At 42.1% G+C, this 277,340-nt stretch overlaps 1 protein-coding gene and 1 long non-coding RNA gene across 2 annotated transcripts; both read left to right on the top strand.

Moving 5' to 3' along the window:
• The first annotated feature begins 18,365 nt into the window (after positions 1 to 18,365).
• LOC119565692 lies at positions 18,366 to 71,018 on the top strand. Its single transcript, XR_005224502.2, has 6 exons — positions 18,366 to 18,475; positions 31,053 to 31,164; positions 53,955 to 54,049; positions 62,586 to 62,658; positions 65,553 to 65,599; positions 70,333 to 71,018. It is a non-coding gene; the product is annotated as an uncharacterized LOC119565692 (long non-coding RNA).
• Positions 71,019 to 109,270: 38,252 nt separating this feature from the next.
• On the top strand, positions 109,271 to 277,119 carry FAM184A (family with sequence similarity 184 member A). Its single transcript, XM_037894706.2, is given in 19 exon segments — positions 109,271 to 109,922; positions 166,129 to 166,983; positions 178,674 to 178,808; positions 187,404 to 187,409; positions 187,412 to 187,585; positions 188,633 to 188,830; positions 195,751 to 195,873; positions 207,610 to 207,771; positions 209,958 to 210,079; positions 210,275 to 210,425; positions 241,300 to 241,512; positions 243,814 to 243,967; positions 251,092 to 251,219; positions 252,531 to 252,715; positions 253,185 to 253,331; positions 262,255 to 262,372; positions 266,628 to 266,732; positions 273,285 to 273,484; positions 275,214 to 277,119. Coding segments are annotated over 19 exon segments (3,411 nt in total). The 5' UTR covers positions 109,271 to 109,757; the 3' UTR covers positions 275,284 to 277,119.
• The last annotated feature ends 221 nt before the right edge of the window (positions 277,120 to 277,340 follow it).

The raw sequence follows: 277,340 nt of genomic DNA, 5'->3' as shown, positions 1-277,340 counted from the left end.
GTATCTCATGACAAGATGGGTGGCCTTTAAAGCGATCAGAATCCAACTCATTTAATGGTTTAAGAACAACACCTTAAATTGTACGCAGAAATTACCTGGGAGCCATTGAAGCATACAGAGCACAACTGTCATATCTTTTTAATAATGTAATATAATACCTAACTCTTATTTCGCACCTTTTTCACCAGTAGATCTCAAAGCACATCAGTGTTTAATATATTTATCCTCATAACACCACTTTGAATACGGGAAGTATTGTTATCCCCATTTTTACAGATGGAGAACTGAGACTGAGAGAGGCTAAGTGACTTGCCCCAGATCACACAGGAAGTCTGTGGCAATGTAGGGCTGCTGCAATTTGAATAACTGGTAACACCTCAAGATGGTAAACCACATCTAGGACTTCCTCTGTGGACCGCAACAGCCCTCTGGAATAAGTGCCTTTCCATTTCATAGAATTTGGCACATTTTGGGGTGAGTTGGACCTATTCTTATCATGGCTGATGAGTGATTTCTGGGACCATCTAGAGAGTTCACCCATGCCACATTTGAAAAGGAAACCTACCATCCACCATAAAGTATGCCATGGTCCTGCCATTTCTCAAGAAACCATTTCAGAACCCAAGAGACCTTGCCTATTACTGCCTCATGTCAAACCTCCCATTTTTGAGCAAAATAAAATAGCAAAGAAACACCTCCAAACATGCTTGGCCCTTGTCAGTATCCCGCCATTAGGAGTCATACAATCTTATTGAATGGAAACATCATTGGTAGCACTTACAAATGACCTCTAGTCTGTACATGAGGCAAAATGACCATACTCGTTCTTCTGGATCTCTCTATGCCATTTTGTACGGTAAGCCATGGCATGCTATCATCCTACATCAGGGATCAGCAACCTTTGGCACACGGCCCATCAGGGAAATCCGCTGATGGGCGGGAATGGTTTGTTTATCTGCAGGTTCGGCCAATTTCAGCTCCCATTGGCCATGGTTCGCTGTTCCAGGCCAAAGGGGGCTGCAGGAAGCAGCAGCCAGCACATCCCTCAGCCCACGCCACTTCCCGCAACCCCCTATTGTCCTGAAACAGTGAACTGCAGCCAGTGGGAGCTGCGATCGGCCAAACCTGCAGATGCTGCAGGTAAACAAACTGTCCTGGCCCACCAGCGGAGTTCCCTGATGGGCCACGTGCCAAAGGTTGCTGATCCCTGTCCTACATTGACAGTGTAGCAGACTGTTGGCATGAAGGCTCTGAAATGGCTCCAGTTCAGGTGTTCACAGATAGTGGTTATGGGCAACTGTTCTTTTATCTCTAGAGCAATATCCTGAGGAATACCAAAAGGCTCAGTATTCTCCCCTCTATCCTTTTTAACATTTACATCAAATAGAAATGGGACTCCATTTACTCCAAACTGGGAGCTGGCACAGTTTAAAATGCCTGCAGTATGGAGAAAATACTCAACTGTATGGTTCTTTGTTTTTTGTTTTGTTTTTAACTTCTGATGCAAAAATAGCACCACCCCTGACTATTCTGCCTGACAAAGATCAAACGCAGCTGAGGATGCGGTTGGATGAAAAGCAGCTGAGGCTGAAAAGTTAGGAGGTGATAGTGGTGGAAAGGAAATCTCACTGTGGGCTTAGCCACCACAGCAACCACCTTGCTGTCCATCAAAGGAGTCTGGTCCCAGATTGTTAAATCAGCCTGCAACTATGGAGTCCTCCTAATCTCATTGTTGCTGTTGAACGGATGAAAACAACAACTACAAAAAATGGATTATTCCATGTAAGGTTAGATGGAAGACTGCAAACAATCTTATCGTAGGTGTAGTCTCAGTGATCCATGACTTTGTGACCACGAGTACAAACAATTACAACCCCTTGCACCTACGTATGAGTGCAGCAATATTAAAAAGGTTCACTTAGTCCGGAATGCATTAGTTCTCTTCCTCAGGAACATCAATCACTTGGAGCTCATCACACTTACTACGCTGGCTCTCCAGAGAATATGGGGTGATATTCAGTGTTAAACATCATGGCTCTCCGTCAAGCTGGCCTCAGAGTACTCCCCTCTCTGCAGTAGTAATCTCCATTGAGAGCTCCATTTCTCATGGGTGAAACTCATGAAATCAGGGAACCAGGCTCTTGGCAACAGGACTGAGGTTTGGGAACTCATGAGCTGAGAAGATCAAAATAGGCATGTTGGAGGGTGGCTGGCCCTCGGAAGGGGTCAAGGATCCTCAGCCAACCTCTGACAGGCTCCACAAGGGAGAATGAGGCAATTCAGGGTCATCTGGGAGTTATTTAATTAGGCAGAGAAGTACCTGAGTGTGGAAAAAGGCTAAGGACCTCAGTTTGGCAAGGACTCCTGAAGAGAAAGGAGGCTCCAGGGGAGGAGAGCTGAACTAGGTAAAAACTACCCAGGCAGGGAGACCTGGTAGAGTAAATGGGGGAGAGACTTCAGAACTCTCCAGGCAGTGGAAAAACTTGAGGCTTTACAGGAGAAAGAATTGCTGCTGGAACCTAGAGACTTGTTTGGGGACTTCTGAGTTTTATCAGGGTTCTGAGGTAAGAGCCTTTAAACCATTGTACAAGTGCTCCTTTCAGAAGGCTTTATTGAAGGGAGATATACTACTGTAAAGTAGTGTGTTTTGGTTTCTCCTTGACCAGGCTGTTTACCTCATCGAGGGAGGAACCTGAGGCATGCCACAGCAGAGCCATACTAAGCTGTAAGAGGACTCTCAGGAGGCAATGGTGCCCGTGCTAAAAGCCACAAATCCCACTGTCTTGAGTATAAAGTGTAAAACTCCTTTTGGTGACTTAGCATTCCTGTGCAAGTAACTACAGTTAAACAGAAGCAAAGAGAGAGAGAAGAGCAAGCAAAAGGAGGTGTTAAGGAAGGACAGATGGAGAATGATTAGTAGGTGAGGACAGTAGAAGATTTAAAAGGAAAAAGCAGTAACTGAGTGCCATGAGGGAAGTAGAAAGGAAACTTGTATTTTTCTCTCTCCCTTGGGAAGCAAACTGACATTATGGTGACAAGTGTCATTAATCAGCCTTCTGTCAATTTGTGGTGTTATAAACACACCATCTAGGTCCAACAAGATATTATACAGACGTACAGAGATAGTTTCATCCTGACGCTGAAGATACTTCAGCTGAAATTGCCTCTATATTTCCTAACAGTCTCATATACACAAACATTAGGTGGGGGGAGGGGGAAGGCAGAGAGAGAGGGGATGATGAGCTAGGACCCTACTGTACTAGAAAGAAGCGGATCGGCAGAGCCCCCCTCCAACCAAGACACCACCAGCTTCCTGAGCAGTTCCCTGGATGGCGAATTCGGACGGGACGGGCGCGACATCGCTTCACTGTGGTCCCGCACTTGCAATGCCATGCTTCACCTGGGGAAGCGCACCGGCTGCCGCTGGGAGTGGTGCGAGGAGCGCCAGGAGCTGAGAGTCCTGGTGCCACAGATCAGGTCTGAAGACAACACCATCGTCACCCCGACCCCCAGGGGCATGCTGGAGAGGACCCTGAAGGCAGCCATCCACTCACTGTACATGGAAGCCCTGAAGCGTAAACTGGACCAGGGTAAAGCCTTCGAACTGACCAGCAAGTGGGATGCCAGCAACCACTTCCTCGCCGGGGGCGGCTTCACCCATTTTGCCGACTGGCGGTTCATCCACCATGCCCAGCTCAACTACGTCCCGCTCAACAGAGCCGTCCGCCACGGGAACCGAGACAAGCGTTGCAGGAAGTGCGGCTACTCCAACGAGACCCTGCCCCATGTCCTGTGCAGCTGCAAGCCCCACTCCAGAGCCTGGCAGCTGCGCCACAACGCCATCCAGAACCGCCTGGTGAAAGCCATCGCACCGCACCTGGAGGAGGTCACCGTGAACTGCGTAATCCCCGGTACTGAGAGCCAGTTGCGACCTAACGTGGTAGTCACCGACGAGGCCCAGAAAAAGATCATCCTCGTCGACGTCACGGTCTCCTTTGAGAACAGGACCCCGGCCTTCCACGAAGCCCGAGCTCGTAAGCTGGAAAAATACGCTCCCCTGGCAGACACCCTGAGAGCAAAGGGCTACGAGATGCAGGTGGATGCCCTGATCGTCGGAGCCGTGGGTGCTTGGGACCCCTGCAATGAGCGTGTGCTGCGGACCTGTGGGATCGGTCGACGCTACTCATGGCTCATGCGGTGCCTCATGGTCTCGGACACCATCCGATGGTCCAGGGACATCTACATTGAACACATCACCGCCCACCGACAGTACCAGGAGGTGTGAGCTGGTACGACATCGTGCATCAACTGTGGGAAAGGGACTGAGAGACTTTTTCCATTGGACCAAATGAACTGGAACCATAAACTCGCTCAACAATAAATCCCACCAAATGAGGGTAGATCCATCCTCATCATCGTACCCACTCATTATACTCCACACCTGAACATAGCTATTATATGGACAACATACCCCCATAGCTCAATGTCTGTACCTTGACCGGTTAAATTTTTTACCCCCAATCGGGGAGATTGCAGATTATGTATTCTTTACACCACCCGTTCCTAAACTGAATTTTGCACCCCTTGATAATCTGTACCTTATTCCCTGATAACCAGAAACTTCTATGCTTAAACTCTGTACTGTTTTCTTTTTACTTCAACGTTATCTTAATAAAACTATTCATCATGAACGGTTATCTACCACTCCCCTCCAAGTCCTCTCAGGAAGAAAGGAATGGAGAGTCACAAAAGTGCCTGTGTCCATTGCCACCAGGACACTACACTCCATCAGCGTAACACCTTTGCAGTCACTACTGACAGAAACTAATCAACCATTAAAACCAGTGCCATTTCTATTCCATATGCAGGCCTAAAACCACAGTGACCACAGTCCAAGAAATCCTAGGTATTTCATTGTCAGAGTTGCTTTACCACCTTCTCTGTGTCTCTGAAATTAGCCCAGAGCATGTATACAAGTGTCTGTCTCACATAGACTAAGGAAAGGGCCTGGCACAAAAATCTCCCTTTAAAATAGAGAAGTGAACTGGGATGTGTTTTATTCTCTTTACAATCTTACAGCCGCATAAAAACTAAGCCCACTATTAAAACATGAAGCCTGAGTAACTGGTTTCTACTTCAGTGCACCCATATTCCTCCTGCAATAGAGCAATTCTATTGTCTGCATCTTTCTGTTGCTGCCTTGAAAATCTCACAAACAGAGGACTGAGCAAAGTATTACTACTTAGCAAGAGCCTTTTGGTTCCTTAATTAGCTAGTCATGTTTTTTCATCTCATAAATTGTTCTTCAATAGTATGCAAACCTAATTTCAACAGAAATGAGCTCATCATAATGCTGTCTGCTAATACCTAATGTTAACTTATGTCTGGCAAGTGGGATTGTCGAGAAAATCCGTTTTTTAAAAGTTGATATTCTTTCCCTTTTGCTTACTTGGAATAAACTCGGTAGCTGGATAAACAACTGAATATGCTTTTTTGTTTGTTTTCGATAGTCCCGAAATGAGTATATTTGTACACTAATGTGTGTGTTTGTGCTTTTTGGAATGTCAGGGTAGTTTCCTTTAAAAAAAAAAAAAAAAAAAAAGTCTATTGTCCATATGCAACAACTTTTCTCCATAAACTAGAAAAGTTGAAATTAATGTGCATGCAAGACAGTATCCATTAATAAATCTAAGACATTTCTAAATCAAAGTGGTACACCTCTACCCCGATATAATGCTGTCCTCGGGAGCCAAAAAATCTTACCGCGTTATAGGTGAAACCGCGTTATATCCAAATTGCTTTGATCCACCGGAGCGTGCAGCCCCACGCCCGCGGAGCGCTGCTTTACCGCGTTCTAGCCGAATTCATGTGATATCGGGTCGCGTTATATTGGGGTAGAGGTGTCTCAGGACTAGCCAAGAACCCACTGTGAGGTGAAATTTGATATATAGTACCACAGATCGCCGCATATAATTCTTCTTTTCCAGTCTAAAAGATGAGAAAGAGAAGACATGGTATATTCTAAGGCTGTGATCTGTGTAACATTTTTTGGCAGACTGTTGAGACTTGGCTGATCACATGAAGCTTATTGTTGCAATTCTTTTGATACTTTTTGATGGACTGACTCTTCTAACATCACATAAGTGATGTTTCTCGGTGCAGTTCAGAAGCTTGCCTTTTTCACCAACAGATGTTAGCCCGAAGACACATTTTCCTGTCTGAACTAAAATATGCAAAGTGAAATCCTGGCCCCATTGAAGTCAATGGCAAAACTTCCATTGATTTCAATAGGGCCAGGATTTCAGCTTCAATCAAAGAACAATTTCATGAAATTTTACAGGCGTATTCATCTTGCTCTGTCTTAAGGAACACTTTATGTAAGCAAAAACTAGCCCTTCTCTATCCTTTTCATAACCAATATAAAGTGGCTGATTTATGTTTTAAAAGGTTGTGATTTTTAAATCCAGTTACAGTGGTTATTAAATATCTTCTATTTTATCTCAGTAATATATGGCTAATTAAATTATCAGCTTTCTTATCATCCAGAACTACACTATGTCTAGCTAACACAAATCCGTGACTTCAGATTTAATTTGTTTTGCTTCTTCTGTGAAGTTTTGTGTGTATTAGAATTTTTAACTTGTAGAACTTAGAATCAGAAAACAAAATTTCCCTTCTACCGATGTCAGAATATTTCCATTTAACTTTTGAGACTTTGCTCTCTCTCCATGAGCATGCTTAATGTGTTTTTTAAAGAGAGAGAGAGAGAGCGCGCCACGGTATCATACAGCAGAACCATGTTCATATCCACCTCTTACAATTTGCATAAAAAACTTTTTTCAACTTCTCACCACAGATTCAATAGTCACGAGCTGTAGTGAGGTTCTTCATTAGTGGGACTTCATTACTTTTATTAAATATATTACAGAACATTTACTAGCAATGGTATGAAAGATTATAAATTAAAATAACTACATTTTGTCAAATAAGTGGACAAAGATCATTGTGATGCATTATTAATAACAATCATTTATGCTGTATAACCATCAATTTAGATAATTCTACAGACAAGTTCACTCCCATGATTTGATTTTACATTTGTAGACAGATCAGACAAACGGAGGTGAGTCACTGGACAATTTCCAAACAAGGGGAGAGCATAGGCAGATTATTGGTGAGAAGAACAAAGTAGGGAGTGTTCATGGAAGACATGGGTTTTAAAGGGGAATGGGAAGAAGAGAGAGGACAATTTGTGGAAAGACTTTTCCAAGCTTCAGAGGCACCATGAATGAAATCAGGAAGCCATGAATGGGGTAAAGAGAGGGCATAAAGACAACCAGTAAAAAAGAAAATTAGGAGCAGCAGGGAAACAGAGAGGAGGAATAGTTTCGAGGGGACAAGTGTGGCTGTCCCAAAAGTGGTACACTTGCAAGAAGTCTTGAGAAGAGGCCAGGCATTGAATTGGTATAGAAACTGAGCTACCCTCTCAGAGATGGTTCCTCTAGTCCAGGGTTAAAGCTTGCTGTCAGATGGAGAAACTTACTCTGCTGCTGTCTTAAACAACGTTGTTAATCGGACACCGTTCAGAAGCACTAACTTTTAAAAAAAAAATGTCAATAATAACTTAAGAGACAGTAGAAAATGTTTAGGTTTTGCTGCTTTCTTTGCTGCAAGGGACTATGTAGGAGTAACATTTTCTTTTTGTACCTTTTGGAAGATGAGATCAGATCCTGACTGGCTTCTGGGAGGCAGAGAAGATGTGCAACAGTTGGGAAGAGGGCACAAGTAGTTTCACACCCTGCACCATGCCTAACCAGACTCCACGGGGAAGTATCATGTCTGCTATTGGCTGGCATATGTGTGCTCTCTCTGAAAGGATTGGGTTGAGGGTGGAGCCATTACAAGCCAGATGCAGAGTCAGGATCATGCTTTATCCTCTGCACTGTTAGCAGAGCTGCTGCTCCAGCACCAGAAGTGCCCAGGAGGAGTTGCAAAATCATTCTTACACAACTCTCCTTCCCTGACTCATTATATCATGTTGTATTTTACATGCACATTTATCTTAGTGTTTTAAACAAAAAAAACAGTGCATTGATAGGATTGCTTTCCCCACCTTGGGATGCCTGTCAAGGGGCTAATTAGCTGCAAAGATACCATTTGTCAGCATCCCCAGGCACTTACAGAGCTGCCTCTGGGACTTGTGCTTAGATACAGCTTGGCCTCCTGCACTTCAGAGCCTGCTTAAACCCTGTTCCCCTTTTATTTGCAGTTTGATGGTTAGAAATTTACATACTTTCTTCAAGCAAATCCCTAAGAGCTGGGCACACAGACCTTTAAAAGGTTATGATAGAAAAGATTTCTCATAAGTCCATATGGATGTTTTCTAGGTATTCAGACTAGCTGCAGAGATGCTCACAAGCTGCGTAGGGTGCATCTACACTAGCAACAATACATGTGTCTATGTGTGTGATTGTGCCATAACCCCCCTGTTGTGCACCCTAAGCCACCAGAAGCACATGTCTGAAGGTGAGTAGAGGCCAAGTAAGCTAGCATGCCTGAAGAGTCAAGGTAAGAACACACCTCATGTGTGGCACTACGCCAGACCCATGCCAGTTTGCAGCATGGACAGGGGTGAGGGGCATATACCAGGTCTCAAGTTTCAATAGTCCTCTGCCCCATTCCTACAATGCACTCAAACGTTTTCTTCCTGACCCTTAATAGATAAGGGTCTCTGTTCCCCCATTTTCACTGGTAGTTGCATGCAGCGCTGACCGGATCGGAATATCTTTCCGCTGCACTTTTTAGAGATCAATACAAGTGACAATGGATCTTGCTCTGAGAGCGCCACTTGGCTGATCAGCGAGCTACACAATCCTCTGACTTCTCCTGGAGTGGCAGATAGCGTGACCCAAGTACCCTTCAGTGCCAATCAGCAAAAGGTTCACTGTTGTGTAACAGCAACTCCTAACAGACCTGACAAACTCACATCACCTCGCACACCGCTTTCCTGGTATTTGTCATAAATGATGTAATGTGAAGTCCCTAACAAAAGCTTGTTATACTGAACTTCATAATCCTCAGGTTTCTTCCAGACAGAGGTAAGATATGTATCTCTGTCGAAATGTAAATTAAGCATTGTAAGCCAACACAATAGAAGCTCCATTTACATTTGAAGTCAAAAGAGGGATGGGAAGTCAATGGAGGGTGGGGGACAAGACACCAGAAAGGGAACCACGGGGGTTGCCCTGTCACTGGGGACAGATAATGAACTTTGGGAAATGTAAGGAGAAGGCAAAAAGACAGCCTGTATCCTGCATCTTAGGAGGTAAATGGATAGCATGTTTACATTCATGAAAATGGAATCCCAACCAGCCTCAGTTGGAAATGCCCAAAGGAAATTTGGGGTGAGATAAACTTCCTTAGATAGGCTAGCCTGCTCTGTTAAATTTAATCTCTAGAAAGCATGTTATGATTTGATCTGTAACCCTTCCATGTCTATTATCCTTACTCACTAGCTCTTAAAACGTCAACTTTAATAAACTTATGATTGTTTTCACTACAGCTGTAAATCAGGGATGCAGTGTTATCCAAGAAGCTGATCCTGGGTTGAATCATTCAAGCTGGTGGGTATGCTGTTCCTTCGGGGACAGCAGACCCAGTGTCACTGTGAGTGTTCAGTGGATAAGGGGCTGAACACTACCAGGGAATGCTTCAAAGAGGCTCAGGGGCTGGGTGCTCCTCTTGTTTACCTGTAAAGTAAGGGCTGGCATAGCCCAGAGGAGATTATTTGAGTGGCTAACAGAAGTCGCTCCCTCTCACTGGAGGCAGGAGGTTAGCAAGGTGACACACAGTTCTGGGCAGCCTGAGAAACATGACAAACATGCACCTGTACCAGATGGCTGGAGCAGGTGAGCATTCAGCACTCTAGCCTAGTGCCAGGAATGCATCCTAGCACCTGAGGCTCCTCTACAGGAAGGCTAAAGACTCAGTCACTTTGGGAGGGCTTGTCATGCATGCCCCTTCCACGAGGACCTTGACAGAGTGCTGTGAAGGGCTCCCAATACAGAACCTAAAGTGGCTTGTGAACCCCTCCTCAACCCCTCCAGCTTCATTGTCCAATGGGATGCTGATGAAGCCAAGGCAAGGAGGCAGCAGGGACCAAGGAGGAAGCCCAGAAAGACGCCAAGGATGAAGAGTATGTGATTCTGCACCTATGCCCAAAGAAGCAGGTTGAGGAAGCCCCCTGATGAACCTGAGGAGGACCCCAAGCCTCAGTAGGAACAAGAACCTGAGACTGGTAAGTTACAATGGTCCTCCAGCCTCTCCACCAATAACTCCTCTTGCTCTGGAGCTAAATTCCTGATTTTAAGATCCAGAGTATTTGAAGTACTCTGCACTGACTTTTCCTCCCTGGATAGATGATATGCCATGCATTGCTATGTCTGTGTGTTTGAACTACAGTGCTGAAGCCACAGCATTGTCACACCCTTTCCCCTTACCAAACTCTTCCAACTCCCCCCACCCGCACATGCAGCCTCTGCTCCCTTTCACCCCCAAAATAGTCCCTGAGCAAGACATGGTTATAAATCAATGATTTTATTGATTTCTGATTAACCGCCATTATGCATTTGGCTTCTAAAGCTATTTCTTAAAAACAGATTATAAATGAAAATCACTGTGCCCGGGGTCTGTGCATTTCTTGACTGGCAAGCAGGCAGTGAAGGTCCTGGCTGGGGATGGGACCATTGTAGAAAACTTACAGTTGGTTGTCTAAAATTAGTAACAGCTCTTCTGTCCCTTGGAAGATTACAGTCTGTGTTTCTCCCACCTTGTCAATCTTAAATCCCCTTCCAAATGGGAGCCACACGGAATGGAAGGGGAGGTAGAGGGGGTTCAGGAAGGGGAAGGAAACCAGACACAATTAAGGAACACTTTGGTTGTCTGAAGAAAAGTTACTCACAGCAGTCCTTTTTTCCTTAGAAGATAACACGATTTTTACCATTCCTGTCCCTGGTGTCTGGCCTCTATCTACACTGAGGCATATTGCACAAGATGGGGGATACAGAGGTGGGAGAAGGATCCAGACTGGCAGCTGTGCAAACAGATGATGTCCACCTGCAGTAGAGAGGCAATGGGCTTGTGGTGTGAGCTGAAACTTCAGGGAACCAAATAAAGTTGTCGTGTCTTTCTTTCCCAGTCCATTTCATCATTTGTAGGCAGGCACAGGGTTAGGATTTTCTGGTGATGCTGACCATGCGGGGTGAATGGTTCACATCTCCCTTTGCACAGAAACTCCAAATGCTAGTTGAGAATATAGTCATTTTCCAGTTGAATTGCCTCCCAGCCCTGTAAGTGTACTTGAGCAAATTTCTGGTGTAGCAGAAACTCCAGCTGAGTCTTGAAGTTCCACAGCAGTGCAAATCTCCTTGGTCCACCTTCATGGCTGATCAAGCCCCTCCATTCAGCAATATATAGAGGGTGACCATTAGCAGAAACCTTTCTCTGGCATGGATGGCCAGATGTCCTCCACAGGACTGGAAAGTCACCTCTCTCTTTCATTCTGGTACCTTGAAAACCACTAGTTCTCCAATTGTTGGTCAACCTTTAAAAAAGAAATTGCAAACTGGTAATATACCCTCTAGAAGGATAGTCTAATAGTCACTTTCCTGGGATGCTGAAAAGTATCCAAATCATGGCCTTCCACAGCAAAGTTATGTTATGTGGGGGCATGTCTCAGCTGCTTCCAAAGGAAAAATATATATAATGCTACCCTTGTCTTTGAACTGGCAGGATCTTAGCTCTTCAGAAGGAACCATTCCATAAGGAGGGCAGGAGCAGCACCTCACAGACAGCAAAGGATGCTGGTGGACCTGCTCATAGGGATAGACAGACAGAACCAGGAACAGTTTGAGTTCCTCAGGGCACAGGAGGATCAGGCACTTCAGCAGGAAGAGACATTGATGAACTGGTTCATGGAGCAGGAGGCACACCTAAGGCAATTCCCTAATGGAGAGGGTCATAGACCTGATGGCCAAACAAATTTGGGGTCCACCTGCTGCTGGAGCTGCTTCTGGAGCTACTGCACCTGTCCATGAACTGCCACCGCCACCTCGTCCTCTATCTGCTGCCCGGGCTTCTGCTGAGCCAGAGGATCCTGTTTTAAGGACCAACGCAACAGAGTGACCAGCAGGAGAACTTTGAGCCTGCAAGACTCTTCAGACCTCACCCTGTGTGACCAAGAGGGGAATGATGAGCCAGTGGGAGTTCTGGAACCCCACCTAGTGTCCACTCTCCAAACCCTTAATCCCCGGGTTTCCCCATTTTCCCCTGTTATTCCCCACTTGTCAGGAGGAGGGCAAGAAGACAGATGCAGAGACATTAACATTTGGGTCGTGTTCCCTACTGCATTCCATTTGTACAGATGTTTCTTTTTTAAAAATATTTCAGTTACATGTTCTATCTCATATGTTTAATAAACGTTATACTTTAACTTGTGGGTGGACCCTCCTTCCTAAGTATGATGAAGTGAAGATGTTTTAAGGTTCGGGATTGGGCCCCACAATTCACAGCACATGAAATCAAATGGTATATAACCCGCTAGTTCTATGATACTGCAAACACTTTTCTGTCTGTCCCCGACCTCCACTTCAGTTTCAGAAATATCCAAAGTCCCATGGCTACAAGGGAGGTCTGGGGACAGTGCAATTAGTGTTATGTGCTAACTGAAAACTACTAGTTTTCAACACCGCAGAAGTCTAAAAGGGGTAGGTGAATGTCTTTTTGGCTTAGTTCATATACAGAAAATCAAAACCCAATTATAGTAACAATACAGGCAATTACAGCATGTACGATTGCCTTATGTGTAAACAGCCCTCCCATAACCCTGACAAAAAAAACCTTAATCAGTTTCAATTATAGTAGGGATTAATACTCTATAATGGCCACTGAGTGCAGTTAGCACTGCTGACACTCAACAGTCAAAAAAAATAGACTGGTTGCAATAATTTTTTAAGAATGGCATTTGCCACATTGGCATCCAGATGGGTGGGCAGACAGCGCCAACTAGATTTCAGCCTACCAAATGCACACTCCATGCAGCTACTGAGATTGTAACTGAATGCTCTTTTTCCAGGCTCATTGATGTCAGGGTACGTTTCGTGAGCCCAGGCAGGAGCAGGTATGCAGGGGTCCCACAAAATAACAGTCAGCACAGACACATCATACAGAAAACCCTCATTTCTGGGGAATAATGTTCCTTCTTCCCCCTTCAAGTATAATCCTGATCTCCTCAGCATCCTGGTGTCATGAACCGTTCCAGTGTTTCCAATGTTTGTGTTCATGAATCTGCCTTTGTGGACCATTAAGCTTTTGAGAACAAGTGGATAGTACCCTTTTCCAGTCACGTATTCACTTGCCCCTGGTGGTGGGGAAAGTACTGGAATGAGGGTGCCATTGACAGTCCCTGCACAGTTCAAAAGCCCTGTCTTCTGAAATTGTTTCCAGTGGCAACCACCAGGGGATAGATCAGAGTGTTAATTGCCTCACCAACCTGCACAACCATGACCCCGACAGTGGACTTTCCAATCCCAGTTTGCAATTGACCTATAGCTGTTTGGTGTAGCCAGCTTCTACAAGGCAATAGCAACTCCCTTCTGGACCAGTATGGCTTACCCAGATCAAGTGTTCTGGTTCTGAAGGTTTGGTGCACGCTCCTCCCACAGCTCCATGAAGGTCTGTTTTTTCTTTTGGATGTTCTGAAGCCCTTGCTGGCCATCCCAGGTTTCCAAAATGATGTGATCCCACCCTACCATACCAGAGAATCAGCCCATTGCTCCATCTCTTCCACCCATTTGTCCAGGCATAACAGGGGAATGGTGATGTGATCACTGTAATCAGCAAATGTGTGAAGGCTGGAGACAGTACCACTGTAGTGCACACTGCAAAAGCAGTTCATAGAGTGATGCACAGAATCGTGGGTTACTGCTCTGAGAGGGTAGCATTAATGTTGTGTAACAGTGGCTGCAGTATGGATGCAGGTATGTGCATGTACCCTGTGTTATACCCATGTCCAGCACAACGCATGTGGACACTCAGCATAGGATGGGGAGCATGCATGAGCATGTTGTGACAGGTTAGATCACAAAACCCCCTTTGGGACTACCACCTAATGTGCTGGGACTACCTCTGAGCCCATTTTCCCTGCCAGCTTGGGACTTCAGTCCCCTGTCTGGTTGTGCCAGACACACTAGCCTGCTACAAACACAGACCCAGGTCTGAACCACGTCCCCCACAAGCTGCAGGCTTAACTGAAAACAGCTTAAGAAGTGTTCCTGTCTCCAACACTCAGGTACCGAGCTCCCAATGGGGTCCAAACCCCAAATAAATCCATTTTACTCTGTATAAAACATTTACAGGGTAAACTCATAAATTGTCTGCCCTCTATAGCACTGATAGAGAGAGATGCATAGCTGTTTGCCCCCCCCTCCGCCCCCCAGGTATTAATACATACTCTGGGTTAATTAATAAGTAAAAAGTTATTTTATTAAATATAAAAAGTAGGGTTTAAGTGGTTCCAAGTAATAACAGACAGAACAAAGTGAACTACCAAGCAAAATAAAATAGAACACGCAAGTCTAAGCCTACTACAGTAAGAAAACTGAATACAGATAAAATCTCAGCCTCAGAGACGTTTCAATAAGCTTCTATTACACACTGAACGTCTTCCTAGTCTGGGCACAATCCTTTCCCCTGGTACAGCCCTTGTTCCAGCTCAGGTGGTAGCTAGGGGATTTATTATGACTGCAGCCCCCTTTGTTCTGTTCCACCCCCTTATATGTCTTGCACAAGGCGGGAATCCTTTGTCCCTCTTTGGGTTTACACCCCTCCTTCTAAATGGAAAAGCACCCAGTTAAAGATGGATTCCAGTTCAGGTGACATGATCACATGTAACTGTAAGGCTCCATTACCCACTTGCCAGCACACACGTATGCAGGAAGACTTACAAGCAAACAGAGCCACCTACAGTCAATTGTCCTGGTTAATGGGAGCCATCAAAATTCTAAACCACCATTAATGGCCCACACTTTGCATAATTACAATAGGCCCTCAGAGTTATAGTTCATATTTCTAGTTTTAGATACAAGAATGATACATTCATACAAATACGATGAAGACACTCAGTAGATTATAAGCTTTGTAATGATACCTTACAGGAGACCTTTTGCATGAAGCGCATTCCAGTTACATTATATTCACACTCATTAGCATATTTTCATAAAATCATATAGAGTGCAACATCACACATGTACAATCCAGTACTTGAGTATGCAGACCAGCATAGACATAACCTAAATCTAAACATGTTTTGTAAATCGAGGCGGTATAGAACAGCCCATGATGTAAAATGCTTGATAGCTTTAGTACCCTGCCTACCGTGATCAATGTGCATTTCAGTAACTCCCATTTTCAAATGGATGTTTACAGAAACATATCAAACTGGTGTTTACAGACGTTACACACGCTCTTCCCTAAATGATGTTTGTAACATGATGAACTGATTAATAATACAAAAGCACCATGCTACATCAACCTCTTCGGAGTAATGTAGAGGGGTATTTTAAAGAGGCATGAGCATATTCTAATGCTCGCAGTTTCCAGCAGTGATCGGTAAGTAACCCATTAAGGAAAGGCAGCCTGCACAGCAACAGTACCCACAGAATCAACAATCCCACCAAAGTGAAAAGTGAAACAGAATCATCATTATACTAATTAGTAATAATAAAAAACAATTAAACTTTGCCGGTTTGATGAATGCAACAGACTTCAGCAGCACCAGTTTAGACCATAACACCCTGACAGCGCCAAGATGACTGATTGTAAAGACTTTTTATTAACTGAACTGCCAATAAGATAAATCAGTCTTGTTTCATGTCCTATTTATAAGAGCATAAAAGTGCTGGAAGCTAACTGGTTAGGCAGAAGACGGACGTTTCTGATATAAAATCCCTTCACATCATTAAATAAAAATAGTTACTGCACTATGGAAACAGGATTTTTCTGATCATCCCAAAGAATTATTATGCTGCTTCACCCACAACCTTCCGAAGTGAGGACTACCCAAGAGGTTGACTTGCTTACATATTTTCAAGGAACCCTAAGAAATCCTTGCACATTGATTATGTGATCCACTTTATCTTCGACCCTTCTCTCTCCCCCCTCTGCCCCACCTCAAGAACAAACACACACACACTTTTGAGTTCATTTCGCATCTCTCCTTCACACTGGAGAACAAACTGCTTGCAGAATAGATTTACACAAAAGCTTGTACCTGCCTTCTTACATATCCTCCCATTTCCCATACCCACCTCCAAACCTCAGGCAAGTCGCCCTAGTGACTCAGGCAGTCTCCGCTGTCGCAGAAGAGAGGGAGTTTTTGGACAGCAGCACCCGGCCATTTCAGACTGTGATTCTGAGATTTTGTTCAACTGAGACAATGGAACAGCCCTGACAGAGCCATTAGCTTAGAGCAGAGGTTCTCAAACTGTGGTCCATGAGCGCCATTCAGGTGGTCCCAGACAGCTCCTTCTAAGGTGCATGCCTAGGCAGCCGCACACGAGAGAATGAAGAGCCACCCACCTAATTAGTGGAGCCACAGAGGGGGGAGTAGGAGGTAGGTGGGAGGGGGCAGTGGGGTGAGGGGAGGGGGTAGGGGGAATTTGGGATGTGCAGGGCTGCGGCAGCCAGAGAAAGAGGAGCCTTTCCCCAGGTCCATGGCTGCAGTGGCCAGAGGGAGACCTCCCCTCCTTCCCAGCCCCAGCTTGGGCTGCCGTGGTGGGGGAGAGAGGACACATCCATCACGTTAGAAAGGTAAGACTACGGATATTAAAATATGAGTTGTGTGCTTTTATTTGTAGAACAGAAAAAAGTTAATTATTATTAAGGGTTTTTTTTATATAGTGCTTTTATCCAAAGTGCTTTACAATAGTTAGCTAACGGTACAAACGACATTTGGAAAGATCATTAAGTGGTCAACTGAGACCCTCAGCAATTTTTTAAGTGGTCTGTGGAAAAAAAAGTTTGAGACCCACTGGCCTAGAGCATTTCAAATGCTCCACTGACAATGGGGGAAAGGCTCAATTTCCTTTTGGGGTATGTCTACACGGCCTATGTGTTTTGGCGGCATGCAGCGTATATACCTGCATAGCTCCCCCAGCATGGGTATAAATAGCAGTGCAGCTGGTGAGGCACGGCTTGGTCGAGTAGTGTGGGGGGTAGCTGTCGCCTTACAGTAACACACACACACTCCTCCCTACGTATTTGGGAATGTTAAGGGAATGGAAAACAGTGGGCATTTGGGGCATATTTCATTTTGTAGCTTTGTGAATACATCAGTCCAGTTTATCATCCAAAGTATTACATTATAGCATCCCGCCAATAACATTAGTCTTGTAATGCCCCACCGTGTAGACCTTGATCTGTGTATCAGTTGTATTTTAAACCCCTGGGATGTTTTCCTGTGTTTGGGATTTGGCATTTTAATCTTTTTTTTACTCTCTGACTTGGGCAGAGTTGAAGACTGAAATGTACCCATGGAACAAACATTATGTTGGATCTGGGAGCAGAGCTAACCAGAAGATTCTGATTCAGCCATTAAAATAACACTTTATAGTCTATGGTGCTTTTCATCTAGAGATCAAAGCAATTTACAAAGGTGGCCAAGTATGAGTCCCATTTTTACAGATGAGGGACACTACAGGAGCAAGGGGAAATGATTTGCTCGAGGTCACAGAGCGAGCCCATGGCATTGTTGGCACAGAGCCCGGATCACTTGACTCCATCCTGTGCTCTAGTTACTAGACAATGTTGTTTTCTTACTGTAAAAGCTCCTACGTTTTTAAAGTTTTTTCCTAAATGACATGAGCCTAAGTGATTTCTATTGATTTCCTGTCACATTAAGTGGGAGACTAGTAGACTCACCATTCCTAAACATGTTATTAGTGTAAGGATTTGATATTTATACTTACATTTTATCTATAATGTAAAGAAATATATATTGCTTACGTCAGAGTCCAGTGATAATTTCCTTTGTATTTATGCATGTCAGCTATGAAAATACATAAAACTTGAAGCTGTGACATAAGCTCTCAAGTTCCAGGAAGTGGTGTTGAGGATGACGCTGTCATTTACCGAGATGGGGGCAAATGATGAAAATGTAGGGACTGGGGCTGATATTTCTTAAATAAGTAGAATTTGGGATATTTTCAATTGTATGGGAGCTTTTCAGGGGAATTCAGGTGTAGCGGCAGCCCTGGGTACAGGTACTTCCCCCAGCACAGTACATGCAGGACAAGAGTCACGCTCTATCTACTCTCTGTTCCCTTTCTCCTACATGCACAGCAACTTGCTAGGAGACTCAGCACGCTCCTGAGCTGCCAAAACTCACAAGGTTTTTGAGCTACACAGAGCTCTTCTTCAGGTAAGTGCTGGGATGGTTATCATAAGGGTCCTTTTGATAGTTGTTTTAGGTTTCCTGCATGACCTCTAGGTAGGGTTCCTACTTTTTTTTTCTTCCATTTTGTGGTGGCATGTGATGATTTTTCGTTTGAGATGGTACCTTCTGGAGGATGTAAGGTGCAGGGGATGGTTCTTCAGTTTTTCTGAGGTCTTTCTGCAGAGCTGTTCAGCATATTTGGAGTTGTATGTAGTGGCCAGAGGGTTATAGATAAGTCTTCTGAGGATGTTTTGTTTGTTGCATACATTCAGGAAGTAGATGTCACATTTAGTCTTGCTTCTTTCTTCAGATTGTAAAGTTTCCATTTTAAATGACAAAATTCTATATCTTCCGTCGTTGTTTGCAGTGTTGTATATTTTATTGAACCAATTTCTGTTGGTGGAAGGTACAAGCTTTTGAGCTACACAGAACTCTTCTTCAGGTCCTGAAATTGGGCCAATATAAGATATTACCTCACCTACCTTGTCTCTCTCATGTCCTGGGACCCACATGGCTATGGAAACACTGCAAACGGTGGAAGATATGGAGTCTTTTTAAATCTAGTCCAGTGCGTAAAGATGGATCAGCCAGGAGATGGGGAAGGGATGATTCAGACTGATATATTGAGGTGGTGAACTGAGTTGATAGCCCAAATATATGTTGTTTAAATCCTTTACTATGTTTGTAGAACATACATACAAATCACATAGCAGTTTGGACAGTGTCTGTCAGAGAAACTAACATCTGTTGGTTTGGACACAGCTGCTTTCTGGAGATCTGTAACTTGTGGACTCTGCTGATGCTTTCTCTGTTTGATGGTCATCCCTGACCAAAGACAAGTTGGAACTATGGCAATAATGTGACTGACTGTAAACTTGGAGGGAGTCTCTTGAATCTGTGTCCACAAAGCCTTATTAGCATTTATATTGCAGTAGTGCCCAAGATGTGCTAAGTGCATTCCAGACACAAAGGAAGACACAGGTACTGCCTTGAAGAGCTCACAGTTTAGAAAGACAACAACAACACTGGGAATTTTAAAAATAATCAAATAAAACTCTTTGATTTATGTTCAGTAGATTGTTTCCCTGGCATATGCACCCTCTCAGAGTTCAACTCTTTCCTGGCCACTCAGAAACTGACCATGTTTTCATAATAATATTATCTTGTAATAGCCCAAATCAACAAGCACTGTTTGAGGAGTGAATAAAGCAGGTGAATCAGTAATAACTACTTTGCCTGCGCTAAACAGAAACATCACAGGCTTTATTTTATTTATTCATTTACTAATGCTCAATGGACTTTGATTCTCCATGTTTATAACCTTCCGTGACCCGAAATAATGATGAAGGACATTGTCCCTTTCAGCTGCTGACTGGAAAGCCTGGGTTTAATAGAGAACCTGCCGCAGCCCAGATGCTTTTCAAAAGCATATCACTGAGAGGTCCCCCAGGGGATGAGACAAGTACTGTACAGCCCTACTCAACCAGCTGGGCCATGAAGTGGCTTTTATTTCCCTGTGTGACGGAGCAGCAAAGGCATTGGGAGGACAGATGCTGAAGGACTAGAATGGACAAAGGGGTGGAGGGAAGGGGTTTCATAAAAAATAATTGAATTACTTCTAAATTAAACAAAATAGAAGAACAGATGTGAAGGGAGTTGAAGCTCCTCCTTGGATTGTATCCCCTAAATTTTCCTGTACTCCCATTCAGTTTGAATGTCACCTTACTTATTCATATTATCAAAACCACACTAATTAAGAAACAAAATACTCCAGGCATTTTATTGCTGGCAATTATTTGCATAACGTGTGTGTTATTGGGGGGAGGGGAAAGGGGAGGAACTTGTGACTTCAATCACCAAAGAGGTGACTAAAAGCTGAGGAAACTACAGTTTGGATTTCTATAGTATCTTGAGTAACTGGTGCACTTCTATAGCACTTTCCATTGCAGGATCTCAAAGAACTGCTCCAAACACCACGAAATGGATCCATATGAGCAAACTTCAATATGAAGAGAGGTAAATGTTTTTATCCCCACCTGGCAGATAGGGAAACTGAAAAACAGAGAGAGATCAAGTGACTTGCCCGTGGTCATGCAGCAAGTGATGTCAGAGCTAGGAAGAGCACTGAGCTCTGCTAACTTCCAGTTCTGTCCTTTAACAACAAGATGATGATTGTTGCTGTGGAATATGAATGCAAGGCGGGTTGAAGCTCAAAAGGAGGTTGTCCCTGGAGAGGTTGTATAGTCAAGTGGCTCAGGCACTAGGCTGGGACTCAGGAGATCTGGGGGCAGATCCTCAGGTGGTATAAATTGTCACAATTCCATTGACTTCTATCAGCTGAGGATCTGCCTCAGGGTTTTATTCCCTGCTTTGCTACTGACAGCCTGGGCAAGTGACTCTCAGAGTCTCTGTTTGCCCATCTGTGAAATGAAGGGCAAATACTATATTTGCCTGTCTTGTCTAATTAGATTGCAAGCTTTTGGGAGCATGAACTCTCTCTGACTATGGCCTGGTTTACACTAGGAAATTAGGTCAGTATAACTATGTTGCTCAAAGGTGTGAAAAATCCACACCCCTGAGCGACGCCTAAGTCCCCCAACGTAGAAAGTGCTAGAGCCATGGGAGAATTCTCCTCTCAGCCTAGCTACCACCTCTCAGGGAGGTGGAGTACCTACACCAACAGGAGAAGCTCTCCCATCGGCTTAGGTAGTGCCTTCACTGAAGCGCTATAGCAGCACAGCTGCGTAGACAAGCCCTTGGTGTTTGTGCTGCACAGTGCCTGGTACAATGGGCCGCTAATCTTGCCTGAGACATCTAGTGTTACCATAATACCAATTTTTAAAAAGGTTCAGCATTTGGATGCTTATCTGCGTGTTTGGGCTGGACAAGTCACTCCCACCTTCCTCATACAATCCCCTTGCCTCCAGGCTCTCCTCGTACATACGTTGTCATCTAGGCTGGGGGACAATAGCCGGAAGTTCTGGCAAGGCCTGTTGTGGCCCCCGCTCTCACTTTAGAATTGACTTCAGTGTTGAGGAAGGTCACTCATCACAAGAGAAATGTTTAAAAATTGCTAAGAGGTGTGTTGGTCAGGACATCTTCATCATCCATGTGCATTTACTAATGAGACAGCTCTATTAATGTGGCAAACCTATTCCTTAACCATTTTCCTGCAAACGGGAAGACCCTTCTACCACTGGAGCTTTGCCTACACGCTGCTGTCAGCCAGACATTTCCTGTCAAGCAGAGGTGACAATGCTGGCCTAACCCCTGCCCCTACAAGAATACACACAGGAATGATGAATACTGCACAGAGAGGAAAGTTGGGCTCTTACTGTAATGCTTTTCATGAAGTGAACTCTCCACTCACTAATAAATGTTAACATGACAGGAAATCAAGATGCTCAACCTTTTCCTAAATATTATTTGCTTAACACAGATCAGCCTGCATTTTAATCAGTAGCTCCACAGACAGTGTCTGATTCTACATGTATTTTAGATGGGGTACTAAAGAGAAAAATCTGCATTTATAAACTCAGTCACACATTTTAAATACTTTGCCCCATTTGCGGTATTCATTGTTCTAATAAAACTTGCCTTTCAGTTGGGACTGGAGGTGGTGTAATATTTCTATCTCCCCTTGCCTGTCTTATCTATTTAGAGTGTAAGCTTTTTAGGTCAGGGACTAACTTTTATTGTGTGCATATAGTGTACCTAGCCCCAAACATGGCCAAGGCTTGTAAAAGCTTTTGCAACATAATTAATATAAAGAGCAATTACTGTCTCCATTTTTTCTCTTGTGGGAGAGAACTATTTTATTGGTCTGTCCCAAAGACTAATAGAACCAATAAGATTTCAGAGAGTTGCTAGGAAAAATGCTGTTCATCCAACAGACCATTACTGATGATATGGTAGGACACTGCTATTATTTTGTCTTTGATACAATGGTTCCTAAAAGCCTGCTTCCCTTGACTCATCCTCACAAGTATTCTGTTTTCCTTCCTTCTTTTTAAATCATTTTTTATTGAAACCTGATTTAAAAGCTGCACAAGTATAAACAGAATGATGCCGTACAGACAGCAGTATAATTACAGAGGAAGACTGGTCTTGTGGCTAAGGCACTGGATTGGAACACAGGAAATCTGAATGTAATTGGTTATAAAAGAGCATGATATTCCAGGGATGAAGAACCTCTGTCAAAGCAGTTTTTGCAGCAGTTGGAGGAAATATTATTCTAATTACCTGGGAGGGGTAAATCTGAAATGCTATTTTAAGTTGTGTCACTAGACACAAAAAGGAATTAGAACAATTCAGCATGTATAACCTAACCTTGTTACAGTCTTTATTAGGAAAAAATTATTTGCAGGTCTCTTCTCTACCTTTCTGAGAATCCTTATATCTGGCTGAGCAGTGTTCGGTGCAGATCCCACTTCTGCAATAGATGCTGTGTTGGCCCCTGGAACAAATTAGAGCCACCTCAGGACTGCTGTGACTTTCATGAGATGGTAATGGTCCCCAACAGGGCAGTATGCCTCCTAAGGATTGCCAGAGCACAGCACCAATCTGACCAAACCTCTGCCATTCTTCTATATCACCTAGTGATTTCCACCTGTGGAGAAATCTCAGCTTTCAAGTTAGGATAGCATTATTGCCCCTTTAAGCCACCAGGTTGGTGAAAGGGGCTGTGTCAGAAGCCCGTCTTGCCCAGTGTTCCTTCGATTCATAGGAAGTTTTTCAGAGCTTTGTATATTCTTGATATAAACCCTTTCACAGGACTTTTCACCAAAAACAGTATTTCCAATCTCCTTTGGTGACCTGCAAATTTATTCAGAGCTTGATTTATATGTGGCATAATATTCCATCTGCAGATATTGGAAAACTGGACATATTTCTCCTTGATGCATTTTTTTTTTGTGGAGCTCTGAATATGCTGTTAATAAAGAGTTGTGATAAGATAGATGGCCACTGCTATGTAAAATTCTGAAAAGGCAGTGAGCACAACTGTTTGAGTTTATAGCATTGCTGTCAGTGGGGATGCAGGCAGACTTCTCTTGTGATATTTCAGGATCTTGTCCCAAGTATAGAGTGTAACCCTCCTGAAAAAGTGTGCTGTAATTTTCATGGGTCAGGTTTTGATTTGTCCATTACATTTTTACAACTAGGAAAAGTTTAAATCCATCTGTTTAAGACTGATCCACTGCCCCTCAAAGGGCTTTTTTTACCAGTTAGACTAGGCCCAGAAAGCTGTCAAAGCTGTCAACCAAAAGTGGACAATACTAATAACACTCTTTATGGCAGAGAGAATGCAACGCCTCTCCTGTTGTTTAAAGAATTAGTATAGACCATCAGCTGCCTTTGAATCCGCTGACCACAAGGTTTTGTTGACATGCCTGAAGGTCCTAGCATAGATAGAGCTCCTTTGTCTCATAAAAGATCCAGAAGGTAGTACTGGGAGATTGCTTTTCTGCCCTTAGTGGGTTTTTCCTGCAAGGCAATACAGAGTTCTGTTTCATGATAGGTGCTGTATGTGAGTATGTCAGCGGCTATAAAAAGTGGTGTGCGCTGTGTTACCTTGCAGATAACATCCAGTTCTATGTCTCTATCTCATTGGACCTGCACATTACAAAGATTATGCCAGTTGTACAGGGAGGGAAACTGAAGGCACAGAAATTCTATTCTCTGTAGGTTCTCATTCTGTGTTTATCAACATACTATTTGAGCACCTGCCAGTACATTAAGCATCTGTTACATGTTTGTTTTCTCATCCTTTTCCCATGGGGAGAAATGCATAAGGTGGAACGTTTTATTTTGGAATTTTCTGTAAGGCACTTGGCTAAGGTCATAGAGTAAGACCTCTGCCACACTTTTTCCACACAGTGAGACCTGAAATACCAGAGATTTTTTTCCTATACTTAAAACAGGTGATAGCTTTGGTATCTCATATATCACTTATGGTAGCTACATACATGCTCATCATTATTATAAAAATATGTAATAATTACATAAGATGTAATGTATTAAAGACCCAGGACTGTCTTCTAGGATACAACATTCACCTGTGTATAAGTGGAGTACCTATGCAGCTAATTGGTTAATATGGTTTTGGTGTCACTAAATATGTCACAAAGTAAAGAGATTAAAAAGCAATTACGGGGTGGGGGAGGATCACCAAAATTATACTAGCAAAGGGTAGTTATTTTTCACCCTTTTGTGAAACAGAACCAAAAATATGTACATTTAACTAGAATCAGTTGTATGTAAAATGTACACCAACACAACGTTACTGAAGTCTGTAGTGTTTGCTAAGCTAGTGAAAAGACTAATAACTCTATACTTCCACCCTCTGGTCACTCTAAGGTCTGCAAAGCCTCAGCAATTAATATTTCTGAAGAGTGACATTTGCCTTTTCCTCGCTCTTGAATGTCTTTTAGGATTGAAATCTGTGCGATACAAACAACTAATGAGATCCATGTTTTCATACTTAATAGCAAGTGGCTTCTTCTCTTCAAGAGTTCACTCACCCTTGCTGAGTCTTCCTGTGTAGAAGTTACTTTGTTACTTTTAACATGGATATTTGGGCAGCTGTTATGTAAGAGGCAACGCTCATCCAGGGAACCATTCCCACTGAAATAAGCTTGTGTAATTCTTGGTGCATATAAAGTCCAGCAAGCTTCTGCACAAGAAAACTTCAAGCTGTCTCAACAAAAATAGCCAGATTTCAGTTTTTAAATATAACCCTTCTGTCAGGTGGAATCGGCAGCAACAAGGCCATGCTCAATATCTAGGGGTTCCTTTTAATAATACAAAACATAACCAGCTCGAGCCCTTACCCAGTAATCTAAAAAAAATTAACCACCACCCTTGGGTGCCTCTAAGAGGCAATACTTCCCCACTCTCAAGAATTGAGTCGGTATAACAAAAGAGAACTTTTATTAAAAGGGAAAAAGAACCAAGCATTAGTCTGGGAAAACACCACAACCACATTCAAAAGCTTGCCACCATAAACAAACCTGACACCACAGTGCACTGGGCAGTGTCCTTTACCTCAGTTTCCCACCTTTCAGGTAGAAAGTCCGATGAATGAATGTCCCTTTAACACATCACTCCCCTCTCCCTCCACTGCACCCCATTCACTGTTGGCTGTCCTTCATTAGCGAGGACCCAGAGTTCAGATGTCTGTTCACAGGGGTTTGCCCCCACCCCTGAAAGGGAGAGGAGGTGTCCAGCAATGTCTCTGTGGTCACTGGGCACCTCTGCAACTGGTGGGTTTGCTGCTGCCTCTGGTGCTTTTCTCTCCTGCCACTGGTCATTTGCTGTGACTGATTTTCTCTGCTGCCACTGGTCACTATGATGCCATTATTGGATGCTCACTGTCACTTCTGTAGTCCCCCGTTCTAAGGTTCCACCACTTAACGCAGGTCTTTAGTGATTTCAGATCTTAGGACTTCACCAAGTAGCAGGAAACCTCACTGCCGGTACAGTCTATGCATTGTCTTTCATTTCACTGCTGTCCCTACACCAGGTCTAATGGATAGCCTCTAGACCTGCTTAACAGCGACTGAGCTCTAGTAATCATTGAACAGAAACAATGACTCTCACTTGAGTCTAAGCAGCTCTGTCTTTAAACCCTGTAGAGGGGAAGGTTAAATGGTGTCCAGGACTCTTCAGGTGGAGTTCCAACCCCTAAGTAGGAACACCTGTCCCCACCTTCATCTCCACTGGGATTTGGCATCTCTACACCCTGCTTAGCGAGTGAGGTTAAGTTTAGGGTGACACCCTCAATTATGACAGGCTAATTACAGTTCTGCTGCCCTTTACGTATACAATAAGGATAGCATTTCATTACCCCTGTAGATTCATAGATACTAAGGTCAGAAGGGACGATTATGACCATCTAGTCCGACCTCCTGCACAATGCAGGCCACAGAATCTCACCCACCCACTCCTGCGAAAAACCTCTCACCTATGTCTGAGCTATTGAAGTCCTCAAATCATGGCTTAAAGACTTCAAGGAGCACAGAATCCTCCAGCAAGTGACCCGTGCCCCATGCTACAGAGGAAGGCGAAAAACCTCCAGGGCCTTTTCCAATTTGCCCTGGAGGAATATTCCTTCCCGACCCCAAATATGGCGATCAGCTAAACCCTGAGCATATGGGCAAGATTCACCAGCTAGATACTACAGAAAATTCTTTCCTGGGTAACTCAGATCCCATCCCATCACAGGCCATTAGGCCTATTTACTATGAATATTTAAAGATCAATTAATTACCAAAATCATGTTATCCCATCCTACCATCTCCTCCATAAACTTATCGAGTTTAATCTTAATCTTTAGGGTGACACCCTCAATCATGACAGGCTAATTACAGTTCTGCTGCCCTTTACTTATACAATAAGGATAGCATTTCATTACCCCTGTACTCAGTACTAAAGTGGTTTGTAACCCAACATCAGCCCAAAGTGATCATTTTGGCAAAGCAGCTCCATCAGGCTGTGCACCTAGGCGCTGTGGGAGTGTATCTACAAACATGGTCTGTCCTGAAGTCTTTTCCTCCAGCTCCTCACTAGATGTCAGGGGGAGAGCTCATTTAGCCCCTGTTTACATACACTAAAGAAACTTACACAGATCTGGACAATTTTAGCATTGGCCATTGCTTTGAAATCATAGGTTTTCAAAAATCCAGTGGAAAGTGTGTCTTGGGGAAAAGGCAGTTACCTGGTATCTTGAGCCCCTTCACCCATTCTGCATGTGGCTCTCATCCCTTCAGCCAAAGGCCAGGGAGTTGAACAGTCACTTTGTTCAGCATGTTCCCCTCTCAAGAAAGCAAAAGTTAGGACACAATAGGCAGCATAAATTATTACTGCTCCAAGCATGGTATCTTATATACACCCTGGTTAGGCCATAGAGTGGCAGAGATAACAGCCATGCTGCTGGTGGGATAGGGGACCTGGATGGAGCACAAACAGCCTGAGATTTGTAGGAAAATGTTCTTGGGTCTCCTAATCTCAGACCTCCACGAGAACTGCCTGCATTGGCCTTTGACTGCTTCCTCTGCTCTGGCTTTTTCTCTGGCAGGAGAGCATAAGGCAGAATGCTGAGTTGGAAATGAGAATCAATCTTTGTCAGTAACATCTTCCCTTCCATGTGATTTTCCATGGGAAAGGGATAATCTGGACTTTAATCTGCTAAAATGAGTTAGAGTCCAGAATAAGAGCTGAGTATTTCTCAAGAGATTTCCAAGCATTAAAAATATTCCTCTGTATAGCAGTGAACTTATTTTGAAAGGATTTTACACTGGGCTAGCCAATGTAACAGAGTGTCTTGTTAAACCTAGTGCTGGGAACACTGGAAATACCTAGGTCGAAATCTATAAACTACAAAGAAAAATTAAATGTTTAGGGCAAGATAATCTATTTTAAGGCATTTGGATGCTTTTGGAAGCTAGCCTTGCACCATCTGCCCCTCCCTTTGGGTGCTGCTATTTCTGTTCATTTTTAGCTTGGCTCCCACACAGCACTTATTTTGCCTTATGATGTTTGTAAGTCTTAAGTGCCCTTTTGCACTCATTAAGCTCTCAGCAGAAAATCACTGTAAGTATAAAATGAGTTAGAGTGCCAAAGGGTTTGGCAAGGAAAGAAAGTATAGTGTGAGTGCAAGGAAAACAGGAGGACACGTGTCAGCCCTTTCTTCAGAGGGCAGAGGGAGTATTAATAAATGGGCCAGGGGTCACTACACAATGCTAATGCAAAATGGCCTTGCCAACTGGTAGGCTCTTGTGGGGGGGTACGAGGGGGAGAAACACTGTTTGTGGGGGGTGAAACGCTGTTGTCTTAATTTATAAGGGTCACTTACACTGGTGCTCGTGCCTTTATTTTTCACAAGCCAGGGCCACAGTGGAGCAATGGACTGCTGCACACACATGCACAAAACAGGGAAGGGTGAAGAAGGGGAAAGGCACCACAGCTATGCAGACATTTTTGAAAGGCAGGGGAAAAACAGCACAGAATATAACAAGGAAAAGGACACCATTTGGAAAACTTGATGCTATGGCCCTCCGAGAAGCTTTGCACAGAAGACAGGCTCTGCATAAAGTTAGCATTAGCATGGACTCCTTTTGGCCTGGAGGATCTCCTGAGGATAAATATCTTCAGTTTCTCATGCCCCAAAGTCAGATTTTTTCTCTATCGGCATAACCCCCTTCTGCCCTCATGAAAGGCTGGAAATGCTGACGGATGGGCTGCACACACTGACCCTCAATTAGGAACATTAACGTTGCTTTTCTCCTGCTACTACTCACCAGCAGCTTCACAATAATTCTACACAATGCAACTGCCCCAGCAGACACATCCAAGCTCCCTTTTGGCCCTCCAAACTCTCCCCCTCCTTTGTTTTCCTCTTTACAAATGTGTTCATTTTATAAATGAAAATGGAAAATAGACCAGTAATATTGAATAGGTTAGTAACGCCTCTCCCTCTGCCTTAACCTCAGTTTCTTCCCTGGTTGCTTTCTCTTACAATACAAGCATATTCTGCTCTTCACTGTCCTCTAAAAGCTCTCCCTGTAGCCCACTAAGTCCTCCAGTACAACCTCATGTCTCTTCTGCCCTTCGCCTCTGAACTCAGTGAATGTGTTGTGTACAATCACTGCCTCAGCTTTCTCTCCAACTCAACATTCAGTCCCCTCCAGGCCAGCTTTCAGCCTCTCCACTTTACTGAAACTCCTCTTGCTAAAGTCTTGAATGGCATCTTCCTGCTTGACTCTGAGACTCTGCTCTAGCCTCATTTTCTTTTATCTTGTGCTTTAGCTTTTGACAGTTATCACATCTTTGTCCTCCAAATCCGGTCCTCCTTTGGCTTTCATGACTCCTATCCTCTTTTAGCCCTTTGACATGTCTGGTTGTTCTTTCAGTGTATCTTTCAGTGGCTTCTTTACCCCGCCCACTTTCCTTGGGGTTCCCGCAAAGCTCCATCCTTGGCCCCCTTCTTTTTTCCTCTCTCACTATACCCTTTCCTTCGGTGATCTTATCTGTTCACCAAACTCCGCTACCACCTGACTAGTAAATCTGTTTATCCATTCCTGACATGTAATCATCCATCCAGTCCTACAACTCACACTTCCTCTTGGATGTCCCACCAACAGTTTCAACTCAGCATGGATAAAACTGAGCTCCTGAATTTATCTCCGAGGCCTTGTCCACATCCTCCCTTCTATTTGGCTATTGACCCCACCACTGTTCTCCCTGACACTTAAGCCCAAATATCATCTTTGACTCCGCCCTCTCCTACAAATCTAGACTGTGTCCAAATTCAGTTGCTTCTTCCTCCATAATGCTGCTAATATCTCATCATTTTTTCTTTCCCTACTTCCATCTCTAGCCTCCAAGAGATCCACATACCATCAGCCAACCTCTTTTCAGCCATACACAATGCAGTTGTGAAGACCATTTTCCCGGCCTAAGATTGAGACCCTGTCTCACCCCTTTGAAGTTCTTCACTGGCTCCTTCTTTTCTACCACATTAAACTCAACTTCAAGACCCATCAAACTTCACCCTTCACTACTTATCTGTTCTTGTCTCTGATTGCATCATTCCCTCCTTTACTCCAGTGACAACACCCCTGAATGCCAATTTGTCCATTTCTCCTGCCAACTAATGTTGTCTAGGTTGCTGAAAGTCAGCGATAGCTGATACTCAGTTACAAATTAAAAAACCGCTCACAATTCGGTATAATCAAGTTGTACTATTTCTAATCCATTTCATTTTATTGCTGTTAGCCTTGTCCTCCTTCCCCATCTATTTCTTGTTGCAGCCACTTTCTGTGTCTTGTTGAAATTAAATTACATGCACTTCAGGGCAGGTGTAGTGTCTTTCTTTGTGTTTGTGTAGTGCCTCACATGACAGGAAAACCAAGTAAGACAGATGATCCTTCTGGGTGATTCTATACCAAGAAGAATGGAAAGAATGTTTTGCAAGGGACACGTGGACACCGGGATGGTTAAAGACTGGATACATTTCTGAAGTTGGCGGATAAGGATCCACTGGTGATGATGCATATCGGCACTAATGATACTGCATCATAAGATATCTCATAGATAAGGCCCTACTTGAATCGCTGGATGACTGTCAAATAATTGTGGCTGAGTTGCAGACAAGACATGGAAAATCATGGAAAAGTAATAATGAGCTTTTATTAATTGAGGTAATTTGGAAAAGGCAGAGAAGACCTATTTGATTAAGAAAAATTTGCTGGAACAATACAACATATGTTATGCCTGCTAACTTTTTTGATAACCAGACATTTTTTGCAACTATATTACAATCATTAATGCGTGGGGCTGACAGTGGGAGCCCCGGCCACCAGCTGCCGGGAGCTGACAGCAGGAGCCCCAGCTGACAGCTAGGGCTCCTGTTTCAACCCCAGGCAGATGGTAGCCAGGGCTCTCACTATCAGCCCTAAGTGGTTCACAAAATTGCGGTGGAAGCCTAATATTGCGAGCTCTGCAATTTCCACAATATCACAAATTAAGTAGGGCCTTACTCATAGATTATTAATTATTTCAGGGAGTTTGCAAAGGTGCAGAAGGAAAAGAATGTCTAAGTGAGCTTCTCAGAGATCTTTCCTGTCCCACAAGTGAAGGAAGATGGAAGATTCTGGAAGTGAACTGCTGGCTAGGTAAGTGATGTAAGGTAGATGGATTTTGGTTTCGTGGCACATTGCTCCACCTTCTGTGGGGAGAGGGGGCTGCATAGTTTGAATGGCTTCCACCTCAGGGGGAGGAGAACTAATCTTTTCAGGGGCAGGCAGGCTGGACTACTCATGAGGGTATTAAACAAATAACGTGAAATGTAAAAAGAGGGAACAAATGATCACTCCTTTAGCACAAAATCATGATTTTGAGAACAAAATTAATCAAGAAACTAAGAGATGGCAAGAGAAGTAATTAATTAATTGCCTATACACGAGTGTTAGGAGTCGGAGTAACAAACAAAAGGAAATTAAATTCCTCACTTATGACCATAAATTCAATCTGGTTGGTATTACTGAAACCAGGTGGCATGAATCATCTGACTTGAATGTTAAAATCAATTATTATAACTTCTTTAGGAAGGATTGAGTGGGCAAAAGGCATGGGAGAGTGGCATTTTATGTAAAAAATGACATTATCTGTTTCTGACTCACTGACAATTTGGAAGCAAATGATCTTGAATGCTCATGGATCAATGTCTTAATAGAGAAAGCACAAGATGGGATATTATTTGGTGTCTGCTGCACACCACCAAATCACATTAGGGAACAGGATGACTGGCTCCTTAAGCACCTATCTGTAATGTGTAGGGAAAAAACAGCATGATCATAGGGCACTTTAGTCTGAGTGATGTATGCTGGAGATCTCATGCTGCCAGTACTAAAACACCTTTGGAATTTCTAACCATAACAGATGAAAATTTCCTAACTCAAAAAGTGTTGCACCCAACATGAGGAAACTCTATTTAGACCACACCTTGTCAGAAAGAGAGAAATTCATTACAGAACTAAAAATAAGTGGTAGCTTAGGTACAAGTTGTGACCCAGGGTGCCTAGGGTAGCCCTCACTGGAAATGCAAAGGTCAGGGCAGGCTGCAAAAGGGAGAGCAGACACCCACCAGTCTTAGGAGTAACACTGAAGTTAAACTCCCCAACCAGTCACAAACTGTGCTTCTAATCCCTACACTGCTTATCAAGAAGCAAAAACAGAAAATCACACAGCCCCCTTATTGTATTCCAGTTCTCTGGCTCCCACTCAGCACCTAAGTCCAGTACAGAGAGAAGTTATTTTAAAACTCTGCTCACATATACAAAATGTTCTTCTGACCCCAAAAGGTCTGCCACCTTACCAGGTCAATATGAGTTTGGATCTTACGCAAAATACCAAGCTGCCAGCCAATCCTTTAGTATCTAAAACTAAAGGTTTATTATAAGGAAAAAAGAAAGAACAAGAAGAGAATTGTTAAATGGTAAAGCAGTCATATACATACAAAGACTTCGAAGTCCATATCCCAGGTTCTTAACAGTATTGGTGAGTTTGCTGGCTTGAAAGTCCCTCTGAAATACATCCACAGTTTGGATGGGTCATTCAATCCTTTGTTCAGAGCTTCAGTTTGTAGCAAAGTTCCTCCAGAGGTAAGAAGCAGGATGGAAGACAAGCTGGAGATGATGCAGCTGCCCTTTATAGCCCCTTTGCCATGTGTCTGGTACTTCCTTTGTTTTAAACATAAACTTCCCAGCACATGACACTGACAGGCCTTAGAGTTCTCTCCATAGGCATGCTGACTCAGAGTCCTTGGCTCCTTCCAATGGGTTCACTGTGCAGCTGATGTCCCTTGATGGGCCATCAAGCAGGCCTAGTGCTGATGCCATTCTCTCTGGGGGTGTCACCCAGAGACACAGCACAGGTTTGGAAATACAGATATACCCTATTATATCCATAACTCATAATACAAAGGTGATACAAACATAAAAACAAGATTATGATACTTTGCAAATCATAACATTTTCACTGACACCTTACAAGGTGCATCTGGTCAGATTCCTTGCAATTTTACAATAATGGTATCAATGATAACATAAAGTGTCCAACATATTCCAAACAGTGTCACACAAGTGATCATGTTGACTTGATCACATTTGTTATGGGCACAGAATAAAGTCCAAACCAATAGTGTATATACTTGATGTTTTAAAAGGGCCAATTTGATAAAGCTGAAAACAATTATGAGCCAAATCTGTTAAAAGAAAGCAATTAATCAGAAAAATTTAAATGATAATTGGAAATTGTTTAAGAACATCCTATTTTTGACCAAAAAGCCACAGCCTTGAGAAAGAAGATTGCATCAGCTAAAAAAACAACCTGGCTTAAAGAAGGGTAATCTAATTAATGCCAATAAACATGGGTTTATAAAACTGGATCCTGTCAAATTAAGTTGATATCTTTTTTGGATAAGTTTATAAGTTTGGTTGATAAAGCTAATAGTGTTGACTTAATATATTTGGACTTCTGTAAAATATTTGACTTGGTACTGCATGACATTTTGATTTAAAAAAAATAGAATGATACAAAACGAACTTGGCACACATTACATGGATTAAAAACCAGCTACTTGATAGGTCTCAAAATGTAATTGTAAAACCATAATTGAGCAGGTGTGTTTGTAGTGTGGTCCCTGCAGTTCTTGGTCCCACGCTATTTAACATTTTTATTAAGGACTTTGAAGAAAACATAAAATCATCATTAATAATGCTTGCAGATGACATTAAAATTGGAGGAGTGACAAATAATGAAGAGGACAAGACACTGATACAGAGCAACCTGAATTGATTGGTAAACTGAGCACAAGCAAACAGTATGTGTTTAAATACAGCCAAAGGTAAAGTGATACATCTAGGAACAAAGACTGCAGTCCACACTTATAGGATAGGGGACTACTCTGGGAAGCAGTGACACTGAAGAAGACAGAGATTATGGTGAATAATAAGCTGAATATGAGCTCTCAGTGCAAGACTGTGGCCAAAAGGGCTAATCTAAGATTTGGATGTATAAACAGGGGACTCTCCAGTATGAGTAGGGAGGTTATTTTATATCTGTATTTGGTACTGGTCCAATCATTATTGGAATCCTATTATCTACAATTCATGAAAGATGTTTGTAAATTGGAGGGGGTTCAGAGAAGAGCCACAAGGATAATAAAAGGATTAAAAAAACATGCTTTAAGATCATCTGATGAGAAAAACTAGATAAAAGCTAGGGGGTATTTGATGGGGCATCTGCCCAACAGTGGCCAATGAGGGGTTAATAGAGCCCTAGGGAGGCTGTACAGGAGGCAGCCAATTAGAGAGAGGCTGCAAGGAGCAAACAATCAGGGCTGGGCTGGCCCATATAAGAAGAGTTGCAGAGCAGCCTCTGTCACTCCCTGGAGCTCAAGGAGGGAGGAGGACTGGTTGCCTTGCAGGCTGAAGGCAGCAAGCACCCTGGCCAGAGCAGTGCTGCAGGCAGTAACCCAGGGAGCTAAAGGAAGCTCCTGGTGGGCTGTGGAGATTTGCAGGCTGAGGCAAGGTCAAAGAGGGTAGTGGGTCTGTGGGGAAGCGGCACAGGGAAATCTACTAAGGAGTTGGAGGGGGCACCGCAAGCAGCAGTCTTCTACAGGGTCCCTGGTCTGGGACCCAGAGTAGTGGGCAAGTCTGGGTTCCCTCCATCCCCACGCACCACTGAGGAAGTGGGTGGATCGAGGGACTGTAATATTGTCCCCTGAAAAGGGGGAGTACAGAATGCAGCACAGCCAGAGGGCTGTGTCTGCCGCAGTCCTTGGAGTGACATGGGTCCTAGAGCAGAAGTGACAGTGTCGAGACATCACCAGAAGTAGGTGCACTGGTGAGCAGACCTAATCCCCAGGACAGCCAGCAGGAGGTGCTGCAGTGGTGAGTCACACCCAGTCACAGGGTATTATTATTTTTGTTATTATTATAGTGTTAAAGGAGCTCAGTCTATTTAGCTTAACAAAGAAAAGGTTAAGGGGTGACTCCATCATAGCTTAAGTACGAACATGGGGATCAAATATTTGATAATGGGCTCTTCTGGCCATCAGAGAAAGGTGTAACAAGATCCAATGGCTGGAATGGCTAGACAAATTCAGACTGGAAATAATGTGCAAATTTTTAACTGTGAGGGTAATTTGAACAATTTATCAAAGGTTATGATGTATTCTCCATCACTGGCAATTTTAAAATCAAGAATGGATGTTTTTCTAAAAGATCTGCTCAGTTCAGACTGGAATTAATTCAGGTAAATCCGATGCCCAGTGTTCTACAGGAGGTCAGACTAGATGATCACAGTGGTCCCTCCTAGTACAATAATCTAGGAATCAAATCTATGAACCGAGCCTCTGATCCTGGTTGCAATCCTTTGGTGTTACTTATGAGAGGTGCGTATAAGAGAATGGGGAGACTAAGCTCCCCCAGCTCCCGCAAAAGGTCATCCAAGCAGAGGGGAAATGCTGCAGATGTAGTGTGGGTCACCCCTCCAGAAGTGTGCTGCCCTGCCACTGCTGTTGGAGTGCTGCAAAGGAAGCTCCATAGAAGTGGGGGAGGCCACCAGCACCCTGACTGTGGCCCCTTCCATGCTGTGCCATGCCCAGCCTCTGCCTCTTCCCTTTAGGCCTGGCCCTTGAGGCCTTGCCCTCACTCCCCCTCTTCCCATGAGGCCTCCCCACACCTGCCTGTGCTCCAGCCTGCCCTACTCAACCTTTTCCCCTGAGGCCCCGCCCTCATTCCGCCTCTTCCCCCCGAGACCCCACCGCTTGCCTGGGGCAGGAAAAAGCGATGAGGCCATGGCACTGTGATGGCAACCCCTGTTCCAGGAAGAGGGTGGAGAGGAGCAAGCAGCAGGCGGGGGGGCCTTCAGGGGAGGGGGTGGAGCAGAGTGAGTGGCAGGGGGTCCTCAGAAGAGGCAGAGAGGAGCATGAGGTGGGAGGGCGGGACCTCAGCAGGGGGCAGAGGGAAGTGGGTGGGAGGGCCTTCTGGGAAAGGGGCCCACGAGGGGAGTGGGCAGGAGGGGCCAGTGGCCCCCCTCCACACCCCTAGGGAGCTTCCAGCACTCGCATGTGAGCCTCATGGGCCACCTATGGCATTACTGCAATACTAATAAGAATAATAAAGAATGCCTTTCAGATTCATTGCTTATCAAGCTTATTATAGATTATCAACTTCTCATACATGATATAAATGACTTTTTGCTGTTAAGTGAATTTATTTTTCCTACTCAGGTGCATAAACTGCTCTCTCATTTCACATGCCAGTGCACAAGTAGTACTGCACTCATTATTCATGGACTCAGGCCCTAGATGCCAATTAGATTAATGTTCTCGCTACACCACAAATTTCAGTTTTGAATGACTGGAAAGGAGGAAAGTGCCTCTGATTTCCAAAAAGTTTTCTTGTAGGGGATAAGTCTTTCCTGAAGGATACAGTAATTATGAACAATTTAAATGCACGCTTGCAGCACTGTGGTAGGTAGCAGCAGCTGTCATTACCTTCTGTTCCACCACCCACAACCTTCTTTAGGCACAGACCATGAGAAGTCCTGCCTCAAGGGGTCTGATAGGCAGCAGCCTCATGGCTCCTGCTAGATTTATATAGAGTGAGGAGTCAAAGGGGCATTCCAGGAAGTGTCGAAGCAATAGTGTGGATTTCCTATAGCTGCTATGACCACTCCTGCTCTTGATTTGGATTTTGCCTCCTGATCTGGAGCCTGAAACCTGACCTGGAGTCTCACCTTTGGTGTTAACCTAGCTAGTAACCTAACTATGAGCTCCTCTACAACTCCCAGTCTCCGGTTTGACCCTGCTCTGATCCTTGGTCCTGACTGCCCTTGTTAGGATCCTGGTGTATATAAATGCAGGATTGTGGGCATTAGAGACTGAAAAGACCTCTATTGGGTTGTCTTCTCCATGCCCCTGTAACAATACAGGACTGTTCCCCAGATTCTTAAGGGCTCAGTCTAGATTATGGATCACTTTCCTCAATGTGGAAGGCAGAATTATCCATTGGATTCTCTTCTTTTCTTCACCCTCTCCGCCATGGTTAATATTACATTTAAAGTTGTATATACAACCAATGTTAGATGTACAGAGTTCAAAGAATCATAGAAGATTAGGGTTGGAAGAGACCTCAGGAAATCATCTAGTCCAACCCCCTGCTCAAAGCAGGACCAATCCCCAACCAAATCATCCCAGCCTGGGCTTTGTCAAGCCAGGCCTTAAAAACCTCTAAGGATGGCGATTCCACCACCTCCCTAGGTAACCTATTCCAGTGCTTCACCACCCTCCTAGTGAAATAGTTTTTCCTAACATCCAACCTAGACCTCCCCCGCTGCAACTTGAGACCATTTCTCCTTGTTATCTCATCTGCCACCAATGAGAACAGCCTAGCTCCATCCTTTTTGGAACCCCCCATTCAGGTAGTTGAAAGCTGCTATCAAATCCCCCCTCACTCTTCTCTTCTGCAGACTAAATAACCCCAGTTCCCTCAATAAGCATCTCCTCATAAATCATGTGCCCCAGCCCCCTAATCATTTTCATTGCCCTCTGCTGGACGCTCTCCAATTTGTTCCATCCTTTCTGTAGTGGGGGGCCCAAAACTGGACACAATACTCTAGATGTGGCCTCACCAGTGCCTAATGGAGGGGAATAATCACTTCCCTTGATCTGCTGGCAATGCTCCTACTAATGCAGCCCAATATGCCATTAGCCTTCTTGCAACAAGGGCACACTGTTGACTCATCCAGCTTCTTGTCCACCGTAATCCCCAGGTCCTTTTCTGCAGAACTGCTGATTAGCCAGTTGGTCCCCAGCCTGTAGCAGTGCATGGAATTCTTCCATCCTAAGTGCAGGACTTGTCCTTCTTGAACCTTGTCAGATTTCTTTTGGCCCAATCCTCCAATTTATCTAGGTCTCTCAGGACCCTATCCCTACCCTGCAGCGTATCTACCTCTCCTCCCAGTTTAGTGTCATCCGTGAATTTGCTGAGGGTGCAATCCATCCCATCATCCAGACCATTACTGAAGATGTTGAACAAAACCAGCCCCAGGGCCGACCCTTGGTGCACTCCGCTTGATATTGGCTGCCAATTAGACATCGATCTGTTGATCACTACCCGTTGAGCCCGACGATCTAGCCAGTGTTCTATCCACCTTTAGTCCATTCATCCAATCCAGACTGGTTTAACTTGCTGGCAAGAATACTGTGGGAGACGGTATCAAAAGCTTTGCTAAAGTCAAGATATAGCATGTCCACCACTTTCCCCATATCCACAGAGCCAGTTATCATAGAAGTTGTAAGAATGCTTGATAGAGATCTTGTAGGTGTTTGTCTCTGTCTGAGGGGTTGGAGCAAATGTGGTTGTATCGTAGAGCTTGGCTGTAGAAAATGGATCGTGTGGTGTGGTCTGGATGAAAGCTGGAGGCATGTAGGTAAGTATAGTGGTCAGTAGGTTTCCGGTATAGGGTGGTGTTTATGTGACCATCGCTTATTAGCACCGTAGTGTCCAGGAAGTGGATCTCTTGTGTGGACTGGTCCAGGCTGAGGTTGATGGTGGGATGGAAATTGTTGAAATCATGGTGGAATTCCTCAAGGGCTTCTTTTCCATGGGTCCAGATGATGATGGTGTCATCCAATGTAGCGCAAGCATTCTTACAACTACAGCACCCACCTGCTGAAGTGAAAAAACAGGTTGACAGAGCCAGAAGAGTACCCAGAAGTTACCTACTACAGGACAGGCCCAACAAAGAAAATAACAGAACGCCACTAGCCATCACCTTCAGCCCCCAACTAAAACCTCTCCAACGCATCATCAAGGATCTACAACCTATCCTGAAGGACAACCCATCACTCTCACAGATCTTGGGAGACAGGCCAATCCTTGCATACAGACAGCCCCCCAACCTGAAGCAAATACTCACCAGCAACCACACAACAAAAATACTAACCCAGGAACCTACCCTTGCAACAAAGCCCGTTGCCAACTGTGCCCACATATCTATTCGGGAGACACCATCTTAGGGCCTAATCACATCAGCCACACTATCAGAGGCTCGTTCACCTGCGTATCTACCAATGTGATATGTGCCAGCAATGCCCCTCTGCCATGTACATTGGCCAAACTGGACAGTATCTATGTAAAAGAATAAATGGACACAAATCAGATGTCAAGAATTATAACATTCAAAAACAAGTCGGAGAACACGTCAATCTCTTTGGTCACTCGATTACAGACCTAAAAGTGGCAATTCTTCAACAAAAAAACTTCAAAAACAGACTCCAATGAGAGACTGCTGAATTGGAATTAATTTGCAAACTGGATACAATTAACTTAGGCTTGAATAAAGACTGGGAGTAGATGGGTCATTACACAAAGTAAAACTATTTCGCCTTGTTTATTTTCCCTCCTACTGTCCTTGTAAACTGCTGGAAATGGCCCACTTTGATTATCACTACAAATGGTGCCCCTCTCCTCCCCCCCTGCTCTCCTGATGGTAATAGCTCACCTTTCCTGATCACTCTCCATGGTAACACCCATTGTTTCATGTTCTCTGTGTATATAAATCTCCCCACTATATTTTCCACTGTATGCATCTGTCAAGGGTCCTTCCCCACTCTGAACTCTAGGGTACAGATGTGGGCACGTGCATGAAAACCTCCTAAGCTTACTTTTACCAGCTTAGGTTAAAACTTCCCCAAGGTACAAATTATTTTACCCTTTGCCCTTGGATTTCCACTGCCACCACCAAACTTTATCTGGGTTCCTGAAAAAACAGAGTTTGGACACATCTTTCCCCCCAAAATCCTCCCAACCCTTGCACCCCACTTCCTGGGGAAGGTTTGGTAAAAATCCTCACCAATTTGCATAGGTGACCACAGACCCAAACCCTTGGATCTTAGAACAATGAAAAGGCATTCAGTTTCCTTACAAGAAGACTTTTTTAATAGAAGTAAAGGAATCATCTCTGTAAAATCAGGATGGTAGATACCTTACAGGGTAATTGGATTCAAACACAGAGAATCCCTCTAGGCAAAACCTTAAGTTACAAAAAAGACACACAGACAGGAATAGTCATTCTATTCAGCACAGCTATTTTCTCAGCCATTTAAAGAAATCGTAATCTAACACATACCTAGCTAAATTACTTACTAAGTTCTAAGACTCCATTCCTGTTCTGTCCCTGGCAAAAGCATCACACAGACAGACACAGACCCTTTGTTTTTCTCCCTCCTCCCAGCTTTTGAAAGTATCTTGTTTCCTCATTGGTCATTTTGGTCAGGTGCCAGCGAGGTTACCTTTAGCTTCTTAACCCTTTACAGGTGAGAGGATTTTTCCTCTGGCCAGGAGGGATTTTAAAGGGGTTTACCCTTCCCTTTATATTTATGAGCTGTATCTCACGAAAGCTTATGCTCTAATAAATTTGTCAGTCTAAGGTGCCACAAGTACTCCTTTTCTTTTTACATTGTTTCCAGCAATCCTATTATATAATAGAATCCCCTTAAGTACAAGCCGGCTGATTGCCATGACAAGTTTATGGACAGTAAATCCTGCAATCACTATTTAGCAATAATGCCAATTAAGCATCCAGGCTTATTTAACATGAAGTGACATTGCTGTTAGGCTAGAAATCTCCCTATGTCTCAAAGCCACTCTCATTTCTTTTGCCATTGTTTAGTGGGATCTGCTAGCACCTATAGTTATTCTAGGTACACTTTAATTTCTCCTAGCAGTCATTAGTACCTGACAGCCTGGCAAAGGAGGCAGCAGCCTGACAGCTCTCTGTCAATACTAAGCATTGCCTAATGCACCCAATATTGGAGGCAATTTTATGGAGAAGCCTGACATAATTTTCAATTTGCTGTCTACTGAATCAATTGCAACTTAGTAATCAGACAACAGCAGTAGAATGCAGTGCAGAGTGCATAAATGGGGTGGTGGTTTTGTGCTGTGAATCTGAATCCGAGAAAAGTAATAATTTTTTTTCCTTAAAGCTATGGAAACACAGAAGAGGTGGAAGCCAGTTTAAGTTTAATTTACACCCGCTGATGCTCTTGAAATGCTTAGCCTCTGATGAAACTGGCAGGGAACTAGCGTGGGGCAAGGTTGCAGGAATACTATTGTGACATTGAAAGGCATGACTGAGATTATGCACTTATATAAGCACTGAAAGTCAATATAGAACTCTGGGGTCTGTAGCTATGGAACTGAAAGGAGAAGTCGTACTGAGTTCTTGTTACTGGACTTCAGAGATGAGATAAGAGAAGCTCCGGCTACAGAGGCTGTTGAGGCAACTTCCATTTTAAGTTTGCATTCAGATGAAGAATGTTACACAACAAGTCTGCGTCCTCTTTGTAATGGAGGCTGCACGTTTGGTCTTTTTGTTTACCTTACTCTTAATTATATCCTCTAGATGGAGAAACACACATACATTTAAATGGGAAAACGTGATAGAGGCATGAAAGGGACAAACTGGGTAAGAACTGCTCTTTTGAACTTAATATTGATTACCCCATTATTCCTAAAACGTGCATTTCTCTAACGATGGTCTCCTTAGAGAGAAGAATTCAAACTCTTCCAGAGGAAGCCCAGACCTGTTAAGGAAATAGCTTTTCCTCTTTTGCTGAATCATTTTTACTCAGGACTCAACCAAACCAACTTTCCACTGAAGTGGAAATGACATAGCAAAAAATAAAATTCAAGAGGCTGTGCCTTGGCCGTATACTCCCAACAAAGTTTAATGGAGTCTCAGCTCCCTGGCAGGTTGCAAATACGCAGAAGAAAGAGAAGCAACAGTCACTGGCTGGTTCATAGTAGTGTCTCAATGCCCTGTTGTGCTTTGTATAAATATTGGAAGGGCCAGTCCCTGTCCCAAGGAATTTATAATCTAAATAATCAAGACAGACAGGAAATATTAGTAGCCTGGGAACTGAGGGATAAAGGTCCAAGTTCAGCAAGCTACACACCTTTTTAAGCACCTTGCTGAATTATGGGCTATGACCCAGATCCTCAAAGTACTTAGGTGCCTAACTTCTACTGAAATCCTTGCACTTCCTTGAAATCAACAGAAATTAGGTACCTAACCTGGTCTAAGGCAGCGGTTCTCAAACTGTGGGTCAGGGACCCCATTTAATGGGGTCACCAAGGCTGAAGCCAAAGCCCGAGGGCTTCAGCCCTGGCAGCAGGGCTCAGGTTACAGGCCCTCTACCTGGGGCTGAAGCCCTTGGGCTTTGGCTTTGGCCCCCTGTCCAGGATGTTTGGGCTCAGGCTTTGCCCCTGCCCCATCTAAGGCAGCAAGGCTCAGGCCTCGGTCCCCCCTCCTGGGGTTGTGTAATTTTGTTGTCAGTAGTGGGCTACGGTAGAATGAAGTTTGAGAACCCCTGTTCTAAGGTCACATACGAAAGCTATGGCAGAGTTTGGAACTGAACCCAAAATTCCTGAGTCCTAGGCTTGTGCCTTAACCACAAGATGATCCTTCCTTCCTCTGATCTCCTTAAGCTAGTGAAATAGCGAATGTTTCAGGAGACTAAGTGGGAAAGGGGGCAAAAAAAAATCTATATATTATTGTGTAATTTCACAATCAATGAACATCAACAGATTTGTGAAATACTGCAGCTATTCATGGCTTATGGTCCCAGTGAACATTTTGCAAAAGGAAACTAGATTTCACACACCTTTTGGACAGGTGTACCATTTTTTAGAGGCAATTCACACGTACAGGCAATTAATAAAATTGACACTGCAAGCTGTTGATGACAGCGTAGGTAATGATCTTATATGCGACAGACAACTTTCTTCCCAGGCAGATACATTACAGGTGCAAGTATGCTTATTCTGACAGGGAATTTAGATTATTGCTGCTAAAAAATGGTACACCTGTCCAAACGTATGTGAAATCTAGTTTCCTCTACACTACAGGAGAGGAAACTGTGCACTGCATTACAATGCACAGTACATGAAAAGATGACATCACCAGCAGGAAATGATTCGTGTAGAGAAATTTTATTCTGGATTTATGATGTCTAAAATGTTGCTCTACAAATTGACCATTTTGGATCCTGGCAACTGGATTAACACAGTGGATCTGAGACCACAGCCAAAGTTGGCCACCTATTGTATTTTCATTGGTCTACGAGATCTGTCTTGACAGTAGATATAAAATACTTTATTGTACCCCGATTAAAATATTTCACATTGGCAGATAGGACTAAACAATGCTTTTCAATTATCTTTTTTTCTGTTCCAACTCAAACTTATGTTAGGTTTTGTTACCTGTTTGTAAAAATACATTTTTCTCAGGCAATTTTCCTTAAGGCCTTTCAATATACATATCAATCAAAGGCAATTCCCATGGTAACAGTTCAACATTTTCAGGTAACAGTACCAGTTAACTAGATTAAGACATTGGCTGTACCAGGCAGTACCCACTGCTTCTCATTTAGGATATATCTGTCTGAACTGCAATCAGTGGGTGCGATTGCATTGTCAGTCAACATACACAAGCGAACTTTAATCTAGCTGGGGTCCCAGAGCATCATGGTCAACTCAATCTCTAGTCTAGTGTTCTCTGACTTTGGCCCCTCTTTACTTGGTTTCTTATATCTTTTCATATTATTTATTCCTTAGCTTTCCTCCAGTCAGTGCTGTTTAATACTACACATATCCAGTTATACATTTATCCAAGCTTTCATAAAGTGTTTCATTCTCCATTCTATGTTATAAATCATTAACATTACATCAACATCAAACTAACACATAACACTTATTTTTACTATCAGCAATTCTTCATCTTTGAATATCATAATTCAATACATGTGTATCATCCTAAATTACTTATTAAGATAACTTTTAATTTTGTATTTGCATAGGAAAGTTATGGGGAACAATGTGACCTTAATGTCAGCTTTTTCTCATCTCTTCCAAACACAGTTTCAGGGGACTTCTTGTTCAAAGACCATCATCGTGCTCGTATATCATTAAAATGACTTGTCAGTAATTTTGACTGTTGCATTTTGAGGTGCTTTATTCAGTTTAAGGCCTGGGTATCTTTAATTATTCCCCAACAGGGGAAGTTAAAATGTATTCATCTATACTAATAGGTCAGTATGTACACGTGTATTTTAAATAGCTCTGCAAGGTTTATTTGCACTTTAAAACAGTAATTCAGTTTGTTTACTACTTTGCTTGACCAAAATCAGAACCTCTAATGGTATACTAACGTGCACAGATACTAAAGAGACATTCACACTGCAAGTTAAGGGCCTTCATCTTGAAGTTCTATAGTCCTAGTGTCCTTGTCTGCTGAGATCTCTTTAGGGAAATAAAATAGGCTTTAAAAGTCTGTGATGCCTCATGGAAATGTCTCCACAGCAACCAACTGTGATGTCACAAAGTGATTGTCTTCACTTGAAGACAGACTTGTTCCAGCTTTTCTTACTCCATAAGCCCTCCCCCCGGCCCCCTCCTCCAATCCTGTTTTAATGCAATCCACCTCACTGATAAAAATATTTTTAAAAGATCAGGAAATATAAGAAATGTCAGCATCACCTGTCTCTGGTTTTCTGTGCTTTGCACATTTGTCACTCCTTCAAAATCCTTTGCAGTACCACTTTCTGCTCTTCAATTCCCACCTTACTGTTAAGAAGGAAAGAAAGTGAGTCCGGATCTCTTCTGCTTCCCCCTTCAGGAAATCTGTCTTTTTGTCTGTGCTGAATGGGAAATAATGAGACCCACCTGGTCTGGATGACTGGACTAAGTCAGCATAGTCACTCTCCTTCTCCACAGCTGTTGATCCTTTGTCCAGCTGAAGGAGTCGCCAACAAGAGGAAAGCATCTACAGGATTTTACTGAGGCAAAAAGTGAGGCAAAATGCTGCTTTTCATAAAACCAACTGGGATGGCAGGACAGGCTCCGAAAACTGGGATACCCACAAGTACTGAAAAATACATTCAGTGAAAGGATCAACAGAGCTTGTCAACTGCACAGACTTACTCATGAGGCAACCTCCCAATCCAGATAACCCTCATCACCTCATTTGGTTCCCTGCATCTTATTCTCCATATCTTGAGGACAGTGTTACATGTGTGGGCATGTAGAATGGATTTATTTGTGAAACATACTTTAGACTGCTATGTGGGCTGTTTCTTCCTCTGTAACTAACTTTCTCCCACTCTTTTATCTGCAGACTAGTTCCCATACAACTATGCCCCTGCCTATTTCCCCCAGATTAGAATTTAGAGCCACCCCCATTTAGTTTCCTGTATGCTGCTTCCACATCAATGCCAGGAGTTTATGAACTCTGCAGCAGTGACATGGAAAATATTTTAATAATGCAATAATTCTACCAACAGGTACTCTAAATCTAGCTAAAGGCATTAATTCTTACCAAGATTAATGGATGAGAATACATTTGGAGTTTCTAGATGATGTTGTTTAAAAGTTAATGAGCCAAAATATTTAGGCAAATATTCAAGAAATGAGCTCATCTCATTCATTTTTAATCCTCCTCTTTCCAAATACCATGCCTGATTGCCTCAACTTGCCCTCCCACCCCCTGCAAAAAAAAAAAAACTGTCATAAGATTATACCTGTGAAATTCCAGAAGGACTGGTTGAATTTTGATGAAGTTTAGGGCAGTCAAAATGAAGAGACAGGCAAAATGGCGGAAGACAAGCTTCCGCCTTAACTAATGATACATTAGTCTTGTCATAAAACAAAGATTATGAAAACATGGTCTTCTGTAGCCACTTGGTCATTCCCTCACTCTTGCAGCAGGCCCTATCTGCATAGTGTCAGCTGGTTGCAGTCACTTACCCATCAATCTGTCTGCCAGATTTCTGGAAAGGTCAAGTATGATGAGGGGTGTCTCTAGTGCTCTTTCAAAACACTGCATTCCCACACAGAAAGGGGGATAGCTCTCTCATGTGACAGACTAATTAATTCAGTCTTTTCAGCTGTGCTGAACTGTGACATTTAAAATGTATTCTGAAAAGAAAATAATAATAATTTCATCCTTTTAAACACATTACCACTTCCCCTACCAAAATCATGTATTACACTGCTCTAGTCAGATGACACTTCAAATTTCAATGTCATGTTAGCATTTGGTACATATTTGTATTCTGTGTTTGCTTTGCTGAAAGATGGTCCCAGTGCTAGTGAGAAAAGAGCCTATATACACTTTTTATTTTATTTTAAAAAGCATTACAACAATGGCCACAAACATTCCAGCAACACTATTGTAAGCTAGTATGTTTTGGACAATTACTATAGCATTTCTTGCAAGTTAGGAATTTTAAAGCTTTTTTAAGCTGGGCATGTAGCCTGCATGTCAACACTTAAAGACTGGATCCCAAGAAAGCCAGGCAGAGGGGTCCACCTGATATGAGAGATGTCTGTTGTTGGAGTCTTTCAAGGAGCAGGTAAGAGCACTGCAGCAGGAGGTGGCTTGTCACCAGGGCCAGTGCAAGGATATTTTGCGGTCTAGGTGAAACTTCCACCTTGCGCCCCCCCCCCCTTCCATCCCCCCCAACAACCTCTGAAAACTAGTAAACTTAGCATTATAAACAGCCTGTCAGAATGGGTAACTGCTGTTCTAATGTTTCTTTTTTAACTTTAAGGCGTTTCAGTTGTTTGCCATTGCCTCTGATGGTGTCCCATTCAAAGCCTTACTATTGTGCAAAGCTAAACAATTGAGCCTTGCATTGCATCACCAGCCAGGTTAGGCAGGGTGCCAAATCCCCCTTGCCCCAGAGGCCATTATCCCCTGATGACTAATTTCTACTCCAAGTCTGAAAAGCAGGTAAATACATTATTCCTTCAATATTACCCATGCACATATCCCACAAAGATTCTCACTTTTGACAAGTTACCAGCCTTGTGTAGATCCCTTCCACGTTCCTCTTTGTGAGTAAGTGCCCTGTAAGACACAGGTGGGGTGCAGTGAGTTAGTCAGGCCTGTGATGACAGCTGTTTCTGAAGATCGGAGGCCCTTTGCCAAGGGGTGCTGGTGTCACAGTGAGCTTGGGGTGGCTGACAGTATGGGGCAGGGCACTGAGGCTGGTGGGGCAGGTAACACTCACTGGGCTGGGGGGCAGGCAGTCCCAGGAAAGGCAGGAGCAGGTACCTGTCAGTCTCCAAGGCTCAGGCCGCGCCAGGACCAGCAGCCTCTTCGTCTCCCCCGCTTGTCCGGGGGCCATACCTCCTCTCAGGCTCCCCGGCCACTGCCGCCCGGGAGGACGTGGGTGGGGAGGGCCACTGCGGAGGAGATGCAAGGGGCCAGGCTCAGCTGGGGCCCCGCACCTGCCGGCCAAGAGCAGCAGGAACCAGGCGCCGCACGGGGGAGAGCCGGGTGGCACGAGCCCAGGGTGCCTACGCTCCCCATCTGCTGCTGCGGAGGATGCTGCCACCCTGGGCTCGGGCCACCCCGCTCCCCCCAGTCAGCGCCCGGTTCTCAGCTGGCAGGTGTGGGGCCCCAGCTGAGCCCAATCCCTTGCCTCTCCTCCGCAGTGGCGCCCCCCACCCATGTCCTCCCTGGTGGCCGTGGCGGCAGCGGCCGGGGAGCCTGAGAGGAGAAGGATGTTTCTACCTATGTCCGGTCTTGTGAAGTATGCCAAAGAGTGGGAAAACCCCAAGACCAGGTCAAAGCCCCTCTCCAGCCACTCCCCATCATTGAAGTTCCATTTCAGCGAGTAGCTGTGGATATTCTGGGTCCTTTTCCGAAAAAGACACCCAGAGGAAAGCAGTACATACTGGAAGCAGTGCTCTAAGCAACACGAGGGCTAAAAGTGTGTGCCAGGCACTAGCAGACATTTTTGCCAGGGTAGGTTGCCCCTCCGACATCCTCACAGATGCAGGGACTAATTTCCTGGCAGTATCTATGGAAAACCTTTGGGAAGCTCATGAGGTAAATCACTTGGTTGCCACTCCTTACCACCATCAAACAAATGGCATGGTCGAGAAGTTTAATGGAACTTTGGGGGCCATGATACATAAATTCGTAAATGAGCACTCCAATGATTGGGACCTAGTGTTGCAGCAGTTGCTCTTTGCCTACAGAGCTGTACCACATCCCAGTTTAGGGTTTTCACCATTTGAACTTGTATATGGCCGCGAGGTTAAGGGGCTGTTACAGTTGGTGAAGCAACAATGGGAGGGATTTTCACCTTCTCCAGGAACTAACATTCTGGACTTTGTAACCAACCTACAAAACACCCTCCGAACCTCTTTAGCCTTTACTAAAGAAAACCTAAAGGATGCTCAAAAAGAGCAAAAAGCCTGCTATGATAAACATGCCAGAGAGCGTTCCTTCAAAGTAGGAGACCAGGTCATGGTCTTAAAGGCACTCCAGGCCCATAAAATGGAAGCATCATGGGAAAGGCCATTCCCGGTCCAGGAGCGCCTGGAAGCTGTTAATGATCTCATAGCATTCCCCACCTCCAACCGAAAGCCTAAGGTGTACCATATTAATTCTCTAAAGCCCTTTTATTCCAGAGAATTAAAGGTTTGTCAGTTTACAGCCCAGGGAGGAGATGACGCTGAGTGGCCTGAAGGTGTCTACTACGAAGGGAAAAGTGCTGGTGGTGTGGAAGAGGTGAACCTCTCCATGACCCTTGGGCATATGCAGCGACAGCAGATCAAGGAGCTGTGCACTAGCTAAGCGCCGACGTTCTCAGCCACCCCAGGACTGACTGAACGGGCATACCACTCCATTGACACAGGTAATGCTCACCCAATTAAAGTCCAACCTTACCATGTGTCTCCTCAAGCTAAAACTGCTATAGAACGGGAGATCCAGGATATGTTACAGATGGGGGTAATCCAACCCTCTGGAAGTGCATGGGCATCCCCAGTGGTTCTAGTTCCCAAACCAGATGGGGAGATATGTTTTTGCGTGGACTACCGTAAACTAAATGCTGTAACTCGCCCAGACAACTATCCAATGCCGTGCACAGATGAACCATTAGAGAAACTGGGACGGGCCCAGTTCATCTCTACCTTGGACTTAACCAAGGGGTACTGGCAGGTACCGCTAGATGAATCCACCAAGGAAAGGTCAGCCTTCACGACACATGTTGGGCTGTATGAATTTAATGTACTCCCTTTTGGGCTGCGAAATGCACCCACCACCTTCCAAAGACTTGCAGATGGTCTCCTAGCGGGATTAGGAGAATATGCAGTCGCCTACCTTGACGATGTGGCCATATTTTCGGATTACTGGGCAGAACACCTGGAACATCTACAAAGTCTTCGAGCGCATAAGGGAGGCAGGACTAACTGTTAAGGCTAAGAAGTGTCAAATAGGCCTAAACAGAGTGACTTACCTTGGACACCAGGTGGGTCAAGGAACTATCAACCCCCTACAGGCCAAAGTGGATGCTATCCAAAAGTGGCCTGTCCCAAGGTCAAAGAAACAGCTTCAATCCTTCTTAGGCTTGGCCGGTTATTACAGGAGATTTGTACCACAATACAGCCAAATTGCTGCCCCACTGACAGACCTAACCAAAAAGAAACAGCCAAATGCCGTTCAGTGGACCGAAGAGTGTCAGAAGGCCTTTAACCAGCTTAAAGTGACACTCATGTCTGACCCTGTACTAAAGGCCTCAGACTTTGACAAACCATTCCTAGTAACCACAGATGCATCCGAGCATGGTGTGGGAGCAGTTTTAATGCAGGAAGGACCGGATCAAGAATTCCACCCTGTAGTGTTTCTCAGCAAAAAACTGTCTGAGAGGGAAAGCAACTGGTCAGTCAGTGAAAAAGAATGTTACGCCAATGTCTATGCTCTGGAAAAGGTACACCCGTATGTTTGGGGATGGCGTTTCCACCTGCAAACCGACCATGCTGCACTACAGTGGCTTCATACCGCCACGGGAAATAACAAAAAACTTATTCGGTGGAGTTTAGCTCTCCAAGATTTTGATTTCGACATCCAACACATCCCAGGAGCTTCTAACAAAGTGGCTGATGCACTCTCCCATGAAAGTTTACCAGAATAAACTGGTTAAAATTGTCCTTGAGATGTGGAAAATATTGTTAGTCTTTATGTACTTGGTAGTATATTTAGAGGTGCATGTGTCTTATTAACTCTGTTTTTCCTGGAGCTCCAGGAAGAAATCCCAGCTGAGATTTGGGGGGCGTGTCATAAATATAAAAGGAAGGGTAAACCCCTTTAAAATCCCTCCTGGCCAGAGGAAAAATCCTCTCACCTGTAAAGGGTTAAGAAGCTAGGATGACCTCGCTGGCACCTGACAAACTCAGAGAACTGGTAGGTTAGGTCCCATAAGAAGAAAATCTAAAGGAAAAAGATGTCCAGGAGAGCTGTTTCTCAAGGAAAGAACATTAAAGAAACAACTGCAAAATATCATGATGTGAAGGGACAGATGGGAGGAATAGAAAGAGGCCAATATGACTCTATCAGGAGTCCTTTAATGACCTGAAAATCAAAAAGGAATCCCACAAATAGTGGAAACCTGCGTAAATAACTAAAGATGAATAGCACAAGCATGGAGGGACAAAATCAGAAAGACTAGGGTACAAAATGAGTTAAACCTAGCCAGGGACATGAAACGCAATGTGAAGAGTTTCTTTAAATACATTAGGAGCAAGTAAAAGACAAAGGGAAGTATAGGCCCCTTGATTTGTGGGGAAGGAGATGACATCGAGCAGGCAAAGGTTTTTAATGTCTGTTTTGCTTCAGTCGTCATTAGAAAGGGTAGTTGTGACCAAGGGTGTGTCTTCTCCAGCAACGTTAAAGCGCTGTCTCAGCAGCGCCTTAACGTGGCTGTGTCGTCGTGGCACCAGCACCGGGGGAGAGCTCTCCCAGCACTGTAAAAAAACCACCCCTATGAGGGGAGTAGCTACCAGTGCTGGGTGCATTGCTACCAGAGGTGGTGCTCTGTCTACACTGCCACTTTACAGCACTGAAACTTGCAATGCTCAGGGGGGTGTTTTTTTCACACCCCTGAGTGAGAAAGTTGCAGCGCTGTAAAGTGGCAGTGTAGACCAGACAAAAGTGCTTAACACAAAATGGAAAGGACCACAAGCCATAATAGGGAAAGAACAGGTTAAAGAATATTTAGATAAGTTAGATGTATTTAAGTTAGCAGGACCTGACAAAATTAACACTAAGTTTCCTTAAGGAACTAGCTGAAAGTCTCAGAACCATTAGTAATTATCTCCAAAAACTCATGGAGGATTGGTGAGGTCCCTGAAGACTGGAGAAAGGCCAATGTACTTATCTTTAAAAAGAGGAATAAAGAAGATCTGGGGAATTATAAACCAGTCAACCTAACTTTGACACCTGGAAAGATACTGGGACAAATTATTACATTTCACTTTGTAAGCACCTAGAGGTTAATAGAGTAATAAGTAATAGACACAATGGATTTGTCAAGAACAAATCTTGTAAAACAAACCTAATTTCCTTCTCTGACAGATTTATTGGCCTAATGGATGAGGGGAACCAGTAGTCATGATACATCCAGGTGCTCTTGATTTTTTTGGACACCTTACCACATAGCATTCTCATAAGCAAACTAGGGACATGTGGTCTAGACAATATTACTAAAAGGTAAATGCATAACTTTTAGTATGTATCACTCTTTTGCTGTCAAACTGGGAGGACATATCTAGTGGGAGTTCACAGGGGTCTTTCCTGGATCGGGTACTATTTAACATTTTCATTAATGGCTTGGGTAACAGACTGGAGAGTATGCTTATAAAATCTGCAGATGACACCAAACTGGGCATGGTTGCAAACACTTTGGAGGACAGGATTCAAATTTAAAAGGACCTTGATAAAGTGGAAAATTGGTCTAAAATCAAAAAGATGAAATTCAATAATGACAAGTGCAAGGTATGACACCTAAGAAGCAAAAATCAAATGCACAAATACAAAATGGGGAATAACTGGCTGGGCAGTAGCACTGCTGGAAAGGATCTGGGGGGTTATAGTGGATCACCTATTATTTATGAATCAACAATGTGAGTGATGCCTGTATGAAAAAAGGCTAATATCATTCTGGGGTTTATTAACAGGAGTGTCATATGTAAGACATGGGAGGTAATTGTCCTGCTCTACTTTGCACTGTTGAGGCCTTAGCTGGAGTATTCGGTCCAACTTTGAGTGCCTCATCTTAAGAAAGATGTGGACAAACTGGGAACGGTCCAGAGGAGAGCAACAAAAATGATAAAAGTTTGAGAGAACCTGACCAATGAGGAAATGTTTAAAAAGGGCATGTTAAGTCTTGAGAAAAGAGTACTGGAGGAGAATCTGAGACTAGTCTACAAATATGTTGAGGGCTGTCATAAAGAGGACAATGATCAATTGTTCTCCATTTCCCCTGAAGGAAAAAGTAATTGGCTCAATCTGCCTGCAGCAAGGGACATTTAGATTAGATATTAGGAAAAACTTTCAAACTAGAAGGATAATTATGTACTGGAATATACTCCCAAGGGAAGTTATGGAGTGCCTGTCATTGGAATTTTTAAGAACAGGATGGACAAATGCATATCAAGGATGGTCTGGGTATAGTTGGTCCTAGCTCAGCGCAGGAAGTTGGACTACAGAATCTCTCGATGTCCCTTCCAGCCCTACATTTTTATGATTCTGTGACTGCAGAAGTGGAGGTCAGCTGCCTTTTCCTTTTAACCCTACTATTTATTTATTTCAGTTTCTACCAGTGTATGTTTTCAAGGCTATCTTGACAGGGGAAAAGGGCTAAAAATTGCATTTAAAAAATAAGAAAACTGAGATATTCCTTCATGGAACCTGAAAGTCATCTCGACAATCAAGTCAATGAGTGTTGTAGAGCATATTGTAGAGAAAGGTATGATCAAACATAGAGAAACTCTCAACATATAAAATACCCAGAATTAAGTGCAGATTCTTTGCTTAATGAAACCATGCTTAAACACAGACTAAATGATTGGGTGTGTTAAAGAAGGCAGCTTATCAGGATTTCAGGTTTTACAGTAACATGCTCAAAAGAGATTTGATTTTCAGCTTTGGCTGAAAGAGTGAAGGCATGTTTTGGTTTTACTTTCTCATTTAGATTCAGGAAAACACACCCCAGGCCTTAATAGCTCATTAGCAGGCTGGTACACTTATAGAGGCCTGGACTGCACAGAGAGGACTGGACTGTTAAGTGATTTTTCTACTTCAGATTCCATCTGCCCCTCAGATGAAGGGATCTCTGCAGACAGCCCTATCTGCCTCCTGACAAAAACAACAACCAGAGTAATTCTTTATCTGAAGATTAATCCAGATTAATGGCAACAGATGCCTTTCCCTGAGGCTGAATGAGGATATACCTTTCACCCATTCACTATGTGACTTCTCATGTGAGGAGGCCATGACAGCTGTAGGGGCTGTGGAAAGATCATGGCTCCAAATCGTTCTGTTGATAAAACACATTTCTTTTTTCAGTGAGTCAGAACATCAAACATCCTTGGGGGAATTCACAATCTTTAATATTAATGACCTTTCTTAATCTCCTTGGAGAGTCTGGGCACATCTGAGAATAGAGGTGATTTGCTGCAGCTTCTCAGCTAACTGCTCTGTAGTTCACAGTCCTGTTTTGAAAGATAGTAAAGTCTAATTTTCCCTTCAATATAAGGCACATTGGCCTTACCATCCAGCATGAGATTGTGCTCCAGGTCCTGGAGAGAAGTGCCACATCCATTGGGATGCCCTCTTGCAACAGCTGGTTTGTGAGGCAGCACCTCTAAGTCGTCACCCATGTAACAGGTTCTTGGGTTGGCTGCCAGGGCACAGGGCAGTTGTTGTTAGCACTCAGTACAGAAGAGGGCCCCTTCCTGATCTGCGATGTCCTCCACCTGGCTGGATGGTTATTGGTGGAATATAATAATGAATTTGCCATTTGTTTGGTTTGCAGGTTGTGTTTTGGTTTCACAGGACATTGTGGTTACAGTTGGAGACTTCCATAGGTATCCTAAGGACTATGAGAACTTTTGCAGTTTGTTGGCACAGGTAACTTAAGGACTTACATGGTCTGTTTGTATGGTACAATTTGACCAATCAGCACAGGTTTTGTTTGTTTTATTGATATATTGTTTATTTCACAAGGTCACAACTTTGGGTAGTAGATCCTGGCAGCAGAGTTTGACTTTACTCTCATCAATTTTTAGGGGTGTAGACATTGGTTTGGTGATTGGTTCTCCCAAAAACTGTAAAAGTCAGATGGTTTGGGATAGCCTTTTCCTTGTGAATTTGGCCTCAACGCACCTTTCTAGGGAGAAAGGATTGGATTTGTGGGCAAGCCTATGCTGTTCTGAGTATTGCCAAACTGAGAAGCTCAAAAATCATGAGTCAGACCCCAAAAGATGTTTTTTAAAAGATTATATTATGGTTTTGGTCTGTCTCTTGGATTTTTGAACTCCCTGGTCATCCCGTGTGTGTGTGTGTGTATGGATAACTCTCCCACATTTATTGAATAAAGTGATTTTGGCCCTCTTCCAGGGTTCTTGCTGGCTGCCTGATGGTGCAAAGCTTTAAGATTCAATCCAAACCCCAAAATTCTAATTCATAGAATATCAGGGTTGGAAGGGACCTCAGAAGGTCATCTACTCCAACCCCCTGGTCAAAGCAGGACCAATCCCCAAGTAAATCATCCCAGCCAGGGCTTTGTCAAGCTTGACCTTAAAAACTTCTAAGGAAGGAAATTCCACCACCTCCCTGGGTAACCCATTCCAGTGTTTCACCACCCTCCTAGTGAAAAAGTGATTCCTAATATCCAACCTAAACCTCCCCCTCCCCCGCAACTTGATACCATTACTCCTCGTTCTGTCATCTAGAACCACTGAGAACAGTCTAGATCCATCCATCCTCTTTGGAACCTCCTTTCAGGTAGTTGAAAGCAGCTGTCAAATCCCCCCTTCATTCTTCTCTTCCACAGACTAAATAATCCCAGTTCCCTCAGCCTCTCCTCATAAGTCATGTGTTCCAGTCCCCTAATCATTTTTGTTGCCCTCCGCTGGACTCTTTCCAATTTTTCCACATCCTTCTTGTAATGTGGGGCCCAAAACTGGACACAGTACTCCAGATGAGGCCTCACCAATGCCGAATAGAGGGGAATGATCACGTCCCTCAATCTGCTGCCAATGCTCCTACTTATACAGCCCAAAATGCCTTGAGCCTTCTTGGTAACAAGGGCACATTGTTGACTCATATCCAGCTTCTCGTCCACTGTAACCCTTAGGTCCTTTTCTGCAGAACTGCTGCTTAGCCAGTCAGTCCCCAGCCTGTAGCAGTGCATGGGATTCTTCCGTCCTAAGTGCAGGACTCTGCACTTGTCCTTGTTGAACCTCATCAGATTTCTTAGGTCCCTCTGTATCCTATCCCTACCCTCCAGCATATCTACCATTCCTCCCAGTTTAGTGTCATCTGCAAACTTGCTGAGAGTGCAATCCACGCCATCCTCCAGATCATTTAATGAAGATATTGAACAAAACCAGCCGTAGGACCGACCCTTGGGGCACTCCGCTTGATACTGGCTGCCAACTAGACATGAAGCCATTGATCACTACCCGTTGAGCCCAACGATCTAGGCAGCTTTCCATTTACCTTATATTCCACTGTGTATTTCGCCCATCCCTCATCCCAGGAATTAATTATGCACTTCCCCAGCCTCTATATCAGTTCTGCCATCCCTAAATGCCCACAATCTGCCTATCCCCACCCTCCCCACCTGATCTTTCCTTCTCCTGCTATTAACGGGTTCTTCATTCCCTATCCCAGGCTTGAGGGACTGCAACAGGGTCTCCTCTCCCCATTTCAGGCTCGGGGGCAGCTCCAGGTGTTCTTCATACCTCTCCTCCTTCCCAGTCCTGGTGTTGCAAGGATGGACAGGGAGGGAGGAGGAGCAGACAGCAGAATGACCCATTGCTCATAGGAGGGAAAGGTGGAGCCACCCTGAGCTGCTGGGGTGCTCCCTCCTTTTCCCATCATCTGCCCTTCTCTGTGAATGGTGTCAGCTGCTCTCTCTCCCAATAAAAAGTCCTTTGGGTTCTTGAGGGGAGAGAGGAGAGCTGTGCATTCTTCCTGCAGCAGCTCTTGTTATCTGCTCTTCCCCGGAAGGTGGAAGTAGGAAGGAGCAGCCAATCAGGGGGAGATTTCCCCAAGGTGGGGCTGAAATTCTCTTAACGGCTAGAGCTATTTCCATCATCGTGAGACTGGCTCCAGCCCCAGCCAAACTCCTGTGACTCACTAAGGAATTTTCAGAGTTGATACCACTGCATCCTATGAGGCCAGAGGGGTTCCCTGGAAGTAAGCTGTTCTGGGTTGCAGGCCACCATAGTCCTTAGGAGTAATGGAGGTTCAGATAGGGCCCAAGATTTGAGCAGCTGCTAAGTCCTGAGTCTGTGATGCTCAGGATTTAACTATCAAAAATGGGGAAGGCAGGTGACAGAGAGCATTGATAGCCTTCCCCTTTTCACTGTTGCCCTGAGAAGTTATCCTGTTAAGGAATTAATAAAGTTGCTGCCACTTGCCTCAAAATTCCAGATGTTAGTATCTGTTGGCCCCTGCCATTCACAGTACTCTTTGAGTGCTATAAACCCTTTGGATACACCTACACTGTAAGAAGACCCGTGGCACAGCCATGGCTGGTCCAGGTCAACTGACTCAGGCTGCAGGGCTAAAGGTTGCAGTGTAGATGTTCTGGCTCAAGCTGGATCCAGGCTTTGAGACCCAGTGAATGGGGAGGGTCTCAGAGCCCAGGCTCCAGCCCGAGCTTGAACATTTACATTGCGATTTTTAGACCCGCAGCCCAAGTCCCACAAGTCCGTGTTTATTGACCTAGGCTCTGAGACTCAGTTGTTGCAGGTTTTTTATAGTAGTGGAGACATGAGCTGTGAGACCAAAGAAGAGGCTCTCATGCTCTGTTTTCCAAACATCCCAGTTTCCCAAGCAAAGGGATGAAACATTTGCCTGTTAAATTAAAGGATTCAAAATACACTATTCACTATTTATTGAAAGAAGGATATTGGGGGAAATAGTTTGTACTGAACGTCTTGACTATTAAAAATAGTCTACTCAAATTTTACAGTAAGTTTTTCATGTAGTTTTACAGAAAGGGCTGTCTTGGTAGCAGAAATTCTTGTGTATTATTGAATGTACTTGTCATTAGTGATGGGATCACATAATAAACAATAACACTTTGCTTTTTTGCTTTTAAAGAACACTGAAGACTATTTCCCATTATGTAAACTTTTAGATTGCTGTGCTAAGCCTTCTTTGAAAAAGATGAGTTGATAAAATAAAATCACTCTTGTTTCATCTCTGCAACATCTGAATAAGTAACATTTTTCATTTGTCACAAAAAATTATGACATTGCTTTTGTAACATTGCAAAAACAAGCTAGCAATTTACATAGTGATTAAACTAAAGTAAATTGGTACACTTCATGCTGATGATTGTGATGTTGTTCTTTTATTACACTTGATACTTTAGGTACTTCTAACTGGGCAAAAGAGCATAAACAGTAATAAGAAGAAAACAAACTGTTATTGGAAGGAAAATATATGTGACTGGTATATTTCTAAATGAATGAAGTGTGTAAGAAATATATTTTTAAAAAAGGGGGCCAGGTACTCCACTTTTGTAAATCAGCTGAAGATCAGGCCCATAGTACTTTATTCATTCAGTCAAGGCTTCCAGGGAAAAAATAGGGCCACAAAAAAGCTTGTTATATTAATAAGTCTTTAAATCCACAAATTAACTTGTGAATGTGTTGTGTTAGATGAGTTGATGCTCCCAGCCAACATTGAGAAATGGGTTTTAACTCCCCTTCTAGAGTTCAAAAGGGGCATTTTAAGATTATGAAAACAGATGTTTCTTTCCCGTGCAGACTGTCTTAAAGAGCTCATTATCATGACACTGGTAGAGAAATTAACATTAATTAACAGGAACTACTTGAAAAGGTGCAACAATGTCTGGCCACTAAAAGACCTTTATACCATTGCAATTTAATTAAATGTACTCACATCCCTTATGTTCTTCTCTGTTTTATCTTTTTTTCCATGAAGGGGTTGCCTTATAGAACCTCATAACACATTAAGGTATTTGAATACAAGACTGAAGTCTACATTTACTTCCAAGATTTTTGAATTCTGTGCACTATGAAGTCTGTCCTGCTGTATTGTCCTTTGCATATAGTGATAGGTTGAAAATAATAAAAAAGGTTAAGCTGTGATTGCGGTTGATCTGGTTTGAGTGTCCTATCTACCTCTTTCTGGTACTAAAGTGCCCGGAAGTTATTCAATATTGTAGGTGTAGTCTCATTACAATTATCTATGCGAGGATGATTATTGCAAAAATCTATGTCATCCTGGCACAGACAGATATTAATGTCTCCCAGTTGTATACTAGGATGCATTCAGATTGTATACTTCACTGGGAAAACCCATGGGAGGGATCCTGAGGTGAAGAAAATGACATCACAGCCTCAGTGCCAGGAAATACTACATACGTGGCTGCCTCTGACTCCCAAACACACTCAAGATGAATAAGGTTCCACAGCGGGCTTATGAATAAATGATAATGCAGTAAAGGGCTATACTAGCTTTTAAGTGGATTCCCTGAAGAGCTTGGAGGGTGTGCCATTACATGCATTTCCCCATACAGATTCCTGTGGTCATAGGGACTGCTTTATGGATGCAGGGAGGGAGAAGGGCTATGCTGTAAGATGTCTGATTCCACTTCCATGAAGGAAGGGAAGGGCTGTAGATAGGAGGTCCCCTCTATACATGGACCCTGTTGAAATGAACCCTGCTGAGACTGCAAACAAGGGTGCCAATTGGGTGGTGGTTTTTGTTGTGTGGACACTTATCCACTAGAAACTGGACTCAAAGCGTCAGCTCATTTCATATAGATAACTGAAAAGCCATCAAATGGTGATAATTTTGGCTAATGCATATTTGGGTTAGATGTGCAGCAGTATTTTACGAATGGAAGAAATTGTCTCTTGTCATGCGACCAATTTGGCCTCCTCATTCTATTAGAATGAGAACACAATATGTGAGACATAATAAGATACCTTTGGATCAACTTGCTCAATAGCTTATTTGGAATTTGAAAGTTTCTTTCAGATACTAGGTTGTAGTATTTTAATTGGTAATGTAAACCTGGGTTAACATGAGGTTTCAACTGCAGGTGGCAGCAAACCCCTAAAGATCAATTTATATTTTGAACAAAGCAAAAGCAAGGCTAGGTTTACCATATCAAGAGTAAACAGAAATATATTAAAAAGCTATAGATCATGAGATGATTACATAGCAAATAGAAACACGTAGAACAGATTTGTTAAAAACTAAACGGACATCTCATCCCAGATGTGTGATAAGCAATGACAGCTCCCTTAGAGAGGGTGGCAATCATTTGCAGGAACAGTCTCCGGCAAAGCGACATTGAGCACTGTATGTAAATTTTTCTCCTGTCATGCCCTTTAGCTGACTACTGCACAGCTAGCAGCAAAAAGAAGTCTGGTAAAACAGGGCATTTATATGTCCTTGCCTGGTACGTTAATGCAAGAGCTGGCTGCTCCAAAACGTCAGAGCACTCTCATTTAGGACGTTATTAACACAGCTAGCAGAAATAATGAAGGCAAGCAGAATCCCAGATAAGGAAGTATACTTAACCTCTAAAAACTGTCAAAAGTAAAGGATGGTTTCATGAAAAATGATGATGTGAAGATTAAAGGCACAAAGTGTGCTATGGAAGATTATCCACATCTGTTTTAAACAGATGATGTGACAGGATGCATAAAATCCTGGGATGAATCAGGTTAAAAACCTATTCCTGAATAAGAGAGGCGCTACAAGTGGCTACGCCCATTGCCAGTATTGGCAGAAAACCTAGCCAAAAAGGCAAACAGGAATGTCTGGGACACAGCTATGGCAATTTCCTGCAATATCTTTGGGAGATCTTACTGTATTAAGGTGAGGTATCATTGTGGGCCAGGGTATGTAATTCCATGGGTAGGGGGACTACAGCTCTCCAGGAACTAAGAATAATGGAGCATGATTAGGAAAACACACTCAGGTTGTAACACCTCCAGAGAGATACCACCACTTGGAGAGGCTCATATATATTGGTTCAAACTGGACTCTCCAGAGACCAATGGACTAAGAAAGGACTTTTGGTTAAATAGCTGAATTTAAACTGAGTCAGGCTCTTCATTCTGATCCAGCAAATGGACAGGACCTTCAGTCCAAGAGGTGTTGGAAAGACTTTAGCCTACTGAGGCCTCAGAAGATTGACGGGTGAGCACTGGTAAGCTTTCCTCAGGCATATAAAAACTTGTAGTGTTTTTTCTTGTGGTAACTTATGACTGCTGGCAATTACAGCTATTCTTTGGAGAGAAAGCAAAGTTCAAACACTGGCCTATTTAGACCATCCAACTTGCTGGGGATATCACAGTGTAGAAAAGGAACTCTGCAGCCTAGAAAACCCACAGTCAGGAGGGACAGAGACAACATGCTGTGATGGCTGAGGAGCTGGGTGCCTAGAATGGGTGCTGTCAAGGTTCCTTCCCCACTCTGAACTCTAGGGTACAGATGTGGGGACCTGCATGAAAACCCCCTAAGCTTATTTTTACCAGCTTAGGTTAAAACTTCCCCAAGGTACAAACTATTTTACCTTTTGCCCTTGTACTTTATCGCTGCCACCACCAAGCATCTAACAGATACATAACCGGGAAAGAGCCCGCTTGGAAATGTCTTTTCCCCCAAAATCCTCCTCAAACCCTACACCCCCTTTCCTGGGGAAGGCTTGATAAAAATCCTCACCAATTTGCATAGGTGAACACAGACCCAAACCCTTGGATCTTAAGAACAATGAAAAAGCAATCAGGTTCTTAAAAGAAGAATTTTAATAGAAGAAAAAGTAAAAGAATCACCTCTGTAAAATCAGGATGGTAAATACCTTGCAGGGTAATCAGATTCAAAACATAGAGAATCCCTCTAGGCAAAACCTTAAGTTACAAAAAGACACAAAAACAGGAATATCCATTCAATTCAGCACAGCTTATTTTCTCAGGCATTTAAACAAACAGAATCTAACACATATCTAGCTAGATTACTTACTGAGTTCTAAGACTCCATTCCTGTCCTGTTCCCGGCAAAAGCATCACACAGACAGAGAGAGACTTTGTTTCTCCCTCCCTCCAGCTTTTGAAAGTATTTTGTCTCCTCACTGGTCATTTTGGTCAGGTGCCAGCAAGGTTATCCTAGCTTCTTAACCCTTTACAGGTCTAAGGATTTTTCCTCTGGCCAGGAGGGATTTAAAGGTGTTTACCCTTCCCTTTATATTTATGACAGGTGCCCTCAAGGGACCAGAGAGGGAGAATAAGGGTGCAGCTACCCTGCACTGTGACAGCCTGCACTCATCTGAGCACACCACCTGAGTGGGTAAAATCATGCTTAAATGTGAGCACGTAAACTGGTAGTCTAAAAAAGAAGAGGTTTTAGAAGAGGTCTCCCTGAGACAGGATGAAAAATGATGCTCTTCCAGATTGTGCCTTGATGAAACCTGATAGTATTTACTGGTGCTGGGCTTTGGAGAAAGCATGTCTCACTTGATAAATGTCCAGTTCTTTATTCCTTTAGTATTCTGGCAGTATTTCCAATGGTAAAAATGTCAACTCATAATTTATCACTGGTGCAAGAGACAGCAAGGGTGCTAGAACAATTTGTGTAGTAGGGGTGCTGAGAGCCATTGAACCACTCTGTAAACCCTGTATAGGATAGAACCCTCTTCAAGCCACGGGGTGCTGCCACACCCCAAGCAGTACTAGTTCTAGCACCTATGAGCGACAGTGAAAGATGTAGTATAGACCAAGATCAGAAAAGGTCAAGTATTTTTAACCACCTGAGAAATTAACACAGTAGAAGACAGGGCTCAAGCATTTTTATCCCATGTCACCACACTCACCACCTGTGGTAGAAAGTGTGGAAGATGTATTGCCAACTCTCACAATTTTATCATGGGTCTCACTATATTGGTGATTTTCTTAAAGCCCCAGCTGCTGGAATCAAGAGATCACATAAGAATCTCAGCTTTCTTTTTTTTTTAAAGGAAGTTTCTGGCCTTCATGGTTGCAGAGAAAAGCTTAAAAATGTGATGCATGTGGACCTGAAAAGTTCAGAAACCAGAAGGCAAATAAAAAGAACTTGTAATTATTATTTTAAAACAGTGTCATGATTTTAAGGCAGTCTCGTGAGGTTTATAGGCCTGACTCATGATTTTTGAATGCTTGAGGTTGGCAATACTGGGTGCCTGAGACATAAATAGTTGGCGGGGGTCTGAGCCAGGAGTGACAAGCCAGGCAACCGACTTTAGACCCCAGGGTAGCCTGTAAAGAGCCGGGACAGCACAATTATGTGAACTGAGCCCAGACAGGCAGTGAGGGAAGGGAGCTGGTGGCAGGTGTGCTACAGAGTAAGTCCTCCAGGATGTGTAGTGACACCATACTTCCTGTACACTCTTGATGCAGTTTTATCTTTACAGTCTGCTCATCAGTGAAATACTACATCATACCAAGAGTGGAAGACACAGGATGCTGGAAGACCCACTGAGAAAGGTAATGGTGCAATGGCTACTACAGGGCTTGTGCTACTGCACATAACTCCCCTACTAGTTATGAGAATCTGTATCATTTGGAGAATAGAAGAACCAACAGATTTCATTCACTCCTTAATAAGTGTAGAGAAAAAAGGAGGACTATGACTGTATGTGGACCCTAAGGGGCTGAACAAAAACGTAAAAAGAGAACACTTCCACCTGCCCACAAGAAGCGAACTATCTGTCTAAGAAAGCAGACACCAAATTCTTCAGCAAATTAGATGCATTGGTGGGATTTTGGCAGATCCACCTGGACACTGAAAGCTTCAAGATATGCACTTTCAACACACCATTTGGCACATACAACTTCTTAAGACTGCTTTTCAGAACACGTTCAGCTCCAGAACTATACCACCATACAGTTAGCCAGATGCTAGAGAGTCCAGCAAGTGTGAAAGCATTCCTTGATGACATGGTAATTTGGGGCAGCACTGCCATTGAACATAAGAAACTACTGAGGAGAATACTAGAAATTGCAAAAGCTAATAACCTTAAATTGAATAAGGCCAAATGTCAATTTCAAACAGAAATAATGTACTTGGGAGAGAGACTGACTTCTAAGGAAATCCTGCCTGATGAATCAAAGATCCAAGCAATACTGAATATGCAGAGACCTGAAGATAACTGGGAAATTCAAAGGCTGCGAGGCATGTAGAATTACATCCACAAATTCATACCTAATTACACAGCTCGCACAATTCACTTAAGACATCTCCTCCACAAGATCACAAAATGGGCATGGATGTCAGAGCATGAAAGAGAGCTCAATGATTTAAAGCACATTTGTCAGCTCCAGTTCAGCACATTTTTGATGCAATGAAAGACATCAAATGCTTCACAGATGCCTCATCTTTGTATCTAAAGTTATGAATATTAACTATGTTCCATTATTTCAAATGTGTTTGCTCCTGGGGTAACACCCACAAGGTAATTTACATCCAGTTTGGCCAGCACATTGTGAATGAACTATTCAAGTTGATGGCCCATTAAGGAACACAATAGGCCACAGAAGAAGTTTGTCCTCGCCCGGTGAGCCTTTCTGTGGATGCCTTAGCTAGAATTTGGGTAATGGCTACTCCTGAGTCATCAAAGCATGCAAGAGCATGTGACTGGCTCATGTGACCCTGGACTCCAACTTGTGCCTGTAATTTTCCACAAACTAAGATTGAAAGCATCCCCTCCACATGGGTGAAGATATAAAAGATCCTGGAAGCATCTCCATTTTGTCTGTCTTTCTTTCCTGCTCTGATTTCTGGACTATGGGCTTACACTCAAAGGAGCATTCTAACCAATAGACTGAGGACTTCCAATCTTTTGGAAGTTACCAGAGTCTCAACCACCTCAGTGCCCACCCCCTGAGTTCAGACCCCCCCCCACTCATTCTGCCACCATCAGCTCTGCCCCCCAGCTACGCCCCAAATCAGCTCTCCCCAAGCCTCACTTCTGCTTCTCCTGGGATTCTTCACCCCCTCTCCCAGATCCTGCAGGCTGAAGTGAGGCACTCCCTCCCCTTTTCAGGCTGTGGGGGACATCTCCAGTGGCTCCTCACCTGCTCTTCCCTTTTCCATGATGTGTGCTGCAGGGTGGGAGCAGAGTCACTGACCTGTCTTCCATTGTTCACAGGAGAGGAGGAGCAGGCAGAGCTGCCCTGAGCAGCCGGGGTCTTCAGCAACCTCCTCCCCTCACCCTTCCTGTGAGAATGGTTTTGGGTTGCGATGGAGAGTAGGAGGGGGAGAAAGCTCTGTCTGCAGCAGCGCTGATTGGTTATTCTGCCTCAGGAGGTGGGCAAGTGGAGCAGGCATCAGAACAGAGGGTTCAAATTCACTAGAGACCTGGATCTTCTTGTGTTATTGAGCAAGCCCCATTGAAATTCATGTCACTTTTGGAAAAATTACAAGAGCTGGCAACACTGTGTTCTCCTTGCCATTCCCTTTCCCCTCAAATTCTAATTTTGCTACTTACTTTTCCCTGATAAAGTGTTTGTTCCCTTTTAAACATGGTTGGTGTTTGAGCCTGTTTTATTCAAAATGAACTAGAAGTCATAGGGACTGTATATGAATTTATTCACTCAGCCACTGACTGGAGGCACCGTGCACTGAGAATCCAGTTTAGCTCCAGCAACCAGTAAGTCCTAAGAGCTGATGCGTGCCATCAGACCCAGGAGCACAAAGAATCTAGGGCCCACTGGTTCTAAAGTGGGTCCTGGAGCACCTGAGGAGGGACAAATAGGGGCTGTACCACAGCAGGGGACCAGATATATCCCTAGCCGTGGCTACAGGCCTCAGGACAGATTTTCCATTGCCTCCGTGCACCTTGTGTAGTCATTTTATGCTGGTGCAAAATATGTGCAAAGTGGAGGTAAGTTATTCTGTGATAGTTTTACATCCATTTTGTTTTCACTATATCTTGGTGTAATGACTGTATGTGGTGCAGGGCAATGAAGAATCTGGCACCTCTTCTTGTCTTTTATCGTTATCTGTGAACCAACAACTGGCCAAGATAATGACACACAATAGCTAACTCAGGGCTCAAATAAATGTACCATTAAGAGAAAAATTAGAGTGTTAAGACTGTCAAGTAGCCAGGCCTGGAAATGGAATGAGGTCATTGAATGCAAAGGTATTTATTTGCATGTTCAAGAACCTCAAATTAATTTGCAATGCATCACTTTGACATTCTGAACTTGGAAATACTTGAAATCAAGAATTCTGCCTTCAGGGTAGTTTTACAATTCCTATGAGATATTCCTCCTCCCATGGCATGAAGGAGCTAGAATTGTACATTCATTAATAATGACAATCTATTTGCAGCCTTGCAGGATCTTCTTACTTTGGCATATGTGTCTTCTTACAGAGGAAGATGGAAGGTTAAGTGCGGACGGCTTTATATTACAGTCACAGGTGAGGAACTAGAAACTGAAACATGTACATGGGATATTTAATCTATTATTCTGCCACCTATACTCACAGAAAACTCATAGTCTTTCAAGGTCGTTGTATAATACTGCAGGTACAATTAGATATAGATGTCTAGTAGTGGGTTACTGAAAAGGATGAGTGAAAAATAATGAAAATCTGCTAGTCTTCATAGGAAATGCCTCCAGGAACTTAAGAATTGTACTCTGTAGCACGTCTGCCTGCACCCATGATTGCAACAACAAAGCGAATTGTGAAAAACAACTTTTGTGTATCCCAACTGTGATCCATGTTTTTGCGTCCCATAGTTGTTTAGTAACTGTGTGGTGCTCTACTAAAAAGCCTAAATAGCTAGGGTCTGTGGATTTGTGGCTGAAATGTCCTATGACAAAATTTCAGTTGGAATAGGTGGAAGGAAGCTGCCACTGCCAGTTGTATTTCCACAAACGAATGGCACTTACAGGAACAAGAGAAGCAAGTATTTATGTGCTCCGACATTTGTGCGAATTCCAATGAAAGCAGGAAAACAAACTGTTTTCAGGTGGGCTCATTTGGTAGACTATTGACAAAGTCATGGGCTCATTTGGTAGACTATTGACAAAGTCTTGGTCATTGTGACGACTAATGACTGCCAGTGTTTCCATTACATTTACAGCATGGTGGCTGGGGAGGGGAGGTTACAGGTTAGCAAGAGTCCCAGTTTTCTGTTATCAGTGGTGTGACAAATGGGAGGGAAAGAATACATCTATTTATACACTGCAGTAGTGAGTGTGTTGTGTTATTAGGTATCAGGAAGCAGGAGGTATCAACAGAACTTGCATGCTGCTGACTTCTCCTTGGTATCTTTGTATGTAGGAGTCCAGTCTCTAGTTACCCTGACATTGTACATCCCAGAAGCAACCTGCCCTGCACCCTGAATAATGTAAAGATTAGAACGGAGTGGAAAATACTTTTCCTGTTGCATGAAAATTTCATAATACTGAAAAATTGTCCTGTCCCAAATTGAGATGAAAGTAAAAATCTCAGGAAAAAAAATAATTTCAAGTCAATTGAAACTTTTCATTTTGATTTTGACCATTTTATATTTCAAAATTTTTGGTGCAATCATTAAATGTTCAAATAAAAACCATTGTGAACAGGAAAACTAGAATTTTTTGTTTTGAAAATGTCAGTACAAAGTGTTTCAACCATTTCTAAACTTTTTTTGAATTCTTTTCAAGCCGAAAAATGTATCCAACCCTTTCCTACTAAAAGGTTTGGCTTGGACGAATTGGCATTATCTGACGAAAAAAAGATTGTATTCAAAAATTGTTGACCAGTTGCCTTAAAGATTACTTAAGGGGTGAAAGAGCTGGGACATAGCATTTGAACTGGATTGGGGAGTGATGGAGTGCTCTGTCCCCCCCACACCTAGTAGTCCTTCTCATATAACCTATACCCACTCAATTTCTGTGCTAACATTGCAGAGATTCAAAAGCTCTCTTTACCCACAAGTGGAGTAAAGACATTGTTACTCAAATATTTGTATTTAGGCTCTATTGCTGTTCATTACTTCATATTTGTTTGTTGTCCACTGTGCTTCCTTGATCAGTAAAGGGGGATTTCCTTTTTAATTTAAATTATTTGATTAAAATAATCTATTGCTGAGCATAGTATAAGTGAAGGTAACTCATAGACACACAAGTCCTAGCAGGCAGTGAAATAAATCTGTTCAAATTACTATGCATACACAATCCTCCCTGCTATCATTCAGATTTTTTTTATCTATTTGGACACCCGTGCCTAAGAGTCCTTGAAAGGAAAGGAAAGGGGTGATAGTTGCAATGCATCCCTTCCTTCGTGTGGGAGGGCTGTATATGTCTGTGGTACTTTACATACCACAAATCTCAGAACTTCAGGAATGACAATTTTATGAATGTGTGTCCATTTTAGCTGAACTGTTGAGTAAAGAGCTATGATTCTGCCACAGAGTCATGGAGGTCATGGATTCCGTGACTTTCCAGGACCTCTCTGACTTCTGGGGTAGAGCTGGAGCAGTTGTCAGCCCTGGGGCTGACAAACAACTGACCGGCGGCTAGCCCTGAAACAGCCAAACAGCTAACCAGTGGTCAACTCCGGGCAGCAGTCTGTGGCCTCTGGAGCAGGGCCTGGGGTTGGTTCAGTCCCTCTGGGGCTGGGGCAGCAGCAGTCAGCCCCTGCCATAGGAGCATTGGCGGGGCTGGAGCTGCTGCAAGCGCTGGCAGCGCTGTCTTTGTGTCCTGTCCCCACCAAGGTATTTTTAGTAAAAGTCAGTGGCAGGTCGCAGGGTTCCATGAATTTTTGTTTATTGCCCACGAACTGTCCCTTACTTTTACTAAAAATACCCGTGACAGAATCTTAACCTTAGCTATGACTAGGTTTGTTTCACTCATTGTGCAGCACAAGAAGACTGCTTTAAGACCTGTTTTTAGTCATTTAGCTTATGCTTTCATCACTGCTCTGGACTCATCTGATGTCCTATTTTACAGTTTTCAAGATGCTGCTTGTTATGGATCTCAGGTTACCTCAGGCGACTGAGTACATATTCTACTTGTCAAACCTTCATAGTGAGTGCTGATGAAAGTTCAGACGTGATTTTTTTTTTACAGCCTATCGTGGTCACAAATCTTTTGTCTTTCCTCTTCTTCCCATGTTGTGTGCTATAGCAGCAATGACCTTTTCCATGCATGTCGAAATATTGCCTTCAAAGTGCTAGGGGCCAGAGTGCAGAGCAGTGTGGCTCCTTGGATGTAATACTCCTCCAGAGGGTATTCACTGGGTTGACGTGCTTAGCATTTTTAAAAATAACTTAAGAATGTATTTGGTTTAGTAAGGCTTTCTCTAAGCCGGGTTGGACCCCAACTGCATATACAAATATTCCCAGACAAAAACTAGGTTAAAATAGAGTTAAGATTGAGAGTACATACCAGTAATTTAGGGTAAACTACATTACATGGATGTTGTTGTTATTCTAAAAGCAAGTATTAAAAACTCAGGAATTTCACACAACTTTAAATTTAAAGAAATCCAGTAAAATGTTGTATGTGGCCCAGAACCCTAAATTAATGACTGATGAGTAACATCACCCCTAGAAATGATAAAGAACTACATCTAACAGTCTGAGAAAAGCTAAAGTGTAAAAAAAAAAAAAAAAAGAGAGAGAGAGGTGTTTCAGAATATGTGCAAATAAACCTGTAAAGGAAAACTAGATGTTTCTAAATCTAAATATTAACTAAAAAGACAACAGCATCTTTTCCCCAGGCATAATAGAATAGAAAGTTGTAAAATATTTTTGTATTTATAAGATACCTTACAATAATCTGTGATATAAATTATATATTTTTATTACATGTTGTTGTCGGAGAGCAAAATATTGGGGCTTTTAATATAAAGATAAACGGATTTGTTGGTAATCTTATATAAGTATTAAAAGGGCGGGCGCAAACACAAAAGGTAAGGCAATAAAGAAGAACTGAGACATTATAGGATTTGAATCCCAGTAGGTATTCATACTGTTTTGGTAAAAGTTCTGTGCATCCCACCTGGCCCATCTTTCCTCACTTGTTAATCTAATTCAGGACATAAGTCACTCAATTCCTCTTAATTGTTTTATTTAGGTTCTGTAGAGGATGGATCTATGTTTTTAAAACCAAAGTGATGCTAAATCTAATTCTAATCACTATATGTATTTGTTAATTTAAACAAATCAGAAACCAGCAAAGCCTCCTTGTGGAGACGCAGCATATACCAGCAAAAGGAGGTGTTTTGCCAGTATAGTTAAACTGCATCCCCTAACAACATAAGCTCCACCAGCAAAAGGACTAGAGGAACGGGAAGAGGAGGTGGGAGAGGAAATGAGGGGGGATTAGGAGAGGTGGCTATCAACCTCATATTCTCTCTTTCTGTATGTATGCCAGGATCTGGGGGAACCCTTCCCCTCTGAGAGGGCTTGAGCTCCTCTCCCTCTCACCACCATATGAATCAGGAGCTGAAAGGGCCCTGTCCTTCTGGGGGAGAATGGAATCCCCCCTTTATACTGGGCTTCTGCCCCTCCCTCAGTGGCTTGCGGCAACTGGATGCTTTAGCTTGCGTATATGCATTGGCTAGATCAGCAGCTTTTTGCATAGCATCCAGGGGTTTATCTGAAATTGCTTGTCTGATTTCCTCAGAACGTGTGCTCAGGATCTGTTCCTGGGCAAAGAGATCAAACAACTGGTCAAAATTCTCTGTCCCTTGGCCCATTTTCTCATCAAATCATACAATTTATACACATATTCCATATGACTTGTCTTGTCATTCATTCTAAGAATGAATTTTATTCTATAAACTTCAGAGGTATACACAATACATTTTATTCTATACACTTCAGGGGTAATTTGAAACCTTTGTAATACAGCTCTTTTATATTAAGGATATTTTAAAGCCTCTCCAATTGGCATTTCATTAAATACATGTAAAGCTTTACCAGAGAGTTTTGCAGTCATTATGGGGACTTCCTTGTCCTCTGAAACTTCATATAGCCTTTCAAAAGTGGTAAGGTATTCAATACACTCTGCTTCTTTATATGCAGGGCACAATTTATCCCAGCTGTGGAGCGGGGCCCTTGGGTAGGATTGATTATTGCTTGGGGATTGTCCATCTGTAGTTCCCACATCTTGATTTCATATTGATGTTTCTTTTTGTTCTCTTTCCATTTTCAGGGACCATGGGGCTCAAATCCTAGTCCACAAGCTCTTAAGAGGTAGTCAGTCCCAGCCTACCACCTGCTGCTGGAATAGCTGCTGAACTCTCGCAGAGGACTCCAGTCCTGGAATCTGCTTGGTGGAACCCTGGGGGTCCTCATTGGTCCCCAGCCTCTATTTAACCCAAGCACAGGAAGAGGAAGTTGCCGATGATAATGGGATCTTCCTGCATGGCACTGCTTCCTCTATTATGCCTGCTCCTATTGACGATTTCCTGGTCGGGTTGCCAACCCTCTAGGCTTGTCCTGGAGTCTCCAGGAATAAAAGATTAATCTTTAATTAAAGAGCAGGCCATGTGATGAAGTCTCCAGGAATTTGTCCAACCAAAGCTGGCAACCATAACTCCTGGTAACCTGATCCTACTTGCCTCCTGACATCTGACTTTCAGTTTTCCCTCTGGTCTGTCTTGGAATCTGACCTTCTGGTATCAGACCTGGCCTGACTCCTGTTCTGACCATGAGGTCAGACTGCCCATATCTTATCTGTGATACCCATTCATGTTGGATTTGAAAGGTTTCCAGTTGGAGTTTCTCTCTCTAGCTACATCTATTCTGAGCCCACTTTTAAGCTAGATGATCTGTTTCCTCCTGATGCTGTAGACCAGGGATTGGCAACCTTTGGCACGTGGCCCACCAGGGAAATCCGCTGGCAAGCTGGGACAATTTGTTTACCTGCAGCATCCACAGGTTTGGCCGATCACAGCTCCCACTGGCCGCGGTTCGCCGCTCCAGGCCAGTGGGGGCTGCGGGAAGCAGTGAAGGCCGAGGGATGTGCTGGCCACCCCTTCCCACGGCCTCCATTGGCCCGGAAGGGAGAAGCGCAGCCAGTGAATGCTGCGATTGGCCGAAGCAACGGATACTGCAGGTAAACAAACCGTCCTGGACCACCAGCAGATTTCCCTGACAGGCCGTGTGCCAAAGGTTGCTGATCCCTGCTGTAGACTCTGGGACCTCAGATGGGTCCTAATACATTGCCTGCCCTCCACGTGTTTTGCCATAATCCATGAGGCAGTTTTTTTTACTCATTTGGCTTTTTGGCAGCATAAAATATGCAGCAATCTGAACACAATCTGTTTTCCAGTGCATTTGTCATATGTTTCTTTGCTTCTTTTGCCCCGGCTTCTGTCTCTCACCCTAAATAAGCAAACAGAAAACAACAAACCTTTCTTTTGACTGTTTGCAGCCTTCACGTGTAAGAATCACTTAAAACTGTTACACCAGTGCTTAAAGTATAATCTCAGATAAAATAACAAGCTTTATATAAATCCTGCTTTGACTATACCATTGTCATATTTTGAGGTGCAATTCAGACTAGTGAGGGGTTGTGTTACTGCCTGCCCCATAACCTTGGGCTCCCCACAATGCTTTGCTGATGTAGCTCCCAACCTGCGCTGCTCACAACCAGGCTACCAGTCATACCGTGAGTGTCTGTGTGCTAGATAGCCCTGGTTCAGTAGCTCTCACCTCAGCAGCCTGTCTACAGCCTCACTCTGACTTTTACCAATCTGGGTTACTATTTGTAGGGTGACCCCAACAGACCCCCAGTCTTGGATTTTCCCAAAAAACTCATGTTCTGCAATGTCCAGCCCTCTCCTGGACAGTTCAGAGATTGAGGTTCATTGCCTCTTTAAGGAGTCAATATTCAACAGTTTGTTACTTTATGTGGAGTTACCAAACAGTGCAGTTTAAACACAGCACTGGATTGATTTAGATTAAAAATAAAACAAGATTTTAAGTGAATTGAAGCATATGAGATAGGTAGAAATGGTTACCAGAAAATAAAAGTGAAAACATGCATCTAAAACTTAATCTAGCAAGTGCTGATTCAACGCTTTGTTTAAGATGGCCGTTCACACCCACAGTTTTCCAGCAGGATGGTGAGTGACCCTCTCCTCGGTCAGACTTCTCCCAGAGGCCCAAAGGTTCTGGTGCTTTTGTCTTGTTAGGTGAAAGAGAGAACTGAGGGTTTTCTGGTCCTTTCTTTTATAGTCCAGTGAACCTCTGAAGTGGATTCTTCTGAAGGTTAACCCTCAAAGTAAAGGCAGGTTTCAGAGTAAAGTTTATCCAAACAGTGAGGAAGGTGGCATGGAATCTGGGGAAGGAGGTTCCATATTCTTTCTTCTCCCTCTTGTGTTTGATAAAATGCAAATTATTCTGTTTCCTGCCATTCCTTCTCTTGCTATCTTGAGGACCCTGTTTACTACTTATATGTAAATTGATATAAACTTGTATTCCTTTGTTTACGATAGACCTGTTTAACAAGCAGGCCTGTCTGGTTACATGTTCTAATAACATCATACAGGGGAATTTGTTACTTTACATATAACATTGCTACATACATTTTACCATGATATTATTGACTAGTAAATCATTAGTTTTCAAATGATACCTCACAAGGCATATTTCATACAAAGATTATTACAATAAGATATAGGATGTGAATACAGCAGTGCTTTTGGTCCCAGTGATCTACCTCTGTCTCCTGACTCTGAGTCTAGTAAACTATCTCTCTGTGAAGTCTCTTCTATTGTACTCCAGTGTCTACTATCTTTGTTTGTTGGCTATCTTCTCTCAGCAGTGTCTCCATCCTTCTGGCTGCAACAGCTCTCCCCTCACTGGTAGCAGGGTTTTGGTCCTTTGTCCCATCAGTGCCTGTGCTAGAGTGTTTTGGCACTGCTGTGATGATCCCATGTTGCCCCATATTGCTGTGTGCCAAAAATGCTAGCAAGGGGTCTGAATGAGAAGAAACACCTTGTGTAACAGTTGCTTAGCAGTTTTCACAGCTGATTCCACTTTACCATTGCTCTCTGGGTATGCTTGGGAAGAGGGATGGTGGTCAAACTCTCATTTGCATAAACATTCCTTGAAACTTCCATTGTTATGCTGTATATGTGAAAAAAGATTGATAACCAGTGTTTGCTTGTAGTCTTGCGAATTGTTCTGATATAGAAAAACACATGAGATTGACATGTAACAAAGTACATTTTTAAAAAATGCTATAGGAATAGTTTCCATAGGAAAGAGATGGAAGCTCTATGGTTTTAATGGTTTGCAAGAAAACTGGACACAGAAATTACACAAACTGTACAGCACAATCTTCTGCATTTGCAAGGAATAATCTAGATTATATTAAAAGATCACTCAATCTCCATTTTCTATAATTTATCTAAACAAAAAGCACCCCTTTATGTCCTTGCCCTACAGAATATATCTTTAAACATATGAACACATACCATTTCACAAATAATACAACACAATTATACTTTTTTCTGTAATCTTAAATACATGTTTAGCATTTTGTATTTCATTTTTCTACACTTACACTAATTTCATTTTCTTAATGGTCCAATATATCTTAGGCTTTTTATCTAAATTCTATTGTTTCAAAGTATGTATTTAAATAAAGTTGTCAAAATCCATGTATGATAGGGTATATATCCCCCACAGCAGTGACAAAAGGATTAAAGTGGTGTAAGAGGCCAATTAACCTATCAGGCTGCATTTGAAGGGTGTTGGGCCTAACTGGAGATCAAACCCAGCTAGGGATGGGCTGGGTCTTCATAAAGGAAGGAGCAAAGGAGGTGGCCAGAGAAGAGACCTGGGTGAGAGGTAGCTTTCTCTCTGGGGCTGAGAGATGTCTGGGAGACTCACCCGTGAGCTGGAACCCTGACTGGACACGAGCTGAGCAGGGACTGCAGTTTTCCTTAGGTGCAATTCAGGGTATGAGGCAGTGAACCATGAAACTAAGTTGCATATTTGCATATCTATATTAGAGAGCAAATTTTTGCTGCTATTCTTTCTCTATCCTTCCTCTCTAATATGTTGTAAGCTTTCGATGTAAATGACTTTCCTGAATTCTGTCTTGTACAAAAAGTAGTTCATAATACTGAAAGATGTTACATGTGTGTATCTAAGGTTTTGGAAGAAGTTGTATTATTTAAATAGTATGTGAATGTGTGTCAAGGTTCCTTCCCCACTCTGAACTCTAGGGTACAAATGTGGGGACCTGCATGAAAGACCCCCTAAGCTTATTCTTACCAGCTTAAGTTAAAAACTTCCCCAAGGTACAAACTTTGCCTTGTCCTTGAACCGTATGCTGTCACCACAAAGCGTTTTAAACAAAGAACAGGGAAAGAGCCCACTTGGAAACGTCTTCCCCCAAAATATCCCCCCAAGCCCTACACCCTCTTTCCTGGGGAAGGCTTGATAAGAATCCTCACCAATTTGTACAGGTGAACACAGACCCAAACCCTTGAATCTTAAGAACAATGAAAAAGCAATCAGGTTCTTAAAAGAAGAATTTTAATTAAAGAAAAGGTAAAAGAATCACCTCTGTAAAATCAGGATGGTAAATACCTTACAGGGTAATCAGATTCAAAACATAGAGAATCCCTCTAGGCAAAACCTTAAGTTACAAAAAGACACACAAACAGGAATATCCATTCCATCCAGCACAGCTTATTTTACCAGCCATTAAACAAAAGGAAATCTAACGCATTTCTAGCTAGATTACTTACTAACTTAACAGGAGTTGTAAGGCTGCATTCCTGATCTGTTCCCAGCAAAAGCATCACACAGACAGACAAACCCTTTGTTCCTCCGCCCCCCCCCCCCCAGATTTGAAAGTATTTTGTCCCCTCATTGATCATTTTGGGTCTGGTGACAGCAAGGTTATCTTAGCTTTTTAACCTTTTACAGGTGAAAGGGTTTTGCCTCTGGCCAGGAGGGATTTTATAGCACTGTATACAGAAAGGTGGTTACCCTTCCCTTTATATTTATGACAATGTGTAATGATAATGAAGACTCTCAAAAAGGGTATGTATTTCCTGACTTCTGAGAACTTCACCATGCATCCTTAAATCTCTTAACTAAAAGGTTTTTCTTCTTAAATATCCCCCCTTTTTTTTTTAAAGAAAAAGACTCAACAGAATTATTTCACTTAGTTTTAGTCTCTAAAGAAAAAGATGTTTGGATCTAACCGCTGGTTTTGGTTTCCATTTAAAAATATTCTCCAGCCGCCACTACTTGTTAGATTTGGAAATAACCCTAAACTATTTGGCAGCACTGGAACTTTGAAGAGGAGTAATATGGAAATGGAAGAGGTTACCTAGAGAGCATTTACACCAGATTTGGCCCAAAAACAGTGCTGAGTGCTGCTTTTCACTCCTTTTCTAGGGAGGAATGAAATGTTGGCTAGCTTGTGTCCCCAGGTTTTTGGATTGTATCTGGTGAAGTTGGCTGCAGCCATGGTGCTTGCTGGGGGTGTACAAAGGACTGACGCTGCTGGTACTTAAGTGAGAAGCTTGTGTTTTTGTTCTTCTTTGAGTGATTGCACATGTGCATTCCACTCTAGGTGTGTGCACGCCCTGAGTGCAGTCACCAGAAATGTTTCCCTCAGTGGTACCCGTCGGGGTGGCTCGAGGACCCTCTGGTGCTGTGTGCTCTTAGCGCCTCAGGTAGCATCCAATGTCCAACTCGTCCCTAGGCCTTCCTCCTACAGGGGCATTTCCAGTCAATCACATCCCTGATAATTCACCTTAAATGTCATCCCATCACAACAGCCCAAAATTGCATCAGACTTTAAGGGCACATGGCCTCATGCACTTACGTGGTACAACTTGCAAAACTGCACCTCAGGCCCCTCCAGACATGGCTGGCCTCAGTGTACTCACTAAACCGCCACCATCTGGGCACTGTACTTACAGTACCTCCTCACGTCCTCATCTCCTTCAATTGGTGTTTGGATACACGCACTGTCTGTGTGGGCATTCCTTTTATACTCCCTCAACCGACAATGACCCCTAGTCTCAGATGCATCAATGGGGAGCTTACCTGGGGCCCTTCAGAACTCAAGGACTTTAGTCTCAGGCAGAACTTTCACTTCACATCAGTGTCAGGGAACTGAGAGCAGTTTGCTTGGCCCGTCAAGCCTTCTTGCCCCACATTACAGGCAAGAACTTGTTTGTTCTCACAGACCACACTGCAGCCATGTTCTATCTCAACAGGCAAGAAGGAGTTCACTCTTCCCTCCTTTGTCAAGAAGAGATGCAGCTATGGGAGTTTTGCATAGCCTACTAGATCAACTTTGAGGCCTTTTACCTCCCAGGAGCACAATACGAGCTGGCAGATCACCTCAGCAGCACAAGTGGTCCCTTCACCCAAATGTGGTGAGGGGCATTTTCCAGCAGTGAGGGACTCCCCAGATAGACCTATTTGCAATCCAGTAAAACAGAAAGTGACATCAGTTCTGCTCCCTGTGAGGCCACAGTCCAGAGTCTATCATGGATGTCTTTCTGGTACCGTGAATGGAACACCTTTACTACGCTTTCCCCCCTATTCCACTCATGCACAGAGTGCTGCTAAAGATCAAGCTGGACAGGGACCGTTTTGTTCTGATGGCCCCAACATGGCCCCATCAACACTGGTTTGCCACTCTGCTAGTAGGCCTCTCACTTGCAACTCTAATCTTGCTTCCATTCCACTTGGACCTGATCTCTCAGGACCATGGTTGGCTGTTCCACCCAGACCTGAATTGTCTTCAGCTAACAGCCTGGAAGCTCCATGGCTAAATCCCAGATAGCAGGCTTTCTCGGAGCAGGTTTGTCAGGTCCTACTAGGTAGTAGGAAGCCCTCTACCAGGGCTACTTACCTTTCAAAGTGGAAAAGGTTTTCTGTCTGGGCATCCCAACACAGGGTCTCAACCACACAGTCATCCTTACAAAAAAATCTCGACTATCTGTTACACCTGAAGCAGTAAGGCTTAGCTATCTCCTCTATCAAGGTTCACCTTCTAGCAATCTCAGACTTCCACCCCGGGTGATAACCACCCCGTGTCTTCAATGACATGTCTGTCCGATTGCTGAAGGGTCTAGAAAAAATATATCCTCAAGTAAGAGAGCCTCTTCCTCCCTAGGACCTGAACTTGGTCTTATCAAAGCTCATGGAACCTCCATTTGAACTATTGGCAACATGCTCCTTGTACCTCTCCTGGAAAGTGATTGTCTTAGTGGCCATCTCTTTGGTCAGAAGGGTCTCGGAGCTCCATGCCCTCACATCAGAGCCTACGTACACAGTCTTCCTTAAAGATAAGGTTCATTCATATCGTCACCCCAGTTTCCTCCTGACAGTGGTTTTGCAATTTCATAGCAATCAGGCAATCTTCCTTCCTGTCTTTTACCCAAAGCTGCATGAAAATAGGGAGGAACAGTGCCTTCTCTCATTGGACATTAGATGAGCCCTAGCTTTCTACATAGAAAGGACTAAATCATTCTGAAAGTCCACCCAACTGTTCATAGCGGTAGCTGACAGGATGAAGGGTCTCTCAATCTCTTCACAGACAATTTAATCCTGGATCACTTCTTGCATTTGTATGTATTACAGAGAAGCAGGTGTTCCACCTCCAGCTATCCTGACTGCTCATTCCACAAGGTGCAAGCATCCTCAGCAGTATTCCTAGTGCAGATCTCTGTTCAGAGGTGTCCTGCAGTCAGTGTGTCCACGAATTCCCATCCCTCTATCTATTCAAGTGCTTTGGAGTCACCCAGAGTGGAATGCCCATGTGCAATCAGCCAAAGAAGAAAAAATGGTTACTAGCTTCCATAACTGTTGTTCTTGAAGATGTGTTACACAGGTCATTCCATGACCCGCTCTCCTGCCCCTCAACAACAGAGGTTCCAGCAAAAGGAGCTGAGGGGATGCAGGGTTGACTGGGCACTTTATTGCAGTGCTATGAATGCACAGCACCAGAGTGCGCTCAAGTCACCCCAACTATGCTCTGGATGCGCGCACACCTAGAGTAGAATGGACATGTGCAACACATCTCGAAGAACAAGAGTTACGGAAGGTTAGTAACCATTTATTTCTAATAGCATCAAGTCCTTTTCTAACCTTCTCATATTTGGTCCTCTCCTGACTACCCCTCCCCAAACATTCAAATAAAAACTGAGACAAATAATGAAAATATTGTTTAATCAGTATTTGAATTTCCTTTTTTAATTTTTTATTTTGTTAAAATAACTTGAGAGGTGAAAACATCTTTTCAATGTCCCATTACATAAAAATATTTTTTAGATAAAACAAAGGCAAACATAAAATAACTTTATAAATGGCATTTTACAATGACTTGGTAGTTGCACATCCCTCGTGGTATTTGACATCAGAGTGGAATATTAATATTTCCTTAGTATGGACTTGTATCATATGTTGAACAGAAAAAGTAAGATCAATTTTACTTCCTAAAGTCAGATTTTTCAATCTGTGAGTCAGCATATGTCTCATAGACCTGTTACCATAAAATTGCCTGCCTGCTGATTCTCCTTCTGTTGTTGGTAGATGACAAATATATCATGTGCCTGGTGGGATGCAGGTCATAGTAATGCTAAAATAACGTGTGTGCATATACAACTAAGATGTGCATGTGTGCATACATTAAATGCTACAACAGCCAAATACTCACACATAAACCTCATTATTAAAAGAGATGTCATCTTAACACAAATCACTTTAGAACTCTCTAAGATATTGGTAGCCAAAACAGTTACTTTTGTAAATCATTTGTGTTTGACAATTACTGAACTGTGTGGCTGTTGGAGATGTACCAAAATATTTGCCATTATTGACCAATAAGAATAAAAATTACTGATTTCATTGCTTATTTGTGCAATAATTAAAGTAGTTAAATATTAGGATTGCAACTAAGGCTGTCAAGCAATTAAAAATATATATTGTGCAATTTAAAAAATTAATCGCGCGATTAATCTCACTGTTAAACCATAATAGAATACCATTTATTTAAAATATTTTGGATGTTTTCTACATTTTCAAATATATTAATTTCAATTACAACACAGAATACAAAGTGTACAATGCTCATTTTATATTTATTTTTGATTATAAGTATTTGCACTGTAAAAAACAAAAGAAATAATATTTTTCAATTCACCTAATACAAGTACTATAGTGCAATCCCTTTATCATGAAAGTTGAACTTACAAATGTAGAATTCTGTATAAAAAAACCCTGCATTCAAAAATAAAACAATGTAAAATTTTAGAGCCCGCAACTCCATTAAGTCCTACTTCTTGTTCAGCCGATCTCTCAGACAAGTTTGTTTACATTTGCAGGAGATGCTGCTGCCCACTTCTTGTTTACAATGTCATCTGAAAGTGAGAACAGGTGTTCTCATGGCACTGTTGTAATCAGCGTCCCAAGATATTTACGTGCCAGACATAGGCGCCAACTTCTCCTGGCGCCGGTGGGTGCTCGCATCCCCCCGCCCCTGGCCCTGCCTGACTCCACCCCTGCCCCACCCCCATTCCAACCCCTTCCCCAAAGTCCCCGCCCCAACTCCGCCCCCTCCCTGCCCCTATTCGACTCCTTCCCCAAATCCCCGCCCCGGCCCCGCCTCTTCCCCACCTCCTCCCCTGAGCGTACCGTATTTCCTCTCCTCCCCCCTCCCTCCCACAGCTTGTTATGCTACGAAACAGCTGTTTCGTGGCTGCAAGCACTGGGAGGAGAATCGGGGACAGCGTGCTCAGGGGAGGAGGCGGAGGTGAGCTAGGGTGGGGGGCTTGGCTGCTGGTGGGTGCAGAGCACCCACCAATTTTTTCCTATGGGTGCTCCAGCTCTGGAGCACCCACGGAGTCGGCGCCTATGGTGCCAGATGCTCTAAAGATTCATAAGACCCTTCATGCTTCAACCATCATTCCAGAGGACATGTGTCCATGCTGATGACGGGTTCTGCTCAATAACAATCCAAAGCAGTGCAGACTGATGCATGTTCATTTTCATTATCTGAGTCAGATGCCACGAGCAGAAGGTTGATTTTCTATTTTGGTGGTTTGGGTTCCGTAGTTTCCGCATTGGCATGTTGCTCTTTTAAGATTTCTGAAAGCATGCTCCATATCTCGTCCCTCTCAGATTTTGGAAACCACTTCAGATTCCTAACCCTGGGGCAAGTGCTGCAGCTATCTTTAGAAACCTCACAATGGTACCTTCTTTGCGTTTTGTGAAATCTGCAATGAAAGTGTTCTTAAAATGAACAACATGTGCTGGGTCATCATCCGACACTGCTAGAACATGAATTATATGGCAGAATGTGGGTAAAATAGAGGAGAGGACATAAAATTCTCCCCCAAGGAGTTCAGTCACAAATTTAATTAACACATTATTTTTTAACGAACATCATCACCATGGAAGCATGTCCTCTGGAATGGTGGCCGAAGCATGAAGTGGCATACGAATGTTTAGCAAATTGGCATGTAAACACCTTGCAATGCCAGCTACAAAAGAGCCACGCAAATGCCTGTTCTAACTTTCTGGTGACATAAATAAGAGGCAATAGTGAATCTCCTGTGTATCTCCTGTGAATCTAAACAAACTAGTTTGTTTTAGCAATTGGTTGAACAAGAAGTAGGACTGAGTGGACTTGTGAACTCTGAAGTTTAACATTGTTTTGTTATTGAGTGCAGTTATGTAAAAAAAATCTACATTTGTAAGTTACACTTTCACAATAAAGAGATTGCACTACAGTACTAGTCTGAGGTGAATTGAAAAAATACTATTTCTTTTGTTTATCAGTTTTACAGTGCAAATATTTGTAATCAAAAATAATATACGCTGATTTCAATTACAACAGAGAATACAATATATTTGAAAATGAAGAAAAACATCCAACATATTTAATAAATTTCAATTGGTATTCTATTGTTTAACAGTGTGATTAAAACTGCGATTAATCATGATTAATTTTTTTGTGTTAATTGCGTGAGTTAACTGCGATTAATCAACAGCCTAACTGCAACTAAGCAGTGATACAGATTTATTTTATTACTGAAGGTTGGAGTGAAAATGTACTATAATGCAGCAGTTCTCAACCGGGGGTCCACGGACCCTTGTGGGTGTGTGAGCCCTTTCAGGGGGGCTGTGGAGCTCCACCACTGAAACCCGGTGCCCCAAATCCCAGCACTCCCCAGCCCATGGCTTCCATGGGCAGAGTTGAGGGGGTACAAGGGTGTTGCCCTTCCAAACTCCCGATGAGTCGAAAGAATAGTAAATATGGCAGGCGACCAGCTTGGCTTAATGGTGAAATCCTAGCGGATCTTAAACATAAAAAAGAAGCTTACAAGAAGTGGAAGGTTGGACATATGACCAGGGAAGAGTATAAAAATATTGCTCGGGCATGTAGGAAAGATATCAGGAGGGCCAAATCGCACCTGGAGCTGCAGCTAGCAAGAGATGTCAAGAGTAACAAGAAGGGTTTCTTCAGGTATGTTGGCAACAAGAAGAAAGCCAAGGAAAGTGTGGGCCCCTTACTGAATGAGGGTGGCAACCTAGTGCCAGAGGATGTGGAAAAAGCTAATGTACTCAATGCTTTTTTTGCCTCTGTTTTCACTAACAAGGTCAGCTCCCAGACTGCTGCGCTGGGCATCACAAAATGGGGAAGAGATGGCCAGCCCTCTGTGGAGATAGAGGTGGTTAGGGACTATTTAGAAAAGCTGGACGTGCACAAGTCCATGGGGCCGGACGAGTTGCATCCGAGAGTGCTGAAGGAATTGGCGGCTGTGATTGCAGAGCCCTTGGCCATTATCTTTGAAAACTCGTGGCGAACGGGGGAAGTCCCGGATGACTGGAAAAAGGCTAATGTAGTGCCAATCTTTAAAAAAGGGAAGAAGGAGGATCCTGGGAACTACAGGCCAGTCAGCCTCACCTCAGTCCCTGGAAAAATCATGGAGCAGGTCCTCAAAGAATCAATCCTGAAGCACTTACATGAGAGGAAAGTGATCAGGAACAGTCAGCATGGATTCACCAAGGGAAGGTCATGCCTGACTAATCTAATCGCCTTTTATGATGAGATTACTGGTTCTGTGGATGAAGGGAAAGCAGTGGATGTATTGTTTCTTGACTTTAGCAAAGCTTTTGACACGGTCTCCCACAGTATTCTTGTCAGCAAGTTAAGGAAGTATGGGCTGGATGAATGCACTATAAGGTGGGTAGAAAGCTGGCTAGATTGTCGGGCTCAACGGGTAGTGATCAATGGCTCCATGTCTAGTTGGCAGCCGGTGTCAAGTGGAGTGCCCCAGGGGTCGGTCCTGGGGCCGGTTTTGTTCAATATCTTCATAAATGATCTGGAGGATGGTGTGGATTGCACCCTCAGCAAGTTTGCAGATGATACTAAACTGGGAGGAGTGGTAGATATGCTGGAGGGGAGGGATAGGATACAGAAGGACCTAGACAAATTGGAGGATTGGGCCAAAAGAAATCTGATGAGGTTCAATAAGGATAAGTGCAGGGTCCTACACTTAGGATGGAAGAATCCAATGCACCGCTACAGACTAGGGACCGAATGGCTAGGCAGCAGTTCGGCAGAAAAGGACCTAGGGGTGACAGTGGACGAGAAGCTGGATATGAGTCAGCAGTGTGCCCTTGTTGCCAAGAAGGCCAATGGCATTTTGGGATGTATAAGTAGGGGCATAGCGAGCAGATTGAGGGACGTGATCGTGCCCCTCTATTCGACACTGGTGAGGCCTCATCTGGAGTACTGTGTCCAGTTTTGGGCCCCACACTACAAGAAGGATGTGGATAAATTGGAGAGAGTCCAGCGAAGGGCAACAAAAATGATTAGGGGTCTAGAGCACATGACTTATGAGGAGAGGCTGAGGGAGCTGGGATTGTTTAGTCTGCAGAAGAGAAGAATGAGGGGGGATTTGATAGCTGCTTTCAACTACCTGAAAGGGGGTTCCAAAGAGGATGGCTCTAGACTGTTCTCAATGGTAGCAGATGACAGAACGAGGAGTAATGGTCTCAAGTTGCAATGGGGGAGGTTTAGATTGGATATTAGGAAAAACTTTTTCACTAAGAGGGTGGTGAAACACTGGAATGCGTTACCTAGGGAGGTGGTAGAATCTCCTTCCTTAGAGGTTTTTAAGGTCAGGCTTGACAAAGCCCTGGCTGGGATGATTTAACTGGGAATTGGTCCTGCTTCGAGCAGGGGGTTGGACTAGATGACCTTCTGGGGTCCCTTCCAACCCTGATATTCTATGATTCTATGATTCTATGCTTTACCCAGAGTGGGGTAGTCCTGGGGGCAGTTCTACCCCCCCACACACACACCTCCTCCTCTCCCTTAGCCCCCCTCAGACCCCACCCTCTGGCCAGATCCTAGGCAGGAAGATAGAGCCAGGCAGTGCGGTGCTGGTGGTTCCATGGAGTGGGTAGCTGTGGCATTCCCCCATCTGCGGATGGTGCCTGGGGTTGCATCTGCTTCTCAGCTCCCAGCCTCCTTTGACTGCTCACACAGCCAGCAGAGCCCTGGGGGAGTAGCTACCAGCACACAGCCCCAGACAGGTGGCTGGCCTGATGAGGTGAGTCAGGGGGTGGAGGTGGCACTCCCTCCCTGGACCCCACTGTGCAGAGCTGGCCCAAGCCCTGCTGGCCCTTGCCGACCCTCCCTCCCCCAATAGAAGTCAAACTATGTTGATGCCCAGGGTCCCACCCCTGGCCCGGAGCCCCACTCCCCTCATCCCCAGCACTGGGCCCCGGAGTTTTTCTAGTATGTTGAGGGAGGCCTCAGAAAGAAAAACGTGAGAACCCTTGTGTTAGGGGATGCTCCTACTGATTTGTGTGTGTATGTGTCTCAGCTTTGATAAATCTCCAGAATTCACACTGTATGACTGTGATATGGAGTAGGATTATTCCCTTTTTCCAGAACAGATACTCCTCTTTTCTCTCCCTCTGCACGTTTTAGGTGGACAGCAGGTTGAGAATCTTCTCCCTTTCATGAGCCACTGCTTTGTGGTGAGGCTTCTCTGGCTCATAAAGTTGCCTTCAGTATGCCCCAGATGGTATCAAATGGTTGGTGTTGTTAAGAACTCTTCCTGAGGGACAGTACAGATCCCCCTCCTTCCTGAAAATTATCAGGCTATGGATGTCAGTAGTCTGCAGTTACTCCCTCGGAGGAGAGAGAAGAGATGCAGAAGCTGTAGGAAGGCATCCAGGGAAAGAGCAACAGGGTTTGAAGGAAAGTAGGCCACAGAGGCCAGAAATAAGGTCCCTGGACTGGAACCCACAGTTGTGAGAGGGCCTGGGTTCCCTAACCAGCCGCTGGGAAGGCAGCACTGGACCTGGCCTTGGATGTGGAAGGCTGACTGGAACAGCAAGTGCGCCGCTGATCCAGTGGGATTTTAGTACCCTGGAGGGGGAAAACACACTGACCTGGATAGAGGGTCATGCCACAAAGACAGAGCACCCTGAATCACAGAGAGTGAATGGCAGGGTGCACAGTGAGCACCAGAAGGGGGTTTTGTACCTGGAAAGAGCTAATCCCCAGAGCAGCAAGAAGGAGCTGGCCAACCAGTGAGGAGACCCTGTGACATCCTGGTGGTGAGATGCTTAAGCATACTCCATGAAGATGGAATCTTCTGAGATTTTAGCTGTTAAACTCTAGTGGATGTCTTCTGAGCAGGTACAAACTGCAGGTTTTTTCGCCCAAGGTTTATAAGTTGGCCAAATTTGGAGGGATTTTCACGGTGATGGCAAATGCACGTCTGTGACGCAAAAGACACACGTGAAATTTCATGTCCCTGTTCCAAAGCCTGGAGGCACTAGATCTTTCCAAGTAAAAGGTTGCTGGAACTTTCTTAACATTAAAAACTTATTTTCCCCTAGCTTTGTTCTCAAAGAGCTGAACTGCTTAGCCTGAAATTTTCCCAAAAAATTCAGCCTGAGACAGACACGTGGCAAGGAAAATTTTTGTCCAAACAGTCTGGCAAAATTTATAAGCAAATGAAAACAGGGTCTTATAACGGGAAGCGTCAGGCAGCCTTAATAATAGGCAATGCTACCAATCCCACCTATATTATACTAGGAATTAGTATATTCTTTAGAAGCAAAGCACTAAAAATTTCAGCTAGTGTATTTAATAGAAATGTGTTGCTCTTCTTCTTTTTCTATTCTTGGGAAACAGCAAAGAGTGAAGTGAGAAGTTTGAACTGTAAACCTGTAAGTGTGTGCAGAAATACACACACATGAAAGTTTGAAATTGGCACATTAGAAATTAGAGGTTCTTAGTACTAATTAATAGACTAATCTGAATTTATTTTTAAATTCCTCATAGTGTTAACATTTAAGAGGGAGATCTTTAAAGGCACAAGTCACAGTTAGGAACGCAACTAATTTAGGTTTTTCAGTGTGAGTCGTGCACTTAACTGCCTTATGCCTTTGAAAATCTCCACTTATATTTCTTATTTGAAAACACTGAAGATGTTTAAAATTTAGTTTAGATGCACACCAAGGAAACACACACAGTAATTTGTTTAAAATTTATTCATTTTGCGGCCTCTTTCTGCACCTAAGTGGAAGTTTGTCTTTATTTTTAATTACATGGTTTTGATCAATCTTACAAATGCTCTGAAAAGACAGAAATTCTTACTACTTAGGGCACCTGCACCTTACTGCATAACGCAAGAGGCTGAGAGAAAATACTCCATTTTTTCCTTAAAGCTGAACTGTGAATTGTCATCGAATTTACCTTCCTTTAAAGGATACGTTTTGCAGCCTGAACACGTTCAGTGTCTAAGGTTTCTATAATTAATACTGAGCTACATTTTTACCAAATTGATTACAAATGGCATCAAGTAGAAGTTTTCATAATATTTTCCCACTTTTGTCTTGACTAATACAAATAAGGCAAATGAGAAGATTTGGGAGAACTGCTAAATGTTAGTATAACAATAATTAATTAATTAATTAATTATGTGTCTTGAAGCTGTACAACTACAGCCTGGTCATTTTATCTCCAAGAATGCTGTCAGGGAATAGAATGCCTATCGTAAAATCTTCGGAGCAGGCACTGTTTTCCTATATGTGTTTACCAGGACCTTTCGGAACCCTTAATTGAAGGTACAGGATTGCTGAATATTTAACTTTATATTTTATCCAATAATTTCTCAAGATGTCTGAGTTGAATATGTTTAGAGTTCTAATCTAAACTGAGTTCTAATCTATTCGCTTTCATTGTCATTCAGGTGTCATTTCTTTGGAATCTATGACGCCACAAATCTACTAGTTCTCCAGTCTTCCAGGAGAAACATGGTAGCCAGGAAGTGAGTTTCTAATGGAATATCTATCTTTACAATGCTGTGTTCATCTTTACAAAGCTATGTCCTACCCATAATACCTTAATTGTTCTTGTAAATCTCTCAATTCATGCTCCGTGAAGGTCAGACAGGTATTGAGTAACTTTAATGGTTTTTAACTACACCAAAAAAATCACCACAGAAAGGCAATACATTATTTAATTGACTACTGATTAGGCATTTTAAATGTTCCTAGCAGTGAACATTAATCATTCAATAAATTCAAATTTAAAAAGATGCTCAAATATAGTTGAAATAGGTGTTGAAATATTCTGTGTGACTCTCAATCGTGTATTCCACCATTACAAGGCTCTTAAAAATCCCTTACTATTAAGTCTACTCTAGCTTTTCTCCACACTTCATTAAATCGAATTATAATTTATTTCCCTTATTGTAATACCTTCTTAAAATACTAAAACAGCATAACTCCTAGAGAAGGTGTTACACAGAAGGCACTGTGCACAGAGTCTCTTATATGGTTGCAGTCTGTTTTCATTAACTGGAAGAAGAAAAGTGGCATAGCAATATTAAGAAAATTAGTTATAATGTTCTAATCTGGAAATCAATATGCAGCTGGGTGTGAGCACAGTTAGTAAAATTTTGAGTCTCAGCAGTCATGACAAATTATCTTCATCTGTTATAAGGTAAAGCTGTTTTTATCTTTACTCAGTTTAGTAACTGCACCAGTTTTAGGAAAGTTTTATATGTAAAAGTACTAGAGATGCCCTTTCATTCTGAAAATGTCAAATGAAGTTCAATGGTATTAATTAAATCACTCTTCTCCTTCTCTCCCCTCCCCCAGCCCAGCATCTTACTGTCATTTTAATGGATAAGATGCTACTGAGTTTTTAATATACCTTATTTAAATGGAAGCCCCTCAATCTACAGAGTTTTCAAGATAGTCACTTTCAAAACTAATCAAGTAAAAATTGTTGCGAAAGCTTATTTATTTAGATTTGAATAATAAAATACAAAGTTTTAGGTACCCTGACAACTGAAAAAAATCCCAGCAGCGTTAAATAATTTGAAAAGGAACTCTGCCAGCCTGCCACCTACAAAAAAAGCTCCTTTCCACTCTTTCATCATTCTCAGAAACACCAAAGTTGGGCTATTTCAGACCAACTTGGGAGTAAGTGAGTTCCAGAGTCCTGGTGCCTCAGAAAGAATGCCCAGCCAGCAGCTGCCTTTCTTTTATAATGTGGAAGACCCAGCGGGAACACTTCTCTGACTGCAGCTGTGGCGGTATGGCACCAGCTTCAGTCTCCAAATGGTTTTAATGTGTAGTCCTATCGAGAGCACATTGCAATTGTCTAATTACAAGGCAACAAAAGTATGGATAACAATGGCAAAGTTAATATCTGAAAGGAAAGATCTCAACCTGCTAGCCAACAACACCTTGATCTTGACCGAAACCTTACTTTGCTACCACAGAAGCAGACAGCCTGCCCCTAATCTGATCAGTCTTGTCCTCAGAATAACAAGAAATTCACCTCATCAGTGGTGGAGGAGAACAGTATTATAATGTCCTACCTGATCCTTTAGGGATTTGGTCTGTTGTGGAACAAGACTTCCCACAGAGTTCTCTGGAACCTTTCTGGTTACATTAATCTCCCAGGGCAGACCACCTAAACAGATCCCTCCACCCCAACAGCAGAGATGAGCCCCAGCCTCAAAGTGCAAAGAGGTCCATGACATAGGTTTAAGATCCAATTTCCTAACCTCCAGTCCTAATACAACAACAAGATTAAACATGTAGCCAGCTGTATGAGTTGAGCCAGTAACTGTACAGGCTAAGCCCATGATCATCAGTGGCCAGGAAATCCTGAGCCAAGTCAGAAGATGCATTATCCATATTGTTACCCAGTACATATAGGTTATATACAAACACCACCATTAACAGGAACTATGTGTATAGTATTAATATGGTATAATTGGGTATACAAACCCCACATTGGGCCTGAAGGGCTTAAAAGGCAATATTGGGCCCAGGTAGCCCCACCCCCCCGAGCTTGCTGAGCATGCTCTGACTGGAGGAGTAGATTAAAAGGAGCTCGGCAGCCCAGGTAAAGGGATGGTGGACAGGCTGCAGGAGAGAGGAGTCCTCCACCAGGAAGCCAGACAGGAGGTTGAGCCTGAGAGGGGACTACAGAGCAGGCCCACAGGTACCCAACAGCAATCACCCTCTTTGAGAACCAGCATGTCCTACAGGGCCCTGCTCCTTTTGGCTCTTCTTGTTAAGTGATTGACTGTTTGGACTATAGGAGCCACAATCAAAACTGAAGCGACATATAGGTAGGAAGTAACCCAGGGTACCAGACTTAGACTCACTGCAGGGAGGACCCTGCTGGTGTTGTTTCCCGCAAGGACCTGGTGGAGAGGGAGGCCCTCGGTCCGCCTACTATCCCCTTAAGGGCTAAAGCAATATTAGGTTGTTATTCTCTAGGCAGACAAAGAGTTCCACTTTGTGAGTACACTAAGTGCAGTTCACATCTTCAGGGGCGCATGATCCTAGAAGCAAACAGACAAACAGACTTTGCAAAAGGTTCCAAAAACCAATCACTCCTTATTTTAGCTAGCATAAGAAACACATAGATCATAGAATCATAGAATATCAGGGTTGGAAGGGACCTCAGGAGGTCATCTAGTCCAACCCCCTGCTCAAAGCAGGACCGATCCCCAATTAAATCATCCCAGCCAGGGCTTTGTCAAGCCTGACCTTAAAAACTTCTAAGGAAGGAGATTCCACCACCTCCCTAGGTAACGCATTCCAGTGTTTCACCACCCTCCTAGTGAAAAAGTTTTTCCTAATATCCAACCTAAATCTCCCCCACTGCAACTTGAGACCATCACTCCTTGTTCTGTCATCTGCTACCACTGAGAACAGTCTAGAGCAATCCTCTTTGGAACCCCCTTTCAGGTAGTTGAAAGCAGCTATCAAATCCCCCCTTATTCTTCTCTTCCGTAGACTAAACATCCCCAGTTCCCTCAGCCTCTCCTCATAAGTCATGTGTTCCAGTCCCCTAATCATTTTTGTTGCCCTCCGCTGGACTCTTTCCAATTTTTCCACATCCCTCTTGTAGTGTGGGGCCCAAAACTGGACACAGTACTCCAGATGAGGCCTCACCAGTATCGAATAGAGGGGAACGATCACGTCCCTCCATCTGCTGGCAATGCCCCTACTTATACATCCCAAAATGCCATTGGCCTTCTTGGCAACAAAGGCACACTGTTGACTCATATCCAGCTTCTCGTCCACTGTAACCCCTAGGTCCTTTTCTGCCGAACTGCTGCCGAGCCATTCGGTCCCTAGCCTGTAGCAGTGCATGGGATTCTTCCGTCCTAAGTGCAGGACTCTGCACTTGTCCTTGTTGAACCTCATCAGATTTCTTTTGGCCCAATCCTCCAATTTGTCTAGGTCCCTCTGTATCCTATCCCTACCCTCCAGCGTATCTACCTCTTCTCCCAGTTTAGTGTCATCTGCAAACTTGCTGAGGGTACAATCCACACCATCCTCCAGATCATTTATGAAGATATTGAACAAAACCAGCCCCAGGACCAACCCTTGGGGCACTCCACTTGATACCGGCTGCAAACTAGACATGGAGCCATTGATCACTACCCATTGAGCCCGACAATCTAGCCAGCTTTCTATCCACCTTATAGTCCATTCATCCAGCCCATACTTCTTTAACTTGCTGGCAAGAATACTGTGGGAGACAGTGTCAAAAGCTTTGCTAAACTCAAGGAACAACACGTCCACTGCTTTCCCTTCATCCACAGAGCCAGTTATCTCATCATAGAAGGCAATTAGATTAGTCAGGCATGACTTGCCCTTGGTGAATCCATGCTGACTGTTCCTAATCACTTTCCTCTCCTCTAAGTGCTTCAGAATTGATTCCTTGAGGACCTGCTCCTTGATTTTTCCAGGGACAGAGGTGAGGCTGACTGGCCTGTAGTTCCCAGGATCTTCCTCCTTCCCTCTTTTAAAGATGGGCACTACATTAGCCTTTTTCCAGTTATCCGGGACTTTCCTGGATCGCCATGAGTTTTCAAAGATAATGGCCAATGGCTCTGCAATCACATCCACCAACTCCTTTAGCACTCTCGGATGCAACGCATCTGGCCCCATGGACTTGTGCATGTCCAGCTTTTCTAAATAGTCCCGAACCACTTCTTTCTCCACAGAGGGCTGGTCACCTCCTCCCCATGCTGTGCTGCCCAGTGCAGTAGTCTGGGAGCTGACCTTGTTCGTGAAGACAGAGGCAAAAAAAGCATTGAGTACATTAGCTTTTTCCACATCCTCTGTCACTAGGTTGCCTCCCTCATTCAGTAAGGGGCCCACACTTTCCTTGACTTTCTTCTTGTTGCCAACATACCTGAAGAAACCCTTCTTGTTACTCTTAACATCTCTTGCTAGCTGCAACTCCAGGTGTGATTTGGCCTTCCTGATTTCACTCCTGCATGCCCGAGCAATATTTTTATATTCATCCCTGGTCATTTGTCCAATCTTCCACTTCTTGTAAGCTTCTTTTTTGTATTTAAGATCAGCAAGGATTTCACTGTTAAGCCAAGCTGGTCGCCTGCCATATTTACTATTCTTTCTACACATCGGGATGGTTTGTCCCTGTAACCTCAATAAGGATTCTTTAAAATACAGCCAGCTCTCCTGGACTCCTTTCCCCCTCATGTTATTCTCCCAGGGGATCTTGCCCATCAGTTCCCTGAGGGAGTCAAAGTCTGCTTTTCTGAAGTCCACGGTCCGTATTCTGCTGCTTTCCTTTCTTCCTTGTGTCAGGATCCTGAACTCGACCATCTCATGGTCACTGCCTCCAAGGTTCCCATCCACTTTTACTTCCCCTACTAATTCTTCCCGGTTTGTGAGCAGCAGGTCAAGAAGAGCTCTGCCCCTAGTTGGTTCCTCCAGCACTTGCACCAGGAAATTGTCCCCTACATTTTCCAAAAACTTCCTGGATTGTCTGTGCACCGCTGTATTGCTCTACCAGCAGATATCAGGGTGATTGAAGTCTCCCATGAGAACCAGGGCGTGCGATCTAGTAACTTCTGCGAGTTGCTGGAAGAAAGCCTCATCCACCTCATAGATAAGACAAAACAATAAAACACATGAAGACATTTCCCTTCCTCAGTTTCCAGCCCTCTAAGGAGTCTAGGATTCCCCTTCCTTGCACATGGTTTTTCCTCCAAAACATGGAATCTCCCTCCCCCTCTTCTGTAGACAGTTTTCTTCTTCCTTTGTGGGTACTGCAGCTAAAAAGGACTCCTTTGCCATGAGAGTATGTTCCTCTCCCCTTCCCAAGCTTCCTTTGTCTCTGTGATTCCCTCTGAGTTCTCTCAGTCTTTGTGGTTTTTAAGACTTAGGCCATGTCTACACTACACAAATAAGACAACTTAAGGAAGCTTACATCGACCTAATTGTGGAAGTGTACACACTGCAATGCTCCTCCCACCGATTTAACTCTCCACTGCTACACCGACATAATAAAACTACCTCAACGAGAGCCACAGCATTTAGGGCAAGATAGTTAGAGAGACAAAGTGTCAGTGTAGACACTGTGTCAGTGTTAACACCTGACCTCTTTGTTCCCCTCTTTGAGGATTTTCTATTCTCCGAATCCCTGCCCCCACCTCCACCCTGACAGAGAGGTTGGAAAATACTGGCTTTATCTAGGCTGCAGTTACTCCTTTGTTTGATCCAGGTAAGATCTATTCAGGTCCTAACAGTCTTTAATGATCAGCAGATTCATGGACAGACATGTCCATGCCATTCCCCTGTCTCCTTAGCACAAGGAGTATGAGGCAGTATAGAGTAAATGACAGTCATAAGACATAAGGAAACAGTTCATAAAATCAAACTGGAATTCATAAGTTGTTCATAGACAAATCATTACTTCTCTTCCTCCTTCAAAAAACAATGGAGTTGGGGTACTTCTCAAGTAGCAGAGGGGAGTTCTTACATCCCTCTCTGAGATTACTACTTACTGATTTCAAGCTTCATACATTCATTCCACAAATATTCCCAACAATAATACCAATGTAGTTACATCAAAACATTATAAGTCAGTACCCATTTACATCATATAAATCTCATTCCTCGTTATGCCACAGGAGGGGCACATGGGGCAGAGTTCATGGGGGTTCCCATTATGCTCTTGTCACTCATATCAGTGGAGATGTCCATAGTTGGTGATGTAGTGCCAACAGAGAGAGCAGAGGTATGTGGGTAGCTGTCCCACTGTGCAAACTGCCACCTTCTCCCGCTCGGAGTTCTGGGAATGGATCACAGTGCCTCATTAGGGCAGGATCTCGGCCCCAGGATGCAGTTTTCTCCATCCTGTAATTCCAAGGGCTTCCAACTACACTTCATGCCATTGTTCAACTGCCCCTGTAAACTTTGCACCTGCCATCTATGCCTGAAAGCATGGATCCTGCACTGCTCACCAGTCTTGTGATAAGTGTTATGAACACAGCGTGACTGATCCTACAGTATTTCATGAGTTGCGAATCTGAACAGGAATCCATTGTACCTGCCCTGCTGTGTGCCATGGAAAGAAACAATTCAAGATTGATGTTGGCATTCATGGAGCAGTTATACACAGTGGACCGTCACTACTGGGATTGGGAAACAAGTACTGAGTGGTGAGATCGGATTGTGAAGCAGGTATGGGATGCCAAGCAGTGGCTGAAGAACTTTCGTATGGGCAAAGCCACCTTTCTTGAACTCCATACAGAGCTCGCCCCTGCCCTGCCACACGACAACACCTGAATGAGACGTGCCCTCATGGTGGAAAAGCCTGCGGCAATCACTGTGTGGAAGCTGGCAACTCCAGGAAATAGTGGATGGCTTTGTACCAATAGAATTCCCTAACTACGGCAGGGCGATAGATGGCACCATATCCCAATTTTGGCCCCAGATCATCTTTCAATGAAGTACATCAACAGAAAGGGCTACTTCTCTATGGATTGAAGGTGCTGGTGGATCACTGGTGTCATTTCACTGACATCAGTGCGGAGTGGTCAGGGAAGGTGCATGGTGCACACATCTTCAGGAACAGTAGCCTGTATAGAAAGCTGCATGCAGGGACTTTCTTTCCAGACCAGAAGATTCCAAAAGGGCAAGTGGAAATGCCCAGAGTGATCCTGGGAGACCCAGCCTACCCTTTACTCCTGTAGCTCATGAAGCCATAAACCAGAAACCTTGACAGCAGCAAGGAGCTTTTCAACAAGAGATTCAGCAGGTGTTTGGCAGATTAAAGGGTCACCGGCACTGCCTTTTTGTCAGGTTAGATTCAATGAGGAAAATATCCCCTTGGTCATAGCAATCTGCTGTGCTCTGCATAACATTTGTGAAGCCAAGCGGGAAAAATTTCCCCAGCAATGGAGCATTGAGGTGGATCACCATTTTTTGAGCAACCAGACACCAGGGCTATTTGAGAGGCTCAACAGGGGGCATTCAAATCAGGGAGGCTTTGAAGCTGAATTTTGACAATGAGTCCCAGTAATGTGTCTTTCTGGTAATGAGCCAGGCATTGTCTACTTGCCACCTTAAATGACCCCTGTAATGATCCCTGCCTGAGCATTAACTGTAGCCTGCAAATGTGCTGACTGCCGCTGTGTATGAATTTCTGCTGTAACCATCCTGTGTAGGTCACAAATAAAGAATCACTGTTTTTGTAAGACTAAATTTGTATTAAACAGCAATACTAAATTAACGTTTCTTACAAGGGACATGACAGCGAGCAGCACTCTCTGAAGTGAAGATTTCACAATTGTGTGTAAGTCCAGCTGTTGTTATGGAAAATGTCCCTAGGGGTGGAGTGCAAGGGGTACTGCAAGGGGCCAGGAATGTGAAAGGAATGTGTGTGGGGGAGTTTAGGGAGGGCAAGGAAGGCAGTTCTGTATGGGCTGGAGGGAGAGTCGAGCATGTGTGTGTTCCGCCTGCAGCATAATCAGGGACCTGAGCATCTCTGATTGGTCCTCCATGAGCTTTCCATCCACTTCTGCCCCTGACTCCTCTCCTGGCTATCCATTTCTAGTTTTTCATTTATTGTCTCTCTCCACGCTCTATGCTCACTATTGGCCTGATCTGACAATAGCAGCACTTTGTGAAACTTGTTCTCCTTACTCGCCTCCTTATCTGACCAAAGAGCTGGCCCTCAAGGGCATATCTGCAGAAGCAAAAGAAACAACACACAGAGTCAGTATTGTGTGTGCATTCAGAGCCTTGAATCATTAAAATTACACACACCTCTTTCTCACTTTCCCTTGGCAAACACGCAGCATGGCCATAGCACTAAACATGGTGAGTTCGGCCTGGGGGTGGAGGTGGTGCAAGAGGGGACAAAGGGTCTGGGTGGTTTCAGAAGGGGATCAGTATAACCCCCCAGGGACACTATTCTGAATACTGGCACTGTTTTCCAAAGGCGGAGGTGATTGAAGTTGAAATCATACTAGTGAGGGTAACTGAAGATGCAAGCAGGACTAGCCTTAGGGGAGGTTGATCTGGGCACCTGCCCAGGGTGCGCCATGGCAAGGGGCTTGGGCTTCCTCTCACTACATGTGGGGTGCAACCCGGTGCGGCAGGAGCGTGCACCTCCCTACTCCAGAACGGAGGCCCCCTGCTCGCTGTCCCACCTGGTTTTCCAGCCCAGCTCCTAGTCCAGCCTCCGCACACTGTGAGCCGGTGGGCTCTTCTCCCCTCCACACTCCTGAGTGAATGAGGGAGCCCAACTGAGGTGGGATGAGCTGTGCTGGATTTGGCTTATAAGGGCAGGAAGCTGATAGTGGAGAGGGCTGTAGACTGCAGTTGCACCCTGGGAAATGGGAGGTTAGTTTGTGGCTATTGTGGTGTTTAGATGCTGCTTGTAATTATTAGAACTGGGAGCACTGGCTGTTGGGAGTCTGAAAGGACAGGAAACAGGAAGGGGGGGGAGAAGTTTAGGAGGCAGAGTGAGAGCTACCGAGGCTGCAGCAGCAGCTTGGTAAAGAGGTTTCCACTTTAAAAATAAAGTCCTGTTGAAGTTTGTTAGTACCTTGCCTGTTTACTACAGCCGCTATAAAGGCAAGTAGCCTACAGTTACTTCCTAGGAGGAGGGAGTTTTCAGATGGCAAACCCAGAGATCGGGGGAGAACCAGAAGGTAAGGAAAAGGCTCAGGGAAAGGCAGTCTGGTCCAGGATGGAACAGACCTTGGCTGCTGTCTAGAGGGACCCTGAGCAGGAACCCAGAATAGAGAATGGGCCCAGGTTCCCCTACCAGTCACTGGGGAAGTGGCACAGACAAGGCAGAGGAGAGAAGACTGCCTGGGACAGTCCCCCAAAAGACTTTGGTACCCTGAAAGGGGTAAATTCATATAGTGACCTGGTGGGAGGGCCAAGTTATGGTGAAAGAACAACTGGAGTCGCAGGGAGACAGAGAGAATGGCAGTAGAGAATGCAGCTAGCAGCAGAAGGGGGCCCTGGACCTGGAAGGAGCTAATCCCCAGAGTGGCCAGGAAGAGGAGTGATTGGACCCTGTGAGGGACTGTGACAGGAAAACTGTTCTCCAGGTATTTTATATATTTGATGTGAAGCAGGATGGACTTTTGTACTGAGTGAGAACATAAAGACAGAAAGAGAGGAACAATTATTCAAAACATACACAAATTTCTTCTGCTTTCCATGGTATTTTTCCTTTGCTTTTTGTGTTTTTGATATCACAGTGATGGATATGGCTTAAAAACCTGAATATAAAACATGAACTTTTATTTTGGAAAAGGCCAAATGCAATCGGTGTTTAAACTATTCTATTGAAAAATTATACGTTTTTGACAATTGTTTCCACAGATTATGCATCCAGTGAGTCAGTTTGTGTACAAACATCTGCACATCTAGCTGTAAACATACATTGCTCCTTTTTATGTCAGACCTGCAGTTCACAGAAAATGTCTATATTAACTTGTATGTTTTTGAGACCCACATAGAAATCTCGGCACCAGAGATTAAGCTCAGGATCAGCAACTGGTTCTTAACTTTAAAATAGGGCACTGTGGGTTTATTCAGTGATGATGTTCTATCAAGTTTGTTAGGATCAGGGTATTAATGTATGAAGGACAGAAATGTTTAAGCTTTATGGTTATTTTTAAAAGTTTTACAGTGTGCTTATAAATAGTGGAGTGTAATTTTATGAAAATAGTAACACTTGCATACAAAACAAACAGCCACAGCATGTTATAAAAAGCTACCGTTTAGTAAATAGAAGTGAAATAAATAGAAATTGTCTTCTCTTTAAGAGTCAACATATCTTATTGGTATTTTACAAATAAATAGTTGCTTTTATTGAAACATTTAACAAAAATAAGAATTAAGGCACCCTTCTGTGAGCATACATGCCTGCACACAAATTGAAAATACATCTTGCTCTCAAGATGGCTGCTTGCTAACAAATTAAGCAGAGCAGAGAAGACCTGCAAATAGAAGCATGTCAAATTTCTCACAAAAATTTACCTTCAGAAAAAGCTGATATCTGATATCTAATCTATATTAGATATAGATATCTGATATCTAATCAGGGTTGTCAGAAGACACAATTACAAGACTCACGTACAAGACCTTTTGCCTCCAAAAATCAGAGATTAAGCTTTAGACCTATGATCTGCAAACAAGCTATACTGTGATTGCAGACACCCTTCTCTTTATTCAAAACTATAATAAGATAAATAAGTGTCCAGCCGTATTTATGGAAGTGTTAATACAGATAAATCCAAAATGCTTCCATATCTTGCAACCCTCAACATAATGTTTCATTATTTTAAGAAACATGAACACCAATGATAGGGTACACATTTAGAAACACAAAGTTAAACATATATCCACTAGAACAATGTAACTCCGATGAATGTCCCCATCTCCTGTCATGCTGGTTTTATTTCAGAGAAAGCAAAACTAAAAATCATGATACCCTTTATACACACAGCCACACATCCATGCAAACCATATACAGAAAAACATATGTACAATACACACACACATTCAAAACACATTAATACTGGTGGTTTTCAATTACTTTATAGGAAACATCCACATGCACACAGAGCACCCTCGCACAAAATACATACACAGAAAACATACAGATGTACAGACACTGAATACATAGCTACAAAACATGTATCATGTGTTAGCATATTTACTCCACACAGGTGAACAAAGGGTTAAACGTGCATCTGAGGGTACATCTATGCTGAAGTAAAAGACCCTAGCTGTGACTGACCTGGGTCATCTAATTTGGGCTCATGGGGTTTGGGCTGCAAAGTTATAAAATTGAAGTGTTGATGTTTTGGGCTTGGGCTGGAGCCCAGACTTGAGATGGCATGAGGTTGGTGGGTCTCAAAGCCCAGGCTTCAGCCTGAGCCTGGATGTCTACACTGCTATTTTTAGCCCCGCGAATCTGAGTCAGCTGACCCAGGCTCTAAGACTCAGCGCCATGGGTTTTTTTTTGCAGTACACACATGCCCTGAGAGCTCAGTTTGCCTTACCCTGCTGCACATGGTGTGGCGGGCTTGATTTATTATTAGACCCAGCTGGGGAGGAACAGGGTCTTCATAAAAGAAGGAGGTGAAAGCTGTAGGAGACAGGCATCAAGGTCAGGGATCCAAAACAGAGAAACCTAGGAGACAAGGACTTCCCCTCTCTCTAGGACAGGGGTGGGCAAACTTTTTGGCCTGAGGGCCACATCGGGGTTCCAAAACTGTATGGAGGGCCGGGTAGGGAAGGCTGTGCCTTCCCAAACCCTAACCCTATCTGCCCTGTCCCACTTCCCGCCCCCTGACTGCCCCACTGAGAACCTCCGACCCATCCAACCCCCCCCCGCCCACTCCTTGTCCCCTGATCATCCCCTCCTGGGACCCCCTGCCCCTAACCGCCCCTCCAGGACCCCACCCCCTATCCAACCCCCCCACTCCCTTACTGCCCCGACCCCTATCCACACCCCCCACCTCCTGACAGGCCCCCCTCTAAAGCCCCTTTCAGAGTGTGGCCCTGCGAACATGGACAGAGGACTCAGGAGGAGCAATTGGTGAGCGGTTTCCCCTTCAAAGTGCTGCTTCTCTCCAGCTGGCTGTGCGGCTGCCCAGTGCTCCTCCTGAGTCCTCCGCATGTGTTCGCCGCACTCTCGCCACCCGCACGGCCCACCTCCTTCCCTGTGGCTGTAGGTGAGCCTCCCTCCCTGCTCTCCCCTGCCCCTGCAGTGCAGCCCCCTCCCGTGCTGGCGGCATGGCGAGCTGAGGCTGCGGGAGTAGGGGAGTAGGGCTGGGGGCTAGCCTCCCCCGCCGGGAGCGCAAGGGCCTGGCAGGACGCCAGATGTGGCCCGCGGGCCATAGTTTGCCCACCTCTGCTCTAGGAAGTCAGACTGAAGAATGCCACAGGTATGGAATTAATCCCTGGAAAGGGGGAAAGGCACAGAGGCAGTCCTGAGGGACTGGCATTCCAACAAGGAAAGAAGATGCCGTGTAGGCCTAAGACCTGATAAACCCCTCCGCCCCTGTCATAAATATAAAGGGAAGGGTAAACCCCTTTAAAATCCCTCCTGGCCAGAGGAAAAACTCCTCGCACCTGTAAAGGGTTAAGAAGCTAAAGGTAACCTCGCTGGCACCTGACCAAAATGACCAATGAGGAGACAAGATACTTTCAAAAGCTGGGAGGAGGGAGAGAAACAAAGGGTCTGTGTGCCTGTCTATATGCTGTTTCTGCCGGGGATAGACCAGGAATGGAGTCTTAGAACTTTTAGTAAGTAATCTAGCTAGGTACGTGTTAGATTATGATTTCTTTAAATGGCTGAGAAAAGAATTGTGCTGAATAGAATAACTTCTTTCTGTCTGTGTATCTTTTTTGTAACTTAAGGTTTTGCCTAGAGGGGTTCTCTATGTTTTGAATCTAATTACCCTGTAAGGTATCTACCATCCTGATTTTACAGAGGTGATTTCTTTACTTCTATTTACTTCTATTTCTATTAAAAGTCTTCTTGTAAGAAAACTGAATGCTTTTTCATTGTTCTCAGATCCAAGGGTTTGGGTCTGTGGTCACCTATGCAAATTGGTGAGGCTTTTTATCCAACATTTCCCAGGAAAGGTGGGGGTGCAAGTGTTGGGAGGATTGTTCATTGTTCTTAAGATCCAAGGGTCTGGGTCTGTAGTCACCTAGGCAAATTGGTGAGGCTTTTTACCAAACCTTGTCCAGGAAGTGGGGTGCAAGGTTTTGGGAAGTATTTTGGGGGGAAAGACGTTTCCAAACAGCTCTTCCCCAGTAACCAGTATTTGTTTGGTAGTGGCCAATCCAAGGACAAAGGGTGGAATATTTTGTACATTGGGGAAGTTTTGACCTAAGCTGGTAAAGATAAGCTTCGGAGGTTTTTCATGCAGGTCCCCACATCTGTACTCTAGCGTTCAGAGTGGGGAAGGAACCTTGACAGTCCCCCATATTAAACCAGCCTTGGATGAAATTTAGGGAGTTCACCACTAAAATTGGAGGGGGTGGGGAAGAATGTTCTGCTGCTGATAAAGCACCACCCCACCTCAGGAATGTTCCTAACAAGAGTTATAACCACTAAGGTTGTAAAGTAGAGACACGCAGGCACTGGGAAAATAGGGGGGATACAAAAAGAGACTTAACAAATGGTAAGATAAGCTCTGACCAGTGTTTTTTATGCTGACCATCTGCATAAACAGAGAAGGTCACAACTAAGTTACAGTTTGGGCATGAAAGATAAAATGGGATAACGTGATAGATTTAGTAAATTTGAAGGAGGTAGCTAGTTTTACCTCTATAATGTAAATTAAAAACAATGCTTTTGGGGAACCATTTCCGGACTGCAGTTCAACATCAAGCTGCTGGAACTCTTACCCCTCTGCAAGACAGTGATGTGCAGCGGAACCCCCAGATGAATGAATCCTGACTGGCCATTGGGTGAAATTTGTCTGTACGTTGGGAGTGGTGAGCATAAGAGACTTGCTTGGTATACGTATTCTGTGTATGTTGTTAATAAATAGATGTTTAGAGCACAACGGTGTAAGGCTCTTTCACTGGGAAAAGGTTCCGCGGTTCTGTAGAACCCTGAGCCCCGAGGGAAAGGGTGCGTACTTAAATTGACTAGGTTTCTTCCTGAGTACCATGGGTAAGAATAGGTGCCTTACACCCTGAGTCTGCAGAAGGGAAAGGGTGGAGATGTCTAAATTGACTGGATCAAGTCTTGAGCCCTTGGTGGGGTTTAGGCGGGGTGCCCTAAATTGACCGGTTAACAGTGGGGAGGATCTAGTGAGAAGCCAGATGCCTGGAAACCAAAGGAGAAGCTGGGTTAAGCACAGGCCATAGGGAAGCAACTCAGGTGGCTCAGAGACAGGAAGTGGCAGAGGGAAACAGCAATGCATTTGAAAAGGAGTGGACTTGGCTGCTTAATGCAAGGTCTCTGGGCTGAAACCCAGAATAAAGGGTGGGACTGAGTTCCCCTACTAGCCCCATGGAAGCAGGGACAAGCCCACCATCAGGATTATGGAGTTCAGGATGGAGCTGAAGATCAGCCTCAAGGATGGGCTGAAGAATAGGCCAAGAGGGGGCAGAAGGAGCTCTTGTTTTAGGATGATTTGAGACTTTTAGTGGTACTTTTGTTATCCCAGGAGGGGTGAACATATATCAATACCTGTCTGGTTGGCTGAGGCAGAAGAAGAGAGACCACTGAAGGCCTGGAGTGATTTGGCTGAAGGTGCTAGAGGAGAGTGAGTCTGCTATACCATACCTAGCTATGAGAATGAGCTAATTGTTACTAATATGTATGCATATTCCAGTCTATAGAGTAAACACACCCTGATATTATGTGGGTGAGGAAATAAAGTTTGAACATGGAAGGTTGGGCACAGACTCTATAACAGGGGCAAACCACCATATTTAGTGTTAGTTTTAGGTTGGTTTTTCTTAGGTCTTCCTTGGCTTCGTCTATCGCTTTCTAGCTCTCTAGTTTCTCCTAAGTTTTTCATCTTCCACTTAAGCCTTGAAGAATCTGGGCCATCAGACTCTTTTGACAAGCCAGAGGCTGGTCCTTTGTCTCTTACCACCAGGTTCTCAAGGAAGAGTCTGAGCATGTTAATCTAGGAAGTTCTTATAAAGATACTACCTGTACCTCTAGATCAGTACTATTTCCTTTTAATTCTGGGTTTGGAAATTTGATTACTTTTCCATTTATGTTAATAAAAGTCGTTAAGGCTGTATTTTATTATAGCACAAGTGTCCTTGTCATACATCCCGAGGGTCTTTGCAAGAAGACTCCGTGTAGCCTGATTCTGGGGCAAGGACACTATTATCTTCTGGTCAGATCAATTGGTGAGCCTATAACCTATATTATATAAACAATAATATTGATGCCTATTGCCTGATTTTAGGAGATTATTTGAAAACTCAATCTGTTGAATATTAGCCTGTTGAAATGTGTGTGACAACACTGCATGTAAAATTGAGATTTTGCTATATGATTGTTACTGAAATATTGTAGTTTTTGGGTAACGTCCACAAACCATTTACTCGGAGACAGAGACACACATGTCAGCAAGGTGCTAAAGGGCCATTACCTGCTTAGCTGGCCATTTACCAGCAGGGGGGAAGGTATAAATAAGAAATTTACATTTCATCCGAGAGATGGTTTGACTCTCACATACATACAGGACTGTTTCTCTACACCCCATCGTGTTTGTGTGTGCCTAAAAGAGAGGAGGAGGATATAAAAATAAGTGACTGACCTCCATGTCACCTCTTTCTTCCTCCCATCTCTCTGCCCACGGCATGAACGCATATCTGAAGAACACTGAACTGGGGAAGGGGTCCCTGGCTGAAAGAAAATCCAGCCTGTGAACTGTTACAGCTTATGGTGAGAGACATTTTGCTTTTAAGCTCATTTAGTATTAGCTTGTGGTTTTATCTTTTTTTATTTCTTCTGTAACCAATTCTGACTTGTAGCCTATAGGGCTAATTTGGTTGTTTGCCTCTATATTTTTTCTTGTGGGTTTCTTATTTTCTTATGGGTTTGATTATTTGTTTTATTATAATAGGTTTATATTAGATTAATTTTGGCTGTAACACAAGGGACCTACAGGCCACATCCTGTATGTTGAGCTAAGGCAAAGTTAGCGTGTGTGTTTAGGACATTTCACCTAGATAGGTAGTGATGAGCTAAAGCATAAGGACCATATATGGTTGCAACGTTTAACATAGATAAAGAATGTGTTGAAGCAGGGTGGTATGGGAGGCCGCCTAAATTCACACTCTCTTTAAACTCAACAGGCACACCACAACTTGGCAAGAACTCAAATAACCAGTTAGGACAGAAATTACAAATGTAAAAATAATCTGTCATTAATATGTATGTATATGTCATCCATATGTACAAACATACCGGCCTATGGAGTAAGTGTACCCCAACATTTCAGTGGGTGAGGAAACCAAGTTTGGACATAGGAGTGTTCCAGCTCTATAAGATGGGTGACTCACCATGCCAAGTCTGTTCATTTTCAATTGTATGTTTTAAGTCAGTTAGTTAAGTAAAACTCTAAGTTAGGTTTCAGAGTAGCAGCTGTGTTAGTCTGTATCCACAAAAAGAACAGGAGTACTTGTGGCACCTTGATGGCATTGTGTTCAGCATGGCTGAGATTATGGGGCAAATGATGCTGCTTTTCCACAATTTCAGCCCGTGCACGTCGACGGAAGCAATCTATGTAGAAGTCCAGTTTGTTGTTTCAACCTTCAGGAGGAGTCCACACAGAATCCTTCTTTTTGTAGTGCTGGTAGGAAGGATTCTATGGGTTAGTATGTTGTTCAGAGGTGTGTTGGAAATATTCTTTGAGTCGTAGACGTCGAAAGTAGGATTCTAGGTCATCAACAGCCTCAGGAACAACTCTGACATCATAATCAAAAAGGCTGACAAAGGAGGTGCTGTCGTCATCATGAATAAGTTGGAATATGAACAAGAGGCTGCTATGCAGCTCTCTAACCCCACATTCTACAGGCCATTATCCTCTGATCCCACTGAGGATTACCAAAAGAAACTACACTGTCTGCTCATGAAACCCCCTGAAAAAGCACAGGAACAGATCTGTACAGACACATGCCTAGAACCCTGACCAGGGGTATTCTATTTGCTACCCAAGATCCATAAACCTGGAAATCCTGGATGCCCCATCATCTCAGGCATTGGCAGCCTAACAGCAGGATTGTCTGGCTATGTGGACTCTCTCCTCAGGCCCTATGCTACCAGCACTCCCAGCTGTCTTCGAGACACCACTGACTTCCTGAGGAAACTACAATCCATCGGTGGTCTTCCAGAAAACACCATCCTGGCCACTATGGATATAGAAGCCCTCTACGCCAACATTCCACACAAAGATGGACTACAAGCTATCAGAAACAGTATCCCCGATAATGTCACAGCAAACCTGGTGGCTGAACTTTGTGACTTTGTCCTCACCCACAACTGTTTCACATTTCGGGACAATATATACCTTCAAGTCAGCGACACTGCTATGGGTACCGGCATGGCCTCACAGTATGCGAACATTTTTATGACTGACTTAGAACAACGCTTCCTCAGCTCTTGTCCCCTAATACCCCTACTCTCCTTGCGCTATACTGATGACATCTTCATCATCTTAACCCATTGAAAAGAAGCCCTTGAGGAATTTCACAATGATTTCAACAATTTCCATCCCACCATCAACCTCAGCCTGGACCAATCCACACAAGAGGTCCATTTCCTGGACACTACTGTGCTAATAAGCAATGGTCACATAAACACCACCCTATACCGGAAACCTATTGACCGCTATACTTACCTACATGCCTCCAGCTTCCATCCAGGACACACCACGCGATCCATTGTCTACAGCCAAGCTCTAAGATACAACTGCATTTGCTCCAACCCCTCAGACAGAGACAAACACCTACAAGATCTCTATCAAGCATTCTTACAACTACAATACCCACCTGCTGAAGTGAAGAAACAAATTGACAGAGCCAGAAGAGTACCCAGAAGTCACCTACTACAGGACAGGCCCAACAAAGAAAATAACAGAACGCCACTAGCCATCACCTTCAGCCCCCAACTAAAACCTCTACAGCACATCATCAAAGATCTACAACCTATCCTGAAAGACAATCCCTCACTCTCACAGATCTTGGGAGCAGACCAGTCCTCGCTTACAAACAGCCCCCCAACCTGAAGCAAATACTCACCAGCCACTACACAACAAAAACACTAACCCAGGAACCTATCCTTGCAACAAAGCCCGATGTCAACTCTGTCCACATATCTATTCAAGTGACACCATCATAGGACCTAATCACATCAGCCACGTGATCAGGGGCTTGTTCATCTGCACATCTACCAATGTGATATATGCCATCATGTGCCAGCAATGCCCCTCTACCATGTACATTGGCCAAACTGGACAGTCTCTACGCAAAAGAATAAATGGACACAAATCTGACATCAGGAATCATAACATACAAAAACCAGTAGGAGAACACTTCAACCTCTCTGGTCACTCAATAACTGACTTAAAGGTGGCAATTTTGCAACAGAAAAGCTTCAAAAACAGACCGCAATGAGAAACTACTGAACTGGAATTAATTTGCAAACTAGATACCATTAACTTGGGCTTGAACAGAGACTGGGAGTGGCTGGGTCATTACACAAATTGAATTTGTGTATTTCCCCATATTAAGTATCCTCACACCTTCTTGTCAACTGTCTGAAATGGGCCATCTTGATTATCACTATAAATGTTTTTTTCTCCTCTTCATCTTAATTAATTAGCTTCTTAGAGTTAGTATGGCAACTTCCATCTTTTCATGTTCTTTGTATGTATATATATATCTTCTTAATATACGTTCCATTCTATGCATCTGATGAAGTGGGCTGTAGCCCGTGAAAGCTGCTGCTTAAATACATTTGTTAGTCTCTAAGGTGCCACAAGTACTCTAAGTTAGCTTTTTTTTTAGTCTTCTATAGCTCTTTAGCTTCCAAGCTCTGCACCTCCTACTCAAGAATTGAGGAACCTGGACCTGAATCTCTTGGCATGCTAGAGGCAAGACTGGTCCTTTGTCTCTTACCACCAGGTTATCAAGAAAGGATGTGAGTATATTAATCAAAAGCTTTGTTGTACATAATATCATGTATCTCTAGAACAATATTATTGCCTTTGTAACTCCTGATTATTTTACCATTTGATTACTATTCCATTTATCTCAATAAAAGTCTTTAAGGCTATATTTGTCTCAGAGTGAGTGTCCTTGCCATACATCCTGAGGGTCCTTGCAAACTCTGTAGCCTGATTCTGGCACAAGAACCTTATCCTGTGATCATATTAATTGGCGAGCCTATCACCCATATCTAAAATAATATTAACCTCCTAAAATCAGGCAACAGACTTATGCCTTATCACTTGTAATTACTTAAAATCTATCTGTAGTTAATAAATTTGTTTTATCTAAAGCAGCGTGTTTAGATTCAAGTGTTTGGGAATCTATATTTGAGATGACAAGGCTGGTGCATAATCATTACCCAGCATTGGAATGACGGACTTACTATGGGCTTACACTATCCAGGAGAATATTGAGCAGTGCAAGATGCATATTTCTGGGGAAAAAAGGCTGGGCTAAGAATATGTGGGTGTCGCCCTGTATGTAATTCATGGAGGGCTGGGAGAGCATTCATGTATTCAGCTGGGAGTGAATATATGTGTTGAAGGCTCTGTGTGAACAAAACCTGGAGAGGTGGTGATTCACCAGCAAATCAGTGTAAGAGGCATCCCAGGCTCGAGAACTAAGGGGACACCATTGTTCAACAGTCCAATTTGTATCCTGGGTAACGTCACACACATAGAGACAGACACAGATATGGCTCTGCACCCTGACTGGCAAAGCACCAGTCAGCTCACGCCCAGCCCAGCAGGGGGAAGATAGAGATGGCAGGGATAACCCAGACTGAATCTGTAAGCTGGATCTCAGTACAGTTCCCTGTAATTTTACAAAAGTCAGTGAGATTGAGACTGGGGAGAGGGGGGAACACTGTAAGGGAGGAATCACAGACTGGAGGCCAAATGACTTCAGGAGGTGTACTACATCACTGAACCAGAGACACTGTGTGAGCCTAACAGTTACAGTAATTGTCAAGTTTTCTTCTTTCTCATTTGAAGTTGTGTATGTGCTCAATAGTGTGGATGCTGTAACAATTTGTGATGTAGTACAACTGTTTTATTTAATTGTCAATATAATACCCAGGGTGAGCATACTTGAAAGCTGAAGATCTCCAATTGTCAGAAATCCCAATCCCTGTATTTATTTTGTATGTAAGGTATTATATCTTTGAATTTAGGCCCTGTTATAGTCTTCATTTTAAAGGAAAATATCTCTATTTGCTGATATTAGCCTAGTTAGTGTACAGTGTAACTGCTGTGCTGTAATGATTTATCTTTGTAGTATTATTTCTAAAAAGGAATTTGAAATTAACTGTTTGTGCGTGTAACTGTCTTATGGTAAAGACTGGTACTGGATTCCTAAGAAGAGAAAGAAAGTGAATCCTATTATTTCTACTTTTAGTATTTGGAAAGATTCCTTAAAAAAAATCCAGCTTTAGTCTTTTGCAAGGATAAGAATTCATGGTCTGTGCAAATACTCAGAGTGAGGAACTGTGTAGCACAGAATTGATAAGTAAATTGATTTAGTTCACAACACTTCCCTGCTTGTACTTGACAGTCCCCTGCTTACACGTTCTTAGTGACAAGATCACACTAGAAGCTCATGTTCAGTTGGTTATTCATACCATGACCCCTAAATCCTTTTCAGAGTCACTGCTTTTCAGAATATGGTCTCCCATCTTGTAAATATGAGCTGTCTTCCTTGTTCCTAGACTTATGACCTTGCATTTGGCTCTTGCATGTAGTTCAGATGAGCTAAGTTTAGCAAGCATGTCAGACTGCTCTGTAGAACTCGACTCTCATTATTTAGTACTCCACCAATTTTTGTCATTTGTGACGTTTACCAGCAATAACACTTACTTCCAGACAACACATGGAGAATGAGGGAGAGATTTGTATTTTGTATGAATATTATATGTACCTCAGTTTACCTGCTTGACATTGAGTGCTGACATACAGAGTTAAATGGGGCTGTTAGGGAGAACAAGTAGGAAACAAAACAATGACAGAGGTAAGACACCTCCAGAGAATATCAAAGGCCCTAAAGAGAACAAGGGGGCACCATCAGTTGGGAAATGCCTACCACCTGCCTGGTTAATAAGTTTATTTTCTCAAGGCTAGTGCCAAGGATCAAAGGGATGCTAAACTGTTTTTAAAACTCTTACTTGGAGCAAAGGAGGGGTGAACAAGTAGCAACTTCTTGGTGAGGGATGTTGGGGTGCAAGTTATTGTGAGAGATAGCCTACTGCCCTCCTCCAGTTCACTCTCCTACCTCAGATATGGAGGTAGCTGGGTTAAGTTGAGCTTACCAAAACTTGCAACAAAAGGATAAAGTTTAGGTGAGACCAGATACCTACATACATTTGTCTTAACCTTTTTCTTTGTTTGCACTGTACTTTTGGATGAATAAACAATATGCTTGTTTTGATTTAAAACTGCTTTGAGTCATTTTAATCAGCTCCTAGACACAGATTCCTGAAAAGTTTTCTTGCAGGTGCCAAATACAGGTGGGCCTATATATACAGGTGGGCCTATAAACTATATATAGTTTAACCCACTCATCAAGTGCCTGAGTGGTTAAACTATGAGTTTCCACGCTTGAGAGAGGTGAAGGAAGCCAGGCATGGCACCTGAAGGGTGCATTTGAGAGAAATTGCAGTGGGTCCAAAGTGTAACTTGTCCTGTAACTATAACATTGTTAAAAGGATTGAATAGCCCTGGCCTGATAAAAGATTATTCTGGACCATCACTACTATTTAAGATTTATGGATTAGCCCGTTTAATCACTTTCACAAGTGCCACATTGATTCTGTTCAGTGCTACTATTTTAATCAGAATGTTGTGCAATACTTAGACAAATACTGTACCACAACTAGGTCTGATGGCAGCACTGTTAATTTCTATGAGCTACCCTGTTAACATTTATCAAGTAGTAAGATGTTCTCTCCTCTAGCAATCAGTCTGCAACTGTAACAGGTCCAGGGCTCTTCCACAGGGAAAAAGGGCTGGAAAGTTATTTCTAGCTGAAGGTTGAGAGCGTGGGGCCCGGTTCCTGCCTGTGTGTGGTATGGCTTTCTCTAAAGACTCACAGAGGCGGGGCTCTGAGGCCAGCAAATGCTGGGGCAGTTGCACAACTTTTGATCGAGCAGCGGCAGCACCACGCAGAACCACGTGCGACTGTGGGAGATGAAAAAGAACAAGGTGGGAATAGGAAGTGCGCCACCTGCTGCTGGAAGGGGAAGGGAGCAAGTGAGCGAAGAGGTCGAGGAAGGGGGCAGGGGGAGTGGACACGGGGCTTATGCACCTGCTGCTCGGGTACAGCGCGTAGCGCGCGCACCAGCAGCCAGGAAGACCGGGGGGGGGGGCAGTGGAACAGCGGGCGCCCGCCTGCGGCCCAGCGCATATGCACCTGCTTGGGGGGGGAGATAGGAGGGGAGAGTTTTCCAGCTGATACGCATGCGCGTGGCTCCGCTTGCTTCGCACCTGTGGAGGCTCAGACTGACAGGGCCGGGAGTGAGCAGCCGGAAGTGACGACATTGCTCAGCGTAAACAGTGCGGCCGGAGCCTGGTAACCGAGTGGCGGCCGCAGCAACAGTCGCCGGCTCCTCCGCGCGGCCGGGCGGGGCGAAGCGGCAGCTCTGCTTGGGCTGGGCGGGCAGCGGCGGCCGCCGGAGACCCCCAGCTCCCGAGGGTAGCGTTTGTCAGGGGCCCTTTCGGCCACCCCGGCACCGGGCGAGGGAAGCGGCTGCGTGCCCCGCCGCGAGCAGGAGGCGGCACCGGTCGCTGGTGCGCAGATTCTCCCCCGCCCGGGGGCCGCGTCCCCGCCGCCGCCGCCCCGCGCACCTAGCGGAGGGGGCGGATGGTGTGAGGGAGGCGGGACCGGGGCCACGGCCGCGGGGGGGGGGCTGAAGGAGCACGCTCCGCCAGTGACCCCGGCAGCGTGCGCGGTCAGCGCGCCGCGGCATCGCCCCCCTCCCGGTCGCTTTCCTGGAAAGCGGAGCGGGAGGGGTAGCGGGGTCTCGCTGTGAAGATGGCGACCCCCGGGATGAGCTGGCAGCAGCATTACTACGGCAGCGGCGGCTCCTCAGCCAGCGCTGGGAAATTCGTCGCGTCCAGTTCCCAGCCGGGGCTCAGCGTGGAGTACAGCCAGGATCTGCACCTCAAAATGAGCAAGAAAATAGCCCAGCTCACCAAGGTAAGCGTGTCCCCCCTCCCAACTCTCCAACCGTGTCGTGTCTCCTGCTGCGAGCTGCTCTCCGGGTGAAAGGAGGAGATCGCTCAGCGATCTTTCGTCTCCTTCAAGCCCCATTCTTCCGCCTGAGAGGGGCAAAACTGGCTTCAAATTCCCATTTAGATGGAGATCTTCCAGTGATTAAAACCTGGCGGATTAGTCCCTTTTAAAAGCTGCATGCGGATTGGCTGCTTATTGCAGTGTTACCTCAGTTCCCCAGGGTAGAATCCACAATGTGTTTTTCACCGAATAGATAATGGCATTTATACAGGTTTTGACGTCTGTGGAAGGTGAAATCTTAAAGCAAAAGATGACAGCCAGAGAGACAAAAATAGTTTTAGTTCCAAAACATGACATTAAAAATGCGTTTGGAAAGCTATAAAGTGAGTCCATTAAACTGTGCTTGTGTACATAGTTTTTCCTGTATAACTGTCTGGGTTTAGGGAAATTGACACTGACTGACTGGATTTTATATTGATACTCTAAAATTTACAGGGTTTAAAAAAAACCCCTTCATTTGCATAGAGGTGAACAAGCCATTCTAGGTGATTTTTTTTTTTCAAATAAACTTGGAACTAGCTTTGCTTTTTATTAAGAACTTATTTTTAATATCTGTTATTTTGAGTGTCCCTTGACAATGAATTAACTGTTTTAAGTAATGATTTTGGGGGAAGAAGGGAAAATATCAGTTCTGTCTCACTGATTTAACAGCCTTCATGACAGGATCCTAAGCCCTGTAAGAGTATACTGTAGTATGTATACATTTTGTTAAAAGCTGATATTTTAAAGGAACACTGTCAAGATTAGTAGACTGAAGGGTGACAGACTCTACTGTAGTTATGATTTGCATATTCAGAATAACTTTTTACAAATGCATGATTCAATTCTGTAATTTTCCTTGGTTTGAAAAAGAATCACAATTCATAAAACACACAGACAGCTTTGCATGAGGGAAATACACAATGTGTGTTGGAGGGAAAGTAATTGGTAATGAGCCGTTTAAAGCTTCATATAGCTTATATTTTAACAAGAAGTTGAAAAACCTGTAAGTAATAAACATATTAGTATCCTTCAAATATCTGCTAAACTGAAGGAAGAAAACGTTTCATCTCAGTTCAGCTCGTTTGCTGAACAGAAATAAAGAATTTTTTGCAGGAAGTTTATGGTAGTCATGCAGGCCATACCAAATTGTCTGTGTATATAGTTTTTGAATGAAATAAAGGCAAATGCTTACCAGAGTCAGTTAATGTAGACAGCATAGTATGCTACCTCTGTTGGAAAACAAATTATTTTGACAAGTCAGATTTTATTTCTTTTCTAGTTATTGACCTGATTCTTGCTCACATTGACCTCAGTTAGGGAAGGATCAGAGCCTTCCTTAGGAAGAAGAAAAGGAGGACTTGTGGCACCTTAGAGACTAACACATTTATTTGAGCATAAGCTTTCGTAAGCTACAGCTCACTTCATTGGATGCATTCAGCTGTAGGTCACGAAAGCTTATGCTCAAATAAATGTGTTAGTCTCTAAGGTGCCACAAGTCCTCCTTTTTTTTTTTTTTTTGCGAATACAGACTAACATGGCTGCTACTCTGAAACCTTCCTTAGGAAGTTATTTTTCACTCTGTGTGAAATACAGTTCAAACTAGTCAAATAACTGCTATAGTTAAGTTTATTTTCTACATATCTTACTTAAAACTTGAATTGTGGCTTAAAACTAAGATAATACAATAAGTAGTTTTTATCTTTGGTCACCATGTATGAAGAGTGTTCAGGTGACACTTAATTTGGCTTACAACACTTTTAGGAATTTAAGTTGTGGTAGGTATGTGAGAATATTTGTACAGACTAATTCTCATATGTGTACAATTTTAGGTTTATTTCCTTTTCTTATTTCAGTAGTTTGCATAGCGTTTAATTGTTGCCATCAGAAACATATTTCATTTCCATGTTAAAATAATGCATGGCCTTTTGAGTTCCCTGTCATTGGACATATGCTATATATTCTGAAAAAAGAAACGGCATACTTGTGGCACCTTTAGAGACTAACAAATTTATTTGAGGATACAGTTAACTTAGGCTTGAATAAAGACTGGGAGTGGATGGGTCATTACACAAAGTAAAACTATTTCCCCATGCTTATCCCCCGCCCTCCCCCCGTTCCTCAGATGTTCTTGTAAACTACTGGAAATGGCCCACACTGATCATCACTACAGAAGGTGTCGTGTCCCCCCGCCCCCCCCCTCCCCCCCCGCTTTCCTGCTGGTAATAGCTCACCTTACCTGATCACTCTCGTTACAGTGTGTATGGTAACACCCATTGTTTCATGTTCTCTGTGTATATAAATCTCCCCACTGTATTTTCCACTGAATGCATCCGATGAAGTGAGCTGTAGCTCACCAAAGCTTATGCTCAAATAAATTTGTTAGTCTCTAAGTACCCCTTTTCTTTTTGCGGATACAGACTAACACGGCTGCTACCCTGAAACCTATATATTCTGAGGTACTCAAAGCATTGAAGTAGCTCTGCATTCAGGGATTTTGTGCATGTAAATATTCAGAAATGTGGTGTATTCTAGTCTTCGCCCTAATGTCTTTCAGCACAGTAGTTTATCAAAACTAATGCTTCAGTTTATTTTAAGGTTCATCTTGCTGTAAGATGAATCCAATAATACATTACATTGGCACCTTAGAGACTAACACATTTATTTGAGCATAAGCTTTCGTGAGCTACAGCTCACTTTGTGGTAGCAGGATCCACACAGCTAGGTAGTGTGTGGCAAGCTATTGCGCTATAGGTTTACACAGCATAAACCAACTTTCCACATAATCTCTGTATAGGCAAGCGTAACAGCCCTGGTCCTGCAAAGATTTATATGTGGGAACTTTTACAGGTCAGGTGTTCATATTTGTTTGCTGGCAATACTGTGAGGTTCTACTGGCTGCTTTTTTTTTTCCTTTTCCTTTTCTTTTTTCTTTTTTTTTTTTTTTTTTTGGTAATAGAAAGACTCTTGTTCCAGAGTGGAAGTTTTGCAGGGGAGTGAGTTCTAGAGTAAAGGGGTAGCTGTGTTAGTCTGATTTATTCGGGCATAAGCTTTCGTGGGTAAATTAAAAAAAAAACAACAGTTCTTTAGATGCATGAAGTGACTAGAGTAGAGGAACTCACAGAAATTGACGTCACTAGCCCCATGTCACTGGAGTAAACCAGGAGGGCTCACTGCTGGTGTGATAATGTAACAGCTGTGATCAGTTTCTTAGGTAGCAAGGTCCCACACCTTTTAGGGCTGTAGGTCAAAAACACCTTAAACTCCATCCATAAGCTACTTGGCAACCAGTGCAAACTGTGGAACACTGATATTATTATTTTTAGTAGTATTTCAGCACTTTGGAGCTCCAGGTATTGACCAGGACCCCATTATGCTAGGTGCTGTACATCCACAGAACAGACTGTCCTTGCCCCAAAGAGCTTACAATTTAAGTAGTTTTTCCTTAAAGTGAACAGACATATTGAACTGTTGTACGGCTTGCATCTGAGAATATGCGGACATGTTTGTACGTGATTGAAGAATTAAAGAAAGGTCCAAGTGACCTTAAAATTATAAGTTCAAGACAGAGCCATAAAATCATCTTAAATTGTAATCCAGGTGTTCAGGTGCTTTTTAGGGCTAGAACTGCCATGCATACATCAGTACAGGATAACAGTAACTTGTGTTTTTTATTCAGCCTGTTCCAAGCAAACTAATACTTTCTTTTTTCTTTCTCCACAGCAAGCAGAGATTTCATGCTGCTTTGATATTAGGCATGCAGTTGGTCAGATGTACATATGCAATCACATATAATCACAGATTATTTCTTGATGGCATGCTTTAATTTTGTTGTTAGATACTATTTTATCTTCTAAACTGGTACACAGATCTTTTGAAGTGCCTAGAAATAAGGAGCTTAAGCCAAATAGGAAGGACTAAAATTGCTTCAGCCACAATTTACCATAAATCTCCTGCATGTTGTGGGGCAAGGTTTTTTTTGTTTTTAAAAAGAGTTGCATTTGTTACTACTATCTGACCTATATTTTCCCCTTATGTACTTTCAATATTAAGTATTTCAGAATTTTCAAGATATTGGTATGCTAACTTAGAGAAAGCTAACATCTTCAAAAGTGCCTAAGTATAAGATTTTTCAGGGGCAGAACTAGAACCTGGGTCTGCGGGATGACTCTCACCTCCATACTGCTGCCATGGTAGAGCCACATGCATTACCACATAGACCCTCTGGAGATGAGCATCACAGGTAGTACCACCTCAGAAGGTTGGATTGACAATTTCAGTCATGACCTTACTTAAGCTCAGGAGGATTTCAGGATATGTCAGTGCAATGAGGTAGACATCTCCCCCCAGCCAACTGTACCATCATACCTGCATCTTGGCTTACTTTTGGACTTGTGACCACAGCTCGCACCCGTGGCTTTAGTACAGACACGAGTCTGACTTGTGCTTTGCCCCATGACTTGGGTACTTGAATTCTGACTGCAGACGCTGGTTTAGCAGATTGGATCCCACCCCCCTATTATTGGTACTAGGACCCTGACTCCAGGTCCTAAACTCAGGCTATAGCTTTTGGTCTCCTGCCCCTTTTGACACCAGCCCTGATCACTAGGCATGACCACCCTAACTCTGGTCTTGACACTAAGCAGCTTAAAAAGTGCTTAAAAGTGACCTAGAACCTGAAGATGATGTTCTTAATGCAGTGTACTAGTATTTTATTCTTGTGTTTTTTTTCTTAGTCAGGATCAGGGCCCTCATAGGCCTTCTGTAGAGACATAGAAGAAAACAGTTCCTCCCTTGAGGAGCCTGCAATCTAAGAATTGAGTAGTTCTGATAAAGACTTCTGTTAGTAGATTACTGTTTCAGTTGCTTCTTCTCTTTCTCTGGATTTTTTTTACTGCATCATCAGAGTCCTTCCTTTAAATGTGTTAATACCTGAAGCAGGAATCTCAGTGATCTTTATTTTATATTTATCTTATGAATTATGTGCATACCTGTGGATAAAATACTTTAATCTTTCACTATTATGGTTGGAGCTACAAATTGCATTCGGACAAAAACAAAATCCAAATAATTAGCATTAGCTGAGTCACAGGTAGTTTAGTTGGCTGAAACAAGTCGACGAGATAATTGGACGAAAACCATCTGTTTGTACTTCCATGGGGAGAATTTAGTACCGCAGATTTCTTGAAGTGGAAAATTTACAGGTTAATGGGTACCTACCCTGAGATCTGTATTATGTAAACAGAAGTAATTAGCACTGCTTCAGACAAGCTTGTTATTCAAAAATAAACAAAAAAGCATCTGAAGGCCAACTACCAGTTAAAATGGTATGAAAGTTGGTCAACTCTCCCTAAACATTTTAAATTTTCCTATTCTAGGCTTCTTTGTGCTTGGCCCAGTGACTGACGGGAAGTTAAAATATTAGCTAGCAACCAGATCTTTTCATGGAAGAACAGTAAACTCTCTCTTTTCCTAAACAGTTAGAATTCCTTTCTGCGTTTGTCATCAAGACTAAATATTGTCAAAACCTCTTTAGTAACCTTTTTTTCCTTCACTGCCCTGTTGGTGGAAAAAGGGTTAGGATTCAAGAGCCCAAAACTTGATAGTGGCACTAAAGTAGGCTCCTGGAACTTCTTTAATATAGGAAGCATTCCTTTTGGGATTTTTTTGTTGATGGAGCAGGGTTAGTGGAGAAAATTTAGATATTGGTATCCTGATCATTCTGTCCTCAGACCAGTATTTAAATGGTTAGTTTTCTCTGACCTAATAAACTGTTAACCTCAGCACTAAAGTTGTTTTTAAGACGTGGGACGGGTTCGGTCACGGCGACCCCCTTGGGACTTTCACCTGACGTGCTGGAATTACATCTGAGCCCGTTTTCCATGCCAGCCTGGGACTCCAGAACCTTGCCTTGCTGAGCCAGACATGCTAGCCTGTTGCAACACAGACCCAGGCCTGGTCCACGCCCCCAAAGCTGCAGACTTTAACTAAAAATTGCTCAGCAGGTTACTTTCCTCCAGCACCCATTCACCCAGTGGGATCCAAACCCCAAATAAGTCAGTTTTGTTTTGTATAAAGCTTATACAGGGTAAACTCATAAATTGTCCGCCCTCTATAAGACTAATAGAGAGAGATGCACAGCTGTTTGCTCCCCCAGGTGTTAATCACTTACTCTGGGTTTATTAATAAACAAAAGTGATTTTATTAAGTCTAAAAAGTAGGATTTAAATGGTTTCAAGTAATAGACAGAAGAAAGTAAGTCACCAAACAAAATAAAGCAAAAACACGCAAATCTAAGCCTAATATATTTTAGAAACTGATTACAGGTAAAATCTCACCCTCAGAGATGTTCCAATAAGCTTCTCTCACAGACTAGACTTCTTCCTAGTCTGGGCCCATTCCTTTCCCCTGGTGAAGTCCTTGTTAGTTCCAGCAGACATCTTAGGTGGAAAGCAGGGGTGTTCTCATGACTGGCAGCCCTCTTTGTTCTCTTCCACCCCCTTTTACAGCTTTGGCACAAGGCGGGAATCTTTTGTCTCTTTGGGTCCCCACCCCTCTTTCAAAATGGAAAGGCACCAGGTTTAAGATGGATTCCAGTATCAGGTGACATGTTCACATGTCCTGTGAGACCCCAGCCTCCATTCTTCCAGGGCTGGCCTGCACAAACTCAGGAAGGTTTGCAAGTAAACAGACCATTTACAACCAGTTGCCCTAGTCAGTGGGAGCCATCAAGCTTCCGACCACTATTAATGGCCCACACTTTGCATAATTACAGTAGGACCTCAGAGTTATACTTCATATTCCTAGTTTGAGTTACAGGAATGATACATTCATACAAATAGGATGAAGACACTCAGTAGATTATAAGCTTTATAATAATACCTTACAAGAGACCTTATGCGTAACGCATATTCCAGTTACGTTATATTCAGACTCATAAGCACATTTCCATAAAACATTATGGAGTGCAACGTCACAGCATGTTAATCTTTAAGGGTGTCTGGGATAAAGCTGGATTATAAATAGACAATAAGGAAAACCTGTGGGCTCATAAAGAGGTGATCTTAATATTTGTTTCAAATTAGTCAGTTCCCGTAAAGGAACATACGGGTAGAGATTCCTGTTGGTCACCCTTTTACATGTGGAATTCCTATTGAAGTTAGTGATTCTTTGCTAAGAAAGAATGGCAGGCTTTGGTCCAAACATTTCCATAGATATGGTGATATGTTTTTGCCTTTTACCAGTGGTTCGTTCCAGATAAATTCACTGAGCACAGGACATTTGGATATAAAGCTTGACTGCCAGTGGAACCCTTGCAAATCATGAGACTTGACTCTGAGTTTCTGGTAGCTGTAACTTAAATTGTATGCTATATAAACAACGAGAGAACAGGGCTTTGCTAAAAGTGAGGTTAGTCTCTGCGGTGGCCTTTATGAAACATACATTTCATATTCTAAGATTGAAGTTAGAAACTTAAGACTCTACCCAGAAGCAATCTCTAGTTTCTATGACCTTTCCTTTTGTACCTGTCCTTCTGAAAGGTCAAAAGACTGCCTGAATGAAATAATAAATTCTGATTTCTGTCTGTGATTCCAAGTGTGTCAAATACTTCTTCCCTACCTCTCAAGTTAATGCATTAAGAATTAAATATTTAATCTTTGGGAAGGCTTTTCTCTTAGCTGTTCAACAGCCATAAGCATGAGAAAGCTGCTTCATTATTACATGTCCCATGTTAATTCTAAAAATGCTGTTCTGTGACTCTAGATTTTATTTTTTTTTTTTTTTTATAATAAAGATACTACTGGACTTCTGCATAGTATAACACTCACCTGTAAACATTTCTGGAACTGCTGTGCACACACTTGCTGTCCTGTAACTATAAATGTTCCAAAGAGATCATTAGGATGTACCCAGTTGCTGTAATATAGGGTACATACACACACAAGTGGCAGCAAGTCTCAGAGCCCTGGTCAAACTGACTCTAGCTTTCCCTGCAGGGCTAAAAAGAGATGTGTAAATGTTGGGACTTGGGCTGGAGCCCAAGCTGTGAAACTTAGCAAGGAGGGAGGGTCTCAGAGCCCAGTCGTAGTCCAAGCCTCATTGTCTACACTGCTATTTTTAGCCCCACTGTGTGAGCCTGTGTCAGTTGACCCCAGGTCTGAAATTTGCTGTCTTTTTTTGGTGTGTAGATGTACCCATAGTCTCTCTATTCCACTCCAGTGAGACTTCATATGGGTTACTGTGCCCAGGGCTGGACCTTCAGTCGTGGTTAGATATTGACAAACTGCAGGGAGCTCAAAGATACAGAAAAATGCTAAGAGCCATAGGGGTGGAGTGAGTATCATTGCCCAGTAGATAGGTCTCCTGAATCCCAGAATCCAGTTTTGATTTCTGTTCTCAATTCTGCCACTGACGTGCTTGAATTTTGGCAACTCACTTCACTTTTGTATCTTTTTTTTTTTTTTTTTTTTTTTTTCCCCTCCTCCTGCCCTTTTCCTGTCTTGTTTATTTAGATGGCAAGTTTTGGGGGCCAGGACTCACTCACCCTCTATTGTACAGTTCCTCTCTTGGGGCTCTAGGCATTAACAGTATTTGTAATCCATGTCATATCCTTCCTAATGAAACAGACAATCCACACAGAAAGCTAAAATGGGGAAGGGAATAGCTCTCCATTTACTACTACCGTACAGGATGCTTTCTTGTGAGAGTAGATGCCTCATGGTCAAAGCTACCATCTCCCACCTTGCCAGATCATACTTGAGACTTGCAAAGTAGCTTAGTTGTCTGTCAAACTATTATATATTACCAGTACTAATTCTATTCTACTTTGACTCTGTTTGCAGTAATAGCAAGTATTATTGTCTCATTCTCTTCCTTCAATCAAGGAACTAAGACCTATTAAAAGTCTGCTCATATAGGACTAAAAGAGAAACCTCTACTCCTTGGAATGGGAAACCTCCAGATTAGTGTAGTCTGTTTGAAAAATATCTTATAGAATTCTCAAATTGCTGTTTTGTTCAAATTACTATTTTTTTTGTTAATTACTATCCCACTGTAGTTTGGCTTTTGTTAATAGAGTTAACATTTTTCTAAGAGTGTTTTAATTTTTAACTTTTTAAACAAACTTATGTCTGCACCATAGTGTGCATTAAAACTAGCAGTTCAGCATTCCAATATAATCCTAGAATTGCAAGCGAGGGACAAAAATTTGGAGGGTAGGCATTCATAAGAGAACGGATTTGAACATCAATACCACATGGACAAGTCTTGAATAATAAAATGGGAGACTTTAAATGGTTTGATACTATTGCAGAAAGGGCAGTGTTAGTGTCCTTGTTTTCTTGAACACTAAATACAAAACATATTAGAGATTTCCCTGCAGTGTGTGGTGGTTTACATTTCTTTATCAGTATTTTCCAAAGCATGGGGTATGCCCTTCTGAGGGGTGTGAAGGACTAGCAAGGTGTGTCCATGCCCCACCTGCCTTCCCCTTTCACAAGTGTTCTCCAGAGTATCAGCTTTCCTTTTTTCAAGTTGATGTGTAGCTGTTATGGTTGTGAAGAAAACATTTAAAATTTGACCCTGGGTAACCAATTCACTAATGTTTAATCTGGGTTTGCAGAGAGCCTGAAATAATAATTCTGAAATGTGAACTACCCCATTCATTTCAGTGGAAGTTAACTCAGATACCAGTAATACTTTAAATGTTAGTTTAAACTGTTTCATCAAAAAACATCAGAAAGATCTTTTGAAGGTGTACACAATTCTGCACTGCATGATTACTCATTTTTGGTTCCACACTTAGGAGGAGGCAGCAGGTCCTGCCACCATCTTCTGAACACATGCAGTATTCCAGCCCAAAACTTCATAGCAGGGCCATTTAGCATGTCGATGTCTTAATATTACTTGGATGGCAATATCTATTATGATGATTTAAAAAATAATATTGCAAAGTAATGTTATGTTTCACTTTTAGATAACAACTTCTTTAAACATTTGATACCTAAAATTGAATGCCATTTCCTAAACTACAACTAAATTTCACTTTATTGAACTGTAACACACAGTGTTGAAAAAGGGCATGGTTTAATTTCTGGGGGTTCAACTTTCAAAAATTTTGGCTATTCTGCTCTATAATATATGCAATGACAATTTCATTGCAATATACTGAATAAATCATTCTATTTTCTTTCTACTGTGCATTAAAGCCTTTTTTAAAAATGAGAAATTTTGTGTTAAGAGATGTGCTTGGACTTTCTAAGGTAGGATATGCCATATCTATACCTTAGGCCTGGTCTACACAATGGGGTAAGTCCGCCTAAGTTAAGCAACTCCAGCTACATGAATAACACAGCTGGAGTCGATGTAGCTTAGGTCAACTTACTGTGGTGTCTACGCTGCACTGGGTCGACCGGAGAAATTATCCCGTCAACTTACCTTACACTTCTCGTTTCAGTGGAGTACTGGAGTTGACTTTGAGCTCTGGTGTAGACCTGACCTTAGTATCTTACCTTCTTGACAACCTTAACTATAGTTTCTCTTTATTTTAAATTTCCTTAATGATTTGGAGGGGGTCAGGGGGAGTGTGTGTGTGTGTAATGTATGTATGTGTATGTATATAAAAAGTAATGTAAGCAATGAAGACAATATATCTTACCTTGAACTTTTTTGAAGTAAGGTGTATAATGGGCTGCTTGGTTACAGCCTTAATTACAGAATTGCTGGTGAAGGTTCTAATGAAGTCCATGGTTTTGCCTCTGTCCTGCTTGAAACAAGTCATTAAAGGAGCATCAAAAAACCTACTGGATAGAAAAATTAGTGACTTGGCACTAGGTAGCTAAAACAACATGACATTTCTAATGAGAGTCAAATAACTTTTCTGTTAGTGGCTGATGATTCACTTTGGGGAGAGACCGAACAGTTGTTTAGGCTTTCTAAATGCCTTTCAGAGTAAAATACTGTCAATTCTGAAGTCATATTGGGGTAGATCCTGAGCTACTTCTCCCTGCTTGCTGGAAGGACAGCATGGAGAAACATACATTGTTGCTGTTCGTGATCTACTGTATGTGTGGGTAGAGAGAATTGCAGCCTTTGGAGCTTTCATAAGATGTGCAATCAGAAGAATGTCAAATGTAGAAATTAATTATTGAAAAATATGTTTCAGAATTATAGCCAACGTTTGATTGCACTGCTGTGCTGGTTTAATCTAACGCTAACCGATGTGGATTTGCCTCTTTTAATTAACTAGTATTCAGAGAGAGGGAACCCATGTTTTAATATGCAACTTCAGAGGAATCTGTCAGTGTAGATTTAGTATGCCTTTTTGAACTGTAGAGACTGTCTTTTATTTAGTTCATGTGGGAGAACATACAAAGCAGAGGTGATGCATAATGCAAGGTGTTCAGTTTTGTCTATCAAACTGGCTGCTTAGTTTGGCAACTTTAAAATCCCTAGAGGCTCATCAAATTAAAAAGGGATCTGTTATGACAGCTGGATGTAGTAGCCAGAAAGTGGTCATAAGTCTTGAACGTCACATTGTGGGCACAATTTCACAGTACTGATTTATAGAACAGCTTTGTTTTACTTTGTCTGCAGAAGTGGTGGTCATCTTAGTCTGGTACTCAAGTGTAGCACGATGCCACTGGACTGGCTGACAGCAGCAGGTATTTAACCAGGACCTCAGGATCTGTAAGCATTAGCTGCTTCTGCCTGAGCTAAAGAATCCATGTTCTGTAACTCAAAGGCTATAGGACAGTGTTTCCCAAAGTGTGGTATGCGAAAGGGTTTCAAGGGGTACGTGGCAAAATTTTTTATTTTACTTTATTATAGTTTTTTTTAGCAGCAGAAAACAATTCACTAAAATTTAATACATAAGAATGGTGTACACTTGTACAGTAGAAATACACACAAGTTTACATTGTAACTAATATGATAACGCATCCAGTAACATCTAATAGCACAGCAGAGCCGACGCAAACTGCACACGCGCGTTACAGTGGCTCGGGCAATATACTTGCCTTTGTGGCATGTGCAGAAGTCATACTGACGGATAAAAGTGAATAACTACTCATAGTAATCTAAAGATCGTAGCAAGTACAAACTTGGTGTATATTAATATACAGTATTTGTCTTGTTTTTGTTAAACCCATTTACAATGGATTGCTGGCTAAAAGCGGGAAGTTTGAAATGTACAAAAGAAAATTATGAAGGAAATACGAATGTTAGTGACGATTATGCTGAAAAATGAAGTGATATGGCTACATCAGACAATTGTGACAACAAAATTAGTGAACCATCTGTAAGTTTATTGAACGTATCAGCTGCAAAGAAAATGAAAAAAGCCCGCAAATATGTTGAAGAATATCTTAAACTGGGATTTTCGTGGACTGGAGATGAGGTGGAGCCTGTTCCATTATGTGTGATTTGTTACGAGACTCTCACAAATGAAAGTATGAAATCATCCAACCTAAAATGCCATTTCGATAGCAAACATAAAGAATATGAGGGAAAACCTGTAGAATTCTTCGAAAATAGGCACAAAGATCTCCAAAAGTGCCAGAAAACAATTCGTAATGTGATGGGAGGTGAAAATATGAGAGCTTTGGAAGCTTCATATAGTGTGGCGTACTTAATTGCAAAGTCCAGAGCTGCTGAAGTGATTGGCGAGACATTAGTAAAACCTGCAGCCAAAGTAACGGTGCAAGTGATGATTGGAGACAAGGCTAGCAAAGCTATAGATTGTGTCTCCCTCTCAAATAACACTGTTCATCGTAGAATCACAGATTTGGCCGAAAACGTAAAGCAGCAATTGTCAAGAGTACAAAAGAGTCGCTACTATGCACTGCAAGCGGATGAATTCACTGATGTTGTGAATTTAGCTAATCTTTTGTTGTTTGTCAGATAAGAGCTGAATAATTAAGTCCACGATGATATTTTGTTCTGCCAACCTATGCCAACGCATACAACTGGAGAAGCTATTTTTAAAGTTATTGATGACTTTATCAAAAACAATTACTTGGATTGTTGGAAGTACAATTGTGTTGGAATAAGCACAGATGGCACCCGAGCGATGATTGGTTTGAAGAAAGGAGTTGTTGCACATATTCAGGCTGTTGTGCCAGAAGCAAAATTGACTCATTGTTGCATTCACAGGGAAGCATTCTCCACCCAGAAAATGCAGGCAGATCTAAAGCAAGAACTGGATGAAGCTGTGAAAATAATCAATTTTGTGAAAGGCCGCCCTCTGAACGCCCGGCTATTTTCTCAGGTTTGTGATAAGATGGGCAGTGATTACACACAACTCCTATTTCACGCTGAAGTGTGTTGGCTTTCGTATGTAAAAGTTCTGAATTGCCTGTTTGAGCTGCGAGAAGAACTGCAAGGGTTTTTTGTTTTTGTTTTTTTTTTTAGATGAAACCTTTAACCTGCGAGACCGTATACACGACTGGAAATGGCTGTGCAAGCTAGCATATATTGCAGATATCTTTGCTCATTTAAACAACCTCAGTCTATCCTTGCAAGGGAAACTCATATTCATATTCCACGTTCAAGACAAAGTGAGCGCCATGGTTGCGAAATTGAAACTGTGGCATAAACGTCTTAGTCGTCATGACCTGGATTCCTTTCCATCTCTTCATGACTTAGTAATAAACTCGACTAATGAACTTGATAGTGATGTGTTGCAAACCATGAGGCAGCATTTGGAAAGCTTGCAGAAAGATCTTCGTAAGTATTTCCCTGAACCGGATGGCACCTTTGAATGGATAAGGAACGCTTTAATCATCAATGTTTAAACTTTGCCAAATAACTTCTCTGCTTCAGAAGAACAGCCTTGGAGCTGGATTCAAGTAGCTCCCTGAAAACAAAATTTGAGCAAAATACACTGAAGTCATTTCGGTTGGGGGTTAGCTCTGAATATCCAGCTCTATCGGACAAAGCTGTCAAGTATCTTCTGCCCTTTCCCACCTCATATTTGTGCGAGATCGGTTTATCTGCGCTGGTTGGCATCAAAACAAAAAAAGAAATGGTCTTATTGACATGGAGCCCTGTCTTTGTCTTAAGATCACAAACATCGAGCCAGATATCCCCGTGATAGTGTCTGGTCAAAAGCAATGCCATCCCTCGCACTGAATAGTTAGTACTGAAAATTTTTCAATACTGAAATAGCACTAGTTTTAATACTTTCTTCACTAACCTAACCAAACCAGCATATTTTAATTTCAGAATGATGTGAATTCATCATATATACATTGTTGATTCACTTCTATTTAAATTATTTCTAGTACTATTTCTATGTAACTATTATTTCTATTAAATTTTTTGTTTCAACTGTACGTATTGTAATTTTGTATTTATTTCTAATAAACATTTAATCCAGAATGAAACAAATTAGGAGTGTTATAAAAATGTGCCTCCCCCCGCCCGCCTCAAAAAATTATCTTCACCAGAGAAGGGGTACACCAGGAAGACAGATGTCTCAAAAGAGGTATGCAACTGTTGTAAGTTTGGGAAACACTGCTATAGAAGATTGATAAACCTCAGTGCATGGACTGCCCACAAGAGGGGGACAAGGTATTTGTGTGATTGTGGACTACATGATGTAGATCAGTGGTTCTTAAACTAGGGCCGCTGCTTGTTCAGGGAAAGCCCCGGGCAGGCTGGGCCGGTTTGTTTACCTGCCGCGTCTGCAGGTTCGGCTGATTGTGGCTCCCACTGGCTGCGGTTCACTGCTCCAGTCCAAGGGGGCTGCGGGAAGCGGCATGGGCCGAGGGATGTTCTGGCTGCCCTGGGGGAAAAAAAAGAACAAAATTCTTTTTTTCCAGGCTTGATTAAGTCTAGCTAAGTTCCCTTTCCATGACCTCTATAAAGCATGTTCTGCTAGTCCCTATTGCTGCTTTCAATACAGATACCCACTTTTATGATCTGTGTGCTATAATAACCAACAGTTCACAAGGTAAATCCAAGAAGTAGTGGAATTCTCATCTTGCTTGCCAAATTTACACTCCCACCCTGAAACCCTGCTCCTCTTTATGTAGTGTTACCATCTCTGGCCTGGTCTGCACTGCAAAGTTAGGTCAACCTAAATCAATTTGTGTTGATGTAGTTTTGCATGTGTCTGCACCTAAATTTGACTCTCAGCAATGTAAGCATCCCATTTCATTGATGCAATAACACCAACTGCCTGAATGACACAGCCGTTTTCGATTGACTTTCATTGACATAGTGTAAGTGTAGACAACCTGTGTTGACCCTAACAGTCCTCCAGCAGTTGTCCCACAATGCCCCTGTCCCCTCTACAGTAGTTCAAGTCACAGTTTTGAACTCCACTACCCAGGGATCAAACACTGGAAGCCTGCCCCCTTTAAAACCTGCAGCATGTTTTTGAAATGCTTTTTCATGATTATCCACCTTTGCAAGCATCTGACCACGCCGGTTTCTTGCACAGAGAGCTACTAGATGTGCTCCTGCCTGCAGAACGAAGGAAGTCATGGATTTCTGCTGGCTTTGGGGAGAAGAGGCTGTATAAACTCAACTAAGGAGCAGCTGATGAAATACAGATATCTATGTGCAGATTGCACAGGGGGTGATAAAACTGGGGTACAACAGGAATGATCAGCAATGCCATAAGAAAGTGAAGGAACTTCGGCAGGCATATCAGAAGGCAAGGGAGGGCAACAAAAAATCTGGGGCTGCTCCCGCAGACTTGCTGCTTCTACAACAAACTGCATGGCATAATTGGTGGGACCCCACCAGGACTCTGAGTGTGACTGTGGATACTTTTGTGAGAGCCTGGCGTAGAGTCCCATGCAGTTCACTGTTTTTGTGTTTGTGGGAGGGATTATGGGGAGCAGGAATGGGGATCGGGGGAGACTTAAACCATGTGGTGAGCCAGGAGCTATTTAAAACTTCACCAGAGTCAAGCCAGGCCTGTGAGCCAAGCGCAGATGAGCCGTCGTGACGAAGGTGAAGGGAGTTCAGGTAAGTGTATACATTATTCCTCATAAACATTTATTTTTTTGTTGCCCAAAATCTTCTCTTTTTCCTTCCCTTTCCCCCAGCTTTCTTTGCTATTTAAAAATAGCTCCCATCCCATGTGTTTAGAGAACAAAGCTATCAACTTTTGATGCCTCATTTTACAGATAAAATATTACAAAAATTAAAAAATGTTGTGACTGTAAAGTTATTGCTATATCTGTTTTAATCAATAGCCTCTGCCTTGGTGGTCTTGAGATGTGCCCCCTCCATGCTTACTGAATGTATGGCCCTGATCAGGTGAAGAAGGAAGCACACCATGGAAGATGATATGTTTGGCAATATTGTCCAGTTCTGTACAGCTGCTTCCCGTGAACATGAGGATTAGAGGGGCTGAATGTCCAAGACTAAGGTGAAAGACCAAGACCGGAGAGAGTGTTTGCTGCAGGGACAGAGACAAAGGGGCAGAGGTGCACCAAGAGAAGAGCAGAAGAGCACCAAGCCATTATGGTTTTGCTCAGGCAACACACACAGTAGCTCAGTGTTCTGCAGTGTGCCCAAAGGCCCCAGATACAACAGCTTTTCCAATCGCTTTAAAACACCATGGTCCTGCTCCATGTACCCTCCAACATAACAGGTGACAGCATAGCATGAACCTTTACCCTTACCACTCCACATTAGGGGAGAACAACGAGAACCATGACTTCTTACTCTGACATGTGATAACCACAGAATCGGCCACTAATCAGTCTTTTGTAACCTGAATGAAACATTGTAATGTTTTTAATATGTAAATGTTTTTACATGATTTTTACAGTGCTGCTCAAATCTTTTTATACATGTATTTTCACTTTAACTTTGTTCCCTCTTTGCAAGCAGGGTTTTTTTTTTTTAAACTCCAGAGTTTTAGTTTACACCAAGTATAAATGTATTGTTATAAAATTCTTAATGGGAGTCAGTCACCCACCTATATTTAAGCTCTGTGCACAAGAAGGCATGCCAATTCACAAAAGCATCATACAACACTATTATGGTTGATGGTTAAAGGTATCTTTAAGGCTTCCCTCAGCCATATAGCTTCACAGTTGGCTTTTGTAATAGCTCTTGTGTCTGGCTCTTCAAATTAAGCAGACACCCTTCCGGTAACCTTAGTGCTGTGCTCTCTGCGCTGGTTCCCTCCCCAGTATGAGAATCTAAACTTGAGGTTCAGAGTCCTCTATGAGATTGGATCAAGCTACCTGACCAGTTGTCACTTCTTCCACACCTGTTAGCTTCCATGACGTCTGCATTCTATGTGAAACTTGAAAATTCCCACTGAAGAACCTTGTGTTTAGGAGACTGGACTTTCATATCAGCTGGACCTGAACTGTAGAACTCATTTGTATAAAAGAGAACATCCACAAAACTCCCACTTTTACAACTAAATGTAAGTCATTTGGTTGACATAATTTTCTTTTGAAAAAGTCTCAAAAGACAACATGTCTGCTTATATGGACAAGCAAATTGACACTCTAAAATATCAGGTTTCAGAGTGGTAGCCGTGTTAGTCTCTAAGGTGCCACAAGGACTCTTCGTTGTTTTTGCTGATACAGACTAACAAATTTATTTGGGCATAAGCTTTCATGGGCTAGAACCCACTTCATCATCAGGTGCATGGAGTGAAAAATACAGGAGCAGGTATAAATACATGAAAAGATGTGAGTTGCATGACCAAGTGTGAGGTCAGTCTAACAAGACCATCAATTAACAGCAGGATACCAAGGGAGAAAAAGATAACTTTTGAAGTGGTAACGAGTGGCCCATTTCAGACAGTTGACAAGACAGTTTGAGTAACAGTAGGGAGAAATTACCAAGGTTTCAACAATTTCCACCCCACCATCAACCTCAGCCTGGACCAGTCCACACAAGCGGTCCACTTCCTAGACACTACAGCGCTAATAAGAGATGGTCACATAAACACCACATTATACCAGAAACCTATTGACCGCTATACTTACCTACATGCGTCCAGCTTTCATCCAGACCACATCACGCGATCCATTGTCTACAGCAAAGCTCTACAATACAACCGCATTTGCTCCGATCCCTCAGACAGAGACAAACACCTACAGGATCTCTATCAATTGTTCTTAAAACTACAATAACCACCTGGTAAGCGAAGAAACAGATTGACAGAGCCAGAAGGGTACCCAGAAGCCACCTACTACAAGAGAGGCCCAACAAAGAAAGTAACAGAACACCACGAGCCGTCACCTGCAGCCCCCAACTAAAACCTCTCCAGCTTATCATCAAGGATCACAGCCTATCCTGAAGGACGATCCCTCGCTCTCACAGACCCTGGGGAACAGGCCAGTCCTCACTTACAAACAGTCTCCCAACCTGAAGCAAATACTCACCAGCAACTACACCCCACACAAAAACACCAAGCCAGGAACCAAACCCTGCAACAAACCCCAGAGTGCTAACTCTGTCCACATATGTATTCGAGGGACACCATCATAGGACCTAACCACATCAGCCACACCATCAGAGGCTCATTCACCTGCACATCTTCCAATGTGATATGCCAGCAATGCCCCTCTGCCATGTACATTGGCCAAATCAGTCAGTCTCTATGCAAAAGAATAAATGGACATACATCTGACATCAGGAACCATAACATTCAGAAACCAGTAGAACACTTCACTCTCCTTGGTCACTCAATAATAGACTTAAAAGTGGCAATTCTTCAAAAAAAAAAAAAAAAAAAAAAACACTTCAAGAACAGTCTCCAAAGTGAAACTGCAGAACTGGAATTAATTTGCAAACTGAACACCATCAGATTAGGCCTGAATAAAGACTGGGAGTGGTTGGGTCATTACAAAACCTAAACCTAATTTCCCCAATACTAATTTTCCCCTACTGTTACTCACCATTTTGTCAACTGTCCTCCGCAGTGGTAGCAACTGGCTCAATGGCCCTTCTGGACACTGGGCCTACCACCAAACCTGTCGGTGGCTTCGGAGGCTCGAGTCCTTCCATCATTGACTCCGTCTGCAAGGGCAGGAGATGGGTATGCAGGTCGTCACTGAGACCACTGCGGGACCCAGTACAGGGGCTGGTACCAAGGTGGGTGAGGGCTCGGGAACCAGCACCACCCTGGCACCTCACAAGTCGTTTCAACGCAGGGGGATCCCTAGAAACCAGAGGGGGAGGAAGACCCGTTGCCCCCACAGGCATCATCCTCATCCTCCCTGCATTAAGTGGTGGTGGACACTTCCACCACACTGCCTGCTATGGACAGCAGAGCACACCAGGAGCTGCTCAGTAGGATGGCTCAAAACCTAAACATGCAGGCAGAGGTGGTCTCAGAGGAGACAGACCCTATAGTGGACATTCTGGTCGCTGAAGGCCCTTCAAGGGTGGTTTTGCCCCTCATTAAAACTATCCAGAACACCACTAAGGTGCTGTGCTGAACACCTGTCTCTTTTTTCCCCCCAGGGTGAAAGGAGTAGAGAGGAAATATTTTGTGCCATCCAAGACGTACGAGCATTTGTTTACCACTCTCAATCGGGTACTCTGGTGGTGAGGGTGGCCAACCAGAAAGAAAGACAGGGACAACTGGGGCTGACCCCTAAGTCCAGAGTGGTGAAGAAGCTGGATCTCTTTGGTAGGAAGGTGTATTCTACCAGGGGGCTCCAGTTTTGCATTGCCAACTAGCAGACAGTCCTTAGCTGTTTAACTTGTTTAAGTTCCAGGAACTTTTACCGGAGGATTCCCGCTCCAAATTTGTGGCTGTCCTGGAGGAGGGCAAGGTAGTTGCGAGGACCTCCTTACTGGCCTCCCTAGACTCGGCGACTTGGTCCATGGCAACTGAGATGGAGCCAGGAGACGCAGCTCATTGCTTCAAGTCTTAGGACTCCTGCACAAAGTCGAAAACACTATCCAGAACTTGCCTTTTGACTGTCCAGGACTCTTTTCAGAGCAAACACACTAGGCTCCACAGCCTGAAGGACTTACGGGCAACCCTTAAGTTCCTGAGGCTTCATACGCCAGCCTCCCAGAGAAAGCCCTTCAAGCCACAACCGACCCCTTGCTTCTATTCAATTCCTCCCAGGACTATAACAGGAAGTGGGGCAGGAGTAACAGGCGGAGGCCCCCCAGTCCTCCTCTAGTCAGGGTCGGGGTGCAGCAAAGCAGCCCTCAGCCTCTAAACCAAACTTTTGAAGGTGCGCCCGGGGCAGCGCACCAGTTCAATTCCCGGTTCCTTCCCCTCCCTTTGTGAGTCGTCTATCCCACGTCTACCATGCCTGGGCTCAAATCACCTCAGACCAGTGGGTCTTGAGCATGGTAGAATTGGGATATTCTCTCCAATTCTGTTCCCACCACCTTCCCCATCCCTCTTCAGGGACCTTTCTCACGAGCAACTTCTAGTGCAGGAGGTGCAAACGCTCCTACAACTCAGGGCGGTGGAGGAGGTCCCTCCAGAGTTATAGAGCAGTGGGTTCTAGTCCTGATATTTCCTAATCCTCAAGGCCCACAGTGGGCCCAAGCCTATTTTAGACCTGTGAAACCTAAACACATTCATGAAGTTAAAGTTCCACAAGGTCTCCCTAGCTTCCATTGTTCCCTCCCTGGATCCGGGGGACTGGTACGCTGCCCTCAACTTGAAGGACTCATACTTTCATATGTCCATAATTCCATCCCACAGATGGTTCCTCTGTTTCATGGTCAGCAACACACACTATCAGTTTACGATCCTTTTGGTGGCCCCTCGGGTGTTCACCAAGTGCATGGGGGTCATGGCAGCCTTCCTATGGAAGCAGCAAGTGCAAGTATTTCTGTTCCTAGACAACTGGCTAATCAGGGGCCGATCCTGGGCCCAAGTGGAGTACCACGTGAGCCTGGTGCAGATGATATTCCACAGGCTCAGCCTCATTCTGAACGTGGCAAAGTCAACCATAACCCCACTCAAAGGACAGAATTAATTGGAGCTCTCCTGGACTCCAGTCAGGCCAGAGCATTCCTCCCGGAATCTCGCTTCCTCGCCAGGAGCACCATCATAGAGGATCTCGGATGATTCCCCACTGCTATAGTGTGGAATTGCCTGAAACTGCTCGGGCATATGGTTGATATGTGATATAGCATGCTAGGCTGCGGCTCCAACCCCTTCAGGCTTGGCTAGCCCAAGTGTACAGGCCGAACCGAGGCCGCCTAGACAAACTGGTCACACTAGCTCCTTGAGTCCCTCCTGTGGTGGCTTCACCCGCATGCAGTATGTGCAGGAATACTCTTCTCCAGATATCCGCTTTCGCTGTCCCTAGTCACAGATGCGTCTGGTATAAGGGGCGCACCCAGGAAGGCTCAGGACTCAAGGTCTTTGGTCCCAGGCAGAACTTTCACTGCACATCAACGTCAGGGAGCTGTGTGTGATTTGCCTCACTTGCCAGACGTTTCAAACACATCTGCCCTGTAGATGGGTTTGAATCAGTATTGACCGACAATACCATAGTGATGTTCTGTATAAACAGAGTGGTGCTCGCTCTTCTCCCCTGTGTTAGGAAGCCCTCAGCCTGTGGGACCTCTACATCGCCCACTCAATACACTTGGAGGCATTGTACCTTCCGGGCTCACAGAACGAACTGGCCGATCACCTCAGCAGATTCTTTCACAGCCATGAGTGGTCTCCCCTGGATGTCACGATCAACATCTTCCAAAGGTGGACATTTCCCCAGATAGACCTGTTCGTGACAGGGCACAATGGGAAGTGTCAGCAATTCTGCTCCTTCCTGAATCACAGCCTGGGCTCACTTGGGGACGTCTTTCTCCTTCCTTGGAAGGGGCACTTGCTGTATGCATTCCCGCCTTTCCCGCCCCTCCTCAAGGTCCGAGAAGAGGAAGCACCAATAATCTTGATAGCACCAGTGTGGCCACATCAGCACTGATTCAGCACACTGCTAGACCTGTCGGTGGACACGTCTATAACTCTGCCCCTCGTCCCGGACTTGATCATGCAGGACCACAGCCACCTCCAGCATTCCAGTTTGGAGTCTCTCCACCTCACGGCATGGAAACTCCATGGCTAAACATGCTCTGTACTTTATCTTTCTTGGAAGATGGCGTTCCTAGTGGCTATAACTTCGGCCAGGAGGGTGTCTAAGCTCCCTTATACTGTCTTCAATAAAGACAAGGTGCAGTTGCAGCCAAACCTAGTTTTCCTTCTGAAGGTGGTTTTGCAGTTTCACACGAATTAGGACATTTTTCTTCCAGTGTTTTTCCCTAAGCTGCATGCCAGTAACCGAAAACGCATGCTCCATTCCCTAGATGTCAGAGGAGCGTTAGCCTTTTACATTGAGCGGAGTAAGCCATTTCGAAAATTGACACAGCTCTTTTTTGGATTTCCGAGCAAACAAAAGGGCTCGCGGTGTCGTCCCAAAGGATCTCTTCATGGATCACGGCTTGTATCAGGGCATGCTATGACCTAGCAAAGATACCGGCCCCAGCATTAACAGCACATTCCACAAGAGCACAAGCTTCATTGGCAGCGTTCCTGCCACAGGTTCCTATTCAAGACATCTGCAGGGCGGTGACATGATCGTCTAATCACACTTTTACGTCTCACTACGCCATAACACAGCATGCTAGAGATGTTGCCACGTTTTGCAGTGGTGCTACAGTCTGCGACTTGGTCTACTCCAACCCCTCCTCCTACGGATTACGTGAGAGTTACCTACTTGGAATGGACATGAGCAATCACTTGAAGAAAAACTGGTACCTACCTTTCGTAACTATTCTTCGAGATGTGTTGCTCATGTCCCTTCCAAGACCCACCCGCCTCGCCTCTGTCAGAGTATCCGGCAAGAAGGAACTGAAGAGGCAGCAGGTTGGCAGGGCCCTATATACACAGCCATGAAGGTGTGACTCCAGGGTGCTCCACAGCTGAAACGACGGGTACTGCTAAGGGGAAAAACCTTCCAGCGACTGTGCATGCGGTGCACATACACCTGCTTAGAATGGACATGAGCAACACATCTTGAAGAACAACAGTTTATGAAAGGAAGGTAACCATTTTTTTTTCTTTTTGCTGTGGAAAAAGAAACGCAAAATGATACCACATTACTTAACAGTTTTTATGAATTTTATTACCATACGGATTTAAAATGAGAGAGACTTAGTTGAAGCTGGTGAATGCCCAAACGCACCAGGAACATTTTTAAATATAGTTGTTTAAATGGACCTGTTCCATTTTTTATGTCAACAAAAGAGCTCTTCTGCAAGATCATACCTTTTTAGCTTTACAAAACTTAAAGTATACATTGGTCAGTGGCATCAGAAGAACTTCTAGCAGATTTGCCAAGTTGTAACAGCCACATTTAATGTAATGTTAACATTTCTGAGTAGTCAAACAGTTGCTGCAGCCAGTGTGTTCACTGTATTGTCATCATTCTTTGTGAAACAGTGTATTTGTTTTTTCATATCCAGTTCATAAAAACTAAGGTTAGTCATGTAGCGAGAGCTAGCTAGGATTGCGCTGTTTTTATATTTAAAACTCTTCCCTCAGATACTGAAAACTTAGGAAATAAACTATTAAGGTCAACAACCACACTTTTGTTTCTCTCCCTACACCTATTTAAAACTTACCAACTCTTATGTCTTACTATAATTCTTCCACAATAACATTTTTCATACCAAAATGAATAATTAACCATTCAGCCTTATATATTATGCATATAAGAACATGTATAGAAAAAGCTTTTCCCCCTAAGAAACCCAAAAAGATAATCACTGTAAAAGGGCATACTTTTAATGTGTTCTATGTATGTTGGATGCATCATGTATGTAACTCATTGCTCAGGGAATTCAAGCTTTTTCTGTTTTCAGGTCCTAAATAATCACCCCCCCCCCCCCCCAAAAAAAAAAATTATATAACTTGAGCATGTTCTGTAGACCATCTACTTTATCTGATATTTTTCATTGCTTTAGCCTTAATTAAAATAGCATTTTATGCATGTTCTCATTCTTTGCTCTCCCATAAGCATGAATCAGTTTGTTGCACTTATTTGCTATATACAGTTGTACAGTCCTTATAACCCTAAGTGTCACTAAAAATTTCCTAATATTTGCTGAGTTATTACTTAGAAGTTCTGACAGTTCTCTGCTACTTAATGGTGTGAAACCAAAAGCAGACCAGAATGTCTCCTGGCTAGTGCAAGCTTTGCAGTAACCTAATGAGGTTTACATGTGTCTTCCTTAAAAAAGTGGGAAAAATTAAAGCAACCTACCACTAAAAGTAGTTCACCATCATGGACTACTTACCATTACATAGTTCCCCTTTGGTCAGTCAATTTTTTTATTAAGTGGAAAGGCTAAGAAGGAGAAAATACCTTTTTTCCAGGTCAGTGTGGAGGAGGTAATATCTGTTATTGGACCAACTTCTGATTGTGAAAGAGACAAGCTTTTGAGCTACACAGTTTTTCTTCAGGACTGGGAAAGGTACTCAGATTGTCACCAGCTAAATACCAGGTGGAACAGGTTATCAGTTTGGTAGACTTATTAAAAATAGCCTTTCAAAATAGGTACTAATAAAAAGTTTATGAAGTCTGGTGTCTAGTTTGTACCAGATGCCCTTTTTAGCTAACTTTTTGTGTCTCTTACCCTTAAAACATGAATTGTCACACTAGGGCTGCATTTCTACAGCTATAAGGAAGAGCTGAGTTACTACTTTTTACCATTGCATGAAAAGAATAAAAAGGCTTAGGAAATCTAATAGAAAAATAACTCTTTCCAGCTGGCTAAACTACAACTTTTTAGAAAGTGAGCATGCTGTAATCAGAGGCATGATGTTCTCTTCATGCACTGATTTCTTGCACAATATGACTGAAAGCTAAAACTTCTAGCGAGACTATGTTTGGCTACCCAAACACCTTCCCAATTGCTGATGTATCTCCTGCAGACTCCCTAAGATCCAATTCTTATGACTCAAAGAGTCAGGGGATCAAAGGCCTCCAACAGACTCTAGGCTAAGATTTAGGCACATTTTTGTGGTATCTCCCACCTTGACCTCCAGTCCCTATGCATGCAACATGACCCCATTGGAATCCATGCGTATTTCATCATGAAGGCGAGTCCTCTCCACTTCTGTCCAGTGGTGGGACCACCTGACCTGTTCCTTCTCTGGAAGGGTTACAATTGTTTAAGTGACTACACATCAAAGTGAGTATATTGGGGAGTTATCAGACAAAGAACATCTTCCCAGGAAGGACAATACTATGCCAGCTGCCATCCTATCATAATCCCCAGCATATTAGTGGGACATCTCTGTAATCTGAGCCAGATAACTACAAGAGCCTTCAAGACTTGGGCTGCACGAAGTAGCAGAATCTCTTAAAGTACTGCTTGAGGTGTTGCAGGTAAGCGCTTGCAAGCTCTTGGATGTACACCATACATCCGTGCCTAGTCACCTAGTGCTACCTATCAATGAAGCCTTGTTAGAGTGGCTAAGGACACTGGCAAGCTCCAGTATCAGTTGCACCAACCTCTAAGAAGGCAGATAAGATGTAGCAGATACTATCGGTTGGATTTGAATACACTTATACCACCCTGAGCCAAATTCCCTTGTGGTAGTGATATCCCAGAAGCAAATAACAGCGAACAAAAATGACATTGTAGGCTAGAGAGTTGAAATGACTCTATTTTATTCAGCAGGAACGGCCAGTCCTTAACCCCATTGGAATTAAGGATTGCTAACTACCAAGCCCTGTTAACAAGAAGACTATTTAATCTGTCATAACATCTCAGATTTTGCTGACAGTCTGCCTCAAGAATCTAAGGAGGTGTTCAAGTCTCTGATTCTACTAGAGCTCAGGCAGCAACTGCAGCTTCCTTGAGGAGAATACCCATCTCAGAAACATGCAGAGCAGCAGCTTGGGGTTCAGTCTCTATTTTGACATTTTATTCTCTAGTTTAAGCATTGAAATATGATACTTCTGTTGGTAGAGCTGTACTGCAGGTTTTGTGTAGGTAGATTAGGTGGCTGCTTGTGAGTCACCAGGAGTGGTATATATGCATGGATGATCAAAGAAGAAATGGTCACTTATCTTATGGAAACTGTGGTTCTTTGAGATGTTGTCCATGACCTGCCCTCCTTCCCTGATACTATGGAGTCCTTTTAACACCTGGATTTTGTATTCATGAAGAAACTGAGGGGTAGCTTTGCCCAGTCTGTCTGTTATGTCCTTGATACAAGCACAATGATACTGAGAGGATATGCACAGCCCCAACAGACATTGCTGGCAAAAAAAAATTCTGATCTCAAGCACACCATGAGTGCCTAGTTCTTATATAGCAATTATCTTTAGATCTCAAAGGTCTTTACAAAGGAGGTAAGTATTATCCCCATTTTACAGATGGGGAAACAGACACCTGAGAGGGAAGTGACTTGTCCAAGGTTGTCCAGCAGGCCAGTGGTAGAGCTGGGAATTGACCCCAGGTCTCCTGAATCCCAGTCCAGTGCTCTGTGCAGTAGGCTATATTGCCTCAACATCGTTACTGATGATCATTGCATCAACACCATTACTTTAAGGTAAGTAACAGTTACTTCCTCTCTTCAGATCCTTAAAGCGGACTTTTTAGGTATCTTTTCTTCTGCTAATCATGTTGCTTTCCCTTTCCTAAATTATTGGCTTGTGTTTGTCTGGTCTACTCTGAATCCTGTCTACACTGTAAAAGCAATCCATTGTTGATAATTAAGTTTACAATTCTGTCGCAGAGGTCACGGATTCTGTGACTTTTCAGGACCTCTGTGACTTCTGCAGGAGCAGAGCTGGAGCAGCTGTCAGCCCCAAGGCCACTGGAACAGCAGCCCAGGCCTCAAGCTGCAGCCAGGGTTGGGTCAGCCTCCCTGGGGCTGGAGCAGCAGTGGTCAGCCCCTGCCCTAGGAGCAGCTGGCCAGCGGTCGGTCCGCTTGGCCACTGGAGCAGCTGGCCGGCAGTCGGTCCCTGGGCAGCTTTCCAATTGTTAGTCTTGACACCTCCCCCCCCCCCCGGGTATTTTTAGTAAAAGTCCAGATTTTTGTTTGTTGCCACCGACCTGCCCCTGACTTTTACTAAAAATATCTGGGACAGAATCTTAACCTTATTGATAATGGTTGTTAACAAACTGGTGCAGGTGAATATAAGTTGGCTGCAAGTGTAAACAGGGACAAACTACGTTCAGCACCGTTTCAGAAATTGCCACATGGAGTTTGACTAACTTGTATGTCCTGCATTTCTGCTAATTGAGATACTCTCTGACTTGATTTGGTATTGAACCCATGGATTAGGGAGTGATGGATCTATTCTTCCTTTAGCATGGGGACCCCAGGAATGGATCTATTTGCACTAACCTGAACAAGAAACTACAGGTCTTTTCTGCAGCAGGTCCTGACCAAGTTTGAGAGAGAGAAAGTTTTAGTGAAAGTGCTATCCCCACACTAGGTAGAAATTGCTGCCAAACTAACGTATAGAAATGTGTGTCTAACCAGACTCAGACAAGTTATGGTAATCCAGTAGTTGAGAGTCATGGGGCGCTTAAGGAATCCCTGGGGGCCTGATACTGATACTTTACTGTTTAGGTAGTAATAAGTTCTTTCGGTAGGCTGCTTCTGAGAAATCAAAAGGACTTGGGTATAGCTGTGGCTCGGAAGGCCTGCTGTTAGACGTTCATATCACATCTTGTACTGTCAGAGGTAGAACACCTTAAACTGTGAATCTCGGATATATTTCAATACAAGATATATGTAAGGCACATGCATAAAGCATTAATGCTTAATTTCCCTTTGCTACAGAGCCTGAACAGATAGCCCTAATTACAGTACCATACATGAAACTTTTATATTGACTGTGTCTTGATAGCTTCATATTTAGATAGAGCTGCTTCTTGCTAACAGGAAGAATACACTGTCTTCTTTCCTTTACCGGTTGGTCTACACTACGCAGTTAGGTCGACATAAGGCAGCTTATGTTGACATAGTTATGTCAAGTGTCTACATTACACCGTTGCTCCTGATGATGTAAGTGCCCAACTACAGCAACATAATAACTCCACCTCCACGAGAGGTGTAAGGTTTTTGTTGGTGAACTTAGGGTGGTGCAGTGTCTAGGTAGACACTGCATCCCTTACATCAGCTGTCATGTCAATTTCATGGCAGGAAATTTCAGGAGCTGTGAAATTGACAAGAAAGCCAGGCAGCTAGAGCCCAGCTGTCCCCCGGCCTCCTGGAGAGCTGGGCGGCTCCAGACCCCACTCCCCACCAGGAGCCAGGCAGCCTTGTAAATTGTGCAGCTCAGTGAGCCATGAAGTTGACAAGGCTGCCCCAGGGCATAGCTTCAGAAGGATGGGCTCAGAGGTGGGTCGTTCACATGCCCATCGCCCAAGTGTTTCCTAGGAAATCCACTTCACACGTTTTGTTCCAAAAATTGTTTGAAGTTACTAATACTTCCAAGAGATTGCATTAGTAAGGGCACGCCTTCACTGGCCACGTTAAACCCTTTAACATGGCTTGTGTAGTCGCAGCACAGCGCTGGGAGATTAAAAAAACACGTCCACAAGGGGTGTAGCTACCAGCGCTGGTGCACTGTCTATACTGGCACGTTACAGCGCTTAAACTTGCAGCGCTCAGGGGGGTGTTTTTTCAGAGATATTAAATTTAGAGGATCCCAGAGATATTAAATTTAGGGTTTTGTCTATGATTTGGTAGGAAATTGACATAATTGTTGCAGTGTTAACATAGGTGGTCCTAATTTCAAATTGAATTTTTAAAAGGTGAGTTTTTAATAATAAATCTGTTTGATTTAAATTAAATGCATCTGAATAATCAAAGATCTCTTGCTCCTCAGCAGAACTTTAAAAATTGAGGAAGGGAAACAGACTGAATAACTTGTAAATGTCTTTCTACTGATCTGTGTCCCTTCCCCCATCATATTGACTATAAAAGGTATTTCCTCTCTCCCTTCTTTTTATTATTTGCATTATTGTAGTGCCTAGGAACCTTGTCATGGACCAGGAGCTCATTGAATTAAATACTGTACAAACCCTGAACAAAAAGACAGACCTTGAAAAAGTGATATTAATAATATGTGCCAGTGTAATACTTCTAAGAGTGTTACAGATTCATATTAATATTAAGTAACAAAATTATGTTTTGATTCTTGTGGTTATTTCATTGGAGTGAAAGCAAGCCATGGTGAATGCTGTATAACTCCTGATATATGAATTTATACATAGAGCCTGCAATTTGAAATATGTGTGTTTTACTTTACATGATAGAGACCTGTAGGTTATTGGAAATTTTCCCAGTGGACCACCACGTCCTGTCCTATTTTTTTTTTGTCTACAAACGTAAAGCTCCGCCTGAGGTGAAACTCTGATTGGAGAGCAGTGTGATATGAGCAGAAGTGACTGAGCCCCCTGAAGGCCCTCTTAAAAAAATAAAAAATCTTTTGAGATTATGGGAGCAACGCCATATAAAAAAGAGCAAAAGCTTAGTGATCAGTCCTTAGTTTGTATCAAGAATGCAATTAAAGTTCAGTGTGGGTAAATCTTTATGAGAAAGAAACGATAAGGTTACTTACAGGGTAGTGTGGTGCCTCATAAAATATTTTAGCACTATTAAGAAGAGACTTATCTCTATTTAAAGGACCACAGACAGACTTATTTTTTTACTGTTTCCTTTAAGGAAGAAACATGGATATAGTAAAATTGACTTTTTTTTTCTGCTCATCATTTGGTTGCAGATCCCAAAATGGTAGTACAACAATACACCCTTAGAAATTATTAACAGTGTAATAACACTTCCACAATTTCTTTTGTTTTCAGGATTTTTCCCAAAATTGTAAGGAACGATGGGACCAAGTCAAGAAACTATCTCAATGTGTACCTCAAATATGGGAGAAGTGTGGAAAACTTTAAAAAACTGTTTATAAAGGGACACTTCTCTTGTTTGTTTTGAATGTCTCATTTTTGCAAATTCCATTTTCTGATAAATATCCTTTAAATAGTGTCCTGAATTTAAAAAAATGAAATCCTTGATTATTTTTAAGACATTATTCTCTTATAGTTATCACTCATGAGGAATGCACTGAATGCCTCCAATGAAGTGAGCTGTAGCTCACGAAAGCTTATGCTCAAATAAATTTGTTAGTCTCTAAGGTGGCACAAGTACTCCTTTTTCTTTTTACTCATGAGGAAGGGGCTCGCAAGGACTGAGGCCAATCCCTTTCATATAACCTCATATTCATAAAGGAGAAATTTGGGATCTTCTTCAAGTTTTCTCCCTATTTCCCTACAAACATAAATCTGAAAATGATACCTTTCAACCCTGGTAATTGATTGATTTATATCTGCCAATCATCTCTGCATCTGCCATTAGGTTCTAGGCGATGCTTAAGGATATCGGTTTACCAAACATTTTAGGGTACAAGACAGTTTGGAATGTAACTAAAGAATAATCTTGCTTAAATCCTTAGGCCAGCCTGTGCATAGTGATGTAATGATGGTGGATAGACTTTAGTTATGTTAGGCCTGATTAAAAAATTAAGGATGGCTGTGCTTATTTAAAATTTTCAGATCTCCCTGAGGCAGGGACTAAGCCAGCTATACTTGTTAGGCTGATCCATGAGTAGACCTGCTATTTTTGTGGTAGCTACTTCAGTGGCAACTCCTTTCTTGTATACCTTGTGAGAGCTTCCAAGAGCACAAAAGGTCCACACCTTGTAGAGCCTGCTACCCCTCCCTTCATGCCAGTGCACAAGGAGAAAAAGAGATGACAGGTTGTTGCTGCAGTGAGTGGGATTCCTGCTCCATGCCGATTTCTCCAAATAGTTCCTACCTGCTCAGCTTCATGCATGAGATTGAAAGTCAGGTACTGGGAGGGCCCATGCCATTCTCTCCACTGTCCCCCAAAACCAGTTTGGGAAGATTGTTAGAAGTTAGAAGACTTGCCAAATCATCTCAAGTATCAAAGTATCATTCTGCAATCCAGCCACCCAGCCTGTCACTAGAGAGGAACCACTCACCACCCCACAGCCATAAGCTGCAATATGCTCCCTCTTCCGCCACTGCTGCTAGTCGAGGCTGCAGGATACGTGTTTGCTGCCACTGTCACCACCGCTTCTACTATGAAGAAAAGCTGCTAAATATGTTAATGACCTAGAACTCCATGAACTTCTGGGAAAGGGGAATCATGGGAGATAAAGATGGGTAGGAGCAAAAGACTGATGCTAGTGACAATGGAAAAAATATTAAGATAGATGAATTTTGTAGGGGTAGGTTGGGGGATAGTCTATCAAGGGAATATCACCTGTATCACTGGTTATAGTGGAAATTTTTTGATGGAGTCTTGCTGAAATTTTGGTAGCATTTCATTTTTTAAGGCTCAGCAAAAGGAGAGAGATTTACATAAAGCATAACTGATTACAAGATAAACTGTACACAAATGCTGTCAAATCAACAAAATAAACTAAAAGGAGGGGGAAGGCAATTTCCCCCACTGATTTATTTTAGTTATAGTTAATCTTAGGTGTTACTTCTATGTATATATTCTGATGTATGATTTTTCAAGTTGACAGTATCACAGAAATGTTTTACTTTGATTTTACGGTAGACTAACAGGGGCAAAGATGCTGTTAGGGAATGGAATATTGAAAGGACAGAAAATTAAATAAAGTGTTTATCTTTTAGGACTTTTAGCAAAACATTAATCTCTCTTTCAATGTGTGGCAGGTTAATATTTGGTATACTAGCTTTGGTCTCTAGTATGATCTTTTCAAACAAAGTGTAATTTTTTTTCTGGAATTGACAATTTAATTTAATTTTTATAGAACATGCACTTTCCTGCACTGTCGGAGAAATTTAAAAATAGTGCTCACCCAGTACGATAAGATAACCTTTTGTTACCTGTCACTAGCTGTTTGAAATCTTTAAAAAGTTGCTGTGGAGTTAAACTTGGAGGTGGGAGTAGAAGGATAGAAGAGAAAAAATGTGACTGCAGTTTTTTCAAACTTTGAGTGGTAGGGGATATAGTGAAGTTACAAGTGGTGACCGATTAAGTATTTGAAATACTTTTGAGGGACAAATTTAAAAATGTTGAGATTTACTGCCTCAAGCAGTTTCAGTTGAGTCACTCTGATGTTGAATCAGATTTATTTTATAATCTAGTACAGATTACTACAAGAATATCACCATTAAGAAATATTTCTCTGATTCTTAAGAACAGCAGATCATTTATAGTACAGATGTGATTATGTCAGTAGTGATCTAGCTTAATAAGTAATTCCAATAGTGCTGTAAATGTCTGGCTGATTTTGTATTAAGAAAATGTAGGCAGAAAGATGAAGATTTGTTCCACTAGCAACTTTACCAAGTTAAAGGAAAATTCCACCTTAAGAATAATTAGAATTATCTTGAGTTACAGCAAACAAGTGGCTTTAAAAAACAAAACAAAAAACCTTCATATCCCCCCAACCCCCGAAAGTAGAATTTAATGCCTGGAAGTAGACATACTTGTTACATGGAGCACACTGGCCTACCTCTTTTCCCCTTCATACTTCTGGCTGTAACTTCACAAATTAAAAGAAAAGGAGTACTAGTGGCACCTTAGAGACTAAGAAATTTATTTGAGCATAAGCTTTCGTAAGCTACAGCTCACTTCATCGGAAGCATTCAGACTTACACGGCTGCTACTCTGAAACCTGTTCACAAGTTAAGAATCCACAACTCCAGCTCTCCACACAGACAGAAAATATCGTGGGAACCTATTACCTTTCTAGCAATAGAAGATCTTTTGTGAGTGTGTGTGATTACATATCTATATCTATATATGAAATAAAAATTTGCTATTTTAAACTGAGACTTGCTAGTCATGATTTTTAGCTTTGTCTGGTAGCATTTAGCAGTGTATTAAGCTGAAATGCACAAAGGCACTTTTAGGGTGCAGTGAGTGTCCACATGGGGAATTCGTGAAAAGTAGATAGTATGCCATTAATTCACACCTTAGCTTGTTGACACTAACTTCCTGAGTAGACAAGCCCTAGGAAGCAATCTGAAAAATGTGGTGACACCTCTTCTGGTCAGTATTTACTACTACTGCAGAAATTCCAGTTTAATCAACTGTGATCATTGTCTCCAATGTGTAAATATCATTCCAGATCATGTATTTAAGAAGTTGGGGGGGAGGAAAATATCATAGGCTGCAAGTACCTAAAGCAGTTCGGTATGGGATTTACCTTTATTGACTTGTTCGTAATGCTGTCTGATGATCGAGCATGATTTTTTAAAAAATCATCTATTCTATCCCCCAGTAAACAATACAGCCTGGGAAACTTTTAAGAAACATGTTTTATCAGGACAGTAATATGAATTTAGGAGAGTTGATCAATATTAAAGAATGTTTATAGTTTGACTTCTTTGCTAGAATTGTGAGTACTATGAATTACTTTAAAAAAAATTATGTTCATGCTCAGGTGGACTTTAAGAACATTTGAATATAAGTTGTATAGGTAAATATAAATTTAAATAAATTTTAAAGTTCACATCTGCAACATCCACATGGAGGAGTTACGGTGAAACAGTCTGGTGTGTGCTACAGTTCACATCCTCATAGTTCAAACTGCAAGGCAGAGTAGACACGTCCATGGTTGTGTTATAATGTGTTTAAAATATTATACATCTGTTCAGTGATCTAAAGATAATTGGTCAAATTGTCTAACTCCCTCCACCTTTTTTTTGTGCCTCAAACATATCTGTAAATGTTTGTGAGGGTTTATTGACTAAACAGCCATTTGTGTGAGCTTCATTTTTCCTTTGTCCAACATTCCCATCAGCTGTTAGTTTTTAGATTGTTGTTCCCATTTTAGAGATTTGCTGATTCAGAGGGTGATATTTTGTCAGGTGATGGTTTTCTGTTATACAGAATGGATAAAACTTGATGATAAAAAAAATCAAAACAGATTTTTAAGTTTTAAACTGGTTTTTATTTATTTTTGTTCTTAAGAATAAACCGATATAAATTTGAAATTGACAACTATATTTTAAGGCCTAAATTTCCTGTAATCTATTAAAATAAATTTAAATAAAAAAAATTAAGCAGGACATGTTTGCTGAAGTTTTAAAGAAAGTCAAACCACTGAGCTGGTGACCAAGCACCTGAAACTGGAGTTTCAGGGAGAATGTTTCTTCATTTTAGTTTATTAAGCTATTATAGTTCAGTTCAACAACTAGTTCATTCTGAGTTGAGAAACCAATTGGGAGTTGAGTTAATAAAGCAGCAAGGCTTGTTTTCCTCTTCCAATCTAAGAATTAAAAACTAGGTGTGAGAGGATGAGATCTACTTGTTATAAAATCTTGAAGGACTTGGAGACCAGAAGTGATCACTTCAATCAGTAACTACAAATAATATTTCCTTTGTTTAATAACTAAGTTAGTTTTAAATGCAAAACATGTTTTGATAAACTTTCCAGCACATTTAAGGTAGTCATCTGTAACTAATGAAAAAATAATTGCTGTTTTTGCACATTTTAAATTGAATTCCAGTTTCTATCCTGACAAATCTTGACACAAATCACCAATAAAAAATGCATCATTCACTATTTTCTAATATAAAAAGGTAAAAATTGAGAATCTGAATAAATGTATGTTATACACATTTATTTAAGCAATTATATATAATGTATCCTCCTAGTTTACAAAAAGAATTACCAAATTTTGTGTAAAAGTTATATTTATTTAAAACATGTTTATTCTCAGTGGTTACCAGTCACTAAGACTTGACTTTACTGTTTAGTTATTTTACTAAAGAACAAATTCAAAACAGAATTAAAATAGATCATTTAAATCAAGGTTTCCTGCCTGCTGATTTTAAATCATGATTAAAATTGGTGATTTAAATCACTTTGAATTTATTCTATCTATGCTGCCGTCATATGATTGTTAGATTCCATTTTTTGTCATTTGCTGTCTTGAAGTTGCAGATAAACAATTAAAAGATAAATTTTAGTTCTGGTGATCACTCCGACTTCACTTATTCAGGTTTATTATTATTTATTATTATTATTAACATCAGTAAACTTTGTACTTTTTTGTATCTAGCACTCCTCTGGGAATTATTGTATGCTCCCTTAAATTGTTTTTGCTGGCTGTATTTGGACCCAAGCAATCTACAGAACTCTGTCGAAAGTGCTATACTGTACTTCACAGTACTATATTTTTAATTACAGGGGGTAATTACAGGGGGTCGTCAGGCTTGATGTCGATCCAGGAGACGGAGGTGACAGAGAGCGAGTCGTAGACGAAGTGGTTGGCTCTGGTTCAGCTCGAGAAGTTGATTCCATAGGCTCATCTGCTGCTGGTTGTTTTTCCTTGAAAACCATGGTGATTGGCAACCATCGCTGTTGTCTCTTGAGCTGCTCAAACATTTCTTGATACAGTCTCAAATAGTCTGTAATACTACGTGTGACTTTTGAGGCTTCGTTCCATAGAGGGATCGTATTCAGAAATTAAATCATTCAAGTGTTTCGCTGCTTGGAACACTTCAGCAAATTTATGAAAATTCCAACTTGCTGGCTCTTCCTGGTCGTCGTCTTCATCTTCTGTAGATGATTTTATCAGTTCCTCTAACTCGTTAGTTAGTCAGCGTTTCTCCATGGCTCTCAATTAATTCTTCAGTTTCTTCCTCAAGGATGTCGATGAAGCCATCACCACCCACTTGCCTGGCCACCTGAACAATGCGTTTCACTTCTTTGTCAATGGTCGGGAAACCCTTAAAATCATTCACACATTCTTTCCATAGGTTTCGCCAACATGCATTGACTGTTTCAGGCTTGATTGCATCCATTGCCTGCTTAATATAAGTGATGCAATTGGCAAAGTTGAAGGACTTCCAACACTCCATCACATTAAGATTGGGATCAGCATCCATAGTGCTACGTATCCGTGAGAACATAAGCCTCGTGTACGTGGCCTTGAAACAGTGAATCATGCCTTGGTCGAGAGGTTGGAGGATGGAGGTGGTATTGGGGAGGAGAAAAATGATTTCAACGTCATTATGTGCAAACTGGAGTCCCACAGGGTGGCCAGGAGCATTGTCTATGATCAGCAATACTTTAAAGTCAAGTCCTTTCTCTTCGAGGTACCGCTTGACCTCCGGAATGAAACACTTGTGGAACCAATCCAGAAATAATGCTGCCGTCACCCAAGCCTTTTTATTTGATTGCCAGAACACAGGCAAGAGATTTTTGTTCTTGGGGCACGGGGATTTGCAGCCCTGTAGAGCAAGCTCGGCTTTATTAAATGCCCAGCTCCATTGTCCCAAAACAACACAGTCACACGGTCTTTAGCTGCTTTGAAGCCAGGGGCTTGTCTTTCTGATTTTGAAATCTAAGTGCGGTTGGACATTTTTTTCCAGAAGAGCCCAGTCTTGTCAGCATTAAAAACTTGTTCTGGAAGATAGCCCTTTTCTTTAATTTATTTTAATTTTCTATGATTTTCTTTAATTGTTTGGGGTAGGCTTTTGCTGCCTTTTCTTTGGCAGATGCAGCTTCACCAGTAGTCTGCACGTTTTTGGGGTTGAAGCTGTTCCTAAAACTGTTAAGCCAGCCTTGGCTGGCTTTGAATTCCTTCTCATCAGATGGCTGTCCCTCTTCTGCGGGAGGTTTGAACAGCGCATAGAGGCTAAGAGCCTTTTCTCTCAATGTGTTGCCATCGATAGGCCATAAGTTTAATGTCTTTTCAGTCTTCACAAAAGTCTTATCACACTCCTGGCTCATCTTATCACGCTCCTGGCTCGTCATCTTAGCAGTTATTGGAGCACTTGATGCCCCGGCTTGACGAATTTCTCTCTCTTGAATCTTGATGGCATGGATGCTAGATTCGTTGCGGCCATATTTACGCACCATGTTGGAGACCAACATACCGTCTCTCAAAGTCCAACACAGCCAGTTTTTCCTCCAGCGTTGGAACAGATCACTGTTTCTTTGGTTGAGCACCAGATGAAGTAGTTAGCTTGTGTTTAGGGGCCATGTTGTACAAAAAATACGTATTTTTAAACACTAGAATCACACTCAGCACGGCGAGATGCTCACACTATGAGAGGCATGAAGGAACTGAGAGCGACTGAGGGAACAGCAGATTCACGTCTCCCATCTCACGCTCACTCCGGGGCATATGCTCATTGAGTGGAATGGTGGGCAGAGTCGCCCGCACTATTTACAGGTATCTTGTTGTTTGTTGTTTTTTTTTTTTTGCTGAGCACGTATAATTGAATTCGAGTAAGTTAAATGCACGTATGATGCGACTCACCTGTAGCTGCAAAGGGCTGATTGGGGAGAGTAGCAGACAACAAAAACTCTGGCTTTAACATTTTTCAGAAAGTGTGTTGAACTGTAGATAGAAACAGAAGATTGATAGTGTCCCTGGCTTGAATGAATTCTAATGAATTCCTTTGATAACATTGCCTTGTAAATATTTCATGTTAAATAGAAAAAGTAAATCCATTGCTAGCAGTGTTTTTATTTTAGGTTTGTTTTTATAATGTAACCAAGAACAATAATTCAGTATCTCCTTTCTCACTGGAGCGTTAAAAAAAAAAAGGGGGGGGGCGGGAGGGGGGGAGAAGAGAGAAAGCAATCTTTTAGGCAGAGGACATAGTGTGCCGCATAAAGACCAAAATGAAGAGTATAGGAAATTCTGTAATTTTTTCAAAATGAGGTTTCAAATTAAATTTGTGTTCTCACCCTGACGACATAATGGAGACTAAAACTCTAGAGTACTGTCTTTTCATATTGCTAACAAGAGAGTTTTAAGAACATTCACAGTATAAAGGTCCAAATTTTACAGAACAGCATCTGTGTGCATACAGTGCAGCATGTAGGCAGATTCTTCTCTGCATGCGCATAATGAGTTATTTTCAGAGAACTAAGAGCATACTTAGCCAAGCTGAAAATTTCTTCAGGTAAGAATTGTGGGCATGTACAGATTTTGACTGTACACACAAACACTGATTTTTAAAGGGGGCTTTTAGATTCAGTTATACACTTTCCTCCTCCCTTTCGAAAATTCTACATGCACCTATCTGCTGGTTACAACACTGTGTGTGTGTGTGTGTGTGTCTGTGCGCGCACGCGCACAAATTTGTTTCTAAAAAGACTCTAGAAAATATTACCCAAAATGTATCATCATGTCTTGTTTAGTTTATTTTACCAATAGTGCATGAATAACAATGTAATGTTATGAAACATACTCTGTGTTACAGCATAATTGGCTCTGCACTCCAAATGCACTAAGATTGGATTTATAAGAACTAAACCAGTAATCACTGACAATTTTTCTACAAGTTTCTTATTGGCAAATAACTAGTGAAGTGTTTATTTTCCAGTACTGCTATTTTTGGGTGATCGAGGGGGGAGGAGGTGAGGGCGGCGCAGGGGAATTTTACAGATATCTATGAAACCATTTTGCATTATAGATTTAGAACTTTTTGGTTGGTATTAATAATTTATTATTTTTTTAATTTCTTCTGGCCGGTCAAGAATTAAGGTGAGTAAATACACAGTATCTGGCAGTGATTGGTCAGATAAGTGGTGTTACATTATTAGGAACTAGAACAATGCCCAGGGTAGTTTAAAAAAAAGCCCTTGACTGCAGTAGGAGATGAACTGAGTTTTTCAGTACTATGTAAAAAACGAATTCAGAGCATGTCGGTTTTACTTAGCTTGGAGACTTTTTGTTGCCACTGTCAAAATATTCTAGATTTAGTTAACTCTACCCTGAAGGCAGGTCTGGCAGTACCATCAGTTTTGCTTTGGGTTACAGAGTTGGAGGTCATAGGTTTAAGATTATATTCTTCCAACAGTACCAGAGACTGTTCCACTTTCAGGGCTTATCTGTAATAGGCACTTTTGTACCACTATAGCTATAGCCAGTGTCTTTTACACAGGTTCAACCCATCTAGACTGTGGGTTTACACCAATGTAGCTGCATTGGTGTAGCTACACAAGTGCAAAAATCCCTAATGGAGACATCTCTTTGAAGGTAAAGTGCCCGCTTTACCAAGGAAGGTATATCTTAATCTCCGGTTATAACAGTATTTCTTGATATGGAAAGCTCTGATCAGGGCTTAAATTCAGAGATTATTTCCTAGAGCCGCCCATGACTGCTCCCCAATATGCTATAAAAACTCCAGGGCCCAGTTGGGGCGGAGCCGGTTCGGGGCTCTGGGCTTCAGCCGTTGGGCTGTGAGCTGGGGTGAGCTCAGGGCTTCTGTCCTGTGGCAGGGTGGTGGGTTAGGGGCTTCTGCCCTGCGGGGCAGCAGAGCTCCAGGCTTCAGCTGCAGGGAGGGTGAATTCAGAGCTTTAGCCCCGCAGTGGGGGCACTGGGGGTTGGGGCTTTAGCCCTATGGAGGGTGGAAGCACTGAGGCTTGGGGATTTAGCCCCGTGGGTTTGAAAATATTTACCGGAGGTCTGATCCAGACAGCTCTGGCTTAATTTTGGCCCTGAGTATAATGCAAATCTACAAGTACCTTCTTAGGCACTAAGTTAACTAAAATATTATTAGGTTTCAGAGTAGCAGCCGTGTTAGTCTGTATCCGCAAAAAGAAAAGGAGTTCTTGTGGCACCTTAGAGTAACAAATTTATTTGAGCATAAGCTACAGCTCACTTCATCGGATGCATGCAGTGGAAAATGCAGTGGGGAGATTTTATAGACACAGAGAACATGAAACAATGGGTGTTACCATACACGCTGTAACGAGAGTGATCAGGTAAGGTGAGCTATTACCTGCAGGAGAGGAAAAAAAACCTTTTGTAGTGGTGATCAACATGGGCCATTTCCAGCAGTTGACAAGAACATGTGAGGAAGAGTAGGGGGGAAAAATAAACATGGGGAAATAATTTTACTTTGTGTAATGACACATCCACTCCCAGTCTTTATTCAAGCCTAATTTAATGGTGTCCAGTTTGCAAATAATATTGTGTAGAGATGTAGGGAAGGATTTTTTTAAAAAAAAGTTACTGACTTTCATTCTAACCAGAAAACTTGCTTAAAGAAGGGGTTGAGGTGTAACTTTTCATTTCAGATACAGCAGTTGGCCACAGAGTAACACTAGTTTACTCCACAACTGCTAGTTGAAGAGTACTTTCATCAGTAGATTTGCACTTAAAAATGTTAATCTTTTTAATTTATGAATTTTTTTTAAAGGAGAAAGCCTTTAGTTCAATTTGTTTTACAACTGTATGCCTGGCTTGACGTAAGTAGACATGGATGAGGCCTTATTTCTTGGGAGATGGTATTAGGGAGGTAAATGGATCAGCAGGCTGGAAACAAAATGTCAGTGCTAACTAAAATAGGTAAATGGACCAGTAAGCTAAGAGACAGAATGTCTCTACTAGCTAAATTAAGGGGGGAACACCCAGGGAATCACTTACAATGGACAAGTTAACAGTGGGCAAAACGAGACTGAAATGTAAGATGAGGTTAAGAATAAGTCATTCATGGACAGTGTGTGGACAGAGCGTGCTGTACAGGAATTGATTCCTACAAAGTAACCAAAGACAATCCCCAAACCTGTAATGCAATGTTTAGTAAATCCAGTGTAATGTGTAAATGTATTGTGACAGGGTCGGGCCAGATGGCTACAGGAGAGTGATAGAAGACAGATATATTAGCCCCAGGTTAAGTAGGTCCCTTTTCCCTGGGTAAGGTAACAGGGAAGGTTCCAGAACAATCAGGAACCTTCTGGAAACAATTAAGACAGACAGGCTGATTAGAACACCTGCAGCTAATCAAGATGCTGCTAGAATCAATTCAGGCAGGCTAATCAGGGCACCTGGGTTTAAAAAGGAGCTCACTTCAGTTTGTGGTGCACGGGTAAGGAGCTGGGAGCAAGAGGTGCTAGGAGCTGAGAGTGAGAATGCATACTGTTGAAGGACTGAGGAGTACAAGCATTATCAGACAGCAGGAGGAAGGTCCTATGGTGAGGATAAAGAAGGTGTTGGGAGGAGTCCATGGGGAAGTAGCCAAGGGAGTTGTAGCTGTCGCACAGCTGTTCCAGGAGGCACTCTAGACAGCTGCATTCCACAAGGCCCTGGGCTGGAACCCGGAGTAGAGGCGGGCCTGAGTTCCCCCCAAACCTCCCAACTCCTGGTCAGACACAGGAGTCGTCGACCTGGAATGTGGGTTCACGAAAATGGCCAAACTGAGGGCTGCTGTGACTCTCCGAGTCGAGCAAATCCGCCAATAAGCGCAAGACCCGCCAAGGTAGAGGAGGAACTTTGTCACAGTATATAAAGGAAGAAGTTTTTTATGTAACTTTGGATGTGTGGTGTGCCCTATACCCACCCCCTACATTTGAGTCTGATCAACTTAGCATAGCTTTGCTGTATGCCAAATAAAGATACTTGAGTGATGAAATCTGGAGTCAAACTAAGTTATTGAAAAAACGTGTGGAAAGACATCTGAGGGAATCTCAACAACAGCTACTAGTGAAAACATATGGGAATGGGAAAGGGTTTTCTGTATGAAGTATAACCCTTGGAGAGAAAATGTTTTTCTCTAGTATCCCCGTGCGTGCTTCACTTCAGGTCCATATTTGCCCCGCGCACCTTTCGTCAGAGACTTTCTTTAGCAATGTCTGTTCAGCCCACGTGCACTGCAAATAGTCTCGTGCCCCTCACCGAGGCTATATCAGGCTGTGTGGATGAACTGCCCTCAGGTCCTTCTCGGCCACCTCAGCCTGACACTGTGTCTGCACTGTACTGCTTGCTGAGTTCATTCTATTTAGTTTAGTTAGTAACTGGCTATTGAAAAATGTTTCATTTTCTCTGGGGAAATCCTCCCTGTGAGGAGCATACCAGGTTCATCAGGGTTTAAACGTTGCCTCATTTTTAGAGAAGCTATCCTGGTTAGTGATAGACATTCTAAGTGCATTCACTGCCCAGGAGAGTCCCATGTCCTGCAGGACATGGAACTTCTGTTTATCCCTCAAATCCAAGGCACAGAAGAACTGTGAAATCAAGCTGTGACTGTTAAGGATGGAGCACTCCCTTTGCCCTGCTTCGGAGCCAGGTCAGGAGAACTTCCCCTGTACATCCGTCCCTGGGGGTCTGTAGTGCCCTTTCACCCTCAGCACAATACTCCCCTGGAAAGGGGAAAGCCTCAGAAACCTTATCTGAAGATCCTAAAAGGAGGAGCTCTAATTTCCTTTTAAAGGCACAAATCTCAAAAAGATCTCACTTGCTGACCATGTCAACCACCTCAGAGACTTTGTTTTTGAGGCTTAGTACCATAGCAGAGAAGGGCTCCTCGGGTATCAGCAAAGCAAGAAAATAGCTCAGCTCCAAGAGCAGATATAGGACTGAGAAGGCTCTGGTATCATCTAGCAGAGATGGTCAGTGCAAACAGAATATCTGTACAGTTTGTCTTAACTCCTCTCCCATTCCCCTTATCGAGCTCTTCAGTACCATGTAAGACAGGCTCCATCTACATCAGCACTGCCTGTAAAGTGCTCAGAACCATTGGTACTGTCCTGCAGGGACAAGAATACTGGTCTGTCAGTATCACAGCCTGATTCAGTGCCACAAGTCCACTTGGTGCTACAAGACAAGGTATCCAAAGGACTCATCTGTGACTGCTGAACCAGAGTCTCCATTGCTGGTAGGTACCGAGCATCTCTTGATATTGAGAATCGCAGTCATTGGACTCTTATTCATTCCCAGTACCATCACCTCCCTTTTCAGTTGTAGCTGCCCCATTAGAGGAATAAAAGGATGATGATGATGGAGACCTTCGTTCAGTATCACTGATCCCCGTTCCAGGCTCTCCTATAAACTCATATAGAAACCCCCTTTCTTGAAGAGACTGGAAAGATGTCTAGGGACCTCATCACTTCTGGTGGGGGCAACTCTGGATGCCACCCCCTTCCCCTTATGGTCTTCAGTGGCATATTGGAATCCTATATTGCAGCTTATTGCTGGCAGTTCTCTGGGCCCCTGACCCTCTCCCATCGGGATAATAGGGAGACTCAGGCTTCTCTTCCCCAGCAACAGGAGGAAATGTTCAAGGATCAAGAGACTAGGGCAGATAAAGAAGCTACCTCTCAGACTACCAACACGTCATCTTCACCAGATGAGGCAGTAATGTCGTCTTCTCCAGCTGGGGCTGGCTGGCTGATTTTTTTTGGCAGTTTTAAGACCTCGTTAAACAGATGGCAGACTCTCTACAGATACCTCGTGAGGAGGTCAAAGAATCCCAGTACAAGCTGTTGGATATTTTTCACACTGCAACACCATCCAGAGTTTCACCTCCTATCACTGAGCCTCTGCTGGAACCTGCAAAAACTATTTGGCAAACCCCAGCTACAGTAACATCCATGTGTAAGAGAGATGATATTATGTTCTGACCAAGGACTCTGAGTTCCTATTTTCTCACTCTCCATCCTACTCTCTGATGCAGTAAACAAACAAGACAAACACTGTTATAAGTCCATCCTTATGATAGAGACCAGAAGTTCCTGGACCTTCTTGGGAGAAAATCTTACTCATCGGTAAGTCTCTACAATTCCGCATTATGAATTACCAGGCACTGATGGCCAAATACAACTTTACAAATTATGCAAAATTCAACTCCTTTATTCAACATCTTCCTCCAGACCAAAGGGAACAATTTTAGGCTACCAATGCTGAGGGGCACTTACTGGCTAGGACATTTCTTAGGAATTGGACATTGATGCTCCAGATACCACAGCCCATTCCATCTCCACAGCAGTGGCGATGAACTAGGCCCCCTGGCTACAGTTATCTGGTTTCCCGGAGAAGTTCAGAATACAGTAGAGGATCTCCTGTTTGATGAGCTGAAGTTGTTCACAGAGAATACCTATGAGGTTGTTGAATACTCTTAAGACTCCAGGGCCACATTGCATTCGTTAGGCATCTGTACTCCTGCTAACAGGAGAAAAGTCAGTAGATTGCAAATAGGCTCAAGATCCTCCCAGATGCAATTCTCTGGTTTTTCAGAGACCGATGCAACCTCCTAGAAAGAGACAGGTACCAGAGAAAAAGATCCTCTAACCCACCTGATACAAGTTTACAGCAGGCTTCATCTTTGAAGCATTAGTTTTGATGGGATGGTGGAGGATTCGGACCCTCCCCTCTCTTTATCTTGTCAGCTACAATGATTTGCCCACCTCCCCCCATTTGGGGACTGACTCTTCCATTTCCATATCTCCTCCGACAAATGGGTGCTAGAAATAATATCATTGGGCTGCCCCATCCATTCTACCTATCTCCTTCTCCTCATTCCCCTTCTCTGTCCTCTTCAGGCACCCTTCTCCTAAGTTCCTACTAAGACAGAAGATAAACCCCCTTTTTTGTTTAGGATCACTAGAGCCAGTTCCTGCTCAGCAATGAGGAAGGGCTTCTACTTGAGGCACTTCCTTGTCCCAAAGAAAAATGGAGGGTGGAGACCAAACTTAGATCCAAGACTCATAAACAAACTTATGAGATCTCCAACGTTCAGGATGGTGACTCTGGCAGCTATAATTCCTTCTATGGATTCAGGGGATTGGTTTTTGGCCCTCAACCATCAAGCTGCATGTTTCCATGTAGCAATATGCCCATCCCACAAAAGATTCCTGCATTTTCTCAAAGGCCAGGATCATTTTCAGTATCTGGTACCTCCCTTTTGGTCTCTCTTTGGCTCCAAAAGAGTTTTCAAAAGTTCTGTTGGAGCTGGTTGCCTGCCTGCATTGTCAGTTGATCATAGTATTCCTCTACCTCAACGTTTGGTTGCTCAAGGGTCAGTCGTACAAAGAAGTGTTATCTGCCACATGAAAGGTACTTTCTCTCTTCTTGGGCTTGGGTCTTCAACTGAACACTGGAAAATCCACACTAACTCCAGTTCGGAACATATAATTTATAGGGGCATCCTTGAATTCCTTGGCATCCAGAGCCTTCCTTCCCATGAACAGATTTACGACACGATCAGTTCTTCTTGGATTGCTTGCTCATGTCCATTCCAATGTAGGTATGTGTGTGCTGCATGCACCATTGCTGGAAAGTTTTTCCCTCGGTGGTATCCATCAGTTGAGCTCTGGTGCTCCCTGAAGTGGTGCGTTCATGACACAATATATAGGAACCTGCCACCCCGCCACCTTCTTGCCATCAACTCTGACAAAAGGATAGGAGGGTGGGTTCTCGAATGGACATGAAAAACACATCTTGAAGAACAAGAGTTATGGAAAGGTTTATAACAGTGTCTGAGTTTTTGGTTTTTAGTGTCCAACAGAGTTAGGAATTTAAGTTCCAAGGCTCATCTTTTGAATATGATGCTCATGTTAAAGAGGACAAGTACTGAGAGATCAGATATGGAGTGATTGCTTGTGAAATGTGTTTGTGCACAGGTGATAGGGTGTTCATGTCTTTTATCATTTTTCTGTGGGAGTTCATTCGAGTGTGTTGCTTTTGTCTGGCTTTCCTCACATGAATGTTGTTGTATTATAAAAATCAGAGATGTGTAGGACTGGAAGGGACCTCTGAAGGTCATCTAGTCCAGTCTCCTGCACTTCAAGGCAGAACTAAGTAATAACTAGACCATTCCTGACTGGTGTTTGTCTAACCTGTTCATAAAAATGTCCAGTGCCGAGCACTGTTCCCTCTAACCTGTGCGCGTGTGCGCACGCACACAGATCCTAAACCCCATGCACACAGCAAAACACCGTGAGCACAAAAATTTGCACAGAAGCACAACTTGCACAGAAGAAAATTTTGTGCACACAGCCTGTCAAAAATTAGAGGGAACATTTGTGCCGAGGATTCCACAACCTCCTTAGGCAGTTTGTTCGAGTGTTTAATTACCCTGACAGTTAAGAAATTTTTCCTAATGTCCAACCTAAGCCTCCCTTGCTGCAATTTAAGCCCATTGCTTCTTGTCTTGTCCTCAAAAGTTAAGCAGAACAATTTTTGACCCTTCTCCTTGTAACAACCTTTTATGTGCTTGAAAACTGTTGTCATGTCCTATACCCCTCTCCCCCACCAGTCTTCTCTTCTGTAGACTGAAACCTAATTTATTCAGTCTTTCCTCATGGATCATGCTTTCTAGACCTGTAAATGTTTGTATTGCTCCTCTCTGGACTATCCTGAGTTTGTCCACATCTTTCCTGAAATGTGGCACCCAGAATTGGACACAGTAGGCCTTACCAGCGGGGAGTAGAGTGGGAAAAATTATTTCTCATGTCTCATTTATAGCACACCTGCTAATATATCCCAGAATGATGATCACTTTTTTTGCAACAGTGTTATACTGTTGACTCCTATTTAGCTTGTGATCCACTATAACCCACAGATCCCTTTCCACAGTACTTCTTCCTAGGCAGTCATTTTCCATTTTGTATATGTGCAATTGATTGTTCCTGCCTAAGTGGAGTACTTTGCATTTGTCTTACCGAATTTCATCCTGTTTACTTCAGACCATTTCTCCAGTTTGTCCAGATCATTTTGAATTTTAATCCTACCCTCCAAAGCACTTGCAACCCCCCTCCCCACCAGCATGATATTGTCCACAAACTTTATAAGTGTACTCCCCATGTCATTATTTAAATAATGTATGAAGATATTGAAAGAACCGGACCCAGAACCGATTGCTGTAGGACCCCACTCAGTATGCCCTTCTAGTTTGACTGTGAACCACTGATAAGTACTCTCTGGTAACGGTTTTCCAACCATTTATGCACCATGCTTATAGTAGCTCCATCTAGGTTGTATTTTCCTAGTTTGTTTATGAGAAGTTTATGTGGGACAGTATCAAAATCCTAAGTAAAGTCAAGATATACCACATCTACCGCTCCCCCCCCCCCCCCATCTACAAGGCTTGTTACCCTGTCAAAGAGAGCTATTAGGTTGGTTTGATATTATTTGTTCATGACAAATCTATGTTGATTGATTGTTACTTGTCACCTTATCTTCTAGGTGTTTGCAAATTGATTATTTGATTATTTGTGCCATTATATTTCCAGGTGCTGAAGTTAAGGTGACTGGTCTGTAACTCCCTGGAATGTCCTTATTTCCCTTTTTATAGATTAGTACTATTTTTGCCCTCTTCCAGTCCTCTGGAATCTCTCCTGTCTTCTATGAGTTTTCAAAGATAATTGCTCAGATATCTCCTCAGTCAGCTCTTGCAAGCTGCAAATTCCTCTTACATTGTGTGCGCTGCAACTTATCAGCACATTCAATCTTCAGCAAACACAGTGCAGCAAGGTGGTAGGGGCAAGTGCCACCTCCCTCACCACATGGGCAGGAGAAGGTCATCAGAGGCAACCTGAACTTGAGAGAGTCTGGTTGTTTTCTGACCTGATCTGAATCTGACCCTTGTAATCTGGTCCTGTCAGATTACGGGGTTTTATTTAGAGGGGTAGAGAGAAGGTTGTGGTGGTGTTATTTTCAGGGGGAGGTGGGCAGGAGTTGCGACAGTTACCTTAATTTTGTATTTCCTGTTTTCAGTGGTTTAAGGTTATCCACTCTCCGCATTCTGGAAAGGCACAAGGCATCGTCCTTAACTCTGGATTAACAGTTTTTGAACAATTAATATCCACTCAGAATGCTACTACAATGATCAGTTTCCTGGCTTTTCACTTAAACCATATCACTCCCCTCTGGATTGGTCTGCTAGCTCCATATTCTTTATTGCATCAAATGCCAACTACTTTTCTTGACTTTTAAGGCCCTTCTAGGCCTATCCCCACCCTACCTATCACTTTTTAAATCATATTGAAATGTCAAGCCCTGCCTTAGTTCTGCAAGTGATGCCAGTCTCCTGACAATTTTTAAAATTTTCCAACAAGCACCTTGATGCTTTCTTCCATGCCACCTCTTATATGTGGGAAGAGATCCCTGTAAATATCTGCAAGACTTCATTCATTGTCTTCCATCAAATTCCTCTTTAAAACTCCCCTTTGGCAGGATACCTACAGAAAACTCTACAGTGATTAGGCAGCTGGTTTAATGCAATATTTAAAGTCATTGAACTGACTACTAGATGTCTAAGAATGAATGAAACTCTCTTGTAGGATTTTGAATAAATATATTCTTGCTCTGTCTCAGATCTGGTAAGGTCTGAATTTGAGTCATTCACCTGTTCCTGGGGTTCAGAAGTTTAATTTAAGTGGATACATAATTCCAAACAGTACTACAATAAGCACTAGAGAATAAAGAACAGAAAATAGTTATTAATATATAGTAGGAGAGTGTTGGAGAACGTATGTGAGCTTGCATGTTGTACAAAAAATGGTAGTTGTGAGTTGCTATCTTTAGAGTGAACATGCCTGTAGAAGTCTGATTCTGACTTAGTCACTGATCTGATCCTTTCTTTCCTGTTCCCTATTCTTTCCTCTGTCAGTTCTCCATCCTCACAGCTGGCTCAATCATCCCTGAAGGGCCAGAATTGAATTGGGAAATATGTCAGTAGAAATGGCACTGCCTGTCCTTTGGTTCACACTTGCTGGTGGTTCCAGCACTATATCCACTGTCTATACCATATATACATTTTGATTAATTTTTAAAAAAATCTTTGTGCGCACACACACAGTACTTGAAACTTATTTTTTATTATCATTCTAAAGCCCTGGTATCCAGGTTAAATATTTTAAAGGTATAGAACAGCCAATATATTAGCTCAGGGTGGGCAAACTATGGCCCACGGGCTGGATCTGGCCTGTCAGGGCTTTGGATCCTGCCCATGGGATTGCCACCCCTGTGGCACCACAGGCCCTGCGCTGCTCTCGAAAGCAGAAGGCACCATGTCCCTGCGGCCCCTGGGGGAGGGGGGACAGAGGGCTCCGTGCACTGCCCTCGCCTGTGGGTACCTCCCCCCGCAACTCCCATTGCCTGGGAATAGTCCAGGTAAGCAGTGCAGTGCTCCCTGTTCTGAGCCCCCTGCCGCACCCTACCTGTACTCCAAACCCCTGCCTCACCCCATACCCCTCCTGCACCCCAACTCCCTGCCCTGAGCCCCCCTCCCACACTTTTCCCTGCACCCCAACCCCCTTCCATGAGCCTCCTCGTACACCCTGCACCCCTCCTCTGCCCCAACCCCTTTCCCTGAGCCCCTTCCTGCACACTGCACTCCCTCCCGCACCCCTACTCCCTGCCCCAGCCCTACATTCATGGCCCTGCATGCAATTTCTCGACCCAGATGTGGCCCTTGGGCCAAAAAGTTTACCCTCCCTATATTAGCTAATATATGTGGGAAGTAGTGACTTTAAAAATAAATAATATGTCTATTCTGTTTTAAAAGAAAAAAGAACAAATCTATTAAGCATAACTAGCCTGCAACATTTAAAACAAAATTAAGTAAGATTTTTAGGTTTTTCGATTAAAAGAAAGAATACCCAAAATGTTGTTCACTCTGTGTAGTAGAAAATGGGACAGGATTTAGGAAGAAATGAATTCAAATATGGAGGTATGGATGAAGTCGAAGAGGATTTTTGAAGAAGAGAATGAAAAACTTGAACTGAATGCTTAAAAACAAATAGATATAAGACAGAGGGGAGAGATGTATTCAATAAAGCTTATGCTCAAATAAATTTTAGTCTCTAAGGTGCCACAAGTCCTCCTTTTCTATTCACAGAGTAGTGGGAGAAGAATGTTGTTCTTTCGAACAGCCTGAAGGTGGGAGTCAAAGGACAGGGAGAAGCTGATGACAATTAAGTTATAGTAGTAGAGGTGGGAAACTACAAGAAGGAATTTTAGTAGTGGTGATCGAGAGAAAACCACTAGTTTCAGAGATTCAAAAGGTGCTGGGTGGGGGGAAAGCAGGATTTAGCAAGGACTGATCTTCCCAAAGGGCGTGAAGCTACCTTTCTCAGTGCCGCCTAGAGGAACTGGGCCCATTTGCAAGGAAAGTGCATGCTACACCTTCTTCAAGGATGGCAAGGTGGCTGCATTCTGTGGATCTCTCACAGCCCACCGAAGCATTACTAACTTCAAGTATTACAGAATCATGAATCTGAATCTGAAAAAATCATGAGATTGGCTTAAAATTATGAGGTATTATATAACAATAAAGGTTGGGTTATTTGCCTTCTGGGCCTTGGCCATTTAGAATCAAATCCTGACCCTATTGAAGTCAGTGGGAGTTTTGCTACTGACTTCAGCGGGTCCAGGATTTCTCCCACATTTTCAAGCTTTTCACCACAACTATGAGAGCTAAAAGCTTGCTATTTTTCAAATGAAAGCTAAAAGTCTTGCATAATCATATGAATCCAGGAGCTGGGGCTTTAGGAAAAACACCAAATAGTTTGAGACTCCTCATAAAATGATGAGAGTTGGCAACACTGCAGCCCCTGATGGTGGGATCTATGATAATAGTACTGCCTGTGCTTTTTTCTGAATCTATTAGATTTGTAACATGTTAATGTAATATTTTTAGTTTAATATTTTGCTGTTTGTTTTAAAATACACTAAACTAAGTTAATCTCTTCTTACGAACTATAAATAGCATCATGGCTTGAAGGGTTAATATAAATAAAAATATCTGACTAATATAACAAACTGAACTCTAGTGAGAAATTTAGTAATTCAAGGGAATAACTTAAATGACCTGCTCTTCGTCAAAGCATCTTTTTAAAAAATCTTCTATAATTTTATAATATGGGAAAAACAGTGACTCACTGATGTATGTCGTACTGTGATTTACAGACAACATTTTAGAAAGTAACTGGTATCAACAATAGCTTTAAAAAAATTGTTATGAAACCATGCTAATGTTTACCTCGGGATGTTCCAAACCTCACTAGACTAATTAATACCTCATCACAACCTTCCCCAACCTACCCAACGGAAATACTGTTTTTGGTTTAGCTGAAATTTTTTTCCTATACATTTTTTAAATCTGTGTGTAAGGTTTGGATACCAGCAGAGAAATTTAGCTCTCTACTGCAGAACAGTCTTCAGACTAAAGGGAAATGATCAACAGATTCCCAAGTATATAGTGTATTAAGTAGTTACGCCTAGGGGGCATGAAAGTATGGATTATTGTTGCCAAGTCTGTATCCATCAGGGTTCATTGAAGCCTCTTGACTAGCCAGTTTTCCTGGCCAATGTGTTTCTGGAATATTCAATAACAGAAAGGTTAAATGATATAGAGCGGGGGTGGGGAGATGGGGTCTTGAAGGGCACCACAGATGAGAGCTCTGGAGTCTGAACTTTTTCTTATAGTGGGTTGAGAGAGAGAATCTGAGAGAGTTCACAATTTCCCTCCACCTGTGGCAAATCTTTAAGACATGATAACAAAACCTCATAATTAACCATGTTGAATGCAGTTGAGAGATCCAGCAATACGAATGGTGATGCCACCAGTTCTAGAACATCATCCACTAGTGCAGTGGTTCTCAATCTATTTACCATTGTGGGCCACATCCAATACTACCTGGCCCTGAGGATATCACATGGGCCGCAGCTGTGTGCTGATTGGGCCACAGGTTGAGAACCATCGTGCTAGTGTGACTAGTGTCATTTCTGTGGCACATCAATATAAAAAATCCGGGTAATGATGAGACCAGGATACTGGCAGAGGTCGGGTATAGCTGGAGGTTTTTTTCTCTAGTTTTGTAATTACCTTGCCCAAGCTGCCATTATTGAGCACTGGGAAGTAGTTAACAAAGTCAGTTGCATGAAGCAATTGAACTGGTTGGACTACAACGTGTTTTAGAGAGAATGATAAGTTGCCTTTTTCAAAGGAGTCATTGATTATGCATATTAATAGCTGGCCCAGGTGCTCATTCACAAGGCAGAAAAGGGAGGCATCAGATACGCATGCGGTGGTTTGGTCTTGCCTCAGAGACTTCCTGATGAGTCAAATGGTCAAGTTGAGAATGGTGGTGGTCTGGTGGTGGTGGTGTTAGTTGGCTCTGGTGGTTGTGCTGTACAGAAAGCATCTCTGATTCTGGGGATCTTTTCTGCAAAGTACATTGAAGTTAATTGCAGCAGGAAATACTGGAGATAAGAATGGACAGGAGGCACTCCAAGTTAAGACATTTATTATTTTAGTTGTCATCTGTGAGACTTTATATGAAGAAGTTTGTTAGAAACAAAGTAGACACAGTAATGCATAACTTAACGTCATCTCGGTTAACGTTGTTTGGTTGTTACGTCACTGATCTATTAGAGAACAAGCTCATTTAAAGTTTTGCAATATTTGCTTATAACATTGTTTTTTGGCCATGAGGGCTTCAAACTAGGGTGGGCCAGCAGCCTCCCTCTTAGCTCCCCTCCACCACCCCCAGTGCCTCCCGACTGCCAGCGGCCCCACAGATCAGCAACTCCCCCCTCCCTCCCCGTGCCTCCCACCCACAGCAATCAGCTGTTTCGCGGTGTTCAGGAGGCTGGGGGGAGGAGAAGGGGAGGGGAGTGAGGACGCGGCACACTAGAGGGGAGCAGGTGGAGCGGGGCAGGAAGAGGTGGGGTAGGGGTGGGGCCTTGGGGGAAGGAGTGGAGTGGGGGCAGGCCTGGGGCAGAGCCGGGGGTTGAGCACCGCCGGAGCACATTGGAAAGAACAGCAAGAGGAGCAGCCGGATGATCCACCGTCTTTCACCTTCTGACTCCACCACCTCAATCAAGCTTCACAATCATCATTGCTGAGTACAGTATTAAATGGTTTTGTTTAAAATTGTTTAAAACGTACACTGTATATAATATAATAAGCTCACTTTGAAAGCTTATGCTCAAATAAATGGTTAGTCTCTAAGGTGCCACAAGTACTCCTTTTCTTTTTGCAAATACAGACTAACACGGCTGTTACTCTGAAAGCTATGTATATAATGTCTTTTGTCTGGTGGAAAAAAATCCCTGGAACCTAATCCCCCCCCCATTTACATCAGTTTTTATGGGGAAATTGGATTCGCTTAACATCATTTCACTTAAAGTTGCATTTTTCAAGAACATAACTATTATGTTAAGTGAGGAGTTACTGTACATATATAGTGAGTGTGAAAAGAAGTGTCTTACTATTTTAGGCATTGTGTCTGAGTGGAGATCCAGGCAGTTATTGCTCACGATAGTGGGGAGTACTGTTCTGCAACTGAGATAGTGTTATGGTAATAAAGTGCATGTTACTGAAATATAGATATGAAATTCTCCATGAAAGGATTACGTTATTATTTATTTGCATTCCAGTAGTACCTAGAAGTACTAACCAAGACTGCAAGTCACTGACATATGCACAATAAGAGTCTCTGCTCCCAAGAACTTGCATACAATCTGAATAGACAAGACAGACATGGGGCACCAATTAAAAATAGGGAAACCAGCTTGCTGAATGTGGGGCAGGCCCTTGCGGATTAGTGATTCCTTAATAACAGCAGATACAAAAGGATTTTATTAGTATGTGTGTTTGGGGGCAGAAATTAAGATATTCGAGACAGTCAGGAAACAGCTTGTATGCTGAGAGATGGTTAGAAATAGAAGCTTTCAGCTTAAGGTGCTAAGGTTCTAAAGGTTGAATTATCTACATGTAGCTTTGCTGTCATATTTATCATTTTATTCAAGATGAACAGGACCTGTATACATATTGTATCTAAAATAGACTAGAAGGAAGTACTGTGAATCTATGTCACTAATTTCTCACCCAACACAGGAGTTACCTGCTGTAAACCCCCAAACCCTACGTACTGCTTGCACACAACAGTATTAATAGTGTAATATGAAAAAGCATATAGATCTTAAAAGTACTGTCTCTTCTTTTTAAATTCATTAATAAAGCATGTGCCCCATTCCACTTGACATTGTTTTTTCCCCCTTCTGTTTTGAATGGAACTGAAACGGACATGGATGTTTACATCTTGATAGTGAAGTGGTGCTGTCAGGGTTCCCTCCCCACTCTGAACTCTGGGGTACAGATGTGGGGACCCGCATGAAAGACCCCCTAAGCTTATATTCTACCCGCTTAGGTTAAAAACTTCCCCAAGGCACAAATTCCTTTCCTTGTCCTTGGATGGTATTGCTGCCACCACCAAGTGATTTACACACAATTTCAGGAAAGGGTCACTTGGAGTCCCTATTCCCCCAAAATATCCTCCCAAACCCTTTCAACCCCTTTCCTGGGGAAGCTTGAGAATAATATAGCAACCAATTGGTTAGCAATGTGAGCACAGACCAAACCTTTTGTTTTTTAGGACACTGAAAATCAATCAGGTTCTTAGAAGAAGAATTTTATTGATAAAGAAAAAGTAAAATAATCACACCTGCAAAATCAGGGTGGAAGGTAACTTTACAGGGTAATAAAAAGATTTAAAACACAGAGGACTGCCTCTGGACTCAGCTTCACAGTTACAAAAACTGAAATAAAACTACCTCTTAGCATAGGGAAAATTCACAAGCTAAAATAAAAGATAATCTGACGCATTTCCTTGTCTTACTTACAATTTTTGTAATCTTAGATGAATCATTTCGGGTATGTTTTCAGGAGATGTTGTCTTTGCCTGGTCTCTCTTTCCGTCTGGAAAGGGAACAAACAAAGAGAGCACAAACAAAACCTCCCTCCTCCAGATTTGAAAGTATCTTCTTTCCTTATTGGTCCTTTTGGTCAGGTGCCAACCAGGTTATTTGAGCTTCTTAACTCCTTACAGGTAAAGATTCAGTACAGCTGCCCAGGAGGGATTTTATGCTACCCATATCTGTATGTTTATGACAGGTGCATTTTTGTGTTATTTTTTAAATAAAGTAAATAAAGCCTCTAGATTTTTAGAATTCAAAGGACTTCTCCCTATATTACAGAAGTCCAAACCGTGAACCTGTATCTGCACATGTAGACCTGGCTAGAGCTTTGTGATTCGGGTGGGCTCCACAACTGCAGATGGTTGCTTCAATCCAGGGGGGAAGGCCCCCCTGTTCTTTGACTGGAACTGCTCTGAGCCCGCTTAGCCCCTCCCTAACCTAGAAGCAGAATATGGATTGTCCCTCACTATTATCTTGCAGAGTGTTACTTGGGCTGCTGTAGGTTCTTTCTGCGCCCAGGCGCGCGCGCGCGCACACACACACACAGAGAAGGACAGGCTTTATTTGCATGAGTCCCTTGCCTCTTCCTAGGCCTCTGGACTCCACTTTCACTTGGTTCATTTTTGAGGACTTCCAATATAACTCTTACTTGGAAAGAAAGAGTTTGTGTTGTGGATCTGTGTCCTTTCTTGCCTCTTCTCTTCTTGTCTCTTGACTCTTCGAACCATGCTTCTGAAATGTCCCTTACACAGCTACATTATGAGGGGTTAGGTGTAAATGCTTATTTAATATTTAATGCAGGTTGTTTCAAAACTGTGTACTTGATTTGTAACTATTAACACTATTACTAGAGCTGGTAAAAAAAAAATTCCATTAGCACTTTTCTGTCAAAATACTGATTCAACAGAATTGAAATGCTCCATAGGAATGTATCAATTCTGTCAAAACTTTTGATGGAAACTAGGAAGGCTGGCCAGCCTGGTTTTCTGTCAGCCTGCCTGTCTCCCTAGGTGGCATGCCGCCTGTCTGGTTTGCCAACTGGGCAGCCAACAAACTCTCAAACCTGTGCAGCCAAGGAGCTGGCAAGTCTGGAGAGCCCAGCAGCACACCCACCAAGCAGCTCGCCTGCCTGCCAAGCAGCAGCATTTAGTGTGTCCTAAATGAAATATTTCCGAATTTCAGTCCTGTGAAAAATTCGGATTTTTCAACTTGATAAAGAACAATTTGTTTTTCAAAATCTTGACGTTTTACAAGGGACAGAAATTCCATTTCCCAATCAGCTCTACTGTTTACATGATATATATTATTCTGTAGCAGAAAAATTCTTATCCAAATTGCAAATCTTTTATATTAATATTTGAGTGTTCTTGGGTATATCGAGTATTCCTTGTCGTCTGCAGTACTTGCATATGATAATGCCAAGTGAATATTTGCCAGCAGAATCACAGTACAAGAAGCACAGCAATGCTGTTTAGCTCAAATGTATAAAACTTCTGTAATATCTGGTACAAAAGGCCTATGAAGTCTCATTCCTAAAAATGTATGGTGCTCTATTTGTGTCATTAATATGTGTGACTATTTGTGACAGCGTGTCAAAATGCTTAGAGATTATTTTTTGATTTAACAATAAGTCTGAATATACCTTTAATAAAATTCTGTTTTAAACTTGCAGGTAATATATGCTTTAAACACTAAGAATGATGAACACGAAGCTGCTATTCAAGCCCTCAAGGATGCTCATGAAGAAGAAATCCAACAAATTCTTGCAGAAACAAGAGAGAAGCTCTTACAGTATAAGAGTAAAGTTGCTGAAGAAATGGATCTTAAGAGAAAGATCCAGGTTTTGGAAGAGTCATTGGAAGATCATAAAAAGATGAAACATCAAGCCTTGACAGAATTTGAAGCTTACAAGGACAGAGTTGAAGATATGCAGCTTTGTGCAGAAGCCCAGCATGTCCAGCGTGTAGTAACTATGTCAAGAGAAGTAGAAGAGATTAGAAAGAAGTTTGAGGAGAGGCTACGAAGCTTTGTACAATTGCAAGTACAGTTTGAGAAAGACAAACGCTCAGCTCTGGAAGACTTGAGAGCAGCACACAGATTGGAGATTCAAGAACTTCTGAAAACTCAGCAGAATCAGAATGCTACTTTAAGTAAGGGGCAAGAGAAGCTAGAGGAGTTGCACAGGTTGGAACTGGAAGATTTAAACAGCAAAGTTGAAGAGCTAAGACTGGAGAGGAAAAAACTCATTGAGGAGTATGAAGGCAAACTCAGCAAAGCTCAGTCCTTTTATGAACATGAACTTGATGCTTTGAAAAGATCTCAGCTCTTTACAGCTGAAAGCCTGCATGCCAGCAAAGAGAAAGAAGTGGAGCTAAGAAGAGAGTTTCAAAGCCAAGAAGCTGTTTTACGGAAGAACCTTGGGAAACTGAAGACTGAATTGCAGATGGTACAGGATGAAGTGGGTAGTCTGCGAGAAAAATGCCAAAAGCTTCAGGTAGCACTCAGTACAGCAGAAAACACTGTTCAGGTGAGACTGACAGCACATCATTCTTTTAAGTTCCAATGTGTTTAATAGAAATAACCTAAAATATATGCAGCAGTGGCAAATCATTAGCACATATGTAGGGCCCTACCAAATTCACGGTCCACTTTGGTCAATTTCACGATCATAGGATTTTAAAAATAATAAATTACATGATTTCAGATATTTAAATGTGAAATTTCACGGTGTTGTAATTGTTGTGGTCCTGATCCAAAAAGGAGTTGGGGAGTGGGGTGTAGCAAGGTTATTGTAGGTGGGGGTTGCCATCAGAGCTGTGTGTCCGGAGAGCGGCAGCTGTTGGCTGGACACCCAGCTCTGAAGGTATCAGCACCTTCAGCAGCAGTGCAGAAGTAAGGACAGCATGGTATGGTATTGCCACCCTAACTTCTGTGCTGCTGCCTTCAGAGCTGGACCTTGGTCAGCGCCACCACTCTCTGGCTGCCCAGCTCTGAAGGCAGCAGCGCAGAAGTAGGAGTGGCATGGTATTGCTACCCTTACTTCTCTACTGCTGGCAGGGCTCTGCCTTCAGAGCTGGGTGTCCTACCAACAGCCATTGCTCTCCAGGCGCCCAGCTGTGAAGGCAGCACAGAAGTAAGGGTGGCAATACTGCGACACCCTCCCCCCCCCAATAATCTTGCAACCCCCCCTACAACTCCCTTTTGGGTCAGGACCCCAAATTTGTGAAATGCTGGTCTCCCCCGTAAAATCTGTATAGAATAGGGTAAAAGCACACACAAGATCAGATTTCACGGTCCGTGACACGTTTTTCATGGTCGTGAATTTTAGGTCCCTACGCATATGTTAGCTTTGAAAGTTAAGCTTTTGTCACCAGTACTTGGCTGGCTGTCCACCTTTCAGCTATTTTACTGATATTCTACTCCCCGGTATTACGGTATAGGAATTGAAGTGTGGAAAGTTCCATTGCAGATTAGAGAGCACACAGTCAAATGAGCACTGAGCAGTGGCTCTCCCTCAGAGCTCACCATATTAGAACCCAACTTCACCTTTTGTTTTTAAAAGGGTGGGTGACTGGCTCCAGGGCAAGGGAGGAATGAGGTGGTCAGTAGCTGGTAAAACTGAGGTCTGATTCTGGTATACTGGTATCATTGCTAGAAAAGTTTGGGAAACACTGATTTAGAGTGTATGGTGTGTTGCAAACACTTACACATATGAGTAACCTCACACAAGTGACTAAATATTCTATATTGATGTATAGTTGGACTATGAAGAAAATACTCCCATTTTGCTACGTTATATTTGTTACTGCGGTTGTTATTTGTGCCAGCTGTTATCTAGTATTTAATTTAAAATATGTTCAACAAATACATAATTTTGTACAAAGAAAATGGGAAAGGACACTCTCTGTGGTGTGACGATGAGACCTATTAATCAACTTTTCCTATGTATACTTCTTGGACACATACAAGAGGCATTCACAAGTAATGTCTCAAATACTGTACACATTTTCAGAGTTGTCCTAATGCTGTTTTCGAAAGCTGCTCTAAAATAAGATATGAAGCCTCAGAAGCATAAAGCAGGCTTTTGGGGACCAGAGGGTTGAAAGATTTCCTTCTGTGATGGAAGGAGGCATAGAGTTTTGTAGATTGGGACTAGAAGAAATGATTCTATGGGACTCTATATGACCTTTGGTAGCTTTATTGGGGACTTCCCCCTTCAAGTGTGATAGTTTTGTAGAAGAGATCAGTCAGCTTATATTTGCATTCATCACAGCACTCAACCCCCAAAGCCAGGTGTATCCATTCTGCACTGAAGCCCACATGGAAAATATGAAGGATCTTAGGGTCAATGTGGGAACATCAAAGGTGTGAGCTAGCCTAAGTGAAATCTGAAAGGAGACCTAAACTTTTATGGTCTGGTTCAAGAGGAGGTCTCTCCAGGTCCACTTGCAGGGTGCAAGACACACAGAATGAATAGAGATTCTGGAGGCAACTGCTGTGAGCTCATAAACCTTATGAAAAGCCAGATCTGCCATTTTATCAGTGGGCTCCTAGGGGGATAAAACAGAATGGAAGAATGGCTTTTGAGATGCAGATGGTGGTGGGGAACATTTGTGTCCACTCCATGGATAGATAATATTCTGTTGGGGTAATCAAAGAGACTGGGTTCTGCTTTGCCATTGGATCTGGGTTAGTGGATCTCCTTCCAGACATGACAGCCCACTTGCTAAGCTTCTCCCATATATTACCGGTGCTGGCTCCCTAGGACTCTGCCCTACTTTTTCCCCATTGAGACCCCCTGATTTCTGCATAAGACTTGGATGCAGAGTGAAGAATTGTCTTTTAGTTTTCCTCTGCCTAGGATTCATGGCTGATACAGAGTTTGGAGTCTCAGTTTTTTCCGTCTTCTCCCTTCTCCTTTTTTTATTTAAAAGGCCTAAGAGAAAAAGAAGCACGGGGAATTAGAAGGTAGTGAAGAAGAGGCAAAGCAGAAGGACTAAGGCAAGAATTCCATGCTTTCAAGGCAAAGAAGGCAAAGGAATTAGAGAGGGGGGGTTATATTGTGATTTTTATAAAGGGCAGTTCTAACTCTGTCTTTGGCCTCATAACATAAACTCTCCCTGATTCTCCCATGCCTCCTATCCCACAAGAGGAGCAAAGGGAGCAAATGGAAATCCTATTTATTATGGATAGATCTGGCAGTACCACCTATCATTAAGGTTGCCTGATTCTTCTCATTATAACACCCTATTTTCAGTTGTTTATACCTGTGCTAAATTTCGGGCTGAAATTTTCCATGGTAGGTGTCTGCCTCAGTCTGATTCTTTTGGGGGAATTTTAGCTAAAGCCATTCAGCTGTTTCCAAAAATGAGGTTAGGTGAAAATACCTAATTTTCCATGTCATAAAATAATTCTAACAGCTATTTTGTTGAGATGGTCTAATGACTTGAAATTTGGCAGAGAGGATTCCTTTGTGTCAGGTATATGCCTTTGATCTCATATGAAAATCTGCTCAAACTTGGACAAGTTATAAGCCTTTGAAAAATCTCAGTTTGCATGTGCTAAATAGAGACTTGTTAGAACTTCACAGCTAAAATCTCTTTAGATTCTTTGTGCACTGAGCATGCTTCAGCTCCATATGATGAGGCACATGAGGAGGAGGGCCTGGGATTGGGAGTTAGGGAGTATTGACAGGAGAGATTATTGGAGGGTGGGGTTGGGAGGAAAGGGGAGAGATTGTATGGGGACCCAGGAGGGGAGTACTGGGATTGGCTGGGCAAGGAGATTGGGGACAAAGAGCTGGAAGGGGAAACTGGAGTTGGCAGGTCAAGGTGACTAGAGTGAGGTGGAAAACTAGAATTTGGACAGGAACCCCTGAGGGAGAGTCTTGGACTTGCTGGGCAAGGAGACTGCGACTGGGATGAGAAGCCTGAATGGAAACTGGGACAGGGACAGGTTCCCAGGGCAGAAGGGGTCAAATTTAGGGGAATTGGGCATAAGGATCTGTGATCATTAGCACACACTCCCCTCTAATGCCTGAAATGGAACCAAAGAATCGTGAATCTCACTAATCTTCTGATGTCAGCAAATATCTGTGAAGCCCACTGAGAAAGTGTGTGTCTCATTCCCCTCTCTGAAGTTGTCTGCTGTCCCAGAATCCACCAGTGTCTTCTGTGGTGGAATTCTTTAGGGCTCCCCTGGAACACGGAGGTGGACCTAGACCTTAAGGTGCAGGAAATGTTAACCATGCTGGGGGATGCCTCAGTGAGAAGTTAGGAGTGCGTTACCTCAGGGTTTGTGCAGGTCAACCCCTTCTACAGGGCCTTGGCATGGTAGTTTCCAAAATTGCATCATGCTGGAGCTCAGATTGGGCAGTAGGAAAGAGCAGGGCCAGATCCCCCACAGTAGAAACACAGCCTGTGGCAACGACGGTGCTCTTTTTCCTCAGGTGGACAATGTCCAGCTGGACGGGTTCAGGGTACAGGTTTTACACGGGTATTGAGGGGCGCTGGCCAGCTGGTGTTACAGACCCCTTCTTTTCCTCACGTCATTCATGCAACTTGTTGTTGTGTATGACTAGGTCAATGAAGGCATCTAGTTTGGTTGACCCATACGGGCTAGTTCATCCTTAACCTTCTTGTGTTGCCCCACCAGAACTGGTAGAGGTGGACCGCTTCATTCCATTCAGTGTTGGAGACCAGACATCAAAAGTGGGCAGCACAGGAAGAGGCCAGTCCTTGCCCCTGCTGGAGTTTGCACAGGGTCATCTCTGCCAAGTGAGCACAGTGGCGATTGTCAAATATGGCAGAGAATGCTTGGAGAAAGGCATCCCAGTTCAACAGCATTGATTTGCTCATTCAAGTAGGGGTGAGGCCCACTCCAATGCATCTCCTGTCAGGAGACTAATAATGAGTTCTACTTTTGCTTGATCAGTGGGATAGGACTGGGGGCAGAGCAGAAATAGCAGGTGGCATTGGTTAACAACCCCCCTGAATTTTTGGCTGTCCCCATTAAAACATTCTGGGAGGAGGCCTTTGGGGATTGGGTCCTGGCTGCAGCGTGTGCCCTTAGTGCAGTATTCTTTGCTGGGCCGCCAGCTCTCATAGCATCTGGTTGTGTGTGGCGTGCTATGCTAGTTGGGCCCGTAGTGCCGGGTTTTCCTTATGGAGGTGGGTGGATTGCCTTCACAGAGCTTTTTTCTCTCTTGTGAGCTGTGATAATTGGGCTCGAAGTGCAGGGAGATCCTCCTGGGAGTGGTCAGCCCATTCAGGCATCTCCAGTACTCTCTGGGACAGGCTGGACAGGGAGTGGCTCGCTGTCTCCATGTTCCCCCAAGGTAGATATTCTCCATAGGCTAGGGTGGTCCAGGAAAACTGTTAGGAGCTCAACAAGGGCACTCAGGGCCAAGGGTCAGAGCAGGTGCAAACCTGAGGCTGGGAGTAGTAGAAGAGTTCGTAGTCAGGTACAGGTCGGGGTCGATACTAAGGGTCTGAGTCCAAGTCAGGAGGCGAAGTTCAGTTAAGGTCAAGCCAGGAATTTAAGAGCAAGGAGCCGGAGTGTCATGGCAGCTACAGAAGATCCATGCTGTTGTCTGGACACTTCCTGAAATGCCCCTTGGGCTTATATAAGGCAGGGAGCCAACCAGGAGCCATGGAACCTGCTGTCTGTCAAAACCCTTGAGGTGGAACTTCCAATGGTCTGTATCCACAGCAGGTCATAGGAAGAGCTCAGATCACTGATATTGAGAAGTACTGAAAGATTCTTTCCACCAGTACTGATTCACCTCCCAGAGTCTACATACTCTCCTTTCACATTTTAGACGGTGACTTGCTGTCTGGTACTGATGCTGTCTACTCTTTGAGGTACCGAACAATGTTTTCAGCCTGTACCAATTCTCTGTTGCTGCCTCACCAGCCTCCCTTTCTAACATTAGTACCAATGCAAGTAGAGGTCTCTTGCCAGGGCCTGGTATTGACCCAACCACTGGTACCAGCACCACTTGCCCCCTCAGGGATACAAGGGATGATACCTCATCAGACTCGGCGGTGTCTCTAAAAGGTTCCTCTTCCTTCCAAGCTCCCTCTTTCAAGGCTCACACTAAAAGAGAAGCTCCTAGAAGGAAGCACACCTGGCTATCCTGGCAAGGACAGCCTTCAAGTCCTGTCCCCTTTCCCTTATGTCCCACCACGACGGGCTTATTGGAACCCATGAGCTCTATATGGTGATCTTTACAACAGGGTACCATCTCAAAAGAGGACTCGTCAGGAGCATCAGCCATACCCGCAGGCCCTGCTCCACAGGTACATCTCTCAGAGCAGAAGTCAGTAGGAAAGGAAGAAATGATGCCCTCCCACAAGACCACCTTCTCACCAGATGAGGGTGTCATGGCTTCCTCACGACCTTAACCTGATAAGCCTTTCAAGACTATATTAAAAGGTTAGAGGGCATGTTACAAATTCCATTGGAGGAGATACAGTTAGCCTAACGTTCCTTGTTGGTTATCCTTCATACACCTCCTTGGGGCATGGGTATGTTTAGTAAAAGTCATGGACAGGTCACGGGCAATAAACAAAAATTCACGGTCCCGTGACCTGTCCATAACTAAATCTTGGGGGGCTCTAGGGATGCCGATGGTGCTTGGGCAGGGCACATCAGAGCACCCACTGGTGCTGGGGGGGAGCTCCGGGGCATCCGCTGCTGCTCTGGGGCACCCGCTGGTGCTGGGCCGAGGGGGACTCCAGGGTGCCTGTTGGTACTGGGGAGGGATGGTCCAGGGTGCCTGCTGGTGCTCGTGGCGGGGACTTTGAGGGCACCCGCTGGTGCTTGTCGGTGGGCCCGGTACCGCTGCTCAGGGGGCAGCCTGGGACCGCTGTTGCTGCTCACCACAGGAGTAACAATCTATCAGTTCCAATCTTGGTTCCGATGTGTAAACCAAAAGACAGGCATTTACCATCATTACCTTCAACAATGAGATCAAACTCTGGACCCATATCCTGTAGGGATCCAACATCCACGGTGACCAAGGACATATCTGATCTGACGGCCCCAACCACCAATTCACCCCGGGGAGGTCTGAGATCTGTGTCTCCCCGGAGAAGTTTTTGCACTCCCTTATCCTCAACCTTCTCTTCTCTTGAGTTAAACCTTATTTTAAAACCTCATTATGCTGGAGGAAGATATCATCTTGAGGACATGCGGCCACTCTCCTCTTACATCCCTGAACCTGAGTACCCATCCATCGGTACCAACGGTTCCACCTGTTGATTGAAAACCAAATTTCTCATCACATGAGTTGGAGGCCCCAGATGAGCCTTTATCCCCATATAGACTTTCCAAGTGTCATTGGTTCCTAGTGCCATGGAGTCTGCCCCAACCAGTTGACACTTTGTACTGACATTTCTGGGGCCCCTGGGACCATGTATGAACCTTATCTATCCTCTCCAAGCCGACACCAAATGGCTCTATTTGAAAGTGGAGTTGTATGCAACAGTTCCAGCAGCTATTTTATTGTCTTCCCCAGATAAGGCAGTTATCCCATCTTCACCATCTCCACTGATCGTCACAGGCAAAATCAGGAGTTCTTTACAAGGAGTGGTGTCTGAGCTCCAGATCCAGCTCAAAGTGGTTCAAGATTTTCAGCAAAAACTCCTGGACTTTTGGGTCCAGTCTGGTGGCCCTCCTGGTCAATGAGGCCATGATGGGGACAGCCAAGGACTGGTGTACAGTCCTACCTCCTGTACTCCCACCCCAAAAAAGGCTGAGAAGCACTCACTATTTCGTTCCACGTAAAAGAGCGGAGTTTTTTGTTCTCTCACCCATCACCCAGCTACCTGGTTGTACAAGTAGCCGCTGAGAGATCCGGGCTGCAACACCCCAAGATCTTTGTACAAGCATGCTAAACACCTCGTCGTCCTAGGGAGGAAAGTTTTCTTCCTGACAAGCCTCATATTTATAATTGCCACCTGCCAGGCCCTGTTAGAAAAATACATTTTACTTTTCCTCAATTATGTGAAATTGTTGGACTTCAAAGATAAACTCCCTCAGGAGGATAAAGTCCAATTCTGGAACTCAGTTGATGAGGGTAAATTGGTAGCCACAACGACACTTAAAACTGCAGTAGATGCTGCTGATACTGCTTCCAGAGGGGTGGCAACTGTAGTTGTTATGAAGAGGGGATCTTTAGTTGCTGTCCTCAGGTTTCTCTAGAGAAGTCCCAAAGTACCACTGAATATTTGCCCTTTAATGCAGCTAACTTGTTTAATGAAAAGACTCTCGGGTATCTATATTCTCACCCCAAAGAGGAAGCATCACATGCAGGGGTACAGAACAAGACCAACCCCAACCCCTCAACCATTTTATCAGTGCTGTATCTCAGGAACCACAATGCCAATGATCGAGTTACATGGCTTCCTCAACATCTACTGCCTTCCCCTCCTCTCAGTCCACAGCTGAAGAGTTTCTTTTAATGGGACTTTCAATCAAATACTGATTGATTTGCCTCAGTATTCTGCCCACCCAAGTTTTTGGTGGCCACCTCACCCGCAATTAGGAGGGCAATAACAATGGACAAGTGGATGCTGGAACTTGTTCACTCCTGCTATCCACTCAAGTTTCTGTCACTTCCTACCCACACCCGCCTTCCCTGCCTCTTCTCAGGAAACAATCTCAAGAGGAAATCCTATGTCAGCAGTTGGACTCTCTTCTCCAGCAAGGAGCAATAGAACAAGTTCCATCTCAACATCAAGGGAAGGGATTTTACTTTGCATATTTCCTAGTCCCCAAAAAGAATGGAGGATGGAGACCAATTCTTGATCTATGCCAAGTAAATGTATTCATCTTAAAATTACAATTCTGCATGGTCAAATTGGCATCAGTAATTCCTTCTCTGGAAGAGGGCACATGTTTCACAGCTGTTGACATAAGACACTTACTTTCACATAGACGTTCACCTATCCCACAGAGGGATAGCCAGGGCTGCGCCATTGACTCGGGCCAATAGGCCCCGGTGCCCTCATAGCAAGGGTCACACCAGTGACTCTGGCCAATAAGTTATGCTGCCCGGATAGCAAGGGCCGTGCCCGTGACATACAGCCCCAAGACCAGAGGCAACCCTAAACTCAGCTGTGGGGCTGTAATGTGCCTCTCTCCCACCCCAAAAGGCTGAGGGGTGTACCAGCCCCACGACACTTCCACTCATCCAGTCCCAACATATCCAAGTAATGTTAGACAATATAATGTCTTCTATGTAAACAAATGAGGGGAACAAGATCCTTTCTCCTGTGTGTAGAGACAGTCAACTTCTGAAAATGGTGTAACACAAACCACATAACCCTATCAGCAGTGTACCTACTATGTGCGCAGAACTCCCTAACAGACAGAATCTGCAGACCTTTTTCCACAGACCATGAATGGGAGATTCACGATTCCATCCTGAATGAGGTCTTCACGCAGTTGGGAATGCTGTCTTGGACCCCTTTGCCTTGCAAGCAAACCCCAAACTCCCCCTCCACAGCTCCAGAGCAGCTCTAGGCCAAGGCTTGAAGAATGATGCCCTTCTACCCTGAACGGACCGTCTCAGGTATGCCTTCTTGCCCATCTCACTAAGACCACAAGTGCTGTGAAAGATTAGTCATGACAAGGTTCAAGTTATCCTCATTGCACCCAACTGTCCAAGATAGTTCTGATTCTCGGACCTCTGGAGGATTAGAACCTGTCCGACTATCAATGTCTGATCATTTCTGGATCTTCTCATGCAACACAACAATGTAACTAGGCACCCCAGTGCAGGACCTCTACAACTCAAGGCCTGATATTTGGATAGGCATTGAATGTAGAATGCTCTTGTTCACTAGTGGTCCAATCCATCCTTATTCAAAGTAGGAAGGATTCTATTAGGAGATGTTATTCGGCCAAATGGAAACATTTCTCCTCTTTGGAAATCACGTGCTATTTTGACAAAGTAGCTAGAATTCCCTGTTACTTTAGATTACCAACTCATCCTGAAGACGTTGGGCTTCTCGATAAGTTCCCTATGGATCCACCTCATGGCAATCAGCACTTTTCATCCTCCAGGGAAACTTCTAACACCACAATGGGATCTCAGTCTCATCCTCTCACTTCTCACCAGACCTCCCTTTGAAGCATTAGGCACCTGTTTTAAGTTCCCATCTCTTGATGAAGGTTGTCTTCCTAAGTTCTGTTACATCAGCCAGAAGGATGAGTGAGCTGGGAACACTCATGGCAGATCCATCATATACCATTTTTCAAAAAGAGAGACTCTTTCTTTGTATCCACCTGAAATTGATCCCTAAAGTACTTTCAGACTTTTACATAAATCAAACCATCCAGTATTTTTTTTCAAAACCTTGTGCTTCTGATAAGGAGAGAAGATTTCACTCCCTAGATGCCCAACAGGCACTGGCATTCTATCTACAGAGAACGAAAGCAATTACAAAGACACCGCGGAGGGGTTGAGAGCCCGTTCCACCAGAGCGCAAGCAGCCTCTGTGGCATCTCTGTATGATGTACTCTTAATAGATATATGTAGGGTGGCTATGTATAGTTCCATCTACACCTTTACAAAATGTTATGCCTTGGTCCATACTGACGTCCCTACACCTGTAGCTGTAAAAAAGTATTATGGACATCCATACCATCTGCATCCTTGCACCCATCTCCCGACTGACTACAGCTTATTAATTTCTCACATGTTGAATACACATAGTGACCATCACTTGAAGAAGAAATGGAGGTTACTTACCAGGAACTGGAGGTTCTTTGGGATGTGTGGTCCTTTTCTGTATTCTACCACCAGCCCTCTGTCCCCTCAACTATGGATCATGCCTGGGTTCATGGTAGAAGGAGGAACTGGAGAAACATCAGTCCATACTGCCCACTATATCCTCAGTTCAGAGCATGAGAACAACTGCAAATATGAGGACAAACAGACACTGCTTACTAAAAATCTCTAAGCTCAAGTGCATGCTGTGCATGCATACTCATGTGTGGAATACAGGTAGAGACCCCATATTCCAAAGAACTTCCAGTCACAGGTGAGTAACCTCCATTTAAGTAACTTGAGTTCTTCAAGATCTGTGTCCCTAAGGGTACTCCAATACCTTCCCTCTTTCCCTTCTGCGTTGGAGTGTTTTGCTGGACTTTCATGGTTGAGAAGGAACTGGACTGGCAGTGGGTCCGCCCCTCTCTATATACCATCGTACCACAGCACAAGAGTGTTTAGGGTGCAGGCATGGACACATGCTGACGTGGAGCACCCATAGTGGGTCACATCTTGAAGAACTCAAGTTATTGTGTAAGATAAGTAGCCTCTCCATATGGGACCATGCATTTAAAGACTGTATCATGATGCTTATGTACGAGTGGGCTGGATTAAGTTTGCACAGGCTCATGAATTCTGGCATTTCCTAACTTCTGAGTGCCTAATTTTGCGACCTTATTAATGTTCTAACAAAGGTTTTTTATATTTATTATGATTAGCGTATGAAATATTTATATATTTCCACATAGTTACCTGGTATTGGTAAAATGAATATATCTGAACAGTGTAGAGTTTCATCTTGCCTTGTGCTATATGGCTATGTAATGAAAGATCCTCTCATAATCCATATGCAGAAGGGGATAAAGTTATGGTTGTGATGGAAACCATAATTTGTTTCTGTGATTTCCAGTTTCTATTTTAAGATTACATTAACATTGATTTTTATTATTTCCACTGAAAATCTCTTTAAACAAATGTATATGTGGATTTCCTTCCCTCTCCCCCTTAATTTATTTTGGAAATCATTTTTCATGACTGTTAGCTAGTGTGGCTTCAGCCTTGAAAAGGGGAAAATATACATTTTGTATGGATAGTATGTAATGGCTGATTAAATCACACTGATCTTATCTGATTGTGGATCCAAATGTGGATTACAGAGGCAATAATAAAAAACTGTAGTCATCCTAACAATATGATTATATATAGGTTTGTTAAATTTGATACAGAGATCAAGTACACTTTATAGAAATAGCAGGCTTGCTTCATAACACTCAATGTTAATATGTGTGTCATTTTATGTATAAGATCTTGTTTTGTATATGAATAATAAGCCTTATAAGCTGAAATGTCATCTGTATTTATACTTTAAATTCGTGCTTGTTAAATTTAACAGCATTATTACGTAGTGTTAATGAATATTATGTTGTATGTTTCCTTAGGTGCTTCAAAAACAGCTAGATGATGTCAAGGAGGAGGAGATATCATTGTTAAGCAAACACAAGGAGGTGGAAAGTGAGCTAGCAGCTGCTAGGGAACACTTACAGCAGCAGGCCACAGATCTGTACTCAAAGCCAGTATGTATGTCCATAACTTTGTGTGTAAATGAGCTCAAATATTAATTCAGGATGATACTATTATTTTTTTCTATTTTTAAAATTATACAGCTCTAGAGTGTCTGTGAAGAGTTTTGCATTGTCCCTAACAAGTTCTGAAAGGCTTTTTTCTTGTTTTAAAAAAAAATTAATGTTACTTGTATTGTATTTAGATTTATATTTGCTTTACAAGCTGTCATACTATTTTTAAATGCATTTTGAAAGTAATTGACTTTTATTAAGTCGCCTAATTCTTGGTAAAGGCAGCTTTTGATTAAAATGTCAGATCATTCTAACTTTTAGGAAAGTGTATTCTGGATTTGTTTGACAATAAAGACAAAAAGTCCCAAGTAGAGGTTCTTCAAGGCTAGGTACAAGCAGGGGAGGTATGTTTATACCTGTCACAGTTTCAGGGTAACTTCACCTATTTTCCCCCCCACACACCCTCTCACCTCATGATCCACTCCAGGTGTGCCCAGTCAGGTCTCAGGTGTCCAGCCATCACTTGTCTATGGTAGGGACCACTGCCCCACTCATTTCCTCTCCAGGGGTTTTAAGGCTGCACACCACCCTGCCTTACTCTGCAATATCCCCAGCAAGCTAGTCTGCCTAACAGCTGGTGCCTGTGCCTTGCTTTCTCTGAGGTTTAAGAACAGAGTATTGCCAGCAATTACAAGTTACCACACAGCTCTTTCTAAGCAAGCTCATTTATTCTTAAGGTAAAAGCATCACAGGGAAAACATACTAAAAACATAATTTAAATACACACTAAACATATGGGGAGGCACCCACCAGTCTTATAGGGCTCTAGTAGCCCAAAGTCTTTCCAACCTTTCCACAAGGTTTGGGCCCCCCCTTGGACAGAATATCCTTACTGTTTGCTGGATTAGAAAGAAGGCCTTGAGTCAGTTTAAACCCAGTCTTTTTATGTCAAAAGCCCTTTCTGTGTCTGTTGGTCTCTGAAAAACCCAGTTTGAGTCAGTATATACATACCTCCCCTGGGGGTGGTATGTTTACAACCTAAGTGATTCACCTTACTCACCCCCTACTAGTTTTGGTTCCTGGAGGGAGCTGTGGTGACCCTTGCCCCCTGGAGTTGCATACAATTCCTGGCCCACAGTGATACATAAACATAATATGGCATGGTCCTCAAAGCTACTGCATTGGGTTGCAATATTTGTCACAATATCATTAGTGAAAACGATTGTGGAATTTTGAGAGTGGCCAGATGCAAACCCTGTTCTGCCTATAGTCATGTCTAGGTTATTTGGGCTCTCTTTTTTGATCTTGCTGAAAGCTGATTGGCGAGGAAATCTTAACTTCCAGCAGTGGTCATTGTCACCTTTGAGGACCTATATAGCAGAACTGGAAGCTGGGTATTCGACTTAAAATCTTGAGGAGAGCTGTTCCATAGGATTGTCTGGCTTTCATCTTTCTCTGTGATGCCAATACTGAGTTGGCCTCCCTCTCCTGCTATCTCCTGACCCACAATCTGAGCAGTAGATTGGCTTTGAAGCTGAGAACCAGAGTTTGAATCCAAGAAGTGTCTCATTGACACTCTCATTAAAGGAGAAGAGATTCTTTTAGGTAACACTCTTGAACAGGCACTCTAAGATCTCGAGAACTAAAATAACACTGTATCATTGTTTAGGAAGCCTAGTTCATGCTATGCTTTCTCCTACTGTCACAAAGATTACTACTCTTTCAAAGGTCCTCTTAAAAATATCTCCTTTCCTCTCTAAAATAGAGAGATATTGTGGCCATAGAGCATCCTGAAACCGGCAAAAGCTGGTATATGCTACCAAATATATCAAATAAAGCTTTTGATGCCAGATGTACGAGTACATGACAGATGTGGGCGACGACATCTGAGTGATGGGCTTCTCCATTTTTGTTACCTCTGAGGAACATCATGAATGACCAGTGGGTATTGCCTCTTATCTCTTCAGAGCAGAAGTTACTAAACACTTCCATAGCCTGAGCTGTCTTCAGGCTGTTCTAATCTGCTCCAGCTGGCAATACTTCTAGCTGAGAATAGCAGGAGCACAACATCTTGTTGCCATTCTTCTTCCCCATCTCGTCCCCAAACTCCTTGTGTCCAGGGCTGTGCTGGCTCTGTGCCCGCTGGCTTTCTCATGTGCTGGCAGAATCCTTTGCATTGCTGTACTGATGCAAAGGGACCAGAATGGGACAAATTATCTGCTTCAGAGTTCTGAGAAGGTGAAATAGTGCTGTAAACAAAGCTGGGTGCCAAAATTCTAAATTACCAAGTGATCTGAGTCAAAGGGCAATGTAGGAGCAGTCCATTAACTCCACATTCAGAAAACACTTCAAAGAACTTTAATTTTCTTTTATGAAACAAAATGTCCTTAATGAATTTTAAGGACATGTATCAGTGTTATTGCTCTGTATATTTAATATCTTCATATAGCATCTGAAGGGTTGATCATTGCTGTGGATTTAAGAACTCAGTAACATATTTAACTGTATATTTGAATACATTCAAACTCCAAAGGGTGTAGTGGGCATTCTTCTTTGAATGGCTTCTGCACATTCTTACTTATGGATGTGTCAGCAATGTAGCTCTGCCAGTGGATATTTCTCATAGCAAAGTCTGCCTGAGCGCACTCTTGCACCTCTTGCCCTTCCTCCACTGTTCCTGGACATTGAGGGTGAGGCTGTAAAAGGGGGCGTGGTGCTCCAGCCACCTCAGTTTCTTCCAACATCACTTACAGATGTACCAGGAACTTCGTCAACGACTTTTCAGTCTCAGTGCCTTAGCTAGGTCTCAGTTAGTATAAGATTTAGCTTTTAAATTTAATTTCTTTCTAGTCAGTTGTAGTGCTCCAACAGAGGTGTGCACAGCTGATGGCAGATCCAAAAGGAAAAAAGCCAGGATTTCCGAGGTGTGCCTCTGGCCCTGTTTACAGCATCAGACACTCATGTTTGGTGTCTGACTTGTTTGGGGGAAGGTCATGCTTCATCTTGCTGTGCCATTTGTACCACTTTCACCCCAAGAGCTCACAGGGAATGAAAAAAAATAGTTCCAAGTCTGTAGGATTCGTGAGTACTGATAGGCCTACTTCATCCCCAGCTCCTTTGGGGACTTAAAAGCAGCATAAGATCCTGTCCAAAGCATTCTGCTACCGGAGTCCAATCTAAAATCATGTTACCAAGGAATCCACCGTCGTCAAATTTGATGATGCTGGTGTCAGCCTCTGTTAGCAGAGCCATACCTCAGGAATGCAGTCCTTCGGATCTGTCATCTCCAGTCCCTAGCCAGGAGGTGACAGACCTTGCAGGTATCTGTCTGTCTGCTGGCAGAGTCTGTCTGCACACTGGAACCCCTTGGCTCTTATGGCCTCCGTTCCAAGACCACCTTTGGAACACAGGCCAAAACCAAAGGCTCATGGTGATTATGAATCCCAAACAAAGCATCATACCCCAATTTCATGAGCGTGGCGGTTCCAAAAAATATTACTGGAGACACCTCAGACTGCTCAGCACCATCCACTTCCACTATTACAATAGTGGTCCAAGTACATAAACCAGACCTGCAGTCAGAACCATACTCTGATCCAAAGGCCTCCCCTGGTTAGGGATCCTTCGGGGCGGGGAAAGATAAGGGAATTAAAAGAAGAATTGTAGACTCTGATACCCTTACTCCCTCGTCTTCACTCAGAAAGAAAAGAAACACCCCCTCTGTTACAGATTTCCCCTCAGATTTGGCTCCTTCCACTCTCACACACGCTCTCCAGGTTCCCCAGGGAACTGACCTTCACTATTTTCTATACTGTACTTACCAAGGCCAGTAGTGTCTCTAGTTTGAGCTACATCAGATCCACATTTGGATCCACAATCAGATAATGATTAAGGCTAAGATAGACCTGTTAATTTGCCACCTCCTCTCCTTCCTGGGAGGGTGGATCATATACACTAGAAAACATTATACTGACATCATATACAGATCATTTAGACAAAGGGAACACCTTTACACTACATGGTATTATGATAGTCTGACACTGAATACTAAAAATGTTATATACCTCCCTTGGTTAGATGACTTTACTGCTCTTCACCTTCCTTACTGGCATTTTGGATCCAACTCATCCAGCTCTGTCTACATCTCCACTTTAGAGAGACCCTTCTCCCATGTTAGCCCTGACATGTTAGAATACGAAACAGGAGGTTCCACTGAATTCCAGGATGCCAGCATGGAACCAATCTCCTGATGATAATATTTGTGTGTGTGTTGAGGTGGGGGAGGGAATCTCCTCATCTTCTTCATCAGAAGATGCTATTCATTTCCATGAAATGCTAGAAAGAATAGGTACAATACTGAAGATATAATCTTTCACAGTGGAAGAAACCTTTCATCCTGTATTCAGTACTTTGGGATCTCCTTCCAACAATAAAATCACTCTCCTATGTTGGAAGGTTTATTGCAGCTGGTCAAGAGAATATAATCACATCCTGAAATGGGTCAAGCTGTGTTTTTAAAAAGTGTTGGACAAGCGTTATCAACTATCATATGAAGGGTTTTCACTCTTCCACACACATCCAGCTCTTAATTCACTGGTTGTTGCCGTAGCTGTCCAAAGAACAAAAGGAGGATAGGTACACACAATCCTGTCAGCCAGAAAAGGGAAATAGCTTAACAACTTAGGCAGAAAGGTCTTCTCATCTGTTTCACTTGGCATTAGGTTTTCTAATTATCAAGTTAGAATGTCCATCTTCTCTCCAAGGTGGTACTTGTTCCTGGCCAATCTTGCCAGATCCCTTCCTAAAGACCAGAAGAAGCTGGCAAAAGCCATGAAAATCACTCTCCCATGTTGGAAGGTTTATTGCAGGTGTCCTCATTTGACTTCTGTGATGCAGCAGCCTGAGCAGCGGCTTCAGCAATAGCATTAAGGTGATATTCATGACTGAGATCATCTGGCCTTGCATGAGAGATGAGAACATGTGTGGAAGACCTTCCGTTGTGGGAGATGGTCTGTTTGTTCAAGAATGGACGAAATCCTAGAAAAGCTGAAACGTACTAAGTTCCACAACTAGTATAGAGGGGTCTATCAGCCATTCAGAAGAAGGTTTGATGTTCCTGCCTTTAGATATCATAAACCCAGAATATTCGTCTTCCTCATTATCCTACTTCACGCAGAGATGGCAGTACAAGCAATCATCCTCTTAGCAATGGCTACAGAGAAGGAAAATTGTTAAATTTCACACAAAGGGCAAATCAACAGTTTCCTTGTCTTCCACACTAGGGCTTAGACCTCATGTTTGCTGAGACACCCAAGAGCATCAGATCAACCTTGATCCGTCCATGTCCCTCCCCTCTATTTGGAAAAGAAGACTTTCCCCACTCCTTCAACATCGGGCATGCCTTCACAACAGACAGTTGGATCCTGAAATTATACAGAAAATTTATTCTATTCAGTTCAACACAATACATCCCCCCCCAGTCCTCTTGTCCCTTCTCTCTTCAGGGACCTTTTCATGAGAGTATGTTAGGAGCAGAAATCCAGTCTTTAATGTAAGCAAGGAGCCATGCAGAAGAATTCAAGGGAATTCCATGGAAAGAGTTTCTAGGCCAGATACTTTCCGATCCCAAAGAAAGATGGAAACCTTCTGCCTATTTTAGATCTGTGAAAATTCAATCAATTAATTAGGGAGTTCAAATTCTTTGTGTTAACCCTGGCATCAGTTATGTCCTCCTTATCCACCCAAGAATGGCTTGAATCTTTCGGTTTTTAAGAAGTGTATTTTAGAATTATCAGACCTACACATTACAAATACCTTCATTTCATCATACGAGAGGACCGCTGCCGCTACAGAATTCTCCTTTTCCCCTGCTCAGGTGCATGGGAGTAGTCACAAAGTTTCTGTCTGCAGCAGCAGCACATCTAAGGTGACAGGGTATCCACATTTATTTCTATGTAGATGATTGGTTCATCAGTGTATCCTCTCAGGGAGGACCTTTCAACAGTTACGGTACAGACATGATCCCTCTTCAAAAACTGAGGCTCAGAATAAGCTGGAAAAAATCACAACACCTGTATAGTCAATCCAGTTTATTGGGGAATTCTGGATTCTTGAACAGCCATAGTCTTCCATCCAGAAGGAAGATTTATGAAAATCTTGATGGCAACAAAGACTCCACAAGAAGCCCTGTCAGTGAAGTATCCGCCTCAAGATGAGAACTGGCTAGCAAAGAATTATCTTCCAAATTTGGACAGCATGTTCTCCAAACTGACCGTTCGGAAGGAGGTACTGTCATCCTTCAGTTGGTAAATTCAGCATCATAGTGTTTTGGAAGGAGTAACATTCAGCCCCCCAGCTTTGTTAACTATGATTGCCTCAAACGTTTCATACTTGGGATGGGGAGCTCCCTTGTACAACCTAACTGTCCATGGACATCTGAACCACTGGAAAAGGACTCTGCAAATGCTAAAATTAAGAGTATTCCATTTGGATTTCAAATCCTTTCTCCTCATCTGCAAGGCAAAGTCATCCATGTATCAATAGACACAGCAGCCGTGTTCTGTGTGAGCAAACAAGGGGCCCACTCCAGGCAACTGTGCAGAGAAACAGTGGCACTGTGCGACTGGTGCATCCAGCACCATATCTACCATATAGCCCTACATCTCATGGGCAAAGTCAACAGGCTTGCAGACCAGTTGAGCAGAGACAGAAGTGAACAGTACAAATGGTCACAAAATCTTAGTAGTAGATGAGAGATTCTTTCTTTGGAGCTATCCAGACATAGACTTATTTGCAAGCAGATGCAATTCATAATGCCCAAGGTTTTGTTCAAGAACTGGAGTAGAAATCCAATCCATATCAGATGCATTTCTGCTTGACTGGGAAATAGGTCTCCTTTATACCCTTTTCCCCATTTATTCTCTCTCAAAGAGTCATAAGAAAAATAAGACAGAAAAAGCAAGAATAACCTTGATTGCCGCAGCACAGGTGAGACAACCAACGTTTCCAGATCTTCTTCTTCTGTTCAGAGGGAACTATCGGTCTCTTCCACTAACCACAGATCTACTGACCCAGCAGAACAGATGTATTTACCAGCTGGACCCCAGTCTCTGCACTTGACAGCATGGACCATAGGATTGTGACAGACCTAGAAAAGTCCCACTCTCTTGAACTTTCTCGTGTCCTGATAAATTCCAGAAAACAGTCAACTCTCAGATGCTATGTTTTCAAATGCAAAATATTTTTAATCTGGCCCAATACTAACAACATGGATTCAGAAACATCTTCTGGGTACTGCGTACCAGAATACCTACTTCTTTTAAAGTGATTAGAACTCTTTCTATATCATTCTTGAAAGTCCACTTAGCAGCCATTTCTGCACACCATGCATTTATTGATAATAAGGCTAAATTCACACATGACAGAGTCAAGAGGTTCACGAAAGGAACAGTAAACATTTTCCTCCAGTAAAGAGCTAACTCTGACTTGGGATCTTAACCTAGTACTTATTCAGTTCATGAAACTGCCTTTGAGCCAATGGGGTCACTTAGTTCTCCTTTCAATCAAAACAGCCTTCATTACAGCAAGTGCATCTGCTAGAATTGTAAGCAAGTTACAGATCCTCATGGCTGACCCACCATTCACTGTATTTCACAGGGAAAAAGTCCTCCATCTGCATCCTAAATTCCTTCCCAAAGTTGTAACAGATTTTAACCTGACTCAGATCAATAACTTAGCAGTATTCTTTTTTAGACCTCATTCTCATTCAGATGAGGCAAAGCTTCATGCCTTAATTGCCAAGAAGTCACCAAAAGTTTTTATTTCATTTAGGGATGCTAATAATAAAGAAAACATAATTACATCTCAACATTTGTCTAAATGGATTAGGTTTTGTACAGAGGAAAGCTGTTTTGTCTAGTGGAAAGCTACAAAAAAGCTCTGCCCCTCTTCCAAGGGAAAATATGGTTTCCATGGCATGCCTCAAGCTTATCCCAATTTTAGAAACATGAAGAGCTACAACCTGGAGCTCTATTCACATTTTCACAAAGCACTACTCACTAGATCTAGCATTCTGGTCAGATGTTCAGTTTGGTAATGCAGTACTACAATCCTTATTCAGTTAGGACTGTGCATCTCAACTTACAGAGATTGTGGTACTGCTTATCTAACTATCCCATGAGTGGGAATGTGCTGAGGCGATTTGAAAAAGAAATGAAGGTTATTCACCAATCACCAGAATTATTTGAGATGGACTCGGCACATACATACTTTCCTCCTCCTCCTCCTCACTTTCTTCTTTGGAGTGCTAATTTAAACTTTTGAACCTTGAAGAGGCAGTGGAAGGAACTAAGGCGACAAGATTATCATGCCCCCTTTTTATACCCTTGCCCTCCAAACATTGACGAACAGTGAGGAAGGGAAAGGAGGTGGGATGACAGCACTCCAATGGGAACTGCTGCAAGAAGTTTCCACTGTCAGAGCTGCATCACTGGACATCACTTGGGTGGGAATGTGCAGAGTCCATTTGTAAGAATTTGGGTTACAGGTGAATAATCTTCATATCTGAGATTTTAAATGGTGGTTTTCTTTTTGTAGGTCACATAGGAATTCTTCAAGCTACACAGATGACACAGGAAGTTACAATAAGAGATTTGGAATCAGAAAAATCTAGATTAAAAGAGAAACTATCTCAGCTGGAAGAGGAAAGAAATCTATTGCAGAGCAAAACACAAAGTCTGGATGAAAGACAAAGGCAGCAGATTCTGGCACTGGAAAAGGTAAAACAACAAAACCAGTTCTTTTTATTTTAGAACAACAAAATAGAAGCCTTACAATTCTAACTGGAAATATTAATGAATTCTGAAATATCCTAACTCTTTTAAAAGACTGGAGTGACTGACTGACTGGAGCAGTGATAGCACATTACACTGCCCTGTGAGGCACATATGGTACTGCCAACTTTTAAAGTTACTAATGTAGATCATGTGCATTGCAGAGTTGAAGGTGATAGTTTCAGCTGAGATAAAGACAGAGAGGAGGCAGGTGCAATGTTATCCAAACTGATTTCTGGCATCTGTTGTGCTGCTTGATTCTTGAAGCAGATTGCCAGTAATCTTCCTATGTGTCTCATCTCCCAGAGTGCCTCCGTGAGGTGGGAATGGGGTTGAGGTCAAGGAAAAATTGAAAATCAGTAAGCCTTGAGAATGTACGTGACGGGGCAAATATAGCAAACTAAAACTTGAGCTAATGTATAATGATTCTTTAATTGTTTCTTTCTGTTCCCACCAGTTAAGATCAGGATGATGATATAGGTTACATATAAAGTAATGGAGTCGAGAAACGCGTACTGGTTTAAACTGTTATGTTGTTTGAACAACCTTCCTTATGACTTTTGTCCTGAGAGGGAATCATAATAATGAATTTCCTCCTTGCCTCACTACACACCAGCACTGGTTCAAAACTAAAATAAGAAAGAAGAAGGGCTAGTTTCCAAAACGATGTTTGTAGCTCAGAGAATAAATATTTGGAAATTGCCTGTAGATCTGAAATTTGTCTGCTGTTCCTTTACAAGATAAAATAGAGCAAAAAAAGAGACAATAGATTTTAACTTCTTATACTTAGTCTATAATTAAATACCTTTTTGAGTATAGTTTAAAGATCTGGTTTAAGGGTATTTATTCTGTGCTATATATATATGAAGTATAATTGTTTTCGAGTATTTGTGTAAAACGTCTAGTTTTTCCTTTTTTTCTTTTTCTCCTTACTGAAATAGACAAACACTTAAGAATAGGTGATTTGGAATTTTTTTTGTCTGGCTTTTACAGAAGGTAAATGAAGCAAGGGAAACGCAACGAGAGTATTATGAGAAAGAGCTGATAAAGCTGCAAACCAGATTGGAAGGGGAAGCTGCACAGTTAAATGAGGCTCATTCTAAGACCTTGGAAGAATTGGCATGGAAACATCACACTGCGATTGAGGCTGCACACAGCAATGCTACCAAGGAAAAGAAAAAGCTGCAGCTGGTAAGTTAGGAAGAAAGCAAACCAGGTTCCAAGTAAGAAAGGGTGTTTAACCAAACTATGATAAAATGGTGTATGCATATGTATAGCATGTATTAATTCCCTTATTTCATTAATTTCATTTTTAATCCCTGATTCTCCTAAGAGAGCTTGATTCTGGTACATTTGCATTTGTAAAGAATAACAAAGGGAATTATAGTGCTTTGGGGTCCTTTTATATACAACCATGCACACTGCAATTCCTAACTGAAATATGGACAAGTTGAGGGTGATATAGCATTCCTAGTTGCATTAGCTAACTTGCTTATTGATTTAAATACATGTATACAGCAAAGCCATAGTTGCACCTTTATGGTTAGGAAAAATAGTATATTAAAGATTACTCTACTCTTCAAACTTTTGTGGAAAAGTGAACGTACTTTTGACAAGATGCAGGAGCAATCTGTGTTGCCCATTGAACACACAGTTAATTTCAGGATAGCTTCCCCATGTCCTTGCACAGGTGCTTGGGGAAAGAACTATGGGCCTAATCCATAAATCAGTGAAGTCACTGAGTCTTTCCATATCCTCAGTGAGATGAGGATCTAGCTGTTTAGTAGTGGCTGCATGGCACACAGTGGAAGGAAAATGCCTTTGGTAGAGCTCCAGATCTAGAGTTGTAGGACTGGGTTGAACTTCAAGGTAAAGAGTTTTTGCTGCTGCATTATTGCTTTGTTAAAATATATTTCTTTGTTATGAACACTAACACTTAAGGAGAATAATTTCTCACTGAAACTGTTTTCCTTTTGTATTGAGTATTTCCAATATTTTTCAATGCCTACCTGTTCTGTATTGTCTATGGATTTGGCCAATTAAAATATTTGTAGGCCTTATAGGTGGATTATTATTGTAGATTTTCTCAACTGTGCTTTGCTCCCGTCTACTTTCAGTGTTGTTTTATTGTACTTGTTTTGTTTGTTTTTTGGTCTTATAAATTATTTTAGTTTTGATTTTGGAAGGTGTGCAGAATAAACGGTGGTTCTTAAAATATTTTCACCAAATCATTATATTGGCATAGAAAGGACCTTTATTTGTTAGCATGCAGTTGTTGACGAGGGAAGGTGGATTTGACTCCCTGGGAATAGAGAAATGTTAATGAGCTATGGATCCTTTAAGCTGTGGGTTGCCAGTGGGAATCCAACAAAGATAGGTTGTTGCTGAAAGTTGTAGATCTCTAATGGTTGTTTAGTGGCCTTTGTGAAATGAGAGAGACAGGGTAGCTGAGGCAATACCTTTTATTGGACCAGCTTCTGTTGGTGGAAGGTATAAGCTTTCAAGCTTCACGGAGCTCTTCTTCTGGTCTGGGGAAGGTAACCACAGTGTCTACGCAAAATGCAAGTTGGGACAGATTGTTAAGCATAAGGAGTTGACACATGCTGTAGGAGACCGTTTAAAATGAAGTGGTCAACTAGGGGTTAAAATTGTTGTAATGAGTCATAAAAATAGTCTCTCTGAGTCCATGGTTTTCAGTGTCTAGCAGAGTTATGAATTTAAGTTCCTAGGCTTGCCTTTTGAAGGTGTTGAGCAGGTTTCCTTTGAGGATGAGGAAGGAGAGGTCAGCTATGGAGTGATTGCTTTGTGAAAAGTGTACACCACGGGCAGCCTTTCAGAAGTGGTGTGCTGAATCTTCATTTATTCCCTCTAATTTAAGGTTTCGCGTGCCAGTAATACATTTTAACATTTTTTAGACGGTCTCTCTCTCTAAGTCTATATATTGTGTAACTAAACTATTGTCGTATGTAAAGTAAACAAGATTTCAAAATGTTTAAGAAGCTTCATTTAAAATTAAATTAAAATGCTGATCTTACACCACCGGCCCACTCAGCCCGCTGCCAGCCTGGGGTTCCATTCACCTCGGCTGGCAGCAGGCTGAGCGGGGTCTGCGGCCAGGACTCCAGCCGGCAAGGATCTGGCAGCCGGAACCCCAGACTGGCAGTGGGCTGAGCAGCTCAGCTCGCTGCCACTCAGCCCGGTGTCGGTCTGGGGTTCAGTCCGCCGGCTCCTGCCAGCCAGGGTCCCGGCTGCCAGCCCCTCTCAGCCCGCTGCCAGTCTGGGATCCTGGCCCTGCCCACACAGAGTGGGCACCTACCTTCTCCCTCGTTCTAGCCCATTCTCTTCCTCTCTCTCCGCACTGAGCTGAGGGTGGGAGTGCACTGAGTACAGGGCTGGGGGTGAAGGAGCAGGCTGGGGGTTAGGGTGCAGGGTCTGGCCAGGAGCTAGAATGAGGGAGGGGGGCTCAGGGTTGGGGCAGGAGGTTTGCGTGTGGAGTGCTTACCTGGGCAGCTCCCATTTGGTGCGAGGGGTGCAGGTGGGAATGTGGGGCGGGGGGTGCAAGAACTCCCGTTTGGTGCTCAGGGTGGGGGTGGGAATGTGGGGGGTGCAGGAGTCAGGGCAGGGGGCTGCGGGCGTGTGAGGGGGGTGCAGAAGTCAGGGCAGGGGGCTGGGGGCATGTGTGGGGGGTGCAGGAGTCAGGGCAGGGGGCTGGGGGTGTGGGCTGGGGTCGTGGGGGTGCTCCCAGCCCCCTGCCCAGAGCGACTCACGGCAGGGGGCTGGAGGGGATATGCCCCACTTCCACCCCCCTGTCCCCCCCCTCACTTCCACCCCCCTGTCCCCCCGTCCCCACTTCTTCTCCGCCTCCTCCCCGGAGCAGCGAGTGCGCTGCGGCTCCGCTTCTCCCCCTCCCATGCCAGGGCCATCAGCTGATTGGCGGCAGGGAGAGGAGGTGGTGCAGGAACGCAGCACGCAGGGGGAAGAGGCGGGGGAGAGGGAAGCTTGCCTGCCCTGCAGCAGTAGCCAGCAGGACCAAGCTTCTTCACCCTGCCCCCCTGGGGGGGGCAGGGGTGGAGAAGAGCAGGCCGGGGCGGGCAGGATTTTTAATGGCACGCTGCTGCCTGCTAGGGTCCCGGCCTGGGTTTGGCAGCAGGCTGAGCGGGGCCGGCGGCTGGGACCCAGCAGGCAGCAGCATGCCATTAAAAATCGGCTCGTGTGCCGTTGGTTGCCGATCCCTGGTGTACACCCATAGATGATATGGTGTTTTTGTCTTTTATTGTTTTCTGTGTGAATTCATTTGAGAGCATGATGATTGCCTGGTTTCACCCACACGGTTACTGTTGGGGCGTTGGTTCAACAGAGACACTGGTTTTATGGCTCATTACAACGATTTGTAACACCCTATTACCTGCAAACCCTTAATTGCCCACTTCATTTTAAGTGCTCTCCTATAGCATGTGTAAACTACTTATGCTTACCAGTCTGACCCAACTTTATATTTAGCTTAGACGCTCTGATTACCTTACCCAAACCTGAAGAAGAACTCTACGAAGCTCAAAAGCTTGTACTTTCCATCAACAGAAGTTTGTCCATTCCTCACTTACTTTGTCTCTCTCATATCATGAGACCAATTTGGCTACAACAATGCTACAAACAACTTTGGAATATGAGTTATTGGTCTTGTGTCCGTATCACAAATGTCCACCCTCATTGTGGGCTGACTTATTAGGGAACCTTGGCAGAGGATCGGGACTGAGTCAGCATAGAAACTGATCTACTGCCTAGTAAATACTACCTGTCTCAAGTCTGACATGAGACAGGAAGTCTTTGCTGGCAGCTTTGCAAAGATGTACTCTGCTGTGGCAAGGATAGAGGAAGGAAGACCCTGAGCATACTTCTGTGAAGAAAGTAGGAAGATAGTGAAAGGAAGTAAAAGACAAGAGGAGGAGGGAAAAGGAGTGATAGTAGGGTGAGGGGTGAAATATGTATTGAAAGGTTTATTTTTTTTATTGTAAATTGTATCTTTTAGTATGTTATAGGCAGAGCTGGTAGCACCTATATTTAATATTACTTGGCACCATTTTCAGTTGCTAATAACGTTGCCAAACTTCAGTCATTAAAGGTGAAGTTTTCCATGCTGGGTGTCTACCTCAGGCTGAATTTTATTTAATTTTTGTAAGTGTCAGCAAAAAAAAGAAACCAATTCTGAGAATCAGATTGGGAAAAATGTATTGTTGCCCATATGAAAAAAAGTTAACTGTTTTCTTGAAAAGCTCTAGCGTCTTTGTGCTTAGGAAGAAGGTCTGGAAAATTGTCAGAGATGTTGCTCTACTATCAGGGATGTGCCTTTTGTTATTCCAGTGAAAAGATGTCAAATTTAGACAAGTTATCATGTATATAAGCCTTTGAAAAATCACAATTGGCACGTGTTCAGTAGAGGCTGGCTAGGATTTTGCAGCTAAATTCTTCGGATACTGTCTGCACTGAGCATGCTCCATCTCAGGGATGCTGGACTCTCTTTGCAATGGCTGCTGCTAGCTTCTGTGACCAATGTGATGCTGGGCATCAGAACTGAGAGTGGAAAGACAGTCTCTCCGGTGCTCTCAATACCACTTCCCCTCCTCCTCCCTTCCCCCCCAGCAGTTTGGAACAGAAAAATCTGAATTAGCTGCAGAGGGGACAAGAACTGAGCTAGAATGATGGAGTAGGCTTGGGACAAGGAGCTGGGGGGGATTGGGAGATGGGGACTGAAACTAGGTGGGAAAAGAGTCTGGGAGGCGAGGAGGGGACAGGGACTGGGATTGAGAGCCCAGATGGGAGGAAAGATTGGGACTTGGAGAGGACATCTCAAATTGGGCATGCAAAATTCGTGGACACTTCTGACCTTAATGTTACTGTGTCTTAGTTCCCCATCTATAAAATGAGAATAATGTCACCCCATCGCCTCACTGGGGTGCTGTGAAAATACATAAATTAATTTTTGTGAACCTCTGAGATACTATAATGATGAGCACTATAGAAAAGACCATAAGGAAATTAATATTTCAAAACTTCAGAGCAGGGTTTGAATAGTGTGACTAAATAAAACCTGGGGCTACTCATTGAACAATAAGGATAAACAAAATATTGAATAGCTGCTTATTCAGTGTCCACCATCTATCATATGCATAAGGCCCTACCAAATTCACAGCCCATTTTGGTCAATTTCATGGTCATAGAATTTTTAAAATAGTAAATTTCATTATTTCAGATATTTAAATCTGAAATTTTACAGTAAGTGTAGATCTCCTGACCCAAAAGGAGGTTGAAGGGGGTAGGGGGTGTCACAAGGTTATTGTACGGGGGGGTGTCATGGTATTGCCACCCTTACTTCTGCACTGCTGCTGGCAGCGGCACTGCCTTCAGAGCTTGACTGGTGGAGAGCAATGGCTGCGAGCTGGGAGCTCAGCCCTGAAGACAGCGCCACTACCAGCAGCTAACACTCTCTGGCCACCCAGTGCTGAAGACACTGCAGAAGTAAGGGTGGCAATACTGTGACCCCCCGCCGACAATAACCTTCTGACCCTTCCCCCCACAACTCCCTTTTGGGTCAGCCCCCAGTTTGAGGAAACGCTGGTCTCCCCTGTGAAATCTGTATAGTGCAGGGTAAAAGTACACACACAAAAACAGATTTCACGTACGAGACCAGATTTCATGGTCCGTGATGTGTTTTTCATGGCCGCAAATTTGGTAGGGCCCTACCTATGCACTAAATGAGGCAGAGATCCTGTGGAGAAAATAGTATGTGATTATGTAATTTAAAGGTTTATAATACATATTCAAAAGGGGGCCAAATTAAGGTTGCAAGGAAACCTCAATTCTGTTATTTCTAACTTGTGAGTGACTTGACTTTGCAACTTTAATGTTATTGTAATGTAATTTTTGGACCGAGTAGATTTAAAATATGTTGCACTGAGATTTGAGCTAGGACTCTTTAATCCTTCAAAATGTTTTGGTTTTTTTGGGGGGTTTTTGTTTTTCGTTTGTTTGTTTGTTTTTTTACTTTGAAGGCTTTCAGCATGTTTGTGACTTGAAGTTTATTAAAAGCCCATTTTGCTACTGTTACATTTTTGTATGTTAAAATAATTTTGTGACATTGCATTATTATATGCTGGAATAATGTTCCATTTTGTCACATTCGTGTCCAAAATATTAATAAAACGCTAGTCTTAAAAATAACTAGTTTTTTTAAAGAGTAACGATTCTGGCACAAACATATATGGCATAGGTTTATGAAACAGTGATGTAAGTCACAGATTGACAGATGCAGAAAGGCACACATGCAATTTATTATTTATTAATATTTCATTTTCTAATATTTGTGTTGTTCAAGCTGGGGCCTCTTATTAAAATCAGGGCCTTCTTAGGCTAAGTGCTGTACAAACCTGGATATAGATGCAGTCCCTGCCCCTCAAAAATTGTAATCTAAAAATGTAAGCTAAGTATGAGGGGGAGGGGTGAAAGGTAGACCGTCAAATACATACATTTTCATTACATGAATATCATTTTAGATATGTGGGTATGTTTGCTGGGTTTTTTTAGTTTTATAATGACAAAAATTATTTACTTTCCCCAACTGCAGCTCAGCTGCCTGTCTGACCCTTCAGCATAGACTTAAAGGTTTTACTGCTTCCTCTTCTGCAATTTATATAGAAATTAAATACTATGTTATCAAATTTAAAACTCATGTTTGATGCAATTTAAGGTCCCTGAGTTGGTGGAGCCCACGTATATGGGAGACTGAGAGTCTACATTTTTGAATGCTTTGAGCTAATTTACTGCAAAGTAATGATGGTATTATAAAAGGAAGTTTTACATACTATTCTTTTTATCTTATCAACAAGGGATGTGGACTAGAAAGTACACAAAAAAGCCATGATCTCCAGAATAACAGGCAAAACTTACCCCGTTTATAATTCCTTTGAGATAAGAGAGTTCTTTCTAGGAGTTAAAAGCTGTCGTATTTCTGGAGGAAAACAAACTCTGGTTTTCTTTTTAATACGGTACACCTTTGACATGTAATGACTACTAAGAATGGATGTAATTTTTCTGTTTTGTTCTTCTGTTTTTTTAAGGAGTTGGAGCAGCAATTTGAAAAGGAGAAACTACATCTGGAAGGGGATAAGAATCAGCTTAGACAGCAGCTGGAAAATATGAGGGAAGAACTGACTACAAAGCTGACTTCAGCCAATCAGGAGGCAAGAATTTTCTTAGTCAAATTAGCTCACTGTCATATGCATTAGCCCACATTTAATCAGTAATGATAGCTTATTCAACTGATTTTGTGAATTAGATATTAGACTGAGCCCATGCTGTTGGGCCTTTTTTAGCTCATTGTCTGTTTTAACGTGAGTATTCCCAAAATATAATTCACTTGACCACTGTCAAGTATGATTTTTTTTCTTTTACAATATATTTTCCTACAAATTAGTGTAGCAAAAGGAAAGGAAACTAAGGTACAAAACGATCATGTAAACAGCTCCATTTATCTCTACTCTGCTCATGTGCAAATCAAGTACTTACTAAATTTCCATGCACAAAATACTTCAAGAGGTAATTAAAGAGAAAAGGCCAATCTTTTTGGTAACCCAATTTTTTTATAATTTGTTTGCTGTAAAGTGTGGCTAATTTCACAGCATGCAGATCCTTTTTAAAGTTTCCTGGGAAAGAAGAATTCAACTCTTATTTCCAATAATAAAATTATCTATTATGATACAATATATAGTCATGTATTCCAGACTACCTAATGATAGTTTTAGTTTGTATTTAAAATGTGACAAATTGGTGGTTTCCGTCAATTTCTTAGTGAGTAAGTGTCTGCCTTACAGTTTACATCCAACCAAGTCTTGGCAGAGAAACTCCCAGAGATGGTTCTTTCAGGTCAGACATATTACATTGTTCCATCCGTATATGGAATTTTTTGCCCTGTGTCAGCAAAATACTTAAGTACATTCTTAAGTCCCATTGACCTCACTGTTCAATGGGATTTATGTGCTTTGCTGAATAGGGATGGACTTAACGTATGTGCGCAAGGGCTTTGCTGAATTAGGAATTTGCACCATTATTTCTCATGTTGTATCGATTCTGTGGATCAGAGAAGATGCCTCTCTAATTCTAACCGTGTGCAACATCAAAAAACACTAAATTCACTGTTTGTTTTTTAAAAACAGAACTGATTACTTTTGGATGACAGTACAGGATGCAGAATTATAAATTAATATATTAAACATGTATATTTAGCTATATTTTTCTCTCTACATCTGGTACATCTTCAGCCCCTTTTGAACCTCCCATCTTCAAAGTTCATCAATGTTGCTGTTTAATCAATCATAAATGTCACTATTGAACAATGCTTGTCATTGCCGGACACTCCTCGACTCTGGCACTACTGAACAGTTATGGGAATGAGTATCTTTGCCAGTAGTTCAAGCCTTTTGAGATTGGGAATGGAAGCTCGATCTCTCTCTTGCAAGTTTGAAGGAGTACCAGAATGCCACTGACCTGGCTGCTTTAATTTTATCTCAGTATAAAAATTATTTTCAAGTTGCGAACGTGATCACTTGTGGTATTTGTTTATTTTGCCACTTCAGTAGAAAGCCGCCTTATCTCCCTTTTGTCCTCCTAGGGCAGCACTTTCATGCTATCATTCCAATTTGGTTTTCTTATTGCTGTTTTAACGATTGTCTCTCAGTAACATAAGCTAAAACCTTCTATATTAAATTTAATTCTTACATTTTTTGCTAATGTGTTCATATCCAGGTGGCAACTAAGTAGAGTGGAAAGAGCTGAAATTTTTATTTACGGAGACTTCACCTTCTTTATCCAGCTGCTACCGAACAAGGAATATAATTCACATTTCAAAACAGATTATCATTCTTTATTCAGAAAATATAAATCCAATCCACTAGAGTAGCTAGTGTACTCTATTCTAGGTTTTCCTTTTTTGTCTTGACTTAGTAAGTACAAGACACTGGTGCTCTGCTTACAACAATAATTTACTTCTAGACTTTCATAGGCAAAACTGGGAAAGGGTTTGTAAGAGGTACAATACTGCATTTATTTTCTGTAATTAGTACAACACTGAATATTCACTGATGCAGAAGAATCTTTCTTGTGAAATGCCAGTTCCGTCCTTTTATTGTGTCTCTAACATTCCTGTTCATATGTTTACATTTTTTTAAATAATATTTTGGCTCTTTACATAAAAGGAAGTATATATTTATTACCCTTTCTCTTCATAATGCCATCTGTCTGTTAGTCATGGCCAAAGATAACAACTCGCTCATGACCCTAAAATGTTCATAAAGACAGGCAATGTGGGTGAAGTAATATCTTCTTTTGGACCAATTTCTGTTGGTGAAAGAGACAAGCTTTCAAGCTTACAGAGAGATCTTCTTCAGGTCTGGGCTCTGTGCAAGAAGAGCTCTGTGTAAAATCATAAGCTTGTCTCTTTCACCAACTGAAGTTGATCCAATAAAAGATATCACCTCACCTACCTTGTCGCTCCATTGTTCTAGGACCAATATGGCTACAACAACATTGCAAACATAGAGATCACATGCAGTCCCAGGTTATTGAAGTGTTACAGTTTCATCATATATCTGTGTGCTACAGAGTGTGAAAACTTGTTGATATGTTAAAGAAGTGTTGAAATGTGAAGGTGGTAAGCAGCAACATATACATTTACAGCAGGAAGAGCCGGCCTACCAGATTATGAAATTGGTATAGAATCAAGTAATACAGTATCTTGAAAAAGCTTATTATAAGAGAGTTCCATAATTTCAAAACACCATCATTTGTAACACACAATTCATGGATAAGCAATTATCTTTTGATAGCTTTGAATAACTTAGGACCTACTGGGGGGGGAAAAAAGAGACCAACATGTGACTGCTTCTGTATTTAGTATTGTAGAGGTGCCAAATAATTAACTTTTGTGTCACCATTTCAATTATAAACAAGTATTGTCAGGGGTTTCTGAGAAAGTAGTAAAAAGTTGTTTCAAACTGAAACTTTACAAACCAGGTATGCAATATATCGGAAGCAAACGTATCATTATACTTTAAATTTTTGGTATTTAATGTTTCATGGGAAACAGTTAAGAAAACAGAGTTGGTCTTACTGTTTTTGAGCAGCCCTGCAAAATAGTAGTGTGCCATTCATCTCTCTGCAAGATATAAACAATTTATTTCCTCCATGGTAACACCATTATACCCAGGACAGAACTATGGATTTTGGGTAAGGTTATGGAATATTTCTTTGAAATACACCCTGAACTTAGCTGACTCTTTTTACTGTGTGTGTGTGTGTGTGTGTGTGTGTGTGTGTGTGTGTGTGTGTGTGTGTGTGTGTGTGTGTGTGTGTGTGTGTGTGTGTGTGTGTGTGTGTGTGTGAGAGAGAGAGAGAGATGGTGGTAGAAAGCGGGCATCGTTAAGTTCTGTCCTGTACTTTACTGTTGCAGAAGTGGAGCCCAGATGATTGTTCCTTCAGCATTAGCTATTGGCTTATTTCAGTTCATATTGGTTTAATGTTTCAAAGATATCTTTGCAATGAAAATGGAAACTTTTTTTAATTCAAGTTGAGATTCACATGTATCACCAAATCAGAGGGCCCATTGTCACAGGCTATGTGAGGCTGAAACACTAGTGCTCTACACAAAATCAGAAATATCTTGCATCTATCGATTAGATAATTTGTTAAAATAGGACGGAAATAAAAGAAGAAATATACTTGTTTTTGGAAGTTTTCAGAAATTGCTTGCTGTTTTCTAACATGATCTTTGCCATTTTTTGCTGCTAGTCACAGCTGATCCTCTTTGTATCTTTTATTTCATAATATTTATAAAGAGACCAAGTTATTGACAATTAAAAATAAGCTACTGTGTATAAAAAGTAATATATGTTAGAAAAGGAGAGAGAGAATGAGAGAAGAGAAACAGCTCTTTTGGTTCTGCCTCTTATATAATAAAGTATATTATATGTGCCATTTTTGTTTTAATATTTTATTTCTTTAGCTTGAGCTCCATCAGTATTAACTCCGGTATGAAACTGCAGAAAAACCTGAGTGTCTCTGGATTAAGTTTAGAGGCGTGAGCAACAAGGGTGATGTAGTGGTGGGAGTGTGCTATAGATCACTGGACCAGGGGGATGAGGTGGATGAGGCTTTCTTCCAGCAACTTGCAGAAGCTACTAGATCACACGCCCTGGTTCTCATGGGCAACTTTAATCTTCCTGATATCTGCTGGGAGAGCACTACAGCGGTGCATAGACAATCCAGGAAGTTTTTGGAAAATGTAGGGGACAATTTCCTGGTGCAAGTGCTAGAGGAGCCAACTGGGGGGGAGCTTTTCTTGACCTGCTGCTCACAAACCGGGAAGAATTAGTGGGGGAAGCAAAAGTGGATGGGAATCTGGGAGGCAGTGACCATGAGTTGGTTGAGTTCAGGATCCTGACACAGGGAAGAAAGGTAAGCAGCAGAATACGGACCCTGGACTTCAGGAAAGCAGACTTCGACTCCCTCAGGGAACTGATGGGTAGGATCCCCTGGGGGAATAACATGAAGGGGAAAGGAGTCCAGGAGAGCTGGCTGTATTTCAAGGAATCCCTATTGAGGTTACAGGGACAAACCATCCCGATGTGTAGAAAGAATAGTAAATATGGCAGGCGACCAGCTTGGCTTAACGGTGAAATTTTGCGGATCTTAAACATAAAAAAGAAGCTTACAAGAAGTGGAAGATTGGACAGATGACCAGGGAAGGGTATAAAAATATTGCTCGGGCATGTAGGAATGAAATCAGGAGGGCCAAATCACACGTGGAGCTGCAGCTAGCAAGAGATGTTAAGAGTAACAAGAAGGGTTTCTTCAGGTATGTTGGCAACAAGAAGAAAGCCAAGGAAAGTGTGGGCCCCTTACTGAATGAGGGAGGCAACCTAGTGACAGAGGATGTGGAAAAAGCTAATGTACTCAATGCTTTTTTTGCCTCTGTCTTCACGAACAAGGTCAGCTCCCAGACTGCTGCGCTGGGCATTACAGCATGGGGAGTAGGTGGTCAGCCTTCTGTGGAGAAAGAAGTGGTTCGGGACTATTTAGAAAAGCTGGACGTGCACAAGTCCATGGGGCCGGACGCGTTGCATCCGAGAGTGCTAAAGGAATTGGCGGCTGTGATTGCAGAGCCATTGGCCATTATCTTTGAAAACTCATGGCGAACGGGGGAAGTCCCGGATGACTGGAAAAAGGCTAATGTAGTGCCAATCTTTATAAAAGGGAAGAAGGAGGATCCTGGGAACTACAGGCCAGTCAGTCTCACCTCAGTCCCCGGAAAAATCATGGAGCAGGTCCTCAAGGAATCAATCCTGAAGCACTTACACGAGAGGAAAGTGATCAGGAACAGTCAGCATGGATTCACCAAGGGAAGGTCATGCCTGACTAATCTAATCGCCTTCTATGATGAGATTACTGGTTCTCTGGATGAAGGGAAAGCAGTGGATGTATTGTTTCTTGACTTTAGCAAAGCTTTTGACACTGTCTCCCACAGTATTCTTGTCAGCAAGTTAAAGAAGTATGGGCTGGATGAATGCACTATAAGGTGGGTAGAAAGTTGGCTAGATTGTCGGGCTCAACGGGTAGTGATCAATGGCTCCATGTCTAGTTGGCAGCCGGTATCAAGTGGAGTACCCCAGGGGTCGGTCCTGGGGCCGGTTTTGTTCAATATCTTCATAAATGATCTGGAGGATGGTGTGGATTGTACTCTCAGCAAATTTGCGTATGATACTAAACTAGGAGGAGTGGTAGATACGCTGGAGGGCAGGGATAGGATACAGAGGGACCTAAACAAATTGGAGGATTGGGCAAAAGAAATCTGATGAGGTTCAACAAGGATAAGTGCAGGGTCCTGCACTTAGGACGGAAGAACCCAATGCACCGCTACAGACTAGGGACCGAATGGCTAGGCAGCAGTTCTGCGGAAAAGGACCTAGGGGTGACAGTGGACGAGAAGCTGGATATGAGTCAACAGTGTTCCCTTGTTGCCAAGAAGGCCAATGGCATTTTGGGATGTATAAGTAGGGGCATTGCCAGCAGATCGAGGGACGTGATCGTTCCCGTCTATTCGACATTGGTGAGGCCTCATCTGGAGTACTGTGTCCAGTTTTGGGCCCCGCACTACAAGAAGGATGTGGATAAATTGGAGAGAGTCCAGCAAAGGGCAACAAAAATGATTAGGGGTCTGGAACACATGACTTATCAGGAGAGGCTGAGGGAACTGGGATTGTTTAGTCTGCAGAAGAGAAGAATGAGGGGGGATTTGATAGCTGCTTTCAGCTACCTGGGAGGTGGTTTCAAAGAGGATGGTTCTAGACTATTCTCAGTGGTAGAAGATGACAGGACAAGGAGTAATGGTCTCAAGTTGCAGTGGGGAGATTTAGGTTGGATATTAGGAAAAACTTTTTCACTAGGAGGGTGGTGAAACACTGGAATGCGTTACCTAGGGAGGTGGTAGAATCTCCTTCCTTAGAGGTTTTTAAGGTCAGGCTTGACAGAGCCCTGGCTGGGATGATTTAGTTGGGGGATTGGTCCTGCTTTGAGCAGGGGGTTGGACTAGATGACCTCCTGAGGTCCCTTCCAACCCTGATATTCTATGATTCTATGATTCTAACTGAAGACATTTCTCCATAGCTTTTGACAGACAAGTAGCTTTACCGACGAAAGTAAGGCTTTCTGGTACCTCCTGTTTCTGCTCTTTACTCATCTCAGCACTTGTCTTTCTCTTTCTGCTTTTGTTTGTCTGCCTCAAAGAGTCAGATATGTATAGAGCACTTACGTTCTTCAATTTTTTATTCATTATCCTTTTTCCTCAATTTAATTTTCTTAGCTGCATCTCTAATGACTGAAATAAAGAAGGTAATGGGAAAGAAAGCAGTTAAGCAGAAAAACCCTTGCCTTATAGTTTGAGCTTATCCTTGGCCACCTTGGAAACACTTTTTACTTCCTGCCTCAAGGCCCTGTGTAGCCCTCAAGGACCGGGCAGATAACCGACTCCTTACCCAGAATCTGAGGCAAAGTGAATATTACTACAAGGAGGTCCCAGTGGAAAAGCCTGATACATTTTTTTTTTTTAACCAGTGGTCCAGGGCAGATGAGAGACTAATGCAGTTTTCCTGTTATATTGGGCTTTTAAAAGAAGTCCCGTCCCACCAAGAGGGATAACAGTTAGTGTTCTTCAACTATAGATCTCAAAGTGTTGTACAAAGGTGGATATGTATCATTATTTCCATTTTATATTTGGAGAAACTAAGGCACAGAGAGGTGAAGTTACTTGCTGTGTGACACTGAACAAGTCAGTGCAACTTTCTGTGCCTCCGTCTCTCCATCTGTAAACTAGGGGTAATGATACATTTGTGTAATTGGTTCACCAACTTTGATAGTAGTGCTGCTATAGACTCTCTGTCTTTGCCTATCAGTACCTAGAGAGTTGATTTTAGAAGAAACCTGTGGTTGGGAACATAAGGGACAGAAAGTAGTTTCTCATCAGCGACATCCTAATCAGGGATCCCTGAATGTTTGCTTTTTTCTGAAAGGGCTAAGAGAATTTTCAAACTATAAATATTGACTGGACTCGAGCAACAGCACTAAACTTTTTCCATGGTGCTAATATAGTTCCTGAGTTTGTGCTTTGTTGATTGAATTGCAACCAGAGGACAGTGCTGAAACTACAGTAAACAAAGGTTAATTATTCAGACTGAAATTTCTCTAGGATACCAAGGTTAATGCTATGCCTCTTGCAAGGACCACGGATGTTCAGGGGTTCAGTTTTACATTTTTGACGTTGCACTCCATATGATTTTATGAAAATATGCTAATGAGTGTGAATATAATGTAACTGGAATATGCTTCATGCAAAAGGTTCTTGTAAGGTATCATTACAAAGCTTATAATCTACTGAGTGTCTTCATCCTATTTGTATGAATGTATCATTCTTGTATCTAGGAAACTAGGAATATAAAATATAACTCTGAGGTCCTATTGTAGTTATACAAAGTGTGGACCATTAGTGGTGGTTTAGAATCTTGATGGCTCCCATCAATTAGGACAATTGACTGTAGATGGCTCTGTTTACTTGCAAGCCTTCTTGTGAATTAGGCCAGGAAGAATGAAGGCTTGGGGTCTCACAGGACATGTGACCATGTCACCTGGAACTGGAATCCATCTTAAACCTGGTGTGTTTCCATTTAGAAGGAGGGGTGGGGACCCAAAGAGACAAGATTCCCACCTTGTGCCAAAGGTATATAAGGGGGTGGAACAGATCAAAGGGGATTCCAGTCATGAGAAATCCCCTTGCTACCATCTGAGCTGGAACAAGGACTGTATCGGGGGAGAAGGATTGGGCCCAGACTAGAAAGAAGTCTAGTCTGTGAAAGAAGTTTATTGGAACATCTCTGAGGGTTTCTTAATGTATTAGGCTTAGACTTGTGTGTTTTTGTTTTATTTTGCTTGGTAATTTACTTCGTTCTGTCAGTTATTACTTGGAACCACTTAAATCCTACTTTTTATATTTAATAAAATCACTTTTTACTTATTAATTAACCCAGAGCAAGTAATTAATACCTGGGGGAGCAAACAGCTGTTTGCTGTATAATCAGTGTTATAGAGGGCAAACAATTTATGAGTTTACCTGTATAAGCGTCGAGTAAAATGTATTTATTTGGGGGTTGGATCCCATTGGGAACTGGGTATCTGGGAGCTAGAGACAGGAGCACTTTCTGAGCTGTTTTCTGTTAAGTCTGCAGCTTTTGTGGGATGTGGTTCAGACCTGGGTCTGTGTTTGCAGCAGGCTAGCATGTCTGGCTCAACAAGACAGGGTACTGAAGTTCCAAGCTGCCAGGGAAAATGGGCTCAGAGGTAGTCTCCGCACATCAGGTGGCAGTCCCAAGGTGGTTTCTGTGACCCAATCTGTCACAACATTATTTTCAAAAGATGACAGGCACTTTCAGTAATATCTTTATCATCATGCTTGATCATTGGTTGGTTTTGCCTCAGAGGAAAAATTGCCTCCTAATGAATCAAAAGTACCATCTCCTGCAACATCTAGGTTTCCTTGGAGATTTCTATCCAGTTTTGAATTAGATAAAACTCTGTTTAGCTTATACATTACATATACTCATCATTCTGATTTTGATTAACACTTTTTCCAGCTAACTAATTCAGTAGTGTTTTTATTATTCCTGAGACAAGGTGGGTGAGGAAATATCTTTTACTGGACCAACTTCTGTTGGTGAGAGAGACAACCTTTTAAGCCACACAGAGCGCTTGTACAGGTATGAGAGAGAAACTCCCAGCATCACTGAAAAATGCAAGGTGGAACAGATTGTTTAGCATAAGTAGTTAGCATGTGTTGTAATCAACCATTCGAGGTAGAGTGGCCTATTAAGACTTCTGCTGTCATGGGACAAAAAGAGGGAGTTAGTTGATTATAGATTGTTGTAATAAGCCATAAATACAGTGCTTATGTTCAATCCATGATTTTTAGTGTCTGACAGAGTAATGAATATAAGCCCCCAAGCTCATCTTTTGAAAGTTTTGTGCAGGATTCCTTTGAGGATGAGGACTGATAAGTCACTTTGTGAAAAGTGTTCATTCACAGGTGAATCGGGTGTTTTTTTCTTTTTATCATTTTCCTGTGTGAGTTCATTTGAGATCATAGTGATTGACTAGTTTCTCTCACACAGTTGTTGGGGCATTTAGAGGTATACCACAGGTTGAGATAGGCATATGTAAGATCCATGGAAGGATCTTTGGGGCAGGGGATTGTTGATTGACATGGCTGCAACTACACATCATTATTCCTGGTATTCTTGGACTTGGCCTGTTTTTAGTTTTTCTTCTGTTTCAATTTTTAATTTTTTTATAAAAATAATAACTAAGGAAACCAAGAGACCAAGAAGCAAAGAAAGACCCAGAACAGGAGGAGCTGAGGTGCCTTCTTTTCATTGGTTCTGCTGCCTGTGTATCAAAATTTATGAGAAAAATCTAGTAAGGATATGGAAGTCCAGAAAACAAATTAGTAATAACTGATCTCTTCCTCCCTAATGTTGAGGAAAATATCAATAACTGTTGGTAATATTAGTATTTGTAAATAACTATAGAAACATGTTAAAAAAATCTTAATTCTCTGCCCCAAATATTGAAACCAAGTTTACTCATATTTGTAAAATAAATACTTGCGGACTACTATGTCGCATTGCTCAGGGTTAACGATTGCATACTTCGTACTGTATACTTGAAGTGGAGGAATTCTTAAGGTCACCATTAGATCCTTTTCTCTTTAATTGCTTGACTTCTAACGATTTGAAGTTTTTCAAATGAAGAATTTAATGTAACGTTCTTGTAGTGTATTAGAGGCTTTTTTGTACTAAAATGTGTCCTGATTAATGGTTAAAATAGGTCAATGAAGGGGGTGGAATTCCTGGTGCCTGTTGCTTGGTCAGGGGCTTTTCTGAACAGTTCACTTACTCTCTTCACTTTTATTCCTTTGGCTGCTCCTTTTGCTGTAGTGTAAGTTCCTCTTGGTGATTCTCCTGTTCCCCAACCTTCCACTCAGCTTCTGCTCAGACTCTGGGGCTAGAACCAAGTTTCACCCTTTCTCTCTGTCTTGCTGCTAGTCTTTTGACAGGGGATGAAAGTCCCCTTGGCATTTCACCTGTTCCCTGCTGCACCCGGTCGTGATTGTTGCTGCTTCTGCGGGGGCTCTCCTGAGTACTTCACCTGCTAATCCTTTCCCCCCACCCTCCTTGTTGCACCTACCCCTGGGGCCAACATGCCCCGTGTTGCACTCTCACTCTGCTGTCTAAAGCTGCCAGGTCCCAGGGGTCCCCTTGGTGTCATGCTTTCCATTCAGTCTTTTTTGCCTTAAATTCCTTAATACAAGAGCACTGAACTACGACACCATGCTGACAAAAAGGGAGACCAGGCTCAAGAGGAGTAGAACAGCACCTGCTATGCTTTCATAGTGAGAAGGAGGACTGGGAGTCTCGCAACAGCGAAACGCGGGAGGAGAAGGAAGGGCTGAGCTAGCACCCGAGAACAAGACCACATTTGGTCAAAATGAGAGTTGGGGACAGGCAGGACCTGATTGCAGGTGCAAAGTGGCCCAGGCAGTACCAAAGTCCAACCCATTTTTCACGTGTTCTTACCTCAATTCTTGACTACGTATCCCTAGCTCAGTCCCTAAATTCCACACCCCATTTCAGAGCACTGCTACTTCTTCTGCTCTTACTGCTTGCCTGGGTGCCACCCTGGCAGTCTGCCACCCGGGCAGTCTACCCCCCAAAACAGTCTAACACGAGCCCCTCCTATTTGTATTCTGTAAAATTTTTCACAAAATGTTTCAAAGTGCAGGTTTGGATACCTTTTCCTTTAAAGGTGTTCAGTTGTTAATCTTACAAATATTGTAAATTTAAATATATAGGAGGAATTCTGCCTGTCAGGACATGAAAATAGTCATATTAAAGAGAAAATAGGTTGCATAGACAAAAATTGATTTACAAGGAAGAGAATAGTATTCACTAAAGTAAAACTCTTTGTATACACAGGGATCGAAAACCCGTGCCTGGCCCTGGCTTGTGGGGCTCTGACTCCACGGTTAAAAATCACTGTGTAGGTGCTCAGGCCCATGCTGAAGCCCAAGCTCCGAGACCCTGCAAGGAGGAGGATCCCGGATCCTGATCTCCAGCCTGAACCCAAATGTCTGCACGGCGATTTTTTTAGCCCTGCAGCCTGAGCCCTGCCAGCCTGCGTCAGCTGACCTGGGCCAGCTTTTGCCATACGGTGGGTCTTTTATCCCTGTGTAGACGTATCCTTAGAGTGAAAGATATGAGGCTGATTTTGTTTAGTTCCCATTAGTAATGATTATGAAAATATTGTATCTCTTTATATTGTAGGTGTGTCGTCTACAAGACCAAGTAAGAAAAAGTGAACAGGGCCTTGGTGCTGCAGAAGGACACATCTCCAATCTTCAAGAAACGCAGGAAATACTCCAAAAAGAACTAGAGTTAACCAAAGCAAGGCTGAGAGAAACCACGGAATCATTGTATAATATTGAGGTAACCACATGATGGGAAAGCAAATGATTTAAAACACAATTACAGTGTTTACTGACTGTTTGTTTTTTAAACTTCAAGACCTGGTTTAATACAATGGTTCTCAAAGCCGGTCCGCCGCTTGTTCAAGGAAAGTCCCTGGCGTGCCGGACCGGTTTGTTTATCTGCCACGTCCGCAGGTTCGGCCGATCGTGGCTTCCACTGCCCGCGGTTCGCCGCTCCAGGCCAATGGACGTGCTGGCCGTCCTTCCCACAGCCCCCATTGGCCTGGAGCGGCATACCGCTGCCAGTGGGAGCTGCAATCGGCCGAACCTGCGGACACGGCAGGTAAACAAACTGGTTCGGTGTGCCTGGGGCTTTCCCTGAACAAGCGGCGGACCGGCTTTGATAACCACAGGTTTAATGGGTATATTAAACAAGTGGCTTCATATAGCCCTATTAAAAAAAATGCTGATTTCCTTTTTTTTTTTCTTTTCATTTCAAGGCTTAGAACATAAAAATTAGATATAAATATTTTAAGAGGTCATTTCTGTTATTAACTGAGTGTTGCTACAAATACATCTTTCTCTAGCTAATTGAAATTGTACTGTAAACAACTCTGAGTAGCTTTATTAGAGCTAGAATTTTGTGTTTTACTCTTGTTGGTTTTCACTTCATGTGCGCTCAAACCATGAAATAACAAACATTTAATTGACATGTCCTTTTTTAAAATTTTCTTTTTAAAAGTGGAAGATATCCCTAAAAGACTGAGTAAGAAAGCTTCAGAAAGCAAATGCACAAAGGTTCACAATTACTGTAGAGTGAAAAAAGGTGTTAAGAATATTCTTCTCTTGAAACTAAATTCAACAAAAAACAGTAGGACTGTTTGGTGAACCTCTGACTTAGTCTGCTATATAAACATATAATTTATTTTTTGTTTTGTGAACTAAATTTGCTGTAGGATTTGCATCTTAAATTATGTGTGTGCTTATGTATGTGAAAATACTCTTTGTCCCCTCAGTTAATTTCCTTTTAAAAACCTACTGAGGCCTTACAGAAATGTAGGCTATTTAGAGACCAATTTGCTTATTGTGTACTGTCATATTTTCTTTCCACTTACGGTTCTTGAAAAGGAAAACAGCATTTTCAGTATTTATTTGTTTTTGTTGTTTTTTCCCTATCTGAAATCATAATTCTCTATTTGTGATGTCATACGTGGTTGCTATGGAAAATATCCTTTACATAGTAAATCTTTTAGGTAACTGTTTAAACGTGAATAATCCCATCCCCTATTTGGAAGAATAATTGTCTTTGCCAAGGTCCAATGTAAAAGATTGCTAGTTTAGTACTAGCATCTTTTTTTGTCCCAACCTGTAACATTCAGATAACCACTGTGCATTCAGAAAGAATAAGCATCCGAAATTTAAATGTTCACATTTAAGAAATGGTTAATACTAGCAATTGTCTCAGCAAGATTTAGAATGTATTGATTAGAGCAGGGCGAATACTGCAAAAAGTGTCCCACAAATATTCATTTAAAAAAAACTCTGATACTCTCCACATGCCTCATGTGTTTGCTTTTCATAAATAAAGCAAACACTGCTGGCAGGAATGTTTATTGTAACTATGAAGTTTAAGCAAATATTACAAAATATTACAAAATGTTCAAATGAATTTTGAATTCCTGATTACAAGGGTCCACCACAAAAACCTGATTCTTATAATTATGCCTGGCCAGGCAAGGAACAGAAAAACATACCATGTGAACTTTGTATCTGATCAAAACAGCTCAAATGTTGAATTTCAAGTGCTGAATACTTCCAGCCAACCATTTGCATATGATACATACAAACAACATTACTTGCATAAATGATTTCTTGAAAAATTTCAAATAAGTAATAAATTAAAGAAAATATTTTGTCAGAAATATAATGACAGAAGTATAATTCAGGGAGCTCAAATATTTGTGGAGCTGAAAATAACAATGAAAACAGTCTTCATTAGGAGTCAGATTTTTGAATTATTTTGTTAATTATTTTATACTTTAATCATGTTATAATAAGGCACCTGTAAACAAGTGTTTAATGACCAAAAATGTCAATGCTAGTACTATACACTGGCAGGAATTTTATTTTGATTCAGAGAAAGATTTCTGTTCAAAATACTTTTTTGCAGCTGCTGAGTCTCCATTATAAAGTTTGTATTTTCAGGGGGAACTAGAACAGGAGAGGCAGCAGCATGAAGCAAAGATTTCTGCTATGAGGGAAGAGGAGAAGATGAAAGTTGACAGAATGGCTCGTGACCTAGAAATAAAATGGACAGAAAATCTTCGGCAAGTGTTTTTTCTTTGTTTTTTAAATAGGAAAGAAAAGCTGTATTGAATGAAACAAGTCATTATTAATGCAATGTACAGATACAGCAAATATTTTTGTAATTATATAAGCATTTCAAATTCACTTCTCAATAGTACTTGTTAATTTTTATGAAAGGCTAGATCATGTTTTAGTTATATTACTTTTTCTTTCAGACAGGAATGTAGTAAACTTCGTGAAGAGTTGAGGCTTCAGCATGAAGAGGATAAAAAGGCCGCCATGACTCAGCTCTTGCAACTGAAAGAACGTGAAAAAAATGCTGCCAGGGATGGCTGGCAAAAGAAGGTGGAAGATCTTTTAGACCAGGTAACTAGAACGGCTAGTTAAGTGTCAAAGGAAAGTTATAATTTGGATTTAGGCTGCTGATGGTTTATTACTGACTAATTGTATGAAAGCAGTATAAAACTTGTCTCTAGGCTTAATTTGGATGATGATAACTCATTAGAGATTACTCAGTAATAACAATACTGATTTAACGTGAAAACCTTTCTTACTCATTAAAATGATGAGAAAGAGTATACTCTTTTTCCTTGTGGTACTGAACATGAGGAAACTGTTTTCATTTCTTTGGTATTCTTATCCACGCTCTGTGGATTTATGCCTCTCTACCTATTAATGTTTCTTGTTGTAGGTATTTATGTATGTTTATATTGCTTAGATAGTTTTGTAATTATTTGGAGGTATCATACATGTTTACACTGATGGTACAGTAGAAAACATTTAAAAAGTCAAAATTTGCCAATTACCAGTATCACCACACATTTACTGCACCTATCTCCTGCCCTAAATATGGGGGAAACTATCGTAATCTCAGATACTACTGTGTGGTAATTTTTGATAAATGCTGGCTTTTTAATTGCAGCTACTGTGTGTATTCATGCTAATATTTACTATAATAAAGTGCTTTCCCCCTGTTAAATCATTCACACAAATTCTTTGTTTTATACTTTTTTGCAATGCCAGTAGTGAAGTAGCATTGATTTGATTGACTACTTGGATGAAAAAGACAGATAAGAGAAGGCCAAACATAATTTTAGTGACAGAAAGGAATAGCTTTTTGGAAATGATTTAGTAAACGCATGTTATTTTTGTGTCTGTATGGTGATTGCTTCAGCTATGGCTTCAACTTTGAGAGCTCAAAAACTTAAGTGTGCAGCTTTGTGCACACAATTAATTATGGGTGCATATGTTAGTATTTCCCCATCTAATTACCTGATTTTATACACTGTGGGAAATTTAAGTTTGTCAGTGCTATAATTTGTGCCCATAAAAGTGGAGGCTTCTGAAAATCTTGACCTAAATTATCTTTTACAGCTTGGATGTTATCAAGGACTTTTGCTTGTCTCATTTTTAAGAGTTCATTCTCATTTTGAGTGGTATTATTTTTGAAGACTCATTTACTCCCATTTTTTCAGCTTGTAAGTGGCACATTCTCAGTTACATTCCCAAAAGCAGCTCAATTTAAAAAGTGGTACATCAGCCAAAACATGCTAAACTTTGTGTGTTTTTTTAATTTGTGTTAAAAATACTTTAATTATGTTTAAGATACTTAACAAAATGTGTTGTAATTAGGGTTATCAATTAAATCGCAGTTAATTCACGCGATTAAAAATAATCGCAATTAAAAAATTAGTCATGATTAATCGCAGTTTTAAGTGCACTTTTAAACGATAGAATGCCAATTGAAATTTATTAAATGTTTCTGAATGTTTTTCTACATTTTCAAATATATTGATTTCAGTTACAACACAGAATACAAAGTGTGCAGTGCTCAATTATATTACTTTTGATTACAAATATTTGCACTGTAAAAATGACAAACCAAAGAAATAGTATTTTTCAATTCCCCTAATACAAGTACTGTTGTGCAATCTCTTTATCGTGAAAGTGCAACTTACAAATGTAGATTTTTTTGTTTGTTGCATAACTGCACTCCATAACAAAGCAATGTAAAACTTTAGCGCCTACAGTCCACTCAGTCCTACTTCTTGTTCAGCCAATCGCCAAGAGAAACAAGTTTGTTTGTATTTACAGGAGATAATGCTGCCCGCTTCTTACTTACAATGTCACCTGAAAGTGAGAACAAACGTTTGCATGGCACTTTTGTAGCCGGCATTGCAAGGTGTTTACATGCCAGATATACTAAACATTCATCTGCCTCGTCATGCTTCGACCACCATAGAATCATAGACTATTAGGGTTGGAAGAGACCTCAGGAGGTCATCTAGTCCAATCCCCAGCTCAAATCAGGACCAACACCAACTAAATCATCCCAGCCAAGGCTTTGTCAAGCCGAGCCTTAAAAACCTCTAAGGATGGAGATTCCACCACCTCCCTAGGCAACCCATTCCAATCCTTGACCACCCTCCTAGTGAAATAGTGTTTCCTAATATCCAACCTAGACTTTCCCCACTGCAACTTGGGACCATTGCTTCTTGTTCTGTCATCTACCACCACTGAGAACAGCCTAGCTCCATTCTCTTTGGAACCCCCTTTCAGGTAGTTGAAGGCTACTATCAAATCCCCCCTCACTTTTCTCTTCTGCAGACTAAATAATCCGAGTTCCCTCAGCCTCTCTTTGTAAGTCATGTGCCCCAGCCCCCTTATAATTTTTGTTGCCCTCTGCTGGACTCTCTCCAATTTGTCCACATCCCTTCTGCAGTGGGGGGACCAAAACTGGAGGCAATACTCCAGGTGTGGCCTCATCAGTGCCAAATAGAGGGGAATAATCACTTCCCTCAATCTGCTACTAATGCTCCTGCTAATACAGCCCAATATGCCGTTGGCCTTCTTGGCAACAAGGGCACACTGTTGACTCATATCCAGCTTCTCGTCCACTGTAATCCCAACGTCCTTTTCTGCAGAACTGCTGCTTAGCTAGTTGGTCCCCAGGCTGTAGCGGTGCATGGGATTCTTCCTTCCTAAGTGCAGGACTCTGCACTTGTCCTTGTTGAACCTAGTCAGATTTCTTTTGGCCCAATCCTCCAATTTGTCTACGTCACTCTGGACCCTATCCCTACCCTCCAGCATATCTACCTCTCCCCCCAATTTAGTGTCCTCTGCGAACTTGCTGAGGATGCAATTAATCCCATCATCCAGATCATTAATAAAGATGTTGAACAAAACTAGTCCCATTCCAGAGGACATGCTTCCATGCTGATGATGCTTGTTTAAAAAAAAAAAAATGCAGTAATTAAATTTGTGACTGAACTCCTTGGAGGAGAATTGTATGTCTCCTGCTCCATGGTTTTACCTGCTTTCTGCCATATATTTTGTGTTATGGTAGTCTCAGATGATGACCCAGAACATGTTGTTTGATTTAAGAGCACTTTCACTGCAGATTTGAGAAAACACAAAGAGGGTACCAATGTGAGATTTCTAAAGATAGCTACAGTGCTCAACCCAAGGTTTAAGAATCTGAAGTGCCTTCCAAAATCTGAGAGGGACGAGGTATGGAGCATGCTTTCAGAAGTCTTAAAAGAGCAACACTCTGATGCAGAAACTACAGAACCCGAACCACCAAAAAAGAAAATCAGCCTTCTGCTGGTGGCATCTTACTCAGATGATGAAAATTAACAGGCGTCGGGCTGCACTGCTTTGGATCATTATCGAACAAAACCTGTCATCAGCATGGACGCATGTCCTCTGGAATGGTGGTTGAAGCATGAAGGGACATATGAATCTTTAGCACATCTGGCACATAAGTATCTTGCGATGCCAGCTACAACAATGCCATGCAAACCCCTGTTCTCACTTTCAAGTGACATTGTAAACAAGAAGCGGGCAGTATTATCTCCTGCAAATGTAAACAAACTTGTTTGTCTGAACGATTGGCTGAACAAGAAGTAGGACTGAGTGGACTTGTAGGCTCTAAAGTTTTACAATGTTTTATTTTTGAATGCAGCATTTTTTGGTACATAATTCTACATTTATAAATTCAACTTTCATGATAAAGAGATTACGCTACAGTATTTGTATTAGGTGAATTGAAAAATACTGTTTCTTTTGGTTTTTACAGGGCAAATATTTGTAATAAAAAATAATATAAAGTGAGAACTGTACACTTTGTATTTTGTTGTAATTGAAATCAATATATTTGGAAAAGTAGAAAACATCCAAAAATATTTAAATAAATGGTTTCTATTATTGTTTAACAGTGCGATTAATCACAATTAATTTTTTTATTGCTTGACAGCCCTAGTTAATCAGGCTTCCCTGTTTTTCCAGAGTGTAAAAATACCAGTTAGACTGTTGGAAATGAGCATGTGCTTTGGGATTTTTTTTTTTCTTTTTCTGAATAAAGATTTTGGAACAGACAAATGCAGAAAAATAATGGTGAAAGGGAGAGAGGTTATTCTCAGGGTTCAGGGTAAGAGGAGAATTGTGGGCGTAGGAGACAACTTATGTATGTAAAAAGCTTATTCTGTCTTTTACGTTCATTTACCTGTGCCCAGCCACACAAACTAAGAGTTATGTCAGTGATTCTCAAACTTTTGTACTGGTGACTCCTTTCACATAGCAAGCCTCCCACCTTATAAATTAAAAACAATAAATGCTGGATGCAAAGCAGGGTCTGGGGTGGGGGCTGACAGCTCGCGACCCCCCAAGTAATAACCTCAGGACTCCTTGAGGGGTCCTGACCCCTAGTTTGAGAACCCCTGAGTTACGTCATACCATGATGGCGTGTGGAGACAGACGACTAATTAGAAGCTAAAACAATGCAAAAGACATTTTCCATTTTTCTTCACTTGTTACTTTTTCAGAAACAGATCCTCAGTTGGGATTCTTGTATGCTATTAACTATATTCTAGTAAAGTCTGACCTTGCTGGGGGATTTTATGGACTGTGATCTTGTCTGGTGGGTTTAGTTCTTTTTCAGGTTTTTTTACTTCTGGTTCTTGACAGCTTTGCTTTAGTTTCCTGCATCCCATACTCTCACCTTGAAATGGATTAAGTATTTTCATCTTGTTTCTGTATGATTGGCAAAGGGGTTTTGCTGTAGCTCTGTGTGTAGTGTTTTTTTTTTTTCTGATTCTGTCAGTCTTCTTTCTGTAGTTCTAGAAATCACCTACTTTTGGCAGTTTTAGGTGAGTACAGTATGTAAAGCTAACTAATAATGAGGAGGAAGATCTCTTCATACAAGTGCTGTGTGTGTGGAGTGTGTAGACCACTTTAATAAGTTGTTTGTATTTTTAGAATGAAGTTGGACCTAACCTTATGTTAAATGACCTTAAGAGGTCAGTCCATGTCTAAAAAATGGGCAAATGTTGAGGTAATTAAATATTTTAGGCTTTTGGTAGCTAATTTTATTATAGTGTGGTTGGAGGTACCCGGTCGTATTTGATTGGTTTTATTTCTAAAATTGCGTAAACATTTGGAATGTGGTGTTTATAATTGTTTTTTAATGAGAGGCGGGCTTTGGTTTCTGGCCTTCAAGAAAAAAGTTTTTTGTTTGAGCAAAGATTTGGGTCACAGCCACTTTGCTTCTTCCTACTTCAATTGTGTACTGCAATTCCCTGCTTGGAAATAATAAGGCTGTTTTTATAGATGTTAAGGGACTGATTGTCATTACCATTTACCACTCGGGAGTGTAAATGGGTTTTTAAGGAGGATGTAAAGTCCCTTCACACTGCTAGAATGGTGTGAAGGAGCTTTAGTGTACATGAGAATTAGGCTCAGTGGTCTCCATACTGAACTTTGATTTTTGGATGAACCTGTTGAGCTGTTTTCAATCTCAAAGCCTGAAAATCAAAGCTCAGGATGTATACCTTAACTTTGGTAATAGCAATCCTATCCCTTCAATATTTTCTGTCATCTGTAGACCCGAAGGAGATGTATTTCCACATCTGTGTCTGGATATCTGTACTTTGCAACTAGTTATACTTTCATTACCACAAGACGTATTTCTAGTACAGGGCCCTTTCTTTTGATCTATTGACGTTGCTGAGGGTTATTACCATGGTTTTAGTGGTTTTGGTTGTGGCCTTTTGAGAACAGAGAATCTACGGACAACTCACTAATTAGTTCACCCTCGGGATCCAGGATACAGGCAAAGTGAATAGCTTTCCTACAGAAAAAAGGATTTGTGATAAACAAAGAAAAGTGTTCTGATCTCTGCTCAAAGGGTGTAACATCTGAGGGTTATACTCAGCTCAACCAAAGACAGTATCTTAATCTCGGAAGAGAGATAGAGGAAGATTGCAGGTATGATATATCTGCTAGCACCAACATGCTAGTATCATGACTGGAAAACCTACAATGGGTCCACTTTGACACTTCAGCTATTATTGCAGTAATTAATAATAATAATAATTAAAGTAGTAGTAGCAGTAGTAATAGAAGCTCCAACCAAGATCAGAGCGCCATTGTGCTAGGCACTGTACAGACACGTAGTAAGAGACAGCCCTTGCCACAAATATTTCAATATACCAGACAGACAAATCACAGAGAGAAGTGACTTTCTTCCGGTCTTCCAGCAGGTTAGTGGTCGAGCAAGGAATGGAACCTGTATTTCCTGAATCTCAGTCCGGTATCTTATCTAATGGCCCACACAGCCTCTCAAACTTGCAGACACTAGAGAGATTCTATCTCTTCCAAACTAAACATCCGAGTGAATGTTCCAGACTCTGTAATTCGATCCCTACAGACTCAAATGGACTATCCTATGTCAGAACCAGAAAGGATCCTTGTCATAACTAATGCCAATCTGCACAGGTCGGGAGCACATTTGAAATCCCAAATGCCACAGTATGTTTGGTTCCAAGCAGGAATAAAGAAGAAGCAATGATCCAGCTCACCTCATTGCATTTCTAAATGGCAGTACACTACAAGCATTGTCGAATCTTTACCAACAAGAACACACAATGACGAACCTGAATTAAAAGGTGGGAACAAGGATCATTGCTCATCACAAGAAGGCACACACACTGTTAATCTTCCAGAAAATCATGTCTGGTGTGCTCATGCTCTTCACATCAAAGAAAAGGCAAACATTGCATACTGATTCAATAGGGAAGATACATACCCTAGGAAATGGAGCCTGCATGCACAGGCATACAAGATAACTCAAAGATTCAAAATAGTTTCAGTGCATTATTTTGCCTTAAGAGCCAAGAGAAAAAAATGAGTTCAGTTTTTGTAAGACCAAAAGTATACAGAAGTAGGGGCAATATATGCTCTAAGTGTCCCCAGGTTTTTTGTACACCTATATGCTCATTTCACTCCTAGAAAAAAAAGAAAATAGCATCGAGGAATACTATTGGCTCCCATCTGGCTATGGAAGCTATGGTTTCAGACCTCACTTAGATGTGGATTTTGGTTCTACTGTCACTTCCACAAATTCTCAACCTTCTAAATCAGGAACCAGTTACCCATCTGATTCCTCATTTCTTATGTTTAACACTCTGAAAACATAGTAAATAAGCTTTTTAACATCTTTAGTGATAGTTAAAGACACCCTGCTTTTGTCTCATAAGAAATCCATTAATGCAGCCTATGGGGCAATTTGGACAAAATTTACATTTTGACTTTATGAATGATGCATCAGATTCTCCTCTACCAATATAAAACCTCTTCTTGAAGTTCTACAGGATGGGCTATGAATACGGCTCATGGCCAGCCCTCAGTTGACATGGTGAGGCATATGAGAGGTAGTCTATGGTAACACGGGGTTTGCCAACATAGGGCTTTATAGGTGGTAAGTAGAACCTTGAATCTGATCGAGAAGTGAATTGGTAGCTCTTTCAGGAGTATATAATACTGCAAGGAATTCCAGGAGGACCTAATAAATTTGATTGATTGTTCAATGTGTTAACGTAGGAGAGTCATTGTAGAAAAAGATATGGAAGAACACATTGGAAAGTTTTTAAATTAAACTGCTTGTATTTACTGGTGGGTTCTGAACTATCTGTAACCTTGGGAGAAAGATTTAAGCATTGTTTTAGACAGCTCTGTGAAGAAGTCTACTCAGTACACAACAGTCAAAGTGAATGAAAAGTTTGGCTCTTTTAAAAAGGGGATAGAGGAAATACTCATTTACACAAGCAATGTTAAAGAATTCTATGGTATTATCAATTGTAATCCTTCACAGCATAAAGTTATTGCCATCAGAGTCTTTTATTTTATATTATGTATACAGTATATCTCAGACAAGACTAAAATATTTTCCTTGTGAGAATGTGCTGTACAACTGACCAAGCCGTGTAAAAGTTTGACAATTCCTAAAGCATCAAATATAGGTTACTATCAGGTACGGGTTTTGGACTAGATGGATGAGTGGTCTGTCCCTTGATGAGGAGTCTCTTGTTCTTATCTCTGCTGTCTGGAATGGTATATGGTGAACATAGCAGAATGAAGATGTCTTTCTTGTTCGTTCTGCAAGGGACACCTATACCAATCCAGGTGAGTTTTCCCCATAAAAATACTCAGAGAGAATTCAGGAGCCATAAGTTTCTTTGGTTTTTAAAACTAGTTCTCACTTTTTTTCTTTCTTATTTTACTACTGGAGAGGTTTGTTCAACTAAGGAAGAGGAAAATGCTCTTGGTTTTCCTTTTAGAATATCAGTGTGTTCTCTGTCTCTGCTTTCTGTTTTTGTATTGCATAAACCTATAGTTTGGGGAGAACTTAAATGTATGGGTAAGGTACTCCTTTGATTTCTCCCATTTTGTTGTGATACCTGTTAATATTTCATCACATGAGGATCCATTTTTTTATTGCCAGTGAGCAAAATGGGTGTTTATACTTTTCGTGTACACCAGTCAGCTCGTACTGACTCGTCTGCCTTCACTATTTATCAAACAGATGTGGCAGTGAGATGACAGAAATGTTTGTGCCAGCTTGTTTGTTTTCTCTTGAAGTCCCATACTGTCCTGCTGCCAAACATTACAGTTGTGACATTCACCTTTTGTAACTTAGATTTTTAGCCTCCCCATAAAGGATACAAGAAATATTAAAAGAAATATAGTAGGAATGGATAAAATATACCACATATGATACAGTTGATAGACTCATAGACTTTAAAGTCAGAAGGGATCATTGTGATCATCTAGTCTGACCTCCTTCACATTGCAGGCCACAGAACCTCACCCACCCACCCCTGAAATAGACCCCTAAGCCCTGGCTGAAATAATGAAGTCTTCAAATCATGGTTTAAAGACTTCAGGTTAGAGAATTCACCATTTACACCTAGTTCAAACTGCAGGTGACCTATGCTCTATGCTGCAGAGTAGAGGTGGGCAAACTACGGCCTTCGGTACCATCCTGCCTGGCCTTTGAGCTCCCAGCCAGGGAGGCTAGCCCCCGACCCCTCCCCTGCTGTCCTCCCTCCCCCGCAGCCTAACGTTGCCGCCAGCGCTCTGGCCCGCCACTCCTGCCGGGCAGCGCGGTGGAGTGGCTGGCTCTGGCTGGGTGGCAGGGCTGCGAGCTCCTGCTGCTCTGAGTGGCATGGTAAGGGAGTGGGGGTGTTGGATAAGGGCCAGGAGTCCCGGGGGGCAGTCAGGGGACAGGGAGCAGTTGGATGGGGCAGAGGTTCTGTGGGGGGTGTTGGTCAGGGGACGGTGAATGGGGGGGTTGGATAGGCATAGGAGTCCTGGGGGGCCTGTCAGGGGACAGGGAGGGGGAGGCGGTTGGATGGGGCAGAGGTTCTGGGAGAGGGGGGCTGGGGGATGGGGAACAGGGTGGTTGGATAGGTGTGTGAGTCCCGGGGTCCTTGTCAGGGGGCAGGGGTATGGATAGGGGTCGGGGCAGTCAGGGGACAGTGTGGGTTGGATAGGGGGTGGGGTCCCGGGGGGGGGGCGATCATGGATGGGGTGTCCCGGGAGGGGGCAGTCAGGGGACAAGGAGCAGGGGGGGGTTGGATGGGTCGGGGATTCTGAGGGGGGCAGTCAGGGGGGTGGGAAATGGGAGAGGGCTGAGGGGGGTGGGGGCCAGGCTGTTTGCGGAGGCACAGCCTTCCCTACCCGGCCCTCCATACAGTTTCGCAACTGTGATGTGGCCCTCAGGCCAAAAAGTTTGCACACCCCTGCTGCAGAGGAAGGTGGAAAAATCTCCAGGGTCTCTGTCAATCTGACCCGGGGGAAAATTCCTTTCCTACCCCAAATATGGTAATCAGTTAAGTCTTGCCCACATACTCAGGGTCTATCAGGCAGATACTTAGAAAAGAATTATCTGTCGTAACTCAGAGCCCTCCCGATTTAGTGTCTCATTTCCGGCTATTGGAGATTTTTGCTACTGACAGTTGCCGATGGGCTACATGCCATTGTAAGCAGTCCCATCGTACCATCCCCTCCATAAACTTATCAAGTTTAATCCTAAAGCCAGTTAGGTTTTTTGCCTCCACTGTTCCCGTTTTTTTGCCCCCACTGCTCCCCCTGGAAGGCTGTTCCAGAACTTCACTCCTCTGATGGTTAGAATCCTTTGCCTTATTTCAAGCCTAACTTGTTGATGGCCAGTTTATATCCATTTGTTCTTGTGTCCACATTGGTGCATAACTTAAATAACTCCTCTCCCTCCCTGGTATTTATCTCTCAGATGTATTTATAGAGAGCAATCACATCTCCTCTCAGCCTTCTTTTGGTTAGGCTAAACAAGCCAAGCTCGTTGACTCTTCTCTCATAAGGTAGGTTTTCCATTCCTCGGATCATCCTAGTAGCCCTTCTCTGCACCTGTTCCAGTTTGAATTCATCTTTCTTGAACATGGGAGACCACAGTTGCACACAGTATTCCAGATGAGGTCTCACCAGTGCCTTGTATAACAGTACTAACACTTTCCTGTCTTTACTGGAAATACCTCTGCTGATGTGTCCTAGGACTGCATTAACCTTTTTCATGGCCGCATCACATTGATGGCTCATAGTCATCTTGCGATCAGCCAATATGCCCAGGTCTTTCTCCTTCTCTGTCGCTTCCAACTGATACATCCTCATCTTATAGCAAAAATTCTTGTTGCTAATCCCTAAATACATGACCTTGCACTTTGCACTATTAAATTTCATCCCATTTCTGTTACTGCAGTTTACAAGGTATCATCTTGTATGATATTCCGGTCCTCCTCCGTATTGGCTATACCTCCCAACTTTTGTGTCATCTGCAGTGTTTATTAGCACACCCACTTTTTGTGCCAATTTCAGTAATAAAAATGTTAAATAAGATTGGTCCCAAGACAGATCTCTGAGGAACTCCATCAGTAACCTCCCTCTAGCCTGACAATTCACCATTCAGTATGCCCCGTTGTAGTCTCCCATTTAACCAGTTCCTTATCCACCTTTCAATTCTCTCATTAATCCCCATCTTCTCCAGTTTAACTAATAACTGTATCAAATGTGTTACTGAAATCCAGATAGATTAGATGGTCTGCATTTCCTTTGTCTAAAAAATCAATTATCTTCTCAAAGAAGGAGAGCAGGTTGGTCTAGCATGATCTACCTTTTGTAAAACCATGTTGTATTTTATCCCAATTACTGTTTACCTCTATGTCCTTTACTTTCTCTTCCAAAATTTGTTCCAAGACTTTGCATAGAATTGAAGTCAAACTAATAGGCCTGTAGTTTTCTGGCTTACCTTTCCCCAGTTTCTTAAAAATGGGTACTATATTAGCAATTCTCCAGTCATAGGGTATGACCCCCGAGTTTACAGATTCATTGAAAATTCTTGCTATTGGGCTTGCAATTTCATGTGCCAATTCTTTTAATCTTCTTGGATGGGGATTATCCAGGCCCCCCGATTTAGTCCCATTAAGCTGTTTGAGTTTGACTTCCACCTCGTATGTGGTAATTTCTACCTCCATATCCTCATTGCCATTAGCCACCCTGCCACTACCCCACATCACTTCATTAGCCTCATTTAAAACCAAGGCAAGGTTTTTGAGCCATCCCTAGATAATCTTTAATGTCCACCCCATCCTCAGTTTCAGTAGTCCCACTTCTTATAAATTTTCTTCGTATTTATATGGCTATAGAACCTTTTACTATTGGTTTTAATTCCCTTTGCAAGGTCCAATAAAATGTGGGTTGGGTGTCCTGCAAATGAAAATGTTGGAGAACTACTATGGTAGCCCACTTGAAAAGCACCGTCTTCCCATTAGAAATCATTCCAAAGGAATTACACTGATTTTCATCTCCATAAAACGTAGAGCTCTGAGTTATCTGGTCAGATATTTTTTCTCTTTTTTTAGAAGAGTGAGAGGTTTAAAACCATTATAGCTCCAGTAATCAAGACTAATTATGGTTTAGAACGCCCATGGGTGTTCATCTGACTGTGGGTCAACACTTCTCACAAAACAATTGCTCCATATCTGACCTGTCAGTCCTCATCCTGAAAGGAAACCTGTACAACACCGTCAAAAGACAAGCCTGGGAGCTTAAATTCATAACTTTGCTAGATATTAAAAATCATTGAATCAATTAAGACACTGGATTTATGGCTCATTATAATCTATAATAATCCGACCCGCTAACCCTCCTTTGTCCTACGACTGCAGAGGTGCTAACAGCCCACCTCTCCTTGAATAGTCCCTTGCAACCTATGTTAACTCCTTATGCTTTGGAATGCATGGGCATTCTAAGTCCAGGGTTTGTGTTGAGGGAGGAAGCAGAGACCAGGGAGAGCTGGGGCAGAAGTGAGTGAGTCAGGGTGGAGCCAGGGGTGACACATACCCTGCATTCGCTCACCATACCCTGCATTTATTCCATAGAGAGACACCCCTGACATCATGTCCTGGGAGTCCCAGAGATAACTATAGTCAGGGCGGAGACCCTAGTAGCATGATCCCAATGGACCGAGGCTGCTAAGAGGCCCACCGCGAACCTGGAATCCTGCAGATCCTGTGGGATCCTTTGAGATTTCTGTTTAGGCCCTGTGACCTATTACATATTGGACAAACCCTGCTCCCTCAACAGAATAATGTGGGGGGACCTTTGCAGCTATTTTCTCATTCAAAGCGTTACCATAGGTTTGCCCCCTCCCATGGGAGAGGATGATTTGGCCCATCCTGGTAACTGCATACTTGAAATTCCTATTTCAGTTTAGGACTGGATGATTTCGGAATGCATTCTCATTGAATCACAGGTGCAGTGAGAAGATTCACAAAGATATTGTGTAGTAGTGCTTTAGTGAGGAATATGTCTATGTAATTACTTGAATAGCTGGATACTGAAAATGCTGTTTAAACTAGCAGTCAGTATGGAATGCCCTCCTGCACTTACATTTTGTCATAAATCAAGGGGTAGAGCCTCAGCTAGCGTAAATTGTCATGGCTCCATTGGAATCATGTTACCATTTCCTCCTCTGGTTCTCCCAAGGACTTTAATGGAGCTATGACAATTTACACCACCTGAGAATATGCCCCAGTGTTCCTTTACCTTCCCCTATCCCTCAAACGCGTACTTGTTACGGTAGCTTTCTGATAAAGAAAGAGTTGTCTTGTTGTAGGCCTGGTTGTCTAAGAATGGAAAAGTCCTCTATATTTAGTAATTGTCCTTTTTTTGTTCATTTGCTTATTTACCAGTTTATGAGAGCACTCATTTGAAGTACATCTCTTCTCATTGTTAATGTGAATTAGAAGTTCCTCTGTACCTGACAGAGTGAATCAAAAGGGAACTATAGATTTCCAGAAATAATTTGAGTGAAACACTGTCATGCAGTATAAGAACATACAGGAGTCAAGAGACTGGCTTTGAAGCTTATCTCTCAATTTGAAATATTTGAAATAATTAAAGTTGGCAGAGAATTGTTTATAAGATATGAGAGCATTTCTCCTGAATGAAAACCTTAGCTAGGCAAAAATTGGCCAGATTTGAAGTAAATTCTTCCTTGGTGTTAGAAATATAAATACAATAGGTTCTGCTTAATAGCATTCCTGATACTCGCAACTTCCAGTTAATGGCAACATATTGCAAGGAACCAATCCCATGCCATTAATATAATTGTTAATGGCATTCAGCTATTAGAAATGACATGCTGCTTTTTAACAACTTTTTTTTGGAAGAAAGGCGCCACCTGCAGGCAGGTTAGCGAGTCTGAAGCCAGGGAGAAGAAAGTGATGATACTTGCCTTCTCTGGCTGCAGCTCCACAAACCTACCTATGATCATTACTCAACCTGTCCCAGCACTTCCTTCTGGGGATGCAGCATGGCAAACCTACCTGTACATAGGGACCATACAGGAGATAAGGGTCTTTAGGCAGGGGGTTGACCGGGAGGCTGTGGTCAAAGCAGTAGCAGGGAAAAGGGCTTCAGCCCGGAGGCAGGAGCTGCATGGTGCCTCTCCCTGTGCTCTGCATCCTGCCAGGGGACTGCACACAGGAAGTGCTGGGACTTGCTGAACCCCAACCCCCCCGAGAGCACCAGAAAAGATACTGTGCAGTTCCGTGGACCCCAGTGCCCCCATTATCCATAGAAATACCTGTCATCCGGGCAGCAGCCCCCAACCCACAGGTAGATTTGCAGGGCTGCAGCCAGGGAAAGCATGTCCCAGCTCTTCCTTCCCTGGCTGCTGCCTTGCAAGCCTACTTCCCACTTATTAGCAACTGCCAGAAAATACCAACTTTGGACTGGCAACAAGGAGTTACTAAAAGCAGAATCTACTGTATAGTACTTTCAGACTTTTTATCAATAAAAAATTCCATTCCTTAATGTATTTGTTCATCTCAGACAACGTACAGTCAAGCGTAGCAGCAGGTATCAAGTTAGAGGGAACCTCAGTCAATGACTTCATAGTATAGACATCAAATTTCATTTACTAGTTTCATATGTCATCTTAAGCATATATTCATCAGTCATTTTCCACTATATTTGAAAAAGATAATCCAGATCCTACTTATTGCTTCATATTGGCATTTCCCTCCCAGACCTTGTTACATCTCTGACATCCCTAGTTAGGCTATGTCTACGCTAGCACTTTTGTTGGTAAAACTTGTGTTGCTCAGAGGTGTGGAAAAAACCGCTGACCGACATAAGTTGCACCAACAGAAGCGCCGGTGTGTACAGTGCTATGTCAGTGCTCTTTGGGGGTGGTTTAATTATGCCAACGGGAGAGTTCTCACCCGTAGTCATAGAGATATAGCTATGCTGCTGTAAGGTCTCTAGTGTAGACATAGCCTCGGTCTATCCAACTTCCCAGTCATGAGAAAGTAGTAACCACCAAGTTCCAACAATGTGCAACATCAGCCAACATCCTTTATGCATCATAGTCAGAGTTCAAACCGGGGACAATAGAGAGACAGCACTCAAAGACTGATCTCCTTTTGACCATGAGCAAAGGCAACATCTCCATGCTCATGCTGCTGAACCATTATACAGCTTTTCAGTCACTAGACCATAAGCTCCAGCTAACCTGCCTACGTGACATCGGGTAGGAGATGACACCACATTCTACGGTTGTTCCAGTTGTTCCTCTCTAGCGGAGCTCAGAATGGTGATGGGTAACTATTAGTCCTCTCAGAAGGCCCTCACCTGCAGGCCCCCCTGGGAAATCTTATATTATCCCCGAGAGACTCCCCCTTTCTCTTCAACAGCTACATGAGACCACTGGGAGAGACAGTGAGACTCTATGGGCTCAGCTCCCAGTAATATCCCAACAACAATCTACTATATATCTCTTTCACCACTGATGAAACCACTACCATGATTTAGATGTCAGAATGCCTGTGAAAAAATCAGCCCTTGGATGAACAGCAGCTGGCTGAGGCTGAGCTCAGGTAGGCTAAAGTGATACTGGTCAGAAAAGTGAAATGCTCTGAATAACTAGCCAAGATGCTATTCTCCCCCATCCCCCGTTCCTTGAAGACATACAGCCTCTATTTGTTGTGCAATGCTCTGAGGGCCTGTTTGATTCCTCCCTAAAATTGGATTATTAGGTGGACTAATTGTCTAAAATTGCCTTCTTTTGCCTGTAGTTTGTGAGGATACTTTGTCCCTTCCTTCTGGTCAAAGACCTGGCCAGTGTTTGATCCATGCGATTGTCACCTGCAGGCCACATTACTGTAATTCATTATATCTGAAGCTGAATGTGAAGACAAGGCACAGGCTCCAGCTGGTACAAAATGCATCTGCCCAACTCGTCCATGGTCCAAGAGGGAGCTAGATTTTATTCTAGCTTTCATATGGTCAAAGGAATTGTTAACTAAATTCTGATAACTGAATATTGTTGGTGATGCATAAGCCAGAAAGAATACAGTTTGAGCTTCTGGAACTGGTAGTTTAAAACAAAAACAATAACAGCGTTGTTTACTTGTAAACTGAGTAGTTGTGCCCTGGAAGTCATATATGGACAATAAACACGAATTTCACTTCAAGATGTATTTCATATTTGCCATCACATACACAATGTAGAAGTGAATTGCTTACACACCAGTTTTTCTCTCCTCTTGGTAATAAACTGTTAGGAACATAGGAATTGCCATACTGAATCAGGCCTGTGGTCCATCTAGTCCATACGTCTCCAACAGAGGCCAGCATCAAGAGCTTCAGAGAAAGCATGCAAGAAACCCATAGGCAGATATGGGCTAATCTGCTACCCATTAAAGTTTTTGTCCTAACTTTTAAAAGTTAAGGATTGGTTTATGCTCCGAAGCATGACGTTTTATATTTCTTCCAAAATTTGTTTTAGCATTTGCTATTGCAACTCTGAATATTCTCTTAGCTACTGCATATTTTCGTTGGATAAATATCCAGTCCCTCTTTGAATCTTGCAAAATTCTTAGCCTCAGCAAGATCCTGTGGCAATGAGTTCTACAGTCTAGTTATCAATCTGTAGAATTATCAATTCCCCACCTCCCTTCAATTTCATGGAATTTCCCCTTGTTCTTCTACTATGAGACAGGGAGAAAAGATCTTGATCTTCCCTCTCTAGAGGCTTGCTGTATAGACGAGCCTGAGACCTTTCATGATTTTTTTATACTTGTCCCCTCTTAATTATCTCATTTTTAAGGTAAACAATCCTAATCTTTTTCTGTTGCTTCATGTGATCTTTTCCATGACCCTACTCATTCTTGTTGTCTTTCTCTGAACTTCCTCTAATTCTGCCATATCCATTTCGAGTGCACACAGTATTCTACATGAGGGTGACCCATGTAATGACATCATAATATTTTCTGTATTATTCTCCATACCGTTCATTATGCACCCTACCATTTGTTTGCTTTTTTGACAGCAGCTGCACATTGATCTTGATTGAGCTGTTCAGTGACGCCCAGATTTTTTTTCCCTGAATTGATCCTCTTAATTTAGAATCCAGTAAGGCAGTGGTTCCCAAACTTATTCCGCCGCTTGCGCAGGGAAAACCCCTAGCGGGCCGGGCCGGTTTGTTTACCTGCCGCATCCGCAGGTTCGGCCGATCGCGGCTCCGGAGCAGCGACCCACGGCCACTGGGAGCCGCAATAGGCCGAACCTGCGGACGCGGCAGGTAAACAAACTGGCCCAGCCCGCCAAGGGCTTTCCCTGCATAAGCGGCGGAACAAGTTTGGGAGTAACTGCAGTAAGGTATATCAGTAGTTCAAATTTTTCCCTCCAATGTGCTCTGCTTTGCATTTAACATTGAATCTTATCTCCCATTGTGTTGCCCATTCACCTAGCTTGGTTAGGTGTCTCTGAAGTTTCTCACAGTCTTCTCAAAACTTCACTAATGTAAATAATTATCATCTGCAAATTTTTGCACAATTTTTATCTGTTAGAGCGGGCTGGAAGAAGACAATGCCATTTCTCAAAACATTTTGAGGTTTTGAAATGAAAATACAAGAGAGCAAGAGAGAGCACACACAGAAAATGCACTCTCTCTATAACTTGAGGGATAAGGCTGCCTGATTCAGAGTAGGGACTTGAACTTGGGTCTCCCAAATACCAGGCCAGTACCAAAACCACAAGGCTAGAAAAAGAGAGTCTCTCTCATGCCCTCACGCTTGCTCTCCCTCTGGTCACAGAGTCCATCCTAGACCCAAGAATCCTTTCTGACATAATTGCTGCTGAAACTGGTGTTTTTGTGAAACATTTTGGTTTCAACAAAATGAAATTTTTCAATGGAAAAATGTTTCGTCAAAAATATTTTGACCAGCTCTAATAAATATAGTAAACAATATTCGTATTGTGTTTTTGTCTTCTTTTCTCTTTCCAATATAGGGTTCATGCTATGTTATATTGTTTTAGCTTCTGTCACTTTTCAACTTCCACAAAGGAGAGATTGTAGCATAAATATTCATAATTTTAAGTCTAGAAAGGACCATTAGATTAATCTGGCATCCTGTATAACATAAGCCATAGAACTCACCAAGTTATCTCTGTAATGAGCCCAATAACTTGCAGTTAACTAAAGTCTTTAGGCATCCAGTCTTGATTTGAAGACATAAGAGATGGAGAATCCATCGCTTCCCGTATTCACTTGGTCCAATAGTTCATCACTCTCATTTGTTAAAGCATTTGTACTTTATTTCTAAATTGAGTTTGTCTGGCTTTAACTTCCAGTAGTTGGTTCTTGTTATCCCTTTTTCTGGTAGGTTAAAGAGCCCTTTAAGTAACTGGTTCTTTCTCCCAATGTAGGTACTTATACACCAGGGATGGGCAAACTTTTTGGCCCTAGGGCCACATCAGGGTTGCACAACTGTATGGAGGGCCAGGTAGGGAAGCCTGGTCCCTGCCCCCATCTGCTCCCTCCCACTTCCCGCCCCCTGACTTCCCCCACTCAGAACCTCCGACCCATCCAACCCCCTCTGCTCCTTGATTCCTGACTGTGCCCTCCCAGGACCCCCTGCCCCTAATGGCCCCCCAGAACCTCACTCCCGATCCAACCTTCCCTACTCCCTGTCCACTGACTGCCCCACCCCATATCCACACCTCCGTCCCCTGACAGGCCCCTGGGGACTCCCATGTCTATCCAACCCCCCTGCTCCCCGTCCCCTGACCGACCGCCCCCGAACCTCCGCCCAGCCACTCCCTGTCCCCTGCCTGCCCCCAGGCACCCCCTACCCCTTATCCAACTCCCCTACTCCCCGCCCCCTTACCATGCTGCTCAGAGCCGCAGGAGCTCGCAGCCGCACCACCCAGCCAGAGCCAACCACACAGGAGCAGCGGGCCAGAGCACTGGTGGCACAGTGCACTGAAGCTGCGAGGGAGGGACCGGGGGCTAGCCTCCCTGGCCAGGAGCTCAAGGGCCGGGCAGGACGGTCCCACGGGCCGTAGTTTGACCATCTCTGTTATACATCATAATCTAGTCATTTATTTATCTTCTTTTTGATAAACTAAATAGATTGAGTTCCTTCAGTCTCTCACTGTAAAGACATTTTTTCCAGCCCTCGAGTCTTTTTATGGCTTTTCTCTGCACCCTCTCTAATTTTTCAACATCCTTTTTAAAATGTGGACAACAAAACTGAATGCAGTGTTTCAGTATTGGTCTTGTCAAAGCTGTATACAGGCGATAAAATCACCTCCATACTTCTACTCATTACTCCCCTGTTTATACATCCAAGGATCACATTAGTCCTTTTTACCACAGTCTCTCACTGGGAGCTCATTGTCAATTGATCACTATGACCCCTAAATCCTTTTCAGAGTCACTACTTTCCAGGATAGTTCCTCATTCTGTAGGTATGACCTACATTCCTTGTGTCACAGATATGGTTGAGCTCTCTTCTCTTGGACACTCACCAGAGTGTTGTGAGGGGATCCAAACCCTGAATCTCCATGTGCCTTATGCCTACAGAGTTTGACCAGTGTCCAGACACTCCCCCTGGCTTGAGGTCTCTAGAACTCACTCTAACTCCTCCTTCTGAGATCTGAGACCTCATGGTCCAACTGCCTCCTCTCTCAGATTCCCCTATAACTTATGCACACCCCTTCCCAGAACTCCACCTTGTGAGCTCTCAAAGTTCACAAGTTAACTTTTCAGTGGCACACGATAGTGAAAGCAAACAGGTACGCAGACATCCTTTGCACAGAAGTCTAAAACACCGTTACCCTTTACTTGAGAAAAAGCACAAGAGAATATAGATCATTTAGAAAACATCAAACACTGTGAATTCAATGCACTTCACTCTAGTTCACACTTCCTTTGGGAATCCTTGGGAGACCCTGTGTGTTCAGGTAGGCAGGGTTCCCCCATGCTTCATCCAGTTCCTACAGAAGACAGGTTGAGCTGGTGAAAATGGTTTAAGACCCCCGAGTAGAGCAGCTCATGCTGTCTTATAAAGATCCAGTCTCTCTGTCAGGTGACTTTTTTGCCAGATCATCTCCCCCTAACAAACCAGTTCTCTTGGGTGGGAGCCAGCCTATCCTCTAAGATGTTTGTATATGATTAGAGGACCATCCCCAAGTTAATAACCCTCTTTTGTCAGCCCTGTATCACTACTCCTTGGAATTTCAGTACAACATGGAGTTAAAAGGACAGCAGAGAAGGCACAGGACTGCTCATTCTAAATGGAGTTTGCAGCTTGTTAAAGTACATATAGAGAGTTCATAATCTCATGCAGAATTCATAATTTGTGCAGACAGATCCTCCAAATCGTCAGAGTAGGACTTTGCATTTGGCTGTTTTAAAATGCATTTTGTTTGTATGGGCCCAGTTTACCAAGCAATGCAGATCGCTCTGTATGACAGCTCTGTTGTCATTGTTCACCACTCTGCCAATATTTGTCTCACCCTCTAATTTTCTCAGCAGTGAGTTTATATTTACTTATGGATCATTGCAAAAATGTTGAATAATGATGAGCCGAGAACCAATCCCTGCAGAATCCCACATGAACCCCCTAGTTAATGATGTTTTCCCCATTAACTAATTTTTAGATCTGTCACCTACCCTGTCCTTAATCCATTTAACTGTGCTTTATTGATCCTGCATAGTACCACATGATATTCTAATTAAAAGATTACCACTAAGTCAGATGCCTTGTAAAAGTCTTTTACACCTACGCAGTTATATTTATCAACCAAGCTTGTAACCTCCTCAAAGAATGAAATCAGGTTTGTTTTCCAAGACCTATTTTCAATAAAACCGTATTGACAGGCATTACTTATGTTCTAATTTAATTCTTTATTGATGGAAAAGCTGACATGAGCTTCAGTTATTTTACCAAGGATTGATATCGGGCTAACCAACCTGTAAGTACCTGCTTTTAAATACTGGCATTACATTAGCACTCTTCCTGTCTTTTGGGATTTCCCCAGTATTCCAAGTTTTATTAAAAATCAGTGGACCAGAGATCTCCTCCATCATGTCTATTAGGACTCGTAGGGCTTTTCTTTTCACTACTGGGGTAAGTCAATCTAAGTTACGCTACTCTAGCAACGTGAATAATGTAGCTGGAGTCAACATAGCTTAGGTCAACTTATCACAGTGTCTTCACTGGTACTTGCATGCCGCCCCTTAAGCTTTTAGTCATGGGACAGAACCCAGCATGATGCCAAATAAGAAATTTTACCTGGAATTTCTTTCCCATTTCTTAGGACATTGCTAGTTTATCACAGAAGTATATTGTTAATTATTCATATTACAGTAATGCTTAGGGGCCTCAAACAAAATTAGGGCCTGACTGTACTAGGGACTGTATGGACACATAATAAGACACAGTCCTTGCCCCTAGGAGTTTACAGTCTTAAATAGACGAGACAGACAAAAGATAGGGGAGGAGGCCCAGAAAGCTGAAGTGATTTGCCCACAATTGTATAGCAGAGCTAAGGTTAGAACCTAGATCTCCTAAGCCCTAGTCTGGTGCCCTATTCACTCAACCATGCTGCCTCTCACTGTTGCTAGAAATAGTAGTTTGCTGTTCAGAGATTTGTTTTCTGCTATTTGAATATCTCTTTTTTTCTTTTTGTAGATTTAGGCTGTGGAAAGATATTTTTCCTCTTTTTTTATGTTCTAGTATTGTCCAAAATTTCTGTAATGAAGACATCCAGGCAATCAAGGTGGTCCAAAAAAATCTGTCATTGAAAAACCCATCTGTTTGAATGACATAAGTGACAAAGGGGGAGATAATCTATCATTCTGGTTTGGAGTCTGAATCAGACACTGTTTCCAGTTATGAAGATACGGCTCATTCATTTTTTGATTATCATATTGAGCATATATATTACCTCATATATATGATCAAGTAATATTGACATAATGCATCTACATATCTACAGTATATGTTTATGTATGTCTGCAGTTTTTCATTAATAATTGATGTAAGATGGTGGTACAGTAAGTAATTTTGCCCTGGACTGTTATCTGAAAACCAATCTCTTTTGTAAGGATTCTTAATCCTTAAATTTCAGAAAACAAAAAATTCCACTGTGCTTTAATAAAAGTATGACTTTATTAAAGACTAAATGTGTTCTCAGTATTAAAACAGATAAGACAGTGAAATTTGCTCTTGATATTATAAGGCTACTAACTAAAAAAAATGCCTACAGTTGAACACTGACTGCAATGTTCAAAGTGTAATTCTGACTGATGATAAATGCAAAAAGTCAGTATGTACGTGATAGCCTTTTCTGAAGTACATTAGCTAAAGCTGAGAGCAGATAAATGCATCAATTTGGTAAATGCAAAAATTGTTCAGTTACATAAGAGAGGAACATTATATTACACTGAAAGGGATACTGATATCCTGAATATTTGAAATATGAGATAGGAAATGAAACAGTTTTTCACCTCATGAGTATGCTGCCTTGTGTTCTGTGTTCACTGATTTTGCAGTAAGTCATTGCAAAATTTTTGGTCTGTCTAATTTTTTTTCCAAACAGTTTTCAACTTATTTTTCCCTGTTCAAATTATAATTAATGTTCTGTGTTTTACTCTCCCTTCTTTATCCCTTTTTCTTTTACTTAGTTGATTTCTGAATGTTTCCCTTTATTCCTGTGATCTTTTCTTCATAGCGGCACTGTCTCGGTGAAGCTTTGCATAAATCTATCAGCAATGTAAGTGAGCTACACTTACAACTTGTACACAAGGGCATGCTTGCACTTCTAAACTTGCATACTTTACAATGTTGCTTTAAACTGTGAAGTAAAATACATGATGATATTAGAGACAAGGATATGTATGCATCTGGTTAATAAAAGCTTCTGTGCTGCATCCATTCATCTCTATAAGTGCTCATATCATCTGACATCAAACGCTACATAATATCTGCAGCATTTTTTATTATGTTAAAGCAATCTTGCAGGCAATATATTTGCACATTGTGAAGCTTTCTACAAAGCATGAAATTAATAATGCTATATTATAGTTTGCTGTGTGTAATACAAATCTTAATTGCAGTTTGATTACTAAATTTTCTTCTACTATTTATAATATCTGTCAACTTTTTTAATCTCTTGAAAGACCTAGTTGACAAGGTTGCAAGTTCAAAGTACTCTGTATATCTTTGTGTTCAAGGAGTTATCTGTGTCTTGTCTTGCATCCTCAGTGTAGGGAAAAAACAAATGGGAAGCTAGGAGACTTTGTTACTGTAAAGATGTGCAAAGAGGGAGACTCTTACTTTCATAAATGTGCTTTTAGCATATATAAATACATGGTGAATCATTCAAAATATTTTTTAAATGTATGTATGTATGCTTAAAACCCCTTTAATGAAATATGCTATTGTTTCTTTTGATATTTGTGGCAATTTAAACAAAATAAGAAAACTTCACATATACTGTATAGAAAACCTATATTTTTATTAGTTTCCCACATGTGAATTGTTTGTTGTTATGTAGAAAGAAGAAAAGAATGGATATTTCAGAATTATCAGACTAATTCACAGCAGTGGAACAATTGCTGTCACCAGAGGGTGGTATTGTAAATTACAATAATTTACATCTATAATGTCGATACGTATGTGAACAGGTTTTGATAGTGACTGATCGAGCAGTCCTTTATTAATAACACCTATAGTTAAAGCCATATGTTTTGCAAAAATGTGGTGTTTTGTATAATAGATAATACTATTATATTTCACCAGAGGTAAATACTTTTCAAAGCTTTACAGAATCATGTGTTTTGCAGAAAGTGCACATTTAACTGAACTCCATAGGTTGGGATCACAATTTATAATATCACCAATGTAGTACAAGGTAGGAAGTTGCTCAGGAAAGAGCTTGCAAACTTCAGCAGTGCATGGATATCCTAGAACCTGAAGATAAGTAGAGTATTATAGGCAGAGCTGGTAGCTAAGCCTATAATTAAGGTTGCCTAATACTTTCCATAATATAAAACCCTGTTTTCAGCTGTTTATCATTTTGCCAAACTTTAACTGATTAGGCTGAAATTTTTGATACCAGCTGTCTGCCTCAGGTTAAATTTTTTTATTTTCAAAATGAGCTAAAACGCATCAGCCATTTCCAAGAATGAGATCAGGGGAACATGCATTGTTTTGTCCATGGTAAAAAATAAAAATAAAAAATTTAAAAAAATGCTGCATCCTGTTAATTGGGAAGCTCTAGTGCTTCCATGCTTTGGAGTAGGGACTTGAAATTCAGCAGGGGTGTCACGCTGGTGTCAGAGATGGGCTTTTTGCCATCTCCACAAGTATTTGCCCAAATGTGGCCAAGATGAACAACTCTGAAAATCTCCTTTCAAACACACTCAATAGAAACTTGTTAGAGTCTGGCAGCTAAATTTGCTGAAGCTTCTATCTTCACTGCATGGACTGAGCATGATTTCCCGACAGTAGTTCCTCCCCGCAGCTGGAGACTGCTGTGGCACTGGGCACCAGAACTAAGAACAGGGAGACTTTCTCTCTTGTGCTGTCAGTGCTCTTGCTGCTGACCAGAGGAGGAGAAGGAAGAAACAGTATGACTGGAATGCAGGGAGTTAAGAGTAGAGGGAAAGGGGGCCAGGAATTCGAGAAAGGGAGGGGCAGAGGAAAAGCAGCATAAGAGCTGTTAGGGGAGCTGTGGATAAGAGCGGAAGGGAAGGGGGCAAGGACCAGGTGGTGAATTATTGTGGTAGGGAAGCAGAGGGGAAGGGGAAGTTAGACCCAAGGGTGGTGGGCAAGAGCAGAAGGGTAGAACAGTAGGTAGGGTAGAGGGGACTAGATAGGTGCAGAGCGGGAGCAGGAACTGAGGAGTAGGTGTGGCATGAATAGACAGAGAGAGGAGAAGGAGGACGGGGCCAAGGGTGGGTGTGGAGTGGACAGTAGCTGAGATAGAGGGTGGATAGGAATGGGGGGAAGGATAGGAAGGCAGCAGCTAGGGTGGGGTGGGATGGATATGAGTGGGGGGGAGGGCAGGAGCCAGGGTGGGGTACATAGAAGCAGAAGGGGAGTGGGGAGGAGCCATGGTTGGGGAAAATAGATACGGAGGTGGGGGATGGAGGCAGCAGTGCAGGGATGTTGTGAATATACGAGGAGGACAGCAGGAATAGGAGGGAGGGATAGGGTGGATAGAAACAGTGGGGAGGAATGACAGGAGCCAAAGTGGTGGATAAGAGCAGAAGGAGGAGACAATAGCCAGCGTTGGAGAAGAGCGCGGAGGGGGAGGCGACAGGAGCCAGGGTGGGGTGGATAGGAGCAGAGTGGGAAGGGGATGAGACAATAACTGGGGTTGGGGTGGATAGAAATGGGGGCTAGGGAACAAGAGAGGTTGGGCAGAGGGGGGGGATTGGGCAGAAGCTTCAGTTATAATCACTGAAGCACAGTCTCCTCTAGAACCTCAAATTTAACCCAGAATTCTCAAGTCTCAGCATTCCTCTACTGTCAGCAAATATCTGTGAAACCCACGGGCAAAATGTGTCTCGTTACCCCCTTGTGCTTTGTGAAAATAAAGGATAACAGTTTACTACTGCTACCAGTTATTCTGTAGCTAAAGTGGTAGACATCTGTGCTGTGGATCTAAAGATTTCAATCCTACTTATGACCTGTGTATGGGTCAGTATGGTTCCACATGATGGAATTTTGTTTTTTCCAGTTTGCTTTTTTCCCCCGTCAGAATCTAGGGAATTGCATCTAAAACCCTATATTAGAAGAGTTAGAAGTCAAGCGTTCAAAAGTTAGGAAATGCCTAATTAAGGCTGCCTGTGCAACCTTAATTTGGCCACTTTGTATGTATACATTATGATACAGTCTTTAATTACATGATAACATACTACTTCCACAGAACCCCTGCCTGCCTCATTCCACGCACAGGATGAATCATACTCTGAAGACGAGTTAGGGTTGTGTAGTGAATGAGGCTGTTGTCGGTAGGACCCCTGCCTCACTTGTTGCAGAAGTTGAGTAGTGAATGCTGGGTAGAATTGCAGGAAGAGAAAGAATGGTCTCATGGTTAAGGCAGCTGAATGCTGCTTTGGAGAATTGTTTCTTCACCTACCTCTGCCACAGAGTTCCTATGTGATGCTTGAAATGTCACTTAATCCAAACTTCCTCTCTGAGTAGTATCCTTACAGGTGCTCCACTGTAGGTGCACTAGCGCCCCCTGTGCCTTTGATCAGAGATTTCTCATAGCAGTTTCCATTCAACCCTCACATGCCTGTTAGTCAGTCTTGTGCCCCATGCCGTTGCACAGCACTGCCTGGGCAAACCACGCTCAGTTCCTTCTTAACTGCCTTGGCCTGGGATGGAGCTCTGGCAGTTATCCCATTCAGATTTCCTCAGCTGTATTCTCTTCTTATTAACAATGAGTCAGTGTTAGTTTTAGTTCCGAAGTTAGTAAATAGTACTAATATAGTTTCTTTTCTTTAAGAGAGAAAATAATTTTTATTGTATTTGGATAGGTACTGGTTAGTTGTTACTGGGAGGTTACATCCGGTTCTCCTGGCTTCAAACATCTGTCATGCTGGGAGGTGATCCCGGTTAGCGATGGGCATTCCCACGGCTCCGTTGCCTCAGAGAATCGCAGAAGTGCAACTTTTGTCTGGCACTGAAACCAAGATCCAGAAAAAAACAGAAATAAAGCTTTGTCTCCTCATGGTGGAGAGCTCTGTATTTGGCTTGTCCATACTTTTCTCTGAACTGGACTTGACTCTGAAGCCCCCTCCGCCTTAGAGGGAACTGCTTGTTAGTCACCAAGAATGAAGCATCAGTAGGGACACAGTGCAGTAACTGTGGTTCTTTGAGATGTGTATCCTTCCCTTTGAAGTTCTCTGCTTTGGAGCTTCACCGTAGAGAAGGAACTGAGGGCAGTTTGCTCACACAGTGCTGTGTAGCAATGCCACAGGGTCAGAGACTGACTAACACACATGCGCGAGCCAAATGTACACTGCTGTGAGAAATCTCAAGTCAAAGGCACAGGGGATGCTAGCACACTTAGAGTGCAGCACCCATCGGGGGACACATCTCGAAGAACCACAGTAATTGCACAGGGTGAGTAATCATTTCTTTTCACAGGTGACCACTAATTGTGTGTTCCTTCTTTTCTGAGTGCCCAACTTAAGCTCTTGGGGTAGACTACTCACAACTGCAACTGAAGTCAATGGGAACTGTACTTTGAACATATAAAGTGCTATATAATAAGGACTCTGAGAAAATTGTGTTTTCATACACTGAGGTGAAATTGTGAAATTAGCCCAGCCCCACAATTTTTCCCACAAGAGGGATGCTGAAGTGGGCATCCGTGTGTGCCATTCTTATGTTTGGTGCATCTTTTGGGACTCTTCCCCCCATCCCCACCCCCAACTGCTGCTCCAACAGCGGGGTAGCCAATGGGCATGCTTTGTCCCTCAGGACCTCTCCCCCATTGGCTACACTTGTCCCCTGAGGCACCATTCTTGCTGCATATTAACAAGCCCAGGACAGGAGAGTGGAATCGTTGCATGGAGATGGTTTCCAAATTGCTCAGTAAAAAGAAGCTGCTGCTCCCTGGTCCTGTCCACTCCCCCGGCACTGGTGTGACCCATGCTCACCTGCGCACTACCCCAGGGAGCAGCTGAGCTCCAGCTGACCCACCTGCCAGACTTAGCTACCCCCTTTGCGACCTCAGGGAACAAATACTGGGCAGAGGGGGATACCTGGACACAAGTAAAGGAGGGTGAGGGGGGGAGCTGGGAAGATGAGACAGGTGGAGGGGGAGCAGCTGAATGGGAGGGGCTAAGTTGAGAGCCTGTGGGTGGGAAGGAGGTTTGAGGGGCCAGAGTTGGAACCAGGGACTGGGGTGGCAGGATAAGTGGAGGAGGGAGCTGGGTGTGAGGGACTGGGAAGGACAACAGTTTGAGGGGGGGTATGTCTATGAACTTCAGAGTGCAAGACGAGCATATGGATGCTTGTTTCTGCCTTCCCGCTGCTGGAAAAATGGCTGCAGTTCTGGAGGGATCAGCAGCCAGTTTTCTGAGAGGCACAATAGCCAGCACTGCAGCTTGGAACAGAAGCACCTGCAGCCTCAGTAGAGAGGCAAAAACACGTGTTCCAAGGGGCATTGGCATGCTGGCTACTGTGCCTTGCATAAAACTGACTGCTGAGTGCCCCCTGAACTGCTGTAATTTTCCAACAGTGAGGAGGTGGAAGTGGGCATCTGTGCACCCTGGTTTCCTGCTGTTGGAAAAATTGCAGCCGTTTTTGTGGGGACTTGGCATCTGGTTTTATGCAAAGGAATGCAACAGTGATCTTTCACAGACTGCGTTCTGTGTGTATCCTAGGAAAATCACTGCTTTACCCATGATGCTGCTGTGATTTTTTTTTTCTTTTCAAATCTTCAGTTTTCTCAGGGTCCTCTATATAATGCTAAGTATTCTGAAAAATCTGGTCCTAGGAATCTCATATTGGGCACCCAAAAGTAGTGGACACTTTTTACCTTAATTTCTCTGTGCCTTGGTTCCTCATCTGTAAAATGGGGATAGTAATATCACCTTGCCTCCCAGGAGTGTTGGGAAAATAAATTCATAAATATGTGTGAAGCACTGAGGTACTGTAGTGATGTGTGTCATAGAAAAGACCAAGGGGAAATTAATATTTTTTTATTCAGAGCAGGGTTTGAATAGTGTATAGTGACGAAGACATGAGGTTGCACATTGAACAATGAGGGTGAAACAAAATATTGAACAGCTGCTCATTCAATGAGCACTGTCCATCCTGTTCACAGAAGGCGGCCGGGGTCCTGTGGAAAAAATAGTATGTGATTATGTAATTTAAAGACGGTATCATAATGCATACTCACGGAGGGCTGAATTAATGTTGTACAGGCAACCTTAATTCAGGTATTCTCTAACTTTTAATTCCTTCAACCTTAATGTTCTTTTAACAAAGGTTTCTAGGTGTACGTTTTATATTTAGGCCAATAGGAGCTGTTAGGGTTCTCAAAACTTTGAAAATTGGTCAATTTAGGTGTCTAAATTTAGATTTCTATTTTTTAAAATCTTGTTCTAAATGAAAAGGAGATAGCAAAGGAAGATCGAGAGAAAAGAAAGTTAAAAAGAACGCTGATACCTACTTAGAACTCAGAATGGAACAAGTAATGTATGTGTTACCTACTACTTTGCATTGCACATATAATAACTTGCTTCTTAAAATTATGGTAAAGGAAATGAAAATGATCCATTTTGCATTGCTTTGCTGATGTACACTGTTTAAAACATATTTTTCATGCTAATTATATGCTCTGACATTAAGAAATTCTGCTAATTCATTTACTTCATGCAGGAAGTAAAGTAAAAAAAAAATTGTTAGTGTACACAATAAGAGTTTTTCATGTATAGTTTAGATTACAAAATTTAATATGATCTTTCAGCTATAGCTAAATCTCCTTTAAAATGTTACTGTCAAAGCATACTTAACAGGATAGTGTGTGTTTGTATGTGTATATATATATACTCAATGAATTTTAAAGACAACCAGTCATGGTCATTTCACTCAAATTTAATTTGCTTGTTTTATTTAAGTGCTAATTTTACTTTAAAGGTAGCTTGTTCCCTTACAAATGTGCTTTAGCTTTGTACTTGTGATAGAATAATTTCAGCAATAATATAAATGTTGCGAATTTCACACAGTTATCCTTTGCATGCTACTCTTAATTTTATTTTATGCTGTAACCTTTAATTCATTGCAGAATAGCACAGAGTATATTGCTATGACTTTATCATTTATTTCATAATTAATCTTGGCATGTGCACAATTAAATGACACTATCAGTTTTTTCATCAGTTTTATATAATACCGTCTGGGGCTAAGAAATATTTTTTTTCTATACTAATTTAAATACTTTGCCATTTGGCAATTGTATTTTTTCCTCCTTTGTACTCAGTGGAGCAAAATTCATTTTTGTCACAAACTTTCAGTTTATTCTTGTTCCCCAAGCTGGCAGATGCTGAGGGTGCCTTGTCAGCAACCATTCTGTCCAATTAAGGAGTTGTGTTATTTGGATCCAAATGGAATCCCATCAGTCCAGTTTTCTTTGTCTGGTAGGATGATGGCTAAGCCATTGGACATTAAGATTGGAGTATAAATTTACAGTTGAGATAAAGGATCATGGAGCTCCCTCATGGTCTACAGGAAATCATATTATATTCAGATATGTCTGTTTGTTCACTAACATCATTATTTATGTCAACAAGTTTCCAGAAAAAATATATATTTTTAGTTTAATTGCTATGGTGTTAGTTAAGAGACAGCAGAAGAACCACAAAACATTCTAATTTTATAGAACAAAAGAAGTGAGATAATTTAACTTAGTTGTGGTAGAGGTGCTACATTTTTAAAAATAGACAATTGCCTATAGTTTAGAACCATAGAAATTAGAGATGGAAAAGATTTACTTTTCTAGGTTTTCTAATCCATTTTTTTTTTTGCCAGTCAGGATTTTTCCTACATAACCTTGATGAACGTCTCCCCAGATTTTAGTAATTTTAATGTTTCCAGTGTTGGACCTCAGACCTTGATAGTGTCATTTTAATGTTTTCTTTGTTAAAGATCTGGAAGAGCGTTTTGGTAACACGTAATTCATTTATTAAACATCAAATACCTTATAACTAGTGGTATTTTAAGGATGTATCTTAAAGTGAGAGCCCTCACAAAATCTTTTTATTCTAATTCTTGTACTTCTGAGGTAAACTGTATAACAGAATTCACTAGTTATAAGTTACTGTTTCTCTCTTGTGTTTTATGTTCTGGATAGTTCCATGATATTTGGTTAAAATCAGTAGATATATTATCTGAATTTCAGATTAAGAAATGTGATGTTGTTCAGAAGTATGTTCTAGAAATTTCATATCTAAAGTTCATATCAAATATTTACTTCTTGAAAGCATTTTTTCCTGATTTGACATTTGTATTTATGATTTACTGATGATTGCTATTCTGTCGATTAGATCTCCTTGCTGAAACAGAACCTGGAGATGCAGCTTTCCCAGTCTCAGAGCTCCTTGCAGCAGCTACAGACCCAGTTTAGTCAGGAGCGACAAAGGCTTACCCAGGAGCTGGAGGAACTGGAAGAAGAGCATCAGCAAAGGCATGAATCCCTGAAGGAAGCACATATCCTTGCATTTCAAAACATGGAACAAACAAAAGAACAAGAACAAAAGGCATGTTCATCTGGATATTTCAGACAAGTGTATAGGGTACACCATAGAAACATGATTAAACCAATATACAAAATACTGAGAGAATCAGTAAAGAAAACTCTGCATTATTTCTTATTTCTCTTTTCAAGAGATGTAACTTACATTAGTAATATGGTTACTACAGTTAAATATTATGCAGGCAAATTGAATAACATCCTTTATAATATAGACATTACCTATTAGAAGTTTAGCACCCTGCTCTGTCTTCTGGCATCATGTTAGTATTTTTAATCATCAACATCAGCTACATATTTTTGTCCAACAATCTGATTCTGAGGGTTTTTTTAAAAGTTCCTACTGCACTATAGTTCATGTTGTTGTATGTAATAACTTTCTTTGTACTTTCTAGTACATCCAGTATAGCTCTTTTTTTAATTTGTTACATTATATTTCTGAAATGTGGTCACCCCATCTCAGAAAAGATGTATTGGAGTTGGAAAAGGTTCAGAAAAGAGCAACAAAAATGATTAGGGGTATAGAGTGGCTTCTGTATGAGGAGCAATTAATAAGACCGGGACTTTTCAGCTTGGAAAAGAGACGACGAAGGGGGGATATGATAGAGGTCTATAAAATCATGACTGGTGTAGAGAAAGTAAATAAGGAAGTTTTGTTTACTCCTTCTCATAACAAGAGAATGAGGGGTTACCGAATGAAATTAATAGGCAGCAGGTTTAAAACAAACAAAAGGAAGTATTTTTTCACAAAATGCACAGTCAACCTGTGGAACTCCTTGCCAGAGCGTTTTGTGAAGGTCAACACTTTAATAGGGTTCAAAAAAGAACTAGATAAGTTCATGGAGGATAGGTCCATCAATGGGCATTAGCCAGGATGGGCAGGGATGATGTCCCTAGCTTCTGTTTGCCAGTAGCTGAGAATGGGCAACAGGGGATGGATCACTTGATGATTACCTTTTCTGTTCATTCCCTCTGGGGCATCTGGCATTGGCCACTGTCGGAAGACAGGATACTGGGCTAGATGGACCTTTGGTCTGACCCAGTATGGCCATTCTTTTGAAAAAACTTCTCACACCACTTCTCAGAATCTGCTAGAATCCTTTTGAAATTTTTCTTCACACTTGTGTACATCATATGCTTCCTTATTTTGTCTACTGTCTAAGGCCCTGAACCTGTAGTGTTTGTGCATGGGCATACCACTGTTCCTGCTTAGAGCCCCATTTATTTTGTTGGGGCTCCATGTGAGATGAGGAGTCCTCTCATGAGCAATGTACAGTAAGATCAGGGCTGAACGTTGTAACATTACTTCTAGTACAAATACTTTTAAGCCTATTCTGACACCTTTGCTCAAATTGAGTAAAGTAGAACCTCAGAGTTATGAACACCAGACTTACGAACTGACCAGTCAACCACACACTTCATTTGGAACCAGAAATACACAATCAGACAGCAGCAGAGACCAAAAAAAAAAAAAAAGTACAGTACAGTGTTAAATATAAACTACGAAAATAAAAGGGAAAGCAGCATTTTTCTTCTGCATAGTAAAGTTTCAAAGCTGTATTAAGTCAATGTTCAGTTGTAAACTTTTGAAAGAACCACCATAACGTTTTGTTCAGTTACGAACAACCTCCATTCCCAAGGTGATCGTAACTCTGAGGTTGTATAGTAGTACCAAACTTTACATGTAGTGCTGTTCATTTCAGTGGGATAATCTGTACAGCAGAGTGCTGCCTAATTTGAGAAAGGATGGCAGAATCTAGACATTTGTGATTTTAAAAAGAATTTTCAGAACTGAAAATATGCATCTGTGTTCTCAACCTGGGAATGATTTTTTTCATAGTATTTAAAAGGTGATAAAGCATTTTTCTTTTACCCACTGTAAGCTCATTGTCATGCTCAGAAATGATTTTTTGGTTTGATACTTCATTTTGTTCACACCTGGATCAAAACCACCAGAACAATAAATAACTTTAGAAATTTAAACTTTGGGTGTACATGGTAGTTGTAGCCTGCCCTTGGTCCATGAACAAATTGGGAGTAGGTTATGGTCCTTACTCTTTATACTCAAAAGTACTCGAAAGACTCCTCTATGGCACTTTAATTTGGAGAAGTAGAATAAAGAGTACATTTTTAATGATGGCTTGAGCATGTCAGTGGCTTTTTTAAATGATAAATGGAGGTATTTTTAATAATACATGCATTTTTTTTGTCATTTTAAAGAGAATCCCTCCTGTTTGTTCATTGTTAAATATTTTATGCATTGTTTAAGTCTGTGTAAAAAAAGTTCTTCTCCTTTTGGATTTCATAGGAACTAGAAGAGCACTTACAGCAAAAACATTCTGAAGAACTTCAGACACTGAAAGAAGCACACAAACAAGCTATGGAAGGTTTCAAATTGGAAATGGAACAGGAACTTCAGACTCTTCGATTTGAGCTGGAAGATGAAGGGAAAGCTATGCTAGGTATCGTATTTTCAAGCTAGTGTAAATTGTATCAGAAGATATGATTGCCATTTGCATAATTAATATAATTGTAGACATAATAAAGCACTTTCCACAAACTTCATAGCACTATAAGTGAAAAATAGTATAAAACTAAGGATGACATTATGAATAAAGAAGGTAAATAATTTAAATAAATATAAAGTTGTAGAATGGGATTTTCAAAAGCACTCAGCATTGGCCTGTTTGTACTGAAATCGACAGGAGTTTGATTTGAATGAGAGCAGATAGATCAGCTGAGCCTTTGGAAAATCCCAGTATTAAGTGTTCTAGAATGAAGTGTCAGCAACCATAATTTCATGATGGAGAAAGTTTCAGAAAGTACCAGTGAAATAGAACAACTAGAACAGTTTCAGCATATACATGTAACAAAGTAAAAATGAAGACACTAAGGATCCATCTGTACTGCAAAAACATTTTAGTCAGGTGACTCAATAAGTACTAATTGCTAATTACTATGTATATTACTAATCTGTAGTGTATTACAAATCAATCTGTGATTTGTAGAATAGACAGACCCTTAACTAGAAAGGTCCATAGTTTTAGCCTGGTTAAGGAATGTGGTTACTAAAAAATCAGCTTGTACATGACAAACTCGATAAGTTTATGGAGGAGATGGTATGATGGGATAACATGGTTTTGGTAATTAAATATTCATGGTAAATAGGCCCAATGGCCTGTGATGGGTTATTAGATGGGGTAAGATCCGAGTTACCCGGGAAAGAATTTTCTGTAGTATCTGGCTGATGAATCTTGCCCATATGCTCAGGGTTTAGCTGATCGCCATATTTGGGGTTGGGAAGGAATTTTCCTCCAGGGCAGATTGGAAGGCCCTGGAGGTTTTTCGCCTTCCTCTGTAGCATGGGGCACGGGTCACTTGCTGGAGGATTCTCTGCTCCTTGAAGTCTTTAAACTACGATTTGAGGACTTCAATAGCACAGATATAGGTGTGAGGTTTTTTTGTAGGAGTGGTGGGTGAAATTCTGTGGCCTGCATTGTGCAGGAGGTCAGACTAGATGATCATAATGGTCCCTTCTGACCTAAATATCTATGAATCTGTGACTGGGTTCCTTGACTCTTTTTATTTTTGGCATATAGATGAGTATCATTTATTTATTTTTGAGCCCCTATGAATGTGCTAGGCACTGCACAAAACAGAAGAAGATCTCGTCATTTCCTCAAAGAGTGCGCAATCTAAATTCAATACAACAGAACAAGTGAGGATCATAGACTGATGAGAACGTGAGAGGAAGGACAAAGGGTGACAATCAAGCAATTTACTCCATAACACACGCACACACTTGATAGTTCTGATTTGTTTGTTTGTTTTTTAATTTAAGGAACCTTTTCCCCCTCTCACTCTTTCAACTGGTGAGATGGCAGGAATTAGCTTTTAGAAAGAATTTGAATGAGGCAAGTTAGGTGGCTTGCTGAATAGACTTGTGGGAAAAAACTGGACTCTTAAGGTGCTGAGGAAGAAGACAGATGCCTGTGAGATGAGGTGATTAAGGGAGTACGGAAGCTGGTGTCGCTGGTGGAGCAGAGGGGATGGGGAAAATGCAAAAAGTGGCTAGATTGTACAGGTGGGCAAAGGTTGTATGATGGTAGGACCTTGAAGGCAAAGACAAGAAGATTGAAATGAAATGCTGTGCAGTGGAGACCCAGTGAGTGATTCAAAGAGGAGAGAGGATATATTCAGAGCAAGAGGGGATTCAGAAAGAAGGAAGACGGGGGAGATATTTTTGGCAGTGATATTTTGGCTTGACTGGAGGGTGAGGGGCAGGTGACAAGGGTAGTACGAAAAAAAACATGAAGAGGAGACTTCAGGAGTCACAGCAGGAGGTAACAAATACAGAGAAGTGATTTGCCCATTCGGACAAAAAGGAAAAGGCAGATTTTAGAAATATTATGAAGGGGAAACCAACTGCATAGGACTGAGAAGAAGAGGGAGGATTCAAAGATTATCTCTCAGTTTAAGGGCCTTGGTAACAGGGAGCATTGTGGTGTTGTCAACTGCAGCAAAGAATGGGGGAAATGGGCCTTAAAAAACAAATCAAAAATAGATTTCAAATTTTGATTATGTACATAGTTGCAAGATGTCATTTTGGTACAAGATGACATTTCTCTGGTAGTTTCTGGTTAGGTCACACTTTATCCATGTCACATAATGAATAAGCAAAAACACACTACATGCAGAAATGCTTGGCAATTAGGTACCAGCAACATCTCTCACCTGAGCTCACTACTTTCATTCTGCCTTGTGCGCTACCATTTTCGTTCCTTCTTTTAGTAGTGCTTACTTCCTGTTCCCTTAATTGGAATGTTTCCTTACTAGTTCAGCATCTTTTCCAGTTAGTTTAGCTTAACCTTTCCACCTGAAAAATCAAAGAAAACAATCCTCTAGCTACTGAACTTTTGATGAGGCAGTGCGTCTCAGCAGTACTGGGTCTCCCTATCCATCTTGCTTACACTTCTCTGAGTCATTGTTTGGATCAGTCATAGACCAGAGTTAATCATGCTTCCCAGCTGGTGAAGAGCCTGTGCTCAGAGATCTCCCATCCAAATAGAGCTGCTTGTTATCTTTTTTCTGGCAGATCTCTCTTTTCAAACTGTTTTTTTGTGAATTTGGGGCTTTTTGTTTTTTTGTTTTTTTGCTGGCTTGCCCTTTGTGGTGGCATAATCCCAGCTTTCTACACCCTGTGATCCTCATTATGTCAAAACTAATAACCCATTGCAGTGAAAAGAAAGGGTCCAATATTAAATCTTTTGAGCACATTATCAAAGTCATGACTGACTCTAGTCTTCTCACACAGACAAATCTCCTGTAGACTTAGTTAATGTTGGCTCCACAACACTAGCCAGAATCTCCTTTCTGATCCTGGAAGGCAGAGTATCAGGGATAATGCCAATTTCAACTTCTTGGACAAGGACTATCTGAAGTAAGAGCCTCCAGACACCTTTCACGAAAGGATCTATCTGCTTGTTGCAGGAATCTGACAAAACGTCTCACATTATCCCCACCCCTTCCCTCAGCCCTAACAAAAAGTAGAGAGGATTTGCTCTTCATTGCTGAAGAGGGGAATCTGGACAATGCCATTCTTCAGGTGCACCCTTCTTTTATGGTTCTACTGAGCAGTACCTGGGCAGTCCCAGACTCCTGTTTTGCCCACTCTGCTACAAGTAGAGACAATCTGCATGCACACAAAGCAAAACTGTTGTCTTCTCCACTGAAAGTGAACTCAGCAATGGTCTGTTGCTCCAACCAGTCCAGTAACTGGGTATTTTTGTGAACCAATCCAGGAGTTTCCTCGTAATCCTGCACAGTCTCATGCACCTTGGAATGCTCTCCCAGATCCACAAAGGGATAGTATTCATCTTAAAAAAAGGTCTGTCTACATTAGAGCTGGAAGGTGTAAATTCCAACTCAAGGAGACATCTTTGCGCTAGCTCCAATCAAGCTAGCAGGCTAAAAATAGAAGTGTAGCTACTTGAGCCTGAGCAGCATGAGGAACTAGCTACCCTGAGCACAATCCTGTCTGAGATGCTAGATGTGTACTTGGGTTGGCTAGCCCATCCCACTACTTGCATCAGTGCAGCCCCACTTCTATTTTTAGTGCACTTGCTCGATCAGAACTAGTATGGGTATGTCTCCTTGAGCTGAATTAATACGTTCCACCTTTAGTATGGACATACTTAAAAAGTATTGCAAAACAGGGACCTGCAGTCAGGGAATTTGTGATGCAGTTAGCTGCACCACATCACTAATTAGTAGGCTCTCTCAATTCTTTTAAGGTACCCTTGAAAAATTGACTTGACCTAGAGTTTAAACTCACCTCGGAGCTATAAACCTTACTTTGAATCTGTGAATATTAAATTTCTGGTTTTGGCTGCTGTTGTTTAAACTGGATAGGTCAGTGAATTGTTTTTTTTCTCATCAGCCCTTTTAGAAGAGGGATGTTGGTAAATTGGAGAGAATTCAGAGAAGAGCCACAAGCATGATTAAATGATTGGAAAACATGCCTTATAGTGACAGACTGAAGGAGCTCAGTCTGTTTTCCTTAGTAAAGAGAAGGGTAAGGGATGATGTGATCACAATCTGTAAGTTCTCTGCAGAAATGTGGTAGTGCAGCAAGTTGATAATAGGTTCTTCAGTCTATCAGACAAAGGTATAACAAGATCCATTGACTAGAAGTTGAAGCTAGACAAATTCAGACTGTCAATAAGGCATACAATTTTAACAGGTAGGGTAGTTAATTATTGGAACAATTTGCCAAGGGTCATGGAGAATTCTCTATCACTGGCAATTTTTAAATCAATTTTGGATGTTTTTCTAAAATATACATCCTAGTTCGAACAGGAATTACTTGGGGAAGTTCTTTGGCCTGTGTTATACAAGGGATCGAACTAGATGATCTCAGTGGTTCTTTCTGTCTTTAGAATCTATGAATCTGTACTGTCATCTATAAACACACGTGTTTTTATGTATTGCACCTTCTTTCATGTAAAATCAGATTTTCTGTCCTTTTTTTGGCCCTCTTTTTTAACAAGATAGAGAATCAGCAATATTGCTACATATCAAAAGAACAATAAAATATTATTTTAACAGAATCCAAGAATTTGAATTAGATGAATGTCTGTTTTTCTGATTTGAGGGTTCCAAAAAGAGATTTAAAGTTTCCAGAATACTCTGGCCTCGATGGATTAAGCTCCTAATGCAGGGGGTGAACCCCAGATGATAGGGATTAAATATAATCTGATTAGATCAACTGCCACTTAGGGTATGTCTTCATTGCAGAGTTAACCTAAACTTTAACTCTTAGCCCCAAACCCTCTATCGTCCACACACACACACAACTTTTACCTGGCTTTGGTGGTACGTTACCAGCGTGGATATTCAGACTTGTGGATAGACAGCTCAACTCAGGCTAACGCAAATCTGTCTACCCATGCTGGGAATCATACTTTCCATTTGCAGTGTAGAATCACAGAATATCAGGGTTGGAAGGGACCTCAGGAGGTCATCTAGTCCAACCCCCTGTTCAAAGCAGGACCAATCCCCAATCAAATCATCCAAGCCAGGGCTTTGTCAAGCCTGACCTTAAAAACTTCTAAGGAAGGAGATTTCGCCACCTCCCTAGGTAACGCATTCCAGTGTTTCACCACCCTCCTAGTGAAAAAGTTTTTCCTAATATCCAACCTAAACCTCCCCCTTTACCTTAAGGGCCTAATCCAAAGCCCACTGAAGCAAATGGAAAGATTCCCATTTACTTCAGTGGGCATTGGATGAAGATCTAAATGGCAAAAATGTGAACAGCAAAAGATCAAATGAATCTCATACTTCCTGACAAATGGCAGTTTATATAGGATAGATGAAAGTTGATACCAACAAGGATGCCATTGTAGTAATCAAGCAGAAAAAGCACCAAAGCATGCACTAGAGCTTGTTGGGTCAACTATTAACCACAGCGTCTCAAAATGCTTAATAAATGAAGTTGACACACGTCTTAGCAGTAAAATCAACTTCAGACTGAATGACAAATCTGAGTTGAAAATTACATTGAAATTCCATACAGTGGAGGCTAGGGGTGGTACAAAATTAGTTTACTTCAAAATAGAAGGACTCACAAATGGAAAGACAAGTGACATGGCTGAAAAATAGGATTTCACCCTTACCCAAGATTAATAAGAGTTCAGCATACATCCAGTTAGAGCTGTCACTCAGGATACCTCAACACTGCAGCTGCCTGCCAGCGTGCTTCCCAGCTCAGGTAGGCAGACATGCACTAACTCTGCTCCAGCTAGGGTGCTGAAAATGCAGTGTACCCAGCTTGGGTTTCTGCCCAAATACAAACCTAGGATTTGTGTACTGTATCTCAGTGATCTTCAGCAAGTCCAGTTCCTAACTGGACTGACCAGTTTTAATCCTGCATTGCTAGTTGCAATGTACCAGGCAGCGGGTTTCACTTAAATTACAAGCAGAAAAAAAACCTGCCATATTGTGACTGGCAACCGTTGCTGCATGTATGTACGGCAGTGCGCGCCTGTGGCCGTTTCCACTACAGTGCCCAAGTCAGAAGGCCTCTGGGACCGCTGCTAATGTGGCACCCGGATCCCACTCTGCATACAGTCCCTCAGTACACCCAGTCGGCAGCTCCTGCTCCTCTCAATGCCAGAAAGCAGGACAGACCCAAGACTCATGAGCGTGAGGTTAAGCAGCAGAGGCCCGGGGGCATTGGTTCCTGAGAGCTTGGGAGGAGACAGTAGGGGAGCTGCCTGGGCTGGGAGGGAGTGGGTATAGGGGCTTATGGGCCAGGGGAACAAGGTTGATGGGAGAGGATAACCTGGGAGGGGAAGGGAGGGTATCTGGGAGGGGAAGAGGAGGGTCAGGCTTGTGGGGGGAGCAGATGCTGTTTTTTCTGTATCTCAGAGGTGACAACTTTATTTGGGCCCCTACCAGCTTCCATCTGGGGTCAGTCACACCAGCTGTTGCAGAAGTCACAGAAAGGCATGGAATTCTGCTTGCCCACTCAAGAGGTTGAAGGACTTTTTTTTCAATGTGCAGTTAAAATGTCATTAACTGGAGTGTGTTTTTCCATTATCAGTCATGGTAAAAAGGAGACAAGTAGGTTTTGTGCTGAGGCTGGTAAACATCCAGGGCAATTTTGCAAGTAGTAAAACATAGTTTATCGCTCAGGTAAGCAGACATGACTCTGAATGTGCACAGGGAGCAGATGTGATGTATAAGATCCCATTTTTACATAAGTATTTTTCAGATTAGAACACGCTTTAAGAGCAAGCATACTGAGTCACCAATACAATTTCCCGCAGCACGTGGGTTTTCTAGTATTGAACAAGTCTGACTTTGCTTAAGATAGAAGATAGATGATGTGCAAGTTCAAGGTGTAGGGTTCCAAACCTAAAATCAGCTTGATATGTTCAACATAGATTTTATGTTAATTTATACAAGTAATTTTCTGTCTCTGTTTATTAGGTGAGCAGTAATATTTTATCAGAGTTGGATTATTATGTTAATTAACAATAATGTTTACAAAATAAACATTTTTCCTTTTAATCATTGTAACTAGCCTCTTTGCGCTCAGAGCTAAATCATCAACATGCAGCAGCAATTGACCAACTAAGGCACAACCATCAACAAGAATTGGTAGCTGCTAAAATGGAACTTGAAAGAAGTATAGAACTCAGCAGACGACAGGTAAATAAGCATTAATGGTAACTGGATGTAAAACTGCATATTTAGAATTTGTTTTGTGTTAACTGGAGAGCATAACTGTACTATAAATGCATATTGAGGACTTTAATCTTTAAAAGGCAGTCAAAGCTGAAGACAGTGCTCCTTCATCAGTTTGTCTAATCTGCCATCTCTTTCCCTTCTTCCTTCCCCCATCAACAAACCTAACTGGGAGTCTTAAACTAGCCCCCAATTCAAGTCTATAAACTAAATTTCAGATTCAAAATTGTCCAGCCATTTTGAGGGCACAGTGACTGGACTCAGAGGTGGAAGGTGTTATTTCCCACTAAAGTTAATCTGCTAGACTTTGTCTTTTAGCAAGACTTCAAGGCTAAAACACTGTTTTTTTGTGGAGCCACTGTTGCTCTAGGAGCCTAAATCCAACATTTAGGTGCCATGGAAAACTTCAAAATTCCCACTAAGTTGGCACCTAACTCCATAGCACCCAAAGTCCCTAGAAGCCTACGTTAGTGGGCATGTGCACAGCCACCTCACTCTAGGTGCCTGAGCACCTATCTCGTTCCTAAACTCTAGCAGGTTCTTCAAACTAGGCAATGCCCTTCCACTCTTGCCTGTGGAGCCTGATCCTGTTGGTGTTCTCAGAGTACACTGAAACCCATACAAAATTGCCAGAGGAGGAGGTAGAGATAGTGATGCTATGCTCGTTATAACTTTAGCCCAATGATTAGGGTAGTCACCCAGAATGTGGGAGTCCTGGATTGAATTCACCCCTCTTCCTGATGTAAATAAGGGTTTAAATTTGAATCTCTCCCACCTGCCATGCCAGTGCCCTCGCCACAGAGCAAGGGGGTATTCTGGGACAAGTCTCTCTGTCTCTCCTGTTGAACCTGTTCCATTGTGTATAAATAATTAAATATGAAATGAAGCAGAGTGAATGGACCAGGGTCTCCCACATCCCAGGTGAATGCCTTAACTGTTGGGATACAGTGTCATTTTCACTCTCTCTCTCTCTCTGGCCCACCTTCTTCTCCTCCTCTGCCAGTTTTTGTGAAAAATAGCTTAGGTACCTAAGTCCAGGAGAAGGTCCACAGCTGTGAATCCTGAGTGGAGAAAGACACCTCCCTTTGGCCTGGAGTTAGGCACCTAAGTCCTTCTGAGGGGTGAAACTTAAGCCATGCTCCTGTTAAATGGTAAATAAAAAAATCTAAAACAAAAGGAAAAGTAAGCTATGTTGTTATCTTCCAGAGACAAGTATTTTGCATCTGAAACAGGAGTATATTAAAGTATACTTTGTTCTTGATATTTGTTTATCAGGAGAAGGAATTTTTGTGCCGAGTATCAGATCTACAGGATGAACTCAAACATCGCGACCATCATATATCTGAATTGGACAAGGAGGTTCTGACTCTGCATGAGAATATAAGTGCCCTAACCAAGGAACTAGAGTTTAAGGGAAAAGAGGTTCTCAGAATACGCAGTGAATCCAACCAACAGCTAAGGTATGAATTTTTCTACTATAAACTAAAATATTTTCCCATTTGTTAATCTCAACTGCTAATGTTTGTCAGAGATACTTGACCCTTTGTGGGTTGTTAGTTTAGATATTTAGTCATGTGATAATGTACATCATTTAGCCTCTGCCAGGAAGTAATATAAGTAGATATTATTCGGTTCAGCTGTAATTTTAATAACATATTTTGGCTAACTTTAAAATCCTCTTAAGTGTTTTTTAAAACTCATTATGCTTATTTAATTTAAAAAAAAAAGCATTAAAGGAGATGACTTTTCAATGAAATAAGCTCGAAGCATAGAGAAAAGTGAATAGTACAATTTGATGATTCAGTAATTGCTGACAGTGGTGTTTGGTGTTGTACAAAAAGCCGTTTCAAACCTGGCAGAAAATCATGATGAACAAAGAAGACTGATGTTAGAATAACTATTTTTTTAACCAAAAAATAAATTAAACAGGATACATGAGCAAGATTTAAGCAAGAAACATGAGAAAGAGCTGGATGTCATGACAGCAGACCACATCAGAGAGAAACAAAGCATTCTCGCAGATTTTAATAAGACCCAAGAGCTACTCAAGGAAATTAATTCAGCTTTACAAGTTTCGTAAGTTTTATTACATTAAAAAATCATATGTGGCTGAGTTTTGAGTGAAAAGTGATTCATTAAGGTATCCAATAAGTTATCAAGTATCATTTGAGAGAGAAACATATGCAAAAACCACCCCCAAATATGGGGCCTAATCCTCCATTCCTTATACACTCAAAATTCCCACAGACTTCAGTGGGAGTTTTGTGAGTGTAATCAGACCCAAAGATACAGGGTAGAAAAGACAACATTACATTGGTATAGTGCTTAATAAATTGGAGGGAACATGTTGTTTAAAAGTTTATATTGTTGCTGTACATTACTATACATAAGTGAGAAAATAAAATAGCTTAAGTAAAGCTATAAATACCGTAGATCATGTACACTGCCAAAATATTGACTGTAAAAGATGAGGAGGGTAAGACATTGTTCAATAATTATGTTTAGCTTTTATTAAAATCCAATAAAGATTTCCACATGAACAAGAAGATTTCTGTTTGACCTTGTAAAAATGGGTGAAAACTTTTTCACCACAGGAAGCTCATACATTTTTCTAATAACTTAGGCCAGGCAGGGAGTCATTTCTCTGAGCAACACAGAATATTTCTTTACAAGAGTTAAAACAGCACATACATATCTCTTTTAATATATATCGAGGCCATCCTACTCATATATACAAAGGAGAGGAGAAAAAACAGGAGAGCCTGCACTCCCTAATTATGGATGAGATGTTTGTGTTGTGCCTCTAAGGGTATGTCTATATATACAATAGTACCCTCAGTAAATAGGCATTATATGATATCTCAGCCAGAACATACTTTTAAGTATGCAGAAGACTAGGAGACTATTAATTAAAGATATTAATTAAAACATATCCTATTATATTTTTCACGGAAGCAGAAATTTATTTGGGAGCAATTTTCTTTCCAAATGTAATCCTCAGTATCAACACACACCTTCTCAATGAAGAGAACTCAAACTTCAGAAATATTTTTATTGCACTTGCAAAGAGAGGTTTTCATAATTGTGGATAATTAATTAATAATGAGCAACTGATGTCAGGGCAAAGGACACCCTCTAATAAGTTTTAAACCTGTTCCTTCATATGTAGCAAACTCCAATTAAATTAAGATCAAACTCCCCATCACCATTCTAAATTAGTAGCAGCAAATAGTGTATTCCTTGTTTTGTGAGTATTTATAATAGTGACAATTAAGAATCTTAAGCTGTCACCTAAATATTTCAAAATTAAATATATTTTGCTCATATATGTGTTCAGCATCTTTCAGGTTGGTATGGCTCAGTTGCATGTGTTTTACTATTCTTGAGGTTTATGAGCTAAACCAAACAACAGCAGAGAATCTACTTTAGAAAGAAAAGTATAAAGGAGTGGAGAGGAATTGGGTACCACTGTGTGTCAGAGATTATGTTCTGGCAACATTAAAGAAGATAAAGAGTGAGTGAGTTCAGCTAGAAAAGACTGAGAAAGTTGAGTCTTTAAAATAATAATACTTAGCTCTTCTATAACACCTTTCATCCATAGATTTCAAAGTGTTGTATAAAAGAAGTAAGCATGATTTATGTTCACTTTACAGAGCAGGAGACTGAGGCATGGGTCAAAGGTTCACACAGAAGGTGCTGGGAATAGAACCAAGGTATATATGTCTAAAGGGACAAATCCTGCAGAAAGGCAAAGATATTGCTAGAAAGTCAAACAACTTTGCTGGAGAAATTGCAAGGGATACAGTAGTATACCCATGCCTATCATCATAACCTTAGAACAATATGTTTGAAGAAGGCACAATAACATCAGGAAGGAAGATTAACCACCACTTCAGGATCACAGAAAGAATATTACAAAGACCATTAGATATAATAAATTAACAGGAATAAATAAGATTCATTTTAGCATACTAAGGGAATTAAGTAAGAAACTGACATGGCTCTTATCAAGTCACTTTGAAATGTTGATTAGCCTTAGGAGGGTACTTGACGACAGATGTTTTGATTATTCTTGAATAAGTTAATAGACAGGAAACAGGAAAAACTAGACCAATAATAAGACTGAATTCAATTTTAGAAAATATTTTAGAGTCATTAATAAGGAATGAGCTGGTGAGTTTCTTACCAAGAGAGCAGTCAGCACATGGATTTACAGGTTGAAAGTAAAACCTAGTTTCAGACTAATCTGATAGACTTTTTTCAAAGGGAGGGACAGAAAAAAAATCTGATCTATTTGTGTTGCAGCAAGGCATTTGCAAAAGGATATTTGAACAAAAAAACCAAGCACAATATGCTAAGTACAAGCTGGATAGAAAACATGCTTATGAAAATTGAATATGGACTGAGGTTATTCAGTCAACGTATTCATAAATTACTGGAAAAAGGGGTGAACAGTGTAGTGACAAATTTGCAGATGATACAAAACTACGCAAGACAGTTAAGTGCAAAGCAGACTGTGAAGAGTTACAAAGGGATCTCACTAAACTGGGTGACTGGGCAACAAAATGGTAGATGAAAGTAATGTACACTGGAAAAAATAATCCCAATTTATTTATACCAAATGATGGTCTAAATTAGCTGTTACTACTCAGGAAAGAGATCTTGAAGTCATTGTGGATAGTTCTCTGCTGTGCTTAATGTGCAGTGGCAGTCAAAAAAGCTAACAATGTTAGGAACAATTAGGAAAGGGATAAATAATAAAGCAGAAAATATCATAATGCCAATATATAAATCCATGATACGTCCCCACCTTGAATACTACGTACAGTTCTGGTTTCCCCATCTGAAAAAAGTTATATTGGAATTGGAAAAGGTACAGAGAAGGCAATAAAAATGATCAGGGGTATGGAACAGCTTCCATATAATGAGAGATTAAGAGAAGTGGGTTTGTTCTTCTTAGAAAAAAAGACTACTAGGAAGGAATATGATAGAGGTCTATAAAATCATGGTGTGGAGAAGGTGAGTAGGGAAGTGTTATTTACCATAACACAAGAATTAGGGGTCACCAGATGAGATTTAATAGGCAGCAGGTTTAAAAGGAAGTGCTTCTTCACACAACACACAGTCTGCCTGTGAAACTCAGTGCCAGGGAATGTTGTGAAGGTCACAAGTATAACTGGGTTCAAGAAAGAATTAGATAAATTCATAGAGGATTGGTCCATCGAAGGCTATTAGACAAGATAATCAGGGATGCAATCCCATGCTCTAGGTCAGGGGTGGCCAACCTGTGGCTCCGGAGCCACATGCGGCTCTTCAGAAGTCAATATGCGCCTCCTGGTATAGGCACCAACTCTGGGGCTGGAGCTACAGGTGCCAACTTTCCAATGTGCTGGGGGGTGCTCACTGCTCAACCCCTGGCTCTGCCACAGGCCCTGCTCCCACAGCACCCCTTCCTGCCCCCTCCCCTGAGCCTGCCATGCCCTTGCCCCCTCCACTTCCCCAAGCCTCCCGCATGCCACAAAACAGCTGATCGGGAGGTGCGGGGAGGCAGGGGGAGGCGCCAATGGGAGGGGCTGCCAGTGGGCGGGAGGCACTGGGAGCTGATGTGGGGCTGCTGACCTATTACTGTGGCTTTTTGGCAATGTACATTGGTAAATTCTGGCTCCTTCTCCAGCTCAGGTTGGCCACTCCTGCTCTAGGTGTCCCTAAATTTCCAACTGCTAGAAACTGGGACTGGACAATGGGATGGATCACTTGAGATTGCCCTGTTCTCGTCATTCCCCCTGAAGCATCTGGCAGTGGCTACTGTCAGGAGACAGGATATTGAGCTAGGTGGACCACTGGTCTGACCCAGTATGTTCTTATGTTCAGGGAACATTTGCCAACTGAATAAATAATCACAGCCCACATTCACTCAATTTCCATAAGTATGAGCTGAAGTTCTGAGGATCTGATCATTGTTGGGGGTAGGAGAGGCCGAGGTGCAAACACAGACCTTTGTGGAAGAACAGTATCTGGGGACTGGACTGTGAGGGGACCGCTGTGGATGGCACCCAAATGGAGGGTTGAGTTAAAGCCAAGGGCTCCTGTAAATCCAGGTGCCTGGGTTCTATTTACAAACTGAATCCTGCAAGTTTAGCACAGCATTAATTCAGAGCTATAGTGAATGGAAACAAGTGGGGTATCCCCAAGCCTATTTTTGCTCATATATATAAATTATTGCTGTAAGGCAATAGAAAAAGCATGATCTCTAGAGCTGACCATAGGTGCAGAATTCTGGTCAATATTACTGACCATCCTCCCCCAAAGTTAGAGGGTGTTTGGATCCAGATTTTGTTTCAGGCTGCTCTCCACTGATAACTTCCTGGTGGTATCAAAATATGAAGACCTGGATATATATTTGAGAACACAGAATTGAAGGAAGATTTAAACATATATGAGAAATGGATTAATGTGCAGGCTGTTACAAGTGGAGTTTAATGTTCAAAAATTTAAAATCATGCAGTGTGTACTTCAGAAGAAAATATAGGAGAATAAGTTACATCGAATGGTCCAAAGATAGAGTGATCTAGTGAGGAAAAGGATTTAGGAACTGTAATAATTTGAAAGTTGGGACACCATTTCTGGTAGCCACAACGAAAGGAAAAAGATTATTAGATGATATAAATGGGAATAAATTGTAAAGCAAAGGATGAGATTCAACTATATAAAGCTATGAATGGTATGTGCAGTTTTGGTCACCAAAGGATATCCATATTTTAGGAGATGTATGAAGGAAGACAACATGACTAATTTAGGGCAAGGAAGGAAAGTCGTATAAAGAATTGAATTAAGCCTATGCAGTCTTAAAAAAATGAAATTGCGTTGGGGTTTGGGAATGGGCAGGGACCAGGGCTGTTGTGCCTCTATCTCTGCTGTTACTCCCACCCCTTCTCTACATTCCCCACCACCACCTGTGTGAATGCTGTTCACTGCCCTTCCCCCCCACAACCTGTCTGAGAACCAAATGCCCCCCATGTCTCCAACATGTCTGAATACTGGACACCCCCATGTCCCTGCTGAGCAGCAGATAGCCCCTGAAACTGGGATAAGAGCCCCTTTTGACTTTCAGTACCCCCATCCCTGCCCTCCCATCAAAGCCAGGCGCGGAGCTGTGGAGGCAAATCGCAACTTCAAGGGATCCATGACACAAGCCATTGGGGTTGGTGCCAAATCATGGTGTACCTAAAGAGTGCAGGAAGAACTGTAGGAAAACAGCCATTAATAATGCACAGTAAGCACCAAGTCACCATTCAGCTGGGCTCTCCAACCACTACCTTAGCCTCAAGGATAGAATTGCCTCTTTATCTGTACCCCTCCTCCTTACTCAGGTTGGAAACAGCCCACGGATCTGCTAAGGGCAGGGTTTAACTCCAGAGTATACAGTTTTCAAATCCTGCCTCATTTGCACACCCCTCATAAGGGTCTGTCATGATTGCAGTCCCTGTGGTCACATGAGAACAGGGAGTGCCCCTTCCAAAGAGGGTGGAAAAGATGTGTGGCCATGTAGGTTGAGCAAACCAAAGGGAAATGGGAGGGACCATCCTTTTAGGTACATGGCCCAAGTGTACACTAGGGAAGGATTAGGCAACCTCCTGAGGCAATGCAGCTCTGCTCCACTCTGAACGCAGAGATGAGCCTTAAAGGTATGGCATAGCCCTTAAATTGCTGTTTTCTGATCAAGATGGAAAAAGTAGGCCCATGGGCCTTTCCATCCAAATTTCTGGAGATAATCTTACCCCAGGATCCCAGCTGTTGCTAACTTAGACCCCGGTAGGCAGATTCCAAGGCAAAAAGTCTATTTGGGAGGAGGTTGTGGAGACAAAAAGTTGCCACAACTTATCCTATTCTGGGAGCACTGTAGAGGGCTAGCATGGTCCCAAAAATGGGCAACACTAGCCAGTAATAGGTTGTGGTGAGAGTAACCAGGGGACATGCTGATTCATGCACTTACTTTCAGCAGCTTCCTCCAGCAAGGATGATGTGGAGGCCTAGGTGAGATTTTAAAATTGGCCCCATCTAACAGGTTTCCCCTTGAGAGGGCAGCAGTAAAAAAGCCACCTCACTTCTCTGAGGTGCAATCTCCTGTGAAGCATAGAGGTCCATGCTGACTCATAAACATGTAATTTTCACCTTCCTGCACCAGCTTTGATGAATCTGGCCTTGTATGTTTGAGATGCTGAAAATACATTATTTTTGTATATAATTATTAATGTGTATCTATTTCATATTTGCCATTAAAAATAGAAATACCGGGCAAGATTTTTTGCTACAGCTGAGCTCTTCTTAGATGGACTGAGGTGGGAACCATTAGGGACCTAGTTATGGCTCCCTAATCCTGAGCTGTTTGGCCCATATTCAAAGACCTGTAAGGGAGTTGCTCTGATTTACACCATTGGTATAAGGCCCCATGCCAGTGGAGCATCCGGTGGAGTGCTCTGTGCCGGAACCCCATTCCCAGCCTGTCACTTCTCTCCCCTTACATTGTGGGGGCAGCTAGCGAAAGAGATAGCTATGCCAAAGGGGAAGCCTCCTACACAAGGATTTCTCCACTAGCTTTCTCCAGCTGCTTTAAGTTCACTTTGCACCACTTAATGCAGTTCGTAACAGACTTAGTGAACTGGAGAATCTGGCTCATGTAACTTGGAGGGGAAGTATTAATTAGCTTCTCTGATTGGATTGTTTTAATTACATGTACTTCTTTGATATACATAGAAAATGTCTCCCTGTGATGTCTGAAAATAGGGTGGCAGCTGTGCATAAGTGTGTATTATACTTTGGGGATTTGTCTACAATAGCTTATCCTAGCAGAAAATGTGTACACAAAATTAAACCCACTGAGTGTATTTCCATTCTGCTGAATCGAAAGCTTTTTCTGCATCTGAAGATGTAATTGTGTTATCCAGATTTTCAGTATTTTGTTAAAATATGTTTTGTAAACTCACGGATCTATATGGAGATTATTAGGGGGGCATAAATAAAGCTTGGTTTGCAGGCACTAGTTTTTCAAATGCTCACTATAGTCTTGGCTGTCTCAACTTATGAGAATTTTATTATCTGAATTTGAAGGCAATGGATTTCTGATTACATATCTCAGAAAGAAGTGTTTCAGAAAGTACTAGCTTTCTGCAGACCAAAATATGGATGGCCTTTTGCACTGTGCAGCTGCCACATAGCTATGCATGGTGGCAGACCAAAGGCCAATAAACTGTTTGGTGTGGTGGGGGGAAACCCAGTGTATTATGGAGAGTTAGTTGTAAATGAAATTCCTTCCTCCCAGGTACTGCTACTCCCTGTTCTGGTGTCCTCAATCCCATTTCCTCACCCCAAGGTCATGCATTCATTCCATGTTGCTATATCTCCAGTCATCTGCTTGATTTAGTCATAAGGCCTTCACTTCCTTCATTGCTGCAGAAGCTTCACCAACTGGAAGAGATCTCTTCCCCATCATCACCAAAGGGTAAACCATAAGGAAGCTATCACCTGGAGTGATTACTTGTTTGAACCAGGTGACCCATTTAAACTTTTTTCTCCATCATTTAGTGAGGGATAAACAGTCTCATGTGAAGACATAGAAAGAGGCACAGAATATGCTCAGTTCATCAACTGACGTCATTCTCATGAACCTGAGACATAGGCAGTCATGTAAGGCCAAAGTCAAAATTACATAGCTGCTTCTGAAGGGAAAATACTCTTGAAATGAGAAGGGATCTGTAGTTTAGGAAGCCATGTGGAATTAAATTTGGACTGACTGAATACCTTAAATTGAAATTGTTAAAAAAAAAATTTTTTTTTTTGGCTAAACTTGTTAAATTATATGTATTTGTGCTGAAACTCAAGGCAGTAACCTACATGAAAGCTGGATTTGGCAGATACATATGCAAGTAACTTTCTAGTGGGTAATATTTAGCATCATGAATTTGATGTCTGTTAGGAATTTCAGAATAATGTCTTAGTGACGAATAGTATTTTGTGGATATCTTATGAAAACTCTTTAAAAAGTTTTTTCATCATATCTTCCTAAAAATTCAAGAATTCTTGTGCTTGTTCTCTTACAACTGTTCTCTAAATTGGCATGCTTATTTCAGTTCTCTCCTTTAATGCTTTCCCACTCTGTGCTTGAGGTTTCCTCATATTTTTCTCAACTTAATCAACTTTCCTCTTTAAATGCTAATATCCAGATGTTTATTGTTTGTCTCTTACAGCTAGTTCCTTTATTTCCATCTCTCATGGTGCTAAGTTGGTTTTGCGGAGAGGAATTAGTTACAGATTAGTCTTCACCATTCTCAGATATCTTTGCTCCACTGTCCTCCACATGCGCTGAGGAAGATGGTGCCAGCCTTGTCTCTTTCTTTTCTCTTTCTTCAGTAACACTTCCATATACCCCTTTACAGTCTAGTGATCTATTAAATGAAACATTACATTTTTATTTATTTTTCTCATTCATCAGAATAAATCTAGCTGAGCTGCATATTGCCAGCTTCACAAAATTCAAGTTGAGATAATATTAGATACTAAAGTTTAGTCTCTGTACAGCACATAAGAACCAGTCTTATCTACAACATCCTGTGATTCCACTGCATATATTTTTGTTTGCTCAGAGGGCCTGATTTTCAGTCTAGCCTAAACCGGGCCTTTTATTTGGTGCCCAATGGTTGCATGCACAAAAAGGATGATGAGTTTTCAAAATCTTGCCCAAAATATTGGTTGTTATAGCAAAGATGGTAGTTTCATGTTGAAGTTCAGATTAACTATAAAACCTCTTTAACCACTAATTTTGGTTGATATTAAAATAAAATGTTAATGTATGAGGGGTAAAGCAAATTATTGTCTTATTGTTTTGTTTTGTTTTTTACCCATTGAATACCTTATTGTACTTATCCATGGTATGATTGTATTTATTTGGAATTTAATTCTGGATTACATTAAGTTAAATGTGGTGTCTTCTTCTCCTATGAAGTTTAGAAGAAATGGAAGAGAAATACCAAAACAGGGAATCAAGACCAGAAGATTTACAGCTTATTTCAGAATTAAAAGACCTGATTGCAGAGAGGGACCAACTCATAAAGAAACTGATTGTAAGACTTTTTGTGCTCTTTCTGGTATTAATATATTAACAGATCTAAATATTAGTCTAATTACGTGAAAAAACTTGATTAAAATGGATTTAAGGCCTCAGTTCTGCTAACACTTATTCATATGCTTAACTTTATTGCAGTAGTCCCATTGACCTAACTGGAAATGCAGTAGTAAAGTTAAGCACATGCCTAAATGTTTGTAGGACCAAGCTTAATATTGTAAATACGTATCAACATGTATGTAAGTTGCAATTTTTTTTCAAAATTACAATATTCTATTAAAAGTATAATATTCTCTAAAAGCGCAAGTGCCTGAAAGCCAGAAAATTCAAAGTTAAGGTTACATAAGTAGAATATAAAACATATGCATTGGAAAGTATGGGAATACAGAATTAAGGAATCCCAAATAACTTTACTTCCACCTTTGTATCTGTACCATCCTGTAGGTGCCCTCAGTGTAAGGTAATTCCCATGGCTAAATGGTATGTTGAAAAATGGACAGGAAATCTGGTGACTGCGTGTATCTTAAACCCTGTATACATTGGTGTTTTGCCTGCATCTGTGGACATCTCAAACCATATTGACCTTGGCTTTTGCAAAAGAGTATACAAATGCTACTCGTAAGTAATACTAGGATTAAGAAATCTGGAGGCTCAGGGAGCTCAACCACTGAGGAAAATGAAACTTTAAAATCGTGTGAGAGTTTTCTATTAGGAAGAGGGGATGAGAGTTAAATATTATAGGTCTTGGGGTATATATGAAGTGTAACAATAATATTTTTCACTTGTATAGTGCCTTCCATCTGAGGAACTCAATGTACATGCTTTATAAACAACAAGTAAATTAGCTTTACAACACCTCTGTAAAGCAGGTAAGTACTATTATCTCCATTGTACAGCTAAAGAAATTGAGACACAGTAATTGAGACAAGCTTAAAATCTAAGTCTCCCGACACTCAATTTTGTGCCTTACCCCCATTAGTCTTCTCTCCAGAGGCAAAATGTTGGTGTTGCTGTTTTGTCAAGGGAAGGTGAACCGGAGAGTAGTCTCTGGTTAAGTAGGTAACATATGTACAGTATAATGAATAGGTGGTGCATACATTCATGAGCATGTTACGGTGTGATAGTAATATGTGGTTCCAATTGTCATATGTAAACAGACTGTCTCATGATTTTGAGTGGATGATTAGTAGGGATATGAGGGCAGACTTAAGGTTGTTTGGGGTACCATAACTATAATTCCATACTTTCCAATATTTTCAGTGGAGAGAACTAAGTGTAACTGAATTTCCTGGCTTTCAGATATGTGTGTTTCTTAAAACTACAACATTACATTATGTTTCTTTCTCTGAAGTTATTCAGGGCTTAACAAACATTATGTTTTGGAATTTCCTTTGGTGTTGTAAAAAGAAAAGGAGTACTAGTGGCACCTTAGAGACTAACCAATTTATTTGAGCATAAGCTTTTGTGAGCTACAGCTCATCCGATGATGAAGTAAGCTGTAGCTCACGAAAGCTTATGATCAAATAAATTGGTTAGTCTCTAAGGTGCCACTAGTACTCCTTTTCTTTTTGCGCATACAGGCTAACACGGCTGCTACTCTGAAACCTTTGGTGTTGTGTCTTTTTCCTTCAAAGAATAGCTGAATGACACCACATTACATTTTTAGGTTGGACTGTCATCACTAGCAGAGCCAAAGCTTCAAAGCAATGGCTAATTCTAAGATTGCCACCTTTCAGCTAAACAGCTGATATAAATGCCACATCATTGGACTGGGGAAAGAGAGATGTGGATGGCAGAGGGAGGAATGTGAAAATGTAAGGTGTCTGAGTATGCTGGGTGATGTAGCGAAAGGTATGGGTACCTTTGCTAATAAGATAGAGAATATTGGAAAGGGCAGGTGTGTTTCCCCTTCCCTCAATAACCTTTTATTGTAGAGCACTAGTTTCACTAACTCAGGTATATTGAGACTTGTGCTCTACTTGTTCCTTTCACATCTACATGGTCTTTGCTGTTCTGCACACAGTAATAATGTGGTGGATGAGGAGAATTTCAGTTATGTTTCTTTTTGAAAAATCTACAAACTAAATTGCCCGAAGCTCAGTTTTATCGACCTTGAAGATAGAGGAGTAAGCTAACCCTGTCCAGATTTGATCCTGTGACTCAAGGAAAATTAAGTATTTCAAATCAGGTGTTTAAATCACTAAGACAAACCCTTCATCAGAGCATGAATATTCCATTATAACTTCGCACATTTTGTTTCTAAACCTGCTTGTCTTTCAGCAGAAAATACTACCAAACATCCACTCCCTTAATTCTTCCCATTCCATCCCAGTTTATGCATTCTTGAGAGTCTCCCACCCATTCCTGACTACATAGAAAGCATCCCACAGAAGCAAAGTGAATTTCCTGGTATACTCTGTAGTTTACTAGAGAAGGACTGGACTAGGAATCAGGAGTCTTAGGTTCTAAACCATCTTTTATAGTTCCTTGCTATGTGATGTTGGACAGGTCTGTTAAACTTTCTGAATCCTGTAAAACTGGTAATATATATACTCTAGGAATGTTGTGAGACAGCTAAATAATAGGGTTTTCCTGTCTGGCTGAGCTGCTTTTAGTGTGACTGTAAATGAGGTTGGTCTGGTCTTCAGCCAAATTGTGAGGTTCATCATCTGGCCCACTGACATGCGATATATACTGAACATGCACAATATTGTTAAGATGAGAATAAAATATAGGAGTTTTTGGCTCCCGTCTTGTAATGTGCTAAACCATATGACCTCAGGAGAGTTAGAGATACCATCATCACTTTCTTCAAGAAAATATTTTTACTGTACCAATGAATTTAGAGGAAGAGGAGGACATAAGTTGTCTTTACGGTGCTTACATTTTTAACACCAGAAGGTTCTTTGCTGAACTTTACTAAGTCTGTCAGACTCTTGACAAATCTTACAAGGTTTAGTGGATCTTAAGTCTACAGCAGCATGATGGAATGTTTGATGCTCCTAATTCAACAAAAATAGCTTAAAAAAATTAAAAAGCAGGGTTTTTTTAAATAGTAGAAGTTCAAGAACTTGAAGAAACCAATTTGAAGTTTTTATGTCAAGCTACCTCTGAGATATTTCATGACAAAATAGCATTAAGTCCTAAATGTAAGCCATATCTAATTTTCCCAACTTCCATATCTCAGAAATGGCTTGTCCAATTTACCTCACTTTTGGCACCAAAAAGAAGAAAAAGTTCCTCTGGTCATAGACCACACAAACAAGATTTACGTCAGACAGGACCTTACACAGGATTTTAGACAGGTGAGGATGGGGACAAATCAGCTTAATAAGGGGAAACTGGTTACAACCAGACAACTACTCTGAACCTTCACAGCTCAAAGTGCTTGTTGCTGAACTAGGAACATCAGAATATTGTCAGGCTGCTGTAGCCTTATTTGGAGAGTTGTAGACACTCAGCATATCATAGGATTGGGAGGGCCTCTCTTAGCAACTCCGTAGGGATGTTGTGTGCATTAGTTAAAAGTCCATACAACATTTTGAAAATGTAAAGCATTTGAAATTAATGGCACTTGAGAAGGCTCACTTCTCAGCCTTTAGTCTTTTTACTACAGCTTCACTGATGGGGACATATTTGACTGAGGCCACACAAGAGGATAGTGACAGAACAAAGATTGGTTTCAGAGTAGCAGCCATGTTAGTCTGTATCCGCAAAAGGAACAGGAGTACTTGTGGCACCTTAGAGACTAACAAATTTATTAGAGCATAAGCTTTCGTGAGTACAGCTCACTTCATTGGATGCATAGAATGGAACATATAGTATTAGAGCATAAGCTTTCGTGAGCTATAGTAAGATCTTACTATATGTTCCATTCTATGCATCCGATGAAGTGAGCTGTAGCTCACGAAAGCTTATGCTCTAATAAATTTGTTAGTCTCTAAGGTGTCACAAGTACTCCAGAACAAAGATTAAGTATTGTGGGTCCCTGCCTATCCACAGTCCACTAAACTATGCTGTCTCTCAAGTGTAAAATGTACATAACAGAAACCCGTTAATGTAAATTATTTAGTGTTTCTTTAATTGTATATAAGATCATACATAAATAAATTTTAAATAATGGATTGATTGGAATTGATAGAAATACAGGTTTGGAACTGAATGTGTTTGAAACAGTGTTATATACAGATCTTGCCATTAGCTAGTGGAAAATGCATAAAGTGAAGTTTGTATTTCTTGTTCTTCTTTATTAGGATGACAAAAAATTCTATCAACTGGAACTAGTCAACAGAGAGACTAACTTCAACAAAGTGTTTAATGCAAGCCCTAATGTCGGAATTATTAATCCACTGGTGAAGGTAGGCTTCACAGGCTCTATTGCTAAAATGGAAAAGAAATCTGTTAATACGTAGTGTAAAAAAATAAAAAAGTATATAGAGACACGATAGTCTCTGTATTTTGTTAGACATGTTAGTCTCTATATTTTGTTTGATGTGTTCAAAACACTGCATATAGTTTATTGCTTGCCTGTATTCTATTTATTATTATTTATTTGTATTATGGTAGTACTTAGGGATCCAAACTGAGATTGTGTTCCAGTGTGCTGGCTACTGTGAAAACATAGCATAAAAGATGGTCCCTGCCCTGAAAAGCTTAAAATCTAAATAGACAAGATAGACAACAGATAGAGGAGGAAGGATTATAACATACAAGTAAAGTGAGCAGTGATGGTCTGAAAATGTCATGTTAGTTCCATAGAGAGACAAGGTGGGTGAGGTGGTAAATATTTTTTTATTGGACCATCTTCTGTTGGTGAGAGAGACAAGCTTTCAAGCTTATGCAGAGCTCTTCTTCAGGTCTGGGAAACATCAGAGTGTGGCAGCTAAATACAAGATGGAACAGATTTTTTAGCATAAGTAGTTAACCCATACTTCAGAGGACCATTCAAGGTGAAGTGGCTCGTTAACACCCCTCCAGTCATGGGGGGAGGAGAGAAAAGGGAGGAAAGGCAGCTGTGGGTGGTTGTTAGTGGGTTATACATTGTTGTAATAAGCCAAAACACTGCATTTATGGAGTTAAATCAGTCTCTTACCTTAACTAACCTTTTTAAGGTTTCACATCAGATCATATAAGAACATTTCCCTGTCTCTCCCCCATATGCTGTCTCTAGGTTCCCTGGTCCCTCATATTTTGCAGGGCCCAGCAGCTCTGTAAAGCTCTTTGGTGTGCAAGGTCCCCTGGTACTGCTGCATTAAAATTGGTCTCATAGTAAACTCTGGAGTGCTCTGTGTGGGAAAACACAAAATGTGAGAAATTTAAATAAAATGGAAGCCTGGGCCTAACAGACAATATCAGAACTGTGGACACCTAAACCAGATCAAGGGGCGGTTTCCACTTAAGGGCGCATGTAGAAATACAGACACTGCATGCCCAACTAACAGGGGTGCAAATATCAGCATAGAAGGTGAAGCATGGCTTAGGTGAGTAGAGTAGAGTACCCTACCCAGGCTCTCTAAATAACAATCAGTGCCTCCCACATCTACACTGCCATTTTTAGCAGTGTAATGTCCCATTCCTGGAGTCTTTCCCCACTGCAAACTGGTCAGAGCTTTTTACTGTGACATGTAGCTTACAGGCACTCTATACACTGCCAGAAGATAAAGGGTTGGGAGTGTAGCTTCAAAAGTTTTGGAAGATTTTCTCAACCAGTTGTCTTAAACCTTTGAGGTTTAAATATGGATGTTAGCTGGTGTGGGTTTTTTTGTTTTGTTTTGGGATTGTTGAGTTAGTTTTTCTTTTTTGTCGCTTTGATTTATGAAGCACTTATACAAACTTCTGCACCTCAGATCTTCAGACTGATCACTCACAAATATTTGGACATACACTTCTATCATTTATACCTTTTCAGATCAGAGCCATAATCCATAAACGTGCCTTAAGAATTAAAAGATTTCTAGAACTTGGATTTTGTATAATTACTTAGCAATGTTTTAGATTTAAATTATTTTACATTATATTAGTTTTCTAGTTTAAATTAAATAGAAACTTTATTAAACCATTTTCTTTAGCTCATCAGGAATAATTGTGACCTTATCCAATTAAAAAAAAACCACACATACTGAGCTATGCTGATGGCATAGCAACAGTGTAGAGTGCTAGCACAGAAGATATCCATGGGTTCAGAAGCAACTTGGGAATTCATAATTAAGGGCCTGACCCAGTGTACATTGCAGTCAAGGGAAGGATGCCTACTGACTGGAGTAGAATTAGGATCAGGCCCTAAAAGTTGCAGAAGTGATTTGTGGGAATGTGAGCCATGGGGAAAATATTTGGGGAGATGCTTGTTTCCTCTTGGCCAGGCTAAACAGCAGGATTAAAACTTATTGAAACTGAACAATACTGTAAATTCTACTTTTACTGGAATAGAGATGATGGAATAAATAATCAACAAAAAAGGAAAGTAAGACTGAGGGAGACAACCTAAAACAAAGGGGGGAAATAACAGCTAATATTGCATTAATAAAATATAACTGTGATCAGTCAGAATAACAACATGAAGATTCAAGCGTCATTAGTTTGTTTTTCTTCTTTCTCATGCATCTTTATTTTACTTATTCATATGTTTCTCTTCATAATAATAACCAAATGATCAAGATCTGGGAAGTGCTGCATTCAGCATAGTTAAGATAACGTTGTGAAAGTAAAAGAACAAGGAGTACTTGGGGCACCTTAGAGACTAACAAATGTATTTGGGCATAAGCTTTTGTGGACTAAAACCCACTTAATCAGATACATGGAGTGGAAAATACAGTAGGAAGATAGATATAGATATACAGAGAACATGTAAAGATGGGGGTTGCCTTACCAACTCTAAGGAGACAAATCAATTACAGTGGACTATTATCAGCAGGAGGAAAAATCACTTTTGTAGTGGTAATCAGGATGGCCCATTCAAACAGTTGACAAGAAGGTGTGAGTAACATGGGGAAATAGCTTTTAGTTTGTGTAATGACCCAGAGCTGGCAATGGGGTTTGTTGCAAGGATAGGTTCCTAGGTTAGTGTTTTTGTTGTGTGGTGTGTGCTTGCTGGTGCCTATTTGCTTCAAGTTGGGGGGCTGTCTCCCAAGGTCTGTGAGAGTAAGGGATCATCCTTCAGGATAGGTTGTAGTTCAGGGATCTCAAACTCAAATCACCACGAGGGCCACATGGGGACTAGTACATTGGCCCAAGGGCTGCATCACTGACACCTTTTCATATAAAGATACAAAAGCCCCCCGCACCCTGCCCTCAGCCCCGCCCCCACTCCACCCCTTTCATGAGGCCCTGCCTCTGCCCCGCCTCTTCCCACCTCTTCCCTGCCCCCATTCCAACCCCTTCCCCAGATCCCCACCGCTGCCCCACCTCTTCTCTGCCTCCTCCTGAGCGCACGGCTTCCCGCTCCTCCCCCCCTCCCTCCTGGAAAGCGCTAAGCACCACCAAACAGCTGTTTGACGGCAGGAAGCACCTGGAGGTAGGCAGAGGAACAGGGACGTGGTGCGCTGGGGGGGCAGCAGGTGATATGAGCTTTGCGGCCACAGGAAATAACTCTGAGGGGATATGGGGGGGGCGGGGAGTTGCAGGCTGCGTGTTTGAGGCCCCTGTTGTAGATCCTTGATGATGCGCTGGAGAGGTTTTAGTTGGGGGCTGAAGGTGACGGCTAGTGGCGTTCTGTTATTTTCTTTGTTGGGCCTGTCCTGTAATAGGTGACTTCTGGGTACTCTTCTGGCTCTGTCAATCTCTTTTGTCACTTCAGCAGGTGGGTGTTTTAGTTTTAAGAATGCTTGATAGAGATCTTGTAGGTGTTTGCCTCTGTCTGAGGGATCGGAGCAAATGCAGTTGTATCTTAGAGCTTGGCTGTAGACAATGGATCGTGTGATGTGGTTGAGTTTTGACTGCATTTTAAGTTTTAATTAAATAAATTAGTATTTAGTGGAAATCCCACTAGTACTGCTAGATATATTTTTCCCAGTTTTCTTGAAGCTGCTCTACGCTGGATATGAAAAAAAAAATTCTTTGATTTCCCCTCCTCAAAATCCAGTCTCCTTCCCCCACTCCAATATTTTTCTGTGGCAGTCTTTGTTTCATCAGCCTTCTATTACAAAGTGACTTGATTCAGTACTATTAATGAGGCCATGACATATTATTCAGCATTGACGGCAGTTATTTTTAACATGTGTATCCAACTATACAGCAGCTGTGCCAGTGTGAACCAGCGGAGTGTGCTGTCCATTTGCACCAGTAGACATTGCCATATGTTGGTGGGAATAGGGGCAGGAAAAAAGCCCAACATATAAGGATGAAAAACCTGAGCATTTTCCATCAACTGTAGTGTAAGAGGTTCAGTGGGCAACAAGCCAAAGAGTTCAGTGGGTGATGTCAGTGAGAGAGAACAGCAGTCCTTGGGTAGTTAAAGACCAACACCTCAATTAGTAATGACTTTGTCTTTCCTTGCCAAAATATTTTGTCCTTTCTGGTTCTGAGAGCACTGGATTTTGTTTGTTTGTTTTTCAAGTACATGTTACTAGAGAACAGTTTTAGAGGGAAAAGGAGACTTAGGTCACAAATTGTACGTAACTCTGGTCTTTGAACATTGAGTCATGATTAGGCAGAACCACTGCAGCACAATTGACAGCTTCTTAAATGTATGCCACAGATCTCTGTAGTACTATATGGTCACATTATTTGAGATTCTATGATGTTTTGAGTGAATTTAATGAAAGTGCTAAATGTCATTTTGTATCTTCAGAGTGCACTGTTTACAAAATTCTAGAAACCTAGTTTATTATATGTATTTTACAATAGAAACTATTTTATTTTTCCTGAAAAAGTGCTTGGATGTAGAGAATATACTCAGGAAAATTTAAAGGTAGTACGTAAGAAAAAGCTGCCAGAAAAAAATGACCCATGAAGCACAAAGCTTTAATACAATATAATTTCTTTTATACCACTACTGGTATACTTTACAGACAAATCCCTCACGAAAGCTCATGCTCAAATAAATTGGTTAGTCTCTAAGGTGCCACCAGTACTCCTTTTCTTCTTTAGACAAATCCCTGATACTTTCACTAATCTGTTTTATCACACATAGTGTATGTGTAATAAAACAAAGTGGGACAGTCTTAATTTAATCCTTCTCAACAGAAGACCTTTCCCCCTAGTACTTAAAAAGGGACCTTACTGTTCCCTCTATCAAGACCCTGATTTATATTGACCTTTATTCAGGTGGGAGGGGGAGAGAAACACTGAGAGTAACCCCCTTTGGAACATATTGGCTCAGTGTGGTTGTTTCAGGCTGATCTATGGAGGTGTTGTCTCTGAACTTTGAATGTGCTACATTAGCAGCACTTGCAGCTGCCAACCAGGTAAGAGGCCAGAATTCAAACCTAGGTCTCTCATCTGGCAGTACTGGACACTATCAATAGGGCAATGTAACCATCTATATTTCAACTCTTTTCTATACTTGAACTCATTGTTCCTGTTGTTTCAAATGCAGTTCTACTCTTCAGAGTAGATGTTATAATTTTATGACAGAATTACAGATGAATTTGTCTCTTGGGGACTCCATATAAAATGTGCACAGTTTACAAGTAACAAGATTTTTTTCTAAGTGCTTTAGATGGGGTTGTATATGTATTTATGAATAGTATTTGTGAGAAAAAATGAACCCAGTTTCACTTTTAAATCAAGTGGAGTATATTTTTAATGAAAACCTTGTTACTGTGTAAATAGGAAGTACATGAGCCAGAAGTAATCAATAGATATTAAATATGGTATGCCTCACTAGACCATTTTTCTGTAAAAACTTTTGAGATTTAAACCTCCGATATATTTATAAGTTCTGAAAAATCAGTGAGTGGGGGATAAAGCTAGTACTGGCATGGCAAATAGTAGATAATCATTCATTTTACCTCGTAATAAATTACTGATACTAAAATATCAATATCAGAATACAGGTTTCAGAGTAGCAGCTGTGTTAGCCTGTATCCGCAAAAAGAACAGGAGTACTTGTGGCACCTTAGAGACTAACACATTTATTTGAGCATAAGCTTTCGTGAGCTACAGCTCACTTCATCGGATGCATTAAGAATAACTCCTCTTTCTCTTTGAATCACTTGAAGTACTGTCAGTTGAAGTTGAAAGATACTTCAAACTTAAAAGTTGATTTAGTTGTGCCATCTAGTGGCTAGAAATATTCTACTTAGAGATAAAAGGTTGTGCTTTTTTCTTTCTGGCAAGGAACTGAAATACAGTGTAGGATCAGTTATATCCTTCATAATAATGTAATACACCCATTGATTTGGGGGTCACTAGTGCTTTAATAAAAGAATGTACCTTAATTACAGATTTTCTAAGTTTCTGGTCGAAGACAAAAACTAATTGTTTACCAAACTATACTTAAATGGCAAAGTGAAACGTATTGAACAGATTTACCTTTCCCGCCAATGAATTTGCTGTACTGCATTTGACAGCAGAACTATTTCACTAATCCAGAGAATGTGTTTAAGTAGAAATGAAGGATAGTAGTCTGAAGTATAATTTTGTAGAGAACTAGCTACCTCCCCATCTCTGTCCAATAAAATATCTTGCTCTATACATTCAATCCATGAGAATAATATACATATTGACTGCTGAGCTAGGCCTGAATTCCTTAGTAAATTTGCTTAAATATTTAATTTTTCTTTGAGAATTTTTGCTATTCGGCATTGTTCAAGGAATACAATAAAGGTGCAGTTATAGAAACTATTCCACTTCCTTCCCAAACTTGCTTCCCATCCAAAAAAAAAAAGCTATAAAGGAACCTTCTTATCTACCAATCTCCTCATCTGTCCTGGTGCAAGGAGCCTTCCTTACATTTTTTATTTTTAATGCAGCAAAAGAAGAAGAATGATAAATCAACAAACAGGTTTGTGAGTGTCCCCAATCTAAGTGCTCTGGAATCCAGCGGAGTGGGCAATGGACATCCTAACCGCCTGGATCCCATTCCTAATTCACCCATCCATGATATTGAGTTCAACAGCAGCAAACCACTTCCACAGCCAATACCACCCAAAGAGCCCAAGACGTTTTTGAGGTGAGCACTGCCTCACCAATCCTTTTTTTTCTTAACTCATAGAAATTTTCCTATTTAGATGAAAATCCCACTTGCTTTATTAAAACTTTGAGTACAAATATTACTATGGAATTTTTACACTCTGTTTCTAACCTCTTTACAGTAATCCTTTTTATTGTAGAACCTGTTGAAATGTGAAATATTTTTGACCTTTTTATAAGTCTTGAACCCTCAACTTTTAAAACCTTTTAATATTGCTTAATATGATTCATGTGCTTCCAATTGTTTACATTTTATGAACAATTGTTTTAAATGTTTGTGTGATTTACTAGTTGTCCTTTGGGAATTGTTTTTAACGTACGGATTTTTTTATTCATTATTGTGCGATGACTTCTATATGACAAAATTGTTTTCTGTGGTACGTTGATTTTTTTTGTCCTTTTCCTCATTTCTGTCAAATTATTTCATAAACATTAGTTTAGTGCAGAAATGGGAAATATGTATGGTTGGGTGTTTTAATGCTGCCTTTCCAGTGTAAAAGTTAGCATTAAAATCTCCAGGATTAGTTCTTTGAAAGGGATGGTAGAGGGAATTGCACTATTGATTTAACAAATGAATTAAGAGGGAAGACTCGGGGCTTTAGGTGCCTGGATCCTGAGTGCACTGCAGAAGTGGTATTCTCTATCTGTAGTTGGAATTGCTTGCTATCCTATTCCTACAACACACTTTATTTGCAAATCAAAGCAATGGCATAAGTGTCAGTTGGACAAGCAGTTGTTTCCCTTCCCTTATGATTTACATGGGTAATGCCACAGTTCTGACAAGTGTTAAAAATAGAAGTGGGAAATGGTAGAATTAAAAATAAATAAGTAGTAACATTCTGTTTCAACAAAATATACTTTTGTTAAATACGTTGTGTTGCTTATTTTTCCCTGTGCATGTGATATGCATGCGTCTGCTCAGACGTCAGTAATGTGCATGTGCATGAATTCATGGATTGTGATGCTGGAGTTTCCATTGCAAATCGTTTCGTGACTTGTATTACCCCAATAAAACGGTAGGATTGTTTTGTTCTTAATTTTTGTTGACCAAAGAACTTTGATCAAGCATTAAAATTACATACATTTTTCTTACTAATTCAGTAGTATGATTAACATGTTTGAGGGGGGAAAAACTTGTTTGTCATGCACCAATTTCCTTTTTCCTAGTATATAATTAATGTATTTTAAATTGTGTGCATGAAATGATACAAGTAATGTTTCAGTTTGATTTATGTAAAATATTAAAATAGTATGTATTTTTGTTTAGTTACTGACTAGTCTTTGTTAAGCACATGTCTTTAAGAATGTGATGCTTGCATCATACTTCTGAAAACTATCTTAACCAGAGGAAAAGGATACTAAAAGAGGACCGTCCAGAGTTCACCCCCCCCCCCCCCAACAAAAAAATTTTATCCAAAAAAACAGTTAACTGTATGATTTTAATTAATATTATCTCCAAATATTTTTCCACCTTACAATGTGGCTTCTTAATTTGTCTGTGCTGCTGATGCTCTCCGATGGAGTGGATGATCACAGTTATTGCAGAGGGACATTAAACTAGAGTATATGCTACAGAATGTGATATTTGATTTATGAAAAGATTTTTAGATCATTTATGTTCCGTATTGTATTCTCTGTGCTTTTTCCAGACGTTTTGCACTCTTCATTTTGGTTGTGGGTTAAAAATGTTTTTCTTTTTATGAATTTAGCCCTCCTCAGACTGAAGCTTCACCAGATCCACAACGCCAGGAATGGTTTGCCCGATACTTCACATTCTGAGAATTTTTTTTTGTGGCATAGCGTGGTGTGGATTGTTTATAAGAGCATGCCTTTAAGTAACCCTATGTGAACAAGCTTTCCTGTACTATGTCAAACACTGTGAATGAGAAAGTATTTGTCTCTCTGATTTGAAAATGCACTGTATTTCATGTGGTATTTGTTGGAATCACTTGACATGATACTATATAATGTGCGTAATTATATCAATTATTTTTATTTAAAATGGAAGAGTCTTTAAACTTTGTATTTATTACATAATAAATTTTGGTAGAACAAACATAAGGCTTTCCCCATTTTTCCTATAAATATATGTTTTCTTTGGTTGCAGTAAGGCTCCCCCTCCTTCCAAAGCAATGTACTGCATGGTTATAATATATCAAAATAATCTTTCAATGATAGATAAAATAAAATAAAAAATATCAGACTAGGGCAAGGTATGTTTAATCCATCCCAAATTTATTTTTATTTGTAGCACTTTAATAATTGTCCTCTTACTAACATTTAAAGTGATGAATGCGAAATAAATCAGACATAGTTTAGCTGCTGGCCTTCAGAATTGAGTGACTTTGATAAGACCATAAAAAAAAAACATTCAGCGTTTTCTTTTTTGCGAACTTCTTACTTACTGCTCATTAGACTCTGCACTCTAGAAATAACTACTACATTTGATGTTGAGTTTCACCAGAACCTGCCTTCACAAATTACCTGTTTATTTTATGAATATCTACAAAGACAAATGCTCTTCGGAACATTTGGGATACTACACTAAGTATCACTGTGTAAACCGAGAATCATTAAAGGAAATCTGCATTTTGGGACATCCTCCTTCAGGCAGAATACAGGCTTTAAAAGTAACCCTAGACAAATTATACACACAATCGTATGCAAATCTTTCATTAAAGCTCAACCATATTCAATTGTCTACATGAAGGAAGTTTCTTTTTTACCTTTTGACATGAATCCATGGACTACTTGGCTTTTTCAGGTAGTAAGCCTGATTCCCTAGTCTGTTACACTGGTGTGACACCAGTGTTACTTCATTGCCAGACAACTGCTATAACAGATTGGAGAATCAGGCCTATTGGCTTTATTATTTATATTCTTTGATAATTCAAAGATTACCACAAAGTAATTAACACTGGTAGTCTCAGGGAGAAAAATATCTTTGTTTTATGAATGTATTTTAAATCTGAAACTCTCTTTAAAAACAGCAAAGGACTATTCTGATTTATTATTTAAATAAGATTTTAATAGCACATGCAAAAGCACATAGATCTTCATTATTTCCTCTGAAGCCCTGACTATATCCTATTTCCCTTTATATACAAACAAATATCCAGTAAAATATACTCACTAGTTATAATAATAAGTTTTATATGTCGTATATATATATATATAAATGAACAATTTGTATGTTTTCAAAAATTTCATTTAGAATATTTTATATCTTCTATAACTCAGCTTGAAAACTTTCACTGAAAGCCGTGCTCTGGTGATCCTACCATAGTGTGAAGTAAAGAGCAGATTCTGTGTAGTTGGTGGACTCAACTGTCGGTAAATGCAATTTTTAATTTTAGAAGAAAGCCATATTGGGTCAAAATGTTGGATTTCTTGGCTGTTACCTGAAATAAAACACACTAGATCATTTTGCTATAACATTCTGAAGTGAGTGTTGTATTTTTTCTTCTCTGCTTTAGCCAGTGTTGTTAAAAGGACACTGCTTCTTTGCCAACCCGGTACCTCATTGGTTAGAGTGTTAAGTTGCATAATCATACGTTTTTGCTTATGAAATTTATAGATATAAACTATAAATAAAACCAACGAAACTCCACTTCAGATTTTCCTGTTCATGCATTTTTTGCTCTCTTTAGTAAATGGTGTATTGGTAGCCTCTGCCATTGGACATCAGCTTTCCAGTGGTGAGAACAAACTCAAGAAACCGTCAGTTCGAGTCCTTTAAGATCAGCAGCTTTCCAACTGACAAACAAGTGTGTCCTGACAAAACCAGTCAATTCCCAAAGAACCCAGGAAGACTGAAAAGTTTCTGCCAAATGGTA

This window comes from Chelonia mydas, chromosome 3, assembly GCF_015237465.2.
Source record: "Chelonia mydas isolate rCheMyd1 chromosome 3, rCheMyd1.pri.v2, whole genome shotgun sequence".
Classification (NCBI taxonomy): Eukaryota; Metazoa; Chordata; order Testudines; family Cheloniidae; genus Chelonia; species Chelonia mydas.
Note: the sequence above shows the minus strand (reverse complement) of the source record. Positions and strands in the feature narration are given on the sequence as shown.